General features: G+C 44.2%; 16 protein-coding genes, 3 long non-coding RNA genes and 1 pseudogene across 33 annotated transcripts in view; 10 read left to right on the plus strand and 10 right to left on the minus strand.

The window, feature by feature from the left end:
• The window catches only part of LOC8073641 (putative disease resistance RPP13-like protein 1), a 2249-nt gene extending 1315 nt beyond the window's left edge, over positions 1-934 (plus strand). The window contains exons 1-3 of the mRNA XM_021461352.1: positions 1-297; positions 400-501; positions 593-934. The exon at positions 1-297 is cut by the window's left edge and continues 1315 nt beyond it. The gene's annotated coding sequence lies outside the window, so the exon portion shown is untranslated. The remainder of the gene's footprint in view (positions 298-399; positions 502-592) is intronic.
• Positions 8459-9601, minus strand: LOC110435825. Its single transcript, XR_002453682.1, has 2 exons — positions 8980-9601; positions 8459-8873 (listed from the first exon to the last, which is right to left on the minus strand). It is a non-coding gene; the product is annotated as an uncharacterized LOC110435825 (long non-coding RNA).
• Positions 17801-32178, plus strand: LOC8072738 (putative disease resistance RPP13-like protein 1). Of its 3 annotated transcripts, XM_021460628.1 has the most exons (8): positions 17802-18099; positions 18248-18361; positions 18456-18521; positions 21535-21604; positions 22014-23065; positions 29614-31543; positions 31650-31755; positions 31847-32178. In XM_021460628.1, the coding sequence occupies exons 5-7, from the start codon at positions 22028-22030 to the stop codon at positions 31745-31747; spliced, it is 3066 nt and encodes a 1021-aa protein (XP_021316303.1). In that variant the 5' UTR covers positions 17802-18099; positions 18248-18361; positions 18456-18521; positions 21535-21604; positions 22014-22027; the 3' UTR covers positions 31748-31755; positions 31847-32178. The 3 variants fall into 3 exon arrangements, with proteins under 3 accessions (XP_021316304.1, XP_021316303.1, XP_021316302.1); XM_021460629.1 differs by lacking the exon at positions 21535-21604 and having other exon boundaries at positions 17801-18099; XM_021460627.1 differs by lacking the exons at positions 17802-18099; positions 18248-18361; positions 18456-18521 and having other exon boundaries at positions 19972-21604.
• LOC8072739 (disease resistance protein RGA2) lies at positions 51848-78111 on the plus strand. Of its 4 annotated transcripts, none has more exons than XM_021460987.1 (7): positions 51848-52084; positions 52235-52346; positions 52438-52502; positions 71991-73041; positions 75492-77406; positions 77505-77606; positions 77719-78111. In XM_021460987.1, exons 4-6 carry the CDS (start codon positions 72004-72006, stop codon positions 77600-77602), a joined length of 3051 nt encoding a protein of 1016 aa, XP_021316662.1. In that variant the 5' UTR covers positions 51848-52084; positions 52235-52346; positions 52438-52502; positions 71991-72003; the 3' UTR covers positions 77603-77606; positions 77719-78111. The 4 variants fall into 4 exon arrangements, with proteins under 4 accessions (XP_021316662.1, XP_021316663.1, XP_021316664.1 ...); XM_021460988.1 differs by having other exon boundaries at positions 52318-52346; XM_021460989.1 differs by lacking the exon at positions 52235-52346.
• On the plus strand, positions 82700-84512 carry LOC8072740 (aldehyde oxidase GLOX). Its single transcript, XM_002449036.2, has one exon. The coding sequence runs from the start codon at positions 82700-82702 to the stop codon at positions 84374-84376; it is 1677 nt and encodes a 558-aa protein (XP_002449081.1). The 3' UTR covers positions 84377-84512.
• Positions 87725-92832, plus strand: LOC8072741 (long chain acyl-CoA synthetase 9, chloroplastic). The gene is made up of 12 exons (XM_002449037.2): positions 87725-87912; positions 88582-89095; positions 89485-89565; positions 89786-90058; positions 90257-90388; positions 90474-90647; positions 90740-90969; positions 91158-91275; positions 91544-91675; positions 91755-91889; positions 91965-92171; positions 92435-92832. Exons 2-12 carry the CDS (start codon positions 88649-88651, stop codon positions 92597-92599), a joined length of 2094 nt encoding a protein of 697 aa, XP_002449082.2. The 5' UTR covers positions 87725-87912; positions 88582-88648; the 3' UTR covers positions 92600-92832.
• On the minus strand, positions 93114-95391 carry LOC8072742 (V-type proton ATPase 16 kDa proteolipid subunit). Its single transcript, XM_002450331.2, has 3 exons — positions 95106-95391; positions 94481-94766; positions 93114-93552 (listed from the first exon to the last, which is right to left on the minus strand). Exons 1-3 carry the CDS (start codon positions 95182-95184, stop codon positions 93420-93422), a joined length of 498 nt encoding a protein of 165 aa, XP_002450376.1. The 5' UTR covers positions 95185-95391; the 3' UTR covers positions 93114-93419.
• Positions 98291-100563, plus strand: LOC8072743. 9 transcript variants are annotated; one of them, XR_002453737.1, is made up of 6 exons: positions 98291-98307; positions 98409-99206; positions 99283-99366; positions 99724-99761; positions 99927-100084; positions 100313-100563. It is a non-coding gene; the product is annotated as an uncharacterized LOC8072743 (long non-coding RNA). The 9 variants fall into 9 exon arrangements; XR_002453736.1 differs by lacking the exon at positions 98291-98307 and adding an exon at positions 98315-98348; XR_002453739.1 differs by lacking the exon at positions 98291-98307 and adding an exon at positions 98315-98348 and having other exon boundaries at positions 98432-99206.
• On the plus strand, positions 107726-108985 carry LOC8073643 (tropinone reductase homolog At5g06060). Its single transcript, XM_002449041.2, has 2 exons — positions 107726-107946; positions 108022-108985. Exons 1-2 carry the CDS (start codon positions 107825-107827, stop codon positions 108803-108805), a joined length of 906 nt encoding a protein of 301 aa, XP_002449086.1. The 5' UTR covers positions 107726-107824; the 3' UTR covers positions 108806-108985.
• On the minus strand, positions 108928-116021 carry LOC8072745 (fatty acid amide hydrolase). The gene is made up of 17 exons (XM_021461442.1): positions 115682-116021; positions 115377-115486; positions 115187-115247; positions 114878-115086; positions 113322-113451; positions 111913-111990; positions 111132-111392; positions 110958-111033; positions 110792-110863; positions 110574-110616; positions 110374-110445; positions 110203-110283; positions 109984-110087; positions 109801-109893; positions 109627-109695; positions 109474-109538; positions 108928-109353 (listed from the first exon to the last, which is right to left on the minus strand). The coding sequence occupies exons 1-17, from the start codon at positions 115785-115787 to the stop codon at positions 109130-109132; spliced, it is 1854 nt and encodes a 617-aa protein (XP_021317117.1). The 5' UTR covers positions 115788-116021; the 3' UTR covers positions 108928-109129.
• LOC110435649 (E3 ubiquitin-protein ligase RNF181-like) lies at positions 133474-134147 on the minus strand. Its single transcript, XM_021461441.1, has one exon. It carries the CDS (start codon positions 133969-133971, stop codon positions 133489-133491), a length of 483 nt encoding a protein of 160 aa, XP_021317116.1. The 5' UTR covers positions 133972-134147; the 3' UTR covers positions 133474-133488.
• LOC8073644 (filament-like plant protein 3) lies at positions 134650-141004 on the minus strand. Of its 2 annotated transcripts, none has more exons than XM_002450334.2 (5): positions 140740-141004; positions 139422-139626; positions 137457-137865; positions 135209-137214; positions 134650-135106 (listed from the first exon to the last, which is right to left on the minus strand). In XM_002450334.2, exons 2-5 carry the CDS (start codon positions 139530-139532, stop codon positions 134795-134797), a joined length of 2838 nt encoding a protein of 945 aa, XP_002450379.1. In that variant the 5' UTR covers positions 139533-139626; positions 140740-141004; the 3' UTR covers positions 134650-134794. The 2 variants fall into 2 exon arrangements, with proteins under 2 accessions (XP_002450379.1, XP_021317115.1); XM_021461440.1 differs by lacking the exon at positions 140740-141004 and adding an exon at positions 139776-140635.
• On the plus strand, positions 185859-189789 carry LOC8073645 (annotated as a pseudogene).
• LOC8072747 (CBS domain-containing protein CBSCBSPB3) lies at positions 190197-196049 on the minus strand. The gene is made up of 14 exons (XM_021460707.1): positions 195787-196049; positions 195537-195696; positions 194843-194975; positions 194234-194404; positions 193841-193919; positions 193629-193742; positions 193474-193540; positions 193275-193380; positions 193135-193193; positions 192940-193049; positions 192730-192857; positions 192569-192651; positions 192228-192317; positions 190197-190993 (listed from the first exon to the last, which is right to left on the minus strand). The coding sequence occupies exons 1-14, from the start codon at positions 195954-195956 to the stop codon at positions 190814-190816; spliced, it is 1650 nt and encodes a 549-aa protein (XP_021316382.1). The 5' UTR covers positions 195957-196049; the 3' UTR covers positions 190197-190813.
• On the minus strand, positions 207414-208061 carry LOC110435238. The gene is made up of 2 exons (XR_002452850.1): positions 207941-208061; positions 207414-207785 (listed from the first exon to the last, which is right to left on the minus strand). It is a non-coding gene; the product is annotated as an uncharacterized LOC110435238 (long non-coding RNA).
• Positions 226813-228704, minus strand: LOC8073646 (NAC transcription factor NAM-B1). The gene is made up of 3 exons (XM_002450336.2): positions 228439-228704; positions 227951-228285; positions 226813-227368 (listed from the first exon to the last, which is right to left on the minus strand). Exons 1-3 carry the CDS (start codon positions 228623-228625, stop codon positions 227039-227041), a joined length of 852 nt encoding a protein of 283 aa, XP_002450381.1. The 5' UTR covers positions 228626-228704; the 3' UTR covers positions 226813-227038.
• On the minus strand, positions 237512-240597 carry LOC8073648 (fructose-bisphosphate aldolase, chloroplastic). Its single transcript, XM_002450338.2, has 6 exons — positions 240260-240597; positions 239333-239602; positions 239091-239200; positions 238893-238983; positions 238470-238739; positions 237512-238367 (listed from the first exon to the last, which is right to left on the minus strand). Exons 1-6 carry the CDS (start codon positions 240404-240406, stop codon positions 238089-238091), a joined length of 1167 nt encoding a protein of 388 aa, XP_002450383.1. The 5' UTR covers positions 240407-240597; the 3' UTR covers positions 237512-238088.
• Positions 241564-244122, minus strand: LOC8073649 (integrator complex subunit 3). Its single transcript, XM_002450339.2, has one exon. It carries the CDS (start codon positions 244006-244008, stop codon positions 242533-242535), a length of 1476 nt encoding a protein of 491 aa, XP_002450384.1. The 5' UTR covers positions 244009-244122; the 3' UTR covers positions 241564-242532.
• Positions 248624-250763, plus strand: LOC110435850 (uncharacterized abhydrolase domain-containing protein DDB_G0269086-like). The gene is made up of 6 exons (XM_021461925.1): positions 248624-249632; positions 249732-249878; positions 249957-250022; positions 250096-250169; positions 250247-250611; positions 250700-250763. The coding sequence occupies exons 1-6, from the start codon at positions 248624-248626 to the stop codon at positions 250761-250763; spliced, it is 1725 nt and encodes a 574-aa protein (XP_021317600.1).
• Positions 250751-251361, plus strand: LOC110435375. Its single transcript, XM_021460871.1, has 2 exons — positions 250751-251029; positions 251107-251361. The coding sequence occupies exons 1-2, from the start codon at positions 250778-250780 to the stop codon at positions 251287-251289; spliced, it is 435 nt and encodes a 144-aa protein (XP_021316546.1). The 5' UTR covers positions 250751-250777; the 3' UTR covers positions 251290-251361.

Raw genomic sequence — 258400 nt, forward strand, 5'->3', positions numbered from 1 at the left:
ACTGGCCTCAAGAGGATCAGCAATCTGCCAAATTTGCAGAACCTTATATGCCCAGAGTTGATGGTACTAGAGGGTTTGCCTGCACTTCAGAGACTCGTGCTGGCGGATTTCTCTCGCTGCTCGCTTCCATAGCTAAAGGGAAATCTGGCCCCGAGTGGGACAAGTTCAGCCATATCAAGCATGTGAAGGCATATGCACATGATAACGACAACAACATTAAAAGGAAGTGGTACGTCAAGTACACGAGAGATCATTTCAGCTTTAAGACAAACATCAGCGTCTCTGCTGACGCCTCAGGTAAATTAACACAGCTGCTGCTTTATACGTGCCTACTGAGTATGTACCTTTCTTGCTATTGGAATATCTCGTCACTTGACTGGATGTGCCGTTTAATTTCAGGGGATGAAACGGAGGAAGCGTTGTTGGACGAAGTGGAGGAAACTTCAAGGAATGAAATCGAAGAAGAACTTGTCAATGTGGAACAACTGAGGGAGTAATAGAGTATGCTACTACAACTTGTTATTAGTTGCTTGTTAAGCTGTGCCTAACACTGCCAATTATATAACGCATATGGACGACCTTGCCTGCACAGGTGGAGTGTCCGTCTGTGACCTATATGGACAGAAGGATCCTTGGAGTGGCCATCACCTTGACTGAAGAAGTATCAATGCAGAATTTGTGTTGCGATTTTGTTCACTTCTGTTAGACTACATTTCATTTTGAGGCGGTCAGATATTCGACATTGCAAATAAAAAGAGACTGGAATGTCATGTGAACTTGTTCCTTAATTTTTCTTCAATGATTTGTGTGCACGTTACTGTTCAATTCTGATGCAGTTTACCAGTTGTGAACTGAGAGGCCTATATGTATGTAAGTTGACTAGTAACAGAACAAACTAATGTTGCAGTACAGCTTCATTAAGACGCTTGCTGATTCACAGTGATATATCTATAACTCTTATGAAGCAAAACTTCGCTAGCTATTTCTCATGGCATGTAAGGCGTCCATTTCAGTAGTCCACTATCATTTGTCACTATTTACTTTTGACATTCAAGTTGTCCAACAGTCCATTATCATTTACAATTAAAGTTCACTAGCAAAAGCATTATAATATTCATGTCAGCGAGATACATCATCCACTATGGATACAATCTCCACGTTTATGCTAATAAATCTATATATATTATATCATATTCTTATATTATAAACACCATATATATGATTCCTCCTTACTTATGGCAACGCGTGGAGAATCTTTTTGTAAATGCAAGTTGCCAATAACTAAATGTATATAACATGGTTCACCGAGTTTTTTGATTTTGTCAAGACTCCAAGTGGGTGTTTGAGGCTGTGAACTGCTTCTATATATCAACACGTAACATAACCTAATGCACAACATGTTCACTCCTGAATCAATAATGACTAGCAACTTATTTAATTAGTACAGGCTTGAAATTTCTCTACGCAGTTGCCAATAATATTTATTTCTCAGGGCCGTCTCTATAATTTTGAGGGCTCTTGTGCAAGCAAAAGGGTAAGAGGCCATCAATTTTTTTTGATATGTCAAATATATAAAATATATGGTACAACAAAAAGAATTAATTTGCACAATATGTTTTAGTTTATAAAAGGTAATTATAGTACAACAAATAAATAAATAGAATAGAATTAGAAATTTAGAACCCTATCACGGAATACTAATAACAAAATTGGTGAAGTCTCGATCAGCCATGCCCTTACTCTTCGTGCTCCCGTGTCTAGTAGTGACATCGTGTGCGAACGTGTGGTGTTAGCGTGTCATGGAGCCACATTGTTGCATTGGACGATTGGGCAATAGGACGAGAAGACAATAAAGAGAGGAACATTGATTTGCTCAACTAATCGATCAAGCAAGAATATGAAGCAACACTAGCAATAGGTGGATGTGGATGACGTGCTGATTAATGAATTTCTTTTTAAAATTAATTAACGAATTTCTATAGTGTTTATATAAGCCTCCAAAAAATTAGATAAATCTATATACTAAATATTACATATATATTTATAGGCCCCTTAGCGCCATGGCCCTCCGGCCGTCGCACCGGCTGCCCACCCCCAAGAGACGGCCCTGTTATTTCTCTACGGTCGAATCGTAGCTTGCATAAGAGACCAGCCGGAGAAATACAATTTTTTGACTGTTTTCATCTGATACCTAAATAAAATAGGACGTATAAGAATTTCTGAGAGTGCTACTTTTGCTACTACTCCCTCCGTCCATAAAAAATATAATTCACACAATTCAAGAAGTCAAACAATATTAACTTTGACTGAAATAATATGAAAATATACTAACGCCAATGAGACAAAATAAGTATCATTAGATTAGTTACAGAGTATACTTTTATAATAAATTTATTTCAAGACATAAATGCTAATATTATTTACTATAAACTTGCTCAAAGTTAGACTCGTTTGACTGATATGTTTCTCATAATTGCATTTTTTCTGGACAGAGGTAGTGCATGCTAGCCATCTAGGAGCGCGGGAGAAGCCTCCATAGCGGCGGCCAGCTCGGCTCTCGCTTAGGCGACGAAGGGAGGGGCCCGCGCGCCTAGCTCGGTGGCTAGGTCTGCGCTCGCCCAGGTGGTGACGGGAGCGGGCCCACATGCCCCCGCGGTGGGCGTTCCACTGGCAGGAGCTTACCAGGCAGAGTGGGAGCCGGGGCTGAGGCCGGGCCCGAAGGTGTTCCTCCATTGTGCGATGGTCCACTCGTCGCTGCTTCCTCTGGCCTCAGATTCGATGGAACAGATTTGGGGATCTAGCGACGACCCGGTCAGGCCCCTGCGCACGCACGCCTGCTAGGCCAGGCCAGGGCTGAGTGGTCAGTATGTCGCGCCTAGAAGACAGATCTAGTGGATCCAAGGCAGATACAATGAGGCCCTGTGCACCTATGCATGCACGCCAACTAGACCAGGCGGCAATTGGGTGGTCGTGGCTACAGTCGGAAGGCGATGGGCCACATGACGGACAAGCCTTCCATCTTCTCTGAGGAGCAATTCAGGGCTGGGGCAGCGGCGGCTGACAGCTAGGCGTGCTAGCCTACGGCGGCAGCTGGGTAGACAACTTCTTTGTCGTCCTCGTCGCCATCGTCTCGGTCAACCTCCTCAGTGGTGGTCGGCAATTGTTGTTGTTGTTGTTGTGATGGTGGTGGTGTTTTCTTCTCTTTGTTAAGGTGTGAATCAAAGTGTTCTTGTATCTTTTTGGCTACATATATCCTTCATGGTTATAAAGGCTGGATTATTAATTAAAATTCACTATCTAGAAAAACATGTGAGCCATCCAAGGTTATCAATTATCCATCACGTAGACATGACCTAATCTTGCTTGGGCCGAGCGGAGCATCCGCAAGATCCATCCACCTTGGCGCGACATACTTGCTCAAAGCAAAAAAAGCTAGCCACGACATACTATGCCGAGTCCACTAAAAAAATAAAAAAAAAACTTGTTGATGAGAGAGGCGTGAGATATGTTAAGGTCAATCTTAATGATGGTCTTATGACCTAGTTTTCAACAAACAAGCAAAATGCATGCAGTGGCCACATATTGGTGCGCTGGGTGCTGATGGTGCGGGGGGCGGACGCATTGGAAACCCACCAGTTAGAAAAATGTTTAAAAAGAGTGACCAAGTTCGAGCCTTTACATATGAACAACTCGAGCGCCATGATTGGTTGCAGTTGGATACAAACAGTAAAGCCATCGCGGCAAAGCCATCGATGTATACAGAACGTAGAAGAGATCTGCTTTCACACAACGGTGAATAATATATACAGAAGGTAGCAACATCTATATGGTGTGGCGGTTAAAACTCCTCCATGATATATATATATATATATATATATATATATATATATATATATATATATATAGTATACTCTGTAGCTAGCTACCGAATAAGATATTCTGTTGTAGCCAGGTCATCCCACGCACCCGCTCACCCTTGGCGCGACCAGGCAGCGGACGAGCGCGAGATTCCTGGTCCTCTTGGCTCCTGGCTCCCGGCTCCCAATCGGCACAGCTCGCCTAGTTACGGGAGCCGCGCATCACACTGCCGTTAAATCAGGCTGAGTAATAGATCAGCGACATGCATGCATCCTTGATTAGCGATGGATTTTTTCCCCCTGCTTATCCACAGTTATATATGTCCATCGGGCCGTGCCGGCCCAACATGACACCGGGCCACATCGGGCCACCGTGCCGCACGGGCCGTGCCTGTGGCGTGCCCGTGCCGCGCCTACGGCCCAAGGCACGGTCCGTGGGCCGTTTTGTCGGGCCGTGCCACCCGGTGAGCCCGGCAAATTTCACCGGACCGTGCTGGCCCACAACCCGAAGATCATCTAGTGACTCAGTGAATCAGTCATCAGTGATTAACTAAGACACACAGAAATACAGGATTTACAGATTCACAGATCATGAGATCAAAGAACAAGACAGATTAAAGAGATAATATAATTAACTTTACTGAGCTGTTTTGTGCAATGCTGCCTCATTAAAAACCTTGCTAGGTAAAACTCACCCTTGTGAGAAACTCTAGCAAGGGAAAAAGAGTGCAGCCAGCTCCAAAATGTTAAGTGTTTAGGACTTTAGGCTATCCTATTACAAAATGTCAACTGCCAAGTGCCAAACTGCCAACTCAATGTTTCAAAACTGCATGTCTAATTGTCTATCACTCTATCCTATTAGGCTATTACAAGATCAACTCAATGTGACCAACAATATGACAATATCAGACTTGAAGAGTTGAAGTTGCAGTGCAGACACCAGACAGCCAGACTACAAGAGCAGACCAAAAGCTCCTGCTGTCCTGCACAATGTAAACAGGTTCTTGTCAAATTCTTACTCATTCTAATAATCTAAATAGCTAATTGCATCAATCTAAAGTTCTAAAGTTCTTACTCATATTCATATCAATGTCATCTTCTAAACAAATGTACTCCCGCTGCCGCTGCCATTTCCGCTGCCGCTGCCGCTTCCTTGAGCTTGACCTTGTTCGTCCAGGTAGAGGTTCTTGAATGCATCTACCAGGTCAATGTCTTCAGGTGTGTGCTGCTCCCTTGTTGCTCCTAGCTCCCAGTCCTTGATGCATGTGAGCATCTCCACATGCTCAGGCAACAAGCGACGGCGCCGGTCCTCTAGTATCCTGGAGGTACAACTGAAACACGACTCGGAAGAAACAGTAGACACAGGGACAGACATGATATCTCGAGCCATAATAGATAGGATTCGATAGGTAAGCTTGTGATCACGCCACCAAAGGAGTATGTCAAAGGATTCCTCATAGCATGTGACAGGGTCACTGTCCAGGTAAGCACTGAGCTCACTAACAGCAGATGGAGTAGAAGAGGATGTGGGGGAACAGGCAGGGGAGTCACCAGGACCTCCAAAGATCCTTCCCCATGCCTGTTTTCTCTTACCAGCATGAGCTGAAGGGACTGCAAGCCTCTAAGACCTAGCTGCACCAAATTTATCTTCATACTTGCCAAACATTTTAAACATTTCATCTTTGACTTCACCATAGTATAAACTATAACTACATCCAGTAGCCTTACCAAGCAGATCAAGTACATTATAGAAACCTTTCATCTTAGCTCTAGGATCAAGAATGAATGCATATGAATAAATGAGTGGGATTTTCTCCCAATATTTAAGGAATTTCAGTTTCATAGGAGTAGAAATGTTTCTGAAGCCTGTATCTTTTTCAGCTTCCTGCAAATGCTCAGCAATGGCAAGCAAATGGTGCAACACAAGTAGAGCAGTGGGATAATAAACACCAGACAAAACAACAGTACAATCATAAAATAGTTCCAGGAATGCCATGATTTGTTCAGCATTATGCCAATGTTGTGGAGTCAACAAAGTAGAACCATAATTAGAGTTAATGAACACATTGAATACTTCCTTGTATGGCAGCAAGTGCTTGAGCATCAAGTAAGTAGAATTCCATCTAACATCCATATCTAAGCCAAACTTTCTAGGTCTAAGACCCTGAGCATTGCAGTAATTCTTAAACAGAGCAATTCTTTGATTAGAGGAATTTAAAAAGTTGATTGCAGTTCTGAAATCTTCAAGATAAGTTTTCACTCTCTTGAAGCCAGTTTTGACAATCAAGTTAATGATGTGGCATGCACAGCGTTGATGCACAAGCAAGTATTTCACTTTGTTTGGATTCTCTCTTGTAGGTGCAGGGTAAGAACCCAAATAACCAAAGAAAACAGGTTGCAGAATCTCATGAGCTCTAGTATTAGCAGAAGCATTGTCAAGAGACACAGAAAAAATCTTATCCATCAAACCAAACTCATCAACAACACTAGCAATCCTATCAGCAATATTTTCACCAGAATGTTTAACCTCAATCAACCTTAAACCAACAACTTTCTTTTGTAACTCCCAGTCTTTACTAACATAATGAGCAACAACAGAAATGTAATCCTCCTTGGCATTACCAGACCAAATATCAGATGTCAACGAAACAGAGGATGCAGCAGGCAACACATTTTTCATAAGCAAAGTACGCTCTTCATCAAACAGTTTAGACATATCTCTAGTGGTGGTCTGCCTAGAAATCTTCTCAAATAGAGGATTATGAGCACGTCTTATATAATCCTCCCAAGCCTGTGTCTCACCTATCCCTAAAGGAAGGTCTAACCTAGCAATCAAACGACACAACTCAATGCGAGCAACCATAGGATCATAAACCCAGTTTTTCAAACCATCAGGATTTAGAGCAAGTTTAGACTGGGTCATTTTAGCATGATTCTGTTTTTTCATACAGGATTTCATGTGCCATCTCAAATGACCAGTACCATTACCAGATCTAGCAGTGTACTTCGAACGACAATGCTTACAGATTGCAGCAATTCTAATCTTATTCGTCGCATCTTTAACCTCATGAAAGTACGTCCAAACAACAGAAGTTTTCTTACCAGAGGTACCTCCAGTGTTAGCGGGGCCGGCATCATCGTCGTCCTCGCCGTCGAGGTCGATCGGCTGGTTGCCATTGATGCCATCCAAGCCATCACCGAGGTCGATGCCGAACAACGCAGCTGCGTCCTCACGCAAGTCGTCGTCGTTCTCGTTCTCCATCTCCCGCTCATCGTCCGAGTTTAGTGCTAGGTCCTCGCCGTCGACAAGGGGGCGGCGCTGATCCGCACCGGACCCCTGCGTTGCGAGGCCAGCAATTTCACCGGACGACCGAGACTGAGAATGAGACTGAGACTGAGAGAGCCCTCCAACTCCAGCACCGCCCCTCGACGGGCGCTTCGGTGGCCTGGCCATGTTCGCCTCCACTCCAGAGGAGGAAGAGGCGGCGTCAGGCACCACCAACCTGCCAAGTGCCAAGAAATGGCGAAGAAGAGTCAGAGTCAGAGAACACCGAGAGAAATGAAGTTAGGGTTAGGGTTACCTGTGCGACCGGAGCCCGGTGCCGGAGCCAGAGCCGGAGAAGAAGGATCAGAGAAGTAGAGAACACAACAAACGAGAAACGACGGCACGCGGTGGCGGACGTGGAAGATGCACACAAACTCACATGCTTCACCGGAAAATAGAGAGGAGTGGAGGGGAAAGGAGGGAGGGACCGAGGGAGGAGAGCTGGAGCCGGAGAAGAAGGATCAGAGGAGGGCGGGTGGCGGCGAGCCGACGAGGCGACGCCGCGACGAGGTTGAACCGTGGAGGAGCAGCGGCCGGCGACGGATCGAGGAGACGAGGAGACGAGCGATTGCAGCGCGGGCGCGCGGCGCAGTGGATGTGGAATGAGGGAGTTAGGGTTAGGGTTACGGGGCGTCCGCGCGCGCCCCTTATATAGTGGGCAGTGGCCGGGCCGGCTTGTCGGACCCCTATTTTAGCCGGGCCGTGCCGGCACCGTGCCACGGGCCGGGGTGGCGGCCCAGGCACGACCTGGTGCGTCGGGCCGTGCCGGCCCTGGCCCGTCGGCCACCGGGCCGGGCCGGGCGGGCTGCGGGCCGGGCCACCGGGCTCCGGGCTGCATGGCCACATATATCCACAGTCAACGAAACGACCACGTGCATGCATCATTGGCGTTCACGTGGGCCTATATGCATAGGTGACCACACCTTCTGAAATTACTAAAATATTTTAATGTTTATGAGAATACATACCTATTCATAGAATCTTTAATGAGTTCTCGTATTTGTTTCAAAGATTACGAGAATACAACTTCTGAAATTACGAGAATTTTGTATTGTATCCCAAGCAGCAGTTTATATTACCAGAACAACATAGGCTATTAGGATGTAAAATTACCACAATTTGGCATCTTGATGTTCCAACTCACTTGGTAGTAAAATGACGAGAATAATTTACAATGAAGTAATTACGATAATTTTAGTGCCTAGAGACAGGGAGATACCACAATTAGGTGTCGAAAATTTTCTAAGGATCTAGTTACTATAACGGGGAGGTCAAATTACAATAAACCAGAAATACATTATTTATGATATTTTTGTTGGAGAATTGCCACAACTTCCTATCAAGTCGCTATCAGAAAACACTTACATTTCTTAACAAATGAGAAAGAAACCACTTACAACATTTCAGAATATTGGAAATGATAATTAGGCTGTGGTGTTACATAAAAATTGGCATGAAAGTGATTAAATATTTCTCAAAAAAAAAACTTGTAAAAAATAGAAACAGTACATCGATCTATTTTTCCATCAGAATGATACTAGGTCTCCACTCATTTTGAACGATTCAAGGACGATCAAGATCATGCCATATGAGCCTCGGGTCCAGCTCGAAGCTGCTTAGTCAGTGTTCAGTGGATGCAAAAGCATGTAGAAGTGCAGCTCTAACCCAAACTTGGGCCCCTTCTCGTGCATCTGTGGTGAATGAACATTAGAACGAATAACGCATCAGTGATTTGCATTATAAGTTAACCATCATACATGATAAGTCATTAACAAAAACAAATGAATTTACTGTAACCTTGGCCTAAGTAACCACCGGAATTAATTCCATTAGTTCAGTTCTGGTTTTCTAGATCAAATTGATTTCAATCTGCAATGGTGAAAAGTAGAAAACATCACTGAGAATGGGGGTCTCACTGGCAAAATAAGAAAGCAAGCTTGTTTCAAACTGCAGGAGCAAGAAAAATTGATAGTTGAGCCATGTACATGCAGGATCGTCAATTGGTTGACACAGTTACCATAACACAGAATTGGTTACTAGAAGATTGATATGTTATTTACAATAATTTTGTACCATAACAGTATCTAAGTTACAATATATAAGTAAAAAATATAGTAATGCCACAATGGTTTACAACAAATTTTGAATATGATATGATGCTTGTAACATCAAAATCTATGTTACGATGTAAGTCAAAATTTTGGTCACCAGATATTTAAAATGGACACACAAAACCTGCAAGTGCCTAAAATTGATGGCATGAAACAGAATTACCATAAGACAGTGATGCTTATCGAAAGGATTGGTCTACACGAATACACAGAAAACAAGGAAGACTAGTGTATATGATTTAGGCCTTGTTTAGATACATCCAAAAACCCAAAACTTTACAAGATTCTCCATCACATCGAATCTTGCGACACATGCATGGAACATTAAATGTAGATAAAAAAGATAACTAATTACACAGTTTACTTGTAAATCACGAGACGAATCTTTTAAGCCTAGTTGCTCCATGATTGGATAATATTTGTCAAAATAAAAACGAAAGTGCTACAGTATCAAAATCTAAAAAAATTTTGAATCTAAACAAGGCCTTACACAGGAAACCAGTATCACAAAATCGCTGAAACCATGAACACTGACTGAAGTAACAGCTACCTCAATCCAAATGAGAACCAAAATTATGGAATCTGGTAAGGTTGATTTCAGAAAACATGAGTAGAACATGAACTCTAGCATAAATTGTGGTAATTCACACTCATAATTAACATGTCGAGCTATTCAACATATCGTAACCATTTCTTGCTAATTTAGCATAATATGCAGTAGTTGTTAATTCTTAATTATCACTTCAAGTCACCAGACTTATCGTAACTATTGAATCTTAATTATCATGCTGAACCATCCAACTTATCATAACAAAAGCCATTTTGCAGTAATTGGTTACGATAATACATTTAGGTGATCAAGATATGATAATACATTTACCAGAATAGCATTATCTACTTACTACAAAAAAAAAAACAAATATAGCACAATGGAGTCATCGGGTTACTGATATTGATATGAGGAAGCAAAGAGGGACCAACAAATAAGAAATCATGCTTGTTTGAAAATGCAGCCACATTAAACATTAGGAATAGTTGCTTATTTCTTGGCTAACAGAATGGGGTCGAGATGCATATGGTCTAGCAAGCAGTTGTTGTTCGCGCAAGCAAGGAGCCTCCGTTAGCAAGCAGTTGTTGTTCGCTTGTGTCGGGTCCCCCGTCCACGCGAGGCAAGGGCGCAAGGCACCGCTGCTGGAGGACGCATCGCCGCCGAGGGGCCAGTCCGCTCGGTGCGGGACGCAGCGACGCGGCAATGCCGAGGGGCGGATGGAGGCACCACAGCCATGCCCTGCCGCCTGCGGAGAAGAAGGAGCACCGCCGGCAGCCACCATCTGCCGATCCGCATCAGCTGCGACCGTCTGACACACACCGCATCAGCCGTTGTGGAAGGCCGCCGCCACCACCACCATGGGAGGCCGGATCTGCTAGGGGAAGAGGTGGTTCCGCCGATCTAAATCTCAGAAGAGTTGGGGCAGGTGATGCAGAGGCCATTGCCGCCGGTGTGGTCGGGGTTGTGGAGGGCCCGTCCGAGCCCGGCGTCGCCTTCACGGGGGAGCAGTGCCAGATATCTAGCTTCTACGGTTTTCTCGGAATAGACAAGCGATGGATGGCTCGGGAATGTCCATATGTGAAACCGAGCCGGGAGGGTGTGGCGAGTCTATTTTACGCACATTAATTAATCTTAATAACAGGGCGAGAGCGGAGCTAATGGGTTTAGAACCAAACCCGCACCAGTCATCCCATCCGAATAAAACAACCAATGGGAAAACCCTATTTTCAATGGCCTTTTGTCCCGATCAAACGCCTCTTCGTCGCCGCCGTCCTCGACCTCCACGGACCTCGTGCCTCCTAACTCCTATGGCTCCGAGATTCCGAGATCACCGAAGTGGGAACGTGCGCTACGCACCTGGGAGATGGATTTAGCATTCAGCGTCGACGCTGTGACCGTGACTTACATTTCCGATCGAGGTCCTGCACCTCTGTTGCAACTCCGCCAGGTCCGACACACGCTGGAATCTTCTCGTCGCCGCTCTCCTCCTCATCCAGGTAGCCCCTACATCCGCTTCCCTATCGTGCATGCATGCTGCTTTTGTTGCGCCAGCCCTAACCAGGTCCAGATCGATCCGTGTGTCTACAAGGACTGCTTGCCTGCTTACTTCCCATCAAACACGGCACAAGCCTAGCACATGTGGATTCAAAGATGCTTCTATTTCCTTTTCCTTCGTCTCCCTCCTACCCAAATCTGATACATGCCTTGGTTTCATTTTTACAGATTGAAGTACCACGTACATGATACTCTAATCCTTATTTTTCAGATCTATCGAAGTCGGAGTATTACTTGATACTTGTTCAATATTTAATATTACTTCATGCAGATTTGTTTTTCCTATAGGTTGGAGTACTTGTCACTTATACTGGATTGGCGACTTCTGGAAGCATCCACCTCTACAATCTAGATCTATTAATCACGAGCATATATGTGGAGACGACGTTGCAGGCAGATGGCCAATGTTGCCTGTTCTCTGATGCACCGCCGCTGCCCCCCTATTGTCTAGTTGATGGTTAAGATAGCAGCTGAATGCGTCGTGAACTTGCCAAATAGTATGGCTACATAGAGTATGAAGTACGTATACATACCTACGGTATAAAATACGTGTACATACTTAATTATAAACTATGTGTACGTACTTACAGTATAAAATATGTGTGCTCTGCTTTCTATATATATAGGATGTGTTTTTTCTACGCGCGCGTGTAGTTACTCTTATCTATATATCTCTAGATTTAAGGTGTATATATAGCTGGCTACAAAATAACATATTCTGTAGCCACTTTAAGATACGATAATAACTATGTTAATTTATGAGATTATAGTAACTTCTTACTAAGTGCTTTGCTATAATGTTACGGTAAATATCTCCATGTGTTATAGTAACCCAACTATAGTAAATATGTATACATATTATCGTAAATTAGTATATAAAATCAACGTAAATAGAAGTGGCTACAGAATAACTTATTTTGTAGCTAACTACTGAATATATATACTCTCCATATATATATATATAATAAGTTATTCTGTAGCCACCTCTATTTACGATAATTTTATATATTAATTTACGATAATTAAACATATTAATTCTATGTTGAACCCACGCCTCTCCCCCCGGCCATGTCACCCGGAATTCCTACATTCAGCCACGTCGCCCTTAATTCCCATCCACAAAAGCCTCTATCCCCAATCGTCATTGGAAAAAGAAAATGATCCCTCCGTCCTCGCTCCCGTCGCCTCCCCAACCCCGCACCTTCGCTGCCGCCACTCGCGCCTCTGCCCTGACCCCGCGGCTGCCCGCGCCTCCCTCTTCTTCTCCCTCTCCTCCTGACATGATGGGGCACCAGCTATGCCCAGCGCGGCCACCTCGACGCCCTGCGTGTGGCCGGAGCGGCGGCACCCCTCGGTGTGCAGCGCAGCGGCCCAGACGGCCCGCGACGGTGGCTGCCTCCCGCCATGGCGCAGCAGCAGGGGCGCGGGTGACCCCCTGCCCCCTGGCTCGGCGTGCCCTGCTCGCAGTACATATTTACGATAGTTTGGTTACTATAACACATGGGGATATTTACCGTAATGTTATAGTAAACCACTTAGTAAAGAGTTACTATAATCTTATAAATTAATATAGTAATTATCGTAACTCAAAGTGGCTACAAAATAAGTTATTTTGTAGCCAGCTACAGAGTATTAGTTCTATATATATTACTACACGCATGTGTAGTTACTCTCATCTTCAATAAACCACATTGTGTATGTGTTCATACTTATTTATCGGTTTTAGTATGTATATATACTCATATTAAGATATTCTAGATCTTACCACACGAAAATTTTTCAAAGAAATTCATATTTTTAATATATTACTAAAATACCACTACTATATTATATATAATAAGTATAACCGCTCGCCTCCCAAACCAGATCATGCATGCGACCAGCGGTCCAGCACAACATGGACAAAAAGTAGGACTAGCCAATCAAGCTAGGCACCGTCGTTGTAAAGATGTCATCCACAAACCTATTTAATAAGCGCAGACATGAAAAATACCCTCTAATTAATCACTCTTTGGTAAGCGTAATGATGTCCTAAACGACTTCTATTTTGTATATGGAGGGAGTATATAGGCTTACATCCACCTCGAACAAACATGAAACGTAATTCTGAGAACAGATGTGACGCATCCCAAATTAAATGTAAAAGATCAATGCTTTATTTCTTCCTCCCAGGCAACTGACTTTATTTACCTTCTCTTTGTGACGGCCTTGCGTATTTGCGTTTTTCAGGGCATCTGTTCATTTAGGGAAGTAGTATAAGAAGAGCATGACGAGCTTGTATATCTTCCTTGCTTCTAGCTCCAACATGCTTTGTCGTACGTTTCCAATTCTCAATGGCCAAAAGCAAAAGCCCTCAGATCAGGATGGATCCCTGCAAAGCCCCTAGATCAACATGAAGGTGAATGTAGGTATATTGTACCCAAATTATTCGCAAATGCCCTTAAACAGGGAACACAACATTTTTTATGCATTTATCTTGTGGGGGTGCCCTGTTTCCCATCTCCAAGATTTGTACAACGTGACCATGGTTACCCCATGTAATACCCGATTTTAAGGATAAAACCAGATATGCACCATATGTGAGTCTTAGAAGTCAAATCTCACATATAGCTACAAATAAGGGGTAATATCAAAAGACAATACATAAATATATAACGTATTTAGTATAAAAGAGATAACCTTTGATAACAAACAGCGGATAGACAACTCCAAACTTCGGGTATTAACTCCTCTCCACAGGATCAAACTGATTGGTTGATCACAAGCCTAAAGCAACTCCTGAAGTGTGGGGGAAATTGCAAGAGTGAGCACATATCGTACTCAACAAGTATAACCAGGGGTTCATGAGGCTCAAATAGCTGACACTGGTTTGACTGCATTTAGCTTTTATATGTAGATAGCATATTTATATTTAGATAGCAATTGTCAAGCATAATTAAATCCCATAACCACATGATCAAATGTATACAAGAATTATGAATAACACAAATAAACAACATAATAAACAATCATTTGTCATCATTTATCATTTTTATCAGTGTCCATCTATTCCGTCAGTTTTCCGGGCCGCCCGTATCCGTGGGCACGGCTAGTATACCAGATTTAACACTCTGCAAAGGTTGTCATCTTTACCCATGAGTCATGATTTACCCTTTCGCCCGAGGTAGCTAGTCTCTTAACCCCCTTTCTAGAGAGGCCGGTAGGGATCACTATGAAGTCTTTCAAAGGTTCGTCTAACAAGTTAGGGCCGCTTGGTTTCATTACTCAGTCTATGTGATTCACCCGCAGGAATCCACGGTCTGCTATTCCCCAATTGCGCCACAACGGGTAACCGCTAACGAGCTAGAAAAGTTACTCATACTTGACTAAAGCCAGAGCCATATAGCCCTCATGGTTGTACGAGTTGTCCCAGCTTTTGCCAAGGGATAAGTCCTTATGGAGGGTCAAGATCAATCCAGCAAAAGCCAGAGTTCTTTCGTTCAAATTGCTAGAAAGCTTATTTTATTGTTTATTGTATATCCAAACATTCATGTTACAAGATCATGGATTATATTCAAGCACTAGCAAGAACTACCCAAATGCATATCCAAAATAGGTAACAAGGAATTCAGGATAACAAACATCTATGATTTTGCTACGGTCATCAAGGTGGACACATGCATATGATATATGTATAAAAAGTGTGTAGGTAACAAGGATGATCCCGAGTTATACTTGCCTTGATCAAAGCTCTCCTGAGCCTGCTGCTGGTCGTCAAAAGCTTGATCTTGATCACCAACGTATCGCTCACCGTCTATTCCTAAACATCAATCAACAACAGGCAATCCAATGTAGACAGTCATACACAAAGCAAACAAGCTATAATTAGAACATTACACCAACAGTGAGAAATCAAAGATAAAAGTTTATAAAAAATATTCTACGCAGCGCTACGATCACACAAACATAAAGTTCACGAAAATCGGAATTAAAACATGGAAGATATGAATTTCCTAAGATTTTATATAGAAAAGTAATTAATTAATTAAGGCCACGAAATTAAAAAGTTTACTAACATGTAGAGCTCATTATTACGAATCCAACGCAATTTGAATGGACCAAATCGGATTTAAAATGAGCACTTTATGATCAAAATAATTCTAGTGGCAAAACTGTAATTTCAGAAAATGTATTTTCTTTTAAACCGACGAAAATACGCTTTTAAAATTGAGAAAACGTATTCAGCGAAATATGCGTCGGACTGCGGGTTGTTTCTTAAAAAGGGCAGGGGGTCTTTAGAAAAATTGCCGGCCGAAGGGGTATCGGCCATTCTGGTCCACTAGATCTCGAATGAACGGTCAGGATTAAAACAGGGGGACGAGAAGGGAACTGCCGGCCGGAACAGGGCCAGCGCGGTGGCGCCATGGCCTGAGTTGGGCACACTTCGTCGGAGTTCATGGTTAAAGCGATTCTGAGCATGATTTGGAAAACCGATTGCACGGGAAGCAAGAGGAGGGTACCGAGAACTCACCCAGGGCACAATCGTGAGCGAAGAAGGCTTGAAACGACTCGGTGACGATGGATGGCGGACCGGGTGCTCTGCAGAAAGTTCGGCATGGTTAACACTCGACAAGAAGCCAGAAGAGAGTACGGGGAAAGGCTCGAGAGCTTCGTTACTCGGTCACGGTGCTCGACAAGCGATCAAATTCGGTGGGACGGCAGCGAAACTCGAAACCCACGATGGCGGCTTCGCTCTGCGCCTGCAGAGATCCAAATCGGGGGGGGGGGGGGGGGTTCTAGCGGCTAGGTGGCTCGAGGTGCTGCACGGATGGCAAAGAGGAGTCGCGGAAGAGGGCGCGGAGTTTTATAGCAACTCAGGACATACATTGGCAAGGAATCCCGAGAAGTTCGGGATTTTGGGAAACCTCGGTGCTGTGAGTCCTATTCGGCCACGATGAGGAAGAAAGGGAGGGGAGGAAGAGATCTGATGCGTGGGGTCAACCGGTCAGTGACTGATGGCGTGGGGTCCGCGTGTCAACCAAGGGAAAGAGAGGGGAGGTGGGAGGGGGCGCACCGGGCCGGCTGCTGGCCAGCTTGGGCCGAGGGGGAAGAAGTCAGGCCTTCGGGCCAGAAAACAGATGGAGAACTTTTCCTTTTCCTTTTGTTTTGTTTTCTTTTTATTTCTTTTTATTTCAAAGTCTTTTCAAAGCAGTTTCAAATCATTTTGATAATATTTTGAATTTGCTCAACTCACACAGTACAAAAGTATAAATGCTCCAGCATGTATGCACATCCATGTTGCTAGATTCTATGATAAGTTTTATTTTAATGAAAAATATTATTTCCCTATATTCATGAGCACAAAAAATACAAAATTAAATTAATTTTCATCTATTTAAAAAGGAGCAAAATTTTAGGGTGCTACACCCCACCTAGCTGTGATAGAAAAACCAATTCGACATTGACTCGTTCGTACATTCTATATAGGGAATTAATCTCTTAACAATCACTTTCATCAACCCCAAAAAACCGCTAGCGTAAATTACATTTACAGTATCGGTTTACTTAAGACAACCACCGGTGTAAATAGTGAATTTAAATTGGCGATTTCCATTAAACAACCACCAACGTAAAATACACTATTTACGCTAGCGGTTTTCTTAACAAAACCGTCAGTGTGAACCCATTTGCACTAGCAGTTCTTGATCCAGGCCCACATATTTTACACTAGGGGCGCTTGCTTCTTATGAACCGCCAGCGAAAAAATCGCTGTCATCAAGAAATTTAGATTATGTTCTAGTGCTTACCTCAAACTCGAATGAAAACATGAAAAAAATTAAGAACAAATGGACGAAAAATAAAAAGCTTTACCTTGTCAAACAAAGGAATACGTGCTCCATGCATGTTCGCAACTGACGCATCACGCATCCAAAGATGCACGCCATCGAATTCCTCCCTGCTGGCAACTGGCTTTAATTACCTTCTTTAGTTAATCCGTGCAACGGCTCTGATTAACCTCAGGGCATCTTTAGTTAGATCAAACGTTCATGTAGCAGGGTGTGGCAACATTTTGCTCTGCAATGCACTGGAACAACAAGCATGGGTATGGAAAAACATGACCAGCTCTGCAATCACACATGACCAGCTTGTATATATTCCTTGCTTGTCGCTGCAACATATGCTTTGCCGTTTCAAATTCCAGTGGCCAAAAGCAAAAGCCCTCCAGAAGAGATCAGGATGGATCCCTTCGCAGCCTAAAGCAAGCAACATGATTCCAACGGCTTGGCCTAAAGCAAAAGCAGTGAGGATACATTCCTTCCTGGGCACAGCAAGCACGCCCTGCCCCCTGTGACCTTATTTGGATGCACATATATTCATCTTAATGCATATATATTGCATTGGATCAGATCGGAGTGAAATTAAACTAAGCTCCATTCTAATCCACTCAAACAAATGTAGATTGTAGTGGATACACATGCATCCAAACTAGGCCTGACCCGTCTGAAAATGTATCCCTTGCTTTCCGATAGATACAATACATGCAGCCTCTATGTCTATAAAGCAGGCCTCCTATAGCTGCTTCTTCACGTCTGATACCCCCACCATATCGCTTTCATTCATTCATGTCACACACAACACTGCTGCGCTGATCCATCCATCGATCTGACATCGGAGCCAACTGCCAAGCTTGCAAACTCGTCGATCGTCTCGCTCTGTGTGACTGTAAGCACTCAACATTAGTTCAGCATGTACTTCTCCTCGATCTGTTTCTTCTCCTTTTATTTCAAATAATGAAATAGAATTGCCCTCCATAGAGGTCGCATTGAACCAACCACTGATGAATATTAAGGTATTTTTGTTTTATTTGCAGAGTTGCATTGATTGCTTCCATTCGTTGTGATTCTAACCCAACATCAATTTTCTCATATTTGTTCAACGAACCACAAACATACCAGTCATCGTGGTTTCCAGTAATACAAAAATTGTATGTTGCCCCCTTCCTCTATCGCCGTCTGGTTTGCTTGATTCATCTGCTTCATCTGTTGATCGAACCATCCGCTCTCTTGATCTGTTCTCAGGGCACGTGGGTCCGTTCGGTGCCAGGTGCCAGTGGGTGAACTCCTCGATCGTCTTGTTCTGTAAATGTAAGCACTCCATATTCAGCACTGCTCGATCTGTTATTCATTTCAAATAAATAATACTAGTTATTCGTAATTTCAGAGTTGATTGCAACCATCCGTTGTCATTCAAACTCAATCTTTCCATATTTGTTTGGATAAGACCGATATCTGTCATCTTGGTTTCCAGTTAAACAAAAAATTGTATGTTGTCCCCATGTCTGTTCTGTGCTGGTGTGGCTGATTCATGTGCTTCATTTGTTGATATTATAAAAGATTTTTATCCACAAGACCACAGGACAGTCAGAAAGAGCAGATTTGTGCACCCGTATTGTACTCATTGAAATAGTCACAGACACGTTGTGAAAAAACATTGTTTGCTTGGGTGTGCTGGAGACACAAAATATAGAATCATGGTGTCCAGTGGACAAAATCGATGAATGAAGTGTGCTATGCACAAATCTGCCTTGTGTTGCAGATAAAACTAAAATCCCTATGTACACTAAAAAGATTTACAGTGACCTAGGTGGGCATGAATTTCAACCGCCTCAGTTAATGCCTGGCATTAACCAAGGTGGTCATTTTATTAACCGAGGCAGTTACAAAAATCACCTCGCAAAATTTATTAACCGAGGTAGATATACTAATGTAACCATCTCGATAAATCATTAACCAAGGTGGACATTTTAACTCCAACTGCCTTGGTAAATCAGGACTAGCCCACCAGCCCAAGAGACCCAGTTCTGAAGTCACATAGATATACAAGAGACTAGGGTTTCAGCCTCAGCCGCACTCCTCTCCCCAAGCGGAACTTCTCTCCCTCCCACCTCGCACAGTCGCACTGCTCTATCACCTCACACATACAAAACAACTCCTAAAGCGGCTAGAGATGCTGGTTATTGACATAGTTATGATTAGAAATAAATATATATTGTCATATTAATGTAAATATTAATTTATATTTTGAACTCCATGATCATCATAAAATAAATTAATTTTAAAATTCTATAAAAACAATAAATGAAACTAAACAAAAATATATAATATTATTATCATTGTTTGTTACATGTTAACAGTTTTTTCACCTGTTGTAACACATGGGCATATTTGCTAGTAATAGATAATGAGAACTTTTACTAGCAAATAAACACCAATATTAGTTCATCAAGATTCAAATAAATTCGAGCGAGAATGATAAGATAGAGCATGATTTAGGAAAAAAATAAAGTATTTTCATAATTTTTTGTGCTAAAACAAATTTTCTACGAATTTTATAAGATTTATAATTCCATTTTTGGAAAAGTCACTTTTTATTGTAGGATTTATAAATAATTTCATTTTATAAGTAATTCCATTTTATAAGTAATTCCATTTTATAAGTTTCTTTTTATAAGATTTATAATTTTGTTCCAATATTGTAGGATTTATAGTTCCATTTTTTTCATTCAAAATATCAGGATAAATTTTTGGAAAAGTTACTTTTTATGAATTTTGGTCAATTTTAGAAAATAAATTTTATCCTGATACTTCGATTTTAATGATAAGATATCCTGATTTGTAAATTTTAATTATGAATCATAATTAAAGCTGTCCAGGGTGAGTTCAAATGGTTTTGAAAAGTTGAGCGGCTCTAAGGCTAGTCTCAATGCATGTTTTATGATAGTGTCATGCACAATAAATAGGGTGCCACATAAGCTGTGTCTTGGTTACCTATGAAACTCATATGGCTCGGTTAAATGAAGGAGTTTCATCAGATGAGAGAAGAGTTCCAACCCCATGAAATTCATATGGCTCGGTTACCTAGTTTATAATCTTGGTAAATGTGCCATGAAACTATGCATTGAGACTGGATAAAAAACAAATTTTATGGTTGAGAGGGGACCACAAAAGCCGACCTTTCTCGAACCTCCAAACACAGGACACACACCTACCGATCATGAAATGCATAAAAAAAAGCCTACAGGAAAAAAAACTGCCCTTGGAGCCAGGCCGCATGCAGGTAGACGCAGCTAGTACATTTGGGGTAGTTCAGGGACTTCCTCCATCTCAAATTATAAGTCATTTTTAAAAAATTTGGAGATTTAAATCATCCTAAGTTTAATCAAATTTAGATGATAAAAAATAATATTTATGATACCAACTAAGTATCATTAGGTTTTTCATTAATTATATTTTCATAGTATATCCACTTGATCTCATAAATTTTTATAATTTTTTCTATAATTTTGATGAAACTTGACATGTTTTGACTCTCCAAAGTTCTTGCAATGCCTTATAATTTAGGATGGAGGGAGTAGTTTACAAATAAATAGCTAGATGGAGCTTAGAAATAATAATAATAAATATTATAATAAGAGTTATGTAAGCCATGAGAGAAAGTTATTTTTGGGAGATCGTGGTAGACTAGCTATTTAACTGTCATTAGTTATTTCTTCTGTCTCCTTGATAGGTAATAGAATTCTTCGTGGACTAGTTATGTGACGCCCTTATACTTGAAAACCGTATCCTCATTGCTTCAAAAATAACTTGCAATAGTTGTATTGAAAACCGATATCCATCTAGTTATGTAAGCTATGAGAAAGTTATTTTTGAAGCAACCCATAACCTACGGTTTCTTGCAATAGTTCTATTGTAAAAAAAATATTGAGCGTGATGCGATCTAACTTTATAGTCCACAAATTTTGTATTTGATGAAGCTGTTCAGAGTAAAAGAATTAGTCTGTCTGCCACTAGTCCACTACCAGCTCAGTTAACTAGGCGGCCATGCGCAACAATAAGGTCGCCTTGAGTTTCCCACACACCTCATGTCTCCTAGCTCCCTTCTATGTTTAAGCTGATTCATCAAGCTCATCCGCCCCAATCCATCAAGCAGACAGTAGCCACGCCAAGCTTTCCGACCATCTCAAACCTTACTTCCAGTTCCATCCAGCCATCGCTCAACAGGACCACAAGATACCAATTCGTCCTCGTTGATATGTACTATTATACATATATCAATCGCAAATCTAACAATTCGTCCTCTTGCTTTACTCCCAACAAGACCACAAGAGACCAAGGAACTGAAGGACACAGAGCACTCTGTGTTCCCGCTAAAAATCAAGCTTTATAAGGTGCATACATACTCCTCTTTCTTTCCTTCTTTGTTTCTCTGTATTTTTGTTTCTTCCACGTACGGGCTGAGATTGGTGTAGCTGCTCTCAATTTTTAGGTGCCCCACTATATAATATGTATAGTAACATGCATCGTCCATGTATCAGACTTCATGATAATATGATATTGACGTCTGATACCCATTAATTTGTCAACTCCGTGCTTTTAGCTTCTGTTACTATGTGCCAGATCTGGAATCCAAAAGTGGATAGCCAACCAGATCTGGTGTCAACCAACTGCTGCAGAGCTTCCTTTAATTTGAATAGTGCCAAGATTAATTACAGGGGGGCTCGATTGACGATTTTACCATCAAGACTAATTTTCATTTAAACAAATCACATGACATTTTTATCTATATTGATTTTGTAGATACAGAACCTGCAATGGCTGTGGTATTGGATGCTTTGGCATCCTATCTGCAAGATATGCTGGTGGAGATGGTTGAAGAAGAGGTGCATCTGCTCTTGGGTGTTCCCGATGAGATAGAAAAGATGGGCATCAAGCTCGGGGACCTCAAGAGGTTCCTTGCTGATGCTGACAAGAGGAACATTAGAGACGAGACTGTGCAGTCATGGGTCAGAGAGCTTAGAAATGCCATGTATGATGCCACCAATATCCTTGATTTGTGCCAGATCAATGCCATGGAACGGGGTCCTACCAAGGATAAGGGTTGCTTCAATCCCTTGCTCTTTTGTATAAGGAACCCTCTCCATGCTCATGACATTGGTAATCGCATCAAAAGCCTTAATAAGAGGCTAGATGACATTGAGAAGCGTAGCAAAGCCTTCAACTTCAACCTTGCATCTTATGAGGACAACACGAGAATGGTAGAATCCTCCCTTCGCACTAGGCGGGAGACGACGGGGGAGGATGAGTTTGGTGTGGTTGGTGAGAAGATTGAGGAGGACACTAGAAGTCTTGTGGATTTGCTCATAAAGAAGGAGAAAAATGTACATGAACACAAAAATGTTATGGTTTATGCTATTGTGGGAGTTGGAGGGATTGGCAAAACCACCCTTGCCAAGAAGATCTTTAATCATGACATCATCAAACAAGAGTATGAAAAGAGAATATGGTTGAGTGTCAATAAAGAATTTAATGACATTGATCTATTAGAGAGAGCTATCACTGAAGCACAAGGAGACCTTCAAGCAGCCAGAAACACAAAGGCCGCACTAGAGCGAACCCTTAAGGAAGCCTTGAAGGGGTGCAAGACCTTGTTGGTGATGGATGATGTTTGGGACCCCCATGTATGGGAGAAGGTGCTCGAGCCTCCATTGATAAACTCACTTGCTCGAGGAAGCCGTGTTCTTGTAACAACGAGACATGACATGGTTGCTCGAGGCATGATGGCGGAGGTGCCATACCACCATGTCAAGAAATTAGAGCATGAAGATGCCTGGTCTTTGCTGAAGAAGCAGGTCCGTACAATGTCAATTCATGTGTCTTACGTGTTTTGTTTTGCAAGAATGCATTTTTACTTCTAATATGCATATCCTCCTGTTGCAGTAACTTCTATGTCATTAATAAATTTCTTTGCTAATGTCTTACACCTTATCTCGAAGAAATCTTGGATACTTTTTACATGCACAATGGCTAATAGTAATTTGCTAGAAGATACTTATAGTTTGATGACAAGAGTTAAGTGGGGTGTTTTAGTGTTGGAAACAACTCATGCACACTACTACAAAAAAAAATTGCGAGGTGTTTTGGAATTGGCCTCGGAGGCGAGCAACAATTCAAACCGCCTCGGTTAATGCCTAGGATTAACTGAGGCGTACTTTTTTTATTAACCGAGGCGGGCATATTAAATTAACCGCATCCAAATATCATCTTTTTTCGGAGGCGGTTGGCTAAAGATGTCCGCCTTCAAAAAGGCCAAGGCCCAATAGGCCCAAACGAGTGCAATACACATCTTCTAATACAAATATAAGAGAATTAGGGTTTACTCTTCTATCTCTATCAGACACCGAGCAACACCGTTCCCCTCCCCTGCCCTTCGACACACCGAGCCCCAACGCCGCCCCTCCCTCTCTCTCCCTTCGAGACCTCCCTCTCCTTCTCCTCATGAGCCCAACGCCGCCCCTCCTTTCCTCTCCCTCCGAGACCTCCCTCTCCCTCTCCTCGTGAGGACCAAGCCCAGCTCTGCCCCTCCCTTCCTCTCCTTCCAAGACCTCCCTCTCCCTCTCCTCCCGAGGACACGCGGCGGCGAGCTTCCTCCCACGACATGTCTCCACCACCACCATGGCATGCATGCGGCCAGATCTGATGGCGGCGCGACCGGGCAGGCCAGAGCCGCTGCATACTGCTCTTCTTCTCCACCATGGCGGCCAAAGAGGGTGCATGTGGCGGTGGGTCACTGGATCTAGCAGCAAGCGGTTGGATCGGGCGACTGGCGGCCTGATCTACCGACTGCGCGTGGTCTAGGCTCCTTCCTCTTCCCCAATGGCGCCGGAGAGGCAGCTGGAGCTAGGGCGACGGACCGACAGTGGCAGCACGAGCTCTAGATCCGTGCGGCCCAGATCCGGGCCCGTGTGGGTTTTTTCTTTTTTTTTGTTTATTTTAATCCATTAATGGAGGCGGGCAAACAAACCGCCTCCTTTTATCCTCCATTTACCGCGACCTTCAATTGGAGGCGTTTTGTGTGCCCGCCTTGCAAAATCAATTTTGCCCGCCTCGGTTAAGGATTATTGTAGTAGTGGCAAGGAATCCTTTAGTCAGAGCTTGTTCAAATTCCAACTATTTCTTAGAAGTAGTAAAACCAAAGCAATGGCTCTTCAGTTCAAGTAGCCTAGAAGAAATGCCCCAATGCTAATGATTATTGCATTTCATCTATTTTCACTATTTCTGCACATAATGTGCAAATCTACAATAAGGTGAATGCTCACCCTAGTTGGTATTTTATTTCAACATTGATTTTATGAATCAAGGATCTCCAAAGTACTATTAAAATGTAACTTATGAAAGTGCAGCACGCTTCAATGAAAAAATCTTAAAAAGAACCAGCACTACTAACAAGAATAAACTTGACTACATCAAGGAACGTGTATAATGTTTTTATTTCCTTAAATAATACATTGCAGAAATGAGGTTAGTTAATTATGATTTGGCATAAGTGATAACATACTAAACATTGTTATATTTATACGTATATTAACAGATGCTTCACTAACGATGAATTTGAGCTTTCTAAAGTTTTAGTATATATACCCTCTAAAATATAAGAACTTCCAGCATTTAAATTTTGTCACAAATATAATTACTCTGTCAGTCCATCAGGCTCAACTCCACCCGCTATGCAATTTTCTATTTAAAAAGAAAAAGTCTACTTAACACCCTACTCTTGGAAATTGTCTAATCCAGAGTCTCACCAATAAACCAGTCACTACACTTTAAATTATTATTATTATTATTATTATTATTATTATTATTATTATTATTATTATTATTATTATTATTATTATTATTATTATTATTATATATATAGGGAAATTCGTTCATATCTATATATATATATATATATATATACATATAATAACATGTCTAAATAACCCTCAAAACAGATTTGAATGCAATTTTGCTCACTTGCATATTACATATGTTCTGATATGCGTTGAGTCAAAATAAAAACGGGGAAAAAGTCTATGCAGCCCCCCCCTCCCTAATATATCAACCCTTAATATTTTACGAAGTTTTGCCACCTCAACGTCATCTAGCACCCAAGTAATTTGGCACATTAGTGAAGCAGCCATTAAAGCAACCTTAGGGATTACTTAGATGGTTTTTAATACTGTAAGGGGTAGAATACCTGATATTACATGTGAGAGAGTGAAGTAGACAACTAAAAATAGTTAGGGGGGATTGAATAGACTTTTTCAATACTAAAACCAACCATTTATGTCATGGAAATTTAGCCAACAACTGACAGAATAGTCAATGAAGAGTGGTTTAACAAGAGGCAGCATGGTGGACTTTAGCATTACAGTTCCATTTTTCCTAAATTTTTTTGGGAAGTCCTTATATTTTGGGAGGGGCTTGACTTTTTAATTTTTCCAATTTAGGAACATAAAAATAAAATTATGTAAATTTTATCTTCTCTCTAATAGTACTTTACAATGATTTCCCAATAAATTAAATCCATATCAGCTATAACCATATAAAGAATGTGGAAGAGACAACAAAAAATATAGAAAGTTTAGCTTCTGATCAAGACCAAGTCAGTGCGCTTCAAGATACATGCAGATGGGCCTGCTTGGTTGGGTGGCTAACCACCAATCAAGCTTTAGAAAGCCACCTTTAGGCTGTTTGGTTGCTTGTTTGGAGTCCAAAGCCAGGATCCATTGAGCCACCAACCACCCTCTAGCTAGGCTCCAGAAAAAACACGGGGGGTGGTCTTTTTTGGGAGCCTAGATTGGCTTAGCTTTGGTGGTGGTCTTTTTTGGGAGCCTAGATTGGCTTAGCTTTGGTGGTTGTTCTCCTCAGCTCCCATCTCAGCCATGCTCAACTCTCTGAATTCACCTATGGCAAGCTCTGCATCTTCCCCAACTCCAGCAGCCTACATTTGCTCCTCCTCCAGTGGCCCACATCTCTTCCGGTGCTCCTCCCATATGCAAACTTCGAAGGCAAGCCCCCGCGGCAGAAGCCCCATGCGTTGCCGGGCCAGGTGGCGTGCCCGACAGCAAGAGTGGAGTCCTCCAGGCAGTGTCGCGGACGTACTCACCATGCTCGGTAGTTCCTCCTCTAAGCGGTGAAGAAGTTCCCTCACTAGTGCAGCATCATTTGTGCCAGCTCCATGCCCTCGTCCTCTACAGCTAGGCTCTGCTTCACCACCTCGATGATATGCGTGTCGACGGGGTGGAGGCAGGAGTTGTTTGCCCCTGCCTTGATGTTGATCTTTGGAGCCGCATCACCCTTCTTCTTGCGGGGGAAGTGCTGCATTTGCATGTTCAGGGAGAAGAGCCTCCAGCCAAGGAGACGCACAGTGCGACGGGAGCACGCACGTCCTCCTCTAAGCACAATTGAAATTTGGGCTTGCACGAATGTGGAGGTGATGGTCCAGTTTGAGGAGATGGAGGCACCTCATTGTCAACAAGGCTGCCGACTACAAGCAGAGTGTGCTTGTTGCCATCACTGACAGGCGGTGCACGCACGGTTTCCGTGCCGCGATGGTCTATCCAATTGGCCTGGTGGTCTCAATCACCCTGCTTGTTGAGCAGCCACACAATTGCCTGCATTCCTGCGAAGCTCAAGACCTCGGAGCAGCGAGAGGGGTAGATAGGAGTTGTGCGAGGTTCTCAGGGCCGACCTAGGCAAGGGCGCGACTGAGATCCTCATCAGTGAAGAGCAGAGCAGCTAGCACCACCATGATGGAGCTCACCACCTGTTCAATAGAATGCTTTGAAGGAGGTAACCTTACCGGGCTAAGAATGTGGTGATTCTACACAAGGCAAGGCAAGTAACCAAACAAACTCTTATAGAAACTAGGCCAGGGATAGGTCTAGCCAAACAAACCCATGTGGGCTTGCTAGGGACAGGTCTAGCCTAACCATGCTCCAATCCTAGCCATGCTCCAACTAAGGCGGGAAACCAAATTATATATTGTAGGGCAGGTCTAGCCTAGCCATGCTCCAATCCTAGCTATTAGATTGGAGAGATTATCTATTGTGTTATCTAGCACTCCCTCCATTCCAAACTATAAGTTATTCAAACTTTTTTGAGTTAGAGCATCTCAAATTTCACCAAAACTATTAAAATAATTACAAAATATTTGACATCTAATTGTGCTTATTTTGTATCCTAATAATTATTATTAATATTTTATTATATAAATTTAGTCAAACTTTATATATTTTGACTCATCAAAAAAATTAGAATAATTTATATTTAAGATGAAAGGAGAATACGATATGGATATGGACTGATGCACAGTTCTTGTGGCTATGTTTATCCCTACCCTTTGATATTACAATAGATGGGTCTACAACAGCCCTAATTTCTTACCGAGCCCCGCATGGGGACCGATGAGAATGTATATGTGAGCGAGACAACTCATAGGCCCTGTTTGGTTGAGCTGTGACTTTTAGAAAAGCTGTTGTGAGCTGTGACTTTTAAAAAAGTAGTTGTGAGAAAGAAGCTATGGTAAAAGCAAAAGACCATTTTGTTGCGCAACTGCGACTTTTGGAAAAACTATAGAATGGACCCTACATGTCATCCCCACCTAACTCAATCCCTCTCTGTTGGGAGTTCAACCACGCCTTTGCCCCGAGCTGCATGAGAGAGAGAGGAAGTAATTCAACCGCGATGACCGAACCTTCATACCACCAACCTTCGGACATTGAGGGACGAAGGTTCCGAAAAAACTTAGCACTGATGCAGATCGGTTTAGTGACACATGTGTGTAGGAACCGACTTCGAGCGGAGGATCGCGGCGGGAAGGAGCCCATCCTTTAGTTCTCGCGCGACGAAAGATATGTTGTCCTGAACATGGGCGAGCCAAAGAAGCCTCGCGAGGCGGTCTAAGGTCCCTCGGTGGCTGCACGGCAGAGGATCCAAAGGCCTCGGTGAAGCATGCGCGAAGGTTCGGGCTGCAACAGGAACAGGGCTCCGACGGGCTGGCCTGTAATGAGCCTGCAGTTTGAATTTACCTAAGTAGCCCGATAGGGTGTAGACTACGGTGGTGGAATATGCTAGAATATTCCCCCACCATCATGGGGTACTTTTGTAACGGATTCCGGTCGGGATCCGTGCCTTATAAAAGGGGGTTGTAAATGCTCTTTGAGGAGTTAGTTGAAACCAATTTATTGATACACTGTCTGTTCTAGGGTTTCGAGCTTGACTATTCTCATACTCAAGCCTCTTGCAGCAACGAGCGAGCGGGCTCGACTAACCATCGTGTTCGGAGGTGCACTAGCCACTTCCAACACTCTCTCACTGACGAGTGGCCCCACTCATCAACGTCTTCCTCTTCCTTGTTCCACTTCGTGCACTGGGAGTCTAGAGCCCATTGGCCTAGACCTCGCTTCCCTTGCTCCATCGAGGATGTAGGAAACATGCCGCCATAGGGAGCAGGAAGAGGACATGCATCAGGAGCTCCTATGGCCACCACCACGCGTTAGAGGAAGAGGCTCATGCTGGCCACCAAAGCTCACACGTGCCCAAGCAGAGGCCGGCCTGCGCCCGACACCGCACGTCGGAGGAAGAGGCTGCGCTGGCCGCTGGTGCTCCTGTGCAGTCGAGCTCGACCTAGGGTTGCGGGGCTGCATGGGGGAGTTGGCTGGCCACGAACCTGAGGCGGGGGCTGTGGGCGCCGTCAGAGTGGGGCACCGGCATGGTCTAGGCCATGGAGGTGGCGGCGGAACCGGGCGCTTGCAAGGTATCTGGGTGGCGCGGGTAGGAGTCACAGTGGAGAGATGTCACCGACTAGAAAGAACGAGGAAATATCGAACCGGTATGTTCATAATCAATGGTAAGTGGGTAATTCTTTAAACTAGAAGTAGTTGAGAGTAGGGGGTGAGGCTTTGTTTAGTTGAGGACGTGAAAAGGATTTATATACTGTAGCACTTTCATTTTTATTGGACAACTATTGTTTAATCATGGACTAACTAGGCTTAAAAGATTCATCTCGCAAATTACAGGTAAACTATGGAATTAGTTAATTTTTTATATATATTTAATGTTTCATGCATGTGCCGCAAGATTCGATGTGACGAGAAATCTTAAAAAGTTCATTTCATTTAATTGGCTTTTGGCTTTTGTAAAAACAAAAGTAGCTAATTGCTTTGTAGCGCTGTAAACATGTGGTTTTTTTGCCCCAGCATGCACATGTGCAGGGAAAATACAAATCATACATAGGTCATATGCTCAAAATATTGTATAGGATTTTGCATCCACGCAGAGTATTGTTTATATTACTACCAGTTTTTTTCTTGTCTATAAGTTTGTTTCATTTAATTGGCTTAGCTGCTTGTAGGTGATCGGAAATGGAAATAATGATGAAAAAAATGTTGACAGACTTAAGGAGATTGGAATGGAAATTATAGCAAAATGTGATGGTTTGCCACTTGCTGTTAAAGTAATGGGAGGCCTCCTACGCCAGAAAAATACGAGACAAAGAGACTGGGAAAAAATCCTAAATGATTCTATATGGTCAGTGTCCCAAATGCCTGAAGAGCTAAACTATGCAGTATACATTAGCTACCAAGATTTAAATCCAAATTTGAAGTCTTGCTTTCTGCACTATGCCCTCCTCACCCAGAACACAGTGTTCTATGATGACAACATTGTTGCCATGTGGATTAGTGAAGGATTTGTTCATGGAAACAGCACATGTGATTTAGAAGCACTAGGAAAAGACTACTATGGTGAGTTAATAGCTAGGAACCTTATAGAGCCGGATCAATTGTACTTGGACCAGGCAGTCTGCAATATGCATGATGTTGTTCGCTCATTTGCTCAATATGTATCTAGAGATGAAGCACTGGTAGCTCAGAAAATTGAAGTTGGCCTAACCAATAAACTTAATTCGCAAAATGTTACTCGGTTATCACTGGAATGCAAAGAATCAGAATCAAATGAGCTAGAATGGAGTTCTCTACAAGCAAATAGATCACTGCGAACATTGATTTTAGTTGGGAAGATGAAGATCAACCGAGGTGATTCGTTGTTGTCTTTTCCATGTTTGCGGACCCTACATATAGAAGATGGAAATTTTGATGCTTTGTCTAAATCTTTGGTCCAACTCAAACACTTGAGGTATTTGTCCATAAGAGGCAGTGACACATCTAGGCTGCCAAAAAGAATTGCCATGATGAAATTCCTGCAGTGCATTAATATTTCTTACTGTAAAAGTTTGGTGAAGCTTCCACGTGACATTGGAGAGTTACGGCAGCTCAGGTATTTAAGCCTTGTTGACTCAGGAATAAATAGTATACCGAAGAGTTTCGGTGGTCTAACTAATTTGAGGTTATTGTTTGGGTTTCCTGCCCATGTGGAGGGTGACTGGTGCAGTTTGGAAGAACTAGGACCCCTTAACAAGCTCATGCGTCTTGATATAGATGGTCTGGAGAATGTATCCTCTTCCGCATTTGCTATAAAGGCCAGGCTTCGTGAAAAGGTGCGCCTCAGCTATCTGGTCTTAAAGGGCACCAGTACACGTCGAGGTCCTCACAGGCTGGTAAAAGAGGTAGAGCAGCAACAAATCCAGAAGGTGTTTGATGAGCTCTGCCCTCCACCCTGCTTAGAAACTCTGCTTATTGAAGGGTACTTTAGCCAACAACTTCCAAAGTGGATGATGCCTACAAAAATTTCGTCCCTTGGAAACTTGAGGAATCTTGAGATGGAAGACTTGCCTTATTGCACGGATCTACCTGATGGCTTGTGGCAGCTCCCCAGCTTGGAGTTCCTAAAGATTGAAAGCGCCCCAGGCATCAAGCGTGTTGGGCCAGAGTTCGTACTACCACACCATCATGAGCACCCAAGCCCTATGGAAAACGTTGGTTCTGATTTGGAAATTGAGGTGGATGAATGTTCTGGCCTCGAGAGGATCAGCAATCTGCCAAATTTGCAGAGCCTCGTGATCTTTAGATGCCCAGGGTTGAAGGTACTAGAGGGTTTGCCTGCACTTCAGAGACTCGGGCTGGAGGACTACGACATGAAAACACTCCCAGGATACGTGCGGAACGTAAACCCAAGGGATTTGGATCTATACTGCGACATCTTGCTGCTGGCTTCCATAGCTAAAGGGAAATCTAGCCCCGAGTGGGACAAGTTCAGCCATATCAAGCATGTGAAGGCATATGCACATGATAACGACAACAACATTGGAAGGAAGTGGTACGTCAAGTACACGAGAGATCCTTTCAGCTTTAAGACAAACATCAGCCTCTCTGCTGACGCCTCAGGTAAATTAACACAACTACTGCTGCTTTATACGTTGCCTACTAAGTATGTACCTTTCTTGCTATTGGAATATCTCGTCACTTGACTGGATGTGCCGTTTAATTTCAGGGGATGAAACGGAGGAAGCGTTGTTGGACGAAGTGGAGCAAATTTCAAGGAATGAAATCGAAGAAGAACATGTCAATGTGGAACAACTGAGGGAGTAATCGATCGAGTATGCTACTACAACTTGTTACTAGTTGCTTGTTAAGCTGTGTCTAACACTGTCAATTATATAACGCATATGGACGACCTTGCCTGCACAGGTGGAGTGTCCGTCGGTGACCTATATGGACAGAAGGATCCTTGGAGTGGCCATCACCTTTACTGAAGAAGTATCAATGCAGAATTTGTGTTGCGAATTTGTTTGCTTTTGTTAGACTACATTTCATTTTGAGGCGGTCAGATATTCGACATTGCAAATAAAAAGAGACTAGAATGTCATGTGAACTAGCTTGTTCCTTAATTTTTCTTCAACGATTTGTGTGCATGTTACTGTTCAATTCTGATGCAGTTTACCAGTTGTGAACTGAGAGGCCTGTATGTATGTAAGTTGACTAGTAACAGAACAAACTAATGTTACGGACAGCTTCATTAAGACGCTTGCTGATTCACAGTGATATATCTATAACTCTTATGAAGCAAAACTTCGCTAGCTATTTCTCATGGCATGTAAGGCGACCATTTCAGCAGTCAACTATCATTTGTCACTAATTACTTTTGACATTTAAATTGTCCAACAGTCCATTATCATTTACAATTAATGTTCACTAGCAAAAGAATTATAATATCAATGTCAGCGAGATACATCATCGATAGAATCTCTATGTTTATGCTAATAAATCTATATATATTATATCATATTCTTGTATTATAAACACCATATATATGATTCCTCCGTACTTATGGCAACGCGTGGAGAATCTTTTTGTAAATGTAAGTTGCCAATAACTAAATGTATATAACATGGTTCACCGAGTTTTTTTATTTTGTCAAGACTCCAAGTGGGTGTTTGAGGCTGTGAACTGCTTCTATATATCAACACGTAACATACCATAAATAATCCATTGCACAACATGTTCACTCCTGAATCAATAATGACTAGCAACTTATTTAATTAGTACAGGCTTGAAATTTCTCTATGCAGTTGCCAATAATATTTATTTCTCTACGGTCGAATCGTAGCTTGCATAAGAGACCAGCCGGAGAAATACAATTTTTTGACAGTTTTCATCTGATACCTAAATAAAATAGAACGTATAAGAATTTCTGAGAGTACTACTAGTTTGCTACTACTCCCTCCGTCCATAAAAAAATATAATTCACACAATTCAAGAAGTCAAACAATATTAACTTTGACTGAAATAATATAAAAATATACTAACGCCAATGAGACAAAATAAGTATCATTAGATTAGTTACAGAGTATACTTTTATAATAAATTTATTTCAAGACATAAATGCTAATATTATTTACTATAAACTTGCTCAAAGTTAGACTCATTTGACTGATACGTTTCTCATAATTGCATTTTTTCTGGACAGAGGTAGTGCATGCTAGCCATCTAGGGGCGCGGGAGCAGCCTCCATAGCAGCGGCCAGCTCGGCTCTCGCCTAGGCGACGAAGGGAGGGGCCCGCGCGCCTAGCTTGGTGGCTAGGCCTGCGCTTGCCCAGGTGGTGACGGGAGCGGGCCCACATGCCCCCGCGGTGAGCGTTCCACTGGCAGGAGCGTACCAGGCAGAGTGGGAGCCGGGGCTGAGGCCGGGCCCGAAGGCGTTCCTCCATTGTGCGATGGTCCACTCGTCGCTGCTTCCTCTCGCCTCAGATTCGATGGAACAGATTTGGGGATCTAGCGACGACCCGGTCAGGCACCCGCGCACGAACGCCGGCTAGGCCAAGCCAGGCCAGGGCTGAGTGGTCAGTATGTCGCGCCTAGAAGACAGATCTAGTGGATCCAAGGCAGATACAATGAGGCCCTGTGCACCTATGCATGCACGCCGACTAGGCCAGGCGGCAATTGGGTGGTCGTGGCCACAGTCGGAAGGCGATGGGCCACCTTCATGACGGACAAGCCTTCCATCTTCTCTGACGAGCAATTCAGGGCTGGGGCAGCGGCGGCTGACGTGCTAGCCTACGGCGGCAGCTGGGTAGACAACTTCTTTGTCGTCCTCGTCGCCATCGTCTCGGTCAACCTCCTCAGTGGTGGTCGGCAATTGTTGTTGTTGTTGTTGTTGTTGTGGTGGTGGTGGTGGTGGTGGTGTTGTTTTCTCCTCTTTGTTAAGGTGTGAATCAAAGTGTTCTTGTATCTTTTTGGCTACATATATCCTTCATGGTTATAAAGGCTGGATTATTAATTAAAATTCACTATCTAGAAAAACATGTGAGCCATCCAAGGTTATCAATTATGGGCCATCACGTAGACATGACGTAATCTTGTTTATGCACCGAGAGCGGAGCATCCGCAAGATCCATCCACCTCGGCGCGACATACGTTGCGGAAAACAAAAAAAGCTAGGCACGACATACTATGCCGAGTCCACTAAAAAATAAAAAAAAACCTTGTCGATGAGAGAGGCGTGAGATATGTTAAGGTCAATCTTAATGATGGTTTTATGACCTAGTTTTCAACAAACAAGCAAAATGCATGCAGTGGCCACATATTGGTGCGCTGGGTGCTGATGGTGCGGGGGGCGGACGTGTTGGAAACCCACCGGTTAGAAAAATGTTTAAAAAGAGTGACCAAGTTCGAGCCTTTACATGGGAACAACTCGAGCGCCATGATTGGTTGCAGTTGGATACAAACAGTAAAGCCATCGCGGCAAAGCCATCGATACGTAGAACGTAGAAGAGATCTGCTTTCACACAACGGTGAATAATGTATACAGAAGGTAGCAACATCTATATGGTGTGGCGGTTAAAACTCCTCCATGACACACACACACACACACACACATATATATATATATATATATATATATATATATATATATATATATATATATATATATATATATATATATTTTCCTACTCCGAGTAGGTACTCCCACATGTTGGGAAGAGGCTCTCCGCACTCCCCAGCAGTACGATGAATAGTAAACCTTCTCACTCGGTGCCGTGAGAGGTCTGAGCTCCAACGGACAGCAGGCTCATTAGTAGGTGAAAACAGTGAATGCTCTCCCCTCTTTATTAATGGCGGTATCGCGCCCCTTATATAGGGCCTGGAAACCGATCTAATGACATTTACATAAATGCCCCGTGACGGTGGGGGAATATTCCAGTATATTCTTTCATCGCAGTCTACTGACCCTAATACACCTGCGTAATTTCACATTAAGCCCTTCGTTCATCCTCTGACTGGGCCTCAGCTGACCGGAGGCTTGGATCCTCCGCCCAGTTGCGGATCCTCCGACGCTTTGGTGTCGGAGGTTCCTCGGCCCGGCTGGGCCGGAGGTTGCTCGACCCAGCCACCCCGGGAGCTCCTCCTTAGCCTGGTCCAGTCGGAGGTTCCTCGGCCTGGCTGCGTTCTCGCCATCCTCGGACCCGGGAAGGTCGGAGGTTCCCCCCTTTCCTTGTTTGTGGGCCTCCGCCGGTGTCTCAGTCCCTGCACACACTTAGCACGACCAGACGAGTCGTCAACATTAGTATTTTCCAGTGAAGGATATCCTTCGACGCTTCAGGCGTCGGAGGTTCCCTGGGTGAAGGATAACCTTCGACGCTACCAGGGGGAAGGATGCAGCTGTTCCCCAACAGTTCCCCCCTTTTTGGGCTAATGGCACTCCTGCGGTCCATGTGCTCAAAAACATGCCGCGCTGCGGAGGCTACGAGCACGGTTGCTGCCTTCCCCCCTGGTGCGCAGGATGTGCTTGTTAGCATTGTTGGAAAAATGTTTCTTTTACTTAGTCATAATTTTCTTGGTTTGTTTGTTTTGCAAGGATCCTATGGTCATTACTGTTCTGATACATTGTTATCCTTCGCGATTTATATTTCGGAGGTTATTATAGTCGTTGTAGTTAGCCGTTGGTGATGGAGAATCGCAACGGTCGGGCCGAATCCTCCGCTTTTAGCCGTTGGGCGCGGGGAATCGCAACGGTCACGTGGTCGCAGGCCCCCCCTATAAAAGGGGATGCTGGGTAGCTTTGAGCTCTCACCCCTGCCTCGCTTTGCCTGCACACTTTCCTTCGCCACATATTGCTCTCTGAGCTGCTCGCGCGCCTTTTGGTTGTGTTTAGTTCCCAAGTGTTGTCGGAGGTTTTACGGTGGCTCAACTTCCTCCGCCGCGTCCTTCGAGGTCAGATTTTTCTGGTCCTTTGCGCAATTTCCTTAGTGTGAGGTCTGGAGGTTGGCTGTGGAGGTTTGAGGAGTGGATGCTTGAGGTGGCCGCAGCTCGAGATCTGGAGGAGACGTTATCTGACGTCGAAGCGTCTGTTGGTGACTTGGTCAGTGCGAAATAGTTTGAGGAGATGGCGGCGATTACCTTTGAGTTTGGGCAGTCGACTGTGAGGACGGAGGATATCGCTGACATGGTTGAGGCTAGGTTTTTCAAGGATGGTCGGGCGGAGGCTCCTCCTGCGGGTCAAACGGTGCCTGCGCCTGGGGAAGGTTATGCGGTGGTTTTTAGGGATTTCTTCACCTGCGGGCTTCGGATGCCTCCATATCATTTCCTTCGCGAAGTGATGGAGAGTTTCAACGTGGAGCTACAGCATTTCAGTCCCAATGGGATACTAACACTTAGCAAATTCGCTTGGGCGTGTGAATCCTACGGAGCCATGCCCCACATTGATACTTTCTGCTCGTATTTTGAACTTCAGCGTCAACCTAAGAAGGTGAAGGATGCTGAAGGTGTTGAGTGCATCGCGCAGTTTGGAAGCTGCGCGTTCATGCCGCGCCGCACAATGCCTGGGCCAAGGTGCGAGATCTCCTACTGCCAAAAGGGCAAGTGGGAGAAGGATTGGATGAGAGCCTGGTTCTACGTGAAGACCCCCGCTGTGTCGAAGACTTTAGATGATGGCAGCGTTGATAAAGTTTATCCTTACGCGTCGTTGATGAAGGAGCTGAAGCCTTTCTCGAAGGTTGATCCTTCGCAGGAAATGTCGGAGGAGCGACTGGCCTGTGATAAGGCATTTGCGCTGGCATGCCGACATTCCGGAGGCCGGGATTTGGTTGAGGAGATGGTCGCTGCTGACTACTGGCCCCTTGGCCGCAGGACCGATGAGTTCACCATTGAGATGGTGCAAGTCCCTGTGTTTGGTCCTCCGGAGGGGTTACCGTTTCCCCGGTTTGGCGCGGGTATTCCGGAGGATGAGACCAAGGAGTCCTTCCTTGATCGAGTGGAGGTTTCCACTCGGAGGATCGTCGGGAAGATCTCGGAGAAGGAGTATCTCCAGCGGAGGTCTGCACTGGGCACGATGCCCCGCTTTAACCGAGTGTTTGAGGAATTGGGGATTGAATATGAGGATTATGTTGTTCCTCCGGATGTTTTGCTTGGGTTGGAGAAGAAGAAGGATTTCTCCAAGGCCGTTGCTGCGGCGGAGGCTAGGAAGAGGAAGGGTGGCGGCGCTGTGAAGCAACTTGCTAAGAAGCGCAAGGCGGAGGTTGTGTTGGAGACTCCTGTGGAGTCTTCCTCCGCTCGTTCTTCTGCTGCCGAGTCTAACTCGGTGGCTTCTGTTCCTGCGGAGGCTGCTCCTGCTGGTGGGGTTCCTGAGGTTGAGGCCTCACGCGCGGTCTCTTCTATACGCGCGCCTTTCGCGTCCCTTCTTGGGGAGGAGTCTTCCGACGCTGAGGCTCCTGAGGCGAGTCCTGCGCGGGAGACGAATCCTGCGGTGGCCGAGAGTCCTGCGCGGGAGGCTTTGGCTGGAGGAGGATCTCCGCCGAAGGATGGGCAAGGGGAATCCAGTGATGAGGCAGAGTCAGTCTCTGTTCGGAGGATTAAGAGGGCGGAGGCTCTCCCGCGTCCGGCTGGAGATGGTATAAACTCGTTGTACATGGGTAAATTTTTTGTTGATTCTTGTTTTTCTTTATGTAATTTTTTTATTGACTTGGTCTCATATTGTTTATATTTCTTTCAGAGGATGTTTTTGCTGGGTTGGCTACTGCGGAGGAATTGGCCAAAGGCGCCAGCGTTGCGCAGGAAGGACTTGCTGTTCCTCCGCGGTGTGAGCCTGCGCCTTCTGCGTTGGCAAGTAGGCCTTCGCCTGCTGATGTTCTTGGTCCCGGTGAGTTTCCTCATTTTTTGTTCAACAGATTGGTTTGTTTTTTGGCATTTTATTCTAAGGTTTGTTTTTGTTTTGCGCAGGTGCTTCTGATCCTTCGATCACAGGTTGGACTGATGCCTTGTGCGAGGTTCATTCCTTGGTCGGAGGTTCGTTTTCTGGCCTCCGCCAAAGGTTTTTTGTTTCTTACGATGTTTTTTCTTACTTGTTTTTGCTTTACAGATCGTTTTCGTCAGAAGCTCCGCGGCATGGACTTTGACACGCTCCTTCGCGTGCAATATGAGCACCATAGCCTTGTACGTTTGTGATTTGTTATATCTTCCTTCGCCGTTTTTCACTCGGAGGTTTGTTGTAACTATTTATTTTTGAGCAGGGTCATCACATGGCTGCCGCCTTGGAGGAGCGTTGCTCCCGGGAGGTTATCTGCCGTGATGAGGCGATTGGTGCTCTGAAGAAGGACAACGAGACCTTGGAAGCTGAGAAGGCTCGTCTGTCGGAGGAGGTTAAGGAGTTTTCCTCCGTTAGGAAGGAGATTGATTCCCTGAGAAAGGAGAGGGATGACTATAAGGCTGGATCGGAGGTTCTGAAGAAAGAGAAAGAAGATGCCGAAGCTTCGGCGGCGGTCCTCCGCACAAGTGTCGCTGAGGCGGGGAGAGTTAGGGACTTAGCCCTGCAGCGAGCCGAGAAGGCGGAGGACATTGCTGAACGCCTTCGCAAAGAGCTTGACGCTGAGCGGACGTCTGCGGTTGAGCTGCAGACTCGCATACAGAAGGCGGAAGCGGAGGCTGCAGCTATTGTCGGGCTCTATGCCGACTCGCTTGCGAAGTTTGGGGGAAGCACCTCTGCTCCTCCGCCCGGTGGCGATGTTGGGGCTGCCCTCGCATGGCTGAAGTCTCATATCCGCATGCTCCCCGACTTTGTCGGAGGTGCTGTTGATTTTGGGGCTTTGGCCGCGGTTAGCTCCTTCGCTAGGATTTTACGCCGCGGAGGTTGCTCTCACGCGGAGGGAGTCGCCAAGGAGGAATTTGCTGCGGCGGAGGACGTTGGCGAAGGCACCCCTAGCCTGCGCAAATCTGTCCGGAACTTTATCAGTTCGTTCTGGATTAGGTTTGGGCGGGCTGAGGCGAAGAAGATGGCGGAGGCTCGTCGCGCTGAGGTATTGTTGATTTGTTTTTTTTTTCTTTTTGTATTTTGCTTTGCTGCTTTGCAATGTTACTTAAGATGGGTATTTGTAGGAGATTGCGAAGAAGGAGGCTAAGGTTGACAAGGCCGGTCCTTCGCGTCCACCGAGGGAGGCGCGTCCTCCGACCCAGACTGAAGCGGAGGCTCGTGAGGGATCTGGTGCCAAGGTTTCAGAGCTGCCCGAGACTTCTGCTCCTCCTCCGCCTCAGGTGTGAGGCTTGTTAGTTTTTAGGTTTATCTTAGTCTTTTTTGCGTCCAAGCATGTGACGCTTTTTGTAAATAAGGCCGGAGGTTTTGCTTATTTTGTACAGACTTTTGAGGATGTAATATATTAAGTTGTTTTCAGATAAGCCTTTGTTTTACACTTTGATCCTGCGCAGGTCTCTGGCGGAGGACCTGCGCAGGATCATTTCATTACTCCCCTTTCGATTTTTTACAAAGGGATTTATGTTTCTGGCGAATTGTGGGAGTACTGGCGAGTTGCCTTCCCTAACATGAGATTGGTGGATATGTTCGAGTTTGTTGGATATGATATTGATGGCGAAGGATCTGGATTTATCCAGTCGCTTGCGCGCCGAGGTTCATGGCCTCCGGCTTAGGTGGTGGTTTTTGTTTTGTTTCTACCTTGCCGTAGGCTATTTGTGTTTTTCTTCTCTTTTTTTTTATGACTTGGTTTGATGTGTTTATGTAGCCGCCATATCCCATCCTTCGCATCTTTGGTGAGAAGGATAGGGTACGCTGGGTGTCGGAGGTTTCCGAGGATTTTGCTGAGCCTTTTCTCCATGGATATCCGGAGGTTCGAAAGCTTCGTAATACGTTTTGGTTTTATCCTTCGTAATACGTTTTGGTTTTAAAGTTGTTATTTTGTGCGCAGGTTGTGAGGTCTGCTCCGTTGGAAGATCTTCCTTCGAATTTTGTCGAAGGAAGTTACGTTACCCCGGTGACGTTCAAGCGTGGAGATCTGTATGCGAGGGGTTATCTAGTTGACTGGTGGCGCCATAAGTATCCTACGCGTAGTATTGATGACTTAGTTGATTTCCTTGTTCGTGATTATTGCGACGATCTTAGGCTTTTTCCAGATTCGTATGTTAGAATTGTGCGAGGGTCTTAGAACCTTCGACGTTTTACGGTCGGAGGATGTTTCTCGTTTTTTGTTGTAAGCTTCTGTTATGTACATTGTATATGGTTAATAAAGATCAGACATTTTTACCACATGGTCTCAGCTACCTATAACCTTCGACTTTTTATGGGTCGAAGGATGATTTTATTCTTTCCTTGTAAACGTTGTTTTGTAATGATTTCTTCATCAATAATAAAGTTTTTAAGTTTGCTACAACCTTCGATCTCATTTTTATTACAACCTTCGCGCTACAGCATTTATATATTGCAACGTCACGGTGGTGTTGATCCTAAGGATCTTTGTGTTGCTGTGGCTTGCTTGTTCTTGATGCTTGATGTTGCGAAGGTGTTGTTGATTTTTTCTTGCGCGGAGGGTCGCCGCTTCTTGGCCTTAGAACCTTCGACTTTTTTGGCGTGAAGGATCCTTCGCTGAATTGTGCTATTTTTTCCTTTGCTCGACTCCCGTGGAGTGTTGTCGAGGAGAACCTTCGGCTATCTGAGTCGGAGGTTCTGAAGGGACGTTACGAGACTTCGTGCGATACCCTTCAGAGACCTCTGAGTCTGACTTCCATTGTTTCTGTTGTGGCTGTACACGACTTTGTGGTCGATGTTCATCACAACGCCGGAGTTCTAGTATTACGAAGCTTCGTGCGATACAAACTTTTGTTGGTGTTGTGAGGCTAACTCCTGCTTCCATGGTGGCCTAGGATTTTTGCTTTTTGACTGCTAGGTTTGCACTCGATGCTCGGGTCTTTGTATACTGATCCTGATTGAGGGTGGGGGTAGGGTGAGCCTGGTTTTATAGGCTTTCATGCATTTATTTTATGTACTCTGTTAGGTTAAAATTTATTATCGGGTTATTGATGGTTGTTGTGGTAGTTGGTTTTGCTGTATCTGGCCGAGGGTTATTGTAGTTATGTTTTATTTTCACACTTTGTTTGTTGGGGGTCTGCTTAGAGTAGCAGGATACCTTCAACCTTATTTTGGTGAAGGTTGTGTGAATTTTGTTGACGTCTGTCCTGTGAATGTTAAACCTCTGCTGTCTTTTGGCGAAAATAATATAGTTCCTGATGCCTGATTCTCCTCAGGTCTTTGTCAGGTTTGAAGGTTTTGCTCCTTCTGGCCATGTTGTGATGCCTGAGAAGGACAGGACTTTTTCACTTTATGGCCATGTTATCCTTGCTGCCCGACTCTTGGCTAGGTCTTTTGCTAAGGATTTGGTGTTTTTTCACCTTTGAGGACGTTCCGAGCTTTCTGAGCTTTTGGATGAAAGCTGCGGAGGGTCCTTGTGATCACGTGATGTTTTGTCGAATGCTACAGCCTCGTTGCTGGCTGTTTTTCGACTTTTTGGGCTTTGGTTCTGGGGTGGATTCCTCTTTATATCTCAGAGGTTTTTACATAGGTTCTGCCTCGTTAAAAACCTCACCTCCTGGTAGGAGTACCCCTGTGAGGAAAAGAGTGCAGACCTTGGAATGCGAAAAAGCAGAGAAAAAGAAAACGAGCGTATTTAGGGATGTGGATGCCGCCGCTTATTTTGCGGGGGTCATCCTTACACTCAAATGTAAAATCTACGTAGGTTGTCGATGTTCCACGTGTGGGTGGAGGTTCTTCCTTCGAGGTCTCTTAGGTAGAAGGATCCCGACCTTCCCGCTTGTATTGCTGTATAAGGTCCTTCCCACTTGGGTTGCAATTTACCAACATTTGGGTGATCTCCTTTTTTCCTGAGCACCAGGTCCCCATTTTGTATGTCTTTTCGTACTACCTTGCGGTCTCTCCAATTCTTGGTTTCTTGTTGATACCTGGTGATGTTCTCCACTGCCTCGAGTCTTATTGATTCTAAGGTTTCCTTGCAGTACTCTTCATCTTCAGCCAACTGCTGCTTCATGGAACGCAGGCTTTGGTGTTTGATTTCTTCGGGCAACATTGCCTCTTCCCCATACAAGAGCTTGAATGGGGTGAACCCAGTTGTTCTTGAAACTGTTGTGTTATGTGACCATACAACTCTTGGTAGTTCTTCAACCCATTTCCCCTTGCGTAGGTTGAGTAAGGTCTTGGAGATTGCGGAGAATATTGTTCTGTTTGCTCTCTCTACGGCCCCGTTTGACTCTGGGTGATAAACAGATGCGAAAGCAATTTTGGTTCCTATGTGATGGCAGAATTCCTTGAAACTGTCTGAATCAAACTGCTTCCCGTTGTCAACTGTGAGCAAGCGTGGGACTCCGAATCTGCAGACTATGTTCTGCCAGAAAAATTTCCTGATTGTTTCAGAGGTTATGGTTGCCAGTGGCTTAGCTTCGATCCATCTTGTGAAGTATTCGATGGCCACGACTGCGAATTTGTTTCCCCCCTGGGCAGTTGGCATTGGTCCTACCAGGTCCATTCCCCATCTCTGCAACGGCCATGATGCTAGTATGAGCTGAGTTAGTGCTGAAGGTCCTGACTGAATTGGTGAGAAGGTTTGGCAGGCTTTGCATGTCTTCACTATTTCTTCAGCATCTTTAATGTGAGTTGGCCAGTAGAAGCCTTGTCTTAGTGCTTTGGCAGACAACGCGTGAGGTCCAATGTGAGACCCGCACATCCCTGAGTGTATCTCTTGTAGGAGTTCTCTGCCCTCGCTTTGTGATATGCATCTCAGCAAAGGTTGGACTACGCCTTTCTTGTACAGGATCCCGTCAATGGAGGTGTAATTCCTTGCTCTTGCCTCCATCCTCTTGGCTGTTGCTTCGTCATCTACAGCTGTCTCGCCTTTGAGGCAATCAGCTATTGCCTGCCTCCAATCTTCGCTTTCTGTTAGCAGGACTGAGCGAAAGGCTTTTGGCAACGATTCGGTTGCGGGTGTTGCAACAATCTGGTGGAAGGTTCCTTCTGGCAAGGGGGTGTTGTTGGCTGCTGCTTTCGCTAGCTCGTCTGCCTCGTAGTTTTCGGCTCTTGGAATGTACTGCAGAGTGAATCCCTTGAACCTTCTCTCCAGGCCTCTTACGACGGCCAAATACCTTGCCAGCTCCGGGTTGTGTGCTAGGTATTCCTTCTCCACTTGCCCTGCCACCACCTGGGAGTCTGTTTTGATGAGTAGGGTTTTTGCTCCCGAAGCCTTAGCTTTGTTCAGCCCGAGGATGAGACCTTCATACTCGGCTATGTTGTTTGTTGCTTTGAATTTGAGTCGTATAGCAAACTTTAGTTTGAGTCCAGATGGTGCGATTAGGACGGCTGCAGCTCCTACTCCCGCTTGGCCCCAGGCGCCATCTGTATACAGCGTCCACGGCTGATCGATTACCTTCTCCTCGTTTTTGTTCGAAGGTGTCCAATCTGCCATGAAGTCAGCCAGGGCTTGAGATTTGATGGAGGTTCTGGGGACATAGGTGATATCAAACTGTGATAGTTCGGCCGCCCATTTTCCTATACGTCCGGAAGCCTCTTTGTTCCTAAGGATATCACCCAATGGCTGTGAAGTGGGCACTTTAATCTCATGGCTTTGGAAGTAATGCTTGAGCTTCCTTGATGCACACAAGACCGCGTACGCGATTTTTTCTATCTCCGTGTAGTTCAGCTTTGCTCCTGACAGAGCTTCGGATACGTAGTAAACGGGTCTTTGCACCGTTCCCTTAGTGTCGCTTGTCTCGTGCACTAGAACACCACTGACAGCGTGCTCGGAGGCAGCCACATACAGTAGTAGTGGAGTGTCTTGTTCGGGCACTGTTACCACCAGGTTGGTTGCAATGTAATTCTTGAGCTGCCTGAAGGCCTCTGATTGTTCCGGACCCCATTCTGTTTTACCTTCTCCTCTCAGCACTTTGAAGAATGGGAGGCTCCGTTCTGCCGATCTTGATATGAATCTGTTGAGGGCTGCTATTCGGCCAGTCAGCCTTTGCACTTCTTTCTTGTTTGAAGGTTCTGCCATTGACATGATTGCTTTTGTTTTGTCTGGGTTAGCTCTAATTCCTTCAGAGCTGATGATATATCCCAGCATTTTTCCGTTGCTGACCCCGAACACACACTTCTCCGGGTTAAGTTTCAGCCCGGCAGATCTAAGATTGACGAAGGTTTCCTGCAGGTCCTTGATATGATCTTCCTTGCGCTTGCTCATGACGACGACATCGTCGACGTAGGCTATGATGTTTCTCTGTAGTTGACTTCCTAGAACCTTCCCCATCATTCTGGAGAAGGTTGCTCCAGCGTTTTTGAGACCTTCTGGCATTCTGGTGTAGCAATACGTGCCGAATGGGGTTGTGAAGCTTGCCTTTCCTTCGTCTTCTTTTTTGAGCCAAATTTGGTGGTAACCAGAGAAACAGTCCAGCAGTGAGAATCTCTGACAACCAGCTGCTTTGTCCACAGAGGTATCTATCCTTGGCAAGGGGAAGGAGTCTTTGACACAAGCCTTGTTGAGATCCGTAAAATCTATGCACATTCTCATTTTGCCATTTTTCTTGGGGACCAAGACCACATTTGCCAACCATTCCGGGTATATGACTTCTCTGATGACCTTTGCGTCCAGGAGTCTTTGTACCTCTGCCTTCGCGGCTAAGGTTCTTTCTTCAGACATTTTTCTCTGTCTCTGCTTCTTCGGCCTCATCCTCGGATCAATGTCCAGCGAATGCTCTATTATGTCTCTGCTGACTCCTTGTAGGTCAGCGGCGCTCCAAGCGAAGATATCTTGGTTCTTTTGCAACACGTCTAGCAATTCGATTTCCTCCTCTCTACCAAGGGTGGCGGAGATGGTGACCTTCTTATCTGGAACAGCTTCCTGCAGAGGGACACATTTCGTTTCCTCCTGATCAGCCAGGTCTGTTTTCCCCCTTGGCATGTCTGGTGGCTGGGAAGCTTCATGCTGCGTAGAGTCTACGGAGTTTATGTTCCGGAAGGACTTGTAGATTGCTTTCTCTATGTTCCTTGCCTCCTTTTGACTTCCGTGAACCGTTATCACTCCGTGCAGAGCCGGGATTTTCATGCACAGGTATCCCATATGAGCGGCCGCATTGAACTTGTTCAAGAATCCTCGCCCGAATATGGCATTATATGGGTAGTGCAAGTCTACCACATCGAAGGTGACGTACTCTGTTCTTGCGTTCTCCGTTGTGCCGAAGGATACGGGCAAGGCGACCTTCCCCAGAGCATGTATCTGCTTTCCTCCGAACCCGATCAAAGGTGACTCCGAAGGTTGGAGTTGGCTTCTACTGAGCTTCGTTTGGTCAAAGGTTCCAGCAAATATTATGTCTGCGGAACTCCCTGAATCCACTAAGATCCTGCTTACTCCCCAACCCGCAACATTTGTTGTTATGACCAAGGCGTCTGTGTGAGGGTAGCTTTCCAATCTTAGATCTTCCTCGGTGAAGGTTATTGGGGTTCTGGACCAATCAGTGCATCTCACTGGCCCTTGAACTGCAACGTTGTTGACGAGCCGGAGGTGATCCTTCTTCTGCTTCTTTGTCTGGAACTCCATTGAGGACCCTCCAGCTATTGGTAAGATCATTCCAATCGTGGGCAGGGGTGTATGAGGGCCGATCTGATTATCAGGGTGGGGTTCGGTTTTTGGTGGTGGTGGGGCTTGGAGTAGCTGCAGCTGGTTTGGGGGAGGAGGTAGTGACTGCTGGTGGGGTTGCGGGGTTTCGATGTACGTAATGTGGGGAGGTCGTGGAGGAACATAGTTTGGTGGAAGGTTGTGGTCCGCGGTTTGCTGGGCTGGGCGCCAAGCTGGTAGGAAGCTGGGATAGTAAGCGGAGGCTAGCGCGCTGGGCTGAAGTGGAGCTGGGTGCTGCTGGCTCGAACCTCCGACGTATGAATGGTAGAAGGTTTGAGGGAATGTGTGATTTACTTCCCGAGGTTGAGCAACTGGTATCGGAGGTTGCGGAGCTGACCTGCTCTTGATCCTCTCCTGAGTTTCTTTTGCATCTGGGCAATCTCTGGTGGAGTGACCCTTCTCCTCTCCATGGAAGAAACAATACTGTTTCCGTGGTCGCTGACTTTGATTCTTTCGCCATCCCGCATTTCGACCCCCTCTTCCAGCTTGATTGGGTATGCGTTCCGAGTTTCGCGCTTCCGCTGGTGGATGGTTATTTTCCGGCCTGTCATTTTTCGGTTGCTCGATATTCATCATCTGTCCACCAGCCTCTCGCTGTGGCCGGCGTTCATCCTGGCTGAGGTTCTTCTTCTGTGAGTTTCTATCATTGCTCTGCCTCTTCTGAGAGTTTTGGTCTTCCAACCTTTTGCGGTAGTCGTTGTCTGACCTGCAATACTTCTCAAACTCGTGGTACAGCTCATGCATGGATGCTGGCTTTTCTCTGGCCAAATGAGCCGCGAAGGGCCCTATGCGAAGACCCTTGATGGCCGCCTCAATGGCAACCTCCTCCGGCACGCCGGGTGCTCTCGCCTTAGTCTGCACGAACCTTTGGAAGTACTCCCGCAGTGCCTCTCCCTGATTCTGGCGACACTGGAACAGGTCCGTGGAGGTTAGTGATTCAACCGCGAATCCCTGGAAATTCGCTAAAATCTTGTCTCGAAGGTTCTCCCATGAATAGATCGACCCGGGTCTGAGCATCGAGTACCACGCCAAGGCATCTCCCTCGGCTGCGATCACGAAGGATTTTGCCATCACAGTTTCATTCCCTCCAGCTGAGGCCACGGCTGCCTCGAAACTCATCAGGAATTGGCGCGGGTCTGCCTTTCCGCTGAATTTAGGGAGCGTGATAGGTTTGTAGGTTGTTGGCCAAGGCGAGGTCTGCAATCCTTCGGACAAAGGGGAACGAAGGTCCAACGTGCCCCGCAGCATGCCACCGTAGTTTGTCGGTTGCACATCTAATGTTGGGCCGGCGCTGTTCAGAACAGCGGGCTGAATTGTCGGCTGAGCTGGAGGTTGCATGCTAAGGATTTCTGCCTGCAGGAGCGAAAGCTGCTGCCTGATCTCGGCCGCCTGCGTCGCGGCTACCGCTGCCTCTTGGCCGGCGGCGTAGGCAGCAGCGATCCGGTCTCGCTCTTGCTGAAGGTTCTGCAATTGCGTTTGCAGCTGCTGGAGCTCTTGCGCGGCCGTGGGTTGCGCCGGGTCTGCGGCAGGAGGAGGTTCCCGGCGTGTTTCCGGCTGCTCGTTCTCTGGCTGGTCGCCCTCAGAACCTTCTCCCTCCACGGTCGCGTACGTGCTCCGCACGGCCCTCCTCGGCCTTCCTCTCCTGGAGGGCTCTGCCCGAGGTCTTGTGGTGCTTGTTCTCTTTCCAGCCATCGCAGGTTATACTCCGGCCCCACGGTGGGCGCCAATGTTGGGAAGAGGCTCTCCGCACTCCCCAGCAGTACGATGAATAGTGAACCTTCTCACTCGGTGCCGTGAGAGGTCTGAGCTCCAACGGACAGCAGGCTCATTAGTAGGTGAAAACAGTGAATGCTCTCCCCTCTTTATTAATGGCGGTATCGCGCCCCTTATATAGGGCCTGGAAACCGATCTAATGACATTTACATAAATGCCCCGTGACGGTGGGGGAATATTCCAGTATATTCTTTCATCGCAGTCTACTGACCCTAATACACCTGCGTAATTTCACATTAAGCCCTTCGTTCATCCTCTGACTGGGGCCTCAGCTGACCGGAGGCTTGGATCCTCCGCCCAGTTGCGGATCCTCCGACGCTTTGGTGTCGGAGGTTCCTCGGCCCGGCTGGGCCGGAGGTTGCTCGACCCGGCCACCCCGGGAGCTCCTCCTTAGCCTGGTCCAGTCGGAGGTTCCTCGGCCTGGCTGCGTTCTCGCCATCCTCGGACCCGGGAAGGTCGGAGGTTCCCCCCTTTCCTTGTTTGTGGGCCTCCGCCGGTGTCTCAGTCCCTGCACACACTTAGCACGACCAGACGAGTCGTCAACATTAGTATTTTCCAGTGAAGGATATCCTTCGACGCTTCAGGCGTCGGAGGTTCCCTGGGTGAAGGATAACCTTCGACGCTACCAGGGGGAAGGATGCAGCTGTTCCCCAACACCACAGTCCCACCTCCTACAGTATATTTTACGCACATTAATCTTAACAGGGCGAGAGCGCGGAGCTAATGGGTTTAGAAACTATGTGGCCAAACCCGCACCAGTCATCCCATCCGAATAAAACGTTCAATTGGATGTGTGTTCACCCAAACCCTATTTTCAATGGCCTTTTGTCCCGATCAAACGCCTAGGTTGGAGTACTTGTCACTTAGGGCACTCCTAATGCAAGACTCTATTACAGAGTCCAAGACAATTAATTACATATTATTTATAGTATTTTGCTGATGTGGCACTATATTTATTGAAGAAAGAGGTAGAAAAAATAAGACTCCAGGTCTTATTTAGACTCCAAGTCCACATTGTTCGAGATAATAAATAACTTTAAACTCCATGATAGAGTCTGCATTGTGAGTGCCCTTATACTGGATTGGCGACTTCTGGAAGCATCCACCTCTACAATCTAGATCTATTAATCACGAGCATATATGTGGAGACGACGTTGCAGGCAGATGCCCAATGTTGCCTGTTCTGATGCACCGCCGCTGCCCCCCTGTTGTCTAGTTGATGGTTAAGATAGCAGCTGAATACGTGGTGAACTTGCCAAATAGTATGGCTACATAGAGTATGAAGTATGTATACATACTTACGGTATAAAATACGTGTACATACTTAATATATAAACTATGTGTACGTACTTACAGTATAAAATATGTGTGCTCTGCTTTCTATATATAGGATGTGTTTTTTCTACGCGCGGGTGTAGTTACTCTTATCTATATATCTCTAGATTTAAGGTGTATATATAGCTGGCTATAAAATAACATATTTTGTAGCCACTTTAAGATACGATAATAACTATGTTAATTTATGAGATTATAGTTACTTCTTAGTAAGTGGTTTGCTATAATGTTACGGTAAATATCTCCATGTGTTATATTAACCCAACTATCATAAATATGTATACATATTATCGTAAATTAGTATATAAAATTATCGTAAATAGAAGTGGCTACAGAATAACTTATTTTGTAGCTAGCTACTGAATATACTCTCCCTATATATATATATATATATATATATATATATATATATATATATATATATATATATATATATATATATATATATATATATATATATATATATATATATAAAGTTATTTTGTAGCCACCTCTATTTACAATAATTTTATGTATTAATTTACGATAATTAAACATATTAATTCTATGTTGAACCCACGCCTCTCCCCCGGCCATGTCATCCGGAATTCCTACATTCAGCCACGTCGCCCTTAATTCCCATCCACAAAAGCCTCTATCCCCAATCTTCATTGGAAAAATAAATGATCCCTCCGTCCTCGCTCCCGTCGCCTCCCCGACCCCGCACCTTCGCTGCCGCCACTCGCGCCCCTGCCCCGACCCCGCGGCCGCCCGCGCCTCTCCCTCTTCTTCTCCCTCTCCTCCTGACATGATGGGGCGCCAGCTATGCCCAGCGCGGCCACCTCGACACCCTACGTGTGGCCAGAGCGGCGGCACCCCACGGTGTGCGGCGCAGCGGCCCAGACGGCCCGCGACGGTGGCTGCCTCCCGCTATGGCGCAGCAGCAGGGGCGCGGGTGCCCCCCTGCCCCCTGGCCCGGCGTGCCCTGCTCGCAGTACATATTTACGATAGTTTGGTTACTATAACACATGGGGATATTTATCGTAATGTTATAGTAAACCACTTAGTAAAGAGTTACTATAATCTTATAAATTAATATAGTAATTATCGTAACTCAAAGTGGCTACAAAATAAGTTATTTTGTAGCCAGCTACAGAGTAATAGTTCTATATATATTACTACACGCATGTGTAGTTACTCTCATCTTCAATAAACCACATTGTGTATGTGTTCATACTTATTTATCGGTTTTAGTATGTATATATACTCATATTAAGATATTCTAGATCTTACCACACGAAAATTTTTCAAAAAAAATCATATTTTTAATATATTACTAAAATACCACTACTATATTATATATAATAAGTATAACCGCTCGCCTCCCAAACCAGATCATGCATGCGACCAGCGGTCCAGCACACCATGGACAAAAAGTAGGACTAGCCAATCAAGCTAGGCACCGTCGTTGTAAAGATGTCATCCACAAACCTATTTAATAAGCGCAGACAGAGAATAATATTCTCTAATTAATCACTCCTTGGTAAGCGTAATGATGTCCTAAACGACTTCTATTTTGTATATGGAGGGAGTATATAGGCTTACATCCACCTCGAACAAACATGAAATGTAATTCTGAGAACAGATGTGACGCATCCCAAATTAAATGTAAAAGATCCATGCTTTATTTCTTCCTCCCAGGCAACTGACTTTATTTACCGTCTCCTTGTGACGGCCTTGCCTACTTGCGTTTTTCAGGGCATCTGTTCATTTAGGGAAGTAGTATAAGAAGAGCATGACGAGCTTGTATATCTTCCTTGCTTCTAGCTCCAACATGCTTTGTCGTACGTTTCCAATTCTCAATGGCCAAAAGCAAAAGCCCTCAGATCAGGATGGATCCCTGCAAAGCCCCTAGATCAACATGAAGGTGAATGTAGGTATATTGTACCCAAATTATTCGCAAATGCCCTTAAACAGGGAACACAACATATTTTTATGCATTTATCTTGTGGGGGTGCCCTGTTTCCCATCTCCAAGATTTGTACAACGTGACCATGGTTACCCCACCTAGCGGTGATAGAAAAACCAATTCGATATTGACTCGTTCGTCCATTCTATAATCTATATAGGGAATTAATCTCTTAACAATCACTTTCATCAACCCCGAAAAACCGCTAGCGTAAATTACATGTACACTATCGGTTTACTTAAGACAACCACCGGTGTAAATAATGAATTTAAATTGGCGATTTCCATTAAACAACCATCAACGTAAAATACACTATTTACGCTAGCGGTTTTCTTAACAAAACCGCCGGTGTAAACCCATTTGCACTAGCAGTTCTTGATCCAGGCCCACATATTTTACACTAGTGGCGCTTGCTTCTTATGAACCGCCAGCGAAAAAATCGCAGTCATCAAGAAATTTAGATTATGTTCTAGTGCTTACCTCAAACTCAAATGAAAACATGAAAAAAAAAATTAAGAACAAATGGACGAAAAATAAAAATCTTTACCTTGTCAATCAAAGGAATACGTGCTCCATGCATGTTCGCAAGTGACGCATCACGCATCCAAAAGGTAAAAGATGCACGCCTTCGAATTCCTCCCTGCTGGCAACTGGCTTTAATTACCTTCTTTAATTAATCCGTGCAACGGCTCTAATCAACCTCAGGGCATCTTTAGTTAGATCAAACGTTCAGGTAGCAGGGTGCGGCTGCGCCACAGCATTTTGCTCTGCAATGCACTGGAACAACATGCATGGGTATGGAAAAACACGTGACCAGCTTGTATATATTCCTTGCTTGTCGCTGCAACATATGCTTTGCCGTTTCAAATTCCAGTGGCCAAAAGCAAAGGCCCTCCAGATGAGATCAGGATGGATCACTTAGCAGCCTGAAGCAAGCAACATGCTTCCAACGGCGTGGCCTAAAGCAAAAGCAGTGAGGATACATTCCTTCCTGGGCACAGCAAGCACGCCCTGCCCCCTGTGACCTTATTTGGATGCACATATATTCATCTTAATACATATATATTGAATTGGATCAGATCGGAGTGAAATTAAACTAAGTTCCATTCTAATCCACTCAAACAAATGTAGATTGAAGTGGATACACATGCATCCAAACTAGGCCTGACCCGTCCGAAAATATATCCCTCGCTTCCCGATAGATACAATACATGCGGCCTCTGTGTGTATAAAGCAGGCCTCCTATAGCTGCTTCTTCACGTCTGATACCCCCACCATATCGCTTTCATTCATTCATGTCACACACATCACTGCTGCGCTGATCCATCCATCTGCTCTCTTCTCTGGGTAGACGCATCCGATCTGACATCGGAGCCAACTACCAAGCTTGCGAACTCGTTGATCGTCTCGCTCTGTGTGACTGTAAGCACTCAACATTAGTTCAGCATGTACTTCTTCTCGATCTGTTTCTTTTCCTTTTATTTCAAATAATGAAATAGAAATGCCCTCCATAGAGGTTGCATTGAACCAACCACTGATGAATAATAAGGTACTTTTGTTTTATTTGCACAGTTGCATTGATTGCTGCCATTCGTTGTGATTCTAACCCAACATCAATTTTCTCATATTTGTTCAACGAACCACGAACATACCAGTCATCGTGGTTTCCAGTAATACAAAAATTGTATGTTGCTCCCTTCCTCTATCGCCGTCTGATTTGCTAGCTTGATTCATCTGCTTCATCTGTTGATCGAACCATCCGCTCTGTTCTCAAGGCACGTGGGTCCGATCGGTGCCAGGTGCCAGCGGGTGAACTCCTCGATCATCTTGTTCTATAATTGTAAGTTCTCCATATTCAGCACTGCTCGATCTGTCTTTCGTTTCAAATAAATAATACTAGTTATTCGTAATTCCAGAGTTGATTGCAACCATCCGTTGTCATTCAAACTCAATCTTTCCATATTTGTTTGGATAAGACCATCATCTGCCATCGTGGTTTCCAGTTAAACAAAAAATGGTTTCCAGTTAAACAAAAAATTGTATGTTATCCCCATGTCTGTTCTGTTCTGGTGTGGCTGATTCATGTGCTTCATCTGTTGATATTATAAAAGATTTTTCTCTACAAGACCACAGGACAGTCAGAAAGAGCGGATTTGTGCACCGGTATTGTACTCATTGAAATAGTCACAGACATGTTGTGAAAAAACATTGTCTGCTTGGGTGTGCTGGAGACACAAAACATAGAATCATGGTGTCCAGTGGACAAAATCGATGAATGAAGTGTGCTACGCACAAATCTGCCTTGTGCTGCGGACAAAAGTAAAATCCCTATGTACACTAAAAAGATTTACCGTGACCTAGGCGGGCAGGAATTTCAACCGCCTCGGTTAATGCCTGGCATTAACCAAGGCGGTCATTTTATTAACCGAGGCAGTTACAAAAATCACCTTGCAAAATTTATTAACTGAGTAGATATACTAATGTAACCGTCTCGGTAAATCATTAACCAAGGTGGGCATTTTAATTCCAACCGCCTCGGTAAATCAGGAATAGCCCGCTAGCCCAAGAGGCCCAGTTCTGAGGTCACATATATATACAAGAGACTAGGTTTTTTAGCCTCAGCCGCACTCCTCTCCCCAAGCGGAACATCTCTCCCTCCCAACTTGCACAGCCGCACTGCTCTATCACCTCACGCAGGTAGCAGCGGCCCACCCCTCTCCTGGCGCCATCCCACCTCCCCCTCCTCCACATCTGGCTGCGGCACCCCACCCCTCTCCCGGTGGTGCGCGTGGGGCCATATGGGGCGGTGAAGGGTCGAGATGGCGGACTAGAGGGGGGTGAATAGTCCTTTCTAAAACTTATTACGCCGGCTAACCGAAACAAATGCGGAATTAAAACTATCGGTCTAGCCAAGACTACACCCCTCTATCTAAGTTCTCTAGCACCTTGAAAAGATCCTAAACAAGCAAGCAATGTGCTACCTTAGCAAGAGCTCACCTAACCAATTCTAGGAGCAAGGTCACACAAACCTATGCCACTAGTACTTTGCAAACTGGGGGAGCTCCTACACAAACTAGTGAGGCAAAGCGCACAAAGCCTAAGCTCACTAGCAAGCTCAATAACAAGGCAACTAATGCCAAATTAGAGAGCGCAACTTACTTAGCTACACAAACTAAGCAATGTGACTAACAAGGTTACACAAACCAAATTAGTCACGCAAGGGAACTACTTCTAGCTACACAAGCAAGAAGGTAACTAGCAAGCTACACAAGCTAACTAGTTACAAGAGCAACTACACAAGCACAAATATATGAATGTAAAAACAAGCTTGTGTTAGGGACTTGCAAACCAACGGGAAGAACAAAGTTGACACGATGATTTTCTCCCGAGGTTCACTTGGTTGCCACCAAGCTACGTCCCCGTTGTGTCGACCAACACTTGGTGGTTCGGCGGCTAAGAGGTGTTACACGAACCTCGTCCCCACTAGGACACCGCAAGAACCTATCCACAAGTGAGGTAGCTCAATGACACACACGATCCAATAGAGTTGCTCTTCGCGATCCCCGCGGGGTGAGCACCGTACCCCTCACAATCTCTTCTCTCGAGCACCGCACAATCTCCTTGCGTGCTTCGACGGAGTCACAAGCCACCAAGCCGTCTAGGAGGTGGCAACCTCCAAGAGTAACAAGCACCACCGGCTTGCAACACGAACACCTAGTGCCACTCGATGCAATCTCTCAATGCAACGCACTAGAATCACTCACTCGCTATTGATTCGCACTCTTGCAAGCACAAGTGAGTTAGAGGCTTTCCTAGCACTTCCCAAGCATGGACACTAAGTCCCAAGGGTGCTCAGCACCAGCCAAGGCTGGCCACCACTTCTATTTATAGCCCCAAGGGCTAAACTAGCCGTTGCCCTTTCACTGGGCAAAACACGTGGGCACCGGACGCTCACAGGGAGCCACCGGACGCTCAATCTCCCAGCGTCCGGTGCTCAGGCGTCGGCCACGTGTCACTAGCCGTTTGAAAACGACCATTGCCGCCAACGGCTACTTCGCACGCGCGCCTGCTCAGCACCACCGGACGCTCAACTAGTCCACACCGTACGCGTCCGGTGCACACCGGACTCGTACGCAAAGAGCTCCACAAACTCGCACGGTCACCGGACGCAAGCCACCGGACGCACCCTGAGCGTCCGGTGCTCACCGGACTCATGCGCAGTGAGGGTCGCCAAACCGCCCGCACACCGGACGCTGAGCACCGGACTCTCTCCGGTCCGTCCGGTGCACTCTGCTGCACCCGACAGCACACCGGACGCTAAAGGCCAGCGTCCGGTGCCTCCGCACAGAGCGTCCGGTGAGTGTTTCCTACTGAGAAACACTCCCGCGACTTCTCCAAAATTCCCACCGGCGCAATAGAAAATATGCACTTAATTTTCTCAAAAGCGCCGAATCCCGCCTCGCAAGCTCGGCGGGAGGGAGAGAGAAACCCACACCTCCCTCAACCCTAGGAACACCACCTCCTTTGTAAAGTGTGCCAACACCAACAAGTGTACACCACCATGTGCAAGTGTGTTAGCATTTTCACAAACATTTTCCCAAAGGAGTTAGCCTCTCAACTTGCCACGCCACTCGATCCTAACACGTATGCAAAGTTAGATCGCTCAAGTGGCACTAGATGACCGATATGCAAACAAGTTTGCCTCTCTTGATAGTACGGTCATCTATCCTAAATCCGGTCATAAACTTCTCTCCACACCTATGACCGGTGAAATGGAAATGCCCTAGGTTATACCTTTGCCTTGCGCTTTCCATTCCATCTCCTCCAATGTTGATGCAACACATGCACCAACCAATCACCAAATGATATGATCCATTTCATATCATCACGTGACCGTATTGGTTCATCGATCTTGACCTCACTTGCTCTTCACCGTTGCCTCGGTCCATCGGCGCCAAGTCTTGCTCAAGCTTCACCGTCACACGCGGTCCCTCGCTTCAAAGCCTCCGACTTGCCCTTCACTCTTGCAACCGGTCCATCGAGCCAAGCCTCATCTTGATCTTCTCCACCTTGGTCACATGACTCCATGTCATGTCTCATATGCAATGAGCTCCTTCATCATCACATCATCACCTGTGGACTAATCTCCTGTGTATCTCACATAAACACTATTAGTCCACCTAAGTTGTCACTCAATTACCAAAACCAAACAAGGACCTTTCAGGCGGTACGGTGGCGTGTGATGCCACTGGGCATCGTGGTTAAGCCACCATTAACGGTGACCTTTCAATCATGGCGGTCGCCTATGTCCAACTTGGTTAACCAAAAATGACCGCCCCGGTTAAGATTTCTGTAGCAGTGATATAAACATTCTCCTCTACCTAGCTTGTGGTTGATTTTGTGTTTTTGAAACATCCTTATGTTTCTATTATCATTCACAAAGACAAAAACAATTTTTGAAATGTATGCATCATTAACAGAATACTCTTTTCGTCCAGAAACATAAGGATCTAAGATTGTTCTAATTAGCCAAATATCCTAATTTAACTAAGTTTATAGTGAAGAATATTATTTTCTATGGTACAATATCAAAGACTCTGTGTCATGGTGTTTCACTTGCCATACAAGGCTTGCAACAAACTCTGGTTGCCTTAACGCTGTATACACTATGGAGCTTCTCCAAACTATAAGTGGGGGTCTCCTGGTCCTCTGCGCATCGATACCCCACCACTCCACACCAAGAATGTAGATCCTCGTCTAGTAGGTCTCCAAACTAAAGGGTACTAAAACACGCACAAGCAAGTGAAGACAACCTCATATATACGCCCAGCTGCAATAACATTGGAAAAAGTCTGTCAATTTCCTGTAAACACCGGATGATCTGCTGCCTTCAAAAGATCCATCACAAGATCATATGTTGCTACTAATTGTTTACTTTTTCCAACTACTGAACTAGTTGTTTACTTTTTTGAACTATTGGACAGTACCTTGTTTGTTTTTTTTCTTCAATATCGCCGGATCATCTGGTGCTCGCAAACACCGTAAGTCACTCCACTGGACCACACCGGATGATCTGCCAACTTCAAAGTTCATTTGCCTGGATGGTTCGATGCTCTCTGCCTACTAGGCTATGCAGTTGTCATGTCTCTGGTCATCATCAAATGATCCATACTTCTGCCTTTCAATTAGATCATCCCATAGTCCAGCAAGGATTATTTTTCCTAGGTGCTTCCAACTTCAGTTGTCAGGTGCATATATTTATCCCATCACAGGACTGCCCAATGTGTCCTTCAGCGCACCAAGTACTTTTTGCTCCATTTCACCACTAGTACAGGGAAGGGCTTTAGCCACGGGCCGTAAGGGCCTTTAGTCCCGGCTACGAAACCGGAACTAAGGTTTCGGAACTAAATGTCCCACCTTTAGTCCCGGTTCCGTGGACCGGGACTAAAGGTCCACCTTTAGTCACGGTTGGTAACAGCAACCGGGACTAAAAGGTGCGCCAGGGTGTGCCACCTCACTACCGGATTCCAGTCCTTTGCCGAGAGCTTAGAACGCTCGGCAAATGGGCAAACACACTCGGCAAACCTTTTGCCGAGAGCAGCTCTCGGCAAAGAAACGCCGACAAACAAGCTACCGGCAAAGGATCGTTTGCCGAGAGCCGCTCTCGGGAAAATTGTTCCCGAGCACATGGAGTCCACCTCTCGGCAAACTATAGCTCTCGGTGAACGTTAGCGCTAGTAACGGCGAAAACGACCGTTAACGGTCAGTTCTGACAACTTCTCGAACTTCTTTGCCGAGAGCCCCGCTCGGCAAATAGTTTTTTTTTAAAAAAAAGAAAAATAATGGCAGCCGAACTGGTTTGCAAAATTTATTTTATATTGAGGTTTGCCGAGAGCCCATCTCGGCAAAGACTTTTTAAAAAAATGAAAGAAGGATTCTGCCATTTTTTTACTGGGCTTTGCCGAGAGCCTAGAGCTTGGCTCTCGGCAAAGTGACTCTTTGCCGAGAGCCATGTTCTTGGCAAAGGTCCAGGCTTTGCCGAGCGCCTAGAGCTTGGCTCTCGGCAAACTGACTCTTTGCCGAGAGCCTTGTTCTCGACAAAGGTCCAGGCTTTGCCGAGAGTCGTGCAGTTCCGGCTTTCGGCAAACGTTTAGCTCTCGGCAAAGGCTCCAGAGAGCTTTTTTTAATTCTGTTTTGATTCCAGCTATTATTCATAGATAAAACACATATTAACAATTAACAGATATAACACATCCAACTCAAATTGCAAAACTAACATGTCCATCACATATATTAACAAAGTGTATCACAATATCCACACCATGTCCATCACATTATCTCAAAATATCACAAAGTATCTCAAAGTTTCACAACATCCACAAGTTCACTGCTGCCATGCATCCCAATTTGCCCCTCCTGGAGGCGGCTGCTGCGACGGAGGCGCACGTGGTGGATACCCATACCCCGACCCACTCGACGGTGGCTGAAGCTGTAGAAGTGGTGGATTCGCTAACCCTCCGGACGGAGGCACCTCATTCGAACCCGCCGATTGAACCTGCACAAAGGAGAAGAAAAATTAGTACTTATACTAAGGCATAAAATTGTAATCTAGGCTTAGTAAAGTCAAAAATTTACAGAACTAGTTATAAATTTGTAATCTAAGCCTAGACACATAAAAAATTCGGCAGCACCTCCCCTATACCTGGGGTTCCCAAAACCTGCAAGAAAACTAACGACACGATGGCCGTCCACCACATCTCAACGGCACGATGGCCGAGACACATATATATCAATGGCATGAAGGCATCCCATCACATATGAACAGCACGATGTCCGACATGCACAATAAAGACGTTTTGTTAGAGAAGTTGAACTCACGTAAGGTGGCTGTGGGTAAGGTGGAGGAGCGAACAACTCTGGTGGCGCTGGACGACCCATCGTGAGGCCAAAGCTTGCCACGTACTGAGCCAAGGCGTCGAACCTCTGTGTCTGGAACTCTCGCTCCCTCCGTTGCGCTTCCTCCATCATAGCCTTATGCTCCTCTGGCGCTTGCACCTTGGCCTATACTTTTTCACCGCATTGTTACAAGCAATTTCGAGGAATGTAAAAACCAATGAACGATGAATAAAACAGAAATAACCTATAGTGCAGCAACACGATGCGTCGAAGTGTCCACCCTGGGGCGTATGGGCACGCTATCGCTCCTGCTGCTTGCCCGAACCTGTGAGAGACTGGCCTCCATTTTTAGTCCCGGTTGTTGCTATTGCTACCAACCGGGACTAAAGACTTTTTTCTTTTTTCTTTTTCTTTTCATTTGGTTTTCCATTTAGGGTTTACAATTATGTTATTGTTATTTTCGAATGCGTATTGTTTGCTGGTAGTTTATGGAACACGCACCTATAATTTATATAATTTAAAGCATTACATATAAGTATACTATAAAACACTATATATATAAATAATATGTATCTATAGGTCCATAATATAATATTTACACATATGCTTCACGGACAAAGTATTTACAACACAATTTATCTCCGCCACTCAAGCATCGTACAAATGATCATCGTTATTTGGTTTCATCTGCTCTTGAGGGTTGAAGTAGCACTCGCCGTCGGGATCCAGGACTTGGTCGTTAAGAAATCCTGCGATTGTCTCCTGAATTCCTTTTAGGCGCACCGCATCCAACACCTGCTCCTTCGGCCACATCTCCTTTAATAGACATTAAAGAAAAAAGTTAGAGTCATAGATTACCAATTGATATTGCCAGAGATCAATAACAATTAGTATCCAATGAAAGCTGCATTTGTGTGCATATATAGAAAAAATTAGTATATATCTTCATATTGATCTGGTTAATTAGTTAAATAGAATGTACACACGATAACGACACTTACTTAAAGTTGTAGAGAAAGAGTATATATCTTTTATCTTTTTGGTTGATCAAGAACCTCCATAGATTTCTCTTCGTTTGAGTTCTCCATAAGACATACAGGGTCTTGTGGTCTTTGAATACAACATTTGGATCCACAAATCCAATCTCCTTGTCATTTCTAACTCTGAGGTCCCTCATCATGTTTCTGTATATGTATAGCGGGTTTCTGTAATTAGTTATATATATACATGATAAGTTACAGAGACATTATTGAAAGGAAGAATCACTTACAGACAGAAGCAACTCATTAGAGATTTGTCAAGAGCGTCCATGTGGCATAGTTGGTGTAGCTCATTAAATTGAACATAAATAATATCATCACCACGAAAGTAAAGATAGTTTCTAATTCGGACACAAACATAGTCATCTGCTCTTCTGACACACGCTGCCATGTACCATTTGTTTAGCATGTACATTTGTGTTCCAAGCTTGCTGAGGGCCGCAGGGTTGTATAAACTCTTGCCATATGTATATTCCTTTTGCCAATGATCAATTTGTGGAGCACTTTCAATTGGTGCCCCAGCTATCATTTGGGCTAAGCTAAGACCAGTTTCCGCAAAAAAAATTTCAAGCTCATTAAATTTTAAATCTGTCGGTATCTGCTGGTCTAGCACATCAATGTTTGAACCATATTCATTTCCAATAACTAGCGGGGGCACTGATTGCTTTGATTGTTCCCCGAGTTGTGCTACACCCTTGCGTGCTCTTTTCTCTTTCTTCTTCTCTTCTTCTATGGATTTCCTTAAAGTGCGATCATAGTCCGATAAAGATGATGATTCTTTCTGAGCTTCACGCCTCTTTTTTTGTTCAGCCTCAACCCTTTGTCGTAGATCTTCTGGCCGTAGTAAGAGGTATGGCTTCTTAGGGTTTCGCTTGGCTTCTCTTTCAGTCTTAAGTTTCTTGAAGAAACTATCCATGTCTGATTTTACCGAAGCATTTAGTTCTGCATCAGTCTTCTCATAGGACAGCTTCTTAGGAATGATAGCTTGTTTCTTTTCGGAGGCTTTCTTTTTTGGCGGCGGGGCGGCCGACACATTTGATTGTGTGGCCGGCCTCTTCTTTCGTGCTGGAGCCACGTGTGGAGGCGATGGGGCGGCCGGTGGTGGTGTTGGAGCCCGAGGAGGCGGCGTTGGAGCCCTAGGTGGCTTTGGAGACCTAGGTGGCGATGTTGGAGCCTGAGGTGGTGGTGTTGGAGCCCGAGGTGGCGGTGTTGGAGCCCTAGGTGGTGGCGTTGGAGCCTGAGGTGGTGGTGATGGAGACCGAGGAGATGCAGCCGTGTCTTGCACTCCCTCGTCATCACCCGCAGCACTATAACATGTTGGTGACCACCTGTGAAATCAAAAGGTATATGAGTAAACCGCTAACTAAGAGAATGCAAAATAAAGTTAGTGAACAAATGTATAGTCAATTTTCATCCGCACCTAGGATTAGATTCATGACGAGGAGGTGGTGGTAGACTACTAGGTGATGCCCCAGGAATAATGATGTAGCGCTTGCGCCAACAAATAAAAGTCTTCTCTGCTTCTCCTAGAGTCTTCTATCCATCACCTCCTTCTATCTCAAGCTGCACATTACTGAAGCCTTTGACAACTCTATCCACCGAGATACTAGCATATCTAGGTGAAACTATCGCTCCATGGATTCTTGGTGTCCTCGTAGGGTTGACAGGAGTTACAACAGCGACAGCAACCATGACTGTGGCACTCCCCTGTGGAATGTGCAGCTCACATGTTGTCAGAGGTTCAGTGATGTCATCCACCGGAAAGTGCAGCCCCACGTCGTCTTGAATAGTTGGCATCTCCGTGGAAGCACAACTACTTTTCAACTGACCGGGGGGGCTAATGTTGACTCTAGGCTCTGATGCAGTTTGCCCTTGTATAGAACTTACTACAATCTGCACTTGTCTTTTGATCTCCTCGTTCATTCTCTCTTCAAGCGCTTTCTCTCGCGCTATCGCTTCACGAGCCGCTTCACGTGACTCCATCACCATTGCCTCCAACCTACGCAACCGCTCTGCTTCCTCTTCCTTCTTTTGTTGGCGGCTTCTATAAGTCAGTCTATCTTTAGGGAAGCCATGCTCCCATGATACCTCCCCATAGCCTCTGGTTCACCCACCATGTTCAGCAGTCTCCAGGGCGTATGTCAGCTCATCCTTTTTTCTATTTGGCTGCCAGGTGCCGCTTTCAACTAATCCTCTAGCATAGGCCATTCTCTGTCCTACTCTCTCGAGCTTTTCGCCGTACACTATCTTTCCGGTCTCTAGGTCTATGGTTCCTCCGTGACCAAAGAACCAATACTTGGCGCGCTCGGGCCAGTGCATTGATTCTGGTTCGATCCCTCTCCTAAGAATCTCTTGTTCTAGCTTTTGCCACTTAGGAATAGCAGTCGTGTAGCCACCTGAACCCAAGTGATGGTGGTATTGCTTTTGTTTAGCATTTTCCTGATTCTTGATCATCCGTGCCTGACCCTCTTCTGAGTTCTTAAACTCTACGAACTCATCCCAAAAAGGCCTCAACTTGACGTAGGCCTTGTTGCTGAAATCTAGTGTCCGGCCTTGTGCAACAAAAGTCTTGTATAATGTCTTCTTCCAAGCCTGAAATTGTTTGGCCATCTTCTACATAGCCCAGATTTTAACCTTCTCCTTCAAAGCTTCATCCTGTGTATCGAGCGTGAAATGTTGATGGATATCTAGCCAAATCAATTCCTTGTCACGATCTGAGACAAAACTAATATTAGGGTTATCTTTACGATGCCTCCATTCACGAGCACTGACCGGGAGCCTGTTCCTTACAAGGTAGCCACAGTGCACAACAAATTTTTTAAAATTAGCCCCAAGTACTTATCTTGTACCCTCATCGAATTTCGACCCTCCAACGGCTTCTTCGGGCCGCGCACTTTTCTACTCTTCTCAGAAGTTGTTGCCGATTTAGAGGGCTACACAAACAAGTATAAATATATTAGTATAAATGTCATTTATTTTAATTTTATATATATACATATATACTAGATTGTAGATAGACCTCATCAGGATTATCTCCCACAAGTTCTTCATAATCAGCAAAGTACTCACTCCCATCATCTTCGCCTGGGGGATCTGGACTGGCGCCGCTGTTGATTAGGTCCATCATTGCATCATCCATATTGTCATTCGGATTGGCCATTTCTGCAAATTTAATCAAGTGTTAAAAGTTTTTGACGCGGTCAACAAAAATTATTTGCATAGGCTAAACTTAGACAATATTTGGATACAACTAAAGCTTTTATTCCATAAATTATTCGATACAACAACTAAAGACTTGTTTAGTTTCAAAAATATTCGATACAACAACTAAGGCCTAACATAAACTAATTAAGCTTTTATATACAGGATACATATATAACAATAAACTAATTACAACTAAGGCCTAACATAAACTAATTATATCATATAAATTATATAATACAAAAGATAAATTATAAAATAAAAATTATACATCTCATCTTAATATCTATCCCTACTAACTAATTACAACACAAGATAAATTATATCATATAAATTATATAATACAAAAGATAAATTATAAAATAAAAATTATACATCTCATCTTAATATCTATCCCTACTAACTAATTACAACACAAGATAAATTATATCATATAAATTATATAATACAAAAGATAAATTATAAAATAGAAATTATACATCTCATCTTAATATCTATCCCTACTAACTAATTACAACACAGGATAAATTATATCATATAAATTATATAATACAAAAGATAAATTATAAAATAGAAATTATACATCTCATCTCAATATCTATCCCTACTAACTAATTACAACACAAGATAAATTATATCATATAAATTATATAATACAAAAAATAAATTATAAAATAGAAAGTATACATCTCATCTCAATATCTATCCCTACTAACTAATTACAACACATGATAAATTATATCATATAAATTATATAATACAAAAGATAAATTACAAAATAGAAATTATACATCTCATCTCAATATCTATCCCTACTAACTAATTACAACACAGAGTAAATTATATCATATAAATTATATAATACAAAAGATAAATTATAAAATAGAAATTATACATCTCATCTCAATATCTATCCCTAGTAACTAATTACAACACAAGATAGTTTCTCATAACAATTTCTCATCCAAATCTAAACATATATAGTTTCTCATTACAATTTGCTCAACCTATATAGTTTCTAAAAAAACATCACAATGCAAAAGTGTCGGCCGAGAGATCATCTTCGTGGTGGCGGCCGAGGGAGAAGAAGCTCGCACGCGCGGTGTACGGAGAAGAAACGCGCGCGGCGTACGGTCGCCGGAGAAGAAGCTCTCGGCGGCGTGGCCGGAGAAGAAGCTATTGGCGGTGTACGGAGAAGAAGGCGCTCGGCGCCGGAGAAAGAAGCAGTGGGGGAGCTCCTCGGCTCGGTGGCGGCGGCGGTGGGGGCGATCCTCAGCTGCGGTGGCGGCGGCGGCGCTCCTGGGCTCGGCCGGGGACGAGGGTGAGGCGACGGCGGGGAGGAGCGGCGCGCGGCGGAGGAAGTTAGGGCAACATCGATATGAGGAAGAAGACTGTGCGCTTAAATATACGCGGGGACCTTTAGTCCCGGTTCTAACCTTTAGTCCCGGTTCTAGCCAGAAACCGGGAGTAAATGTATTTTTGCTGTTTTTTATTATTTATGCTTACAATAATTAGATTAATGTTGTCAATTGCATAGTAAATAGAATCATAGGTATTAATTTGTTAAAAAATAATAGTTCCATTTCTTCTTGTCTAATTGCTTAGATAATAAATTTGGAAACATAAAATCTTTTCATCACTTATATTAGCAAACTTAAATATGAAAAATAATTAGTATTTTGTTAATGCAAAAATGAATGATTTAATTTTAATATCTTAAAGTAGATGTTTTTGATAGAAAATTTGTTTGTGCATTATTTAAACGTAAATTTTGTTTATTTATCATCATTTATCTCCAAAATCATGATATACGTGATATTCACCATTATCATTGGATTATTTTTTAAAGATTTTTCTCTATTTCTTATTTATTTATGCTTACAACAATATTCACCATTACATCGGATTATCTCTAACAACTTTGTATTCAATTTTTTTTCATTTCAAGTCATCAAATGGGTCATTTGACCAAGTTTGACCAAAACTCGTCTTGGATTTTGAACAAATGTGCTTAGGATTGGCTCAAATTTATCCAAATGGAAAAATGGACAATATATCAAATGTAGATCTTGATGATCTCTACCAACTTTGTATTCAAATTTTTTTCATTTCAAGTCATCAAATGGGTCATTTGACCAAGTTTGACCAAAGTCAAAGCATTGCTTTTTAGAAACACACACTTTGACCCAACCCTATATGGTCTCAAATGGAAAAGTAATGAATACAAAGTTTGTTGTACTCATCAAGTTCTACATTTTGTCTATTGGTCAACTTTTCTTTTGGAAAAGTTTGAACCACTCAATTTTGAATTTTGAAAGAATTCATAGCCACGCATCGGTTTTCGGAACCCTAGATGGTCTCGAATGGAAAAGTCATGAATACCAATATTGTTCCACTCATCAAAATCTACATTTAATATATAGACCATTTTTACATTTGACAAAGTGTTGGGAAGGTGTAGTTGAAAATCCACAACTGACACGTATAGTTTCATATAGTTTGTGTGAGATTCAAGATTTGGTGGGTATTGTGAACTTAAACTTTCTCAAATGAAAAAATTGTCTATATAAAAAGTTTAGATCTTGATGATATCTAACAACTTGGTATTCAAAATTTTTTCATTTTAAGTAATTTAGTTTGTCATTTGACCAAAACCCGTCTTGGATTTTGAACAAATGTGCTTAGGATTGGCTCAAATTTATCCAAATGGAAAAATGGACAATTTATCAAATGTAGATCTTGATGATCCCTAATAACTTTGTATTCAATTTTTTTCATTTCAAGTCATCAAATGGGTCATTTGACCAAGTTTGACCAAAGTCAAAGCATTGCTTTTTAGAAACACACACTTTGATCGAACCCTATATGGTCTCAAATGGAAAAGTAATTAATACAGAGTTTGTTGCACTCATCAAGTTCTACATTTGGTCTAATGGTCAACTTTTCTTTTGGAAAAGTTTGAACCACTCAATTTTGAATTTTGAAAGAATTCATAGCCACGCATCGGTTTTCGGAACCCTAGATGGTCTCCAATGGAAGAGTCATGAATACCAATATTGTTCCACTCATCAAAATCTACATTTAATATATAGACAATTTTTGCATTTGACAAAGTGTTGGGAAGGTGTAGTTGAAAATCCATAATTGACACATATAGTTTCATATAGTTTGTGTGAGATTCAAGATTTGGTGGGTATTGTGAACTTAAACTTTCTCAAATGGAAAAATTGTCTATATAAAAAGTTTAGATCTTGATGATATCTAACAACTTCGTATTCAAAATTTTTTCATTTTAAGTAATTTAGTTTGTCATTTGACCAAGTTTGACCAAGTTTTACTATTTTTGCATTTGACAAAGTGTTGGGAAGGTGTAGTTAAAAATCCACAATTGACACATCTCTTACAATAGCAAACTTAAATGTCATTTCCCACAAGTCATTTCATTATTTGAAATGATATAAAACAAGAACAACTAATATAAACATCTTAAGTTACAATTGTCACATACACATACTCTAATGCAATCTATTTATTAGGCGGGCACAATAGTGATCTTCTTTTTGACGTATGTTCCTTGGTCATGATCTTGACGTAACCATGGAGTGTCCTCATCATTTATTAGTATGCTCGGATCTTTGGTCACATTGAAAGGCGTGATTCGGTCATCCCTTTCATAATCTTCTGAAATATCTGACTTGTCCTCAATTCCCACAATGTTTCTTTTCCCTAAGAGAACTATATGGCGTTTTGGCTCATTTGTTGATTTGTTGTCATTTTTCCCTCTCTTCTGTTTTGTAGACATGTCTTTCACATAGAACACCTGATTCACATCGGAAGCAAGGACGAATGGTTCATCTTTGTAACCAACATTGTTGAGGTCCAATGTTGTCATTCCATAGTCTTTGTCAACTGTCACCCCGCCTCCGGTAACCTTCACCCATTGGCACCGGAACAAAGGGACTTTAAAATTAGGTGCGTAGTCTAGTTTCCAAATCTCCTCTATACGGCCATAATATGTTTGTCTATTTCCATTCGGGTCTATGGCGTCTACGCGAAGTCTACTATTTTGGTTCGTGCTTCTTTTATCTTGGCCTAGGGTGTAAAATGTATTTCCATTTATCTCGTACCCTTTGTACGTGAGGATGTGCCATGATGGTTGCCTAGCCAACAAATACAGTTGCTCATCAATCTGGTCATTACCCTGACATTCTTTTCGTAACCAATCACTGAAAGTGTCCATGTGCTGACGCATAAACCAAGCTTCATTCTTCTCTAGGAATTGGGATCGTAGGAAGTCCTTGTGTTTCGTGACATACGGCTCCACCACGGAAGAGTTTTGAAGAACTATGTAGTGTGCTTTATTGAAAGAATCGTCCCCCGTATCGATGTATGTTTTCTTTCCTAGTGTTCCCTTTCCACTCAGTCTCCCCTCGTGTCGCGATTCAGGAACACCAATTGGGTGAAGTTCAAGAATGAATTCAACACAGAAGTCAATGACCTCCTCTGTCCCATAGCCCTCTGTGATGCTTCCTTCTGGCCGAGCATGTTGGTGAACATATTTCTTCAGAACTCCCATAAACCTCTCGAAGGGAAACATATTGTGTAGGAACACAGGACTCAGAATATTGATCTCCTTGACCAGATGAACTAGGAGGTGTGTCATGATATCAAAGAAGGATGGAGGGAACACTAACTCAAAGCTGACAAGACATTGAACCACATCATTCTGTAGAGCAGCTAGTTCCACTGGATTGATTGCCTTCTGAGAAATTGCATTGAGGAATGCACATAGCTTTACGGTGGCCAGACGTACATGTGGAGGTAGAATTCCTCTTAATGCAACTGGAAGCAATTGCGTCATAAGCACATGGCAGTCATGCAACTTAGTTCAGAAATTTCTTCTTAGGCACATTAATTATACCTTTTATATTAGAGGAGAATCCAGATGGGACCTTGATGTTGCTTAAGCATTCAAACATGATTTCTTTCTCTTCATTGCTAAGAGTGTAGCTAGCAGGTCTTAAATATTGGCGTCCATCATCTGTCTTCTCTGGATGCAGGTTGTCTCATTCTTCCATGCGTTGCAAGTCTTGTCGTGCTTCAAGTGAATCCTTAGGCTTACCATATACACCCATGAATCCTAGAAGGTTCACACAAAGATTCTTTGTTAGGTGCATGACGTCGATCGCATTTCGGACCTCTAGGACTTGCCAATAGGGTAGCTCCCAAAATATTGACTTCTTCTTCCACATGGGTGCATGACCTGCTGCATCTTTTGGAACTGGTTGGCTGCCTTGTCCCTTACCAAAAACTACTTTCACATCCTTAACCATCTCAAATACATCTTCTCCAGCTCTGTTGCGAGGCTTGCATCGGTGGTCTGCATTACCTTTAAAATGCTTTCCTTTCTTTCTAACTGGGTCATTCATAGAAAGAAATCGACGATACCCAAGGTACACGAACTTTCTGCATTTTTTGAAATATATACTATCAAGGTCATCAAAACAGTGTGTGCATGCATTATATCCATTGTTTGACTGCCCTGAAAGATTACTTAGAGCAGGCCAATCATTGATTGTCACAAACAATAGTGCTGGCAAGTCGAAGTGTTCCTGTTTGTACTCATCCCACACACGAACACCTGTTTCACTCCATAAAAGAAGGAGTTCTTCAATTAATGGCCTTAGATAGACATCAATGTCATTGCCCGGTTGCTTCAGGCCTTGGATGAGCACCGGCATCATAATGAACTTTCGCTTCATGCATAACCATGGAGGAAGGTTGTAGATACATAGTGTAACAGGCCAAGTGCTATGACTACTGCTCTGCTCACCAAAAGGATTCATACAGTCCGTACTTAAAGCGAACCTTAAGTTTCTTGCGTCTTTTGCAAACTCTGGAAATTCCCTGTCTTGCTCTCCACTAGGACCCATCAGCAGGGTATCTCAACATGTTGTCTACTTTACGGTCTTCTTTGTGCCACCGCAACAATTTTGCATGGTCCTTATTTCTAAAAAGACGTTTCAGACGTGGTATTATAGGAGCATACCACATAACCTTTGCAGGGATTTTTTTCTGGGACGTTCTTCCCCCTCAACATCGCCATGGTCATCTCGCCTGATCTTATACCGTGATGCTTTACATATAGGGCATTCATCTAAATTCTCGTAGTCCTTGCCACGGTATAGAATGCAGTCGTTAGAACATGCATGTATCTTCTTGATTTCTAATCCCAAAGGACAGACGATCTGTTTTGCTTCATACGTAGTAATGGGCAGTTCATTAGGCTTCGGCAGCATCTTTTTTTGGATCTTCAGTAATTGCCCAAATGCCTTATCGGATACACCATTCTGTGCCTTCCATTTTAACAACTCCAGTGTTGTACCCAGTTTTTTTTTGCCCATCTTGGGCAGATGGGTATAGTAATTTATTGTGATCTTCTAACATGTGGTCAAACTTTGTCTTCTCTTTTTCACTTTCGCAATCTTTCTGTGCATCACGAATGACATCACAAAGAGCATCATCTTCAACAGGTGCGCCTTCTGTACCTGCCTCAGCTTCAGCTTCTCCCATTGTTGTATCACCGAAGTCACCGTATTGAGCAATAATGTCGCCAGGCTCCAACTGTTCTTCTTCACCTTCTTCCATCATTATCCCGTTTTCTCCATGCTTGGTCCAACAAATATAGTTTGGCATAAAACCCGACTTCAACAAATGTGAGTGAATATTTCTAGAGCTAGAATATTTCTTCAAATTCTGACACAAGGCACATGGGCAACATATGAATCCATCCCGCTTGTTTTCGTCGGCCACTCTTAAGAAATAATGCACACCATCAATGAATTCTTTGGAGCGGCGATCGGCATTGTACATCCAATGACGTGTCATTCTCTGCATTGCAACGTAAAGTATTATAAGTTTCTAATTTTTTATACAGAAATTAAAATAACAAATAACCTAAAATTCTCTATTTCTAGTTTTTCTAAACCAGCAAAATTAAAAAGACATAAAAGTTCTCTATTTTCTAACTAATCATGAAATGCAAGCATACTAGTTATAATTAACTAATTAACCATGTCATAAAGTGCAAATTAAAGAAATATAAGTTTCTAATTTTTAATAGAGAAATTAAAGTAACAAAAAACCTAAAATTCTCTATTTGTAATTTTTCTAAACAAGCAAAATTAAAAAAGCTCAAAAGTTCTCTATGTTTCTAACTAATCATGAAAGCCCGTATGCATACTAGTTATAATTAACTAATTAACCTTGTCATAAATTGCAAATTAAAGTATTATAAGTTTCTAATTTTTAATAGAGAAACAAAAAACCTAATATTCTCTATTTCTAATTTCTCTAAAAAGCAAAATTAAAAAACCACAAAAATTCTCTATTTTCCTAAATAATCATGAAATGTGGTATGCATACTAGTTATAATTAACTAATTAAATTGGTCAAAAATTGCAAATTAAAGTATTATATGTTTTAATTTTTTTTTCTAAACTAATTAAAATAAAAAAACATATTATCACTATTTCTCTAAAAAACGCGTCGTTGTTGAGAAGACGATGAAGCTAATAACCTCTTAAAAAACCATAAAATAAAAAACAACATACATAACACTAGGAAATGACATATGCCGCTGCTAAATGTTGAGAAGATGAAGCTAGTGACCTCTTAACAAGTCGATGACGGTGTAGAAATGATGAAATGAATCAATAGCCGGAGATGAGAGCAATAACAAGCAACTCCAAATGAAGAACACAGCAAAAGAGTGAAGATCGATGGGCTCGGCCAGAGGAAGAAGAGTTCAAATATGGGGAAGGACATTTAGTCCCGAACCTATTTAAAAACCGGGTCTAAATTCCAACACTAGTCCCAGCCGGTGAGACGGACCGGGACAACAGCTTTTAATCCCGGTTGGTGTTACCAACCGGGACTAAAGGCTATGCTTTTGTCCCGGTTCGTGAGACCAACCGGGACTAAAGGTCCCCTCTGCCGATCTCTGACACCATAGCCGTTGGGCAGGGGACTTTTAGTCCCGGTTGGTCTCACCAACCGGAACTAAATATGTTTTCGTCCCGGACGCTGGTTGGGCCGAGATTATTGTTCATTTTGGGCAAGTGACCAAAGGCCTGTTCTGTAGTAGTGCACCGCCAATCTTCATGCCGACTTCTTTTCTTCCATACAGGGACCTATTTTCAGTTGTATCATATCTTTAACAAACACACATAGGCAGTAGTTACTCCCATCTTCAATAAACCACATTACGTATGTGTTCATACTTGTTTAACGATTTGAGTATGTTTATATACTCATATTAAGATATTCTAGATCATAACACACAACAAAATTTCGAAGGAATCCATATTTTTCAATATATTACTAAAATATCACTATTGTAGTATATATAATAATTATAGCCACATACTCCATGTATGCATACATACTTAACATACATATCACCTTAGATGGTCTAGTATGATCATATACTACAACTACATACATTTTATTCGGTCATATACACCCTAAATCTAGAGATATGGACATGGGAGTAACTACTCCTGGGAGTACGAAGTATGTATGTATATATATATATATATATATATATATATATAATAGTGGGCACATTATCCTTACAATGTCCCTATTTTTTGTGATTCATGACAACACCAGCAATCATAAAACTGGATAGAATGTAAACTAATGAAATATATATGCACCATGTTTACCACAACTTCCTGTTCTCTCCCCCTCTCTATATGCCTATCCGTCCAGTTTCTTATTATTGTTAGATATGTTACTTATCTTCCACACACAAACATATACTCACACACAGGTTGAGATTGGTGTGACTGCTTTTGGTTTTTGGTGCCAAGTATATATAGCAACATCATCCATATAGATCAAATGTTCAAATATTCACATCTTCTACTCACTAATTTGCCAACTCTGTTCTTTTTTCTTGTTACTATGTAACAGATCTAGTACCAAAAGTATCCAGCGAGGCCCCTCAATTATAATTTTGTGATTAGTTGCTGCATTCCCTACTATCAATTCCATTCTAGTACTTATCTAGTGCTACAACTTTGCCATTTCACTAGTGCCCATGATACAGGGCCTTAGTGCTTATAGCATCTTTAAACAAACCACATTATCAAAAAATGACATTTTATCTAATATTGATTTTGTAGATACCAAACAACAATGGCGGTGGTATTGGATGCTTTAGCATCGTACCTCCAAGACATGTTGATGGAGATGGCCAAAGAAGAGGTGCATCTGCTGTTGGGTGTCCCTGATGAGATAAAAAAGATGGGCATCAAGCTCGGGGACCTCAAGAGGTTCCTTGCTGATGCTGACAAGAGGAACATCACCGACGAGAGTGTGCAATCATGGGTCAGAGAGCTTAGGAATGCCATGTATGATGCCACCAACATCATTGATTTGTGCCAGCTCAAGGCTACAGAACAGGGTCCAAGCAGGGATATGGGCTGCTTCAATCCATTGCTCTTTTGTATGAGGAACCCTCTCCATGCCCATGACATTGGCAATCGGATCAAAAATCTTAATGAGAGGCTAGATGACATTGAGGAACGTAGCAAAACCTTCAACTTCATCAACCTTGCATCTTATGAGAACAACAGACGAAAGGTACAATCCTCTTGTCGTGCTAGGCGTGAGACGACAGGGGAGGATGAGGTCAGTGTTGTTGGTGAGAAGATTGATGAGGACACAATACATCTTGTGGATTTGCTCACAAAGGAGAAAAATGTACATGAACACAAAAAAGTTATGGTTTATGCTATTGTGGGAGTTGGAGGGATCGGAAAAACCACCCTTGCCAAGAAGATCTTCAACCATGACATCATCAAACTAGAGTTTGAAAAGAGAATGTGGTTGAGTGTTAATCAAGACTTTAGTGACATTGGTCTATTAGAGAGAGCTATCACTGAAGCACAAGGAGACCATCAAGCAGCCAGAAACACAAAGGGTGCACTAGAGCGAATCCTTAAAGAAGCCTTGGAGGGGTGCAAGACCTTATTGGTGATGGATGATGTTTGGGACCACCATGCATGGGAGAAGGTGCTCAAGCCTCCATTGATAAACTCACTTGCTCGAGGAAGCTGTGTTCTCGTAACAACTAGACATGACACGGTCGCTCGAGGCATGATGGCGGAGGTGCCCTACCACCATGTCGACAAACTAGAGCAAGAAGATGCCTGGTGTTTGCTCAAAAACCAGGTTCGTGCACATTTGCCTGACATACTATCTAGATGGTCAGTAGTCTTGTACATTTTCTTATGAAACAGGAGGGGTTGAGACGCCTACTAGAAATTTTATTGAAATAAGAGCAATACATTTGCTTCACAATTTATATTTAGCTAGTCAATCTGTACGTGCCATCCCCCTAAGTTGCATTATCTTCTATTGTCTTAACTTTTAAAATATCTAATTGAGTTAGAAACATTAAAATAACATATGTAAATTTTATCTTTTCTCTTACAGCACCCTCATGATATTATGATTTTACTAGATCCTGTAAACATATTAAAACAAAATTAATGATTTAAAGTTGTGTTTTAAAAATTACATAAAAAGTTAAAGAAAGTACTCACGGAGGCTTTGGTACATATCTGGTTTTACCATGGACATCTCTAGCTAGTCTCATCTCTAGAATCCTTAGAAAGCTAACATTATCCTAGCAAATCCATATATCAGCACAAGGGATATCACATTAGGTTTACCTACCTCCAAGAGAGAATGAATAAGAGAGAAAATAATGTAGCATTGCAGGTCAAGATCGAGCTAGTCTGTACTTAGCTCCTGGTTAAAGAAAATTCCATATTTGACAGCCAAAGATAATATGGTTTTTTATTTGTCCCTGAAAAAGTTCCCTTCCTATATGACACTATTTTTTCTGTGCCAATTTAACACTTTGTAGAGGTAACGTCGCTTATAAACTTGGCCAGAGAGCATTTTGCCCCTAATGTTTATATTTTCTCTCCTTGCTTCTTCCACCTTCAACTAGGCCTGACAGCAAGTCCAATTTCTGATAAATTTGTGGTTGATATAGTTGCAACATCCATGATCCATGATATATGTTTAAGTTATTACAGTAAAGTAGAATCAACATACTTCATCCACACAAAAAAACCCAATTCGATCAAACTAGCTCATGTTTTTCCAAGCTTATAGTAAATAGTATCAAATACTTATATATCCAAATAAATTAATTATGAAAATATTCTAAACTAATCTAATGATACTTATTTAGTGTCATGAATAAGAGCGAGCACTACTTTTCTGCACTGACGTCACCGAGGTGCAATGTGGTGTTAGTAAATATTACATATACAGTGATTTTTTTTATTAGATAGAAGGTTTCTCCCGCTTTATTACGCATAAAACGAAAAATAGCATCCAGGTTCAAAGCGTATGCACGCCCGCCAAAAAACGACCCAAAGGTCTATCCCATTAACAACCTGCACAGGCTCAAAGGCAGACAACTGGACAAAACACTCTCAGAACTTGTTGAATTCGCATCTTTGTAAACCAGCTCTGAAGACTGGGCAGTCAAAACTCCCAAACTTGGTCCTTGCATCCCCTGGTATCCTCCCAGCAGATCATCATAGGTTTCACCGCCTTGGCCTCCATTTGTGTGACAAACTTCTCCACACGTACTCCAACCTCCTGCTTGAACTAGGCACATCCACCTTCGCAGCATTCTTACTGTCAACAGGAAGACCTGCTTCTCGCTGCTCCATCCTATTCCCAGAAAACAGAAATCATTGCGTAATTTCCATAAGCACCAAAGGACTGCACAACACTGAAACAAGAGGTGGTCAACCGACTCTTTTTCAGCACAAAATAAACAAGATGAATCTAACACTTCCCTTGTTTTAGCTAAGTTATCTCTTGTTAGTCTGTTATTGGATAAAAGCCACAAGAAGACCTGTACTCGAGGTGGGATATGTAGTTTCCAAACTGTGTGAACATAAGTAGAGATCACTCGCCTATGATTAACTACTGCATATAATGACTGTACTGAGTATTTACCATCTGAACTGTAACTCCATATAATTTGGTCTTCATCATCCAGAAAGGTTATATGTTCTGCTACTTCTAACAGCTGGTATCGATCTTCTAAAAGTGGGTTTAAGAACTCCCCCATCCCATACCTCTGCTATAGTTTTTTCATGTTGCTCATTAATTATGTAAAGAGGCCAATATTGGATAGCTAAGCTTGAGTTACCAAACCAATTGTCTTCCCAAAAATGAATCTTTTTCCCATACCAATTTTCCACATGATACCCATACTGGATGCTTTAATATAATAGTCCATAAAACTCCCTTCCAAAAAGGGGAGACATTAATGTCAGAACAACACAGTAAGTTTGGTTTCTCAGTTATATACTTATAATCTACAATTTGCCTCCAAATTGAGAGTTCAAATGGTATCTAAAGATCCAAGAACTCAAAAGACACAAATTAAGACATCTCAGTTCTGTAGTTATAATATACAATGATTTTTCCGCGTGTGAATGATACATCGACCATAAATTTAGAACGTCATAAGTGATTTTGCTTCTGCGCACAATATCGTATACTAGCACCTGATTTTGCTTCTGATTAGGACAAAATGTGTATATATGTACATATTCCATTTATTTGACTGGTCTTGCTGCTTGCAGGTGGTCAGAAATGAAAATAATGATGAACTAAAGGTTGATACACTTAAGGACGTTGGAATGTTGATTCTAGAAAAATGTGATGGTTTGCCTCTTGCCGTCAAAGTAATAGGAGGCCTCCTCCGACAGAAAAAGACAAGGCGTAGTGAGTGGACAATGATCCTAAATGATTCTACATGGTCAGTATCTCAAATGCCTGAAGAGCTAAACTATGCAGTATACCTTAGCTATCAAGATTTGCATCCTGAGTTGAAGTCTTGCTTTCTGTACTACGCCCTCCTCCCCAAGAGCATGGTGTTTTGGTATGACCGCATTGTTGCCATGTGGATTAGTGAAGGATTTGTTCATGGAAACTCACATGATTTAGAAGTATTAGGAAGAGAGTACTATGACCAGTTAATAGCTAGGAACCTTTTAGAGCCTGATGAAGGGTACACAGACAATATGGTTTGCAATATGCATGATGTTGTTCGCTCATTCGCTCAGTTCTTGGCTAGAGATGAAGCACTGATAGCTCACAAAAGCGAAGCTGGCCTTACCAATAATATTAACCCACAAAATGTTATTCGGTTATCACTAAAAAGCAATGAGTCTGAGTCAAATGAGCTAGGGTGGAGTTCTTTACAAGGACATATATCACTACGAACACTGATTTTAGTTGGGAAAATAAAGATGAACCCAGGTGATTCACTGTCATGTTTTCCATGTTTACGGGCCCTACATATAGAAGATGGAAATTTTGATGCCTTCTCTAAATCATTGGTCCAACTGAAACACTTGAGGTATTTGTGCCTAGATGGCACTGACACGTCTAAGCTGCCAGAAAAAATAGGCAAGATGAAGTTCTTGCAGTTCATTGACCTTTCCAATTGCAAAAAATTGGTGAAGCTTCCTTGTGGCATTGCAAAGTTACATCAGCTGAGGTACATAAGCCTTCTTTACTCAGGTATAAACAATATACCAAGGGGTTTCTGCAGCCTAACTAATTTGACGACATTGATGGGGTTTCCAGTCCACATAGATGGTGATTGGTGTAGTTTGGAAGAATTAGGATCTCTTAACCAGCTGGCACATCTTGATATACGTGGCCTTGAAAATGTATCTTCTTCCTCATTTGCTATAAAGGCCAGGCTTGCTGAAAAGGTGCGCCTCAGCTATCTGTGGTTACAGTGCAGAGGTGCTCACCGCATGGTAAAACATGAAGAGCAACAACAAATCCAGGAGGTGTTTGATGAGCTCTGTCCACCACCATGCTTGGAAAATCTTACAATCCAAGGGTACTTCAGTAGACAACTTCCAAAGTGGATGACTTCAACAGAAATTTCGTCCCTTGGAAGCTTGAGGATTCTAGTGATAGTAGACTTGCCTTATTGTACGGAACTACCTGATGGCTTGTGCCAGCTCCCCAGCTTGGAGTTGCTACAGATTAAAAGTGCCCCACACATCAAGGGTATTGGGCCAGAGTTCATAATACCACACCATCATGAGCTCCCACGTGCTATGGAAAACATTGGTTCCGGGTTGGAAATGGCGATGGTTAGATGTCCGCACCTCGAGAGGATCAGCAACCTGCCAAAATTGCATAACCTCCGGATCATAAGTTGCCCAGAGTTGAAGGTGCTAGAGGGTTTGCCATCACTTCAAAGACTTGAACTGGTGGACTACGACATGAACACAGTCCCTGCATACTTGCAGGACGTGAACCCAAGGGATTTGCTTCTATACTGTGACGCCTCTCTGCTTGCTTCTATAGCTAAAGGGAAATCTAGCCCTGAGTGGGACAAGTTCAGCCATATCAAGCAGGTTAAGGCATATGCAAATGATTACTACAGCAACATTCGAAGGAAGTGGTATGTGAAGTACACGAGAGATCCTTTTAGCTTTAAGACAAACATCAGGCTCTCTGCTGACGCTTCAGGTAAATTAACACAACTGCTGTTTACATTGCCTACTGAGTACCTTTCCTGCAATCCTGCTCTTTAAACTTCTCTCACTTGACTGCATCTGCCGTTTCAGAGGATGAAATGGAGGAACTTTTATTGGACGAAGTGGAGGAAATTTCAAGGGACGAAATAGAATTAGAATGTGTGGATATAGAACAACAGAGGGAGTAATCAAGTAAGCTGCTACAAGGCTATTATTACTACATACAGTGTTTGTTACTAGTTGTTCGTTAAGGGCGTCTAACACTGCCGAGTATATATAAAATGCTGTTGTACATTGCCTGCAGGTGGAGTGCCCATCTGTGGGGCGCAGTTGTTACTAGAAGCAGCAATGCAGAATATGTGATGTCAGTTTATTCCTTTTTTTTATGTCTGCGGGTTGTTCTGAGGAGGTCAGATATTCGACAGTGCAAATAAAATGAGACTGGATTGTGATGTGAATTCGTTCGTTTTTCTTTACGTTACAGTTGAATTTCGATGGAGTTTGCCTCTGGAGAACTGAGAGGCTTGTGTATGTAAAAGTTGAGTCGTTACTGAACAAATGTTGTGATACAGCTTCTTTCAGCTTGATGGTTTATGTTGTGTCTGGAAAAGGCTGCTTGCGAATGGTGTGAGCTGCTTCTATCCATTTATCAAGGCAAGTCATTGTAAAATGAGACCAGATCCAATCCTTTGCGCAAATTTACTCCTGTTCAGTTGCCAATATTTATTTCTTCAAGAATTGTAGCATGCCGAGTTGACTTCTATGAAATGAATTCTTATAATCTAACGCCTACAGCTGCCATATACTGATATTAGCAACACTGATATAACAAGAAGTAACACTGATATACTGTAAAACTGGAACATCGATCCAGACATACAGAAGAAGATTATGGTGACATCTCATTGTTCGGCAGGGTGGGGGGTTCATTATGATAATATCTGTGCTCCGCGTAAAGCCTTGTTTAGTTCCCTGGATGAAAGATTTTTTGGTACAATAGCACTTTTATTGTCCGGTACTCCTCTTTTTAAATTGCACATATCTCAAAGCAGCACATCTAACTAATTAAACATTTTTTCTTAATTATTTTCCATCTAGGTCGGGCATGGGCCAGCCTGCCCGTCCGAACCCAGCACAAACCTTGGGCCAAACTCATCTCTCCAAGTCCCCATCCCCAGTCCCTTTTGTTCGGTCCTCAATTCTGTTTTCTCGCAGCCGGCGGCAGTGCTCTCTAGTCTCCATAGACATCCTCTTCGCATGGGCATGGGAGGAGCGGCGTTCCAGCCAAAATCCAGTCCAAACTCCACGGACCCTTTGTTTTTTTTTTTTTTTTTGTGACTCACGGGCCCTTTGTTCGTATCTTGCTTTCTTGTATGTCAGAAACCGCAGTGCCTACCACGACCATCGCCACAGTGAAGGTCACCGGGACATATACTCATGGCAGAGATTTAGACGGTTGAAAAATTAAGAAACAGGGCAGAAAAAGAATGCATGCTCCTGGCCGGGAGAGATACACACGGCTAACTGGAGTCCAGTCTCTAACCACTTATTATGATAGACGATGCTCCATGCATATGTCGTAAGATTTTATGTGATAGAAAATCTTGAAAAGTTTTTGACTTTTGGGGTGAACTAAATAAGGCCTCAGGCCTTGTTTCGGGTGTCACTAAACAAGGCCTAAGTAGTAATGTCTGTGAGCACGCCATCTGATCAAGAGCTGCGCCTGCCTACTGTCGACGGCCCAAGCACAGAGGAAGCAGACGTCTCCAATAGCCAGCTCAGGAAGGCCCAACCCGGGTCACACACAATGACCGAAAATATGTAGAGCTTGAATCTCTACAGATAAAGGTCTATTGTCTGATCTTGGTAAGGCCCAACCCGTTTTTGTTGTTGGTCCACAAGTGTCAAAAAAAGTTTGAAAGAGTATTAAGGTCTTGTTTAGTTCACCCCAAAAACCAAAAAGTTTTCAAGATTCCTCGTCACATCGAATCTTGCAGTACATGCATGAAGCACTAAATACAGACGAAAACAAAAACTAATTGAACAGTTTGTCAGTAATTCGCGAGACGAATCTTTTGATCCTAATTAGTCCATAATTAGACAATATTTATCACAAACAAACGAAAGTGCTACAGTGTCAAAATCCAAAAACTTTTCACAAAACAAGGCCTAAGATGTCTACAAAGAAAATGAAGTAAAATGACCTGCTTAGATGATGCTAAACACTGGTAAAGTTTAGCATCTTTTTCTTCTTTTCTTTTGCCAAGAAGAGAGAGCCTTTGTTATTACTCAATACTGGGTATACTACAGTCTTGAGTACTAATATGCTCCAAAATGAATATGAGACGTGGGGCATATGCCTAAGAAAATTTAACATGGTAGTTGTTGCAAGAACCAAACACATACCTAAGAAATTACGAGGCTACTAAGGGGCCTATTTGGCAGGGCTCTGGCTCCTCCAAAAAACAGCTCCAGCTCTAGCTCTAGTTTGTGGTAATTATTGTCCAACTATAGACTAACTAAACTCAAAAGATTCGTCTCATAAATTTCGATCAAACTGTGCAATTAGTCTTTATTTTTGTCTATATTCATGATTCAACGTGACAGGAATCTTGAAAAATTTTAGATTTTTAGGTGGAAGTAAACAAGGCCTAAGTCTAATACAAAATGCTAGTTGAAATATTGCACTATAAACTATAAAGATGTCCTAAACCATTTATATTAGTATAATATATTCTTTCTTACCATCAGTTTCTCAACTATCCAAGTGACCTACCTGTATGCATGTATCTACTCTACTCATGAAACTCCAAATGCTTGTCATCTTAAGGGCGTGACAGCAATGGGCATGCACGGCATGAGCCTGTGCTAACTCCAAACCAATAATAGTTCAAGTTCTTGGTGATCTATATTTCGAAAGATACTATGTACTATAATTTTTTTTCTCAAATTTAGACTAATCTTAAAGTTGTACCGGGGAGCACTAGCAATATGCATTTTGACCACTAGCAATTATCAGTTTAATTTGTACTATCGACAAACAAGCTTGCCAATACACCTAAATTAGCTTCATTTTCTTGCGTCAATATAAGTATGTAATAATACGGAGGCCGAAAATCAACCTAATAAGAAAAATGAAAATTCATACTAATGTGAAATCTGTAACAACAACTAAAGCTCACTCTACCTAACAGTGGCAGAGCTTAAACAACAACCTAAAAGGGGCCACTAATAATAATATATGCATGAACTAAATTAACCATGGATTATTGTGTGTATGTTTATTAATAATTAAGAATTTAGGCGCGGTCATGGCACAAGTTGGTGTTATCTATTCTTTGCTCCTGCTAAGACACGTTATTTTGTGAGAGTAACCATACACTATACAGTCGAGCATTGGCGGACTCAAGGGGGGGTTGGGGTGGCTGCAGCCCCCCTTTTGGGCTCAAAAAAATTTTAACAGATTTTCTTTTTAGCAAAAGACTCTATGTATTTGGTATTTTTCTATGTTTATTCTATGAATCTTTGCTTTTGAACACTTTGAATCAGTATTGAATTATCAATCTTAGCTATATATCTATTAATGTACTGGATTGAGCGAGCAAAAAAAAATTTAGCTATGTTATTTAGCTCCCCGCTTGGTCCATTTCTGGGTCCGCCACTGCAGTCAAGCATCTCCACTAGATTGAGAAAACCAAATTGTAGAAAACAGGAGAAGTGTTGTGCAGCATATTGAGAATTCATGCGCTTTCCATTCGTGTTAGTGACCACATTTATTGTCACTTTCTTCATCTCTACTCTCTTTTGTCATGTCCTTCTCTCCCTTCTCCCTCAAAAGCCATAACCACCTCGTCATACTTTGTCAAGCGAGTAGCCTTGTCCGGGCATAGCCATCACTAGCGATGGCCGAGTGGTGCGGCTCTCCCAAGTGGTCTCACTACATGGCAGTCGATAGTAGCGTAGTGTTGCTCCTGATCTCGCCCACGCATGGCTAGAGGCCACCACGACAAGCCCACATAATGGATAGCCTTGCTCGCCGTTGTGGAGGTTGGCGCTGCTTGCCCGCCAATGGTCTTCACCTAATCACCCTCCATGTGGCTCCTAGGCTTGGTCACCTATATATGTAGTGATTGATGTGGCGGAATGGCCGACCCATGCGCTCATCGCCTAGCTAGCATAGTGAAATCGCTAGCCCACGTGCTACACGAGTCCCCAATGGCGCCCTTTGTCACCACCTCCTTCTTAAGTCGTGGTGTCTCTAGCTGTTGCATTGACGTCGTGAACACCACTTTCGCCATGTCTCTAGCCGATACACACAAGTGCATGGCGGGAGGGTAAGGGAAGAGGGATTGGTTTGATATCCCTTTCTCTGGCGGATTAAGCGGGTGGCTTTCTCAATTAATATAAAATTAGAGTAAAGAGATTAGAAAGGGGTTTGGTGGAGTTTACTCTTCGCCTTCAAACTTTATTATCACTAGCTACAAAAAGGGGATCATTTTATTCTTAATCCGATTAACATGCTCTAACACATCTCTCATTTCTCATGTTGTAACCCTATGTATCACTGTGTTGTACTCAATCCCAGACAGCGATAGATGGTGTCATCCAGGTCCTTCAGAACCGTCAGCAAACTACCGGGTTATAGGGTTCAAGTGCGTAGTTGCTTTTAATCCTCGAGATACCGGCCATCATAATTGAGCTCTTATAAATTGGGTGGTTCTGTCACACGATGTTTCTGGAATTTGGTCCGAAACATCTTCAAAAATCACCTATTTTGGTGAGGGCTAAAACAGCATCGCACTTCGGACAAAATCTGAACTTTTAGCCTAGTCTAAAGTTCGAAGCAAGGATGCATGAAATTAAGCTAATTATTAGCTAAACATTAGTTTCCTGTAAAATTTCAAACTTGTCCTAATCATCAGTTTCCTCTTTATGCCGCCCTCTTGATCAAATTTTGTTTAAAATTCATCTAACTATTAGCTAAACATGAATATTTTCACTGGTCAACAGAATGAATCCAGGTCCAAAAATTGCAAGATTCACCTATATAATTCCGTTGAGTCCAAAAAGATTGTATATCATTTAAATCGCATACCCAGTTCCAAACATGAAATACGTATTCCCCATTTCCCCACTACGTACCTTCCCGGTACCAACCTTCCACCCAACACACACAGCGTCACAACAATCACAATGCGATGCAACACACTCTGCCCGCTTATCACATCGCAAGGATGCATGAAAAGGCTTAAAAGATCGCATGCATACGTGCATGCTCAGCAGCCATGCCCAAGCCAAGATCCTTGCTTCTCCACCTTCTCCTAACCTACACCTGCTGCTTTCCCAACGCCGGCGCCGATGACGATGCCCCGCCGTCGTCGTCGTCGTCGTTCCAGGGAGAATGGCAGCTCCTCCACGCGAGCATCGGCGTGTCGGCGATGCACATGCAGCTGCTCCCGGGTGACTTCGTCCTCATGTTCGACCGCACCGACACGGGTCCTTCCAACATCTCCCTCGCCGCGCAGGCGCCGTGCGCGGCCACCGCCGACGACGGCGGCGCCGCCGACTGCACGGCGCACTCGGTGCTCCTGGACCTCCGCTCCAACGTGCTCCACCCGTACCCGCTCGCCACCAACCCGTGGTGCTCCTCGGGTGCCCTGCTCCCCAACGGCACGCTCCTCCAGACCGGCGGCTTCTCCAGCGGCGACCGCGTCGCGCGGCTCTTCTCCCCGGCCACGGGCTGGGTCGAGCTCCCCTCGTTCCTCGCCGCGCGGCGGTGGTACGCCACCGACATGATCCTCCCCGACGGCCGCGTCCTCATCCTCGGCGGCCGCCGGCAGTTCAACCTCGAGTACTTCCCGCACGACGACGCGCCGCCGCTGACGCTCTTCCCGTTCCTGGACGAGACGACGGAGCCCGACGCCGAGAACAACCTGTACCCGTTCCTCCACCTCCTCCCCGACGGCACCGTCTTCGTCTTCGCCAACGACCGCGCCGTCGTCTTCGACCCCTACAACCGCGCCCCGCTCCGCCGCCTCCCGGCCGTCCCCGGCGGCGTGCCGAGGAACTACCCGTCGTCGGGCTCGTCCGTGCTCCTCCCCCTCCGCCCCGACGCGCCCGCGCACGCCGAGGTGCTGGTCTGCGGCGGCGCGCCGCGGGGCGCGTACCACCTCGCGCTGCGGAACGGCACGTTCGTCGCCGCCGACCGGACCTGCGCCCGCGTCGCGCCCACGGACCCGGACCCCGTCGTGTGGGCGATCGAGGAGATGCCGACGGCGAGGGTGATGGGCGACATGGTGCTGCTGCCCACGGGCGACGTGCTGATCGTGAACGGCGCCGCGGCGGGCACCGCCGGGTGGGAGCTGGGGCGGGAGCCGGTGACGCGTCCCGTGCTGTACAGGCCGGACGCGCCGCTGGGGGAGCGGTTCGACGAGGCGTCGCTGGCGGCGTCGGCGGTGGCGAGGATGTACCACTCGTCGGCGGCGCTGGACACGTACGGCCGCGTGCTGGTGGGCGGAAGCAACCCGCACGTCGGGTACGTGTTCGCCAACGTGACGTACCCGACGGAGCTGAGCCTGGAGGCGTTCCTGCCGCCGTACATGGACCGGCGGCACGACGGGGCGCGGCCGCGGCTGCTGTGGGCGCCGGCCGAGGTCGGGTACGGCGAGGCGACGGCCGTGAAGTTCGTGGTACCGGCGGGCGGGGGGGAGGTGCGGGTGGTGGCGGTGGCTCCGGCGTTCGCGACGCACTCGTTCGGGATGAACCAGCGGGCGGTGGAGCTCGCCGTGGGGAGCGTGGCGCAGCTGGAGGTCGGGGTTTACGAGGCCGTGGTCGCCGCGCCGCCGACGCCCGGGGTGGCGCCGCCCGGGTACTACATGTGGTTCGTGGTGCACGCCGGCGTGCCCAGCAGCAGCGCCGCGTGGGTGCGCATGCGGCCGCTCGGACCTGCACCTGCCCCCTGAAGTCAGTCCAGAGTTGCATTTTGAGTGGGTGTTTTGACTTTTGACTACCTATATACTACTGATAGTAGGATAGATTCAAGTTCAACTATACACATCAAAGTTTGCAATAGAATAAATTTCAATTTTTATACTGTCACAGTGGAGTGGATTCCCTCAAAGAGCAAAAGGTTTTATCTTTTTTTTCTTTATTTATATCATTTTTTGGCATATATTATAAAATATAATATAATATACTTTCTCCGTTCATAAAAGAATATAATTATGTGATTTGTGCCGATGAAACTAATTAAAATTTAACCAAGTTTATTATAAATAGTATTAGCATTTATGTCCCAAGTAAATTTATAGTATAAAAATATATCTATAATTAATCTAATGATACTTATATCTTTTATATAAATGTCATAAATTTTAAATTATTTGACTTCTAAAAAAGAGAATTGTATTTTTTTCTTGAATGAAGTAACTTGGCATAACAATTTGTAACTTTGCTTAACAATATGAGGTTTGCAATGGAGAAAAAAATTCCAAATTCTATATATACGACCAAATGCTTTATCATTTTTTTTTCTTTATCAATTTCTTCTGATCATATATAATTACAATATAACTTTGCTTGACCATTTTTATTTCTCCCACCCCTGCGCTCTACGGTGCTTGTTGAACCGCTCAGTGTCATCCCGTGCGAAAGATGCATGTTTATACTGGTGAACAGTGAGTTTTTATGAAAATCTCCCTGGCTACTTTGTGTGGGGGGTTTTACTATAGCTTTTTGCAGGCTTATGGCATCTTGTACGGAGTACATTACATCGTAAGATGTTTGTAAACTCCAATAAATAGAGCCTTAGCGACAGCAAGCTTGATACAAGAGTTGCGCACGAGATGGAGCATCACCTGTCACGATAGCATTCTAGCATAATGAAATGGACCGGGCGACTGGCGGCAAGATGGACGAGAAGGCCAGCGGTAGGGCGTGCATTGACATCACGAGTGAAATGGTGATTTAAACACCATCTTGCACCTGCTAAATTGTAGCTCTCTCATCCTAATTGGCGGCAAGGACTCAAACTCCTCCAGACTAACAGTTAGCACTAGTTATTAGTTAGGGCTAAAAGTTGATTCAAGTTAGCTGGAATTAGCTAACTACTTGGCTAACACCTAGTTAGAGGTTTAGCTAAAATATTAGCTCATCTTTAACCTCCTGTTTGAATGAGCTAAGATTAATTTCAGCTGATTTTAACTGTCCAACAATTAACACACTTGATACCTGAATAGACCTTAAATTCATGATTCGCCCCTTCTTCAAGAAACTGGCAATATATTTGTTTGGTCTAACTAGTTGTCTTATAAGTCCTACTATAAGGTGGAGCATTTAATTAAAGTGGGTTTGCGAATGGAAATGAGACTGCATAGAAATAGATGGTATGTGATAGGAGAATATAAGCTTTTATTTCTTTTAACATTTCCTTTGTTTAGTATGAGATGAATTTCATTATAATACGGAAATGAATAGCAATTACCAAATAACCACAATAACCTTCTTAAAGGAAGAAGCAACCAATCAAAAGTGGCACACTTCTTACTCATATATAACTCCTATTACTACACTTTGAGCATCTCCAAAGAGTGTCTAAAATTCAAAGCCAAAAGTTGATGTTGGGTGCTTGGAGGAAAACACCCTTCCAATACCCGCCTAAATCGCCACCTATTTATTTAAGGCGGGGGAGGGGGAGTACCTTTCCAATAGTCGCCTAAATAATCATCCTATTTTACCGCCTCTATTTTTGTTTTTTTGCATGTCATCTTAGTCTTGTCCTAATAAGTCAAATATTTGTATCTTTGGCCATCGATTTCAAAACTTTTTTATATAGGTTCATGATATAAGATTTATGTTTTGATATTCTCTATGAGAAATGCTTTCATAGTATACAATTCATACATTATGAAACTATAAGGATTTTTTTTGGAATGGATGGTCAAAGATAGTATTATTTATCTTAGGACAAAACTAATGTGACATGAAAAGAATAGAGAGAGAGTAGTTATTAATTGGAATTGGCTAGAGGTGACCGGTGAGGCCCATACGATGATATAGTAGGCTTTAGGCAAAAATAGGGTGTTCTTAGAGAAACTACTTTTTTCACCCAATATATTTTTGCAAACATAGTTTTTTTACTTTTTTTTTGGCACTCTTGGAATTTTTAGGTTTCAAAATGTGAGGAAAGAAGGCCTTATATGGCGAACCCTGATACCCATATCTGAAACCTCTTGCTTGTTTAGTTCCAAAAATTTTTGGGAGGACAACACTGTAGCGCTTTTGTTTTTATTTGACAAACATTATCCAATTATGGAGTAACTAGGCTTAAAAGATTTGTCTCACGATTTACAGGCAAATTATATAATTAGTTTTTATTTTCATCTATATTTAATGCTCCATGCATGTGCCGCAAGATTCAATGTGACAGGGAATCTTGAAAAGTTTTGATTTTTGGAGTGAACTAAACAAGTCCAATAGCCTAAACGGCTAAATCCAAACAGTGGACATGGTGCAATAAGTTAGGGGTGTTTGGTTGGCGTGTTAAAATTTAGCAGGCACTGTAGTATTTTTGTTTTATTTGATAATTAGTGTCCAATCATTGACTAATTAGGCTCAAAAGATTTGTTTTGCAAATTATTCTCTAGCTATGTTTTTAGTTTTGTAAATATTATATATTTAATACTTCTATTCAAATATTCGATGTGAAGGAAGTTAACAAAATCAGGAGAAATCAAACAGGGCCTTAGCTGAGCATTGCGCCATCGTTGTCAATCACTGGTGCACAACAAAGGTGGGAGCTTGATAGAGCTATGTGGGTGATTCTTATAAAAGTTTAAGGCTCCATTCGGTTACAAGAAAATCACCTAAAGCAATGCATGGTGAAAGACTCCACGGAGATAAAGACAAGTGTAAATATCTGCCCGGTGATTAAGGTGACAACTTTTTTTACTAACAATTCTCAAAAAGAAATACGCTAGTAGTCCAAGTTAGGAGTCTTATTATATATCGTGAAAGTTTTCCCATGGCATAACATATCTATGATTTCTTCCTAAACTACAAGGCATTCTGGCTTTGCGCTGGCCCTCATACATTTTATTATTACCGGATGCAAATAGCAATACATTATTTATTTATTTGACCAAACATTGGGCAAACAAGGCAGAAAAGCCTAGCAAAATTGGCCCAAAAATGGCCAGAGAACCAGATGGCGATGGCGATGGCGATGGCTCGGCAAGGGCCGCCGTGGATCCCAAGAGTGCCCACGCGCAAGGCCCAGCCAAGAACCCCGACGCCAGAAGCGAGACAGGACGAAGACCGTGATGCGAGAGCGACAAGAAACGGCCGGCCCGGCCGACCTCGGCGGCGCCGGCGTCTTGGGATTCTCCGCCCGACCGCGCGCCTTTATTTCCCTTCCCTCTCTCTCTCTCCTTCACTCTCCGCGCCGTCCTCTGGCTCCACTGCCCGCTTGCCGCCACCCTGCATTTCACGCCCGCAGCAGGTACGCGCGCGCTCTGGCTCTGCCTCTGGCTCTGTTCGTTTCCGTTTCGACTGAGCTTGGGATCCATAGCTCGGGTGTTGTCGTCGTACTTGCGCGCTGCGCCGCCGCCGACGTGCGATCTCTCTGCTCTGGTGTGCGAGTGCGAACCGTCTCGCTGCCCAGTTCTCTGCGTCTGCTAAACCTGTGGTTTGCGTTTAGACTATTCATTCAAGGGGCCATGCTAGCTAGGACAGTGTTACTTTCAGTTCACTGGAATTTCAGTCGTAGTTAGTCGCCACACGATTGGTAGGACTGGAGTGATTTCAGTGACTTGGGGGTAAATGGTGATCCAGAAAGTTCTTGCTTTGTTCACTCCGTACCAAAGGAAACATTCTCCTAGCAATCGCTGCTCTGTTACTTATGCTGGAGTTGTGGCCTTTTGAGAACTGAAGTTTCACTGTTTCAGATATCACTCTGAACTTATTACCAAACAATCCTTAGTGGAATTCTGTAACATGTTTTGTACAGGTAGTCACTCAGAATGTGTAGTTCTAGTTGTAATCAGTATAACAATAGAAAATGAACCATATAGCTGACGCTGCTATTTTTTGGCCCTTTTTTTTCCTAACTATTAACATTGGGAGAACTAAATTTTGTGGAAAACTTAACCCAATGAAATTATTTTTGCAGGTTTCTGACTCCAAGACCTCTGCCCAAAAAAGTGTTGCATATTGATACTCGATAAGGCAGAAGCAATATGAATCCCTATTTCTTGGGTTTCATTCTCCCTTTTGTGGCGTCTCTGCTGCTCACCAAGAGGAAGTCTGAGAAGAAGAGGGGTGTGCCAGTCAATGTGGGTGGAGAGCCTGGCTGCGCCATTCGTAACCACAGATTTGAGAGGCCTGTCGAGACGCGCTGGGAGGGGATTTCCACGCTTGCTGAGCTATTTGAGCAGTCATGCAAACAGTTTGCCTGCATGCCCCTGCTTGGTACCAGGAAGCTCATCGCAAGGGAAATGGTGGTGGCCGCCGACGGAAGATCCTTTGAGAAGCTCCATTTGGGAAATTATGAGTGGAAGAGCTATGCTGATGCGTTCAAAACTGTCTGCAACTTCGCTTCTGGTCTTCTGCGGATTGGGCACCTGAAAGATGAGCGTGTTGCTATTTTTGCTGATACACGGGCTGAGTGGCAGATTGCGTTGCAGGTACTTTCTCAACCCATCTGCAGATATTGGCAAATATAGATGCTATCGATATCTGAAGTGTAGTGTAGATAATGCAAATTCGTCCTCAGGTTTCTCCATCATCTCATTCACAATACAATTGATGTTAGCCTTCTTGATGAATGCACAGTGATAGTGATAGGGACATGAAGATTTAACAAGTTATTTGTACTGTTGCATGAAAACTGGTTTATTCTACGACATCGCCACGTAATGTGGAAATATGTTATGCTGTTTTGCGCTTTTGCTTATGTTTTTTTTTTCTGTGTTAAATGAATTTTGCCACCACAATTTACCTATGCTATTGAGTTAACATTTAGCTTGGCAAATCTATTGCTATATCAATGATCTTTTATCCCTCTCTTTGCTAGGCGTGCTTCAGGCAAAACATTGCAGTTGTCACAATCTATGCCTCTTTGGGGGAGGGAGCGCTATGTCACTCACTAAATGAGGTTGGATTACTTCATCCAATGTTGTCTATATATTGAAAATCATTGTTTGTAACCGTCCTCAGGCCCTTACAACTCTTCTTTTTTAGTTAACTGTGGCGTCTCTCTTTTATATGGTCACCATATACTGAAACATTATTCCTTAAGGATTTACAATGCCATACCTATTATATGTGGCACTGTTGTACTTTCATCTGATTTTATTCTTAGTTTTACTATTTAGACTGAGGTAACTACTGTTGTGTGCGGGCGGAAAGAACTTAAAAAGCTGATTGATATAAGTGGGCAACTTGACACTGTGAAACATGTCATCTACATTAATGAGGAAGGTGTCTCGGCTGAAGTATCCTTGGCTCAAAACTGTACTAGCTGGACCGTCATGTCATTTGAGGAGGTAGAGAGCATAGGATTGCAAAGACCTGTCGAAGAAAACTTGCCTCTCGCATCAGATACTGCAGTGATTATGTATACGAGCGGGAGCACAGGAATGCCTAAGGTTTGTTCAAATCCTAGTATTTCAACATTTTCATTTTGGTTTTGCAGCAGATCTGAAATAAACTCTCTTTATTTAGTAGTGTTCATGTTAGATCACCTCAGCATGTGTACACTTATCAATGGTTGTTTTTTCTGAGATAATCTACTCCGCAACTTCTTTCAGTTGAGGCAACATTCTTGTTTGTATAATTTTTCACAGGGAGTCATGATGAGCCACCGAAATGTTTTGGCTGTAGTTTCAGCTGTTATGACCATTGTGCCTGGTCTTGGCAAGAAGGATGTGTACCTGGCATATCTTCCCCTAGCACATATCCTTGAATTGGCAGCTGAGGTAAGCGTTGACATGCTTGTCAGTCACAATTCCATATTGTTGTTCTTTCTTACGCTCACTCACTCTATGTTACTGGAATGTTTAGGCAATCATAACTGGTGTTGGGGCTTCAATTGGATATGGGTCACCTTTGACCCTGACTGATACATCAAATAAAATAAAAAAAGGGACGCAGGGTGATGCTTCTGTACTGAAGCCAACACTAATGACTGCTGTACCTGCTATACTTGATCATGTTCGTGATGGTGTACGAAAAAATGTAATGTTCTTTATAATTAGTTCATGCATTGATTTTTGTGCTCTTTCATGTTCTCTCAACTGTTATATTTTTTCACGCTGAGATAAACTCAGGTAGATGCAAAAGGTGGGTTAGCGAAGAGATTATTTGATATTGCCTACAGCCGCCGTCTAGCTGCTGTTAATGGAAGCTGGTTGGGGGCATGGGGACTAGAGAAGCTCTTGTGGGATATGCTTGTGTTCCAAAAGGTTCGTGCAATCTTAGGAGGACGGATTCGCTTTATTCTTGCAGGTGGAGCACCTCTGTCAGGGGACACTCAGAGATTTATCAATATATGTCTTGGGTGAGATTCAAATCTTCTTTTTTCCAGTGACATTCTCAATTTGTGTTGTGACGCCAATGCCATCTGTTGCCCACTTTGTTTCACAAATTTGGCATCAAACATTCAAGTCAATGGCTTGCACATGAATATATGATTGTTTAATTATATTTAAAGCACAGAAATTGATTTGAAAATTTATGTTATTGCAGGGCTCCAATATCTCAAGGATATGGCCTGACTGAAACTTGTGCCGGTGGGACATTTTCAGAGTACGATGAAACATCTGTTGGCCGTGTTGGTCCCCCTCTGCCTTGTTCATACATTAAGGTATAGAACCAAAGTTGTTTTTTGTCTAGTTATATTTACTTCAGCTGAAATTGGTCTCCCATAGCAGTATAAGCATTTTTTCCATTCATGGTACAGTTGACAACAGGTCTTGTTGATTATCTGGTGAAGTCTTGAAGATTTTCTGTAGTTGCAAACGGTTTATTTTTAGCTATGCCAGTGCCATATTAATGTATTTGAGAAAAAGTGCCCTTGGCTCCAGATTCATTTTTTTTCCTAACTTAATTTTAATTATATTCACACATGATAGTTGGTAGACTGGGCTGAAGGTGGATACTTAACAACTGATTCACCAATGCCTCGTGGTGAAATAGTTATTGGAGGTCCAAGTGTAACTAAAGGCTACTTCAAAAATGAAGCAAAAACAAATGAGGTGTACAAGGTGTGTTTCCAACAATACCCAGTGCCCAGGAAAGTGTTTATTGTGGCAACTTTTCTTGAACACTATGCATCCTTTGAAGGTTGATGAAAGAGGCATGCGGTGGTTCTACTCTGGTGACATTGGGCGCTTGCACCCTGACGGGTGTCTTGAAATTATTGACCGTAAGAAGGACATAGTCAAGCTTCAACATGGTGAATATGTTTCTCTAGGAAAGGTAGGCAGGCTTCTTTGTTCTAACCAAACAAAACAAGTTGTTAATCAATTCTAACTAATAACAATGCAATCACAGGTGGAGGCTGCTTTGAGTGTGTGCTCATACGTTGACCAGATCATGATCCATGCTGACCCCTTCCACAACTACTGTGTCGCGCTTATTGTAGCTGCACAGAGTGAGTTGAAAAACTGGGCCTCAAAACAAGGAATGACATATAGTGATTTCTCAGATTTGTGCCAGAAGCAAGGGACAGTCAAAGAAGTCCTCCAATCTTTGGTGAAGGTTTGTGTTCTGGCTGCATCTCAGTTAATTCATTCCTGATACCTCCTTCAATATAATGCTTCAGTAATTGTTGCATTTGCTAGAAGATAAAACTATACCAATTGCTTTTTTGTTCCAAATTTTCTTTGAGAAATACAAAGGCAATATATATTATACCTCATAGCAGTACAACTTTGTAAATCAAATGTTACGGGCATCATAGGTACCGCATGGTGTGTTGTATGATAATTACCTGATTTTACTGATACGTGCTTGTTCTCCAGGCTGCTAAGCAAGCACGACTGGAGAAATTTGAGATCCCAGCCAAAATTAAGTTGATACCAGAGCCATGGACGCCGGAGTCAGGCCTCGTTACGGCTGCCCTAAAGCTCAAGAGGGAGGTCATCAAGAAGGCATACGAGATAGACCTTGCCCAGTTGTACAGCTAATGACGCTGCCGCTACAAGGTGTTCCTTGGTAGCAACTGGCAGCAACAGAAGTTGTTTTTGTAGTACTTCGTACTAGTATGTTTGAAAGCACCCCTTTTTTCTTTGAAGACAACAGTTGACTGTTAAGATGAGAGAATGGTAAATCAGTTGCCAAATAATGTGTAGAGTTCCCCCACGCGCCAGTGGGGAACTAGTTGTATGTATACCTTAAATGGAATTAAGGATTCCTTCCACTTTGGTTCCCATAACTTCTACGATGTCAAAGAAGTAATAATTTCAACAAATAACCATTGGCAGTTGTGATTAGATCAGCATGTAAATTCATGCAGTAACAGATCTGAGACACTGCTCAACAGAATTGCAAGGGGCAGGAATCTCTAGCAGCTTGATTTCAATATATTCAAGATTCTGTACTTCATACAACCTTTCAACCATTGGCTCAAAAAACATCAAACAAACCATCAGCTATCACGGTGGACATGCTCAAGTATAGATGACAATGAAAATCCAGGGATCCAGTAAAGGGGCAATGAAATATATATATATCACGTTATTATTTGGCTACAATTCCGTGTTCTTTATTCACCAAGGATAAAATTAAATCCACTTAGCCCAGGAGCATCCATCCAACCTTAACCCAAAAAATATAACCTCTGCTTGACACCACCAAAACCAACATGACTGGAAGTGTCACCTTCCTTCAGCTACAGATTGTTTCATTAATACATGGTAACAAAAATAAACTAGACAAGGGCATAGAGTTTCAATTCTCTCTGAATAGCATAATAAACAGTGCGGTAATCGCAGAATGGTAGTGCACTTAATCCGCCCGGGATTGACCAGCACGGGATGAAAGGATAATTCCAACGATGAGACCATAGAGAGCAAGCGCTTCTGCGAAAATGAGGATGAGGATCATGCCCACGAAAAGCTTCGGCTGTTGTGCATTTGCCCTGAAATCAGTGGCCAAGAAAACAAGTCAAATAAAATTCCAATTCCCAAATAAGCATGTACTGCCTCCATAATAAAGAAGAAATGACAGGTGAAAGTTACATAAGCTACTGACTGGAACTTATCAACCAAGTAGTGACAAAAAGAGCTCGTTAAGACATTCTAACATAATTCTAATTCTAACATAATAAAGAACCTAAACACATAATAATTGAATTTTCAAACGTCTCTACAAAATATCCAAAAAGATGTGGGTTATTGATCTCGTCTGGAGCTACAGAAAAAAAAGGAGCTTAGGTTGATCATAACAGCATTTAAGCATACATAAATAGGTATATATCAATTTGGATAGTCATCCAAGAGTATATTCGTGTTCATGGAACAGTAGAATTTAGGAGGGTCATACTTCAGTGAAAATGAAGTGCGATAACAAGACAGTTAACTCTAAAAGAAAAGTAATCTGCAGTGCTATCACCACACAACTATTATTTATAGGGAGCTTAAAGATACAGGGGAAACCACTATTTTCTCAATCGATGGAAAATGTTTCAGAAAGTGCAGAAACAAAACAGGAGTATGACACTCATTAAACTGATAGGAAATAGTTCCAAGTCAGAAAATAGGCATCAATTTTGACATTTCGTTTTTCAAATGTTTGAAGTCCTACGAAGAAGAAAATTATGTGCAGGACCATCTATTAGACTAATAATGAGCAAGGATTTGAATGCTAATAACTACATATACTACATCAATTTAGGTTCTTATGACTTATATACGGTGATAAGAGTAAAACCATGGAGGAATCACATTATTAATGCTTAACCTTGTAGCACTCATTAACACAATATCAACATTCTGGACATGTCATTTAATAGCAACAGGACATAGAGTAAATCTATGATGCCCACTACTACAGAAAGATCTTTTTACCTGACTCCAGCATCACCAACAATGCCGATGGCCATGCCAGCCGCAAGCCCAGCAAGGCCACAAGCAAGCCCGGACGACAGGTGGGCATATCCATCAAAGAGGTAGTATGGCTTGGCCTTGGGGTTGATCCCCGTGCTGATGATGACGGCGATGATGAGCCCGTAGATACCGAGCACACCAGCCATGACGACGGGCACGATGGACTTCATGACGAGCTCCGGCCGCATCACACCCATCGACGCCACGCCCACGCCGCTCTTCGCCGTCCCGTACGCCGCGCCCATGCCTGCGCCCGCCGGATCAATCCAATCAATCAAGCAAGCAAAAAACAACAGCGCCGTCAGCACCTGCCCCACCGAAAAAGCCCGTCGATCGATTTCTGGAATCCCACACCCGATCGAGACCAAATCGGGCAGATCCAGCACCGGGCGCGCCCGGAATCGCGCTGACCGGAGGCCGGAGCTCCGCCAGATCGAGCGGAGCCACGGTGCCCCAGCGATAGATCGGGCAATGGACGGTGCAAAATCCAAACTTTATTCGGGAAAAACTAGAGCTTTAGGTACGGAATCGATTTGGGTGAGCGGGTGGGAGGAGGAGGAGGGTGGGGGAAAGGGGAAGAACGAACATGAGAAGACGAGGGCGGCGGCGGCGCCGAGGAAGCCGAAGAAGGGGGCCGTCTCATCGCCGCTGAACACCGACGACATCTTGTTCGCCTCCGGCTTCCTGCTCCTCCTCCTCTCCTTGCCTCTGTGTGGTGGCTTGCTTTGCTCGGTCTCCGGTGTGCCGCGTCGCTGGGGCGAGGAGGGAGGGACGGAGGGAGGAAAGGGAAGGTGGGTTGGGCAGGCAAGCAGATGCGATCTCTCTCGAGCCGAGTTTGGTTTCTTTTTGTTGCGATGCGACTCCTTCCTCCTCCTCCCCGATCTGATCTGAAAGTCTCCAGACACGAGACCGGGGTAGGGCCCACCGTGGTTTTTTACCGGTTTGCCCCTGGGATCATAGCAGTGGCAGTCCACTCCAGCTACGCCACGATCTGATTTTCTGATCTGTAGACTGTAGTGTCCATCGATTTTCCGCGACGCCTCATGGTTTTTGCAAACGTATAAAAATATCTCACACCATCGCAAACCTCTACCATTTATTTTCAAAGTACTTAACAATTTTGGCTAAGTATGTTAAACAAGGTACGTGCATATATTTCCCTTTATTTTTTTGCACTTGCCCACTGAATTTTTAAGGGCTAAGTCTGATGAATCGTTTTTCTACAAACGATTTTTAGATACTTCAAGTGCTCTTGCTCCGTTGTAAATTATAAGGCACATGATGATGTTTATATATATATATATATATATATATATATATATATATATATATATATATATATATATATATATATATATATATATATATATATATATATATATATTGTTTTAAAGCCTCATAGGTAAGTTTTCAAAAGATAAAAGGCCAAGAAAGAAAACCAGAAATTTTTAGTGGCCAAGCAGGTTCTCAATCAAACACAATTATATCTCATCGATCTATTGCCGAGTCTTATACCCTACAATATTTCCTCCGTCTGAAAATAATAATTGTTATTGAGGTTCAAAATTTGTCTAAAAAATAGCATCCTATAAATATCTGGGACCTTGTCTCGTAACGCAGAACTAATCATGGGTGCATATAAGGAACTCCAGTAACTAGATTATTCTTGTTTTAGAGGCTATTTTAGAATTAGTATAGCAAAAGATAACCTTCAATAAATATGCTATCTAGTTTTATAAAATAAAATGTTGTATATCCCTTGATTTTAGGTAACTATATAAAGCCAATCATATGTACTAGTTATCTGAAGATGAGAAATAGCAAGACTGCTATAGAACTCTTTTTTTTATAATTTTTCTATTTTATAAAATAGCTAAACTATAAAATTTAGCTGCTAATTTTAGTTAAAATGTGAGAGTTCTTTAAAGTGTTATTGGATCGTATATTCAAGACAATTACTTGTAAAGACCAATCATAAGAGCATCTCCACGAGCATCCTAAACTTTTTTGAACCCTTGTGTTTTTAGGAAGATTGGGGAAAAAAACCATAGGCACCGCAGTAGGCTCACGAACAGCACAAATAAGTAGATCTACACAGTGAATATATAATATGGTATGCTTTAATATAAAATTTTTGTTGTAGTTTTAGATCTGTATTTTTCTATAACTAATTAGAATAATTCATAGCTATAGTTTGTATGGTCCAATTATGGTGAATTTTTATGTTGGGCTAATTATTATATGTTTAAATTATGGTAAAAATTTTATACTCATTAGATCATGTATAACTTAGTTATAGATTTATTAAAATTTAACAAGCATAAATCTAAATAAATCAATAACTAATTAATACATAATCCAATGAGTATGAAACTTTTACTACAACTCAAGCATACAATAATTAGCCCACTATATAAAGTTTATCACAATTGGACCATAGAAACTGTTGCTATAATTAGTCTAATTAATTACAGAAAAAGCATAAATCTAAAGCTGCATCAAAAAAATTGTACTAAAAAGCATAAATCTAAAGCTGCATCAAAAAATTTGTACTAAAACATACTATATTATATATTCAATGTGTAGATATACTTATCTAAAGTTCAACAAAATTAAGTTTTGTATCTTATAATTTTTATGTGATTTACTGTGATTTTTTAAAAAAATCAGCCGAAATAAATCTCTACAACTAAAAAGACCCGAAGGTCATCGTCTCCGGCGGTTATCGCCCCCCCCCCCCCTTCTCGTGGTTTCGCCCCCAGATCCAGGCGGTTTCCCCAGCGCTAGATGGATGGCACTGACGGGACTGTCAGGCAGCGGCTCTCCTTTCGGTCCTCCCAGATCCAGGCGGACAGAGTCGGGGAGGCAGCGGAAGCGGGAGCGGAATTGGGCGGTCGGATCCTGAGGGGCAGCAACTGAGTCTCGAGTGGACTGTGCTGGATGGAGAGAATCGTGGTGGGGAGGAGCGGGCGGAGCAAATCGGGGGCGACATCCGAGGAGAGAGCGAAGAGGGGAAGCGGCCTGCTGCCCTCTGCCTTCCTGTCAAGGTTTGGGCGCCCCGCCTCGGCGAGGCCAAGGAGAAGAGAGGGCCGGGGACGGCGGTTTGGCTTGGCGCCGCCGGCGGGGCGGGCGTGTGGGTGGAAGTGAAGCAGAAGCAACGGCGGCCCACAGTGGAGCTCGGGAGGTCAAGACTCGAGAGAGAGCTCGCCTTCGCTTCCCTTCCGTTCCCTAGGCAAGGCAAGGGCGCAGCGCAAGGCAAGGCTGCAAGTTGCGTTTGTTCCGTGATGAGTGAAGCCGATGATGCGATGCGTTGACAGGCAGAGGCAGCGGCAGGACACACATGACATTTTTTTTTAATTCTTTCATCTTGCTCGTTTGAAGCCTCCAAAACCAAACACCCAAATACAACGTTGCCGCTTCCATAGGCCAGAGCAAGACGAGTTTATGCATGCATGCATACTCGATTTGTCCTTTTCTTTTATCATCAATCCAGAAGAATACTATATGGCTTCAATTTTTCTTTTATCTGCTATATATGAGCTTGTTCGCCTGAGTTTATTTATTGAATCTTTTAGTTATTCAATTTTTCTTTTATCTGCTATGAGTTTAGTTATTGAATCTGTTAGACCCGACACTCCTCTGCACTCGATGAAGCACCTCATGTAGGTGGAGCCGACGAAGGAGGCGGCGTGCCGAGCGCCATCGGTGAGGTCGACGTGCGGATGCGCGGTCGGTGGCAACGATACGTCGCCGCCCGTGGTGCCGGAGCTCGATTGCTACAATGCTATGTACACCTGCAACACCTGCGCTACCATCACCAAGCTTGTTGGTGAGACACAGGTTCCTCTCTTTCTAGAGTGACTGAATCGGTGCTCAGAACTGGTTGTAGTGAAGGAGAATTGCAAGCGGCAGGGCCACAGCGAGGTGCTACTAGCCACTACAATGGAACGGTGTCAACAGAGGAAGATCCAGCGGCTCTCCATCCATGTTGACCTGATGAGGACGACCATGGTAGCACTGTATCGGATGGTTGGGTTCCAGATCGACAGTACCATCGAGGGCTACTATGCACCGCACAAGGACGCCTGCCGGATGTACTTTGATCAGTGGAGTACTCCAGGCAATGCTTCTCAAAATTGATAATTTCTCTTGATGCACTCTGCTTTTAATTTGTGAGAGTTTTTGTTGAGGATTCAGGATTGCTAGAATTTTTTCATATGATCAATTTAATTCCTGCTGGATTCTGAAAATAATATGGTCATATTAAATAAGCATATATGGTTTCAGTAATTACAACTATGGATATTGCTCAGGACAATTCAGTTCAAATGCTGCCATATCAGTTTCTCCTCCAAGTTCAGGATAACTCAGCCAAGAGTGTGTTATGGAACTCTTTAAGCATTATTCTCAATGGTATCTCAAGATTTAATTTTCTAATGTTGCTCACTATTTGGCTTGACAGGGCTAAAATATTGAGGATGCGACACAGTTGTCTTTGAAGGGATACATTGATGTTGAGTCGGTTTTGGCTGGTTATTTGCCACTTCACCTCCTACTTTTGCCTCAAAAAGTTATCTTGAAATGTCTAAACAGTGGAGGGCCACCTTTTCTACTTTTTATTGGCATCCAGTCATCTGCTAACCCAGGAGATCATCTAACGTTGTTGCTCGCTTCTCTTGTTGCTTTGGTAGGTTTCTACATCTGAATTATTAGTTCAATAGCAATTTACTGTTCAAAATTCTAATAAACAAAACACTTTACAGAATAGAATAAAGGAGGTCAATGAAGAGCTGAAGGAGGCAGATTTTTTTGGGGACATTGTTATAGTTCTATTCATGGATGTCAAGGTAAGACTTTTTTCTTTACTGTTAAAGGGGTGTCGCATGTACATTATGTTCCTTCTTTAAAAGGCTAAAAGAAAACCTCAGATGACCATCCTTTAATACTATGGAAATTGTATCTTATTTTATTTTTTTATAAATTTTATTTTGTTTTTATTTTTACCATGTTAGCACAGGCTTATTGGCTTAATTGAAGGATTTTTGTAAGTTCTTTTAAGTGTATGTAATATGAGACGATGGATCTTATGAATGTGAGCAATGAAATGTTTTTACTTAATATATGTTAATTGGCATTGGCAAAAAAATTACTATAAGTGCAACAACATATGACATATCATTTAGTTGTTTGATTTGTTTTTCCAGATGCCGTAGCTTTATCTACAGAACAACCGGCTATGAAGGTGATTGGGTGACCTAAACCTGAAATACACACTCTTCACTCTTTCAGTAGAACAAACTGTTTAATCTTGGCATTAATTATGAAGGTTCGTCCATAATTGGACAATATAATGGACTTTTTACTTATCTTCTTCACTTGTTCGTTGCGTGTGCCCCTTCACTGCAAGCTTGCTCTTGGTCCTCGGCTGCTGGTCACCTGGTGTAATCAGCGGAGGGCATGACAGACACATGGCTGCCTCCATCATCCTAAGATTGAGAAACCGGGCATACCATGTCTATTGCAAATTATAGCCTCAAGAAAGCCATGTAGGCCTCACACCTCAAGGTCAATGAACCCCCTACCTTGCCTAGATCAGTACTAACTTTTTTATGAATATATAGGATCCATGATATCACATATAGTTTAGTGCATAAATGTCATTTTATTTTCTTGTTAGCATGGGAGGCCATCGAGATGGTCTTTATGCTTTTTTTTTGCATGCTCATGCCCAAATCATATATTTTTTGCATGTTCATCGAAATTGTTGTTTATATTGTCATCATGTGGTTACAGGCTTCAGCAATATGGGTTGTGGGCACAGATCAGGGAGAGACTTTCTGAAGAAATCAAATTTGTGGACTGCGTGGATACCAAGGTCATAATATTGCAATCAGAGCCTTATCATTTTTTCACCAAAGCATCATCATGTTAGAGAAACACTACAGCCTTTGGCTTTCACTAAACCAATGAATATTTTGAGCTCCTAGGTTGGTTCTTTGATTCACAGTTTTCTAATCAATATTTGTCAGACAATATTTTTATCCTATCGTGCGATTCATGTAATTTTAGTACAAAAGTTTTAGTTATCCCATAGCAACGCACGGGCACGCTACCTAGTAAAAAGAAAAAGACAAAACCACATTCAAAACTAGGCCAGGGATGTAATGTGCACGGTTTTAAAAGTTGAGGGATGTATTTTATCTGGTTTTATAGTTCAGGGATGAAAATCAGACTTTCGTGAAAGTTAAGGGACCTAGAGTGGACTTTTTCCTACATTTTTCTATCTCGCTAATAATAGCATCTTCAACAGTTTGGCAAATAACTTCTCATCCATAATTTTTTAGCAAAAAAAAGAAAAACTTTCTCCGACAATTTGGCATCTCAATTTCTCATCTTTTTCAACTTAGCATATCTCCCTATCTGGCGTACAAATATACGCGCGGACTCCGTGCTTGACATCGGCCTTTCTCCTCATACTTAGCGGGGCTCTTCGTTCGCTTAGCGGGACTCTTCGTTCTTTTAGTGGGGCTCTTCGTTTCGTTAACGGATTTTTGGATTTCTAGAAACGAAATTTACCAAACTATTAGAGATGAAATCTTTTTTCCTTCCTATATTATTTTAAGAGTCGACAAACAACAATATTTGAGAAGTTGTGGCATGTTTGAAATCACTTGAGGCAGCTGATCTTCATGGTAGTTACAAACAGGACCTGATGAAGTATGGAATTACTACAAAATACACACACAAGTCTTGTACATGGTCTCTCCTGCTCATCTTCTCGGTGCGAAAACCATGGAGAATCGATAGAGACCAGAGCAAGAATCTCCAAAGGAGCCGACGAGGTAAGGCCACCACGGGCCAACTCAAATTTTGATGCCACGCTACAGATAGTATCCTGATCCCAAGACACCTGAAGATCACTGAACAAACTGGGCAGAGACCCCATTGGCCTGAGGAAGAGACATCTTATTACACTACGAGGAGAAGCAGAATCAATGGCACCACCGAGACCAGACAACCATTATTAGGCCCTGTTTATTTTTTCATCGATCCCATCGAATCTTTGGACACATACATGGAACATTAAATATACATAAAAAATAAATTAATTACACAGTTTGGTTGAAAATCACGAGGCGAATCTTTTAAGTTACTCCATGATTAGCCTTAAGTGCTACAGTAACCCATATGTGCTAATGATAGATTATCCTTAATAGATTTGTCTTGCAGTTTCGAACGAGCTATGTAATTTGCTTTTTTGTTAGTTTCTAAAACCCTTCCCGACATCCTTCCGACACATCCGATGTGACACAAAAAAAATTTCATCTCCAATCTAAACAGAGCCTTAGAGTACAGACATACCTCAAAAGCACATCACCGGAAGTCATGTGTCAGAGAACACTCAGAGGGACACAAACACCGGTGAAGGCTCACCATCACACCGGATCGGAGCCTTATTTACTTAAACTAACTAAGCTATTTAGGCCTTGTTTAGAAGTGAATTTTTTTTTAAATTTCACTACTGTAGCACTTTCGTTTGTTTGTGACAAAATATTATTTAATTATAGACTAACTAGGATCAAAAGATTTGTCTCGTCATTTACAAGTAAACTGTGTAATTTTAGTTTTTATTTTCGTTTATATTTAATGCTTCATGCATGTGTTACAAAATTTGATGTGACGGAGAATCTTAAAAAATAGTTTTTGGGGTGAACTATACAAGGCCTTAGGCCTTGTTTAGTTCCAGGCGAAATCCAAAAAAATTTCGGCCTTGGGCCACTTTTCCGCTTTTCGCATCTAAACAGGCTTGGGCTGAAATTTCACTTTCTGGGTTGCACTGTGCACCCAAAATTACTGTACGCTGCCAGTATATAATCCGGCCGCCGCTCTCCCTCTCGCGTCCCGGCTCAAACCCTAGCCCTTCTCTCCTCATCTCGCCGCCGCCGCTCTCCCTCTCTTCCCCCGCCGTTTAGCCGCTCCATTAGCGCTTCCTACAGCAGATCCATCGGCGGTAGGTGCAGATCCGACGCGTACGCGTGCAGATCCGGGGCTTCATGGACGGCTTCAACGACGACGGCTACCACGGCGATGCCTACAACGCCGACGACTTCTTCGGCCACGACAACACCTACGCCGCCACCTACGTCGAGGACCGCACCGCCCGCGACTTCCTCTCCGAAGCGCCGTCGTTCTGGGCACCTTCCTCCTCGCGCCAGCGCTCCGCTCCAGCGCCAACCCCGACCCCAAGCCACCTTGGGTTCTCCAACCTCGACCTCAACGCCGGCGAAGGGTGGCCCAGCCTGGACGCATATGGCGACACGTTCAGATCCGGTCCTGAAGAAGGCGGAGCCGACATCACCTCCGCTCCTCCGCCCGTTCGCGTGCCGGCCCCCAACACCGGTGCTCCACCTGTCTTCCGCGCGGGTCGCGGCGGGACAGTGGCAGTTCGAGGACCCGGACGATGTCGTCTCGGGTCCATGGATCCAGAGCGCGCTGTTCCTATGGGTCCTCCAAGCACCCCGCGTGCCCGAGCTGGAAGACAACGTCGCTTCCTGCAGTCGCCGCCGACGGACACGTTGGAGGACAGCGACGACAACCCAAACCCTAGGATCCCGGTAACTGTCCATTTTCCCTTTCTAAGCTTGTTTACATTTCTTTGATGCTGCTCTATTACACACTTTCGCTGCACTTAGCTGTGGTCCACTGTCTTACGTGTACTATGTGTTCTTGCTGTGCGATTGTTCTTTACACATGTCTATTTCAGCACGAAACTAGCAGGGCGAACTGGACTTCTGAAAACACACAGACTTTCTATGATATTTATTGCATGCAATTAGATTTAGGCCAGTGTGTTAGGGGTAGCATGAGCAAATGGGGATGGAAGGATGTTGCTGAAAGGTACTACGCAGCAACGGGATTAGTTCATGACAATGAGCAATTCAGTAGTAGAGTCAGGCAGTTGAGGGCCATGTGGCATTTCATTAACGACCTGCGAACCAAATTCACGGGTCTCGGACGCAGAAACGATGGCTCCATTCTTGCACCAGATTCATGGTGGGAGGACAAGTGTGGGGTAAGCGCCTCTGCTCTTCCATTTACCTACAATCCATGCAGTAACTACAATTGCAACACTTATGCCGATTGGTACAATGCAGAAACATGCAGAGTGGAAGAAGCTCAAGGATGGGTGGCCTACGTACCTCCCACAGCTGGACCGCATGTTCTGTGGCGTAGCAGTCGATGGAACAACATCATACGCTACGGGAAAACATGACCGCACAGAGGTTGTCCTCAGCGACGACGATGACGACGAGGAAGAGGAGCAGTTCACCCCTGTCAGCCTGAGTAGCAAGAGGAGCAACAGCTCACGTAGCACAGCCACTAGCCCCAACAAGAAGTCCAAGAAGCAAAGCGCTGTACGGGCTATGCAGCGAGACATTAGCAAGGTGAGCACTATCATGGAGTCTAAACATGAAACTATGAAGGGCCTGTTGGCTGCCATTGACAAGGATGACCAGCACCAAAAGGACAAGATCAAGCTAGTGCAGCAGCTCGCACGAGAAGCTGGCGCATCGGAGGCCAACCCAAGGCTGTGGCTTGGTGTCATGAGGATCGTCCTAGTGCCGAATCTCATGGAGTTCTTCATCAACTCCACCCCAGAAGGCAGATTGGCCGTCATCGAGCACTATGCCTCGGTCGGCAACTAGTCCTCCTCATGCATGCATATATGTCGTGCAACATTAGAGTAGTCATGTGTTGTGTTTTTATTAATGTCTGTTGTGTAGCACTTGTAGTGAGTCCGAGGGATGCAGTATGGTATTGTATCAGGTTTGTTGAACCTTTATTTCATGAATGATATTTGAATCTTATTTTCACTTGGCCTGCCGATTGGTGATTAACAGTTCGAAAGACTTTTTTGGGGTGCGCTGCATGAAGTCATTTGTATGCCTGAATTTGAACTCATTTGTTTGTTGTTGTTGTTCACATGAACAGACACCGGGAAGACACGTGGATGTCAGAGAGATTGGCAATACCCTTGGTAGTCAGGAGTCTCGACGTGCTAAGTTGTTGAAATTTCTGATGTTAGACGACGATGACGATGAAGTTACTATTCTCATGACCGGTACGTACATGTATGCCACACATTTAGAGAAGTACTGCAATAGGGGTCCTTATAGGGTTCCACCTTTGAGTGGGTTGGAATGGGTACAAAGGAAGCTTGCGAACGCTAATTCTTGCTACAACATGTTTAGGATGACCCCAGATATGTTCTTTAGGCTACATTCCTTACTGACAGATAGATATGGCCTCAAATCAAACCCAAAAACTACCTCTATTGAAGCCCTAGGAATGTTCCTGTGGATGGTAGGTGCACCACAATCTGTTAGGCAAGCTAAGGATAGATTTGAGAGATCACTAGCCACGGTTCACAACCTTTTCCATAGAGTGTTGAAGTGTGTCATTAAGCTTGGTGATGACATCATTGCCCCCCGGGACCCACTATTTAGAACAATGCATGATAGGCTGCAGAACCGTAGGTTTTTTCCATTCTTCAACGTATGTATAGGGGCTATAGATGGCACTCACGTTCCTATGGTTGTGCCATCGGACAAGTTCATTCAGCACCTATGTCGGATGGGCAAAACAACACAGAATGTGCTGGCTGCATGTGAATTTGACATGGTCTTCACATTTGTCCTAGCTGGGTGGCCTGGATCAGTGCATGACATGAGAGTCTTCGATGATGCTTTGACAACATACAAGGATGTGTTTCCTCATCCTCCTACAGGTATACAACTAGTACACAGTTCAATATTTTGTCTAATTGAAACCATTGACGCTTACAGGAACTTGGTGGTGCTCTAGGGAAATACTATCTGGTGGACTCGGGCTATCCAAACCGACTCGGATACCTTGCACCATACAGGGGAAGCAAGTACCATCTGCAAGACTTTCAAAACGGCGCAGAACCTCAAGGTAGAAAAGAGGTATTCAACTATGCCCACTCGTCTCTAAGAAATGTGATTGAAAGGGCCTTTGGCGTAATGAAGATGAAGTGGCGTATGTTGTTGAGTGTCCCTAGCTATCCACCGCAAACCCAAACACACATTATTGTTGCTTGTTGTGCTCTCCATAATTTCATGAGATCGAGTGGTGCATTTGATAGTGACTTCGATCGCCTTGACCGTGATCCAAACTTTGTGCATCCGGAAGCATATATGGATCAGCCGGAGTGTGTCCCTGCGCCCACCTCTGCAGAATGGTTTGTACAATAGGTCTTGATTTGTATGATTTCTATTTCCAAGTGTTGGACATGTAATTTGTTTGTACTGCATGCTGGCATGTATCAGTTTTTGCCGGTTGTATCTTTACATTTGTTATAGACATTTGTACCATGTATTTTTATTGGACATGTAATTTTTACAGTTTTGGACATGTAATTTTTATTGGACATTTGTAAGTTCATAAATTTGTAATAAGATGCTGCATGTTGTGCATTTCCAGATGCACAGCTGTTGGTACTGCATGTCACTGCAACATTAATGCAGTGTACTATTCATTGTCAGGTTTTTGGTTGAACAGTACCAGAAATTTTGGTTGAACAGTACGAAATTTTTTTAGCTGAAATTTTTTTGGAACTAAACAAGGCCTTAGTAGATCTACAAGCCAACCACTGATAGCCAAGCCACCCTCCACTCTGACGCCGATGAGGAACAGCAGAGGAGAGGAGCCGGCCAACTCGACGGTGGGAAAGCTCCTCCACGTAGAGTCGCTGCTCTCTCCTATAGGTAGGGTTAGGAAGGAGTGGTCGGTTCTGGGTTAAGCAAGCTACGATGGTTACCTGCCACTACCGGCCCTTCCAGTAAATTGTGGAAGGGCCGGGCCATGCCGCCTAGTGTGCTTGAGTAACAAGCCAAGCATAACCTATACATCAGGCAGTGATGGCTTAGACCCTTTTACAACACTAGTAGGCTTGTTTGTGCTTGGACCTGGCCGAAAAAACGTGCTGCGGGTTGCATACTCATCTATAAACTAGCAGCGACCCCGCGTGTTGCCGTGGGGATATGTACTGTTGAGTACGTTACTGTTTATGGAACCTGTTACTGTTCAGCCATATCGGGTTTGTACAGTTCATGGGATATATTACTGAATCCGTTACTGTTTAACCATAACGGGTGTATACAGTGTTTTATCAGGCGTATACTGTTTATAGGACTCGTTACTGTTGCCAGAATCTGTGAGAGGAGGCGCGATCTCAAGCTATAGAAGTATATATAGGATAGATGTGAGGTCGGCAACACCTGCTTGCTGGCTGTAGATTTTGCTTTTGCGAATTACGATGTAACTCAAGATGGCAACGGCTACGTATCCGATAAGTAGTGGCCACCCGTAACGCATTTGTGAAGTCTAAAGCCTTGTTCAGTTCGTAAAATTTTTAGTTTTTTGGCTACTGTAGCATTTTCGTTTTTATTTGACAAACATTGTCCAATCATGAAGTAACTAGGCTCAAAAGATTCATCTCACAAATTATAGATAAACTATGCAATTAGTTTTTATTTTCGTCTATATTTAATGCTCCATGCATACAACCAAAAAAATCGATGTGACAGGAAATCTTGAAAATTTTTGCGAACTAAACAAGGTCTAAATTTTAGACGTCGGGTTATCTGTACCCGCACATGGGTAGGAAAATGCCCCCATACCCGCATCCGCGTGGGTAAATTCTACCCGACCGTTAACTTGCACCTGCTAGCATACCTGAGAATTACATATAAATATCAGACATTCACATACAAAAATAAATCATTCTAAGCCTCCAACAAGTTACAAACTAACATTCATATAATAGCATCAAATTCATATATGTAGTAGGAGGGTTTAGTTGGATTTGAACTAAATTCATGGGTTACTAAAATGACAAGGATGGCTAGTTATTTCATATGTAGTAGGAGGGTTTAGTCGGAGGTAATGTAACCCTTCAATTTGTGTCACGTGACGTGAGAGCACTCGTAACACTTGCTTTTGTGCCACGTGACGTGAGAGCATTCGTAACACTTCAACGTGTGTCACTTAGTACCACTAACGTGGCAGATGGAACAGCAGCGGGTGGGGTCCCGAGCTTGACACCGGAGCACGCCGTGCGACGACTGGCCATCTCCATCAGATGAAACCCCCCGCCCCTGCTGGGTGCTATAAATTCTCTTGCACGACGGGCTGAGGAGGATCACCGACGATCACCCAACACCCAGCCGGCGGCAGAGCTAGCTAGAAACCGGCAGCAGCAGGCCAGCTAGCTACAAGATCATGGCGGCGGCGCGCAACGACGACACGGCCACCATCATCAGCTCCGAGCCCGCCGCCGGGAGGAGCAGGTGGTCCCTTCGTGGCATGACGGCCCTCGTCACCGGCGGCACCCGCGGCATCGGGTACTAACTACGCACAATCAACAGGTGGCGCATGCTGGCTTGCTGTGTAACGGTAACTGAACTCCATGTGCTCAGGCGTGCCGTGGTCGAGGAGCTGGCGGCGCTGGGCGCGGCGGTGCACACGTGCTCCCGGAACGAGGCGGAGCTCCGCGACCGCCTGGCCGAGTGGGAGGCCGCCGCCAAGACCAACGGCGGCGGCGGGGTCGTCACGGGCTCCGTCTGCGACGTGTCGGCGCGTGACCAGCGAGAGCGTCTCCTCCGCGACGTGGCCGAGCGCTTCGGCGGCAAGCTCAACATCCTGGTGAACAACGTGGGCACCAACTTCGGCAAGCCGACGGCGGAGTACACCGCCGAGGACTACGCGTTCCTGATGTCCACCAACCTGGAGTCCGCCTACCACCTGTGCCAGCTCGCCTACCCGCTGCTGAAAGCCCCCGCCGCCGCCGCCGGCAACGGTAACGGCGGCAGCGTGGTGCTCGTCTCCTCCGTGTGCGGCGGCGTGGCAGTGTGCACGGGCTCCGTCTACGCCATGGCGAAGGCCGGCATGAACCAGCTGGCGAGGAACCTGGCGTGCGAGTGGGCCGGCGACGGCATCCGGGCCAACTCCGTTGCGCCGTGGTACACCAGGACGCCGCTCGTGGAAGGGGACCTGTCGCGGGGGCAGTACGTGGAGGAGATCCTCCGGCGGACGCCGCAGCGGCGCGTCGGCGAGCCCGAGGAGATCTCGTCGCTGGTGGCCTTCCTCTGCATGCCCTGCGCGTCCTACATCACCGGACAGACCATCGCCGTCGACGGCGGCATGACCGTCAATGGCCTCTACCCCAGCTCATCGCCGTCAGGACTAAGCTACAGTAATTAATGAAGAAATTAACCAGCGACGCGTCAAGGAATAGCTTGATGAATGAAGAATAAAGTACTTAGTTATTAGTACCAATAAGGGGGAATACAGATGTTGGATAAAATTTGGAGAATATGGGCACATTATTGCACATGGATATATAGAATTTCCAACTTAATTCTCGACAACGATGACATTGAACTTCTCTCGGACAAATCCTGATGATCAAGAGCACAATCAATCAATCAATCAATCGCCCTATATATAGCTGTACTTAAATCTCCTCCTGAAACACCACGGCCACCATTTTAATTTGCTCGAGGCCGGACGGACCGCCGGCCGGAGCTACTGTTTCTTGAGGAGGTCGTAGTGCACCTTGGGCTTCTTGCAGTGCTCCTTGCCGCACGACTCCTGCATGGCGTAGGCGAGGTGCAGCAGCGTGGCCTCCGACCACGGGCGGCCGATGAACTGGAGCCCCACGGGGAGCCCTTCCCTGTCGTACCCGACCGGCACGGTGATCGCCGGCAGCCCCAGGAAGTTGCCCGCGATCGAGTACCTCACCAGCGCCGCTGCAAGTTTTCTTTCAGCTGTCAGATTCAGAGATGCATATATACATATATACAGCAAAAACTCCCGGATCATTTTCTCCTTCGCCAAAAATAATAATCATCGTCGCATCAGACACACACCTCCGTTGATGTAGTCCAGCTCGCCGGTGCTCAACGCGTCGTCCTGCAGCGCGTACGCCGTCACCCTACACAGCAAGTGAAGCAGCAGCAGCCATGTCATTGCCAATAATGCCATGGAGCAAGCTACTGGAGTCGCGTGTGCATTAGCATTACCCTGTCATGGGCGTGACGATGGCGTCGGCTGTCTCGAAGATCTTCTCGTGGAAGTACATCTGACGGCATCTACAGGCGATCGATCGTTTTTGCAGCAGCATATCAGGATTCAGATTTTCAGATTAATATATAAATGGCATTGTTCGGTTTGTTTGATGCGTGGCGGCATAATACCGGAGGCGCTGCGAGTTGAGGTAGTCTCTGCTGCTGAAGGATCCGTAGGCGCTGAGCGCGATCCTCACGTCCCACCCGATCTCAGACCTGTCCCTGCAATGACATACAAGCTTCAGTTTCAGACTTTTCAGTTGGGTGGGTTGCTGCATGCATCAGTTGAGTTGCATTGAGCTGCTTGCTTACATGTTGTTGAGATACTTTGCGAGGGAGGCAGTGCACTCTGAGCCCATGGTCACGTAGTGCGCCAGCCGCATCTCTTCGATCTCAGGGACAGTCACCTCCACACTCTTTTATTTGCAGCCATGCCAAAACGGAAAGATTATCTTTTTCAGAATGGAAGAACTACTGCAGCCATGTACTAACTAATGTTCTTCAGATGATGCTAAACTGCACTGAATTTACCTCCCAACCGTAGTGCGTGCGCAGCATCTGCAGAGCCTTCCCACACAGGCTCCTGATGTCCTCTGAACTGTCGTCGAACCACTGTTTTTTTTTCGCAAGTTAATGTCAGCGCGATGTTCAGGCATGAATTTCAGACATTGGTGACCAGAGTTCAGAGACCATCCGACTGACCTTTGCGTATTTGGCGAGCCTGATGTTAGGTATGGACCTCGTGCTTGTCAGCAAAGGGAGGTTCAGTTCAGGCTGCTGCAGAGCAGATCGTCAGCAAGTTGTTCAGTCAATCTTTACTGAACACTGAACTGTAGCTCAAATTTGTGGAAGCAGGAAATGAAACAAAAATAAAATGGGGATCCTGAATTGATTTCTGTCACCTGCAAAGGGCTTGGTTTTGACTGATCAGCAATGGCTGCATAACTGAAAGAAAGCATGGAAACAACACAAAGACATCATTTGTTTTTTGGTGTTTTCATTAGCCCATTGATGCATGAATCATGATTCATGAATGTATACATGTATAAGGAAATAGAAATGGATCAGATTTGGTTTATGGAAGAAATGAGAAGCTGGGCTGGGCGTGGGCGGCACCGACGCGATGAGCGTGTCCTCGACCGTCGCTGCTAGGATCCCCGGCATGCCGACGGTCCAGTTCAGAGGAAGCAACCTGAAACAATATTCCTGTCAGTTAACAGTGTCGATGGCCATTAGCATGGCAAGGATCGGTGTTCTGTGTTCATTTATGTAGGAAGGAGGCGCACCCGGAGTTGGAGAGGCGGCCGGCGGTGGGCTTGAACCCGACGACGCCGCAGAGCGCCGCCGGCATGCGCACGGACCCTGGATGAAACAGCAACCCAAACACCGGCACGACGTCAGCGGCGTCAGTGATGATCCGGCACAACTGAGAAACAAACGCCTGGTAGCTGCTTTTTTACCGCCTCCGTCGGCGCCGAGGGCGACGGGGCAGAGGCCGGCGCAGACGGCGGCGGCGGACCCGCCCGAGGACCCGCCGGAGACCCTGCCGACGTTGTAAGGGTTGCGCGTGGACCCGTGGTGCGGGTTGATGCCGCTGGTGCCCGCGCCGAGCTCGTGCATGTTGGCCTTCCCCGCCATCACGGCGCCGCACGCGCGCAGCTGCGCCACGCACGCCGCGTCCGCCACGCACCGCCGCGCTGACCCCAGCCACCTCGTGCCGCCTGCGTCGTCGTCGACATTGCAGTGCAGTGCATTATTGGCGCGGCGCAGGAGCAGTAAAAGCTTGGTTCTACAGGTTACACGTTACAACGTTGGTGAAATCTACCTACGACAGGCTACAGCTAGCATGTCGATTATTGCAGCTGTGAATCTGTGATTTATTTGCTGCTAGTGCACTGTTGGTAGATTCTGACACGACACAGCGCGTGTCAGTAGGCGATCGAGCCCACAAAATGACAGGATGAACTTTGAACTGTGAATCTCGAGCCAATTTTGTTCTACCAATCTGACTAAATTTTCAAGAAATCACATCGAGAGTAGTCAGCATATTTGTTTGATGATAAGAATGACACTACACCGATCAGGTTAAGTTTGGAGAGGTTTGACATGGCACAAATTAAAGCTAAAACACAGCACCTATATATCCTGATGATCCTGTGACTAATTAAAGTCATATTTATCTTGACAAGTATTATGATCCTGAGCTGACCGTGTGTCTGGTAGATAAGTTTGCTAGCTTACCGGTGGTCGGGTACGGCAGGCAGTCTATCTCGTCCTTGACGGCGACCAGCACTCCGTCCATGGCGGACAGCGGCGCCCCTGCGCGCGGTAGTAACCACAAACCGTTGCATCCAATCATATATCATCATATATACATCATCATGCAAGCAATAAAATCTGCATATTACAAACGATATGATACAGTGACATTGAGCTAATAGCGGGCAGCAAAAAAGGAGGCCATGCGATCTCTCCTGCCCTGTCCCCCCTCTCTCCTCCTTCAATTGCTACAGGTCAGCAGGCATGCAATGCAATGCAATTCCTTGCTACCGGAGGAGTCGTCCTTGGCCGGCATGCATGCATACTACGGCCACATGCTGATGCTGATGCTGATGATGCAGCAATAAATCATGAATGAATGCCGATTCCAGCGATGAGCGATCGACGATCAGGAATGGATCGGCAGACCAGGGACCATATGTACAACGTACTCCACATCAATCATGCACGCATGCAGACATCCACGTACGTTTTAATGCACGATCAAAATCTTGCGCAAGCTACTGTTTTTTTCTTCTTCCCCGGTCGCCCCCTTCTTCATGGACATTCATCAGTGCAGACTCCCCGGAGAGAGACGGTCGATGGATCATATCGATCGATGATGCATGCCGTTCCTCTGAAAGACTGAAACGCTTCGTTCGTCAGACATCAGACATCAGAGTCTCTGCTTGCTACTCCTAACTCCTATATACTGTATGTGGCACTGTTGATGGAGGGAGCTGGTACACCGTACACCACGCTAGTAGCCGCTCGTTCCATATCAGATACCCGGCCGGCAGGAGCATGCCTCATGGAGTCATGCACAGTGGGGATGGCTGGCTGGCTGGCTGGCTGGCTGCTCACTGTTGGCGCATGCATGCTCTCTGGTGCAGTAAAAATGGTGCTTGGTTTTCTACAGTACGTAGTTATGGTGACAGGCTGACAGCTTCTAGAAGCAAAAACCTACTGCTGGGCTGAATGCATGTCAGTGGCGATCACGGCGAGAAATTGAGGCACACACATGAGTACTAGCTACAACCACTGATACATGCATGGCTGCCACTGTCAGTTAAGTTGCTTCTATTCTACGGTGATCCATTGTCTAGCTGTTCACAACAGATTACTGCGCGGAATGCGATGAACGCAGGACGAACGGCGGCAGGGGGGGAGTATAGCTAGCTAGCTAGGGTAGTACACAAGGAGAGTTACAACTGATACATGCATGGCTGCCACTGTCAGTTAAGTTGCTTCTCGCTCTATGGTGATTTCTGTCTAGCTGCTCACAACAGATTACTGCGCGGAATGCGATGAGAGCAGGACGAACGGCGGCAGGCCTTGTTGCTTGGAGGGGGAGTAGCTAGCTAGCTAGCTAGGGTAGTAGTAGTACGCACCTTGTTGGTATCTGCGGGTGGATTCCTGGGCCTGACGCAGCACGTCGCCGGGGTCACAGCTGATGAACAAACCCATGTTCCGATCCGGGCCTGAACATTCCTCCACTGCTGCCAGGAATCTCCGCGCCACCTGCACGCACCACGTATATATATATATATATATGCACCCGGCATAAATTAAACAAACACACGGTTCTGATAAATCACAGTGGCTGAAATCCACCGCTACAAAAAAAAAAAAAAAAGAAAAACATTTGCAGAGATGACGATTCCTCTTTAATAAAGACGGCATGATCTAAAACCGTCTTCAAAAAAAATGATTTCTTTTTCGAAACAAGCCGGGTCTAAAAATGTATTTGTAGCTAGATACGACTAGATTTTTCATCCGTTTCTAAAAATTGATTTTCAGAGATGGCTATATCTAAATCTGCTACTATAGTAAATTCATAACTATGTATCAAGCGAAGACGGACGAAGGCAAACTTTATATCAAATTATAGATCTTCGAGATGGACGAAGACAAACTTTATATCAAATTATAGATCTTCGAGATCTATAACTTTTATGGCCCACAAAATTTGTTTGAAGTTCCTAAAATTCATATTTTTTTCAAATGATCTCGGGTAGGGAAATAACCAATGAAGTCATAAACGCAAAAAAGAAACTTGTAGGATCTAAAACTTTGTAGTTAATTTTTATTTGAAATTATCTATAGTTAATTCTATTTGAATATGATCATTTTGGAATCCATGATTTTTAAATGACATTAGATGGAGATATGGCTAAAACTAAACTAGTAACTCTTGACGAGATCAGCAACTTTGTACTTCAAACTTTTTTTGTTTTAAGTTAATTTAGACTTCCAAAATTTTGTTTGAAGGTCTCGCATTTTAAAATTCGAAATATTTGAATGACCTCAGATGGACAAGATGTCGCCAAAGTAATAACTCTCAACGAGATCAACAACTTTATAGTTGGAAATTTAGATGCTTTTATGGTCTCAAATATTTACTTTAATATAAAAAATAAACATATCTAGCTTTTTCACAATTGACTTAGGGGTCGAATGGCTAGACAGGTTAGCTCGATTTTTGGAATTCTAGAAAATGATTTATTGAGGTGGATTTATTGCTATTTTTTGGCTAGATTTTTTTTAGGAAACAATCTGTACAGGCAGCTCATGTGTTCGGCTATCACTGTAAATGGATTTGTAAAGGTCGTCTAGCCACCTCTGAAAAGACTCTCGTAGGAGTGATCAACGATTCTTTCAGTAATTTTGCACGCACAACTAATGTTTGATTGCAGCGAATGCTGGAGGCCACCTAAATTCGTTCGCTGCATTCACGCTCTGCTTGTCAGGGAGGAAATGGGTTGCCTCCCAATCTTGGTGCAAAATTAATCTGAACAAACGTGACGGCCTGACAGGGATGTACGCAATAAACGTAAAGTTGAGCTGTAACGTTTTATTTTACTTTTATTTATTTACCACCTACTATGCCCGGGCGGGGTCAAAAGCTCAAAAAAAAAAAGAAAGGTTGGTTTGGTTGTTTAATTACCATGACAGGGGTAGTCTGTCCTGAGCTGTAGGCGCTGTGGAAATCCCGCACCGTCCATCGCCTGAACGAGGACGACGGGCCATCAGCGAGCGCCGCCGCCGTCGCCGCCGGCTCCATGTCAGCTGGGATGCCGGCGACAGCCACCTGGACGCGCTCCGCCGGCGACACGCCGGCCTCCGTCACGCTCACGTTCTTCTCGGGCATCGCTGCTGCATCATTCATCAGTCAATCAAGAACGATGGAGTTTTCAGCTTCGAATTTTCCTTTTTCCCTGCTCAATGATGCAGTAAGTAAGTAAGTACTAACAACCTTGCCATGTGTGGGTGGCCGTGAACAGCGGCGGCTCCGGGATCTCGGCGTCGGAGACGAGCTGCGGAGACGACGAGGACGACGATGAGTTGATGACTAGTATAGTTTCAGGCTATAAGCTTAAGCTCCAACTATTCGAATTAAGCAGAGTTAGTACGAGTTTAATTCATTCAGATAGCAAAGCATCCACCTTGTAGACGAGGTTGTCTCTCTTGAGGACGGAGAGGACGATCCAGCCGAGGACGGGAGTCTCCAGCACCCACGCCAGCATCTTCACCAGCAACCCGGCCACGCGAGGAGCTGCAGGAGAAACACGATCGATCGATGATGCATCAGCCGAAGCATGTCACCTCTCCGAGCAAAGCAATGCATCACTGGGTTCTGGATGCACAGACGACTCTCAAGGTCTGAACTGAACTGAACTGAACTGGACTGAATCATGCATGCATGTGCATGTGCATTTGCACGATTGATTGCAAGTCTGCAAGTTCAGACCTTTGACGTTGGGGCTGATGTAGTGCTCGCCGGCGACGCTGTGCGGGCCGAGGTCGACCTCCGCCGCCGGCTTGTACACCTTGGCCGGCGAGCTGAAGAGACCCATGGATGGGTTTGGTTGGATGAGTGTAGTGAAGCAGCAGAGCTGGAAGACGATTGTGTTGCGTGAGAAGCTTCACTCCTCTGACGACTGTTGTGCCTGCCTACGACTACAAGTGCCAAGATTGTGAGCTGCTTATAACCAGGGATGGAGCAGGAATGGTTTCAGCTCAGAAACAGAGAGAGGAGGCCTGCCTGCCTGCAGTTTTGGCGGGGGGTGGGGAGCGGCCTGTAAGGGTAACGGCTGTGCTTCCGATCCGAGCATGGGGTTGGAGAGGAGAACCTTTAGCCACGTGGGCACCAGTATTTTACTTTAATGCTATTTATTCACTACTGGTAAATGGTAATTCTCCCGGACCCTCTCCTTTAGGACGAGTTATTAGTAGTGACCCGCCTAAAGTCTCACCTCATTTTAATTTTTCATCTACCACCCCCCGTAGGCCGTAGCATGGTGTGGTATCTTCCAATTACCCCACGCCTTATTCGTTGTGTCCTTTTTCTGTGATTTTTAATCTTTTATATGTTGTGTCTTCATTTTTTTACATAGGACGACGTAGATACTTACAACCCACACTCACTCACCCTTATGAATATACACACACAAACCTTATTCTACGAATATTTTCAAAGATTAGATCGATAAATCATTGAGATTGAATAAATTACCGTAGACATTTTGCTGTCAATGCGAATGTCGCTTACCATCAAAGCACAACGTCATTAAATCTTAAAAAAATCGTTTAGCATATGTTTGTTTAGGATTAGGACATCCAACTTTTAATGTATTTTTTTAGATCATTCAACTTTTAATAGTTATTTGGTCTCGAGTCTCGACGAATATTTCCTTCGATGTTTGATATGCTCACACAACGAAAACAGATAATAATTCGATGGTGCAAACCAGGGACGAAGCCAGGAAAAAAAATTATGGAGAGCAGAATAAAAGTGCTATATCGACTTTGCGCGCTTAACTAGTCGCAGTAGAAAAAATATAATAGATTAAACTAGTCTTATATTAATAATATTGATCAACGATGAAATTCATAAAATATATCTAAAAAAAATTCTCAGCCCACTCTAACTTATACACCAATGTCTAAAATCAAGATAACACATCCAAAATGTCTCCTCAGCAAGCGACTCCTAAGGTGAACTCCAGTCCAATGTAGATGCTTCTGAACCCGGAACCCCAAACTATCGGGTTACAGTTTAATATGCAAATAGATGATTTTCTTAGTGCAATCTCACTAACTTTACCCCAACCACTCCTTACTTTGGAGACACAACAACCTATACCTAATAATAGTTGCTGGCCTGTGTGCCTTCGGTGGGTTCGCACTTGCGGGCCTGTGTGCCCTCGGTGCAGAATGACTCGCGCCTGCTGGCCATGGAACCTTCGGTGCAGAATTTTGGCCTCGTTTAGTTCACACCGAAATTCAAAAAAATTTCAAGATTTCCTGTCACATCGAATCTGACGGTCCATGCATGAAACATTAAATATAGATGAAAACAAAAACTAATCATACAGTTTGACTGTAAATCACGAGACGAATCTTTTGACTCTAGTTAGTCTATGATTAGATAATATTTACTACAAACAAACGAAAGTGCTACAGTTCCAAAAACTTTTCAGTTTTCGGAACTAAACAAGGCCTTTGTGGACTTCGGTTTCTTGGACACGGTCAAGGACGCCTGGAGCCAACCGGTTAATACACAAGATGCCATATTACGACTCCATGTCAAGTTATTACGCACAGCAAAAGCACCGAGAAACTGGAGAAGGAAATCACTGGGGGGTCGGAAGGTGTGCTGGGCACTACTAAACATTACGTTGGAAAATCTAGAAAAAGCATAGGAAGAAAGAGTTCTCACACATGACGAATTGATTTTCAAAAAAAATATCTCAAGGATAAAGCAATGGGATTAGTAGCGGTACAGAAATCACGAGCGCGCCAGCATGCACGTTTATCCTGGATTTGGAAATAAAGGGGGCCCCAATACATGGTTCTTTCAGTTGCATACTAATATGAGAGATAAGAAATCCTTCATTGCTTCACTGAATGGGCCAACGGGGATGGTTATATCATAGGAACAGAAATCAACGTTGGCATTCAGCCATTTCTCAGACCTGCTTGGCAAACCAAGTGAGCGTACCAAGGCTATTAACTCCCATTTGCAAATTGTGTCGAATCCACACTCTGAAACGCCCACTCATCTGTGTAAAGATTGCTCGTTCACTGACCAGGTTTGGACCACCCTAAAATCCTGGTTCAACTTAAGCTTGGACACAGCTTCTGGAGAAAATGCAGAGCAAAAGTTGATAAAACCCACAAACGAAATTTCAACCGCTTCATAATCTATTTTTTGTGCAATATCTAGAAAGAGAGAAATAGATGAACTTTTCAAAACAAGAATCTACAAGCAAGAGAGGTAGCATTTCTATGCAAAGAAGAGATAGATCAATATCAGAGGGCCACAAGTTTCCCAGTACAGGTCTAAATGTTTTTTTTTTCCTTTTCTTTAGGCCCCTCTGGCCCCTTGGGGGTGGAGCGTCCCTAGTAGAGTAGAGTTTGTTTCCAGCTGTTTCCTTTTATTTTTTGTAACCTTTTTTTCTCTCTTTTTATTCGTCTAATAAAAATCTGGTAAAAACATTTGCCGCTTTTTGAAAAAAAAAGAATGGGGGCACCAGGGGCTTGACTGGCCCAGCAGCAGTTTAGCCCCACTGCTGGCTTCGTCTGGTGCAAACAATATTTTCTTAGATGCTAAACAATCACTAACCTATTGTTTATCCACTGTTCAGGCTAAATGTCCAATTAAAATGAACAAAATAGCTGTTTAAATAGGATACATGGCCACTAAAAGCGTAGAGTTTCATAGCAATTTTTGTATAGTATAGGTAGTGAGGACATCGTCCTATATATAGAAGTAAAAGTTTAGGAATAGCAAAGTAAACCATATAACATATTTGTTGAACTTCAATTTTTTCTTTAAAAACCTAAAAATAGTCTAAATAACAGATATCATATCTGTTGAAGTTGCTAAAGTTGCTAGGTAATATACAATGACGTACCCCGTTATTCTGCTTATCCGTCTAGCGGTTTAGCCCCGATACATTTGGATTCATCGCGAGCCACAAAAAACCACGTGCCTTCTGGGTCGTCCAATCATCCCCAGCGATCCACGGGGTACAGAGGCGAAGCCTAGAGTTTGGTTAGACTAATTATTCTCTCCTTTTGGATTAGACTATTTATTTTAGATATAGTTGGGTTAGACACTTAGGTCTTGTTTAGTTCACTTCAAAAACCAAAAAATTTTCAAAATTTCCCGTCACATCGAATCTTATGGCATATGTATGAAACATTAAATATAGATAAAAAAAAACTAATTGCACAGTTTGCCTGTAAATCACGAGATAAATCTTTTGAGATCTCCAACAGTTTGGCATTTTTTTTGCCATTTGTTGGAGTTTGCCAACTCTGAAAAGCAAATGGGAAGGAGAAAAACAAGGCATCTTGAAGAGTTTTACAAATCTGTTTTGTCATTTTCCAAAATATGGACCTAACTGCCGAAAGTTTTCAGTGCACGCGCGGTCTCGATCTGTTTGCCGGCTTTCTTCGCGTGTTCAGGAAGTCCGCCGCCAGTTGCTTCGCCTCATGGCTCGGTAGCTGCTTCCTGGAGATCGGTAAGTCCACGGTCGGTCGCTGGAAGAAGTGCCTAGAGATCAGCAAACAGTGCAAGTTCTCCTAGAGATCAGTAAGTAGTCCACGATCGCCGCTGGCCGGTGGCCGCTGAGCCATGATCGCTGATCCATCTTGCTGCTGCCTTGCAGGGAAACAAGGTCTTCGAGGTTGCGATCCCCTCCTTGCAGATATGGCGCGAGATGAGGTTTTCGATCGCGCGTGGAAGACGCGGCAGATCGATGTTTGCTAAGTCGCGGATGGACTTGCATAAATGCCAAGCCTTCCCTAGAATTTGCCAAGTTTCTAAAAATGCAAAACCAATATGCAAAACTGTTGGAGAGGTGTTTTTGTGAATTTTGATAAAAATCAAGAATGCAAAAGCAATATGCAAAACTGTTGAAGATGCTCATGATTAGACAATAATTAGAACAACTCCAACAGTTTGCTAAAAGTACTTGGCACCTTAGAATTTTTATCAAAACCACAAAAAGTAGCCTCGAACAAGTTGGTAAAACTACTTGGCAATTTTGTGAGCTTGGCAAAATTCCCCGTCACTTGGCAAATATGCCAAGTCCTCCATCGCTTGGCATCACGTGTGTCCCAATTTGCCAACTAGTTTTGCCAATTTGTTGGAGGCTCAATTTTGTGATTTTGGTAAAAATCCTAGGATACCAAGTTCTTTTGCCAAGCCCAAATAGCAAACTGTTGGAGAAGGCCTCTTTTTCACTTGGCATTTGGTTTTGAGAGTTGACAAAACTATAGATTTACCAAGTGAGTTTTAGCAAACTGTTGGAGTTGCTCATCGAATAAAAATGAAAGTGCTACAATACTCAAAACAAAAAAATTTTGAAACTAAACAAGGCCTTAGACTATTTCTTTTTCTCCACAAGCAATAACACATGACAAATGTCCACTTACGTCAAAGTTTTGGTTTTGAAAATAAATTAAATATAACTATATCTCCATATCTATATGGGTTTGATTAAAAAAATCAGAAAGTCTAATTTTTTTTAGTGAAGACTTCAACACCCAATTTTTCAGCGAAAAGGTAATCAGGCAACACTGAATGTCGATGAGTTCAACTCACTTTTATTTTCTGTTCTTTTATTTTTTTTTCTTTATATAGATATACTAGCAAAAATGCCCGTGCGTTGCAACGGGAGATAAAAAACTATTGAACATTCATAAAACATTATAGGAATGATGCATATTTATTTATATTTTATTAAATATATAATTTATGTTATGATGAGCATGACATCCTTGACCACCATGGCCGGTAGGGGCAAGCATCCGAGCAAGGTGGCATAGACGCACCTACACAAGCGGTTGCCAGTACGGTGTGAACGGCTGCCGAGTAGAGCATTGTGGCTTCTCGGCAGCACAACGTAGCCGCGTGTTGATATTTGGGAACGCAATAAGGAATTGATCCGCAAGCGCACGGATATCGGTGAGCACTTCATCCGGGAAATTATCCAGAGTATCGTATTTATTTTTTACCACTAGGAGAAAGAGTGCATCTGACTAACCGGTCTATTACTACTAACCTTTAGGCACAAAGAATGTCTTTCGATGTGAGTGATAAATAGAGAAGACTGCAACCGTAGTCTCCTTCTAACCTTGGTAAGGATGATCTACTGTTCTAATGGGGAGGCTAACGGAATCTAGACACCACAAAGGATGTTCAACCCGCACCTATAAACCCTATCCTTCCTGCTAACGAGATGTGATCTACAAAGGTAGCTCGGAATTGTCACGTTCCTCACTACTACCACGGTCCAGCTAGTCAGGGAATATCTATGAGTACCCCAGCCTAAACACCACGTTTACGCCAGCAATGATTACTCTAAACTCTACGCGAAGAGATTAAAGTAAACTCATAAACCAGAAGAACAATAAAACAAGAACTTACTAGAATTTAGAAGTCGAAATACTGAAGAATCCTAAGAGCAAGCTTCGGGTTAGGAGAACTTGATCCCGCAGGTACAAGCTTCGAGTAGACACCGACAGGCCGGGCTTCCTCCAATCTACACCTCCACTCTATCTCTCTCAGTCTAGTAGAAACTAGAAGATCTATTTCTACCTTACATTGGTTGCTAAGCCTAAAAAGAAATATTAATTAGAGAAGAGGTTTTCCTTCGAGGGCACCCCTCAGTCTCTATGATAATTTCTTCATGTCTCCTCCAGGGGCCAGGGGGGTCTCCTTATATAGTCCTCCCCTTCTATGCGTTTTTGGGTCGATAGGCGAGGTGGTACTATGTTTCTCTTGATCCAATAGGTCGGTGGAATATCCCGAGTGAAGAGAGTCCTGATCTGGTTCCAACAGGGGGCGGGAGCCCAGGTCACCAGGGCGTGCGCCCTGGGCCTGGCCCCTTTCGGCCTCCGTCTTCTTCCCGTGGCTTCTGGAGTCTTCTAGATGGTCGAAAATCGCGCGGTGCGTTGATATCTCTATGTAATCCCGACATGTGGGCCTTTCTTCCTTATTTCCTGATAACCCCCTGCAGAAACAGATAAACAACAAAACTCGTGGAATTCTGTCAGATCAAACCCTTATTCTAGGTGTTGGTTGCATATTGGTCCTTTCTCATGTTTATTTGATAATTAAAATTGATACTTAAGAACCGTCAACAAATATCCCCATACTTAGGCTTTTACTCGTCCTCGAGAAAAGGATGGTTAAGAAAAATATCTGGGGTAAACATTGTAAAGCATTCTCTATATAATTGCAGGGTGTTAAATATCCACTGTGTACCATAGTCAGGGAAGTTTATGATCAAGAGTAAAGATCCTATCTTCTCAATCCTGTCACTTGGAGTTTTTGTATATTTTTGAAAGAAAGTTAGCATACCTTTTTGATCCTCATAGGTTCTCTCAGATCACTCATTATCTTTTATATATATCTCACTGAGGCTGTTTTATTTTGCAAAAATTCTCAAGCATTTTTACTTTGCATTTATTGCCTGATCAAAACGGGATCCGAGGAGGGGAATGTCATACTCTTAGATCAAAGACTTTGGAAATTAAAATCTTTGTCAACTCTTGCTGGCATATTGCTTATTAGAGGGACCATGGGCTATCATTTTTTTCTCTTTTCTCTCTTTTTTTAAGTGGATACTGAGGTACCCCTAATTCTACTGCCGGACACTTGTCCATTTTTTCTGCGAGGTTATCGAGCACTTGCTCCTTTTTATTTCCTCGAAATATTTCTATTTTTGCATAGCCCATGCCTCTAATGCAATAATACTTCGGAAGAGTGAATCTTACTGAAATAATGTCTTGATCTTGGGAGCATGATAAATCTCTCAACAAGGGTCTAACTCATTTTGAACAAACTCAATACAGAGCAGATAGCTTTTATAATCATAATTAATATTTTCAGTTTTATCAGGCATATAAAACACTGAGGATGGTAGCTAGAAATTTGAATATTTTGAAATAAATTCTCCAAGCAACAATGATATCAAGAATAAGAAACTCATACTCTACCATCACATATTCCATATTGACTTAAGTAACACAGGGTTTTAAAATGATTTTATAATAATTGCAAGTTTTCAGGAAATATCATAGATTGAGATTAATCATGATTAGAAATATTTTAATCTTTTTATTTTATCATGTCGGAAACAGTAATCTGCATAATCCAAAATAAATGTATGTGTAAAGTGTGCAGAGTGTGTACCTGAATCGTGGAGTGGTGTAGTTGGAGTGTGTTTGGCATGTCGAGGTATCTCCCCCATACTTGTTTTCTGCTTTCTTGCACAAAAATAAAGTAGAGACACACAAGACATAATAATAATAATAATAATAATAATAATAATAATAATAATAATAATAATAATAATAATAATAATAATAATAATAATAATAATAATAATAATAATAATAATAATAATAATAATAATAATAATAATAATAATAATAATACTCTTTATTGATCTTGAGGCATTTATTACAAAAGACTGATAGCAAACTGATAGCAAACTGATAATAGCAAACTTAAACCGAATTTTAAAGATAGATGACTAAGATGCATTGCCTCAAGGTCTAATCTACATAACTTAGCGGCGCTCTAATTCCTTGATCTTCTTGTTGGCACTGGCAAGATCCTGCCTAAGGCCTAGTATAATGGTGTTGTGGTTAGAGAGCTGCCTAGTGAGGGAATTAATCGAGGACTGGAGGTCTATGATAACTCTATCTAGCCTGCGAACTTCCTCATCAATATCCATTATAGTCTTGCGACGCTTGGGAGGTGTCTCAAAAGCATTGAGAGAGTGCTTCGGGGCTGCCTTTGGAGGGATGAAACGGACTTTGGCTGCTCTAATCCCTTCAAAGTAAGGCCTTTCCTCCTCTGTAGTGTAGCGAATAATGCTGATCTCGCCGCTCCGGTTGGTCTTGACTCCAACGACCCTCTCATTGGGTCTAGGTGGAAGGATCCTTGTGCCGGTTGGCACCTTGATAGTGGTCTTCGTCTTGGATGATGATCCTTTGAGGAGTAGGGGTTGTGGCGGTGCGGTGAGAACTGGTTGAGCATGGTAAGATTGGGCGGAGCTGCGTTGGCGTAATGGCATGGCTTCTAGCTGACGCTCTGTGTTGGCCGGGACGAGAGCACGGGCATCGGGGTCCTCCACAGGCTCCATGTTGAGGTTGAAGGGGACGACTTCCCAATCATCGTGGTACTTCTCGGCCATTGGAACAGCAAGGAACTAATCAAACTTTAATTGAAGGAGAGCTAATCAAGCTCTAATTGAAGGAGAGAAAGCTTGGTGGCTTGGTGTTTGAAAACTGAGGTCAGGGGTCTGTTTATATAGGGGTCAAAAGGGTGCCTCTATGGGTTGTTCGGGTTGCTCCCGTCGACGTGCGTGCGAAACTTTCCATCCGAGGGATTATTCGGATCACCCTAAGTGCATTTTCCATAACAGAGAAAGTCGGGACCGAGGGGGAACAGGGGCTGGGCGCCCGCCCACTTGATCTGGGCGCCCGCCCTCTCTCTGACCCCTCTGTGGGCCCACTTCTCTGAGCGTGTTTCTAGATGCGGAATTATTTAGAAAAATATATATATGACCCAAAACTATCAGACCAAAAGTGTCGGGCTTTAATTCTCCATGGGAAGGTCAAAATGGACTACGTCTATTTCTTCAAATTCCTCATTGGGCTCTAAAAATAATTTAAGACGTTGACCATTTACCTTGAATAACGTACCTTCGCTATTTTGAAGTGTGATAGCTCCGTGGGATGATGAATTGATTACCTTGAATGGTCCTTCCCATTTGCTCCGGAGTTTTCCATGCCCGAAGAGCTTCACCCTGGAATTAAAAAGTAATACCTTATCTCCGGGTGTGAACTCCTTCTTCTTGATTCTCTTGTCATGCCACCTCTTGACTCTTTCTTTGTAGATCTTTGAATTGTGATATGCCTTCTCTCGCCATTCTTCCAATTCTGATAGTTGCATTCTTCTATAATCTCCAGCAACATCTAGGTCCATATTCCATCTCTTTATGGCCCAGTGTGCTTTGAACTCTAGTTCAACAGGTAGATGGCAAGTCTTCCCGTACACCAATTGGTATGGAGACATTCCAATTGGGGTCTTGTATGCTGTCCGGTATGCCCAGAGTGCATCGGGTAACTTGTCTTTCCACGCCGTTCCCATTTCATTTACTGTCTTCTGAAGAATATTCTTGATTTGTTTGTTGGAAGTCTCTGCTTGGCCACTTGTCTGAGGATGATAGGGGGTAGCAACGTTGTGACGGATTCCATGTCTTGATAGATATTGCTTGAAGCATTTGTCGATGAAGTGTGCTCCTCCATCACTTATCACTACTCTGGGGACTCCAAATCTTGGAAATATAATTTCTTCGAACATCCTCTTTGAACTGACGTTGTCGGCATGCTTGCAAGGTAATGCTTCTACCCACTTGAAGACATAGTCAACTGCCACCAAGATGTACTCGCACTTCTTTGATGGAGGAAATGGACCCATGTAGTCTATTCCCCAGACATCAAAGAGCTCAATCTGAAGGTTGTTGGTGAGTGGCATTGCATCCCTTGTATTTATGTTTCCGTGTCTTTGACATGGCCCACATCTTCTGATATATTGCCTCATGTCTTCATACATTGTAGGCCAATAGAATCCACACTGCCAGATCTTTGAATGTGTACGGAATGCTCCATAGTGACCTCCATATGGTGACGAATGACATCTGTCGATGATCTTCCATCCTTCCTCAGTGGTCACACATCTCCTGAGTAAGCCATCAGAGCATACTCGGAAGAGGTATGGCTCATCCCATATATGTGAACGACTTTCTTGAATAAGCTTCTTCTTGTTTGCTCCTGGTGGTACATACCCTGAAACCATAAAATTAACAATATCTGCATACCAGGGGTCAGACCTGTTAATCCCGTAGAGCATGTCGTCCCGGAGTGAATCATTGATGGGGGTTTCCTGTGGACTCTTAAAATACATTCTAGACAAGTGATCAGCAACAGAATTTTCTACTCCCTTTTTATCTTTTATTTCTAAGTCAAATTCTTGGAGTAATAAAATCCATCTAATCAGGCGAGGTTTAGCATCTTTTTTAGTGAGCAAATATTTTAATGCAGCATGATCAGTGTAAACAATTATTTTAGCTCCAACTAAATAAGATCTAAATTTATCAATGGCAAAGACAACAGCCAGAAGCTCTTTTTTCAGTGGTTGCATAGTTAAGTTGAGCTCCTGTCAAAGTTTTACTGGCATAAGCAATTGCATGATGCTTCTTATCTTTAGTTTGTCCTAATACTGCCCCCACAGCATAATCACTAGCATCACACATAATTTCAAAAGGCAACGACCAATCAGGGGGTTGAATGATTGGTGCAGAGATGAGTGCTTTCTTTAATAAATTGAAAGATGTTATACATGCATCATCAAATTCGAAAGGAGCATCCTTGGCTAGCAAAAGAGTAAGTGGTCTAGCAATAAATGAAAAATATTTTATGAATCTACGATAAAAACCAGCATGGCCAAGAAAGCTTCGAATTCCTTTTATATTCACAGGTGGAGGTAGTTGTTCAATTACTTCAATTTTAGCTTTGTCTACCTCAATCCCTCTTTCAGACACTAAGTGTCCTAGCACTATTCCTTCCCTAACCATAAAATGACATTTTTCCCAATTAAGGATTAAGTGCTTTTCTTCACATCTTTGCAAAACCTTGTCTAAGTTTTCAAGACAACTATCAAAAGTTTTTCCATAAACAGAGAAATCATCCATGAAAACTTCCATAATCTCTTCAATCATATCAGAAAATATAGACATCATGCATCTTTGAAAAGAAGCTGGTGCATTACATAACCCAAAAGACATTCTACGGTAAGCATAAGTTCCATAAGGGCATGTAAAAGTGGTTTTGCTTTGATCATCAGGATGGATCGGGATTTGATGATACCCTGAATATCCATCTAAGAAACAGAAGAACGAATGGTTTGCTAACCGCTCTAGCATCTCATCTATAAAAGGTAAAGGAAAGTGATCCTTTCTCGTGGCTTTGTTTAGTTTTCTATAGTCTATGCACATCCGCCATCCTGTGACGGTGCGTTGCGGAATTAGCTCGTTCTTTTCATTCATAATAACAGTCATGCCTCCCTTTTTGGGCACAACTTGTACTGGGCTCACCCACTCACTGTGCGGCACAGGATATATAATCCCTGCATGCAGCAACTTTATAACTTCCTTTTTAACTACCTCTCTCATAGTGTTGTTAAGTCTACGTTGGGGTTCTCGAGAGGGTGTAACAGAAGGATCTGTTGGAATACGATGGGTACAAATCATAGGACTGATTCCTGTAAGATCTTGAAGTGAGTAGCCGAAAACTGAGTGATGTTTCTCAAGAATGGTCATTAATCGCAGAGTTTGATCCTGAGTGAGTTTATTGCTAATGATCACAGGGAACTCTGGATTATTGTTTAGGAAAGCATAGGTAAGACCGGGTGGTAAAGTTTTAAGCTCTATGGGAGGTCTAGGTGTTTCTGCAAACTCATCTAAGGGTTCAGGCTCAGAAGGTTCGTCTTCTTCTTCTGTGAAGAAAGGAGTTTCGTCTTCTAAGTCTGGTTCATCTAAAAGCTCTAGAGATGCAGCCTTTACTTCCTCCATAGGATCAGGCAAAAGATATGACTCGGCCTTATTATTTAAGGAGTGTGAAATTATTATTGGGAATTTAAAAGTTTTTCCAAAAGAAATGTGTAGCTTTCCAGTATGACCTTCATAAAGGAGTCTTCTAAAAGGTTGTCCTATCAACAGGTCGAAGTCCCATGTATCAAAGATATAGAAGTTCAAATGAACCATGGAGCCTTCTACCGTAAGAGGTAGGACATTAATAATTCCAAGACTGGGGACTAATCGTCCCGAAGATTCCTTTATGACCTTTGTTGTGGGGGTTAAAACAAGATTTTTAAATAGTTTAAGTGCAAAGGATTCAGACATAATGTTGATCCCCACAACAGGATTATAAAGAGCATTAAATCGATCAGAATTATAAGCACAGCGTATAGTTATAGAGGGTGTGTCCAAACGGATCACATCAGAGGAAAGCTCTGATTCCTCCAACCATTCGCTACTCATGACTGAGATAAGCTCTCTCAATTGATATTCACTTGGCAAATAAATGCTAAACGGGCCGTTTTGGGGTTTGTCAATAGAATGGTAGTTTGAAATATTTCCAAAATCGGCAAAAAGATCGGATTCTATATCCAGCATGAAGTCCGGTGGTGGAATTTCTTCCTCTTGTGGCTCAGAACCTGGGATAGCTAAAGTAGATGAAGAATTTGGCAGAGTGTCTACTTCGGCTTCGTAGGTTTCATCATGAAGGGTATTATCCATCTCAGCTTCTAGGATTCTATCTAGGATCACTCTAGCTTCCTCAGCAGGGATGCGAAAGAAAGAACCTCTAGACATTGTGTGTAGCATTTGTTTGTGATTTTTATGAAGACCTCGAAAAAAGTGGAATAAAAGAACAGGGTCTTCAAGATTAAGGTTTGGACCAGATTCTAAAAGATCCGATAAACGTTTCCAGGATTTTCCCAAAGTTTCATTATCTTTTTGTTTAAAAGATAGGACTTCGAGTCTAAGGTCGGCTATACGGTCAAGGGAGTAGAAATCTAGACAAAAGTTGGCTCGTAAAACTCCCCATTCACCTTGTTGTTGACTTACCTTCTGACTGTACCATTTCTAGCTTCTCCTCTTAGAGAAAAAGGAAAAAGCTTCCAACGTAAAGTTTTATCAGAAATGCCTTCAATGCGAAGACAATCACATGTTTGCTCAAAATCTCTAATATGAAGGTAAGGGTTTTCGTCTTCCTTCCCCGAAAAAGATAGGTTTTGAATCATGGCAATCAACCTAGAACTTAACTTATACTGGGATGTTTGGATAGGCTGTGATGATTCCCATGGTAAAAGATCAGTTGCTGAAGGGATTGCAGACTCATGGATCGATTTAGAATTTTGGTTTTCCATAAGGTAAGAGTAAAGAAAATAAATAAAGAATATAAAAGATAAGAAAAGATAAAAGTATAGATACAAGCTAATAGTAAGACTCAGGTTATCTCAGCAACCGTCTTTCTCCCCGGCAACGGCGCCAGAAATGCTTGTTGATATTTGGGAACGCAATAAGGAATTGATCCGCAAGCGCACGGATATCGGTGAGCACTTCACCCGGGAAATTATCCAAAGTATCGTATTTATTTTTTACCACTAGGAGAAAGAGTGCATCTGACTAACCGGTCTATTACTACTAACCTTTAGGCACAAAGAATGTCTTTCGATGTGAGTGATAAATAGAGAAGACTGCAACCGTAGTCTCCTTCTAACCTTGGTAAGGATGATCTACTGTTCTAATGGGGAGGCTAACGGAATCTAGACACCACAAAGGATGTTCAACCCGCACCTATAAACCCTATCCTTCCTGCTAACGAGATGTGATCTACAAAGGTAGCTCGGAATTGTCACGTTCCTCACTACTACCACGGTCCAGCTAGTCAGGGAATATCTATGAGTACCCCAGCCTAAACACCACGTTTACGCCAACAATGATTACTCTAAACTCTACGCGAAGAGATTAAAGTAAACTCATAAACCAGAAGAACAATAAAACAAGAACTTACTAGAATTTAGAAGTCGAAATACTGAAGAATCCTAAGAGCAAGCTTCGGGTTAGGAGAACTTGATCCCGCAGGTACAAGCTTCGAGTAGACACCGACAGGCCGGGCTTCCTCCAATCTACACCTCCACTCTATCTCTCTCAGTCTAGTAGAAACTAGAAGATCTATTTCTACCTTACATTGGTTGCTAAGCCTAAAAAGAAATATTAATTAGAGAAGAGGTTTTCCTTCGACGGCACCCCTCAGTCTCTATGATAACTTCTTCATGTCTCCTCCAGGGGCCAAGGGGGTCTCCTTATATAGTCCTCCCCTTCTATGCGTTTTTGGGTCGATAGGCGAGGTGGTACTATGTTTTTCTTGATCCAATAGGTCGGTGGAATATCCCGAGCGAAGAGAGTCCTGATCTGGTTCCAACAGGGGGCGGGAGCCCAGGTCACCAGGGCGGGCGCCCTGGGCCTGGCCCCTTTCGGCCTCCGTCTTCTTCCCGTGGCTTCTGGAGTCTTCTAGATGGTGGAAAATCGCGCGGTGCGTTGATATCTCTATGTAATCCCGACATGTGGGCCTTTCTTCCTTATTTCCTGATAACCCCCTGCAGAAACAGATAAACAACAAAACTCGTGGAATTCTGTCAGATCAAACCCTTATTCTAGGTGTTGGTTGCATATTGGTCCTTTCTCATGTTTATTTGATAATTAAAATTGATACTTAAGAACCGTCAACACCGCGCAGGCAGGTGGGGAGGTGATATGCACAGCCTCGCCGATGGAGCACAGGAGCGGCCTCGGTGAGCGACGGAGCGTGGGAGTAGCATCCGCAGGTTGGACGTGCCTTCGACGGCTGGTGTGGGCGTTGTCGGACGCTGGAGAGATGCATCGACGGCATGGAGAAATAAGCGAGCTCGCCGACACATCAACGACATGAGGAGACAAGCGAACATGCCGATGCAGCGACGGCGCCGAGAGACGAGCGAGCAATGAAACCATTAGCGGCGCACAGATAGGGGGTTATGGATACAGATTTCTTTTCCCTGGATGCATAGTAGCAACTCAACTTGGGCCTTAGTGAGGGGTCACAGACGAGTGGGTCGACCGTTGAGCTAGACGACAAAAAAGACCAGAAATGTTACCTCTTTATTAATAGGTAGGTATAGGTATCTACTCCTTACCCTTATAATTGTATACCACTGCCTCTCTCACAATTTACTGTACATTAACTATAACGGATCCTATGAACAGAACAGTAACGGATCCTACGAACAGTACACCCGTTAAGTACAAGACTAACGGATTGGATCCAGTGAACAATGTAACCGTTATCCTCCAGTGAACAGTACACCCGTTATGCTAAATAGTAACAGATCCAATTAATAGTGCGTACCCGTTATGTTTAACAGTAATGGATCCAATGAACAGTACACACCCGTTAGTATTTTCTAATGGATCCTAACCCGTGCAACTGCACGGGGATCCCGGCTAGTAGATATATATAGACATATTAAATATATATTCTATGATAAATTTAATAGTACTATTTTGGTACTATAAATTTTAGTTTTTTTTCTAGAAATTTGGTTAAATTTCAAAAAGTTTGGCTTAAGAAAACTCTAAGACTCGAAATTTTTAGAGGCAGAGGAAGTAACAAGCATTTAGAGTGGTAGTAATCACATGATTACCAAACTGTAGCCCCTCCAGCAACATAACCACTTCATGTATTATGGATACAGATTTCTTTTCCCTGGATGCATAGTAGCAACTCAACTTGGGCCTTAGTGAGGGGTCGCGGACGAGTGGGTCGACCGTTGAGCTAGACGACAAAAAAGACTAGAAATGTTACCTCTTTATTAATAGGTAGGTATAAGTATAGATATATATATAGATATATTTAAATATATATTCTATGATAAATTTAATAGTACTATTTTGGTACTATAAATTTTAGTATTTTTTTCTAGAAATTTGGTTAAATTTCAAAAAGTTTGGCTTAAGAAAACTCTAAGACTTGAAGTTTTTAGAGGCAGAGGAAGTAACAAACATTTAGAGTGGTAGTAATCACATGATTACCAAACTGTAGCCCCTCCAGCAACATAACCACTTCATGTATTCATATTAGAAATGGATAGAAGTGGAATATTTATTTTACTGGTGCACTTAGGGTACCAGACAAATAAACTTGGTCTTCTTCTAAATTGACTTTACTATAGGTGGTTTTCAAAATTTTCAAAATAATAATTAAAAAATCTAATTAATATAAACTTCGATTCTAAAAGTTCGTACTAATTGTTCGGATCCATGTAATCGTATGGCAGTAGTTATAGATTAGTGTTTCACTGGTTGTTTGTAATTTGTGTAATAAGATAAAAAAATTGGTTACGTACCTTTCATCAACTGCTTGCCCCTGATGCAAATCTCCCCGGGCTGGTTGCGGGGGAGGGACAGCCCGGTGTCCGGGTCTATGACCTTGAGCTCGGCGTTCCTCACCACCGTGCCGGAGGCACCGGACTTCACCGGCAACGGCTCCTTGGCAAACGCCATGCCATTTGAGAGCACGGGGCCTGCCTCTGTCATACCCTTGTCCGAGCAGACATACAGAGACAGAAACGGGCTGGCAGACATATACGGAGACGGAAACATGGGTGGCGGGCTGGCAGACATAGGCCTTGTTTACTTTCAAATTTTTTTTGCAAAATATGAATAGTGACACGTTCGTTTGTATTTGATAAATATTGTCCAATTATGAACTAACTAGGGTCAAAAGATTTGTCTCGTCAATTTCGACCAAACTGTGCAATTAGTTTTTATTTTCGTCTATATTTAATACTCCATACATGCGTTTAAAGATTCGATGTGACGGAGAATCCGAAAAATTTTGCAAAATTTTTTACGAACTAGGCCTACAGATACAGAAACATGGTGGCGTGGGTGGCGGACATATGGACGGACGTGTGGGCCCATCTGGGTACCGACGGGTGAAAAATTTTAGGCAGACTGAAATTTTCACAATTTAGTAGTAGAGATAGATATACGAATTGGACTTGCTGGCACTAAGCTGTCGACAAAATAATTCAAAGTGGATAAATTATTTCTACATAAAATGAGAAATTGGTTATAATAGGACTCCAAACAAGTGGTTTCTCTATAATAGGATTCTTAACAATGGTTTTTTCAAAATAGGACTCCAAACCTTTGGACTAAGCTATAATGACATTTTGTGTCTTTTTAATCTCTTTTCTTATCTAAATACATGTATTTGTTCTCAAAATAACCTTTTTACCCTTCAAACATTAGATCGAGGTCGACTCTGTTGAGAAAAAGATTCACCATGGCCTGTCGCTGTTCGCTGCCTTGCCGTCTAGCTGGCCGTGCGTGCGGCTGGCTGGCCATGCGTGCTGGCTGGCTGACTGTGCGTGCGGCTGGCTGACCGTGCAGGCTGGCTTGCTGTGCGTGCTGGCCGGCTGGCCGTGCTAGCTGGCCATGGTCATGGTTGGCCTAAGATGACTGGTCGTGACCATGGCTGGTTGGCCGCCATGTGCAGGAAGGAGGAGCGTCACGATGCATCTCGCGACTGCGAGCGTAGATGAAATGACGGAATTGGAGTAGATGAATCAACATATTAACAGAAGGGTAATACGGTCAATAAAAAAATACATATATTTTTAAATAACAAAAGAGATTAAAAAAGAAATATAATGTCATTAGAGCTTAGTGTAAATGTTTGGAGTCCTATTTTGAAGAAACCAACGTTAGAAATCCTATTATAGAGAAACCACTTGTTTGGAGTTCTATAATAGCCAATTTCTCTAAAGTTCAAAATGGTTTTCATACCAACACTTTGCACTGCTGAATTAATTGGTATCAAAAGTACAGTATGATGCAACAACTAGCTACTACTATCCGCCTATAGATCGATCTTCCTCCTCTGCTTGTCCTCCTCCTCCTCCTCGGGCAGCCGGCAGCGACAGAGAGGGCAGACGGCGTTGCGGCGGAGCCACTCCGAGATGCAGTGCTGGTGGAAGGCGTGGGAGCAGGGCATGGCCCTCAGCGTCTCGTCGGCGCGGAAGTCTTGCCGGCAGACGGCGCACTGCTCCTCCCCGGCGGACCCCAAGCGAGAACGACCCGTCACCTCCTGCAGCCTCAGGATGGCCTCCTCGCTAGCGGCAGCGACGTGAGGACGCTTGCTGCTGCTGCTGCTGCCATGAGCGGGGGCTGCCACCAGATAATCATCATCGTCATCGCCGAACACGGCGGCGGCGGCGGCCAGATCATCGTCGGAGAGGGGATCGTAATCAGGATCGTCGAAAAAGGATGGCTGCACCGTCCTGGCCCTCGGCCTAAAAACGAGATCGATGCGTCGATTTTGCCCGCGGGAATTGGAATTCATCCAAGGATTGATTTCACTGAGCACAACGATGAGATCTCTAGACGACGGAACAAATCGACTCGACGACGGATCGACGATACGTATGTATGATGATCAATGGGAAATGAAACCCTAGATACATACCCACCTGTGTATATCCATCCCTTTATATAGGCAGCTGCAGCGGCGGCTGCTGCAACGTGTGCGCCGGCCCAATAAGAATGAGAACCCGGTAAAGTTTATTTTGCACGCATTGGACCATTAGATTTACTCTCACACCGGTTCGCCTTGAGAAGTGTGTAAACACACATCTCAAAACAATTCTGCATTGAGATGTGTGTTTACACACTTCTTAAAGCGAATCCAATAAGTGTGAGAGGGAGGGCATATATTCTTGAGGACAAAAAAAAAACCCTTCATGAGAACTCATAGCATAGGCTAGTGGTGAACGAAATGGCACAGGACTAAAGCGACAAGAAAAAAGCGGGGGCTTAAACCTCAAAACAGACTAAAACCTGTGAGAAGAAAATATAGACATCAGCGTAATGGTACAAAATCTAATAAATTTTGTCGCAAACCCTGCAGTCTCACGAAAGCTAATGAATTTTTGTCACAAACCTTGCAGCACTCGCTCTACCAGGACGATATTAGCAATCACTGAGCATGAAAGCAGCAGGAACACACGAGAACATGGGAGCATAGCAAAGGAGAAAGTAGATGGACACATGTAAGCAACCATCAAGTTCTGTAAATGTACACAGATCTACCACCAGGTAACAAATGACATCATCATCCATAGACTGTCAAATAATTTATGCACAATGGTCTGGTCTCATCAGATTTTTCACCTTTTTGTTTTGCTCAAGTAGCTACTAAGGGACGGCAAACCACCCGACGACTGATTCGACCGAAGGGGCGAGAGGCAGCTACCGTTCCTCTTAGGAAGACCAACTTCATACAGTCCGTCAGCCACGTCTGCAGAGAGCAGGTCGTCGCCGCCATCTCTGAAGTCCAGGTGTGTGTCCCTGGATTCCAGCTTTTCAGGATCAGGTGCCACACCATCAAGGTCTGTTAGAGATTTCAGCTGGCGACCGAGGTTAGCTATGGTCTTCTGGCACTCTGCAAGCTTCCCTGCAGCACTGGTTAGTTCCTTCTCCTGCGATAACGGTAAGAATTGGCGATTAGGAAGTTCTGGCGTGTCATGTTTAATATTGCAATATTACGAGTTCAGATTAGATGCAGACAGGCAGGGCTGTACCTGCTTCACCTTCAGGTCTCCATTTGAGTTCGTGAGGCGCCAAAGCTTCACCTCTCGACTATCCCTCGACACCTGAGCCTCCAGCTTGCGGCATTTTGCTTCGTACTCTTCTGACAGAAGCTTCTCCTGCTCGACCTTCCCTTGGAGCAGACTCACCTTGTTTCTCAGTTTTGTAACTTCCAGATTTGCTGCTTCTAGTTGACCCTCCATTGCCTTTTTCCGGGACACTGCATCCTCTGATTTAGCTGTAAATTCTACAAGCAGCGAGGTCTGGTCCTTGAGCCTTACTTCCAATGACGAAACCTTCTCCTTGAGCTTCATCACCTCCTGGTGTGAAGACTCGAGTTCAGATTCCAACACCTTCCTGATGCCTTCCACTGCCTCAAGTTGCATCTGGATATCTGAAGAATATGCCTTCTCTTTTGCTGCATCGCACTCCAGAGCATTCACCATCTCACGCAACTTTGCAACTTCGGAATTCGCTACCTGGAGCTGGGCCTCTAATGACTCTTTGGTAGACACCACAGATAGTGATCTCTCTGACTCAGTCTTCATAGTCTCTATCTGTTTCAGTAGTTCTTCACAAGAATCCGTCTCTTTCCGCACCTCACTCTCTAAAGTTTGCACAATCCCTTTCAGTTTCCCTATCTCTGTGTTTGCAGACTGCAGCTGTGCCTCTAATGATTCTTTGGACGCCTCTGCCATGTCTGCATTTGCTTTGTGCTGCATAGAGAGAGTTCTCTCTGCATCAATCTTCTGTTCCAGGGAAGCCACTGTCTTGCGCAGATCTGCTGCCTCTGCAGAAATTAACTCTAACTGCAATTCTAACTCCTTCCTGTCTACTCTTTCTTCCAGCGATGCCACCATCAGCTCAAGCTCATTAACTTGAGCAGACTTAGACTCCAGTTGTAATGCCAAATCTTTCCTCTCACCATCCAGTCGCTCGGCTTCTCCGAAAGCAGCATGTTTGGACTCATTTGCCAAGTCCAACTGCATCTGCAAATCAATCAACTTATTGTTGGCAACCATTAGGGTATCACATGATGTGCCAAGCTGATCTCTGGCGTCTGCAAGAGCAATTTCGAGCTCCCTTTTCTCACCTTCAATTTTTTCAACCTGTGCAAGCAAAGCTGTCACCTGACACTGCAATGACTCAGTTTCAGCTTTTGATGATTTATCTCTAGTCACACCCCGGTCAGAATCAGTTTCAGCTCCAAAGCTAGAGCTTACACAGTCTACTTCAGGCAGTGCAGCCAGCTTTTCCATCTCGAGGAAATCATCCATCAGGTCAATTTCAACCGGATCATTCACAAGATTTCTTGTGCCATTGTTGGCATTCTTGAACTGATCAAGTTCAGCTATCAGAGCTGATGCCCACGAATCAGAATTTTTCATTTCATCATCAACTAGCATGCGCTCCCCACTGTCAGACTGACTGTCAGTATGAGATTCCATGCAAGCACTGTTAGCTATCGGTCTAGAATCATTCATCAAGGATGTACGCCGCGTTAGATGACGCAACTTAAGGCATTCTGCCTCAACTCTTGTTATCTTTTTCACACTTTCTAGATGAAGTTTGCTTGCTGTTTCTGCTGCTTGGTTGCTTAGGTCTCGTTCCCGTGCAAGTATCTTCAGGTCCTTGGACAGTGCAAGTAATTCAACCTTGAGGTCTTTGTTTTCTTTCTCCACTATCTGAAGCTTCTCCTGCAGATCGCGCTGGACACGCACAGTAGTAGCTTCTAGTTTTGTGGCTTCCAACTGCTTACTGAGTTCAGCAATGTGGTGCTGGAGCTCAGACTTCTCAGACTCCAATTCTTTAGACTTCTTAGCAACTATGTCACGGATTTTCTTCTCTTGTTCTTCGCGTGCTTGGCGAAGCTGCCTTACACATTCTTTAAGGGCATCATCTAGGTGGCTGACCTGACCCTCCAGAGAGGTATTTTTCTGGGATGCAGTTTCAAGTAGTTGCTTCAGGGAAGCAACTTCAGCTTCAGCTTGTTCCCAACCTACAAATAAAGCAAAATACAATATTCAATTCAGTACATTCTTAGGATAGCATTTTAATCTTCACCTGAAGAAGGTGCATAACAAATTAATCAAATAACTTTCATCATTTTAGCCAAGTTGACTTCATTACATGTAAGCTTTGATTCTATAAAATGGAGAGGGACTACTGAGTAACCCTATACACGGAGTCACTAAAACTGCAAATTTTATTTAAGTTCAACTGGAAAAAAAATATATATACCTGCAACAGCCTCTTCTGCAACTCTAGTGTGCTGCTTTACCAAGTCCTCTTTAGCATTGATAGTCAAAAGGGCAGCAGAAAGTTTCTCATTCAAACTCTTTACAGAATCCTGGACATCATCGTCCTTGACCTTTGGGGACACCTTCTCATTCAAATTCTTTACAGAATCCTGGACATCATCATTCATCATATTTGGGGTTACTTCTGGCAGTGGTGATTGGTATACCTCTGGCTTCATTGATTGATCATGTTGTGGAGAAGAATCATTTGAGCTAGTTGCCAAAACCAGCTTCTCATTCAATGATTCTGCTCTTTCAGCTTCTTGAGTCTCATCATCAATTATTCTAGAAGAAACGTCAGGCGAATGACTATGATTTGGAGAAGAATTACTAGACATAGGTTTACGTTCCTGATTAGGAAAGAAAAAAGGGTAAATAAGAATGTTTATCAGAGCAGCTGTCAAAGAATCTAAAATTAAATAGGTAATAAGAGATACAATGGGAATGTTTATCAGAATGGATGGGTCAGCTAAGTGTGAGTCTATTCTCCTTTTAAAGAAAAAAACCAATATAACTACAGCTGTGCCCTGAAAACCCTAAATCCCAACTACCATACTGGACAATAAAGCTTGAGATCCATCACATAATCACTAACTATTTTAACGACTAAGAACAAAATGACTTTAAATTTTGAAGCAATTTATTGATATTTAGATTTAGATATGTCATCTGGAAAAGTCAAAGCACGCCAAACACCAGAGCAATGTCAAGCCTAACTGTATATGATATGTATATTTTAAAGACAGAAACTAAAATTGACTACCATATTACTATGTGCAACAAGAGTTATGACCTAAATAATCTAGTTGTAAAATCAGATGTATACTAATTATGTATGGATTGTAGACCAAACTTATGAAGCATAAAACTCGAAACAGAAATTCTAGTGGCAAGCGAAATGGCTATATTAATTTCAGAATTAGTTACTCAACAGAAATTCTCTTCAACACATCTCTATCTGGCACAGTAATAAAGACAAAGTTGCACTGACAGATCAACAATTTCAATGCAAGATTCATTCATAGGTTAGAATAATGCACCAATATGACCCTTCACGGCACAAAATTTCTCCCATTTACTGCAGTAAAAAAAAGGGCAACTACTAGTCTCCAAGAAACAAAAATAAAGGAACTTAGTTCCAAGCACCTAAACCAACAACCCAAATTTTCATTGGGAGCTAGAGCTTTGAAGCCAGTTTCTGGTACACAATATGGCAAAAGTAGCACCTAGCTCTTGTAACACCAATCCAATAAGGCATAACAAAAGCGTGAAGAAAGCTAGTGTATCAACTATACCTAACTCTTGCAAAAGCATCTCGATCTTAGGAAAAGACTAAAGTACAACCATTCTGTTGGTTGCAATTGCACAAATATGTTGCTTAAGAACATCAATCTTTGCTCTTCCCACCACCTGTTTTTGTCCTACTAGTGAGGAAAACAGACACCTGATGATTGATGAAGAGGTTAAAAAGGAAAACGTTAACGCTCTAGTTCTATCTATGTTATCACTGCCAGCTGACCAGTTTTTAACAGCACATTCACCAACAAGTTGAATGACATATGAATTAACAGCACATTCACCAACAAGTTCTCAATGACATAGGAACCTATTCTGTGACACCATCAACAGGTCAAACTAAAAGCATGTGTGTTTCATAAATCCATCTAGGGCAGCAAAAAATGACATCTTGCCTAGAGATGCCAAAAGTAAACTGTCCTTTTCATTTTAATTGAGAGGACCTAAATCGATCCCTAAGAAAAGATGCAGTCACAAAACTGAAAAGAACACCTGACCAAACCCAAATTCTGATGTTTAAACTGCAGATAGGTCCCTGCATTATTGGATTCCATAATCTGTAGCATTCAGAGACTAAGAATCAAAAGGAATTTAATGTATGGAGCAGAACCTGATCATCGAAGTAAGGCTCAGAGTGTGATGAAGCCGAGCCAGAGCTATCGCTCTCCCCAGGGCTCTTATCTGACGACTTGCGCTTCCAGAGCCAGCTGCGGCGATCCATCCGACAACCACCAGAACATTCAAAGCAGCAACAGGGAAGGTTGGCTTTGCTTTGCCACCACCAAATGTCGAGAGGCCAGGTTCATATATCAACCCTGAAAGTTGAAAAAGAAGTCAATACAAGCCACATTGCAGAGTGAGTTATTCTACCTTAAGCTGAACATCTGCAGTAAAATAATGCCTGAACAACAAGAAAATTTGAAGATTCAATTACCAAAATTGTTTACAAGGAAACAACTCTCACCGACACAAGATTAGATTTTTCTTTCCTTTTCTGCTGTAATAAAAAATACAGAGATGGGTACAGGATGCAGGCAGGGGTTGAATACAGCTGCAGAGACCGAGAAAACGTACGGCCAAACATTCTTTCTGCTAAGGCTTCGCAATGCGACCTTCTTTGTCTTAAAAAAAATGCCGAAATGATATAAATTTATCAGGCAAGAATTCCACCCTTCCGTCTCCAAACTCTGTGTGTTCAACTAGAAAACAGAGGAGAAAAATCGATGTGTACATAGAAGAAATAAAACCGCGGACAAGATCGAAAATTGGGTGTACCTAAAACCCCTAAAAAGCTGAGATTTATCTCCTTCAAATCCACCGAAGAAATCAGTCAAACCCACACTCCGCGCGTGGAAAGAAAAAAAATCCCGCCGGAAATCCGGCGTGGGGGAGTCAGATTGCGAAACCTCAGCCCTCGCCCACCACCAGAATCTCGGCCAAATCCCACATCGGCGATACAATGCAGACCAAAACCCTAACGAAAATCGCCAAGAGGAAGGAACAGGACAGCATCTCCTCTGTATCCACCCGGTAGTACCCCACCAAAACAAAATCAGAAAAAAAAAACAAAAACAAACAACCAGCCAAGATTCAAGAAACGGGGCCGCCCGCCCGCCGGAAAAGCGAAACGGGGAGCATTAATACCAGTGGGGAGGGGAATGGCAACCGTCACAAGAACCGCGTGGAACGCCAGACAAGAAAACAAAAAAAGCTTCGGTTTTTACTTCCAACGGCGGGTCCGGAAGCGCTACTACTGCTCCTCCTCTCTCCCCCTTTCCCCTGTTGGTGTTGGTGGTGGACAGAAATCGGCGAGAGGGGACGCGAGTACGCGACGACGCAAGAACAGCACCCTCCCGCATTGCCTGCCCCTGACCCACCCCCACGCGGAGAGATGCTGAGAAGCAAGCAAACAGGAAGAACCGCCGTACCAGATTAGCGGCGGCGGCGGCGCCGGGTGGTGGTGGATTGGAACGAACTTGGAAGCGAGGAGAGGAGGCTCGGAGCTCGGAGACGAGAAACCGGTCGCCCCCCACCGCCGCAAGAATCCTTCGGGGAGAGCCGGCACGCGCGTTGCTTTTGCCCCCTTTTTTTTCAGTCTCTGCGGCCTCGCACCTGCAGCTCGCTTTCTCTTTCCCGCCCAGGCAGCTCGAACAAGAAGAACCAGGAAAGGAGGCGGAGGCGGAGGCGGAGGCGTAGCTGCAGTGGCTCGTGGTGCCCTTTGCTTTGGCCACTCGGCCTTGTCTGAAAACCAAAAAATTTTCAAGATTCTTTATCGAATCTTGTGACACATACATAAAACTTAAATATAGATGAAAATAAAAACTAATTACACAGTTTAGCTGTAAATTACTAGACGAATTTTTTATCCTAGTTAGTCCATAATTAGATAATATTTGTCATAAACAAACAAAAATGCCACAGTAGCAAAAACTTTTCACTTTTCGGAACTAAACAAGGCCGAGATGAAAATGTTTTGATGTCACATCGGATATGTCAGAAGGATTTGGGAATGGGTTTTTAGACAATAATAAAAAAATAAATTATATAGCTCGTCAGAAAACTACAAGACAAATCTATTAAGTATAATTAATCTATCATTAACACATGTGGGTTACTGTAGCACTTAAGGCTAATCACAGAGTAACTAGGCTTAAAAGATTCGTCTCGCAATTTTCAAATAAACTGTGTAATTAGTTTATTTTTTTTATTTATGTTCTATGTATGTGTACAAAGATTCGATGCGATGGATGAAAATTTTTAGACGATAAACAGGGCCTTTGCCTCCGTTCTCATTCCCGTCTCGTCTGTCGTCTCACACTCTCACGGTCTCACCCCACTCGGTCCAGACTCCATAGGCCGAGTAGCCTTTTCTCTTTTTTTTTCACAGTCTCGCTTCGGTTAGCCATATCTCTCACAATAAATCAGTTAACAGTAATTTATACCAAAACTTATATTTTAAAATATTAATCTTAAACTAATTAAAAAATAAATTACATAGTTCATCTGTACGATGAATTTATTAAGCTTAATTAATTTATCATTAGCACATATATAGTAATTATGACTAATTATAAATTAATTAGATTTAAAAGATTTATCTCACTATTTATAACTAAATTATATAATTAATGTTTTTTCTATATTTAACGTTCTTTATATGTGTCGAAATCTCTACAACTAAAAAGAGGCAAATGTTATCGTCTCCGCTATCGGCCTGCCTCCGACTCCCGTGGTCCTGCGGTCAAAAACAGTTCCTCCCTCGCCGCTTCCCCTCTCCACAAGGAACCGCAGGCAATCTCCACGACGGCGGTTGTGGTGTGGCATCCCGATGGCGGAGGTAGCGCAACGTCCGGCACCCTGGAGGCAGATGCGGCGCGGCATCCCTGCGGTAGAGTCCAGCAGGAAGGATCTAGACATGCAACACAATCGGGATCTGTTCGTCACCATTGCCAAACCCTTGCCGATGTGAGCACCTCCCTCCCTCTCCTCCACTCCCTGTCCATGTCTCTCTCCCTCACTATTTCTCCTTCTCCCAGATCCATGGTGTCCTCCATGAAGCAGAAAGAGGTGGAGGAGCTGCTCCAGTGGGTGGAGGAGCTGGAGCAGGCTGAGGCATGGCTGCTCGGCAAGAAGAAGGCCGCGGAAAACGTGTCGTCGATGGCTGCGCGAGGAGGAGCATCAGCAGCATCTGTATTTTTTTTCCTACATATTCTAGACTTTGAATTTCATTGGATTACTTAATGCACTTCGATCACCTCATGCTCAGAAGTTGATGTCTGCTGCTTATTTGCTATTTTGGTAAAAAAAAAGGAAGTGCTTGTCAGGAGTATTTTAATCAATTGCTTTCATCAATTCAAATGATAAAAGAGTAGTAGAAAATTGCTTACTAAAAAGTCTGACAGTTATTTTATATACTTACTGAAAACTCACACACATGAATATTGGATTTCCTTTCATTTTGTGGTGATGATGGTGTTTAGTTCTATCACAGACGAAATGTCTTGAAGCAAAGAGATTGAGGTGTATCTCATTTTGTACAAATTTCTGCTTTGAATAAAGACAAAGACATGTATAAAAGTTTGGGTGATAAGTACAGGTGAGCAATTTTTTAGCGCCAATATCACATTCAACCCACATTCTTGTTTGCAAAAAAAGGTTTTAATTTGAGCTTCAGCATGTACTTGATAAAGAGGTCTGGGAACCTGCAAATTATTTTGGGGAGGGCTCCAACAAATTCAGTTTCATATGTTAATTAATTATACTAAGGATTCAGACACACGGATTGCTATTCTGATTGTATTGGTGTTTATCATATCCTACCGCAGAAATAGTTATGCATTTGCTCTTTGCTGTGAAGACATTGCACAGTGACATGCCATTCTCAATCCTGTCATTTTGCCTTCTGAGCATGTGGAGGGGGAGGAGCCTACTACTGCAACGGATGCAGCGACATGAGGTTAGCACTTTCTCTAGGTTGAACTGAGAGTCTATTTTCTATGATTGGAAACCAGAAATGGAACGTACAGTGGAAAACATATTGCCAGCATCAAAAGGGAGATGTGAACTCAGAATCACAGGCTATACCACCAATAGCCCGCGATCAAAAACTTTGGTAATGATGATCAGGTAAGTTTCATAGATAGTTCATGGCTAAAACTTTTTCCGTGTTAACTTAGTGTCTTTTTAATATGTGCAAAAGACTGAACAATTGCAGGCAGGAGAAGCTATTTTAGGTAATGGTTGACTTATTCTTTTGACAAGACTCACCCTTCAGAAATGTACTTCAAGCGATATGTTCTTGTATGCATCAAATTGGAGATGTGAGGATGAGAGAGAGAAAGAGAGAGGAGGGAGGGAGGGAGAGATGTCCATTTTTTTGGTGGAAACAAAAAAGGCAGCTGTTATAATAAAAGGTGGCGAGAGGTCCACATTTCAATGGTTTTTCCTTCACTGTTCCAAGTGTTGATTCATCAAAATATTATATTATTTACACATGCAAAACAATTTAAACTAGTGGATATCATGTTCTGAACTTGCTTGTAATTGAATTTTTGAAGAGTGTTTGTATTTGCTTACACTTTTTGTTTGGACATTGCTATATAAAATTGATGCTTATTTATCTTCATATAGCTCAAACCAGCAATGATGCTAAAATCAGGTAAATCATAGTGTGTCCGATGATTTTAAAATATCATGTTTTTGTCATGCTTCTCTTCTCTTATTGTGTTCAAATCTCGTAGCAACGCATGGGCATAAAACTAGTATTCAATGTAAAAGATGATAATTTTTCGGACAGAGAACTAGACGAGACCGCTCAGTCTCGTCACTCCAGTCAACTGTAGCAGCAGAGTAGTGCGGTGTTGCTTGCAAGTTGCTACTGTTAACTGTGAGTACTACTGCTGGCCTTGTTTAGTTCTAAAAAATTTTAGGAAATCGATATTGTAGTTTTTTCGTTTATATTTGATAAATATTATCCAATCATAGACTAGCTAGTCTCAAAAGATTCGTCTCGTCAATTCCGACCAAACTGAGCAATTAGTTTTTATTTTCGTTTATATTTAATACTTCATGCTTGCGTCTAAAGATTCGATGTGACGCGAAATCTGAAAAATTTTACAAAATTTGTTGGGAACTAAACAGAAAAAATTTGGAATTTCGGTACGGTAGCACTTTCATTTTTATTTGATAAACATCGTTCAATCATGGAGTAACTAGGTTTAAAAGATTCGTCTCGCGATTTACATATAAACTGTGCAATTAGTTTTTTTTCATATATATTTAATGCACCATACATATGCCGCAAGATTCGATGTGATTGGAAATCTTGAAAATTTTCGTGAACTTTCAAGATTCTCCGTCACATCGAATCTTGCGGCAAATGCATGAAGCATTAAATATAGATAAAAACAAAAACTAATTACACAATTTACATGTAAATCATGATATGAATCTTTTGATTCTAGGCCTTGTTTAGTTCACCCCAAAAAGCAAAAAATTTTCAAGATTCCCTGTCACATCGAATCTTGCGGCACATGCATGAAGCATTAAATATAGACGAAAGTAAAAACTAATTACACAGTTTAGCTGTAAATTGCAAGACGAATCTTTTGATCCTAGTTAGTCCATATTTGGATAATATTTGTCACAAACAAACGAAAGTGTTACAGTAACGAAATCCGAAATCTTTTCGGAACTAAACAAGGCCCTAATTAGTCTATGATTGGATGATATTTGCCACAAACAGACGAAAATGCTACAATAATAAAATTCAAAAAAAATCGCATCTAAACAAGGCCTAAACTGCCAGGTTTGAGGGCTTGTTTAGATGTAAAAAGTTTTTGGATTTGGACACTGTGGCATTTTCGTTTTTATTTGATAAACATTATCTAATTATGGAGTAACTAGGCTTAAAAGATTCGTCTCGTGATTTACAGGTAAACTGTGCAATTAGTTATTCTTTTTATCTATATTTACTACTTCATGCATGTGCCGCAAGATTCGATGTGACAGGGAATCTTGTAAAGTTTTGAGTTTTTGGTGTATCCAAATAGGGCCTGACTAGATTGAGCACGAGTACTACTAAAATACTGTTGCTACAATACCAGGCGCGGGATGTGTTTGATTGATTTAATATCACAAGATTTAATGTGATAGAAATTTAAAAATTGTAAAACTTTTTAAACTGAACAAGCCGTTTGTTGGCCTCGGTGCGGGTACCGTGCTCCATTATTTGTTTTTTCTTTCTTTTTTTTCTTCCGATAAGACGTGGGGCCCGCCCATCCCAGCGCTTTGGGACCTGCGAGTAACGCCGTGCAGGTTTTCCCTTTCCTGTTCATTCGTATGCCGTACCAAGAACTTGTACACACACGTTTACACGGACTTCAGTGAAATCCGAAGTACGTACAACATCCCTCCGCCCAAAGATAATACGTACTACACATTTTGATTTTCGAGGATTCCGATATTTTCAACTGTAAATCTGTAAAAAATATAGTATTGCATTCATTTTAGATGGATAGAGTATTATTTGGTATTTCTGTAAATTTAATTGGACTTCTCGGAAAACGAGATGTACATTGAGTACTCTCCTTTTTGTCTACTTTTGTATTAAAAAAAATGTTGCGCTAGATCAATGTATTTCTACAATAAATGTACTAGGTAAATTGAAATATTTCTACAATAAATGTACTTCTCAATAAATGGTTTGTACTAGATATAATTTGGCTAATGTGAGATAAAAAAAAGAAACTACAATATTTGGCTATTCTAGACTATAATTCGTTTCCAAAGGTAGAGTGATGGGGCATACAACATCATTGGTAAGAATAAGGGAAACTACCTATATTTACATGGAATGGATCAGATTAACCAGGTGCAATCTAGTCGATCTGTTCGTTTGTCTTATAAAAGTTATACTTTTTCTGCCAGCTAGCAGTGTTTTTCTCTTACAATAAATCAACGAACAGTATTTTCAGTCATGGTTTTTCAGACCAACAAACATGATCTTCTTTATAAAAGCAAAAGAGATTTATTATGCTATTGAAACTTGATACTATGAGAGCTCATGTCTTTGGCGTGGAACCAATGATTTGCAATATCAAGTCCTTCAAGTCACAACTAGTTGTCATTTTAGAATGGCCAACCTATTTAAACGAACTTTGCCAAATATACAGTTATAAACTTTCAACATTGTTATTTATCTAAATATTTGAAAAAAATCATAATAAAGATTGATATCACAAGATTTTTGCAGTGACCAAACTGGTTTCTTGAATCATATAGGTATTGTACCTACTAGTAGAATACTACTTAAAAGCATTTTATTTGTACCTTTTTTGTCGCTCTTTAAAAAAACTACTCTCTCCAATAAAAAAACTACACGGTACAATTTTTTGTATACACAGATACCAAATTATGCCAGAAAAAAGTTATTTATGTCTTCTTATTGAACAATACCAAAGGGGAGCAAAAAGATCATAGAGACGAGCTGGCTAGTACAACTGCACGAACACACTGATCAAATCGTCACCCTTTTTTCCGGCAGTGACACAACAGAGGGTACAACACACATACATATAAACCTTGTTTAGTTCTCGAAAATTGTTGAGTTTGACTACTGTAACACTTTCGGCTTTATTTGATAATTATTATTTAATTATAGACTAACTAGGTTCAAAAGATTCGTCTCTCAAATTACAGATAAACTATACAATTAGCTATCTTTTTTGTTTATATTTAATATTTTATACATGTACCGTAAAAAAATTTTGAGAACTAAACAACGCCTCTTGGGCACTAGCAAAAATGCTGACGCTGCCACATTATTCTTATACGGCCAAACAGGTATCCGTACTGTGTGTACGCCTCACGTTTGGCACGTTGGCACTGCATGCAAGCCCCGGGTGGTCTGTATGTTGATGCCGGAGCTGAGGCATCTCAACAATCATCATATATATAGCTGCTCGATCGTGTGGTGGGGCTGCTTAGCTTTTGTCACTTGAAGGTCACTCGTTCGCTCGGCTGCCATCCCAAATAGCTACTAGCTAGGAACAGTATCCATCAAGCATCAAACAACCCCTTGAATTTTTTGGCACCACAGGTTAGTCATTACAAAAAAGCGACTCACCTAAAAAAGTTGGGTTTGCAGGACACATGGTAAAGTACCTATGAATTTGTTGTCCTGCATTTGTATGTAGGGCCCAGTACAAACACAAGTGCTAACTGTTAGCTAGTTCAAAATTAGCTTTATTTTATCCAAATAGGAGGTTAATATAGGTGAGGTGATTATTACTCCATGTACATGTACCAAGTGTGGTTGTTCGCTTGGCAAGTCATGGCTGAAAGTACTGTTCGCCGTTAGTCCAAACATGCTCATTGTATAACCCCACATATATATAGTTTCATATATTAGGCCTTGTTTAGTTCGCCCCGAAATCCAAAAAGTTTTCAAGATTCCCTATCACATCGAATCTTGCGGCACATGCATGAAGCATTAAATATAGACGAAAACACAAACTAATCACACAGTTTGACTGTAAATCACGAGATGAATCTTTTGAGCCTAGTTAGTCCATGATTGGATAATATTTGTCAAATAAAAACGAAAATGCTACAGTACCGAAATCCGAAATCATTTCGGAATGAGTTTGATATCACATTAAAAACTAGTAATTTATAGAGCGTTTGGTAGGTAGAATCAATCCATTATAGTTGAGATGATGCATATAGCAAGTTTAGTAAACATGACTTTATTTCTCGTTAATACTTATTAGCTTATGATGATACATCAACTCATTCTATTCTCTAAATAAAAAAATAGAAATAAGATGAAGATGAACTACCTCATTGCAGAGACCAAACATCGCAACTAGTTTATATATTCCGCGAGTCGTGCAAAACGAATGACAAGTCTCCACGTTTCAAACCAACATATGTATGTCTCTTTACGCAACTTGTTTAAGAAGACATCATGGACCAAAAAGATATCAACTCCCATTTCGGGCACCACCATTCAATATGTGAGGCATCATTTGAGCACACTTCGTGGCATCATCATTGCAACAATGAAGAAGCTCCAAAGTTCCTCCGATCGATCACAAGCGAATCAGGTGAAATTCTGACCAAAAAACCAAGTTTAGATTGAGTGTATCAAGAAACGCATCATCCCAGCAATCTGAGTACTGCCTTTAAAGCTACGCACACAACCGCCGCAGTTGCACGAGATAAAAACAAAAGAACACTCATCATGAGATTCCACACTGTCACTGTGTATCTAGCTGGGCCATTACATCTATGTCACTATGTGCATGTATATAATACAATAATTAACATATATAAAGGTTACACAAAAGCTTCACTTGCATTACATGCAACCCATGAGAGGAAGACACGCCTCACCTCTTTTTATTAGGTTTTCAGAATGCACCCATCAACTTCTTAATTCAATGTGTGTGCATGGTGATGCATGCCTTGCTGGTGTCATTATCGATGGATAAACCAGCAGTCACACCAGATAGGGTTGCAAGTCCTTGTAATTACAATGGGGACACAATAAAACCTTTGAAGAAACTGAGGAACAAAAGAGAACGGATAAAGGAGACAGCCATGCAACATGGGAAGGTAAGCACCTAAAAATTGACAGCTTACCGGTTTACGCACTGCATTGCCATGGTGTCTTTCATCAAAGACAAAAGGTGGTAGCAGATATATAGCTTGGCTTACTCACAAGTTGTCGGCAGATCTGAATTTATTTAATTTGTCCCCTTGCAGTTTCGATCTCTGTCTCGTCCCTGAAGCAGCAACGAATGCAGTAATGCAAGATCTTGTGCCCACACACTCCAAATCGAAATGAATACTGTGAGGTTTACTATGCATGCATGTGTTTAGTTTGAGGGCATAGCGGGATGGGATGGCCTCGTTCCATTTTTTAAGGATGAGTCTCATGTTTGTTTGTGTGGGACAGAACCGTCAGTACTGTTTTGCGTTTGGTTTGGGGACTCCAAAAGGTGGGATAACACATCTAACTTTTTTTTATGGAACAGGAGGGGTTTAACCCCCTACTGGAATTTTATTAAAAATCAAAGTCTACAGTTACAGTTTACAATGACTTAGAGTCACGAAACAAAAAAGGTAACGAAGAAAATTAAAAGAATTATACTACATAATTTTGTAGCCATAAATCAATCTCTGGGTGAAATTTTGATTTGGCTCATAGAATAACTAGAGCAAATTTGTTCTTCTGATCTGCACCTTTGCATTGTATGTGCAATGTTGTTGGGCCCACATGTCAACCTTTCTTTTTTTTCTTTCCTCATCGTCTCTTTTCTCTCGAGCACTCTTGTTCTTCCTCTCAATGGTTCCCCCTCTTCACCCGACGTCCAGTTCTCCACCCTTCCGCACCCAACACCCGTCTCTCCATGTGGGCCCTTCACCCCTCCATGTCGGCCATTTGACATAAGCCCTTTGAAATCCATTATACTCATGGTACCACTATTAAATTATTTTAGGTTTGATGGATACCATGCATGGTGGCCACTTGAGCAAAATTCAACTACAGTAACTGTGGTAGCATATCAAGTGGACATGATGAGCGCCCCTACTCTGCTTCATTTAATGAGCTAGGAGCGCGACTGAGTGAACAACTTAGAGAAATAGAGGGAGATGACTTAACTAAATGGGAGTGAGGAGATAATACCTACTTGAAACATTAGTTGGATAAATTATTCATTCATTTATTCTTCCTCATTGCTTTTGTGCAATCTCGTGTTAAGACCAAACCTTGAATTCTAGAGGTCATATGCGTATTTTAAACAACCCGATCCTATGGACACACCAGTGGAGTGTGTGAAGCGCATCTCTAAGGATTACCAGGGTTGGTTTACTTAAGCTAAGTGGGTCAAGAGGATGATACTTGGTTTAGGTGGATTCACCTAGGCGTGTCCTTGCAGACCCATGGGTATGGACGATTTTTCTTTTGCTTTCACTGACATCTTGAGCGAAACTCTATGGATAATCTTGTACTAGTAACCTTTTGTTGATGAAGGAGAGAGTTCTTAGGGCATGTTTTGATTAGTAACTAACCTTTCCACACCTAATCTTAGACAAACAACTATGGCTGTACTTAGGGCAAAGGAAGTTTGATAGAAATAAATAATTGTAATATGTGGGACAGGATGCTAAGAATCAAAAGTGTGAGGTGTCATAGTTATTATAGTAGTGAACTAAACATGACATTCTAACGTGGCAATTTTAGACATGAACTAAACATGCCATAGTTTGCACTTTTTTATAAAAACCATTATTTATTGAATAATCAATATAAAGACATTTAGGGTTCCTTTGGAAGCAAAAGGGAGCAAAACCTTGGGTCCCCACTAAGAACTAGAATGATAATTAAAATGATATCTCCATGGATTATCCACCTATAGGGAAAAGTCCGGGATCCCGGAGGAATTGGAGTTGCCAAATTAGGCCTTAAAGGGACATAAGCAGGGTGGATGGTGGAGAAATTTACTATTTTTTAAAATGATGTCATCTTTTTTTTTGAAGGAATAGAGGGGACAAGTCCCTGTATAGTTTGATATATTTGGCACTAATTTAGGCCTTGTTTACTTCCCTAAAAAATTTGCAAAATTTTTCACATTCTCCGTCACATCGAATCTTTAGACACATGCATGGAATATTAAATATAAACAAAAATAAAAACTAATTGCACAGTTTGGTCGAAATTGACGAGACGAATCTTTTAAGCCTAGTTAGCCCATGATTAGATAATATTTGTCAAATACAAACGAAAGTGCTACAGTGTCGATTTCCCAAAATTTTTCGGAACTAAACAAGGCCTTAGATAGATTTTGTTCTCTTGGATACTTATTTGATTTTTTTATTTTGCAACTCCCAACGTTTTTTTAGCTGCGGTGGCTGCATCACGTACGCATTCCGTTTTGTTTCTTTATTCGATGTTCCTTGTTCCTTACTACAGGTATCTGCGCCGTTTTGTTTCATGCATGTGGAAGCTAGAGTAGATAGTAGCTTGTATCACACTCTAGCAAGCAACGAAAAATTCTCCTGTTTTCTTCTCTCGAGCAAAGAGAGTACCCTAATTTCGATGTAGTGAGTCCATTATATATTAGTACCATTAATCCATAAAAGAAGCCAGTGTTATAGTGCGCTTAAACTTTTTTTTCCTGAAAACAATTAAAATACTTCAGCATTGGATACTGCTAGGACTAGCTACAAACCTAGGAGTAATAGTATTTTGGATAGATCAAGTTGGGGAACATGTACCGTCTTCGAGTTTTTCATGGGTTAGAGATCTGTGTAGATGAATTAAAATATATCTGTGCGCTAGCTTTAGAGCATCAAATTAGAGCAAGGTTAATAATATAGCCGGATTAGAGAAAGGTTAACAATATAGCCGACTGCTAATTGTAAGGTTTCTTTGCACCATTCTTGCAACCTATACTCATATATAGTGGTTAGCTCATCACTATTAATACATAACATACTTGTCTCTCTCATAATTTTTTTTGGTTCTTGTGCCTGAGCCATCCGTAACCTTACAGCTCGCTTCTACTCTCTCTCCTCTTTTCTCTCCTTCACTTCAGTATTTAATCGGCTTTACAGCCTGCTCTTATACTTGCTCTTAAGGGTAAAGTATATTTCTCTCTGTAAAACTTAACCTTAACCTAGGAAAGCAGGTAACAAACGCCCTCGAATTGTCAAAACCCGACAAGTTTGCTCCTTATGTTGCTTCCAATGGCAGTTTTCTATTCTGTAAAAAAACTTGTTTTACTATCTAAAACTTCTAAACAATTTATTTTCAATGAGGAAAATATGAAACAAGTACCAATTAATTTTTTTTTAAAAAATTTTCTCTACTTGTTTATGATGTGGGTGTGTGTGTGTGTGTGTGTGTGTGTTTTGGATTTAGTTTATTTCTATTCATATTGCTTTATTGTTCATATAGTTGCGCTTGTTATTTATTTGAAACAAGTAATATCTAAATAACTCTAAATACAACATTAAGAGGCAGATGTCATTTTTGAAGAAAGCTGGAACTAGTTTCATATTTTAATGACTATTAAGATAAATTAATTATAAATTTTTAGAGATCAAACCAAATTATATTATTTTTAAAAAATAAAAAACTACTTTGAAGGCAGACAAAGAACCAAATTTATCCCGGTCTCAACAGCAAGAAGGTGCTTGTTATTACTTGGTTTCATAGTTTAACAAGGTTGAAAGCTAAGATCAAACTACGTTGTGAGTTTTAGGTTGAAAAAATATACTTTACTCTCTAACTAATCACCCATCCGTTTTATAATCCTTCTCAATTTTTTGATTGATTTTCGCTGTTGTCCTATTATTACATTTATTTGCATCTAAACTATTATCCACAAAATGTATCCAACACCTGGTGGCACGCGTCAACCTTATTGGAGCTGTACGCATGCCTAGTAGGAGGATAATGTGAATCGATGGCATGACAAAAGCACACGTACACCGTCTCTTTTTTACATGTATTTCCAAAAAAAAATCGTCTTATCACATCAAATATCTAGACACATGTATTAAATTAATATAGATTAAAAAAACTAATTGCATGATTTACATATATTTTGTGAGATAAATCTTTGAAGTCTAATTGGACACTAATTACTATAATTATAAATATGTTACATTGCTCATAAACTTTTATTTTACTGAACTAAATAAGGCCCTAGTATGGCCTAATTTTTGTACGAACACAGTAAAAGGCGTACCCGAACGTATCATATCGTCGCCTCGTCGGTACGTGCATACGGCTCTTGGTACTACACTTTTACGTACTCATCATCATCATCATCATCATCATGTCATGTATTCATAATTCATGTGACTGGCCGTTGTTGAGCGAACAGGTGAAAAAAAGCAGCTGATGATTTTTACGCCGCCCGTGAACCGTAGTACAGTACAAAATGCATGCATGCGTTGGCAATGTGCGGTTTCCAATCTTGTCCGCCACCAGTCGCCATGTCCCATGTGTGCCCGTCATGCACTGCACGAGTCCGGCAAAATGATCATCATGGCGACGGTGAAAAAAAGCATCATCTACAGCAGGTCACGGTGAATAGGATCCATGGAGGTACTAGCACTAGTGTGTGCTTGCACATGCATCAGCAGCCGGTAATGTTAGCCAGTCAAAACAAACAGTGCATGTGACGGTAAGTTGAGTTATCATTTTTGTGTATTTTTTTTTTCTCGAACCATTCACAGCCGTGTTTCGTCAAGAGGAATAAAGGTCAACAAAGTACAAAGTTCGGGGAATGGCGGCAAGAGGCCAACAAATAGCCAAACAGGACATAGCTACCAGATAATTTGAGTATGTTTCATGAAATCTTATAACGTATTTATATATCTAATACTAAGGAGATAAAATTTCTGCCAACAATAATTTTTCGTCCACCTTAACCTAAAGCGGCTTGGTTTTGGTTTCAGCTAAAAAAAATAATCTTGCATCCGTTTTTCTCCATGACAGGAAGGCGCAGCAGTGCAGCGCCTGGCCATGGCTTGGAGGTGGGGCTGACGACGCGGCGATGGGTGGAGCGCATGAGGTTGGGAGGATCCGTGTGCGGCGACGGCGGTGAGCGACTTGGTCACCGATTGTGGGGATATAAACCCCTATACCCTTACGGCTAGACTTGGGCCAGGAGGCTTGGTCCATCATGAAGACGGTCCAAGGCTTGATCCAACTCTGCTTAGAGTTTCGTGTAAGGAAACAAGACGTGGAGATCAAGTCGGATCCTGGTCGGTTAGAATAGGAATTGATATCGAACTATCTATGGCAATTGTAACCGACTAGGATTAGTTTCCAGATCTGTAACCTTGCCCTCCGGACTATATAAGGAGGGGCAAGGGACCCCCCTAGACATATTATTCTCTCAATCCAATACAATCAGACGCAGGACGTAGGTATTACGCCCACACGGCTGCCGAACCTGGATAAAAACCTTGTCTGTGTCTTGCGTCACCATCGAGTTCGTAGCTTGCGCACCGTCTGCCGATAAACTACTACCGTGGGTATACCCCAAGGTAGACTGCCGACTAGCTTTCGTCGACAGTGGCGCGCCAGGTAGGGGGTGTGCGTACAGCTCTCTCGACGAACAAGATGGTCATCGTTCCAGCTTTCGCGGCCGTACCTGAAGGTCTCACGTTCACTGTCGGCCAGATCACGTGGACGACTCAGGGCGGCGGCCTCACGACCACGACTTCGGAAGAAACCCAGATTCGATCTGGGACGACGGCGACGTCGACTCCGATCACGCCGACGCCGAGCACTCGACCTCCACTCCCACGTTACAAGGGAAAAAAGGTCGACAACTCGGATCTTTTCCGAGCCCTTGATCGCGCCGATCTCAGGCTCCTCGAAGCTTCCCGACTGGTAGATGGATCTCGCGCTAATCTGATTGAGCCGCGCTGACGGATTTTTTCGACTCCTGCCGGCCAACTCGTGTCGTCACACACGAACGGCTGAGGACGTCTCTAACAATAACTTCCACCCCCACAGGGCAGTCCGTCGAACTCAAGGCAGACCCAGACCAGAGTCCTCCTTACGGGCTAAACAACTCAGTCGTTTACTACTCACGGCACATCCAATCCCTTTTCAACAGGGCGGGTTGGTTGCCAAAACGGAGCAGTCGACCAGCTCGTCACTACGTCAACATGGTGACGATCTGAGAACTACCAAACGACCAGGCTTCCAGCACAAACTCCAGCACTGGATCCGTCCCCACTAAAGTTATAAACTCTGAGGACGAAGATTACGACCTGGATTTACCACCGTACCCTCCGGGTTTCTCTCGCTTCCCGGTCTTTCCCCCCCGGCGGGGAGATCTCGTTTTCAATGTCAGCAACGACGAACCAGTTGTCGATGGAGAGTCAGACGAGCAGAAGCAGCTCCGCGAACAGCGCAATGCCGACCGTGCTCGGCGACGCGCGGACGAGGAACGGCAACTCCCGCCGCATAACCTCAGTGACGCTTTCAACATGGTCGGAGATCAGCAAGTCTACAAAACGCCAAGTGCTAACGTGGCTGTTGCTATGGCAAACCTAGACCGACTCCCTGATACTCCCGAGTGCCAGGGTGTCCGATCCAGCGTACGCGCACATCTGATCGCCGCGATGGGGCAGACAGCCACCTTACTCAAAAGGGTCCAAGCTATCTCCTACACAGAGGTCTCCTCCGACCAGACTCATCGCAGCCGAACCTCACCACAACCCAGCAAGCACCATCGTAGCCGCTCCCCCAATAATCGTTGGAAGGATTCACGGCGTGGCAATGGTGGTCGGGATGCTGGCGGCCACCGCGAGCAGAATCGTGTGCGTGGTCAGGAAGTAAACCAGGACAGGGATCTACGATACAACATCCCTCCCATGGACGCCCGGGACCGCATCAACAGACGCGCCATGGAAAGAGCGGTGCACGAGAACCTGCGGCGCATTGAGTACGATGCCGTGCACGGTCCTCCCGGCCTGAGACAGTTTTCCTCACACCTTCGCCAAGTCGTATGGCCCCGTAATTTCAAACTCGAGAAACTCAAAAAATACGACAGCAAGGAAAACCCAGAGAACTGGATCACTCTCTATGAGATTGCAGTCCGTTCAGCAGCAGGAGATGAGCACGTCGTGGCCAACTACTTCCCAGTCGTCCTCGACCAGGCTGGTCATCAGTGGCTCCTAGGCCTGCCCGAGGACTCTTTCGATTCCTGGGAAGAACTGCGCCAAGCATTTATCGACAATTTCATCGCTACCTGCGAGCAGCCCGGGAACAAATACGACCTCGAGAGAATAAGGGACAGGAAAAACGAGCCTTTGCGCGATTACATCTGACGATTCTCGGATATGCACCTCAAAATCCCAAAAATCTCTCACGACGAGGCCATATCCGCCTTCATCAAAGGGCTACGCTTCCATGAGGCACTAAGGAACAAGCTACTGCGCAAAAGGCCGACCACGATGGCTGAGCTCCTTGCCACGGCAAAAAACTACGCCAACGCCGATGACGCAGAAAAGCTCATCCGAGAGGATGCGAGAGGTCCCGACCAGCCTCCTCGACGGGACGACAGTCGTGGTCGTTTTGATAACAGGAACCACCGTCGCCCCGACAACCGCGACCATAGAGAAGGTTGGGATAGGCGGCGTGACAATCGTGATGACTTCAGGAGCAAGCGCCCTCGCGACCACGACCACGAGGTGAATACAGTCAAGCGTCCCAACGGACGGCGGGACTACCAGGAAGATTACAACAAGACGTTGAAGGGACCGTGCCAACTCCACCCCAAGTATAATCACACGATGGAAGAATGTCGTGTCCTCAAAAGCATATACAGACGGCGGGCTGCTCAAGATGATTTCGCCAAGAAAAACGGGAAGCAGCACGGGCGCGATCACGAAGACGAAGACGAGGACCAGGATAGGGACCCACGACACCAGTACGTCAATCCCACCAACGTGGTCCACTCTATCTTCAGAGGCAATGTCTCCATCGAGTCCAAGCGAGAAAGAAAGCTCCTAAAGAGAGCCTGCCTCAACGTGGATAGCACAGACGGTTTGATCGCCGATCCAAAATTTCCTCTCTGGTCGCATAGGGAGATCTCCTTCAGCAGGAAGGATCAGTGGGCCGCCATCCCAGAGCCAGGACGTTTCTCTCTAATCCTGGATCCTTGCATCAACAGCATCATATTCGAGCGCGTGCTCGTCAACGGGGGAAGCTCCATTGACATCCTCTTTCGCAACAGCTTGCCTGCTCTCAAGATAACCCCGGCACAACTAAAGCCATATGACGCACAATTCTGGGGAGTCCTGCCAGGTCAAAGTTCAGTACCCCTCGGACAGATAACGTTGCTTGTCCAGTTCGGAACGCCCGACCACTTTCGAACAGAGTTCGTCAACTTCGTGGTCGCCGACTTTGACGGAACTTACCATGCAATCTTGGGCCGACCATCGCTGACCAAGTTCATGGCCGTTCCGCACTACTCATACCTGGTCCTTAAAATGCCAACAGAGAAAGGCGTCCTAACTGTTAGAGGCAACGTTTATACCGCATACACTTACGAGGAGGAAAGTTTCAAGATCACCGAGGCAATTGACCTCTCAATCTGCATGGCAGAAACCGTGGCCCAAGCCACGCAGCTTCCACCCGGCCAGCTTCGACTACCCGAGCAGGAGACTCCAAGGAAAAATTCAAAATCTAAAGAGCACAAGGAAGTACAGCTGGTCGACGGCAGCCCCGAGAAGACGGCCCTTATCGGGGCCAATCTGGATCCCAAATAGGAAGACGCGCTCGTCAGGTTTCTCAGGGACAACATAAGTGTTTTCGCGTGGAAACCCGCGGACATGCCCGGCGTCCCACGAAACCTGATCGAGCACTCCTTAAACGTCTCGAAGACCGCAAGACCTATCAAGCAGAAACTACGACGGTTCGCTCGTGACAAAAAGGAGGCTATTAGGACAGAAATAACACGGCTTCTAGCAGCTGGATTCATTAAAGAAGTGTATCATCTCGATTGGCTTGCCAATCCGGTTCTTGTACGAAAAAAGAATAATGAATGGAGAATGTGCGTTGATTACACTGATCTCAATAAGCACTGTCCTAAAGATCCTTTTGGTCTCGCTCGCATCGACGAGGTGGTCGACTCAACGGCCGGATGCGAACTCCTCTCCTTTCTAGACTGCTACTATGGTTATCACCAGATCTCGCTAAAGGAAGTGTTGACACCGTTTTTGGGCACGTGTCCATGTTTGGTAGAGTGCAGGCCGGCAGGATAGGACGATGGTGTTTTGTCTACAGGATGAATTGCCGATGAGGGTGGTTGCCGATGAAGGAGAGATTGAACGTGACTAAGTCTGTAGATGGTTATGTGTCTGTGCCGATGGCTACGACAAGGAAGTCTGCCGATGATTATGACAAGGGAGTATGTTGATGATACGGAGAGAGAGTCCGGGAGTTGCCGATCGGTTTGTGGAGATGTTCCAGTTTGTCACGAGGGGATAGCTTTGTATTTTCCTTAGTTATTTAAATCGTTTTGTATACGGATTCTATGTAATTTGGAATTCGAATTCTAGTCGTGTCTGGTTGTAGCTCTTTGAACAGGGTATAAATATAGACCCTAGGGCCTTGTAATGAAGAATCGATCAATCAATCAAACACAAGTTTTTACTCATATTCCAGTATCTACTATTTCGACGACTTCATCATACTTTTTCCTTTTTACTACGAGTTCTTAGGAATTCGTCGACTTAAGCGCGGGCGTGTTCTCAAGTTCCGCGTGAATACCTCTTGGCCGTGGCATCCGGGCGCATCGCTGTTGTCGGGACCAAAGTATTCGAGTTACTTCCCTTGCCGATAGTGAGGTCAAATCGGCTAGCACGCCTAAACGTTTGAACTGGGTATTAGCCCTTTGTGTTTGCAGATCAGCTTTTGCACCAACACATCTTTTGGCACGCCTGGTGGGACCGATTCAAAATCAAGATCAACATGTCGACTTCTGAGTTTGATCAAGAGAACATCATCCCCGTGACGGAAGCCAATCTCAAGGATGAGCAGATGCAAGCTATTGCTAAAGCCATGGAGGATTACAAGCAGCAATGCCTGAGGTCCTTCAGCATGAACAGGAGCGGTGAGGTGATTCAGAAGGATGCACTGCCGGCTCCTCGGCAGGTTACTTTTGAGTCCAATCCTGGCAAGCTTCAAGAGATGGTTGACAGCGCGATCAACCGCACTTTGATCAATCAAGCTGGTATACTGTCTAATACGGTTTTCAATGCCGTGGTGAGAACTTTCAAGGAGGGACAACTGCCACCAGATTATGTGGGCCCCACTTATCACCAGCCACAGTCACCAGTGGTCACCGCTCCATCGGCTGCTACGGCCGCTGCGGGTATGGAAATTCCTGTTCCACCAAGCACGTTTGGAGTCACCAATGGACAGTCTATGCCGATGACAACTAATCCACAGACTTCGGATGGGCAGATTAAACTTGCCACAGATCTGTTAGCATCGGCAATGACAGGGTTAACCCCTCCTCCCAACTGGTGAGGTTATGGCATGCCTCCAGAATTAACGCCGGGTACATCGCAGACGACTGATATGAGAGGCAAGACTCCTATGGCATTGGCACCTCCCAATATGCCGATGAACCAGAGTCCCCAGTATACTACAACTACTACTGCAAGACCTCACACTGGGAATTCTCAAGCTCCAATGTTCCAGATGCCTAACGCATCGGCAGACTCGATGCTGATGCAACAGAGGTCTATGGCTCAATCAGGGTATGTCAATTCAATGATGATGCCCAATTACCAGTCATCGGCAGGGCCTATGCCAATGAACGCTAATAATGGATGGCTTGGGCAGCAAGTCTTTCTACAAACACCCCAACAGAGTCACCAGGCTACAGGGTTCCAGCAAGGACAGATCTATCCTGGGTTCCAGAATCAGGGGATCCCTAACCAGCTAATGAATCTCGGGCAGCAGCTCGTCGGACAGCAGATTGGCGGGCAACAGCTTGGTGGTCCACAGGTTGGAGGCCAGATGATCAACCCAATATTCCGTGTAGATCGCGCACCGAACAGACACGTGGAGGCCTACCAGCAGGCACCTGATCCGCAACCGCCCCATCGACAAGATGCCGATGCATACTGGGCCGATAAGATTACTGAAGTAATGAGAGACCAATTCGGGATAAAACCCAAAGTCAATACTTACTCTTATCGGACACCGTATCCTCCTGCATACGACTTGATCCCGCTTCCACATCGGTACAAGGTACCGGATTTCACTAAGTTTTCTGGGCAGGATGATACGTCAACCATGGAGCACGTCAACAGATTCATTATTCAGTGCGGTGAAGCTGGTAACAGGGACGAATTGAGGGTCCGTTTATTTTCGTCATCATTGTCTGGGTCGGCTTTTACCTGGTTTATATCACTACCTCCCAACTCAGTGATTACTTGGGCCGATCTGGAAAAACAATTCCACAAATACTTCTTTTCTGGGGTCCATGAGAAGAAGATCACCGATTTGGTCAAATTAAGGCAGTGTAATGATGAATCGGTTGAGGGTTTTGTACAGAGGATACGGGAAGTCAAGAACAAGTGCTATAGTCTGGTTCTGGACGATCGGCAGCTAGCCGATTTGGCTTTCCAGGGTTTGTTGCCACACATCAGAGACAAATATGCATCTCAGGAGTTTGAAAGCTTAAGTCATCTGGTGCAAAGGATCTCTGATCAAGACATCAAGCCGTTTGAACCCAAGAGAGCATTGAACAAAAAGGTGTCGTTCGTTGATGAAGCAACAAGCTCGGATTCTGATGAGGAACCAGTCATCGGCTTGGCAGAGTGGGTGAAAAACAAAAAGCCGATGTCTTGTCCTTTTGGACATAAAGAACCAGAGAAATTTGTGTTTGACACCGCTAAAGTCGATAGGATATTCGACTTTCTGCTCCAGGAAGGTTAGATCAAACTTTCACCTAATCACGTGATCCCATCGGCTGAAGAATTGAAAAGGATGAAATATTGCAAATGGCACAATGCAACTTCTCATGACACTAACGAGTGCAAGGTGTTCAGACAACAACTGCAATCGGCTATAGAATCTGGGAGAATCAAATTTGATAACTCCAAGACCCAGAAGCCGATGAAGATTGACCAACATCCTTTCCCAACGAACATGTTGGATGCTAAGGGAAAAGCCAAGGTCTTAACCTCAGAAGCAGCTGAAAGAAGTGCATCGGTGGATCCTCAGCATCAAGTCACTACTGCCGATGCGAAGGGAAGGGGCTTGGTCCAGGAAGGAACCAGCTCAGGAAGGCCTCCCCGATCTGGAATTGTAATAACTCACAGAAGACCTCGGGAAACTTGGCAGCAACGAGAAGATCGGTACCGGCGCCAGCAAGAAGATTATCATTGGGAAGAGGAAAGACGCCGACATGAGTGGAATCGGCATAGGGATCACTGGAATTGCCCGTTCTTCATCCATTGCTGGGAAGAGAATATCAAACTTCCTACTGTCAGAGACTGCCCTGAATGCAACGGTTACGATCGGTACGACAGGTCCGATCGGAACTATCGTGATAATGATCGGCGCTTCAATGGGCCGATTAGAGGGAGAGCATCTGTCCATGATCGGCTGGGGGGCAGACTCAGTGTACACGACAGGCTTGGTGATCGTGTCCAGTATTTTCCCAGGAACCAGGGAGAACTTGAGGAGATGGCTAATGCACGAGTTTCCGATGAATTCATATTTTGCAGGGATGCCAATACGCATCGGATGGAGTCAAGGGAAAATCATCGCCCAGCAGCAAGGCAAAGACCGCTTCCTCCATGGTGTCCAGAGGGGTTGATTAAGACATAGAAAAGGAGGTTGCATCGCGAAAGGCGAGAAGGGCTAAGCAAGGGTGAGAACTCTGGTCAGTTTGAAGATCAGCAGCAATCAGATCGCGAGGGGGAAGGTCCATCGGCAGATGTCAACATGGTCTTTATGTTGCCGATGGAGTTTCTTGCCCCATCTAGCGATGATGAGTTGGAATTTTCCGACCAAATAGCTCAATTGGCTCTGGATCCGATGACGGCTATTTTCGAGCAACATCTCAAGGCTTTGTTCGTCAAAGGGAGGGTTGATGGGCAGCCGATGACCAAGATTCTAGTTGATGGTGGGGCTGCTATTAACATCATGCCGTATGTAGTATATCGGAAGCTTGGGAGAGGGGATCAGGATTTGACCAAGACCGATATGATGCTTAAAGACTTTGAGGGGAATGTGTCTCCAGTCAAGGGGGCAATATGTGTAGAGTTGACCATCGGCAGCAAAACCTTGCCGACAACCTTCTTTGTGATCAGTGGAAAGGGTGCTTACAACTTGCTATTGGGAAGAGATTGGATTCACGCTAATTGTTGCATCCCGTCTACAGTGCACCAATGCTTGGTTCAGTGGGTAGGAGACAAAATTGAGATTGTCCCGAGAGATTCTTCTTATGTCATTGCATCAGCAGAGGCGGACACTTATGAAAGGACTAGGTGTATTTCAGGAGAAGTTTGGGAGAAGGATTTTCTCAAGGTTGCCGATTACGAGATTCCACCGATCCAAGCAGTCGGTTCTGACGAAGGTTTTTAATGGATAGGTTCACCGATGATGGAAAGTTAGGCCAGGGATTCACATCGGCCGATGATTTAGTAGAAGTAGATATAAGTAGTGGTGATAAACCTAGACCCACTTTTATTAGTGCTAAGTTAGATTCTGAGTGTAAGCAACAGTTAACCGATTTGTTAAAGGAATATAAAGATTGCTTTGCTTGGGATTATATTGAAATGCCCGGTTTGGACCGATCAATTGATGAACATCGGTTGCCTATCAAGTCTGGATTTCGGCCACATCAACAGCCAGCTCGACGATGTAATCCTAACATTCTCTCTGATATTAAGGCCGAAATCACCAAACTTATTGAAGCTAAGTTTATTCGGCAGTGTCGGTATGCCGAGTGGATTTCCAACGTTGTTCCGGTCTACAAGAAGAACGGGAAGCTTCGGGTCTGCATTGATTTCAGGAATCTCAATAAAGCTACGCCAATGGATGGATACCCAATGCCAGTTGCCGATCTGTTGGTTGACGCCGCGGATGGGCATCGGATCATTAGCTTTATGGATGGCAATGCAGGGTACAATCAAATATTCATGGCTGAAGAAGATATCCCGAAGACTGCGTTCAGGTGCCCCGGTCATGTTGGATTGTTTGAATGGATAGTCATGACCTTTGGCCTAAAGAATGCTGGTGCTACATATCAAAGGGCCATGAATTTTATTTTCCATGAGTTCATCAGTAAGCTGGTGGAGATTTATATTGATGATGTGGTGGTTAAGTCTGGAGATTTCGCAAAACATCTTGCTGATTTGCGAAAGGTGTTGGAGTGCACAAGGAAGCATGGTTTGAAAATGAATCCCAATAAGTGTGCATTCGGTGTATCGGCGGGACAATTTCTTGGTTTCATGATGCATCAAAGGGGGATTGAGATAAGTCGAAGATCTATTGATGCCATCGATAAGATAGTGGCCCCTACCAACAAGACCGAGCTCCAATCCTTGATCGGCAAGGTAAATTTTATCAGAAGATTTATATCTAATTTATCTGGTAAAATTCGTGCTTTCAGTCCTCTTCTTAAGTTAAAAGCCGATCAAGAGTTTGTTTGGGGAAAAGAACAGTAGTTGGCTCTGGATGAAATCAAGAATTATTTAGTAAATCCTCCAGTTCTAATTCCACCTCAGCAAGGAAAGCCCTTCAGATTGTATTTGTCTACCGATGGGATGGTCATCGGTTCGGCTTTGATTTAGGAGTTTGAAGGGAAAGAGCGTGTAATTTATTATTTAAGCAGGAGGTTGATTGATGCTGAGACCAGGTATTCGGCTATTGAGAAATTGTGTTTGTGCTTATATTTCTCTTGCATCAAGTTGAGGCATTACTTGCTATCGGCCGAATGCACTGTTATTTGCAAAGATGATGTGGTTCGGTACATGCTGTCCATGCCGATTATGAGTGGTAGGATCGGTAAGTGGATTTTAGCGCTGTCGGAGTTCGATCTGCATTATGAATCGGCTAAGGCAGTTAAGGGACAGATTATAGCCGATTTTGTAATCCAGCATTGCGGCACAGTGGAGGCTTTAAAAATTGTGCCTTGGACGCTTTTCTTTGACGGATCTACATGTGACCGGGGGGCGGGAATCGGCATAATACTAGTTTCCCCTCGGGGAAGGAAATATCAGTTTTCCTTGCCGATTGTTGCTACATCAACAAATAATCAGGCTGAGTATCAAGCTTTAATAAAGGGATTAGAGTTGTTGAGAGAGGTTCATGCTGATGCTGTTGAGGTCTTCGGGGATTCTATGCTAGTTATAAATCAATTGGCTGGGAGCTACGAATGCCGAAGTGAGGTTCTCATAACTTATTACGAGAGGAGTATGCAACTGTTAAAGGAATTCAATGATTTTCGATTAGAATATGTTCCTCGATTGCATAATGAAGAGGCGAATCGGTTGGCTCAGCATGCTTCGGGATATCAGCCTATAATTAATGCAATATCGGCAATTGGTGCCGATGATTGGAGAAAAGAAATCGTTGATTACTTGAAAGATCCGTCCAAGAAAGTTGAGAGACGGGTTCGGTTTCAAGCCACCAAGTATGTGCTCCTCGAAGATGAATTGTACTACCGAACTATTGATGGAATTCTTCTTCGGTGCTTGAGTGATGATGAAGCTAGAAGTTTGATGGGAGAAATCCATGAAGGGGTATGTGGAGCACACCAGTCGGCTTTCAAGATGAAGTGGATGATTAGGAGGAATGGATATTACTGGCCAACCATACTTGAAGATTGCTTTAAATATTTCAAAGGGTGTCAAGGATGTCAAAAGTTTGGCAATATTCAAAGAGAACCCGCGTCGGCCATGAATCCTATTATCAAACCTTGGCCGTTCCGGGGATGGGCTATTGATCTGATCGGCCAAGTTTATCTACCGTCTAGCAAGGGGCATAAGTTTATTTTGGTTGCCACTGATTATTTCACCAAATGGGTTGAAGCCATTCCTTTAAAGAAGGTCACGTCGGCCAATATGATTGATTTCGTGAAGGAGCATATCATTTACCGATTTATAATCCCTCAAACAATTACTACCGATCAGGGTACTATGTTTACATCAGGGGAGTTTGATGAATTCGCAATCGGTATGGGGATTAAGGTATTGAATTCTTCTCCTTACTATGCTCAAGCCAATGGGCAGGCCGAGGCGTCCAACAAAGGAATTATTAAGCTTATTAAACGGAAGATTGAAGAGAATCCTAGAAGGTGGCACGCATTGTTAAACGAAGCCTTATGGTCTTATCGGATGGCTTGTCATGGATCAACTAAGGTTGCACCTTATCAATTGGTGTATGGACATGATGCGGTATTGCCTTGGGAAATTAAGGCTGGGTCTAGGCGGCTATCTTTTCAGGATCAGTTAGCTACCGATGATTATGCTACTTTGATGATAGACGAGTTGGATGATCTAGCAGGGTATCGGCTAAAAGCTTTGATGAACATAGAAGAAAATAAGAAAAGGGTTGCTAGATGGTACGATAAGAAAGTAAAGGCTAAGGAATTTGCCGATGGAGACTTAGTGTGGAAATTAATCTTACCGATCGGGACTAAAAGTTCAAAATTTGGAAAATGGTCTCCTAATTGGGAAGGTCCCTATCGGATAAGTCGATCGGCTCCTGGTAACGCCTACATTCTAGAAACTCTCGAAGGAGTTGAGTTTCCCAGAGCGTTAAATGGCAAATATTTAAAGAAATACTACCCCAGTATATGGGTCGATGCATGAAGATTTACGTGCCGATAACACTCCTATCGACTAGATTAAAATGTATCTGAGGCTGAACTTAGTGTTTCAAAAGTTGCCGATAACAATCCTATCGGCTGGATTAAAACAGCAAAGAAACTGGAGGTGCAGAGGAATAAAGATGTGTCGCTAATGGGAGCTTCATGCGTTCAGCAGCGCCTGGATTGCCGATATGGCGCGCAGCCGGATTTGGTTGGCTGCCTCTATCTCCCTGATATCGTCATCGGCGGAGCCTTCTATCGGTTTCAGCTTTTTCTTCAACTGCAGTGCCTTGCGCCCGTGGATGTTTCGTTCTTGCTCAAGGAGCTTGATGGTCTCTGGCAGTTGGCTCTCTTCCTGTTGAGCTTGGGATAAGGCGTCTTCCACTCGCTTGAGTTCCGCCAGCAGGGCTTCTCTTTTTGCCGATAGGTCAGAAATCTTCTGCTTCAGCGCGTCTCCTGAAGATCTCAAGGTGCCGGTGTTCTTGTGCTTCTCATCGGTCAAGAGCTTCTCTTTCATTATTTCTTCAGAAAGCTGGGTCTGAGCAGCTCTGTCGGCAAGGCGCCGAGAAGCCCTCTGGTACTGCAGCTGACGACTCTCCAGATGTGCAGCTTGGAAGAGGATTTCTTCGACATCGGCTGGAATCTGGCCTCTGAGAGTCCTGAACAGAACCTTGGCTGGGTCAGAGTCATCGACCAGTTGTGCCGTATCCTGATGAAGGAGAGCCGATAGTTCTTCCAGCTTGGCTCTGATCTCTGTCGATGCGATCCCAACTGCCCGGGAAGAGCTCGCTTCCTCGCCTTCATCATCGGAGATGTCAATAGCAAAAGAGAATAGGCTGTCAGGAGAGTCCTGCTCCTGAAAAGGAAAATAAAGTGAGTCAGTCCATGATCAAAATGCCGGTAAAAATATTGATGGGAGCTGGATAACTTACTTGCTTCAAGGCAATCTCTTGCTTTTGACTGGAAGATGCCGATGGAGCCGCGGGCTGATCGGTCAGAGATGCCGATGGAGCTACAGATTGATCGGCCACAGTTGCCGATGGAACGACATCAGCTGGAAATTAAAAGTCATTATGAGATGAAAAGATGGGTTTATCGGTATTAACTTTGTAAATATGTTACATTGGGGAAGGACGGTACTCGTATGAATGGAGGAAACCACCGATGTTATAATGAAACCTGCTGGATTGGTGGTTGGTTCATGAACGTTAGCCGATGTGTCTTCTGGCTGAGGTACTTCTTGTTGGGGTTCTTCTAGTTGAGTTTCTTCTACCTGTGGTGCTTCTTGCGTTGGAGGGGGAGATGGTGCTTGCTGAATCTCTACGTCTGGAGAAGGGGAAGATTCCACCGGAATGGGAGATACCGGAGGAGGAGGAGGAGGATGAGTTGCCACTTTCTGGCGCTTTGTTTCTGCCCTGGTACTCTTGGCACCTTTTCTCTTCTGCTGGCTGGACTGGGGGGCATCCGCACCTTGGCTCTTGGTTTTTGCCGATGCACTGGTTTGCTGTAACAACAAAGAGGGATTTGTGAATACAAGTGTAGCCGATGTAAAGGTAAAGATCGGTATAAATGAAGAGGGTTAGCAGTTACCTTAAAAGCTTGTGCTAGGGCGGAAGCAGCTACCGATGGAGAAGTCTGGGTCTTCCTGGTGGTGACCTTCCTCAGGCGTATACCTCGATGCACGATGGAAGCCAAGGTAGGGGCGTTGTGGCCGATTGAAGAGATTGGGCCTGATGCAAATAGATCAATCGGCTTGCCACTTTTGCTGACCGATGGAGGGGTATCATCAACCTGCAGAAAAGTTCAAAAGTAAATTGCCAATAGAAACAGGATTGAAAGAATTGAAACATTGGTTCGAAAACACTTACAGTGTCGTTGGGAACTTCATACTCGGGGTCAATCATGCCGCGGTACGTGAGGGCCGATTTACAGAACAGATGCTCCTTCCATTCTGCCCACCACTGTTTGTATGCCTGAGTGATGAAATCGGCTAGAACCCACTCTGATAAATCCACGTCTGTATCGGCACTCGATGGCAGTTGGGCTACTCGAATCCATTCAAGGAGACTGTTGATGGTTTCCCTAGGCTTTATCACATCGGCGTAGCAGAGCGCGATCGGCAGCTCGCCGAAAGCTAACTGACGGGCTAGTGCCGATGGGTTGTAAAACTCATAAGTCTGAGGGGAGGTTTTCCCACTACCAAAGAAATTCACTGGTATGGCTCTGGGAGTCACTATTGCCATCATCACTTCATTATCCCGGTCAAGAGCTTCATCAAATGGGTTGAAAACCAGGGGAAGCATACTGTCTGGGTCATCATAGGCTAACCATGCTCGCTCATCTCTGGCCAAACCCTCATACAGAGTTTGGAAGAATCGGCTGACCTGATCTGGGTTACCCCCTGAACCAGGCAAAACTATGACAGCCTCGCTGAAGTTTAAGGGAGCACGTGTTGCCGATTCCTCCTCACCCAACACATGATTTTCGGTTATGTCCCTTGGGAAATGCTGTGTGAACAGGTTAAATTCAAGGCGCTTGTGCAGATGCAGATTGAGCCACATATTGATAAACCACCAGGGGCCTCCCAAGTTGCCGATAGACTGGCCAAGCAAGAGCTTCTTAGTTACTTGATGGAGGAGGTGATAGGCCGCTCCAAGCAGGTATCGGCCAAGGGGAAATCGGCCACCATTGGCCAGATTTTCCGCTGCTGCTAGATGAACAGAAGTTGGTCCTGCCGATCGGCCACAAAACATGAATTTGTCTAGCCACATGTTCAAGAAGCAGGTCTGCTCTTTTGCGTCAACAGGGCCTGTTTTGCGGTATTTCTGGATATACCCTGACCAGCCGCCGATGGCGCGGGTTTCTACCTTAGCACTGGGTTTAGTATCGAAGAAGTGGGTGCTATCGGCAGAAGAAATATCTAACCCGGTGAGCATAGCCACATCGGCAAGAGTGGGGGAAACAGGGCCATGGCCAAAGACAAAGGCATTGAGCGTGTCTGACCAGAAGTTGATGCAGCTATCAGCAGTGACTCGTTCCTATGCATATCGGCAATAGACAACCTAATGCATTGGGCTAGATTTCTTTCACCCCATTGGACTTCATTTGAGTTGCTGACTCTCACAAACCAATCTGTCCACCCCACGGTAGGGCTGGGCCAGGAACGAAAAGTGTCCTTCCACAGATCCAAGGAAAAGTTCTCTGCCCTGAAAGGGATCCTGTTGGTTTCTGTGTTTACGAGATCGGTTGGATCTGGATCCCCTAACGGGCCAAGGCATTGGAGATGTGGTCGATCAGTGGGGATGACAATTTTGTTAGCCGATTCCTAATGGTTTTGGTGGCATAAAAAAAGAAAGAGAAGGGAAAAAATATTCAGTACGGCGGATTGCAGATGAACGAGGGTGCGAGAAAAGTACAAGAGGTAGTGCGAAGAACTGACCTCGGGGATGATGAAGTTGATGGCCATTTTGCCACAGAGGAGAAGATTGAGAGTTTTGGGGTTGGTGAGGAAGGAGCCCCGTCGGAGATCTTGAAGCTTTTTGGAACAGCGCCGCCGCCGGAAAGGTGAGGTTGGAGTTGTAGAATGATGTGATGGAGAAGGAGTACCCGAGAAGGAAGTACTTATAAGACAAAACGGGCAGGGGTAAATCTGACTTATCTCTTTGCCGCATCCGAGAAATCCGAGGGTGCTCAGGTAGATATGGTAACTGTTTGCACGGTAATCAAGGGATTGTGTAGGTGATTTGACAGGAAGCGGTCATTATTCAGAGATATTTCACTGTGCGAGATCTCTTGGTCGGTCCATCGGCGGTGCCTCGTAACGGTCATATTGCCGATGGGCAAATAAAGTGGAGATAGTCGTTTGGGGAGATAAGGTACGAGTATCCCTGTCAGTCTATCGGCAAATCTTTGCAACGGTAATATTGCCGATGTGCGACCGAAAAGGAAATGTCCGTTTGGGAAGTTGAGGATTTTAAGGGATTTACAAGAGAACAGGGTCAGAGTTGTTCAGATTGAGGTTGACGGTTACCAGGATAGAAGCATTAATTGCGGGAAAAGGCATCATTACTGCAGAGAATTTCGGAGCATTAACGATTTCATACTCCAAAATTGGGGGGCATGTGTTGACACCGTTTTTGGGCACGTGTCCATGTTTGGTAGAGTGCGGGCCGGCAGGATAGGACGACGGTGTTTTGTCTACAGGATGAATTGCCGATGAGGGTGGTTGCCGATGAAGGAGAGATTGAACGTGACTAAGTCTGTAGATGGTGATGTGTCTGTGCCGATGGCTACGACAAGGAAGTCTGCCGATGATTATGACAAGGGAGTCTGTTGATGATACGAAGGGGAGTCCAGGAGTTGCCGATCGGTTTGTGGAGATGTTCCAGTTTGTCACGAGGGGATAGCTTTGTATTTTCCTTAGTTATTTAAATCGTTTTGTATATGGATTCTATGTAATTTGGAATTTGAATTCTAGTCGTGTCTGGTTGTAGCTCTTTGAACAGGGTATAAATATAGACCCTAGGGCCTTGTAATGAAGAATCGATCAATCAATCAAACACAAGTTTTTACTCATATTCCAGTATCTACTATTTCGACGACTTCGTCATACTTTTTCCTTTTTACTATGAGTTCTTAGGAATTCGTCGACTTAAGCTCGGCGTGTTCTAAAGTTCCGCGTGAATACCTCTTGGCTGTGGCATCCGGGCGCATCGCTGTTGTCGGGACCAAAGTATTCGAGTTACTTCCCTTGCCGATAGTGAGGTCAAATCGGCTGGCACGCCTTAACATTTGAACTGGGTATTAGCCCTTTGTGTTTGCAGATCAGCTTTTGCACCAACAGGAAGATGACCAGATCAAAACATCTTTTATCACTCCTTTCGGCGCGTATTGCTACACGACCATGTCCTTCAGACTCAAAAACGCTGGAGCCACTTATCAACGGGCTATTCAGCAATGCCTCCACGACGAGATTCGTGATGACCTTGTCGAGGCTTATGTAGATGACGTCGTCGTCAAAACAAAGGACGCGAGCACTCTAATCGACAACTTAGACCGAACTTTCAAGGCACTAAATAAATACAAGTGGAAGCTTAACCCCAAAAAATGTATCTTTGGGGTCCCCTCTGGTCTACTGCTCGGCAACGTCGTCAGCCGTGACGACATACTGCCGAATCCCTCAAAAGTAAAAGCAGTGCTCGATATGCGACCACTCAAGAACGTCAAGGACATTCAAAAACTCACCGGATGTATGGCTGCTCTCAGCCGTTTTATCTCTAGACTAGGAGAAAAAGGCCTCCCCTTCTTCAAGCTCTTAAAGACGTCAGAAAAATTCTCCTGGACAGATGAAGCCGACGCTGCGTTCACCCAGCTCAAAACCTTTCTCACTTCGTCACCCATTCTCACAGCGCCTCAACCCAACGTGGACCTGCTCCTTTACATAGCAGCAACCGACAGGGTTGTCTCCACGGCAATGGTGGTCGAGCGGGTTGAGCCAGGCCATGTATACAAAGTTCAGAGACCAGTTTACTTCATAAGTGAAGTCTTAAACGAGTCCAAGACCAGGTAACCTCAGATACAAAAGCTCATCTACGCCATCTTAATAACTTTAAGGAAGCTGAAGCATTACTTCGATGGTCATCGGGTCCTGGTAACCACTAGTTTCCCCCTAGGGGACATTCTGCGCAACAAGGACGCCATTGGTAGAATTGTAAAATGGGCAATGGAACTATGCCCATTCTCCTTGGATTTCCAGAGCCGTGCTACCGTCAAGTCCCAAGCCTTGGTCGATTTCATCGCAGAATGGACGGACCTCAACGAGCCTCCCCTCTCCGATACTTCCGACCACTGGTCAATGTTCTTCGACGGGTCCTTAAACATCAATGGTGCTGGCGCTGGAATACTCTTCGTGACGCCCAATAAGGACAAACTACGCTACATCCTTAGGATTCTCTTTCTGGCATCGAACAACGTCGCCGAATACGAAGCATGCCTTCACGGCATTCGACTGGCTGTCGAACTGGGAGTCAAACGCCTCTACGTTCACGGCGACTCTGCCCTGGTCATCAACCAGGTAAACAAAGAATGGGACACAACCCACGAAAAGATGGACCTCTACTGCAAAGAAATTTGCAAATGGGAATCCAATTTCTACGACATAGAATACATCCACGTGGTCTGGGATAAGAACCAGGCAGCGGATGCGCTGTCAAAGATAGGATCATCTCGGACCAAGATCCCGCAAGGCGTTTTCATTCAGGACATCCATGCGCCAAGTGTGGGCACAGACCTGGTCGAAAAGCAACCCAATGAGGCAATGCTCATAGACGACTCCGCTCCGGCAATCAGCAGCCATGATTGGCGCGCCCCTTTCATCAGGTACATATCAGACGGATCGGGTCTTCAAGATAAAACAGAGAACGAGCGTCTCATCCGGCGATCCAAGAACTACATACTGGTGGATGGAAAGCTTATGTGAAAAAATGCAAGTTCTGAAGTACTGCTCAAATGCATATCCCAAGATGACGGCATCAAGCTTTTAGATGACATACATGCTGGATCCTGTGGCAACCACGCCGCCTCCATAACACTGGTCGGGAAGGCCTTCCGAGCAGGCTTTTACTGGCCAACTGCGGTCACCGACGCTGAGAAACTGGTTCGACATTGTGAAGGGTGCCAGTTCTTTGCCAAGCGGACCCACGTACCTGCTCACGAAATTCAAACTATTCTGTCGTCTTGGCCTTTCGCTTGCTGGGGTCTCGACATAATCGGGACATTTAAGCCAGCCCCTGGCAACTTCAAGTTTGTCTTTGTACTAATCGACAAATTCTCGAAGTGGATCGAGTACATGCCACTGGTCAAAGCAACCTCCGAGAAGGCTGTGGAGTTCCTCAATCAAATCATACACAGATTCGGGATCCCCAACAGTATAATCACCGACCTGGGCACTCAGTTCACTGGCACTACATTCTGGGACTTCTGCGATGACAGGGGCATAGTCATAAAGTACGTGTCAGTAGCTCACCCACGGGCCAACGGTCAAGTAGAACGCGCGAACAGAATGATCATTGATGCTCTAAAGAAAAGGCTGTACACCGAGAACGACAGAGCACCTGGACGATGGATGAAAGAGTTGCCGGCCGTAGTCTGGGGCCTCCGAACACAAGCTAGTCGCAACACGGGTGTGTCACCCTACTTCATGGTTTATGGCACTGAGGCAGTGCTTCCGTCCGACATAACCTTTGTGTCTCCAAGAATCGAAAACTTCGACCAGCCTTCTACCGAGATCGCCAGGGAGCTTGAAATCAACTGCATGGAAGAAAAGCGCCTGGTCTCGTGCCTTCGAACAACAAAGTATCTTGAGGCCATCAGGCGGTATCACAACAGGAACGTCAAAGACCGTTCCTTCATGGTCGGTGATCTGGTGCTCAAGAGGAAAACAGGCCAAGAAGGAATGCACAAGTTATCCATGCCTTGGGAAGGACCCCTTTGTGGTCGCCGAAGTCATGCGCCCTACATCTTACAGACTGGCGTACCCAGACGGAACACGCTTGCCCAATTCTTGGCACATAGACAAACTGCGTCGTTTTTATCCATAAGTTCCAGTACTTTTCGTTTGTAAATCTCTTATGCTTGGCAGTAATAAAATTTTTTCTTTCTTGCTATGTACTCCTTTCAGGACCAAGATCCTTAAAAGATTATTAACTCAATTCAGTGATACATCACTCGGACAAGTGCTGCAATCTTCTTTCAGGACCAAGATCCTTAAAAGATTATTAACTCAATTCAGTGATACATCACTCGGACAACATTGCAGCGCTCAGAACCATGGTCATTACAAATCAATCTTTATTACAAACTTTACATACAAAGTTTACAATAAACACCCCTCTGGGCGGTTCCTAGTCTATTCCTACAGACTACTCTAGAGGCCTACTGCTCGGGCTGATCACCCGCTCGGCCTTGCTGCCCAGTCGAAGGGGTCGGGGCCACCGGCGCCTGGCTGCTCGAGACCGCAGGCGTCGACCGCCCATCTCCGGTAATAGACGCTCCCGACAATTCCCTGGCTGACCTATCTGACCCGGGCTGGTCGGGGGGAGTTGCCGTCCCGCAGAGGTTGATGTCGCTGATCACTGTCGACTACAGATCAAGCAAACCAACATGAAGGTTGTCTGCCTCCTGCGGACCAATCTCCTTGGGGTACCCCCTCTCCAGCCGAGACAGGTCGACCAGAGGATAGTGGGCGCGCACCATGCTGAGGACGTGCGCACCGGCGAATTCCCCAGCGTCCTTGACAAACTGCTGAAGCCAGTCCCACGCCCGTTGAGCCTTCTCGATCGGAGTCAGCTTCGGTGAGCGGGGTTGGTCTTCAGGGAGCTCGGGGCTGATCAAATCAAGGACCGGGGCCACTCCTTTCCAAAGCTTGATGCAGTTGGCCTTCCAGGAGTCCCGATCCTTGATCAGCTCGTTGAAGTGTTTCTTGGTATTTACTTTGAGCACTATAAACCAAGCAGGAGTGAAAGGTCCTTGTTTGGTTTTGGTAATTGAGTGACAACTTAGTTGGACTAATAGTGTTTATGTGAGATGCACAGGAGATTAGTCCACAGGTGATTATGTGGTGATGGAGGAGCTCATTGCATATGAGACATGACATGGAGTCATGTGACCAAGGTGGAGAAGATCAAGATGAGGCTTGGCTTGATGGACCGGTTGCAAGAGTGAAGGGCAAGTCGGAGGCTTTGAAGCGAGGGACCGCGTGTGACGGTGAAGCTTGAGCAAGACTTGGCGCCGATGGACTGAGGCAACGGTGAAGAGCAAGTGAGGTCAAGATCGATGAACCAATACGGTCACGTGATGATATGAAGTGGATCATATCATTTGGTGATTGGTTGGTGCATGTGTTGCATCAACATTGGAGGAGATGGAATGGAATGCGCAAGGCAAAGGTATAACCTAGGGCATTTCCATTTTACCGGTCATAGGTGGGTAGAGAAGTTTATGACCGGATTTAGGATAGATGGTCGTACTATCAAGAGGGGCAAACTTGTTTGCATATCGGTCATCTAGTGCCACTTGAGCGATCTAACTTTGCATACGTGTTAGGATCGAGTGGCGTGGCAAGTTGAGAGGCTAACTCCTTTGGGAAATTGTTTGTGAAAAGCTAACACACTTGCACATGGTGGTGTACACTTGGTGGTGTTGGCACATTTACAAAGGAGGTGGAGTTCCTAGGGTTGAGAGGCGCTTTTGAGAAAAATAAGTGTATATTTTCTATTGCGCCGGTGGAAAATTTGAAGAAGTCGCGGGAGTGTTTCTCAGTAGGAAACACTCATCGGACGCTCTACGTGGAGGCACCGGACGCTGGCCTTTAGCGTCCGGTGTGCTGTCGGGTGCAGCAGAGTGCACCGGATGCACCGGAGAGAGTCCGGTGCTCAGCGTCCGGTGTGCGGGCGGTTTGGCGACCCTCTCTGCGCACGAGTCCGGTGAGCACCGGACGCTCAGGGTGCGTCCGGTGGCTTGCGTCCGGTGACCGTGCGAGTTTGCGGAGCTCTCTGCGCACGAGTCCGGTGTGCACCGGACGCGTCCGGTGTGGACTTGTTGAGCGTCCGGTGGTGCTGTGTCAGGCGCGAGCGTGCGGTAGCCGTTGGCGGCAACGGTCGAGTTCAAACGGCTAGTGACACGTGGCTGACGCCTGAGCACCGAACGCTGGGAGTTGCGCGTCCGGTGGCTCCCTGTGAGCGTCCGGTGCCCACGTGTTTTGCCCAGTGAAGGGGCAACGGCTAGTTTAGCCCTTGGGGCTATAAATAGAAGTGGTGGCCGGCCTTGGCTGGTGCTGAGCACTCTTGGGACTTAGTGTCCATGCTTGGGGAGTGCTAGTAAAGCCTCTAACTCACATATGCTTGATAGTGTTCATCCGATTGTGTGTGTGAGCGATTCTAGTGCGTTGCATTGAGAGATTGCATCGAGTGGCACTAGGTGTTCGTGTTGCAAGCCGGTGGTGCTTGTTACTCTTGGAGGTTGCCACCTCCTAGACGGCTTGGTGGCTTGTGACTCCGTCGAAGCACGCAAGGAGATTGTGCGGTGCTCCGGAGAAGAGATTGTGAGGGGTACGGTGCTCACCCCGCGGGGATCGCGAAGAGCAACTCTAGTTGAGCGAGACGTGAAGAGCGACAAGTGGTCCGGCCGGGTCAAGTGCTAGAGCTTGTGGTAAGCACTCCACGTGGGAGAGTGTGACTTGCGGGTCACCACTAGCAAGAGGACCGGCGGCAACCTTGGAGCTTGTCTCAACGGGGACGTAGCTTGGTTGCAACCAAGTGAACCTCGGGAGAAAATCATCGTGTCAACATTGTTCTTCCTGTTGGTTTGCAAAGTCCCTAACACAAGCTTGTTCTTACTTTCATATACTTGTGCTTGTGTAGTTGCTCTTGTAATTAGTTAGCTTGTGTAGCTTGCTAGTTACCTTCTTGCTTGTGTAGCTAGAAGTAGTTCCCTTGCGTGACTAATTTGGTTTGTGTAACCTTGTTAGTCACATTGCTTAGTTTGTGTAGCTAAGTAAGTTGCGCTCTCTAATTTGGCATTAGCTGCCTTGTTATTGAGCTTGCTAGTGAGCTTAGGCTTTGTGCGCTTTGCCTCACTAGTTTGTGTAGGAGCTCCCCCGGTTTGCAAAGTACTAGTTGCATAGGTTTGTGTGACCTTGCTCCTAGAATTGGTTAGGTGAGCTCTTGCTAAGGTAGCACCTTGCTTGTTTGTTTAGGATCTTTTCAAGGTGCTAGAGAACTTAGATAGAGAGGTGTAGTCTTGGCTAGACTGATAGTTTTAATTCCACATTTGTTTCGGTTAGCCGGCGTAATAACTTTTAGAAAGGACTATTCACCCCCCCCTCTAGTCCGCCATCTCAACCCTTCAAGGAGGTCAGTATATAAACAAAAAATGGAACGTTGAGTAATCAAAGAAAAAAGGGATAGCACGAATCTCACCGGACAACTCCCAACTCTTGTTGCTTAGCTCCTCGCCACCTCTGCGCGCGGTCTCCAGCGCCCCGGCAAGCTCCTGGTCGAGCTTCTCTTTCTCTCGTCGGAGGCGCGCAACCTCCTCCTCCAAGTCTGCAAGAGCAATTCCTAGTCAACAAAAACGACTATGTGGTTATATACAACTGCTCGGAATATATGACTAACCCTTCCTTTCTCGATCCTTGTCGGCTAATCGCCGATTGAGATCGAGCAGGCGCTCTTCCTGAGCACCCATCTCAGCCGTCTTCTCCTCGGTCTCTGACCGAAGGCGGTCTACCTCTACGGACAGGGCCTTGTTCTCGGCCACGATTCCCTCAATCTGGTCGAAGCACCTTTTTCGGTACTTCGCCATTTTCATTGCGCCCTACAAGAAGAATACATATTGAATCCAGAGACAATGCATATAAACTTTGAGCAGTGCAAAAGACCACTTACCTTAACCTCGTCCACAAGCCGCTTTGCTGCGCGCTCCACCCTCGCGGCCTCCTCCGTCTCCGCGAGTTCTTCGTGACCAATGAAGTGGTCCCCGCGTTGGCGCCATACGTAAACTTGCTGGCGACCGTCTTGGGGACGACCTTGGATCTCCTCCACTTCGTCGTCGGAGGCCGTCCGGGTCTTGCCCTCCGCACTACCCCCAGCCGTGGCCGCGGGCATCACTGGACCCTGATCCAGGCCAGGGGAGTCCCCTGGTGAAGAGGCCTCTACTCGGGGCGGGGTTGGGATTCTCCCTTCTTCAGTAGGTGGGGGAGTCGGAGCTCTGTCCTCTTCCTCCACAACGTTGCTCGGGGGAGGTGCCCTCGCAGCCTCTCCATCCCTCGTAGGGGTGCCCGCTCTGGCCCCAGCCGGGGCTGGGTGCTCTTCGGCAGTCTCAGCCGCGATCACCACCGTGGGCTGCTCCTCGGCATGCTCCTAGGTGGTCTGCGGCGCGGCAACTTCAACGACAACCGCGGGCTCGGCCGTCCCCCAGCCAGCAACGTTGTCAGGGTCAACGTCCGACGCCGTGCTAACAAAAATGCGACATTTAATCAATGTCAGAAGTAGCAGCAACAAAACGCAAAATATATCGAAGTACGAGAGTAAGATTGAACAACTTACAGATCGGAGCACCTGTGCGTCGCTGTGAAGAACCTCCTCCTGGTCCTACCGGTCGGTGCCGCCGCCCTCGTCTCTACGACACGCGTCGGCTCGACGTGTGGGGCAGGAGGGTCGCTGGTCATCTGACCAGTGGTGACCGGCGCAACGTCTGGACGACAGCACAGCCTCCGGACCAAAGAAGGCGTGTCCTCCTCCTCGTCATCGTCATCGGTGATCTTGACAAGCCGACGACGCTTCGGCGCTTGGCTGCTCTCCGCCAGCAGCGCCTCCGCAAGGGACGGATCCGTCACCAGTGGCCTTTTCCCCGCCACTCTGTCCTCGGTGGTCGGGGCGAGACGGTTCTGCTCTTCCTCGCTGCTGGTGTATTGAGGACACCGAGCAGCATCGTCCTCTGGTGGGTCCATCCCCGCGGGATTTTCTATACCAGGTGCCAGAGACTCATACACTGCGCACCGGTCAATGTCTCCAATCTGCAGAAGAACGAACGACAAGTCATCAACTATGAGGACAAGTACTCAACAGGCAATATTAGACAATAACACTATTTATTTACCTTAGGAGCTGGTCGCCCCAGCTTGAAGGCATGCATACGATTACTGCTTCGAACGAAGTTGTCGTCTGTAAAGTTGAACAACTCGTTCATCAGCTGCTGCACCTCCGCCTTCTCCAGACCATCAGGGCTCATCCTGGTCGGGTCCTGGCTCCCCGCGTACTCATACGCCGAGTGTACCCTCCTCTGGCAGGGCATCACCCGATGTACAATAAAGTTCCCGACCACTCCTGGCCCGTTTAAGCGGGACCAGTCGATCAGCTTCATCAGGTCTGCCACTTGACCAGAGAAGTCCGGGCGGTCTGTCCAGCTGACCCTCTTCTCGGGGATGTAGCCCACGTCGCAGAACGTGGAGCTGCCCGGCTCTTCCCTGATATAGAACCACTTCTTGTATCATTCGGTGAGAGAAGTGTTCCACGGGCAGTTGAGGTACCGGTTCTTCATTCCATCACGCAGATTGAGGTATACTCCACCTGCAATCTTGGAGCCTCCAACTGCTCCTTTCTTCCTCAGACAAAAAAGGTAACGAAAAAGGTCGAAGTGCGGCTCTATTCCAACATAGGCCTCGCACAGATGAATAAAGGTGGAGATAAGAAGAATCGAGTTCGGGTGCAGATTGCAGATCCTGATCTCATAGTAAAGAAGAAGACCCTGGAGGAAAGGGTGGACAGGAATCCCAAATCCCCTTTTGAAAAAATCTTCAAAAACCACGATCTCACCGGCACGGGGGTCAGGGTAGCTTTCCCCTTCCGGCGCCCTCCAGCCGCCGAGCTCTTGGTTGTGCAGCAGCCCCATCCCGACGAGGTCGTTGAGGGACCTCGTGTTGCTTCGGGACTTTTTCCACTCCTTCGCCATCAGCTCAGCTCTTTTCTTCGAGTCGCTCTTCGCCATTGATGCTACGAAGGCGACCGCGAGCTGGACGATTCAAGATGCAGGTTGCAGAAGGCAGGAATGGTGAGAATAGAAAGTTTGAAGGCAAAGACAGAGTAAAGATTACGGGCGTGGTGTCGAGTCTTTATAGGCAACGGCTCCACCTCTTCTACTTCCTGCATTCTTGGGAAGTGGGCGGGCCCTGCGGCGGATGTGGCGTTTCGGTTTTCAATAATTACCGGTAGTAAATACGGTGGTTTTTTCTGCATAATTGGTCGTTTCCTTCTCTTGAACCACGTAAAGAGCGGCGGCACAGTTATCCGGCGCAACTTTTTATGCAACCGTCTGACAATACGCCAGGATGCCTCGTCACATCACACATTAATGTGGCAAGATGCTTTTTCCAAAATAACAAGCAGAATTGGTGGAGGATTGTGACTTTCCTGGGGACTGTACCGTCCACCGAGCACTATAGGCCCAGGGACTGGTCGACCAGTCTGCCAGTTTGGCGACCTGGGGACTGCACCGACCACCGAGCACTATATGCTCGGGGACTGGTTGACCAGTCTGCCAGTTTGGTGACCTGGGGACTGCACCGACCACCGAGCACTATATGCCCGGGGACTAGTCGACCAGTCTGCCAGTTTGAAGACTTAGAGACTGCACCGACCAATCTGAGCACTATACGCTCGGGGACTAGTCGACCAGCCCACAATTTGAAAATTCGAGGACTGTACCGATCACCGAGCGTTATATGCTCGGGGACTGGTCGATTAGTCTGTTCAATTGCAAACAAGCATGATATGCTCGGGGACTGGTCGATTAGTCTGTTCAATTGCAAACGAGCATGATATGCTCGAGGACTGGTAAATTCAATTTTTTAGACCTTGCTACAAGGTTCATACTTTGCCTTCCAGCAAGCTCGAGGACTACATCGGTACGATGCATCTGGCGATGCATCTCAGTTTTAGAATTACTATGAAGACTTTTTTGACCCTGGCACCACGTGCCTACGTCACCTACTACCAGGCTCGGGGACTAAGTGGGCACACTTCACCTTGCGGTGAACGTGTTTGCTTTTTGAAAGATTGTACTTTTCATAAAAGTACAGTGGGCACACTTCATCGAGAAAAGAAATATTTTTTCGAAAGAGCACCATGCATTCTTCAAACAACCTGCTTCTTCGATGTCAGTGTTGATCAACTGTCTTTTGAGTTGGCCAAAACACCGTTGCAACTGTTTGGGCGACTTTCATGATAATCGAAGATGTTAAGCCTTGCTGATCGAAGAAGTTCAAGACGGCGTGTTACATCACAATACACGGTGCTCGGGGACTAGCTGTGGGGGTATAAACCCCTATACCCTTACGGCTAGACTTGGGCCAGAAGGCTTGGTCCATCACGAAGACGGTCCGAGGCTTGATCCAACTCTGCTTAGAGTTTCGTGCAAGGAAACAAGACGTGGAGATCAAGTCGGATCCTGGTCGGTTAGAATAGGAATTGATATCGAACTATCTATGGCAATTGTAACCGACTAGGATTAGTTTCCAGATCTGTAACCCTGCCCTCCGGACTATATAAGGAGGGGCAAGGGACCCCCCCTAGACATATTATTCTCTCAATCCAATACCATCAGACGCAGGACGTAGGTATTACGCCCACACGGCGGCCGAACCTGGATAAAAACCTTGTTTGTGTCTTGCGTCACCATCGAGTTCGTAGCTTGCGCACCGTCTACCGATAAACTACTACCGTGGGTATACCCCAAGGTAGACTGCCGACTAGCTTTCGTCGACACCGATCCACCATCGTCGTGGACGGATGTTGGTGCGGCCGCGGTGATAGGCAGATCTGGATGCGGCGGCGGCGGTGAGCGACTTGTCGTCGATCCACCGTCGTTGTGGACGGATGTGGGTGCAGCGGCGGCGATGGGCGGATCTGGGTGCAGCGGCGGCGGTGAGTGACGTGGTCGCTGATCCACCGTCATCGTGCCTAGGCTGTCGGGGTTGGTGACAGCCAATGCCAGTAGCTGCTGACGGCGGTTGCAACAATGGCGGTGGTGGTTCATGCAGGCGAGAGGGGGGTGTTACCTGCCCCTCCCACACGACTTTACCGTCGCTTCGGCGGCAAGCGGCCTAGGCGGCTACGACGACGGTCAAGGGCAGGAGAAGGCGTCCACATTGGAGATGGCTTCGTCGTCCGCAATGGGCATCTAGTTGGTGGAACTCGGCTCTCCGGATTTGATGGATTGATCTAGTGATGCTTATGTCGCTGGTGTTTGGCGTAACAGAATGGCTCGTGGAGGCAGTGGCAGTGCTACCATGTTTAGACGACGGTGACGCCCGTGGGCGCCACTTTCCTCGCTGGAGGCGTCGTCAGATCTTACATGAGGATCTCCCGGGTGAAAACCCAACACCGGTGTTTCTGGTGGGTGATGATGGTGTCTTTGGATGTCATATGCTCGTTGGAGACGTCGCTTTTGGATGATCCCATGGAGTGTCAGCTTTGGTGCCGAATTGGTATTGGTATGTTCCTTGCAGGTGCACCAGGAGCTTTGTTCTGTTGCCAGGTTACAGTATCCGGAATCTCCAATGGCGGTCGGCGTCCTACGTTCTTTCAATATTCTCTAGGTCTGCTAACGTGTCTTGATGTCGATTAGTGACTTGGTGGTCTTACCAGTGCAAGTCATAGTTCCTTATTGGAGATATAATTTTTTTTTGTTTCCGTTGATCTAGTATTCCAGTGTACTCAGGTGACGTAGATCTTACCTGTTTCAAGGGACGTCCGATGTAATAATTTGGCCTCATGTAATCCTCGTGAGAGGATGACTGAAGCCAGAAATATCAATTTCCTTTATCTAAAAAAATATTTTTAGGAAAAAAATCCCATTCGCTGCATGGAAACCTTCTCCCGTGAAAGACGTTCCCGTGGAAAAATTAGGCCTTGTTTAGATGCACCAAAAACTCAAAATTTTATAAGATTCTCCATCACATCGAATCTTGCAGCACATGCATGGAGTATTAAATATAGATAAAAATAAAAACTAATTACACAGTTTGTCTGACGAGTCTTTTAAGCCTAGTTACTTTATAATTAGACAATGTTTGTCAAATAAAAACGAAAGTGCTACAGTGTCAAAATCCAAAAAGTTTTTGCATCTGAACAAGCCCTTAGCCTCACCTAGGCCTTGTTTAGTTCACCCCAAAAATAAAAAACTTTTCAAGATTTTCCGTCACGGCACATGCATGAAGTATTAAATATAAACGAAAACAAAAACTAATTGTGCAGTTTAACTGTAAATCGTGAGATGAATCTTTTGAGCCTAGTTAGTCTATGATTGGACAATAATTATCAAATAAAAATAAAAGTGCTACAGTATCCAAAATCCAAAAATTTTTGAAACAAGGCACTATCTTGATGGGATAATGACTAATTTAATAAGCAGAAAAAAAAACGAGAAAACCGAATTGTCACGGGCCACGGCCCCGAGCCGAAAAAGCACCGAGTCAAGAGCAGGGCAGGCCTCGGTCAGGCAAAGCCCAAATGCCGACTACGGAGAAGGACGGACACCACCTTCAAACCCCTCTGCTAAAAAAAAGACCACCTTCACCCCAATATATTTTTTTCAATATGACCTTCCTCAACTATTATGTGATTTCGATTTGCTCCAGTCAATTCAGTTAGAAAATTAGATTTTTAGACTTCTTCTTTTAAAACCGTCTAGTTTACTTCTCCGAGTGGGTTTGGCTAACGTGGCGCCATGCCAACAGTAGTCTACATGACACTATGTTTGCGAAGCCAGAAGATTTGAGGAGCCCGGGCAATTTTCATTAAGCAAAAATATTTAATTATAAAATCACAGAATTTTATATACATATAAAGAAGATTTCTTTTGCATTTTGGCGAGGAGCCCGGCCGGCCGCCCGGGGTGGCCGGGCGGTGGCTCCGCCAGTGCTATGTTAACTTTTGGAAAAATTTATCCAAATACTTTTCTAGATCAAATATGCAATTAAAATTACTAAAATCTAATTTAATATTAGGAAATGCATAGAAAAAGTGTTTTAACTCAGAAAATATCTTAAAATTATGCTATACCTTTTTGTTCCTTGCTTATAATTATTTGAAAATTATATGGTCTCTTTAAGTTTAGAACGAGGCCAAATATGAAACAAAGGACGTAGACCAAGACAAATCCTTACTGACCACAGTATGAACTACCGTGCAAATCGCCATGGAAAATGTAAAAAAGATGCTTTCTTGGCATAAATAAAAATATAATTCAAACTTTGTTTGAGAACAATAATAACATTTGTATCATGTGGTTTAACTTTTTAGCACCACTATCTTCTTCACAAAACATCACGCCGATGACATATACAAACTCATTGGACAATTGGCAACAGTCGGCGTGCAACTTCTCCGGCTCCAGAACACCTGTCAACAATATATATTAGGATCGATGAACGTGATTGCTTCCTCATTTGTTGTCACTATCATAGGTCTACATGTGCATCAGAAGTGTATGATCGAGCACGAAGACAATTTGGACAGACCCGAGATACCAAACTTCATGCATTTCCAAAAGTCATGCTCTATATTATGGTTCCTAGCTCAGAAAAACAAAAGAGCATGATTTTAGAAAAAAAATGAAACCGGTTTCAGATTTTCCTGAGTTAAAACAAGTTTTCTTTGGAATATTGTAATATTAGAATCAGATTTTAGTGTTTTTAGTACACGTTTACTCCGTGAAAAATATTTGGATATATTTTTAAAAATATTTCCATGATTTTTTATAAAAATCAATTGATCTCGCTAGGTTATCGTAAAAATCTGATTTACCTCCCCCGTGGCTAACATAGGACGACTGATGTGGTGCCACATCAGCTAAAACTGCTAAATAACTGATTTTCTAATTGAGGCAGACAAATAGAAATTACCTAATAGTTGAGGGATCGAGTGGACTTTTTCCAAGGCCAAAGGTGTCACTATCAGGCTCGATAATAGTGCAACCATACAAGTGCAACGGTGTAAGTGCATATGTTCGTCGATGAAAGAATACAATCATAAGATTTGTGCAAGCCAAAATTAGATTAAACTTTAATCAAAGTTTATAATAACAAAAGTGAAAACATTATTAAATGTCAGTATTTATAGATATAATTTTGATTGAATATTAAATCATTTGACTTCTTCAAAAGTGAAAACATTATTTTTAATGAAGGGAGTACGAAATAGAAAAAAGCAACTCGATGGTAGCTAGTTTTGGCCTTTTGGGAATCAGGCCTTGTTTAGTTCACAACATTTTTAGGATTCTTGTTGCATTGAATCTTTAGACGCATGTGTAAAAATATTAAATATAGATAAAAAATAACTAATTGTACAATTTGTCCATAATTTATGAGATAAATTTATTAAGCCTAATTAGTCCATAGTCAGGAGCAGATCCAGACCCTGGCTACGGGGTTGTAGCCCGAGGCGTAGCCTAAATTTACTATAAGCAGGTCTTTCGAAGCCCATAGAAATTCCTAATGTTCAGCCTAAGCCTACAACCAGCCTAAACAGCTTTTTGAGTAAAGTCCATCACCGGTCTCTAAACTTGTTCGGGTGTGTCATCTCGGTCTGTAAACTTGCAAAACGACCGTTAGATACTTAAACTTATTCGGTTCTGTCATCCTAGTTACTAAACTTGGAAACCTCCCATATAGGTCCTCAAACTTGTTAAGTTGTGTCATCCCAGTCCCTAAACTTGTTTTTAAGTATCATCTAGATCAAAACAGGACGAATCTAAAAACTCTATATCGAAAAATAACTCATAACTTTTTCATATGAACTTAAATGAAAATAAACTTTATATAAAAATTGTAGCCAGCAACGCAATATACAAGTTTGTAGTTGAAAAGTTTTTAAATTAAAATCATTTAGGATCCCAAAATATTTTTTTTATATGTTTATAGATTTTGAAATTTAAAATTTAAAATTAAATTTTGTGACACTAAACGACTTCAAATAAAAAACTTTTCAAGTATAAAGTTGTAGATCATGTTGAGGGCTACAACTTTGATATAAAGATTGTCTTCATTCAAGTTCATATAAAAAAGTTACGAATTATTTTTTGATATAGAGTTTTTAGATCGCTTTGTTTTGACCTAGATTAGACTTAAAACTAAGTTTAGGGATCGGGATGACACAATTAAATAAATTTGAGGACCTAAATGGGTGACTATAAGTTTAGGGACCGAGATAACACAACTGAGTTTAAACACCAAGATAACATAGACGAATAAGTTTGATGATCTAAATGGTAGATTTGCGAGTTTAAGAACCAGAATGACATGGTAGTACAAGTTTAGGGACCGATAATAAACTTTACTCACAGCTCTTTACTAATTAACCCCTCTAGATAGTGATTGTAGAACCGTTCCTGTCATAGTTAGACAATAATTATGAAATACAAACGAAAATACTACAGCCCACAAATTTTCACGAACTAAAAAGGTCAGCCGGATCGGAAGCCGCAAGTCGCTTTCATCGACGACTTGACCCGGAAAGGAAAGCCTCCATCTATTATTGTCCTATCCTATCTATGCAGATAAGAATGCAAACGTGGTAGAGAAAGCAAAAGGCATCGAGAAGGTTTGGCCCATCGATTCTTTTCTCGCCCTATAACCATCATCGGGTATGCAGGTCAGTAGCCTCAGCCAGCTCAATAGCCTTCATCCGCGCCGGCCATCTCTCGGCCGCCGACGATGAAGCACGCAGCTCGATTTCTGTAACCAGATCCCCTTTCGCTGTATTCTCTCTCTTTTCCTTTTTACCATATCGTTTCCTGAAATATTTCTTTTTACAATATGGTCAGCTCGATCGTCATCCAGAAGAACCGCGCGCAAGGTTTTTGAAGCACAAGTTCTTATGTGCCAATGTCAGTACATACTTGATCGTTATCCTGCAGTAGGGATTTTCACTTAGCAGTTCAGGTACTCCACATACTTGACATAAAACATTGCTTTCACAAACTTTACCTCTAGTAATAAGTTAGCATTTAAATTTAAATACTTGCGCTTACTAGTTTGATATGAATACTTCTCTTGGTGCCCATGCCTCTGCATTTCCTTACACTGAAAATTCAATGAAACAGAACAGAAAGCTGAAGTCGCCGGAATTCCTCACTTGTTCTGAATCTCTCAATCAATCCCATGCTTATCACCATGAAGGCTGCTGCAACTGGACAGCTTCTGCTGATGCTCATGGTTTGCAGTCTGCATGCTGTCACCTGCACCACCACTGGGGACCTAGCAGATCGACTGTCGCTGCTTGAATTCAAGAAGGCGATCAGTTTGGATCCACAACAAGCATTGGCCTCTTGGAATGACAGCACCCACTTCTGCAGTTGGGAAGGTGTCAGATGCAGGACGAGGAGCAATCGTGTCACTAATCTTGACCTTGGAAACAAAGGTTTAGTCGGCCAAATATCTCCTTCCCTCGGGAACCTGACATTCCTGAAACACCTGTCCCTAGCAACAATCAGATTCAGTGGACAAATCCCTGCATCCCTTGGTCAGTTGCGTCGCCTCCAAACCCTATACCTGAGTAACAACACGTTACAAGGAGTTATACCAACTTTTGGAAACTGCTCCAACCTGGAGAAATTATGGCTCAATGGGAACAATCTCCTTGGAGGATTTCCCGATTTGCCTCTTGGACTTAAACAGCTGGAGCTTCTCTACAACAATCTTTCTGGAACCATCCCTCCTTCTCTGGCCAATATCACAACACTAGAAATGCTTCAATTAAGTTTCAATAATATTGAGGGAAATATCCCAGATGAGTTTGCTAAGTTTCCGGAGCTACAGGCTCTGGGCGCTAGTATCAACCATTTGGCAGGTAGTTTTCCACAAGCCATCCTGAACCTTTCGACACTCGTTTCCTTTAGGATTGCAGGGAATCATTTAAGCGGCGAGCTGCCACCTGGTCTCGGTACCTCTCTTCCCAACCTCCAATACCTTGCAATGGACACCAACTTTTTTCATGGACACATCCCTTCCTCATTGGCCAATGCATCGGGTCTGGCGAACATTGATATGTCAAGTAATAATTTCACTGGGGCGGTGCCTAGTTCCATTGGCAAACTTCGCAATCTCTACTGGCTGAATCTTGAGTTAAATAAACTTAAAGCGCGTAACAGTCAAGACTGGGAGTTTCTTTACAGCTTAGGCAACTGTACTAAGCTGCAAAGGCTGTCGTTAAGTTACAATCAGCTAGAAGGCCACGTGCCAACTTCATTAGGTAACCTTTCTAGTGAACTGCATACATTATTACTGGGGTACAATCAATTATCAGGTGGCTTTCCTTCTGGCGTTGCGAACCTTCGCAACCTGATACAGTTTGGACTACCTGGGAATCAATTTACAGGCAAGGTTCCAGAATGGCTTGAAACCATAAAGAGTTTACAATTGCTTGATTTAGCTAATAACAATTTCACAGGGTTTATTCCTTCATCCCTTTCGAACTTGTCTCAGTTATCATATCTCCAACTTAAATACAACAAATTCGAAGGGCGTCTACCTGCAAGCATAGGAAATCTTCAAAATCTTCGAGTGTGCACCTTTTCAAATAATTTTCTTCATGGTGGGGTTCCCAAAGAGATGTTTGGAATTCCGTCGATCCTCTATATTGATTTATCTGCAAACCACCTTCACGGGCAACTTCCTTATGAAGTAGGCAATGCCAAGGCACTCGTACATCTGAATCTTTCGTCAAATATGTTGTTCGGAGACATTCCAACAACTATAGCTAATTGTGAAAACTTGGAATACATTGGGCTGCAACATAATAGTTTCGGAGGAAGCATCCCCATTACACTAGACAACATAAGTGGTCTACAAACTCTGAACTTGTCTCACAATAATTTGATCGGGTCAATACCTATGAGCCTCAGCAACCTCCGATACCTTGAGCAACTAGATCTGTCATTCAACAACATCAGTGGTGAGGTCCCAATGAAAGGGATATTCAGTAACAAAACTGCTGTGCATATTGATGGAAACCCAGGGCTTTGTGGTGGACCATTGGAGTTACACCTAGTTGCATGCCATGTCATGCCAGTTAATTCAAGTAAGCAGAGGCGACATTCCATTATACAAAAAGTGGTGATCCCTTTATCGAGCATTTTGTTAGTTGCTATAGTCATAACTGTAATGCTTGTCTGGAGAGGAAAACAAAAGAGAAACCTGTTATCTTTGCCCTCATTCAGTAGAAAATTTCCCAAAGTTTCTTACAACGATCTCGCCCGAGCAACATGTGGGTTCTCAGCATCCAATTTGATTGGCAAAGGAACATATTCTTCCGTGTATAAAGGAGAACTCTTCCAAGGTAGAACCTTGGTTGCTATCAAAGTTTTCCGTCTAGAGACAAGGGGAGCACAAAAGAGCTTCATTGCAGAATGTAACGCTCTACAAAAGGTGCGGCACAGAAATCTAGTTCCTATAGTCACTGCATGCTCCAGTATTGATTCCAGTGGAAATGATTTCAAAGCCTTAGTCTATGAGTTCATGGCACAAGGTGACTTGCATGAGCTACTGTACTCAACTCGATATGATGGCAACACCTCAACTCGAATCCACATCACAATGGCTCATGGTTAAGTATTGCAGTGGATACTGCAGATGCATTGGAGTACCTCCACCATGGCAACCAAGGAACCATTGTCCATTGTGATCTGAAGCCTAGCAACATTCTTTTGGATGACAATATGACAGCACATGTTGGAGACTTTGGTCTTGCAAGGTTCAGATTGGACTCAGCAGCAGCATCGTCCACTCACTCGATCTTGACTTCAGCCGCTACTATGGGAACAATAGGGTATATTGCTCCAGGTAATACGAAGTTTCATACTGCATAACTGTTTCATGTATGTTAATCTTTGGAGTAAGCAATTCTTTTGTGCAATCTGCAGAGTGTGCTACAGGTGGATCTGTGTCAAGTGCTGTGGATGTTTACAGCTTTGGAATTGTTCTATTCGAAATATTTTTGCGGAGGAGGCCAACTGACGATATGTTCAATGGCGGGATGAACATTACAAAATTTGTTGAGATGAACTTTCCTCACATGATACCACAGATTATAGATTCTGAACTACTAGAAGAGCAACAAGATTTATCTCAAGAAACTGCATTGGCCATGAAGGAGAAAAGCTTAGAGTGTTTGCTTTCAGTTCTAAACATTGGGCTTCTCTGCACTAAGACGTCCCCGAATGAGCGCATCAGCATGCATGAAGTGGCTGCAAGGTTGCACGAAATCAAGAAGGCATATGCAAGAGAAAACTAAGGTAATAAAAGCAAGGTCCTCTATACGGTATAGTTTAAAAATTGATTCCTTAGCACTTGCAGTCTTCACTGCACGGCAGACTAGCATGCAAGTTCTTGAATTTTCTCATGTTTGTTTCAGAAAAAGAAGGGATTTGTTGTACTGTTTCCAGTTATGATTCTGACATTTGGTGAATTTTTCTCATGTTTGCTTTCTGAAAAGAAGGGATTTGTTGCCGTAGCAATACCAGTTGTGTTCTGACATTGAATCCGTTGTGTGATAAAGTTTATGTTCTGGCAATAAGCTATACCAGTTGTGTTCTGACATTGAGGCCTTGTTTAGTTTCACCCAAAAACCTAAAACTTTTTCAAGATTTCCTATCACATCGAATATTTGGACGTATACATGAAACATTAAATATAAACAAAAACAAAAACTAATTACATAGTTTGCCTGTAATTTGCAAGATAAATTTTTTAAGCCTAGTTAGTCTATATTTGGACAATGTTTGTCAAATACAAACGAAAATGCTACAGTAGCGAAAATCAAAATTTTTCTAGAACTAAACAAGGCCTGAATCCGTTGTGTGATAAAGTTTCTGTTCTGGAAATAAGCTGACACGGAATAAACAGCAGGGCATATTAAGATCGAATTTGGCTGACGAGACGCACCGAATAAAACAGCAGGGCAACATAGGGGAGTTTCACTCTAGGTTTCATAGTCACAGATGCACACATGGTAATACAGCATTCCAGATGATATTTTACTTGCTGCACGGCCGCTGAATATGTGATTATCTATAAATAGTAGGAACAACCTCATGTTTCACCAAAATAGTGAAAAAACTGCGTATTCTTGTGAAAAGTTGAAGACCAAAGAATCTCAATTTGGGATCTGATCACCACATAGGCGAGATTCATTCTTGGTTTTCTTGCTCAGAGACGCATATACATGGTTACAGGATTACTTGAGACATCACTGAATTCATGGTTACCAACCATAAGGGTTACATATTTCACCGCATCATGAAACTGTGGGTACTTGTAAAAAATGAACGGGAAATACCATATGATAGGCTTCCCTCCCACCATAAGAACTGACTTCAGTTAACTGGAGAACATGACAGTCATAGTCAGCATATTTCTCTTGGACCAACAATGTAATCGAGTGTATATCGTTATCAGCCCATGATTACTTCACTATTACCCTTCTCATGAGCCAAAATGTGTGATCCTTCTATGCGTATTAGTGGTATATATATAGCTTTGCAAAAGTCTTTGTTCTCCAGAAGTTCAAGCTTTTGAGTGTCTCAAGTAAACTATCACAGCTACCCCTGTCAGAGCAATCGCACAAGCCATCAATCCATAATGAACATGCATCGACTGACTTCCATGGGATGGTGATGCCAGCTCTGGCAATGGCTGTGTTACTTCATTGCTGGAATCTGAGTCGTCCATATGCAACCTCAAGGCCTGAAATTGCAAATTTAATTACAGCAGTTAGGAAATGGAGGTAAACAATGCCAACTAGATTGTTACTGAGCAACCTGGACTGGGACTTTCCAGACTGACTGGTACAACCTGATAGGTCTGTTACATGGGTCCATTAGCCTAGGCCAGTTTAGCCCAAAGTATTGGTGTAAATAATATTTAATGTCTACACATACAGGCAATGATAGCCAGAAAAAATAATAGCTGGGGCGAGTTTTTACTTAAAAATGGAGCAAAACACTTATGACCCAAATCACATTGTATTCGTATAGTGTGATCACACAAATTATGGCAACAAACAATGCAAATCACACAAATTATGGTGACCCGAGTTCAGGACCTCACACTACTCATCAATCCTCATCTCCTCCTCACTCCATCGCAACTCGCCAGTAGGCTGCAGGTCGCTCGTGCACGCAACTCCGCTTCGGGCGGCCGGCCCTATGCTCAGATGGGGAATCAGGTTCTGGAGCTCACCGATTGGTTGGGGATGGGTCGATGGGATGGGACTGCACTGTCCACTGGGGCATTGTTGGGCCTTCACTAACCTGCTGCTGGGCTGAACACAGAGAGAAAAATTGGCCCAGTTGCCCAAACCATCGGTCATCTTGCTTCTCCTGCCTCCTATCGCTGCTCGCTGACTCACTCGTGAGCTCGTCCATGTCGCAGCGACAGAAGCGAAGCTCTCGGAGACTCTCAGAGGTCGGAGCTAAGGAAGAAGAGGGGGTCTTGGGGTCCATGGCGAGCACACCGGTAGCTGGGGCGGCCACCCCACTACGCCCCTAGGGTGGCTCCGCCACTGCATACAGGGCATCAGCATTATACTATATAGAAAATGGATACAACTGAATTGTCTTTTCAGGGAAACCAATGAAGTTAGTATTTCTATGCTCCAGCTTTGCATTTCATCATGTGTATATGAATATGTGATCATGTGTCATGGCTGTCATCCCCTATTTAGCAAAAGCATGAAAACAAATCTAAGTGCAACTGTGTTGGCAACTAACACTTAGGCAAGATTCCTTGGGCTCCACATGTCATCTAGAGTAAAAAGTGTGGCAGATTCCCTTAGTCATGGCAAAGTGTTGCTCCAAATTTCTTAGCCACACTTGCCCAAGGTTAGTTGTGGCAAACTATGGTTACGAACTAAACAGCCCCACAGTATAGTAGTTTTTTAAGAGAACAAAAGGGGGTCCACATCAGAGAAGTGAAAGACCTTCAATCCAGATGATTTCGCATACAACACAGCACCAGTAAGATCAGAATTGGTTGTCAACAGCACCTTGTCGCCTTCATCATCTTCATACTGCATAGAGCAACACATGGATTAGCTGGTGCAATTGTTCAGTATGCATGGTGTTCTAAATAAGCTAAGCTCACAGATAAATTCAATAGTGCTTGACAACAACAGGATACCGAATGAGATACATGATTGTTCCATGAACAATAAAACAGTATCTTCTATTTGAAGGCCATACACAGAACATCCAATTCTTTGCCCTACAATATAACTTCTAAAAGTTGGAAACAATGAGATGTCAAATTATTCAAGCTTACCAACAGTTGAATCACACTCTTCTCATCACCCATGCCTAACCTTTGGATTACAGAAGACATCAGCTCATCTAAACTCTCAGAGCCTGAATCGAACAAATAAGCTGTTAGCTGAAGCATTCAGCATAGTCAACTCTCTGACTAACATCATATTCAGTACCTACCACAAGTAAATCTATGCATACGTCCCTTCTTGTCCTGAAGCTTAAAGACAAATGAATTATCAACAGCAGGAGGATAAATACTACTCCTGCCATCCCTGGCATCTGATGGCATCACTAAAGATAATTCGCTGTACAATGCAATAATTCAGGCAAGATTGCATTTGAGAGGGAAGACAAATAAAAAGAACACAAAAGAAACACTAACTAAACCTGTGACTATCAAAATCCTCATCTGGAGGTTCTAGAGCAAGTGCAGAGTCCCAGAATTTCTGCATTATCGTGTTTGCCACATCATTTGCAGCACCAGGACCTCCTTCAACCTTCAGGGAGAAAAAACATTTCAGATGGACTAAGATTACTAGGATGGATTAAGAGATAGAGGGAATGGGGCATGGAGAGGCAGACCATTGAAATGGCAGCATGGGTAATTTGCAGAACGTCCAAACAAGCAGCAACCTGCCCATCTGTTCATAGAAAAGGAAAATCAGATACACAATAGAAGTATCAAAGGAGGCAAACCTTAGGCTGGAAGAATCAAAGTTTACCTCCATCAAGAACAGGAATATGCAAGAATTTGCCATCATGCATGATATGTAGTGCATCAAGGATTGTTGTGTCCAATGTAGCACAGTCGGGGTGTGCAGTCATTACCTGGATCAAAATAGTAGCAGACACTGTGTGTCTAGGATGAATACAAAATTCAACAACTTCTGGAACAGAGAATTATAAATCTCAAGAAGAAACCTTTTCTACTAGAGTTAACTGAGGAGAAAGATTTTGGGCCACAACACGCATCAGCACATCCTTTGAGCTGAAATTCACAACCATATATTCATTATTAACTTCAAAAATATCTAAAAAATGGGAAAAATTAAAGGGTACAAGGTTGGAATGTTTACGTAAAGATCCCATGAAGCGCATTTCCAGCAGTAACAATGACTGAATTAACTCGTAACTCACGCATTTTCCGTGTTGCTACGCAAACAGGATCCGAAAGGGAAACAGTTGCTACTCTGCAAGTAAATACAGACATAAGCATTCTTATCTAGATCAACTTTTACTAAAAATTTACAGAAGAATAGCAAGGAATAAAAGAAAAGGGACAACATACTTTGTGTTCTCTGTGATAATGGTCGACAAAGAAGGTTTAAACATCCGTTCTCTCAGAGTCTCTATGACATTTTGTGGACCTGCATCCAAAAACAGTTAATTAATTATCTAGGCAAGTGCATAAAGCAATAACTAGTTTAGTACATGTACATCCAACTGGAAAGACACATATACATTACAACATTCAAGTTCACAACAAAAGACTTGGCTTCAAGTGGTTGCAAAGTTAAAACCATTTTTTTTCTTCAGAATAACTAGATAAAATAACTTACTGATGAAAATTGGTGTATATGACAAAAATATGTTCAGTGAATTCTTGTGCATTGGTGAACATTTGGTGATAAAAAAGAAAAAAACAGGGATGAAGCAAGAGCTGACACAACAATACGGATACCTGAGACGTTGCCACCTAACTGGCGCTCAACCCCTTCTACAGCAGCTGCTAGTGCACTTCCTTGCTCTGCTGCCTTTTCTAATCTTGATATTGCATCGTAGAGGCATTTTGCAATGTCCAGCATCGCAATAACCTCACCATTTTCCACAACTGGAAGGTGTCTAAATTTTCCTACAAATAAGAAAAGTGCCATATTAACTTCAGAGAGAGGAATATCGCATCTCCAAGTAAATTTATTCAAGGAACATGGAAATAATCAGGGTTAGCCTATGCAGCACTAAATGTTATGATGTCATTAGGATGTTAAAGAAATTTGGATACTGGACTACATTGAAATTGCTGGTCCTCCTTTTCCTTATAAAACACCAGAGCAACGGAAGTTGTCATTACTCCGCCCCTCTAGACTAATAGAGTTGCTAAGATATAGCATGATCTGTTAAAGTAAGTCCCAAGTCTTGCAGTAAGCATGAACCAAATAATAACTTTATACTATTAACAAAATAATGTTTCTTTACTGTCCTGTAAAAACAAAAATTAAATAAGGCATCTATATTTTCCATTATTTCTTTTCTTGAATGTGAAGTTGTATTAACAGTAGTCCACATATACCTTGGACCATTTTCTGCAGTGCCTCAATAGCAGGTGTGTCCCCCGTGACATATAAAGGGTTCCTTGTCATAATCTTGGAGATTATTGTTTGCTCAACCCGCAGCCCCTCGGCAATGACCCTTGTAGCTATGTCCTATATCCCAGTTCAAAGGAAAAGAATGAATCATGAGGCTGAGGGTATACTTTGACTAACAGATAGATACTGCTGAGTCAGTGTCAGATTTGTTCAAACCAAATACAGATGAACACATAAATAGCCAACTGCAGATTTGCTCAAACCAAATACAGATGAACACATAAATAGCCAACTGCATTACATTCAATGATTCAAGCATTGATATCCATGTATACACAGTCTCAGCTCCAGAACAAATAAGGACATGCATAGTGGCATCAGCTGCAAATTTCAAGCATATAGCAATTTAAACAAAGAATATAGCATTAGCTAAAGTTGCAATGGTGCAAAGCGTCCAACACTAAAGAAATGCATTCTGTTCAGTCACTTGATTGAGACACAAGCAAGCTTTATGGGAGCGAGTGGAGTACAATCGAAAGCAGCCACTACCACATTTACAACATTTTTACATATAAAGACCATACCTTTTAAGCTCCAAACAACTTATCAGCCAATCATAACCAGTTTGGTACGGAGTACAATAGATTCGAAACTGATGTAACTGAAGGAACACAACACCTTGTCGGTGACGATGCCGGAGAGCAGGCCACCGGCGTCGGTGAGCAGCACGGCGTCGACCCGCCTCGCCGCCATCCTTCGGCACGCCTCGGAGACCGTGGTCCCCTCCGGGATCGTCAGCGCCTTGGACAGCCGCAGCTTCTTGACCGTCCTCTCCCCTCTGACGAAACCAACCAACCCAGCACCTTTAGTGACAGCTGAGGCGGAGGGAGGAGAATCCAAGAGAGGAGATATCTTATGGCGGCCTTACGGGGCGTGGTCGGGGGTGGGTGGCCTGGTGGAGACTTTGCCGTTGCCGTTGGCGGTGGCGGTGGTGGCGGCGGCGCCGGCCGTGGGATCATCGGACCTGCGAGAGGACCCGACCGACGGCGGCCGGCTGCGAATGCGGCGATTAAGGGGCACGGCGGCGGTGGAGCTCATGGCCGCGGCCGCGTAGGTGGCGGCGGATTCTCGACGGGGTATGGAAGCGACAAGCGACGGCGGCGGCCGGGAATGTTGGAGGAGAACGATCGCTCGCTGGCTCTTTTGGGCTTCGTTGCCTGTGGGCCCCTCCTCTATTACGCTTAGGTCCCTGGTATACAGCAAAAGTGCAAATTCTAGGTTTTTGAACATAATAGGGGGTCTGTTGAAAATTCTGGAATTTGAGAATGAATTCAAAACTTCATTTGTTTGTTTCAGATTATTGGACTTTTTAGTTTTGCCCTATAGTGAAATTCTTGATTTTGACTAACTTTCAAGAAAAACATAATAGCATCTACATAGAGAATTTCGTGAAACTAATTTCTACTTAAAGATATTTTTGTCCTTTCTATAATAATAATAAATATTGGTCGGTCCAACTAAAGCGGCCTATAATTCAGAACAAAAGAGTGGGAGAGTTATCCTTTTTTATCAAAGAAAATGCTTAAAATCTACATTAATTTTTTCTAATGTTCAAATTGTAGTCAACGATATATATATATTTTTTATCACGTGTTTATTATGGAAGTAAGAAATAGTTCCCTCTATACTGAGCATCCAAATCCAAAATCATGCAAGGCCTAAACATGCGTAAAGCACTATGAATCGACTAAGTGAGGAAGCTATGCTATGTGAGAGCTATGGGGAGCTATAGGGTCCAAACCGATTACTTAAAAAAATGTTGGGAAACAACCAATGCTTACTTTGCTGTCTTAGCTTTGTTACTCTTGATGCAGACAATTATGAGAAGACAAGGTCTAGTTACCCTCACCCACTACCAAAAGTCTAGAACTGACTCAATTCAACCATATTTACACGTGCACCCATAACGTAGGGTGCAAGTTTAAAAAAAAAAATCAAAAAGCCGAAATCTTTGTTATGGAACTTGTCCTCAAAACCCCTCACAAAAAAAAATGGTACGTAGCGGTGACCACAATTCACAAAAGGACTTCTTCCTAAAATTTTTTTAGATTGGGGTAAAACATTGTCTAATAATCATGTAGTAACTAGACTAAAAAATTCATCTCGTGATTTACAGACAAACTGTGCAATTAGTTTTTTGTTTTTATCTATATTTAATGCTCCATGCATATGCCACAAGATTCGATGTGACGGGGAATCTTGAAAAGTTTTTATTTTTCGGGGTGAACTAAACAAGGACTTGTTTGCAATAACGTCATAACATGTGGGGTTTGGCGAGATGTGCTACAGTGCGTTTGTGCGTTCTCGTCGTTCATTCAACGCTGACTACGACTCTGCGCCCCGCACCGTCCGTTGAGCGGCCCGGGCCCGCGGCCGTGTCGATTGGGGAAGTCACCTCGCTGGCAGGTGGGCCAGGGTCTCCGTCCGTGTGGGACCTCCTCGGGTCGGGGCTGGCTGCAGGTGCCTGGTCGCTCGTGCGCTGGCCGTCCCGGAATCTGAGGCCACGGTCGAAACCGCGACCAAAACCTCGACATTCACGTGCGCGTGCCGTCGGCCCGTCGTGTCGTTGGCTCGTCGCTCGTCGCCACGCTCAGCAACTGAACAGCAACTCCCGCCCAAATGCCTAAGGCTTTACTTGCCAGAAAATTTTGCAAAATCTTTAAACGCATGCATGAAGTATTAAATATAGACGAAAATAAAAACTAATTGCACAGTTTGGTCGAAATTGACGAGACGAATCTTCTGAGTCTAGTTAATCTATGATTGGACAATATTTGTCAAATACAAACGAAAGTGCTACCAGTGTCCATTTCTCAAAAATTTTCGGAACTTTTAGATGCACCCAAAAATCCAAAACTTTACAAGATTCTCCATCACATCGAATCTTACGGCATATGCATAAAACATTAAATATAGATTAAAAAAATAATTAACTACACAGTTTACCTGTAAATCACGAGACGAATCTTTTAAGACTAGTTACTTTATGAATGGACAATATTTGTCAAATAAAACAAAAGTACTACAGTGTCAAAATCCAAAAAAATTTTGGATCTAAACAAGGCCTAAATTAAACCCTTAAATTTTTATTTACATGCTATAAATAATAAAAAAGTAGAAGCTCAAATTAAGACCCAACTCCAACCCACCTCCTAAACAAGTAGAATATGGTGTTCTAGATGTGAGGAGCTAAAACTATAATTTAGGAGGGCATGTAAAATAGAAGCCCAACTAGGAGGTGGGTTGGAGTTGATTTTTTTAGATCAAGTCCCTAGATTTAGAATAGGGACTTGTTTAGGAGGTGAGTTGGAGTTGCTCTGAGGCCTTGTGTTCACCTAAAAACCAAAATTTTTTCAAAATTTCTTGTCATATCGAACCTTGCGGCATATGCATGAAGTATTAAATATAAACAAAAATAAAAACTAATTTCACAGTTTGACTGTAAATCACGAAATGAATCTTTTAAGCTTAGTTAGTCTATAATTGAACAATGTTTGTCAAATAAAAACGAAAATACTACGGTACCAAAATTTTAAAAAAATTCGAAACTAAACAAGGCCTGATACTTTTTTTTTGAGAGCTCAGCGACTGATACTGACGGGCTGAAAAAGGCCGCGGCCCGCCTATAGCATCGACCGTGGATACTCCCACATTGGGCCTCCTCGCTTTGGACCCAACAGGAGAGACATCTATTTTCCTAAAAAAAAAAGGAGAGACATCTCATCATCGACTTTCCACAGCATCCAAATGACCAAATCACAGTACCCAGTACCCAGTGTCCATAACAGATTGGCAAGGACCGTTCCAAACTGGCAAACGATGATGTTGTGAATTTCTCCGGTGAGGTTTCTTAACTTGGCAATGTTTGGCGGGACTTCTTTAGGCTGCGAAGGACCGTGGCTTCTCCCGACTCTTAGTTCATTTCGATTGTAGAGAAAAAAAAACGGCTCCTATAAACATTGCTGCTACAATATAAAATGCAAGAGGAGCTAGATCCACTTGAAGTCCTACCAAACACGCCCACAACGCTGAGAATTACACGTACAATGTCATTGATGACCATAACACGCATGCACGCTCGTGTCTATGAATACACGTATGCAAAAACTATTCTATGAGCACATTCGAAGGATTGAGCCCACATATTTGGTTGGTGTCAATGGATATGTCGCCTAACAGTAAAAGTATAATGCCGATTTCAGCACAAGGAACTCAATCAACTGATCTATGACCAGGTAGCTTCCAAGGATGCTTTCTTATGGGCAGTCGTTCCAAAAAACACACTCTGTTAGGAATCGATTTTGACTCTGTCTGAAAACCAATGTTATGTAGAAGTGTAGTCGTCCAAAGAAATTAAAGAAGAAGCGGATTGAGCGGTTAGGTTCCTTGCGGGAGTTCGCTTGACATTGAAGCAAACAGCCCCCTGATGCTTGAGACGACCAGAAAAAAAAGAAACAAAAACTGATGTTAGAAATCGAATAACTGGATTGCTCACAATCACACTCAGGAACACAGAAATTTGAGACACTGGAAATGGGAGGAAGAAGGAGTTTGCTTCTCTTTATTCACCTTCGTGGTTTGTTCTCCATAAAAGCATGAAAGTGATCCTCCTATTTATAAAGATGCAAAGAGAATGGATACAAAACATCTATAGTGTTTGAACACTAAGACTTTCCTCCTCCTTTCATTTAATTGGCCACCATTCAAAGTCATTTGTTCACATTGTTTTTGACTTTGATTCACAACACTCCCCCTTGGCCAATTATATGTCATGTGTATGCCTCGTTAAAAACTCTCCCCAAAAACCCAGTGGGAAAAAAAGGTAGGAGAAAAGAGTACATCACACGCATCGCTTATGTTGCACCTGTTGCCTCGTTAAAAACCTTGCATGAGAAAACCCAGTGGGAAAAACTCATCAAGGGAAAAAGACTACAACAGTTGATGTTCAGGTCGGTCTTCAGGATCGACTCGTGATCTTCAGGACCATGGTCATAGATTATGTCTTTGGGGCTGGTCTCCCCCTAAACCCTGCAACTCTCTAAGCCGCCTCATACCAATTCCATGGATGCACTTATAGAAGCTAGAGGCGGATAGAGATTTCATGAAAAGATCTTTGCTTGCAGGATATTTATCTTCCCGCTCTTCTGGAGCTTATGGGGATAAAAGAGTTTTGGAGCAATATGCTTCGTGATATTGCTCTTGACATAACCTAGGCACATTTGTGCAACACAAGCCACATTATCTTCATAGATAATGGTGGGGGTGTCAGCGACGTTCAAACCACATGACTTCTGGATGTGATTGATCATTCGTCGCAATCAAACACATTCTCATGCAGCCTCATATAGAGCAATTCTCTCTGAGTGGTTGGTCGATGTGGCAACCAGGATATGTTTCGCAGACCGCTAGGAAATGGCTACTCCACCACAGAGAAAGACAAAAACCAGTCTATGATCTGGCATTATGCGGGTCAGACATATAGCCAGCATCCACATATCCCACCATGGTTGGAGCTTGGTTCTTCAAGAACCATAGACCAAGGTCTTGTGTACCTTGTAGGTACCTCAAGATAGTTTTGACGCCAACCCAATGCCTCCTGGTTGGGGCAGCACTATACCTTGTCAACAAATTCACTGCAAATGCAATGTCAAGTCTAGTGCAGTTTGCAAGGTACATCAGTGCTCCAATGTCGCTCAAGTATGGAACTTCGGGTCCCAATACTTCCTCATCATCGCCCTTGGTTCTGAATGGGTCCTTATCCACTTCTGGGGATTGGACTACCATGGGGGTCTTAAGAGGGTGGCACTTGCTCATATTAAACTTTTCAAGTACCCTCTTAGTATAAGTGGACTGGTGTACAAACACTCCTTCAGGGAGGTGTTCGAGCTGCGGGCTCAAACAAAACTTGGTCTCACCCAAGTCTTCCGCCTTGAGGTAAGCCATTGCTTCCTCAATGTCCCTTGTAGTTTCGATGATATTCAAATCATCGGTATATGGATTTCTTCATAAAACATAGGGACAATCATCTTTACTAATGTAACCTCTCTGCAGGAGAAAGTTACTCGACGGTTGAACCACACCCTTCCGGATTGTCTCAACCCATACAACGACCGCTACAGGCGGACGCTAAACATGTTGCGATTTTGATTCGGTCCAGGGATCTTGAGTCCTTCAGGGATTCTTATGTGGATTCCCGAATCAAGTGACCCATACCAGTATGCGGTCACAATATCCATCAACTGCATTTTTAAGTTCAAGTTAGCTGCCATAGGTATCATATATCAGAACGTTATGCCACCATGGGAGAGTAAGTTTCATCATAATCGATGTCGGGTCTCTGCGTGAACCCTCGTGCCACCGGCCTCGCTTTGTGCCATGTTTATTCCTCTTCAGGAGGAAGACCCATTTACATCCTTCAGGGATGACCTTGGAGGTGTTGGGACTGCAGACCCAAGAAGCCTCTCTTTCATAAAGCGAGCGCAACTCTGCCTCAATTGCGGCTTTCCATTTGTCCCAATCTGAGTGCTTCCGGCACTCTACCATGGACTTTGGTTTGGATCCGGATCCATTGAGCCAGCAATTTTTGAGGCAAAATATATGTCGACAATAGTGGTCTTTCTATAATATGACTCTCCTGATTCCACATAATCAATGGTGATCTCTTCATGATCGTCCTCCCACTCATCGTGATTTCCCATAACGATTGAGTTGGGGCGTTCCGATCTTCCAATGCGTTGGTGCGCGCTTGACGCATTGGGATTTCCATCTTCAGGATGGTGTCCTTCAGGGACCTCCTCAACTTCAGGTTGAGTTGCCACTTCAGGGGCATTCTCGACTTCGGGTCGAGCTTCTTCAAACTGATTCTTTAAATGATACCAAGTGGTTCAAGACCTTGTCTACATGGACGTCTCCATGGAACCTTGTCTGAGCACCCAGAGGTCTCCCCCTCAACCTAGGATCAGGATGGAGACAATAGAGTTGGTAACCTTCAGGGATAACCCAACTCTCTCTGGCACATTTACTACAGGTAAATGTGGCCTTGTCATTTTTCTAATCAGTGAATGCATTTGGCAGCTCATTTGCAGTAATTTGCAAATGCATACTTTTCTGAACTTCTGGTCCAGATTTACTAGTGTGTGTGTAGAAGGAATGCCTTTATTCCTTTTCATGCAATTTCCCGGCATTCTTCTGGATGCCTATCTCCCCCTAATGCTGGGAAATGCAATCAGCGTACCGAGCCTCATGAAGATCCCCAGTCATAGGCTCATACATACCAACTTCTGGTAAGGTTTCTTTGGTGTACGCTGATATGGCGATACTGGCACATATATCGCATAACTTATACGCAGATGGGAAATACTTTCTTTCTCACACACTAGCCATATGGGGGATGTGCGGTTGACCTGAGTTGGATAAATCTTGCAGTATGCAATGCTGCATGGCCCCAACTGCTGGTTGGCAGCCTTTGATTTAACGGCCATGCAATTCACATAATCCACTTGATCCTTTTGATCAAGGACTCAACTAGGCCATTTTGTGACTCATCCCTAATCTTCAGGAGGGATGGCCTAGTGATTAACCTTCCCTTTGCACGTGCGGTGCAAATAAAATCTTCAGGATTAGGGAAGTTTTTATGGCCAATAGAATTATTGATGATTTTCTCATCATATCCAACTCAGGATGACCCAATTGGTCATGCCACATTCGCAACATATTTCTTAGTGGGATTGTGTATATGTAGTACAAGCCCAATGAAGGAAATACATCCACCACATACTTTAAATGCTTATGGGAGAACTAGTGCGGCACTTCTGGTGCCCTTGATATGAACATTGCTTCTGGCAATGGTCATAATACTTCCATTTCCTAGTCAATGTTTGGAAATATCTAGTTTCCCTTAACATTATATTGGTGGTGTCACTGTCTGCAGGACAGGTTTCCGCTTCAATCATATGGGCTCCCACCAGGTATGAGAATTTGGAGATTTGGCATATATTCAAAAGCCAAAAACCAACATTCATAACTTATTAAAAATGCTCTGCAGGAGCATGCATGGCCATCACCCAACATGCTATAAATGCTCTTCAGAAGCATGAATGGCCAAACTCAATTGGTGTACTTGGACATTGCATTGTGACTAACATGATATCTCAGGGATTAGCACGTCCCTAGATATATCAAAGAACTCAGGAGAAGGTTATCCCCACTCACATCCACTTGGATGTCCACCATTTCTCTTTGCGGTGACAAAATGTGTCTTCCGCATTTTTGAGCTTCATGCTCAGAGGTAGGATTTATGTTGACTCTCCTTGTTCTTGCTTCTGGAAGAACTTTGGTAGAGATCAACTAGGTGTTTCGGGGGCACGACAATTGTGGAACCCATGTTCCATGCCTCCACATCTAGGACAGTGCTTCTGCTGTCTAGATGTTTCACCTGCGACCTTCTCGAATCCGCTTTTACCCCCTAGGATGACACCTCTTTTCCCTTCCATTTTTCACGGCCCTCTTTGTGGTTGCTAGAATTCCCAGCAACGCTAACATGTGCTTCGGGCACAGTTGCCGCGCAGAATGATTATTCTTGAAAACCTCATTCTATTGCTTTTGCAATCAATAGTACCATTATCAGCCTATAGTACTTCAGGTACTTATATATATTGTTGATATAGTACTATGTTGTCGAGATGGAAGGTATAAAAGAGTTTCTCTGATCATATCTGGGCCACATAGACGCGGTCTAGACACAATCTTGTATAAAGCAGCGTCGTACGCTGTTACAGGCGTACAATGTCTAAAATGTAAGACGATTCAATCATATTGAGTTTTGTTGGTTTAAAGCGGTCCTTCAGGGACTGCTATAAAACCATTAGATCGTCTTCATTTATATATATTCAGACTTTAGGTCTGAGTATAAATGGTATTGCAAAGAGTGCAATGCCTCTGCTTTATCAAGTATTGTGCGCTTCATCATTGCCAGCTTTGCTGAACAATAGTGTAATCGAGGCGCCAGCCGTCGAGTCTTTATCTCAACGTCAATCCCCAAGTGAGGTAGCTGCTGTCATTCACAGCTAGCTTAGAGAATTCTATTTTCGCAATGTCCGACCAATGACTAGTGAATGTCGATTACGTGTAATCTTCAGGATTACGACCATGTGTAATCTTCAGGATCACACATTCTTGTATAGTCTTCAGGACTATATTTCTCCAAATATCTCATGCATATAATCTTCAGGATCATATGCGGTTCTCATAAATACAAGCTTGCATAAATATGCAGAGATAAATAATTGTAAGAAAGTAAATTGCAGTAAATAAATATAACTTGCAGTAATGTAAAAGTTATAATAAAAATAAACAGTCATGCCATGTAAGGACTTCAGGCCTTAACAATTTTACGGGCTTCTGGCCACGTAGTGGTATGACATGGTGAACTGCAGGTTCACTACTTATTGTTTGCGGACTTCGGATCATATGTGTGTGGCTTTTTAGCCTCTATATATGGACCAAAAGTTCGTGGACACAAGGCTTCAGGCCTTTGTCTAGCGGCTTCAGACCATCTAGATAAGTGGTCCAGTGCACATAGATTAAAATAAAAATGCCTTTGATTGTAATCTTCAGGATTATAATTAGGTGTAATCTTCGGGACTACACTTTTTATTTCCCGCATGTAATCTTCTGGATTACTTTCCAACTAGGATTGCAATAAAGTAAATATACGGAATTAAATGCAATAAAATAATTGCAAAAAATAAATAGTGGCAATAATAATAATAATAATAATAATAATAATAATAATAATAAATAAATATGGCGAACTTCGTACCGCACATAATTCACGGACTTCGGGCCGTGTATTTTATATTATAGTGGGCTTCGGGCCACTACTTTGCGCAAATAATAATAATCTGCGCTGTCCATCTTAAATGGGCTGCTGGGCCAAATTCATTCTTCATGGGCTAAACAGATCGATTCGCCCAAAGAACATATAAATGGGAAGGGAAGGGTAAACCTAACCCCATCCATTTCCTTTCCCTCTCTTCTCTCTCATCCTTATCCTTTTCTTCTTCAGGAAGACAGGAAGGGGAGGAGATGGCCATGGGGGCCATGGCAGTCGGCCAGCGGCCTGGCCTGGCGCGCGGCGGCACTTGTGGCCCGCCCGCGGCTGGCCTAGGTGCGCTGCGGCGCCTGCGGGAGGCGGCGCGGCCAGGGCCCGGCGCGGCCTGGCCTGCCCGCGGTCTGGCGGCCGGTGCCGGTCCGGCGGCGAGGCCGGCCAGGGTGCGGCCCGCTGCCTCCCTCTGCGTGGGTCGCGGCCGTGGCCAGGTGCGTGGCCTACCCGCGGCCGGCCTGCCTTGCGGCGGCGCCCCCGCCCGCCGGCGGCTTGCACGGCTCGCGGCCTGGCCCAGCAGGCGCTGGCCTCGTGGCGCGCGCGGCTCGGCGCCCCCGCCCAGCAGGCGTCCTGGCGGCCGGCGCAGGCGGCCCGGCCAGGACGGCACGCGACCCCGACGGCGCAGCGTCCGCGGCGGCCTGCGCAGTTACGGGGCGCGCGGCTTCCCCACTCGGCTCCTCCAGGTGCGTGGTCTTTGGCCATGGCACGCGACCGCGCACGCGTCCTGTCGTTCGGCCGCGTTTACGGCATTTATGCCCCTACAATTTGCTGGGTTCACACGCACGTCTTCGGGACGGCGGTAGTTCGGCCTGCTCATCTTCAGGATGGCGGCGAATCGATCTTTGTGCTCATGTATGTGTTTGTCCATGAACAAGAGTGAGCACCAGAGAAAACGATTTCCTACCTTCTTACCATTAGCTCGGTAGAACTCGTGCTGATAACGTGTTAGAAATCGAATAACTGGATTGCTCACAATCACACTCAGGAACACAGAAATTTGAGACACTGGAAATGGGAGGAAGAAGGAGTTTGCTTCTCTTTATTCACCTTCCTGGTTTGTTCTCCATACAAGCATGAAAGTGATCCTCCTATTTATAAAGATGCAAAGAGAATGGATACAAAACATCTATAGTGTTTGAACACTAAGACTTTCCTCCTCCTTTCATTTAATTGGCCACCATTCAAAGTCATTTGTTCACATTGTTTTTGACTTTGATTCACAACAACTGATAATCTTGTTGGCGGAGCAGATGCCTGGGACCAGAATAACAAAAGGGGGAAACCGGGAAGTTCATTGCCACACGGTCATCTCCCATTCTTATATATACAGTACAAATTTATTAGCTCTGAAACACAACTGAAACACCGTACAGTATATATAAGAATCCGTACCATGTTTCAATTATTGGTAGGGATGGTACGGATATTTTCCGACCGTATTCGAGACCGAATTCGTTTAAAGAGGTTCTGATCTGTCCGTATTCGAGTCCGAATATTTAACATCTGATACCGTATTCGTATCCGAATACTTAAATCGTATATTTATGATGTCGACATCTAATCGTATCTTATTCGACGTGGTTAATATTATCCATATTTGACTACGAATCCGACCAGAAATATGAAAACAAATATGATATCGGTGATATCCGTCCATATCCAATCCGTTTTCATGTCTAATTATTGGTAAGAGACCAATGGACGTACAATATATATTATTGTAACTATACGCAAACATCCAAATAAAACACATGCAACATATGTGTCCAACATATACAACATCTAAATAAACACAACTGAAAGATGTGTTTGAAAAACATAGACGAAACACACCGCTAAAACATCTAAAACACTTGAAAAACGTACTATTGCGACATGCCTTTAAAACAATTGAAACATAGACAACATGTACAAACATCCTCCGATCTACTTTTGCAACATCCATATGATTCAATTACAACATACCTCTGAATCTTCTAAAACAATCGAAACATACAATTGCAACATAGGATGGGGGGAGGAGAGAGATCCTAGCACAGAGAGTGCCATGGCCGTTAGATCTGTGGATATCGAGGGCTCCCCGTGAGGAGAGGGATGCCGATGTGGAGGGAGGGGCGCCGCTGCGGTGGGGGAGGAAGGACGTCGGGGTGGGGGAAGGAGCAGGACGTCGAGGAACATAAGGGAGGACAAGGTTGTGCTGGTCGCCCGTGCTAGAGCTGTGCGTCCTGTGCTAGAGCAGGGTTGCGCGCCCACGCAGGATTTGCGCTTGCGCCGGAGTCGCCCCCGTCCCCACACCAGAGTTGAGGCTAGGGGTGGCCGGCCAGAGAAGAGGAAGGGTCGCCGGAGGTGGCCGCAAGAAAGGAGGTCTCTAGAGACTCGCGCTAGGGACGCCGCTGCGCCTGAGCAGGAGGAGGAAGAGGGAAGCAATAGGATGCAAGTGCTCATGCGACGTGCATGGGGGTGAGGGTGGGGCGTGGGGGCACAGCTCGGTAGAGGAGTGTCGCAGCGTGGTGCGGAGATGCCGTGGTGGGGGAAGAGGGCGAGAAATAAGTGGATATGAGAAATGAGTGAAGAATGACGTGCATCTGTCCAGACGTTCGATATATATCATAGAAGCAAAAAACTGAAAATCTTGTTGCGGGAGCAGATGCCTGGGACCAGAATAACAAAGGGGGAAAAACCAGGAAGTTCATTGCCAGACGGTCATCCCCCATTCTTATATATACAGTACAAATTTATTAGCTCGGTTTCAGCGTTGCTATTGTTTTAGCATCATCACTTGCAGTTGGGTATGTGACATAGACAGACAAGCTTGACTTTACCGGGTGTGACATAGCACATCCCATCGTCGTAGCTCTTCTGCTTGCACTCATTCTTGCAATGTGCTATGTCCTGCTTGGACCAGACAGAGCAAGATATCATCTTACCTAACAGGGTCCAGCAAAGCAGACTGGAAGGATTAGCCTCGCAATCTTGGACGAAATCTTCTCCCGGCGAGATTGGGGGGGGGGGGGGGGGCATGGCAGGGACAAGATCACATAATTAATCAATATTTAGTAACACATAAAAACGATGCAAAAAAAAGATAGATAAACAACAAGATGTGGTGGTGTGTGTGCTAGAGAGAGAGAGAGAGTACTTGATGCAAGCACCAGTGTAAGAAGCATGCAGCAGATCGTCTGCTTTGTGGCTGCCATCTCTAGATCAGCTTATGAAAGTTGTGTTGGATCACTAGTACTGTGTTATCGGTCTAGGCCAAGAGGTCCCCAATTTATAACGGGGGACAAGCAATATATATATACTCATTTCTTTAATTATAAGAAAATAAACTCATTTTTATTTAAATTTTTTTAGAATGAGAATTGGTCTCTAGCTTATTAGAGATATAGATGCAATTATAGCTTCTTCCATCTCTATATCTATATCTATATCTATATCTATATCTATATCTATATCTATATCTATATCTATATCTATATCTATATCTATATCTATATCTATATCTATATCTATCTAAGGTCTAGTATATATCTAGCATAGAAACGTGTCCGCTTTTAGAGATAGAATGAGACTTCGTCAGCAGGAACTAGTGTGATATTTGGCAGGACACTGTAAACACAAACGCAAAGGAAATGAAAAACTTTGCTAATGGTAACTGATGGATTAAATCTCTACTTTTGTTTGGTGCAACACTGTATAACACAAATAAATGTACAGCTGCCGATGGCCATGGCCCATGGTACAACCACAAATAAGAGCTCGATAGACACCCGGGCGGCGACCACCGCCGGGCATCAGGGGACCTGCTAGGTGACATGCAGCATTCTGTGGCTACCTTATGCACCGAGCTGAACCAAACAAATCTAAGCAATCGCTTCCCCTATGTAATCCAACAGCCTTTACAAAACCACGAACCAAACGTGCATAGGCAAATCTTTCGTCGGCAAAACGGTGTTTGCCGAGTGCTACACCATATTGTCACTTGTGTCTATACTATATTTTGGTTCCTCATATATTATACTAAACCACATGTAAATTGAGTGTTGGAAACCCTTAAAGATTTTAAATAAAAAAGTTGTCAACTACAAAGTTTTATAATTTTTCGAGATTTATAATTTTCGAGAACTACAAAGGTCTTTGCCTAATATAAAAAACACTCGGCAAAGGACCTTCTTTACCAGTGTTTTTCTTGACATTCGGCAAAAAACCCTCTTTGTCGAGTGTTTTTTTTACCGAGTGCAAAAAAAACACCCGGCAAATAATTTGACACTCAGCAAAGAGCTGGATTCCTGTAGTAATAAGGATCACAGAGAGCAATATATTTGGATTATTAGGATTCCTAACTATCCAAACATGATAAAGCTGATAATGGTTTGGATTAGAACCGGATTATGTAATTACGTGGGTTTCGATTGGATCGGGGAAAGCAGTTTGAGGCCACCAATGGTTTGAGTTTGGTTTCATTAATTCCAGGGTACAAGCGGTTTGGTTCAGATTGGTTTGGCTTCCAACAGATTAGGGGGACGCCCTAAGGCAATGGCAAAAGGCTGGTCACTCTCGGGCCACACGCCCACCCCATTTGCGTCATCTCTATGCCGCAAATGTACAGTATGAGAAAATTGTCAAGTGTATTTGTAGCTAATATGTCTTTGGTAAGTACACTATGTATTTGTAGCTAATATGCCTTTGGGCCCGTCACCATCGAATTCGCCCTCCTGCGCCTCTTGGGCCACCTGCCTACTGTAGCTGGTCCATTGTCGACCTGTTGCTAGTCACTCCTAGAAGCTGAGGCCGCTCCGTTGCCGCCCTGTAGCCCGCCATTAATGGAAACCCTAGCAGAGGATTTACTGACACCCAGGCTGTCGTCTGAAGAACCAGCGTCGCCAACGCCGTTCATGCTCGCGACAACAATGCCAGCACCGTCCATGGTCGCAACAGGGTGAACCAGGTGGACGCGCGCATACCCCGGTGCGTTTGGGAGCTTCCAGAGCTCGGTGGAGTCGACCATGTCTGTCTCGGTTTCCAAAACCCAAGCCATGGCATCCGTGTTCAGGGTCCAGATGTCGATGTCGATCGGTGTCATGCTTAGAGCAGCCGCAGTGGGTGCAGCGGCGGGGTGCGATCGATGCCGACCAACTTCACCGCTCCGCGAACGTCGATCGGTGTAGGTGTATACGGACCGTGACTCATCCTCCGTAGGGTACGACACGTATCGCAGCTTCTTGGGACCCTCGTCGAGCACGTCGCAAAAGATGACGCCGCTGTACCAGTCCACCCAGCACAGCTAGCATCCCGTTGCCGAGGGGCACGACGGCTATGGTCTCCCACTTTATTGCCCGGAGCTGCTGGTTCCCGGCGTCGTCTATACCGCCGTGGCCCTGCTGGATGATACACGGCCGCTCGACGGCTCGACACACCACTTGCCGTGACGGAACAGGCGGAGCTCAAAACCGATGGGTGTTGCCGCCGCCGCCGTCCTTGGACCGCACAGTCCTAAGCTCCGCCAGACCGCCACCACGAACTTGGCCTCACCGCCGCGGCACAGGAGGCCAGTGGCACTTAGCTCCAGCGCCGGCACCGGCGCTGGGAGCAGATACAAGGACGGCGGCCGTGCGGCGGGGTCAGCGGTAGCGTCGTCGCCGGCGCCGGCGTTGCTGTAAACAAAGTAATCGAACGCACGTGGGGTTTCAAGTAGCTTTCTGTCGAAGTGATCCGCACGAGAAGAGAGCCGCCGTGCGCCGGCGATGACGGTGGAAGAGGCAGAGGCTCTGTCGGCTGTGCCGGGCAGAAAGCGGAGGCAGATGCGAGACATCACCGAGAACGGCTCACGACGGAGGGAGACGCTGATGCGGTGGCCGTTGGAGGTGGCGGCGGCCGCGATCGTCTTCGAGTCGCCGGTGATGTTGCAGGCCTTGCCAGAACCTCCGCCATAGGGTGCGAGGGGCGTCCACTGAGGAGACGCGGTGCCGGTGGTGGCGGCGGGAGCGACAGGTGATGAACTCGCCGGAGGTAGTTGCGATTGCGACGACAGGAAGGAACCCATTGCATGGGATGGGGGCAGGGGGCGGCGCCGACGTCGTCGTTGCAGGTTCGTCGTCTTTGCCACGAGCAGATTGCTAACCTATTTTTGCATTATTGGCCGCTGCCTGATTGACAATAAAATCGATCCCAGATCCCAAACCCTCGTGTGTTTTTCTATTTGTTTCCAAAATTGATGGGTTGGCAGGCTGCTTTCTTTTTCGGATTTATTTTAGGAATAATATAGATGGAAAAGCCTCCTGCTTCTACTGAATTATTAAGCACTATGGTCCATGGACCATGGACCATCACGCCAAATCCTGACCGTGACATTAAGCCAAAATCAGCCACGTATTATATGACAGAAATTTTACGGTGCATGATAAAAATGGTTGCTAATCATTCGGTAAGATCTAGTATTGGTTAAAATTTGGGGAAGATACTGGGCTAAGGGGAACTTAAAGTTTTGGATTAGTGGACCAGAAACTAGTTATAATTTTTTTTCAAAGGTTATAATTGTTCTTTTGTAATGGATGAATTTGTTAGAGCAATTCCAAGAGCCTGGCTAAAATTAGTAGTCAAAGTTTGTTGTTTAGCTATTTTATAAAATAGATAATTTCTTTAAAATAGATAATTCCAAGAGCAATTCTACAATAGTTTTGCTACCTTACAAAATCAGATAGCTAGTGCTAGGCTATATATGGCCACCAAAAATCAAAAGATGAGGGTATGGTAGTTTCACTTTCTCCATGGCGGCTATGTTGAAGATGAGGGCGACAACTACAACAATAGCAACTTCTGCGTCACGGCGACTTTGAGACTCTCCTGACCATTCTTCTTCTTCTGTCGTTCAGCTCTAATTCCCCTTGTGCCTTTAATTTTGCCCGTTCCTGCCATGTGGTCAACCTCTTCTTCAGTTGGTGCAGAGCTGTCGTCTGGAACAACATGATGGCCACCGCCATTCATACTCGCAACAGGGGTAAACCCGGTGGACGCGTGCGTGAACCCGCTGCCACCATGGCTTCTAGGGCCCAGAGCTCGTCGTTGGAGTCGGCCATGGTTTCCGTTTCCAAAACCCAAGCCATGTCATCTGTCTTTAGGGTCCAGATGTCGACGGAGGTAGCATGCTGAGAGCAGCCGCAGTGGGAGCAGCGGCGGGGCGAGAGCGAGAGGCTGATCAACTTCAGCACACCGCGAGTGTTGGTGCGGCATAGGAAGGATCTGTAGTTCACCGCCTCTGCAGTGTACGACAGCTCGGGACTCTCGTCGCGCACGTCGGAGAAGATGACGCCGCCGTGGATCGGAGGTGGTCGACTGTCGACCCAGCATAGCAGCCCGTTGCCTAGGGGCACGACGACAGCTTGTGGCTCCCAAGGGCCCTGAAGCAGGTCCCCGCTGTCTCTACTGTGGTCGTCACCGATGATCTGCGGCCGTGTTTGACTGACACGCCACTCGCCGTGACGGTACAGGTGTAGTGGAGCTCGAAAGCTGTGGGGCTTGCCGCCGCCGCCGCGTCGTCATCCTTGGACCTCACGATCTTAAGCTCCGCCACCACGAACTCGGCGGCGCCATGGCACACCATGTTGGAACCGAGCTCGCGGATTGAGTCCAGCGACGTCGCGGCGCCGGCTGGTGGTGACCGCGGCGAGTTAAATCCTAACAGACTATGGAAACAGAAAACGCGAGAGAGACGGGATTTGTTTCAACTACAATGCGCAGCCTTGAACCATGCAATCTTTGTTCCTTATATAGGCCTCTTCCCCGTCACAAATAGCGGCTGCACGGTGTGCCTCATTTGGGTCACCCGCGCAACATGCACGGCCCACCAGCTATGACGGGGAGGGTTACAATCTGCGGTTCCAGCGTGCTCACGTGTGCAATCACCATGACACCCAGAATTCTATGCATATTAAACATGCTGACAAACTAAGCTAATGCAGCTAAGATGCAGATACAAGTATGACACGATTACAGGATGCAAACCAACAAATCACCTCCCTAATCATGACACACTCTGACCATACCCAGCTTCTGACGCATCTCCACAAACTTGACTCTTCCAAGAGGCTTCGTCAGAATATCAGCAAGCTGGTTGTCAGTCCCGATGTGATCCACTTCAGCAATACCATCTTCAACACACCCTCTGATGCAATGATATCGAGTGTCAATGTGCTTGCTCCATTCATGATACACCGGGTTCTTGCTTAGTTCAATTGCTGATCTACTATCCATCATGAGCTTGAACTTCCTCACAGCTTCTCCTGTCAGATCTGATATAAGTCTGCTCAACCAAACCCCTTGACATGCTGCTGAGGCTGCTGCAATATACTCAGCCTCACAGCTGGACAGAGAGACCACTCTCTGCTTCTGAGAAGTCCAGGAGATCACATTCTCATTCAAGAAAAATAAGACTCCTGAGGTGCTTTTCCTCTTCTCTAGGTCACCGGCATGATCATTGTCTGAAAACCCTTTCAGACACAGATCCGAAGTAGGCTTCTTCACATATTCACAACCAAAGTCAGCAGTGCCGGCAATATATCTGATAATCCTCTTAACAGCAGCCCAATGTTCTGAAGTTGGAGATTCCATGAACCTGCTCACCATCCCAACAGCAAAAGCTAGGTCTGGCCTAGTGTTCACCAAGTATCTCAAACTCCCAACAACACTCCTAAACTTGGTTACATCTCTTGCAAGATCAGGCTTCCCAGGGAGTAACTTACAGTTTTGTTCCATAGGTGTATCAACTGCATTACACCCTGTCATGCCACATTGCTCAACTATCTTCTTGGCATATGCTCTTTGACAAATAGTTATCTGACCCGGACACTGTCTAACTTCCATTCCCAAATAGTAACTCAACAAGCCTAGATCACCCATGCTAAAAGTGTTGCTCATCCTCCTTTTGAATTCAGCAATTTTAGTTTTGTCAGGGCCACAGATGACTAAATCATCTACATAGACTCCAATTAGCAACAGTGTGTCACCATTACCCATCTTGTACATAGCATGTTCCTCTTTACTTCTGACAAAACCCAACTTCTGCAATTCTTGATCTAGTTTTGCATTCCAGGCCCTAGGTGCCTGTTTCAAGCCATAGAGAGCCTTATTCAGTTTCAGTACCTTCCTTGGATACTTGGGATTCAAAAAGCCTGGAGGTTGATGGACATATACTTCTTCCTATAAGTCTCCATTCAAGAATGCAGACTTCACATCCATGTGGTGTACCTCCCATCCTCCTTGAGCAGCCATGGCTAGAATCAGCCTCACAGTTTCTAGTCTGGTTACTGGAGCGAAAACCTCCCCATAGTCAATACCTTGTCTCTGAGCATAACCTTTTGCCACTAGTCTAGCTTTGTGCTTGACAACATTCCCCTTTGGATCCCTCTTGACCTTATAAACCCACTTCAAACCAATTGCCCTATGTCCTTTTGGAAGACTGGAATAACACCAAGTACCATTTTCCTGTATGGACAGCAGCTCACTCTTCATTGCATCTATCCAGCACTGTTCCTCCAGTGCTTGTTGCACTCCAGATGGCTCATCAGCAGCTAACATGCACACACCACTATATTCATAGTCATGGACCTCTTCAGTGGAGTCATATAAATCATCCAACCTTCTGAATCTCAATGGACCCCCGAATGTCTCTTCAGAATGATTACTTGGTGGTGTTGCCCAGATGTTTTCTGCTGGTTGATTCACCTCTGGACTGTTCTGAGGAGTGGGTGTTGCTTCATTTGGATCCACAACATTACCCTGATCAATGAAAATTTTCTCCTCATTGCCTGCAGTTTGAAAACCTGCATTTTCATCTGTTGTCGGTTCTGCTACAGTGTTCTGATAGTGCACTGTAAATGTTTCAGTCTCTATACCAGTACTGATAGATGTGTTACTGCTCACACCTTCCCACTTCCAGGCTAAATGTTCTTCAAAGACTACATCCCTACTCATCACTAGACGACCAATTGATGGGTCATAGAGTCTATACCCTTTGGTGCCTGAGTCATAGCCGATGAACACCATCTTTGAAGATCTGTCTGTTAGTTTGCTTACACCTGGACCAGTTTGCTTGACATGAGCCACACATCCAAAAGTCCTCAGATGACTGACTGTTGGTTTTCTCCTGTGCCACGCCTCAAAAGGTGTCAGATCATTCAGTGGCTTTGTAGGACACCTGTTTAACACATACACAGCTGTTATCACTGCTTCTCCCCAAAATTTTGCAGGAACATTCATTGCTTTAAGCATGCACCTTGCCATCTCTACCACTGTTTGATTTCGACGCTCCACCACACCATTTTGCTGAGGTGTATATGGTGTAGTGGTATAGTGCTTGATTCCCTGCTCATTACAGAAGACAGTAAACAGGTTAGAGGTGAATTCACCTCCCCTATCTGTTCTTAGTGCTTTGAGTTTCAGTTCAGACTCAACTTCAGCTCTCCTGATCACCTTCTTGAAGTGATCTAGTGCCTGATCTTTGGTCTTCAATAATTCCACCCACATATACCTGCTATAATCATCAACAACTAGCAGGAAATATGAGCACCCTCCCGGGGTCTTTGGAGTAATGTGACCACATAGATCTGTATGAACCAACTCTAAGCCTTTTCCTGCTCTGAATTTTGAAGCTTGTGGAAATGGTTTCCTGTGTTGTTTGCCAAGAAGACATCCATCACATACTTGCTCTACTTGTTTTACTATTGGCATGCCCTCCACCATCCCCTTACTGCTAAGATTTCTCAAAGCTCTAAAATTTAGATGGCCAAACCTTGCATGCCAACGCCAAGCTGCATCCTCTGATTTTGCTAACAGACATATGGGTGTTGACAAGTTGAACTTGACAGTGTACAATCTATTAGTAGTTCTAGGTGCAGACATTAACAGAGTACCTTCCTGATCATAAACACACAGCTTTCCACTTCCCAGGGCATCTCTAAAACCTTTCTCTTCTAATTGTCCCAAACTGACTATATTACTTCTCAACTTAGGAATGTAATAAACATCAGTTAATACCTTGTGTTCCTGATGACGACCTTGCACCACGACAGAGCCGATGCCTTCAATCTCCACCCGAGATCCATCACCAAAACGCACTGTGCCGCGAACTGATCGATCTAGCTGTGACAGCACTGATCTAGTTCCGGTCATATGGTTGCTTGCGCCGGTATCTAGCACCCAGACTCCCTCTGGAACATCGATAGGGACTACCTTCTCCGTGAGATGTACGACCTCTGTAGACCCGTGCACAACCTCGCACGTGGCCAATAACAGCGCACCGCCATCTTGATTGACCGCAGCCATATTCACCTTTGGCTGGGCTGCTTCCTTCTTCTCTTTCTTTGGGCGTTAGCAATCCTCCGCCCAGTGACCGTATATACCATAGTTTCTGCATCGACCCTTCCTTCTCGGTGTTCCCATCGAAGTCAGCTTGACCTGCTCCTGGGAATCTCCGCCGTCAGAGCGCATCGGGGCCTTGTTCTTCGAGAAACCAGGGCCACCCTTGCCTCCACCTTTCTTCGGCCCGAGATGAAAACGGTGCTTGTTCTTCTCAAGCCACTCATCTTCGGCAAGAAGAAGATGGCCTGCCTTGTCGATGATCTGTTCGACCTTATCGTTGAGACGTTCCTCCGCCGCTCACAATCTGTCGACCAACTCCTCCACTGTCAAAGTCTTGAGATCACAGAACATCTCAATCGAGACGACTATCTGTGTGAATCGAGGTGGCACTACGTGCAGAAACTTCTTCACCACACGCACATCGGCGATCGTTTCTCCTAGAGTTTTGAGATTTCCGACGAGATTGGTTATTCTCATCCCAAAATCATCGACGGATTCCCCCTCCTTGAACTGAATGTTCTCAAACTCCTTCAAGAGCCTCTGGGCATTCACCTCTTTAACACGATCTGCTCCGACACGCATGGTTTTCACCGCCTCCCACGCCTCCTTCACCGTGGACTTCCTTCCCAACGTTTGCCACATCTCTTTTGGGACCGAGCGTAGTAACACGCTCATTGCTTGACGATCATGCGCCCTCTTGGGATCGGTACCTGGGTCGATCACCTCCCAGATCTCCATCGCCTCGAAGTTGCATTGCATCAACATCACCCATTCTGTGTAGTTATCGCTGGTCAGCATCGGCCACATGAGAGAATTTTCCTTGACCCAGCGCTGGAAGCTGAGGTCTCTCCATTACCACCTGCCATGGTGACTGACGGTGAACGACGGCGCGGCACGCGATCTCCCTCTCCTTCTACTCGTCCTGTGGACCTCTGGATCCACTCCTTGCTCTGATACCATGCAGAATGTTGGAACCGAGCTCGCGGATTGAGCCCAGCGACGTCCCGACGCCGGCTGGTGGTGACCGCGGCGAGTTAAACCCTAACAGACTATGGAAACAGAAAATGCGAGAGAGACGGGATTTATTTCAACTACAATGCGCAGCCCTGAACGATGCAATCTTTGTTCCTTATATAGGCCTCTTCCCCGTCACAATCAGCGGTTGCACGGTGTGCCTCATTTGGGTCACCCGCGCGACATGCACGGCGCACCAGCTATGACGGGGAGGGTTACAATCTGCGGTTCCGGCGTGCTCACGTGTGCATTCACCATGACACCCAAAATTCTATGCATATTAAACATGCTGACAAACTAAGCTAGTGCAGCTAAGATGCAGATACAAGTATGACACGATTACAGGATGCAAACCAACACACCATGCCAGTGGCGCTTATATATATTTCCCCCTTTGGTCGCAACTTCCTACCATCCGCGCCATCCAGCGACCTCGCCGGTGCGTCGCTGCTCCCTCCGTGTCCTCCCCTGCTGGCCACGGGCCCCTCTGCCCTGGGCCATCCCCGGTGGCGGCGTGGTCCCATCCCATCTCGACGGCAGCACACGTAACCTGCTCCGGTTGTGTGGACGCGGCCTCAATGGTGGGGGCGGGGCGAGCAACATTCCCTCCCTGTTCTGGTGTTCCCTCCCTCCTTCTGGCGTCCCCTACTCAGGCCTCCCCCATGCACCCCGCGGCCCTCTTCTCCCTTGTCCACATGAGAGCACTGACAAGCATCTCCGCCCCTGCCCACACAAGGAACATATTTGTTAGGAAGAACCTAAAAGTTGTGGATCAAAATATAAGGTTAATGGACTAGGAACTAGCTATAGATTGATTTCAATGGCTATAATTGTTTTTTATCAGAGGAGTTATTTGATTCAGCTTAACCCAAACTCATATCCATGACCCATACTGCAAATGCAGAGCTCAACTCACTGTCTTCTCGGCGGCGATGGTTGTCCATTCCCACTGGATGACACTCCCCTCACCTCTTTTTTTTTGTATTCACACCGACCCCAAGCAGTACATTGGTGTCATGCGGTCACCTCTCATCCCGGCCAAGGCTCCCTATGCATCTGACATCAGGCAGCACGTCGAGCTCGAGGGGTAGACGAAACAAGCCAGTAAAGAGGCAATGGAGCCGAGAATAGAACACATTCATGCTATCGACAAATACGCACTATACCACAACACCAAGATTGACGATGGACGATCTGACACTAATAGCAAATATAGGAACAAACGATCTGACACTAATAGCGAATATAGGAACAAACGATCTGCCGCTAAAACGTTATAGCGATAGACAGTGGCGGATCCAGAAACATCTCAAAGGGGGGCTGAAAATAGTGTAAGGGTATTTTGGGCTGCATCGGATACGGCTAAACGTATATTTTCATGGGCTAATTTAGCCTGGACAAAGGAGGTATTAAAGGGATTTTTGGGTCGTGCCCCGGGATATAGCTCGGGCAGCCTGGGGCTTAGATCCTCACTTGGCAATAGACTTATGTCGTCGAAGAATAAGAGTTAATCCACCTGTAGTGATGATGAGGCATAGGCTATGGACTATGGTGAATAAGAATTGTTGTGTTAAATTAATGGAAGTTCTCGAAGCCAGCGGCAGCAAGGCCTCTCTAGTCCTCTTCCATATTTCTTTCCCTAGGCGTGCCTCGCCATGCCTACGCTGCCAATTCCTTGTCGAAGAAGTCTTCCTCGTTGTCCATGTCATCGGCTGGGAGGATATCTAGTCGAGCGGCGATTCCAGAACAGCACCAGCCTCGATCCAGTGAGCCCTAACCCAGATTTGGCCCCATGCCCCCGCGCATGCACATCAGCTAGGCCAGAGCAGTGTGGCTGGGGTCCTGTCCATAGGCCCACACATGCTTGTGCCCTCACATGCGCTCACTCTCTAGACCAGGCGGTGGTCTGGTGGCTAGGGTTGTGCAAACCGTATGGATACATGCGGACTAAGCCAGGATGCGAGTGGATGTTCCCGTGTCCCTGTGCGTGCTCGCTGGCTTGGCCAAGTGACAGCTAGGTGGCTAGGGTTGCAGCGGTGTGGCAGAAGCCGCACGCGCTAGCTAGTGCGTGCCTAGATTTGCACCCGTACGAGCTAATCACCGAACGAACTCCTCGGTGCTGCTTGGATTTGTGCCGTGGGGCGGCGGTAGCTAGTAGGCACAAAACCTTGTAGGTAGTAGCAGCCTGAGTGCCAGTGTTGTCGTCAACAAGAAGAGCTATGTGGACCTTGTCAGCAGTGATGGCCTTAGGGCCGCAGCAGGGGCGAAGTCGGTGATAAAATAACCCTGGTGCACAACTCAAATGACATATATATATAACTCTCTTAAAATATATGGTAAATTTGAAGCTATTTAGTGGTAAAACATTTTTTACCCTGGTGCCTTGCACTTGGCAAGCTGAACCTAGCGCCGCCCCTGGCCAGCAGAGGCCTTGGAGTCTGGGCGGAAGATGATATCCTCGGCTAGCGACAAAGGATTCTCGTAGAGGTGATGGACATGATACAATAACGACGCCTGGCCTATGGACGGTGGAGGCCTTGGAATCTAGTGAAGCGGATGTGAATCCACTATAACAAAAAAATTTCATGCAACATTTGGCTTTGGCTCTATGAGGCATGTGGGCATTGCCCGCCTCCATTATTCATTGACAGAGTAGCCGGCCCAACACTCGCCTCGTTTAATCATGAATGGAGGTGGAAATCATAAGGCACCAACCTTGATTAGTATCAATTAACTGAGGCGATTTTCCTAACGCAACCGCCTCGATTAATCGATATTAAACAAGGCCGGAGCTTTATGTTGCCCACCTCCGTTAATCTATGTTTGGAGGCGATAACACTACAAGGCTTGCCTCTAAAATGAAAGCCCCGACAGAGAGCCCATATCCAATGCTCCTATATCGGGCTTATATATATGCAGGGGTTAGGGTTTCATCTCTCCAATCCTCTTTCTCATTTCTCCCTCCCGCAGCCGCAAAGGCCCCTCCATCAGGCACTAGCGCGCGGTGCTCACAGCATGGCCCCCTCCCTCACCCCTCACGGCACGACGCCACCTCCTCTGGTCCCTCTCTCTCTCTCTAGGCGGGAGTGGTGCTCGGTGTGAGATTTGGCGGCGGCGGGAAGGAGTATATTTGCAGGGACAGACTCAAGAAGTTGAAATTTTCAGGGATAGAGAGAGTATATTTGCAGGACGGTTCATTAGGTATAGTACCCCAATCTTAGTTAGAGGTAGTTCCCTAAGTGCACGGTCTCTCAAAAAAATCGGAGACAACAATAAAAAACGCATTTGTGTAGTACTGATTTTATTCATTCTTGCCTTTGAATATAACCGTTTATATTCAAAGGTCAAAGGTGGCATACAATTGTTCAATTGGTTAAAATTGTATATATGGGTGCTGGACACGCAAGTACACGCGCGCGCATACACGATAACAACGTATACAGCACATTTATGTAGCATGCATAAGTCACACGTCTCAAAAGTCGATGAGAGGCATTGTCGAATAAAAAAGAGTCGATGAGAGCACGCACGCACGGCCGATTGGAAGCAGCAGTAATTGAAGGCGACGCACAAGTACACAACACCTTGTTCAGTTACGTATCGAAGTGATGGAATCAAACGACCTCACTTTCTCATGTCGCGCCGGTAGAGGAGCCCTCGCCGGAACCAGCGGCGGCGGCAAACGTCGCCGACGACGAGAAGACGCCCTGGACGACGTCGTAGGTGGCGCCGCAGCGGCGGGTGGGCGGCGTGGGCATGCACTCCCGCAGGCAGCTGTAGGGGTTGTCGGAGCAGTAGCAGCTCTTGGCGCACTCGCCGAAGCACTCCCGCCGGTACGCCGCGGCGCGGTCCAGCACCCGGAGGAAGTCGTGCACCTTGTCGTCCTCGTAGCTGCCCGACAGCGGCGGCGGCGGCTCTGCGCCGGAGGACGGCGGTGCCAGCAGCAGCGCACACACCACGGCGGCGAGGACGACCAGCTCGAGGGTGGTGGCGGAGGAACCGTGCGACGAAGCCATGCCGGTCGACGGTCGTCCAACCTAGCTGCTATAGCTTAGTATTATTATCTTGACAGTTAATTAGGAAGTACTTGACAGTTGAGAGATGGACTGATGATGGGCTAGGTCATATTTATAGAGGACGATAGAGGCATGCATGAACATCGATCAGAACATGATGATGATCACTGCGCTGTGCATGCAACAGCTCCATTAATTTTTTTAATGAAAATGACAGGTTAATAAAGTTGCATGATGCTTTGTGTCTGCCATGATCCACATTCCAGGCTTTGTCCTCCGTGATTTTCTGCTGGGAAGTCCAGCACTTGTTTAAGCTTGCGAATGAAGCGCCCTCTAGGCTCTGGTTAATTAGCTACTTCAGAGCATCTCAAAGAGATTAGTCAAATCATTTTCTAAAGGTAAATTTAGATATTGTTGAAGGAAAAATGTTTCCAACTGACTCTGTAAACGACTCTTCAAATTTCGTAGCTCTCAATCCCACTTTATTCCCTCTCTACTTTTGGATAGCCTATCTCACTAGCCATCCATTACAGAGTCTGTTGGAGTACTCTAATATTTTTTGTCAAATCTATTTTAGAGAGTAGCTAAATCAGTAACTTTGTCTATTGTTTTTGGCTAATCTCTTGGAGATGCTCTCAGTATCATTCACTTTTTCATTTTTCATTAATAATGCCAATAAGACAGTAGCCACACACTATAATTGATGCATATATGTCGTGTGCTTAAGAATGGGATTTTCTCCAACGCTGTTCTTGATTCAGATATTTGTTCCAGGGCGTAACATTGGTATTAAAGTAAATGATCAGGTTGGTCAATTTTAATATAAAGAAAACACGATCAGGATGAAGTGTGTTAGACCATACTTTTAAAAAAAGATCTACGGTAAGTTGATTCCCTGTCTCTGATACTGTTTTGTATACGGGCATGTTAGCTACCATAGTTGCTAGAGACGTCTACCAATGCATACGGAAAACTCAATAGCAAAGACTGGAAACTTACTGGGGAAATGATAGAATAAAGGTTGGAAAGTTGGAAAGTTGCTAAGGAATATTGCTCTCTTTATGTGGTCGTTTGGGGCTGTGTTATCAAGTTTACTTATTTTTATGTTCTCTTTTCTCGAAGTCCCTAGAGGGGTACTTAAGAAAACTGAGTACTATATACAGATCACGATTTTTTCTAGCAATGTGACCAAAACAAGAAGAATTGTATAGTCTATACTCTTTCCATCCTAATTTATAAGTCATTCTAACTTTTTTGAAGAGTCAAAACATTTCAAGTTTGACCAAATTAAATTTATACAATAAAATAATTAATAACATTTATGATACCAAATAAGTATCATTAGATTCTTTATTAATTATATTTTCATAGCATATAATAAATCTTCTTTTAAAAAAGAGCAAAACTCTACTTTGTAGAAAGCAAGGTAGCTACAAGAGTATGGCCAGGGTGACCGGCTTACAAGACAGAAACAAGTTCAGGTTAAACAGCAAGAGCTACAATTATATTTTCATAGTATATCATAAATCTTAATATTTTTAAAATAAATTTTGGTAAAATTTGAGAAACTTTAACTCTCAAAAAAGTTGAAATGATTTATAATTTGGAACGGAGGGAATACTAGTGACATGGTCTATTAATTACCAACCGAGAGAGCAGAAGGTGGTATTCAAAACCTTGTTATTTAAAACAAATAGTAGGAGTTGGAATAGGAGTAAATTGTTTGCTTTCTGTAGTAGGAGTGAAACAATTTAACATCTCTTCTTGGATTGCATATCATGAACTTATCTGGAGAGCAGCTTATTATATACTAAGCATGAAACCTCAAATTAGTCTTTGTTGTCGATAAACACGATAGGTGCAGCTATGAGCAATAGGCTTGCAAAAAAAAAATGAAATCATATTTGACAAGTGTCAATCCAAAATACTTTTGCAGGTTTTATTCGGAGTGATGCATTGCATTGGCGACAACACCAGTAGACACAGTTACAACGAGGTGAAATAGACAATAAACGCATTCTCCATGTCTATCAAGCGCAAGAAGCCGCATGCATTTTTTTTTCGTCCTTTCATCCTTTGGATGGCTTTATATAACATTAGATTTGAGAATATTTGGGTAGAACTTGTTTATTATTTCACAAGTTCGAAAATAATTTATCTGATTATTTTGATCACGTGATGAACAACCCGGATTAATTAGTTTCCATTATTAGAAAAAGTGTATGTGTGCTTGGATTGTTGGTTAACAAAGTGCAACTGTGCAGCACGTTTGTTCCAGCACTCGATGGGGACCTCCCTAGCTGCCTCCTGATCGAATCGAGCCACAGAAAAGCAAACGTCCCAAAAAAAGTAAGTAGATGCTGATAAAAGAAGGAGCTGTAAAGGAGGAGATGCGCATGCTTGACATGCTAGCTTGTTGATTCGGTTAATTCAAACCGTACTATTATTAATATCACGATTTTAAAATCTAGCATTACTATTCACATATTTGTGACCATACCATTATAATTCACCATACACTTGAAACTTGCCATTTTGTAGTCCGACTTCCTCTTGGGCCCATCTGCAGGTATATGTATGTGAGCGAACTTTTTGTATTGACAGTATATTACCCCTCATCTTCTTTATCTTTTTATTTCTGCCTCTTTCATACCCTCAATATGGATGCATGAGAGCCTGTTGCAACAATGGGTGTGGCGAGAGGGCCAGGGCTACCTATTGCGGTGGCGAAACGGCCAGACCCGCGAGCACCATAGGAGTCGGTGTCAGGTCCACAAGCAGTGAGTCCCACGGCATGGTAGCTATGCCCAAGCTTCTCGACACTGGCGTTAGGACATCTCACTCATCCCAGGCCACCGACCGTGTGGCCACTCACCCACTCTACCTCTGTCGCCCATGCCTCCGACCGCACAGGCCACTCAGGCGCCGCCACCCATGCCTCTTCGACCGTCGTCGTCCCTGATGTACGCTTGTAGGAGCACCTTCACCTCATAGTATGACGCGCTGATGCCACTAGCGCAGGAATTGCATCTCCAGCACGGTGGACCTTATCTCCTCCTCAACCTTCTCCCCTACACCCCACCCATGATGGCAGCTCTGAAACCTCTTCCCCTTACCCTATTCCTGGTGGCCTGGTCTCCCTGCGTCCATAGTCGTCACCTACTGGCCTTGCACCCTCGCCTAGCGCCTCCTTTTGGATGTTGTGTACCGCTTAAAAGGGACTTCGCTGGTCGGCCATGGCCAATACCCCCACAGGTCCAGGCCACAGCCGCAGTGACACCTCCTATCGCACTAGCACCACGAGGGCAAGCAGATTGTGGATGGCACAGCCACGACCATTCTTGGCCTTGTTGACCGACAGCACTGAGCGCTATAGTCCACCTTTGTATGTCACGCCTGCCTCCGTAGGTCTGCAATAACGCAAACCTTTCGACAGAGGCCTTGTTTAGTTCACCTTGAAAACCAAAAAGTTTTCAAGATTCCCCATCACATCGAATCTTGTGGCACATGCATGAAACATTAAATATAGACAAAAACAAAAACTAATTACATAGTTTAGCTGGAAATCACGAGACGAATCTTTTGATCCAAATTAGTCCATAATTGAATAATATTTGTCACAAACAAACGAAAGTGCTACAGTACCGAAAACTTTTCACTTTTCGGAACTAAACAAGACCAGAGGTGAATGTTTTGCCCGCCTCTGTTGACCATTTTTAACTGCCTCGGATAAGATTTATGTAGTAGTGACTAATCTCCTTTAAGTTATTGTAGTGAGTAGCCTATGATGTATCTATGTCTTTCTAGGACAATGACAAGTTCATGTGTTTCTTCTTTCGAAAGCTTGTCACTAATGATGACTAGTTTCTCAACTGTTTTTGAGAAAGACATATTTCAATCTGGAACGAAAGGGTTTAAGCTCAATCGGGAGAGGTGTAGCTTGGTTTTATTTGGCTCAACAGGCTCTCCTAACTCATCCTCTTCTTGAACGAAGTGTTCATCGCCAACAAAGTGGGGGACCTTATGGGGGGGGTTTAAGCCCCCAACGAAACATATTACGGGCTTAGTATGAATTCTTCTTTTGTTCCATGAACATGGTTAAAGCATGGTAGTTGTCTAGCTTTGTTTTTCTCTCCATACTGTGCTTCCCTGCATTGATGTGTATTTTTGGTTCAATCATGTAGGAAAAAGCAACACCACTTCAGTGATTGTTTATTTCTTAGAGTTTGAAGCTTTCAAAAGATTGGCTTCCTGTTTTTTAATTAGTGTTCGCTCATTCCTTCAATTTCTTATTATAGAATATTTCCTCCCCTCCCCATTTCAGAATAGAAGAAAACTGTGTAAAGCGATGAAGCAATGTCTTCAGTGGTTGATGAGTGCAAAAGTATGGAATGCCTATATCTATTGATCAATCAAATTATGGAGAAATCTTATTCACCTTTTGCTTCCCTACATGAAAATAGGATCAGATAATATTGGCATATCATTAGGCAGTAGCAATACTAGCATTGACATGCATTAGATAATACATTGTACTTACTAAGCAAAAGATAAAATGGTTATTAACTGGACAGTAATATGGACAAAAAATAGGCAATAATAATGGGTGTGCTAAATGCAAAACAATACATAAGGTTCTACATTATGCAATTATATGATTTTAAAATAGTAACAAATATATTTCATAATTTGGCAATTTCAACCAAATAATTTCCTTTTATTATCAATTTCCTTGGGTAGTATGTCACATACATTAGCAGTGGTGGTAGAATACAGAAGCTAGTTCTTCATCCTGCTATACATGCTTTCTGATTTCTGTGCATGTTTCGTCATTATATTTGCAAGTGACCAAAGCATCCAACATCAAACAAAAGAGGGGAAGGTAGTATGTTCAATGAAGCAAATATGACGTGCAATATGTTCAGTGAAGCAAATGTTATCTCCAGCCAGGCTGTGTGTGGATGGCTCATATAGTACGATGGCCGTGCACTATCCCATTCCCTATATTTAAGGCTATTCACATTTTTTTGTCAAATCATGATTAGATAGCCCCTATCTCGTCCTTCTTTTCTTGTGCATAGTGCACGACATAGTGTAATGACTCATCACTCTTGTCCCATGCATGTTTTTCTTTATCTACGCACTCTTACACATCACACATAAAGATATCTTATAATAAAGTATTGATAGATAGGAACAAAAAATTACTAAGATGGGTGTTGTACTGTTTTTTATCTTTATTTTGTCCTTTTGCCCTTTTTATCACAAATTTCAATTTCCTCCCTCTTCTCTATGGCACTCTTTTTGTGCTTGTTTCTGTTTCCTTGAGTAAAGTAGGCATCCTGTGGGTGATGAGGCCAAGAGCATGAAAACATGTAGCTTGGTAAGACATGATTAATTAGTGTTATTTTTGTTGGTGTAATTAATGTCCTAAAATGAAAAATAGAACACTTGGCATGAGGTGAGTTTACACGCATTTGCACTAGGTCCTTTTATCATGTCTAATCTTGTCAAACCTTTAGGATAATCAAGTATTCTTGGTATACTTTTATGATCCTATAAACAAAAGAAAATTTCTATAGTTAACAAACATAATACAAAAAGGCAATGTGAACTTCATATAGGATACTAAACAAAGTATTTCCAATAACAAAAACCACAGCCTCATAATATGTTGTAATATCTTAGTGGCATACAACATTTGAGACTGTATAGACCAAAGTCTACATATTATTACTTGAAATAAACATAACTGAACGAAACTCTACTGGTGGTAATCTCTTAAAGTTTAACTCCAGCACCTTATTCATAATGCCATTGCCCACTCTACAGCACTATTTCTGCCACATAAATTACTTCCCTGCCTCATTCGTATCAGCTTTGTCGTTGGTTCCGCTCGTACCCTCATTATTATCCTTTGCCTTCTCTATTGGTAGGTCGGTGAGGCTACCTGAGCTAGAATTTCCCTCTGAATTACCCTGCCCAAGGAAGTTGAAGAAGTGGACTTGCCCTCCATCTGCAATGTTGTAACGCTGGGCAATGGCACGTGGTGCGCGCTTCTTCTTCTTCTTGTAGATGCAACAGACAACCCAGGAGTCATCTGGACTAATCATGACAGGAACAACCTTGGGCACACTTGCTGTAGTAGTATTGGAGAGAGCTTCAGAGAGATTAACCTTTTCCTACAGAGAGTTCACAAAACTATTTGTTATGCAGTGCCGTTTTGGGTGAAAATGGGTAAAACATGGTGAATACTAATGCTGTTTTACATATAACAGCAGCTAGGCTTGGCAGCAAAAGCTAAGTTTGAGGTTACTAATTTTAAAACTGACCAAATTGGACAGCATGAATGATTTTTTTATTATGTCTTTCTCACTACTCAAAATGATGAAGGTTATTGAATCAGATATTAGATGTTCTCTATAAACTCTATGTTAGAATATAGGACCAATGCTTGAGATGTTACATCAACAATTCCACGAGAAACAAGTTACCGACACGTGTTGTTGCCGAACTAGTCAACCACTTTCGAGCAATCCGACAACGAACCCCTTTTTACATAAATATTTTGAATCTTCGAAGAATCCCGCCCAAGGACAACTAACTATAACTATTTCCCCACACAAAAAAATTTGCTGGACCAAGTAGTAAGATTCACTCTTAAACCATGCAGCTTATCATGTATACCCCCTCCCCCCCCCCCTAATTGACATGTAAACAATAGTATTCAAGAACAAAATTATTTGGATTTTGAGTCAATATACCTTTGTGATTGCCACTAAATCACGGCTTTGTTCTCCTAGGTTGTTGGTTCCATTAGGACTAATCACTGGATAGGGTGTGAGGCCAGCTTGAACAAGGCTATATTCTTGCATGACCCATTCAGTGTTCTCACCAACTGCTGCCTTGCCAAGGTAGAACACCAGTGTTTTCTTTAGCCCAACCATCAAAGGCATTCCACCATTGATGATATTGCTAAAGATGGGCATGTCCTTACCCGATGCCCTCCAGTGTCCATCACCTGCTGCACGATTGTACCGTTTTCCATGTGGCCATCTTTTTACTCTTTGACAAAAGAAGTATTTCTCCACAGATCCCTCTGTGTACATACAGCAATAAAACAAGAAAAAACCAAGCAGGGGATTTTTAGTCATACATAGATCAGATCAGATTGTAGCAGGAGCAATCAAATGAAATTAAAAGGAACTTATATATGTATTTGTTGGGAAAGGTTGGTGTATGTGCACATGACCTGGTACTAGGTCCCAAGGGTTGCAGCTTCGGATATCCACATCAACAATGAACGTTGAGGGGAGTGGTTCATTCACAGCACGAGGACGAAGGTAGCGCATCACGATCTCCTCTTCAGTAGGTTTAAACTTGTACCCTGGCGCAAGTTCCATATAGGCTTCACATGCTGTGGGCTTAGAGAAATTCATGGATGTGCACACTTGGGTGAATGGGGGGCTCTACTCTAGATATGGTGAGCTTTATTTGAGATTATTTGGTGATGGAATAGAAGTGTAGGAAAGGGACATTTATAGGTGGAAGGGGGCTGTTACATTGCGTGAGGGTAACTCATCTCTATCTCCTCTCCTATGTCACTATCCCTCTACACAATTTTCGTCCTTCCCCTTTTTTGGTCCCCACCATCCAGTGTGTGCCTTAAAAGATATGATTAAAAAGGCCGCAGATAAGGGTTTATCTCCACATTCTCTCCCTTAAAATCCATGAAGTTTATAACTTAACACCACCACCATCAACACCCCCCCCCCCCCCCCCCCCCGCGTGTGCACTCAACCTCTTGATATTTTGTATGATCGTTCCTCTTTGGTGACCTTCAAATGCTTTTTTTGCAGCCCCTTAGGTGTTTTGTTGTATGGGTTCCTAGTGGTTCAAATGGAGTCGCACTAGCTAGTTATGTTTCCTGCATCACTAACTTGGTAGTAATCTGCTAGAGCCATGGAGACGATGTCCATTGTTTATTCAGAGGTTCCTTCATAATTAACTGCAGTGTAGCTTTGTTTGACATCCTTTTGATTCTGCACCGATAATTGTATGTATCCGTTCCATTCACCAATTTTTTCTCTCATGCTAAAAATAATTTCTGCATATAGTCCAAACGCGAAGAAGGGGTAAAGTGAGGAGGACTCAAGCTCATTTTCCCCACTATCCCACCAACAGAATTTGTTCTCTTTGGATCTAGACAAAGTAATACTAGGTGTCAGTGACTAGACCTTGTTTCTTGTTTCTTTGCATGATAACAGTTCGTCTCATCTAGTTACTTTAATCCACCTTTTTAATTTTGAGTCTCTTGTGGGGGAGGTGATGCATGGAGTTAAGATGCAGACATATGAGACTGAAACTATGTGCGCTAAAGGGTTTCTAGTTGACCTTGCTTCCAAGTTTGGTCCAGCCTTCAATTACATGGTTATGTTTCTTGTATGCTTTTTTTGTTTTAGCTAAGTGAGTACAAGCTAATAATGTTACTATGTTATGTTATTATTAATTAAGTAAATCTTGAATCAGTTGCCAACAAAACTATAGTCGTACACACCACGAAAGCATCACATATCTGTTAGTTTTATATTGCTTCCATGGGCATAGTACCATCTGTTGCAAAACGGTTTAGAGATTTAGATATAGGTCCATCTGATTATTTATTCTGCTATGTTTGCATCATCTGCATGTGGAGAAGTGATAGAGTGAGGGACAAGCTGACTTTTCCACTCTATCTTTGCTTTGCCACCAGTATACTCAAGCTAGTTTTTCCTCTCTGTTTATCTATAACAAATAAATGGTATTCTATGCACAATTTTCACAGTCTTTAATCAACAGAATTCGTGTTCCAACTCAAACAAATAGATGCTTTGAGTAAATGAGTAATACTTTTTATTTTATACTATCAGTTTCTGCTTTCATAGTAGTTTGTTAGTTGAGCCTACCTTTTTGTTTCATGTGTCTTGTGGGATGACATGATGCATACAGACATACCAGAGCAAAACTATGGGTCATTGACAATATATCTTGGATACTACTTTTAAGTTTGCTTATGTCTTCCTTTTAGAAATAGGAGTGTGTATATAGATCTGATATCTACCAGCTGCCCTACATCAATCGAACACACTGCAACGCCCCCCTAGATCATCAACCCCACCTGTTCCAGATCCAGGGTTTGCAGTGTCCCCTTCCCTCCACTAGTGACAGCCACCTAAATCACCATTCTCTAGGTGAGGGCAGCCGGGCAGCGACCTGATTTTCATCCATGGAAGTAGTGTTAACCCTAGTGGCGGCAATGACATGCGACCAAGCGTAGACATTGGCACCAACTTTGTGGTCGCCTTCAAGAGCAGTGGCATCCATGGCGGTGTTACCACTAGTGGCTTCGACAAGCTCCTCCACTAGTACAGAAAAACCTTTTAGAGGCAGTTAAAATCGGTTTTTAGGTGCGGTTTGATAAACTACTATAATACCATCGAATGATTTCTAGGGGTGGTTCCATTAGAATATCTGCCCCCTCAAAATGGTATTTTCAGGAGCGGTTGCAGTAGAAGACTACTAGGGATGTGCTCATCAATGACGCTACCATTTCGTCATTGAAGACACCCAAATCGTCATTGAGTTTCTTTTGTGATGAATTAGTGACGAAACGATCTTCGTCATGGAATGAGCGTCATAGATTTCCAACAGTGACGAAAAGACAATTTGCGTCATAGATTGGCATTCATTCTATGACGAAAAAGCCATCGTCACAAAAAGAAATCATTCTATGACGAAACGTATTCGTCATTGCTGTTCCCATATTTTCGTCATAGTCTAGCAGCCCATCAGGCTGCCAAACGGCGTTTGCCACGCTGGCAGCTAACGTGGCGAGTTGACGAGGCGGCCACGTGGCGAGCTGACGAGGGGGCCACGTGACGAGGTGACGTGGCTGCTACATGGCGAGGTGACGTGGTCTGCAACGTGTATGCAGACACGGCTTGCCATGTGGCCATGACGTGGTTGCCACGCGTCTGGTGACTATTGTACGCGTGGCGTTCCTCTGGTTGGTCCACGTGTCCTGCTCTGGTTGATTCTCATTTTCGTCGCAGATCAAATTTTAAGTTCATGACAGAATGAATTATAACATCGTCACTGAATGAATTATTTCATCACTAGTGTAGTGGTCATGCTGGATTTTTTTCAAAATTCAAATAATATTTGAATTCACCAAAAGCTTGCATAAAATTAAAGATGCAGTACTCATAGCTTAATCATCACTATTAGACTCGGTTCACATAACTCAATTTACATCAATAGCAACATAACTCAGTTCACCATAAACTTGTTTCAAATTGTAAACAGATGGAAACTACCATCCGTGCTCATGTCGAAGAAGCATTGTTGATGGACAAGATACGCTTGAGCAACGCATTGTTCTCCTCCATTGCCTTGTTATTTTTCTTTGTCAGCTTCTTCATCTCCTCCATCTCCTTCTGTGCCCTTGCCAGTCTTTCCTCAGCTTCTTCACTTCTCTTCTTGTGATCGTCGAGCTCACCTTGTACTGTAGCCTTAGCTTCAACTGCTAGTTGTTCCCGAAGCTCACTTTCATTTGATATAGATGATGTGGAGGATGGCACTAGTTTGATGCCAACACTCTTCAGGAAAACATTGGAGCTGTTCTTAGACAGAACCTGGGACACAACCTGCACACTAGATACTTCTGTCTCACCTTCACCAACAGGTTCTGCCCTTAAAGCTTCCATATTGACCTGAAACACCAATCACCCATCATTAGTTGTTAATTAGTGCTTAAATCTAAGAAAATATCACACAAGATTTACTTTTAAGAATATAGTCAGCAAGATTTGTGGTAGAGAGAGGTATAAGTAAAATGATCAGGCTGTAGCAAATTACAACAGACAAAATATATTGAACCTGTCACTATATTGTGTAATTAGGCATCTTTCAAGGAAAAAAATAAAACCAGAAAGAAATAGTAAATAACTTCTACTTGAGTTTTAATAAGACCTCTCAAATCTATCTATATGCATAGATCAATTTTCTTGGTTGATAACATAGCCCACAAAAAGGGGAAATATGATGATTGTATTAATTGCAGCTAACAGTTCCTATTTTCATCCCTAAATCTTAAACTTCACTGTCAATTGTGATTGGAAGGTAAAGCTGTAAACTGCACCTTTTCATTTGTCAAATCCAGTAACACCTACAACTTGATCCTACACAGAGCCACTAATTATGTGTAGACTAGCATATCACAAAGGCACTAACAGCTACAACTTGGTCCTACATAGGCTAGCCAAATGCACACATAGGTCGCTGTTGCATGCTACATGACTTTTCTGTATAAACCTATCTCTCTTGTCATGATGACAGGTAGGACTCAGGTTAATAAGTCTAGTGAAATCTGTTATTCATGTCAAGCTAATAAGTCCAGTGACATCAAGTTTCCTATCTCTCCTCTCAAGATGATAGGTAGGACTCAGGTCTGGATATGTTGTATAATACCAAGACTAAGAAAGACAGGCAAATGAAGACCAAGTCATAAAGAAGCACAACTGCACAAGTTATTCAACTTTTGGACAAAATGGCACACTGAAACTCATGCAGGTGACCATGCTTGGAGCTGGTATGGCAGCTCTAGCTTGAAGGCCTCCACCACATCAAGTTCTTCATTTTGTTGTGTGTTGGGTTCTGCTTCTGTTTCATAGAGATTCCATTACAGCAAAGTTTTGTGAGTCTTATGGTACAAAAGTCAATTTTATGTACAGAATGAGTTACTTACATATGCATGTAAGTGTGCCACATAGCTACAAGAACCGATAGTCTGATGATACTTCAGTCTACTGCGATTAATCTTGTTCTTTTCACTTGTTTCCTAAATGAGAATGAACATGTGAGATAATTTCATAGGTTTAAAATGAGAAGATCTATTGGAAACTTAATGAGATAGAATATATGACAAGATACCCATACCATGTTTTTTTTGGATTAGTCCACTTTGCAACCAGGGCCTGCTACTCTTGATTAGACATGCATGGAACTGGAGAAGTAGTGGGAATCTCATTTGCAGGTACACCATTGAAGTATTTCTTCTTCAGTCGATACCGCATTTGTCGGACCCTAGACCGCAGCACATCGGTGCAAGCTTCCTCAGTTGGCTTGTCCTCCTTGTTAATGGCCAAGCACCCCTAGACATATGACAACTCGATATTTAGTTAGTCAATTCAAGTTCAGAAGATATTCAAGTCAAACATAGGAACAGTAAGGCACTTACAAAATCATTGTAATATTTGTCGTCTTTCTTGTACAACCTTCCAGTGAGGTAGGATAAGAACTTTATCTCAAATGATGACACCGGACTCAGATACAAACTTGGCTGCTTGAACAGGTTCATGAGGCCTTCTTTTGCCTTGAGCAACAGCTATGGGCAGTCTCCTCCCATAGCTTTTGTCATCCTGTCCAGCTATGATCCCTTTATGGGTGGCCTAGGTTCCCTTGGGGCTCACTGAGCAGGAGCTACAAAATAGAAATTGAATTTAAATGCTTTGGTTTCATGCAATTCAGCCAAAAGATGACAAATTTTGATGAGAAGCAAAGTTTTACTTGCCTTCGGTGTCTCCTCTACATTGACTTCATCATGACATGTACTACCTTGAGTAGCACCTCCACTTTCTTCCTCTGCAGGTGTAATGTCCTGAACACCAGCTGTATTGCCTTCTTCTGCAGCTGTAGAAGATCTTTGTGTTATTTCTTCTTCATTCTGCCCTTGTGTTGCTAAGAAATAAAGCCTTTTTATGTTCTTGTTTGTGATTGAGGAGGTTGCACCTCTGATCCTTCAGATGCCCTGACTCTCTTGATAGCCCTTCCTCCTGGAGCCATGTTGTCACCTGTCTTCTTCCTCTTTGAAGCTTTGCCTCTAGGACTAGGAGTAAACCCTAGAGGATACTGTAGAAAAAACAAGTGTCATCATGGGTTGTGGCTGGTCATCAGATTCAGTACTTAAGTATGATCATCAGATTCAGCAAATCAGTAGATTCAGTACTTAATTTTAGGGAATACTAACTTAAGTATTTACCTTTGTTGCTAGGGGTTGTGGCTGGTCATCAGATTCAGTGTCATCATCATCACTACCTCCTTAATTTTAGGTGGAAGTGTGAGTATGTGTGTTCGTGAGGGCCCAGAGCTCAGTGGAGTCGACCATGGTGGTGTCCATCTCAAAAACCCAAGCCATGTCATCCGTCTTCAATGGATGAGAGTGAGACAGTAACCAACTTCACCACACCGCGACCGGTTGGTGCACACGACACTACTAGAGATTGGGTCTTTGTCTAGTGCGCCAGACACTCGGCAAAGGTCTAATTGCACTAGGCAGAGGTTTTGCTGAGTGCTACACTCGGCAAAAACCACTCGGTAACCAATTTATCGACAAAGGCCTCACTCGGCAAAGGAAAGACACTGTCACGGTAGTTCCGCCGTTAACAGTTGCTTTGTCGAGTGCCTTCCAGCAGGGCACTCGGCAAAGAAAATATTTTCTTTTTAAAAATTCTTTGTGGAGTGCCTTCCTGCAGGACACTCAGCAAAGAAAAAATAAAAATTCTTTGCCCAGTGCCTTTCCGTAGGGCACTCAGCAAAGAAAAAAATCTTTATTGAAAATTCTTTGCCGAGTGCCTTCCCGAAGAGCACTCGGTAAAGAAATAAACTTTTTTTTGAAAATTCTTTGTCGAGTGCCTTCTCGCAGAGCACTTGGCAAAGAAACAATTTTTCGAAAAATTATTTTCCAAGTGCCTTTCCAAAGGGCACTCAGCAAAGAAATAATTGATTTTTTAAAAAATTCTTTCATGAGTGTCAAAGCCCATGCACTCGGCAAATAAACCATATGCTGATTTTTTTCCCAGCTTTGCCAAGTGCCAAGGCGGGGGCACTCGGCAAAGGTCTCTTTGCCGAGTTTGGAAATCGACCTAAAAATGTGTTTTTTTTTGTTTTTTACATTCCATTGCTATAAACATGAGATGTCACATATATATCACATCCATCTAAACAGGTATTACATATTTGTCACATATATCACATTCATCACCATATATATCACATCCATCACCGTATATATCACATCCATCATCATATATATCACATATATCACATCCATCACCATATATATCACAATAATTCCATCCATTACTTGGAGTCCATCACAGTTGTAGTGTATTTTTTTCACCTCAACCATGGTAATAATATGACAATGTACTATTAAGTCTATATCAAATTAAATACAACCTTGATATTTTTTCTCCCATCTCAAAGCACAAAAATATTACTTGTAAATATATCACAATTTTAATTTTCATATTGTTCGTTGATGATTATCATGAAGACCTCTTTGAATTTTTCACATAACATCCCTCCTCAAGGATTGCACTAATATATGTGAACAACTTGGAGGTATATTTATTTATATTGGATTGTACAACAAATTACTTAAGATAATTTTGGTTCATGGTTTGATTATAGTTGGATCATCAGCCGATCCAGCTTCTAACAAAAATAAGTTGTATATATTCCCAAGCAAAACTACATTAATAGTTTAGTAATGTGAATATTTATTTATGATAGAAAAGTCAAGGATTCAAGTACCTGTGATATTACATTTATTATTTGTTTTTTATATCTATATAAGGAAAATTAAGAATAAGAATACTAAAAAAATACAGGAAAAAGTAGGGTGGAACGGTGTCCGTGAAAAATGGATGCAAGGAGAAAAACGGACGGATGGAACAGAAGAAACAAAAGTGAACTCAACATGCAAACAAAAAACAGAACCAACAGAAACAAAAAAAAAAGCCCCGCATGCGGAAGGCAACCACTGAAAAGGACTCAAAAAGCGAGAAGACATGAAGATGGAATAAATGGACGGACGCAGAACCAGATTGCGACGTCAGATATTAATTGGGCTCGGCCCAATATGCTTTAATTCAACATTTCAAGCCTTATATTAAATATATTAGGTGTAATGATGCCAAGTAGTTAGGGAGAAGCTTACGGAAGAAATTTTTATTCTTTTAGAGATATAAATGCAAACACTTCTAAGTTAGAGCATGTTTGGATGAGCTTTAGATTTTTAAAAACCAGCTTGTCTCTAATTTCTAAAATCTGGCTTCTGAGAAAAAAAAACTAGTGGAGGTTTTTGGATCCTTCCGTTTTTAAAAATCTGGCTTAAGCTAGGTATCAACATCTTCTTAGTTTTTAAGAATTTGATAAAAGTTGATCCCACCCAGCTTTCAAAAACCAGATTCTTAAAAACTGGTGAGGTCCAAACAGGGCCTAATAAAGCATACACAATAATCTGCATGGTAATATAAGCGCATAATTTTACTGCTGGTGTAGAGAAACAATACCGCGGTTTGGTCAAGGGATATGAGTTGTGAGGTGGAGACTGGCCTTCTGGAAATGAACGGCTGTGCTTTTGGTAGCTGCAATCAGCCAATCCTCTTGTCACCCTCTCTTTTGTTCTGTCCCTGGCAGATATTTCCTTTCTCTTCTTCTGTGTACAGTGTACCGTGTAAAACTTGCAAAACAAACAGTTTCCTCTTTGCGCGACAACGACGTGAACCGTAGATATTGGATGTGCATTCTTGACCTCAAGATGGATCCTGCCTGATGAGCAATTCTGCGTTTCTGTGGCCGGATTTCACCACCAACAGTTGCCCATTCGTGTCTGTGTCCTGATAGACTGCATCCAGTGAAATTGCGCAGTTGTCTGTTATTCCATGAAATACAGTACATTATATTTCTTTTCCAGTCAGTATTTTGGTGGTAACAAACTCCAGCTCTTAGTTGTTTGCTGGATGCTGCAGGGTTCCTTCTGTGAGACTGTGACACACTTCTGGTCCTAGCATCCAAAGGCAGAATTAACGGTGCTGCTTCATGGGCCTAGCTGCACAATGGGACAATCACCACCACTCATTTTGAAACCTCCCAACCAAGATGCCAACATAAGGATTCAGTATAGCATTCTGGAAGATCAATTTTGATTACAATATGTACGTGATGATTTCCAAGGAATTTTTTTTTTCTCATGGCCTTGCAAAAGAGAACTGACATTGTCTAATGCCATACCATAAAAATTAATAAATGAACCAGCTAGAAGATAATAGAGAAAGAAAATGCAAATATCATATTTTGAATAATAAAAGTTGTTTGCGTTCAGTAAATGGGAGAAAAGAAATTATAACAATTGCAACAACAAAAAAACGAGCTATCTGACACCAGCGAGCAATTTGGCCAAATGGCACCTACTGATCTCCATGACAACGAAAGAAACAAAGTGCTATGAAACTCATTTCACTATTGACTAACAAGAGCTGAACAGTGACAAAATGTTTACAAGAGCAAATTGGCCACACATGGCACCAATTGATCTCCATGACAGCGAAAGAAACAAAGTGCCATGAAAGTGATTTCACTACTCAATAACGAAAACTGAATAGTGACAAAATGTTTACAAGACACAGCGAAAGAAACAAAGTGCCACGAAAGTGATTTCCCTATTGTATACGACCGTTGGCCATAGGGGGGAGATACAGATACCTATGTGCTGCATTCTATAGTAGGGGAGCGAGCCGAAGAGCATGCTACAAGTTTCTGTGATCTATATAGAATCAATTTATATCTTCGACCCTATGAATTTGAGATAGGCTTATATGTCAACTTTGAAAGTTGTGGAATGTCAAATTCCAAGCCAAATAGCCTAGTCCACTAAGTAGATTCCAATTCCTCCAAATGAAATGTAATCAGGCCTCAAGGTAGTAGTGAAATTGCAGTGTACTTTTCCAGCTGAACCTGTAATGGCAGACTGCCTACAGTGCCCCCGAGGAACGTACTAGCAGCAGTGGTATCATCGTCTTAGTAGCTGTAGTTCTTGACGAACATGCCCTCCTTGGCGGCAGCGGCCTCACCATCGCCGGTGTACTTGCCGAGCTGTGCCAGGGAATTGGCCTTGGCGCGCAGCAGCAGCGCGTCCTGTGCTGCCTTCACGTTCTCAGGCCTGCCTCCCCATGTCTTGAGGCAGGTGTTCTGCAGCGCCCTAGCGTAGGAGAATGACACATGCCACGGGTTGGGGCTCTGGTTCATGGCGTTCAGGTTCTGGGTCGCCTCAACCTCAGACTGCCCACCAGACAGGAACTGCATGCATTGCACAAGCACAAATAATTACAGTTCAGAACATCAAAAGACCATGTGATGCATCCGGGGAGAGAAACTTGTTAGCAAGAAGAGAGAGCTGACCATGATGCCGGGAACGGCAGGAGGGATCCTTCTGTGGAGGAGCTTGAGGGTGTACTCGGCTACTTGCTCAGGAGTGGCCTTCTCCTCGCACTCAGCACCAGGGGTAACCATGCTGGGCTTGAGCAAGATGCCCTCAAACATCACATTGTTCTCAGCCATGTAGTAGAAGGTCTCTGCCCACACCTTCTGTGCGACCTCGAAGGTCCTCTCGATGCCATGCTCACCATCAAGAAGGATTTCGGGCTCCACAATTGGCACCAGACCATTTTCCTAGCATTTCATTTCAACCGATATATAAGGTGTTTTTAACTTTTTATATAGGAGTGTACATGCATGTTAAAAATAAAACCAATATGATGGTCCTTTAATTTTTCTACTGCTGAGAGCTCCGGACTGTTGAAAATGGTAGGATATATATAATACCTGTGAAATGGCGGCATAGCGGGCAAGGCCCCAGGCAGCTTCCTTCACGGCAAGTTCAGATGGACCGTTGGGGATGCTGACAACAGTGCGCCTGTCACAGAACTTCACGTCACACTCACACATGGGATCTATATATATGTCACCATGTACATAACTACAGAAAGTAGCTGCCAATGCAGCAGGGGGCACGTTTCTCACCACTTGGCGAAGCGGGCACCAGCCTGGTAGTAGGCTGCTTCACGTGAAGCAAGGCCATCAAGACCTTGGCACCACGACTCGTTGTTGGAGCCAGCAAGTGGCACAAGACCCTGAGATTTGAGCATAACTTCAGAGGTTTGCTGTTGCTTTCGATCTTGAAAGAGACCGTCACAACTCTAACAAATCTAGTTTCTAAGAACCTACAACGCATATCACGTGTCGGTTTGGAGTGTACAGCATACCTTGTCGACCTTGATACCAGGCACGATTCCCTGCTCATTAAGGACGTCAACAATCTTCTTTCCATCAACAGTTGACTGGTAGAGGGTCTCCTCGAAGAGGATAGCACCAGAGATGTACTGTCCTAGGCCTGGGGCACTGACAAGGAGGGTCCTGTAAGCCTGGCGGTTGGCCTCAGTGTTCTCAAGGCCAATGGAGTCAAGCCTCTTGCCGCAGGTAGCGTTCGACTCATCCATGGCAAGGATACCCCTTCCTGGTGACGCGATGGTTTTCTGCAGCAAGAAGTATTAACTTATGATATTCTGAACAATAACTGAAATGATCATAATACCTTCCTTTTTCTCAGTAGAAAAGAACAGTTACTTTTTTTCCAAGTTGATGAAATGTGCTTTCAGAAGTTTGAGACCATAGCATGTCATACATATTATGGACCGTTCAGATGGATCACAGAACTTAAGCAGGACCTTCCAAAGTAATCTAAAATGTAATTGAACTAGCTAGTGTGTAGTCATCAAAATTATGTGTGGCTATATTGCTTCCTGGCCTATACTGGTGTTGACATCTGCCAGTCCAATATACATACTCCTACATGTCTAGTTCACATATTCATCTTCTGCTGAACATTGCAAGTTCCTAAACCAATACAAGGAGAGAATGCTGATTTAGACTAGCGTGTCTGCATAAATGAGTAAGAAATTTTGGATCAAAACTGTCAAATGGGTTACCTTTCCTAATGAACCCTCAAACTTGCATAAGTTAAATCATGATAAACAAAACTAAAGTTTTCATGGTTGAAATAAGTTGTTTCAAACAGGGCTATGTCATTTTTCTATTGATAATAACAAGCTATGCAAGTTAATAACATAAAACTAGCAATGGTAATAAGGCAATAAGCACATAATTTTACTGCTGGTGTTTAGAAACAATACCGCGGTTTGGACAAGCTCATCAGCATAGGCGCTAGCACGGACAACCATGGAGACAGTCACCGGCTTGGGAGTGGCAGCCTGGCGCATGGCACCCCATTCAGCCTTCTTGGGAAGGAAAGATGACTTGAGGAGAGTAGCAGATGCCATTGCTCTGGTTCTGAAGGTGAAAGATGAGATCAGGTGCTACCCTCTCTTTGATGACACAGTCGTTGAGACTTGAGAAGTGGTGCAGCAGCTGGCATATAATAAGGTGGTGCACCTGAGGGCACACAAGGACAAGGGATATGAGCTGTGTGGTGGAGACTGGCCTTCTGGAAATGAATGGCTATGCTTTGGTTGCTGCAATCAGCCAATCCTCTTGCCACCCTCTCTTTTGTCCTGTCTCTGGCACATATATATTTTTCCCTTCTCTTTTCTTTTTTGTGTATATACCATGTCAAACTTGCAAAAGAAACATTTTCCTCTTTGCGCGATAACGTCGTGGTCAAAAAATATCGGATGTGAAAAATATGGGATGTGCATTCTTGACCTTAACATGGATCCTGCCTGATGAGGAAATCTGGGTTTCTGTGGGTGGATTTCACCACCAACTGTTGCCCATTCGTGTCTACCAACGGCAGAAATGTCCTGAGAGATTGCATCCGTCAAAATTGCCCAGTTTTCATTTATTCCATAAAATACATTATATTTTTCCAGTCAGTATTTTGGTGGTAACAAACTCCAGCTCTGAGTTGTTTGCTGGATGCTGCAGGGTTCCTTCTGTGACACTTCTAGTCCTAGCTCCCAAAGGCAGAATTAATGGTGCTGCTTCTTGGGCCTAGCTGCACAAGGGACAACCACCACTAATTTTGAAACCTCCCAACCTAGATGCCAGCATGAGTATATTCCACGTACAGCAGTGTATAGCATTCTGGAAGATCATTTGTGATGATTTTCCAGGGAATTTTCTTTTCTCATGGCCTTACAAAAGAGAACTGACATTGTCTATCTCCATACCATAAAAATTTAAACCAGCTATCATACTTTGCATAGTAAAAGTAGTTGCGCTCAGTAAATGGGAGAGAGAGAAATTATAACACTTGCAAAAAAAAAGTTTATTTGATACCACCAGCAAGCAAATTGGCCACATATGGCACCTATTATTGATCTCCATGACGACGAAAGAAACATAGTGCCATGAAAGTGATTTCACTATTGAATAACAATGATCTCCATGACAATGAAAGAAACAAAGGGCCAAAGTGCCATGAAAGTGATTTCGCTATTGAATAACAATGGCCTCCATGACAACGTAAGAAACAAAGTGACATGGAAGTGATTTCACTATTGAATAACAAAACACTGAATAGCTACAAAATGTTTACAAGCACATAATTTTGGTCTGACAGACACTTCAGAATTACATAAAAAATTGGATGGACTGCTACAACTCCAGACTTTGGAGAAATATCACTTTCAGGGCTGATGTGTATAGAACTTTTCAATATATAAAGAAATAATAGTATAATACAAAAAAAAAATCAGTTTCACCAAGATGCTATGCATACCATTTTTTAACACAGCCAAACATTGGATCTGAACGCCTCGCTGACAGAATCTTATTATGTTGTGTAACTTCAACTTGAAGCATCGAAAAGCTTATCAGTCATCACAGTTTTCAATTATGGATGGTGAAAAATTTGCACAAAGACCTATTTTTCTGCTGTATTCCAATTATCAATATTTTGAACTGATGGGAAATCGAGTCATGAGAAGCACAAATTTCATCCTTGAGATAAATGTAACCATCCCTTTAGATGAACATACCACCAGTGAAATAATCCCTTCACACACAAATTCAACTGCTTCATAGGTTAACCAGGCAGTAAATCCATGCCAGGTACTATAGACCAAAGAGGTTGGTATCTGAACGAGTAGTGCAATCTTTGTTGGATGTGCCTCTGTAAATATCAATTAGAAACTGGCATGCAGGTAACAGGGCAAGTCAAAGATTAACCCATATTTCACATTCCTTATGCGCCTGTAAATGTCAATCAAGAAACTGGCTCGCAGGTAACAGGGCAAGCCAAAGATTAACCCATATTTCACATTCCTTATGCCTGCTTCCAAAATTTTCTTCACCTCTCTCTTGTCCTTATACAAAACCTAAAGCACCTTCTATTTCCCCCTTTACAGGTTTATGAAAGTTTCCAAAACAAGGAAATCCTGATGAATAGGTGCTGAATTCATTCCTCCAAGAGATGGTTATGACAACCATAAATTACCTGCATGCTTCAGCAAATTCTCTTGTTCAATTCTGTTCCTTTAGAAACCTCATTGATTGGCTTCCCGCAAGCTTCTTCAGCCACCTCACAAGTATCAGATAAAAAAGCCAGAAGCTTTTGCCTGAGCAACAGCGATAACTTGTCACAACCTGTCAATGGCACCAATGACGGAACCACTCCTTTCTTCACCAGCACCCCAAACGCACTCCTCACACAGCGTGCAATCACCTCTTTCCGCTGCACATCATAGTTGTCAATCAGAAGAAACAAGAACTCAAGCAGCATGTTCGTGATATCAGTGTACTGAGACACTGAGTTCACCATCAGGAGCATAGCAGGTTCAATATTCATGACACTACCCCTCCCCTTCTCGAAGAACAACCAGTCATAGAACAGCGCCAGCTTTGCATTGGCCACAACATAACCCTTGCTGCAACTCGTAAGCAACCAACCTACGACCGCCCAGCGAGCAATGACACCAGATTGCATGACCTCATTGGTCGGGTGGTACCCGCAGCATATGAACCGCACAATGTCAGGGATCCTCTCCTCCCCTCCAGGCACCATCAGGTGCTTCCTTGCGAACCACAGCTGGTACCTCTTCTGATCGCCCCACTTCACATTGTTCATCATGAACAAGAGCTGTGTCTCCATCTCCGACGTGATGGCCACCGCCGTGCACCACCGGGGTGTGCCAATCCGACAGACGTCGGCAGCACGGTCAAGAATCAAGTCTCTCCACAGCAGCTGGAACTCGGGCACGAGCGCCAGCTCGTGGAGCGACCTCACAAGGTCCCTTCCGAGCAGTGCGCACACTTGGAAGTGATCCCGCAGCACGGAGACGCAGAAAGACACAAGCCTTCCCCTGCATTCTTGCAGATTCTTGGCACCATTGCACTCCTCGCAGTCCTTGCACTCGACGCTGCCTGCGGCCGGAGCGAGGCGGTTCCTGGAGAGGAGTCGTAGGAAGGCGAACACGGCGGTGGCGAGGACCTGGGGCTCCTCGTCGGCGAGAAACGAGGCGTGCTCGTGCAAGACCTCGAGCAGGCGGGCGTCCCCGGGGAACGGCACGCGGCGGAGGAGGGAGACGAGGAGGGGCGCGAACCCCGGCGCCGCCGCGCGGGCGAGCTCCGAGGCGGCGAGGAGGAGGCGGGTGCGTGGGTGGGGGAGGAGGAGGGGGAAGGGGAGGGAGAGGAGAGCGGACGCGAAGGCGTGGTAGAAGGCGGGGAAGCGGGCGCCGGCTGCGTGGAGGACGACAAGGAGACGCCGCGGGAGCGGGGAAGGCTGGGTGATGAAGGCGAAGGCGAGGGCGAAGGGTAGGTGCGGCGAGGAGAGGTCGGCGGTGGACGGAGACGGGGAGGGGAGGACGAGATGCGCGGAGTGGAAGGGGTGTTCCGGGGAGGAGGCGGAGGTCGGGGGCGGGTGGTGGTCGCCGCCGGCGAGGAGACGCGGGGGAGGGGGAGACGGCGGTAACGGCGGCGGCATTGGGGAGGAAGAAGATTGCTCGGCAGGAGGATCAGGTAGGCCTCGTCATATCCATGGACCGAATTTCTTCGTGGGCCGGCCCATAACGGCACGACAAAACAGCTGGGTGTTAATTCCTGAAAGGGCTTTTATGAATGGAATGTAAGTTTTCTAGATGAGGATGACATTGATCCAAGAAAAAAAAAAGATGAAGATGACAAGTGAGTTATCAAACATTCAAGCTGCATGTCCAACTCATCAAATTAGGCCTTGTTTAGTTCAACCCAAAAAGCAAAAAGTTTTTAAGATTCCCCGTCACATCGAATTTTGCGGCACATGCATGAAACATTAAATATAGACGAAAGCAAAAACTAATTACACAGTTTAGCTGGAAATCACGAGACGAATATTTTGATCCTAGTTAGTCCATAATTGAATAATATTTATCATAAACAAACGAAAGTGCTACAGTACCAAAATCCGAAATCTTTTCGGAACTAAACAAGGCCTTATACGAAAGAGTAAAATTCACTAGTAGTCCTAAAAATCTCGTACATTTTCATTTGAAATCTCTTACACACGCTAGCAAATATGTCGTTGCGTTACAATGGGAGAAAAATAAACTATCAAATATATTCATGGGAAACAAGTATGGAAAAATTCATATGACTATTTATATAGTTTTATTCTTTTCTATGAAATTTAAGACCTCTGATTTATTTTATTAAGATACGACATCCATAGCTTTAGTTAATCATGGCAATAAATATGATAATGTACTATTAAGTCTATAGCAAATTAAATACAGCCTTGATAATTTTTTCTCCCATCTCAAAGCACAGAAATATTACTCATAGATATATCGTAATTTTAATTTTCATACTATTGATAATAGTTAAATATTAAGAATCGTTACTTCCCTTGAAAACCCATGAAAATCTATAATTCTAATATCTTTTCAGGCGGTAAGGAGTTAACTGCTGACATGTTAGGGACTGGTCTGTTCGTTGTTGATTATGATAAAGACATGTTTCGATTTTCCAATGGCATCCCTCGTCGAGGATTGCACTAATATACATGAACAGCTTAGAGTATATTTATTTATATTATACATTGCATAATAAAGTACACAATATTTCAGTTCACGATCCGATTAGTTAGATCATCGGCTAATCAAGTTTCTAACAAAAACAAGTTATATTCCTAATCAAAACTACATCAATAATTTAGTGGTATGAGTATTTATTTATTACGATAAAAAAAAGTCAAGGGTTCAAATACCTATGATATTACATTTATTATTGGTTTTTATGTCTATATATATAAGAAACAAAAGAGAAATACTAAAAAAAAATACTTAAAAAGGTAGGTGGAACGGCGCCCGTGAAAAACGCACCCAAGAAAAAACAAAAAAGAGAAGAAAAAACAAATCAGAGCAAAAACACACAAAAAAAAAGACTCAAGAAAGACGAAAAATCCCACGTGCAGAACACGACCACAGAAAAGGACTCTAACGGAGGAGACATGAAGACGGAATGCAGAACGCAACAGAGACCCTGCCGCCGCGCCGGGGGGTCGTCGGAGTGGACAAATCAGCGGCGCCTGCTGCTGGACCAGGACGCCGTCGCGATCGACCACACGCTAGAGGCCGGCCATGCATGGCTGGGAACAAGCCGGTGGACGGTGGAGCAAGCCACAGGCCACCACCAGCGGCGGCCGTTCTCTCCAAAAATCGCCGAGACAGGGGGGGCAGCTACCGGCTGATGAGCACGACAAGGTCAAACTCTGAAACGACCTCTCGATCACTGCACACACACACTCTCTCTCTCTCTGGACTAGTTTAGATGCGAAAAGATTTTAGATTTCGCTACTGTAGCACTTTCGTTTGTTTATGGCAAATATTGTCCAATCATAAACTAACTAGGATCAAAAGATTCGTCTCGTGATTTACAGTTAAACTGTGCAATTAGTTTTTATTTTCGTTTATATTTAATGCTTCATGCATGTGTCGAAAGATTCGATGTGACAGAGAATCTTGAAAACTTTTTTTTATTTTTGGAGGTGAACTAAACAAGGCCTCTGCTCTGCTTTCGCGATCAAAGCCGCTGTTCTGGGTAGGGCTTTTGGTCTAAAAATAAAGTTATTTTTTCTTTTTTTTAACAGTTGGTTCGATGTCATGATTGAAATTAATGTTTGCTGATTTATTGTTATAGAATGGTTGTCGATAAACTCAAGCGCTAGTCGTTCGATTTTTATGTCAGTTTTTATTTAGGATGTATTTAGCATAGCTCCTCACAATGGTTCCTCTAGAGAAGCCAGAGCCGTTTTAAAAAAGTCATAATGTGTGGCTTCACCAAAAATATTCTAACTCCTCTGTTTTTTACTTAAAAACTACTTATCTAGAAAAACGTTTGACATAGCTCCTCTACAGGAGCAAGAGAAAAACCCTACCAAACATGCCCTTATATATAATACATTTTTAGCTTCTCATCAGCATGATGCTCAAAATACTCAACATTGGCCGTAAGCACCGTTTCAGTACAAGAAAAAAAATCTGGAGTTTAGATGGATTTGATGATGGACCAAATGTCTTAGCAGGCCTCGGTGGAGGCCCATAACAGCACGCCTACTGTATTTTATTACAGCCAACACACATATCAGTTGCATTTTTTACCCAATCTACAAAAAAGTTGCACTCCTATCTTTAAGAACAGGCAGATTACTGTTGGGAAGATGCTCTCCGCACTCCTCAGCAGTACGGTGAATAGTGAACCTTCTCACTCGGTGCCGTGAGAGGTCTGAGCCCCAACGGGCAGTGGGCTCAACGGTAGGTGAATACAGTGAATGCTCTCTGCTATTAACGGTGGTATCACGCCCCTTATATAGGGCCCGGAAACCAACCCAATGACATTTACATAAATGCCCCGTGACGGTGGGGGAATATTCCGGTATATCCTTTCATCGCAGTCTACTGACCCTAATACACTTGCGTAATTTCACATTGCAAACCCTTCGTTCATCCTCTGACTGGGGCCTCAGCAGGTCGGAGGCTTGGATCCTCCGCCCAGTTGCGGATCCTCCGACGCTTTGGTGTCGGAGGTTCCGCAGTCCGGCTGGTCGGAGGTTGCTCGACCCGGCCACCCTGGGAGTTCCTCCTTAGCCTGGTCCAGTCGGAGGTTCCTTGGCCTGGCTGCGTTCTCCCGCCATCCTCGGACCCGGGAGGGTCGGAGGTTCCAATCTTTCCTCGCTCGTGGACCCCCGCCGATGTCTCAGTCCCTGCACACACACTGCACGACCAGACGAGTTGTCAACATTAGCATTTCCCGTCGAAGGATATCCTCCGACGTTTCAGGTGTCGGAGGTTCCTCAGGTGAAGGACAACCTCCGGCGCTACCAGGGGGAAGGATGCAGCTTTTCCCCAACAGTTCCCCCCTTTTTGGGCTAATGGCACTCCTGCGGTCCATGTGCTCAAAAACATGCTACGCTGCGGAGACTATGAGCATGGTTGCTGCCTTCCCCCCTGGTGCGCAGGATGTGTTTGTTAGCAGATGTTGGATAACTGTTTCTTTTACTTAGTCATAAATTTTCTTGGTTTATTTATTTTGCCGGGATCCTCCGATCATTGTTGCTATGTTGGTCTGATATCCTACGCGCGTTAGATTGCGGAGGATTGCGGAGGATATTATTGCTGTTGGAGTTAGCCGTTGGCATTGACGAAGCGCAACGGTCTGGCCGATTCCTCCGCTTATAGCCGTTGGGCGCGGGGAATCGCAACGGCCGCACGGTCGCAGGCCCCCCCCCTATAAAAGGGGATGCTGGGGAGCTTTGAGCTCTCACCCCTGCTGCTCATTGCCTTCACACCTTCCTTCGCTACATCTTTCGCTCTGAGCTGCTCGCGTGCATTTTTGTTTAGTTCTAAAGTATTGTCGGAGGTTTTACGGTGGCTCAGCTTCCTTCACCGCGTCCTTCGAGGTCAGATTTTTCTGGTCCTTTGCGCAATTTCCTTAGTGTGAGGTCTGGAGGTTGGCTGCGGAGGTTTGAGGAGTGGATGCTTGAGGTGGCTGCAGCTCGAGATCTGGAGGAGACGTTGTCTGACGTCGAAGCTTCCGTCGGTGACTTGATCAGTGCGAAGGAGTTTGAGGAGATGGCGGCGATTACTTTTGAGTTCGGGCAGTCGACTGTGAGGACGGAGGATATCGCTGACATGGTTGAGGCTAGGTTTTTCAAGGAAGGTCGGGCGGAGGCTCCTCCTGCGGGTCAAACGGTGCCTGCGCCTGGTGAAGGTTATGCTGTTGTTTTTAGGGATTTCTTCACCTGCGGGCTTCGGATGCCTCCATATCATTTCCTTCGCGAAGTGATGGAGAGCTTCAACGTGGAGCTACAGCATTTCAGTCCCAATGGGATACTGACACTTAGCAAATTCGCTTGGGCGTGTGAATCCTACGGAGCAATGCCCCACATTGATACTTTCTGCTCGTATTTTGAACTTCAGCGGCAACCTAAGAAGGTGAAGGATGCCGAAGGTGTTGAGTGCATTGCGCAGTTTGGAAGCTGCGCGTTCATGCCGCGCCGCACAATGCCTGGGCCAAGGTGCGAGATCTCCTACTGCCAAAAGGGTAAGTGGGAGAAGGATTGGATGAGAGCCTGGTTCTACGTGAGGACCCCCGCTGCGTCGAAGACTTTAGATGACGGCAGCGTTGATAAAGTTTATCCTTATGCGTCGCTGATGAAGGAGCTGAAGCCTTTCTCGAAGGTTGATCCTTCGCAGGAGATGTCGGAGGAGCGACTGGCTTGTGATAAGGCATTTGCGCTGGCGTGCCGATATTCCGGAGGCCGGGATTTGGTTGAGGAGATGGTCGCTGCTGACTACTGGCCCCTTGGCCGCAGGACCGACGAGTTCACCATTGAGATGGTGCAAGTTCCTGTGTTTGGTCCTCCGGAGGGGTTGCCGTTTCCCCGGTTCGGCGCGGGTATTCCGGAGGATGAGACCAAGGAGTCCTTCCTTGATCGTGTGGAGGTTTCTGCCCGGAGGATCGTCGGGAAGATCTCGGAGAAGGAATATCTCCAGCGTAGGTCTGCGCTTGGGACGATGCCCCGGTTCAACCGCATTTTTGAGGAATTGGGGATCGAGTATGAGGATTATGTTATTCCTCCGGATGTGTTGCTTGGGTTGGAGAAGAAGAAGGACTCCTCGAAGGCTGTTGCTTTGGCGGAGTCGAAGAAGAGGAAAGGGGGTGGCGCAGTCAAGCAACTTGCGAAGAAGCGGAGGGCGGAGGTTGTGGTAGAGACTCCTGTGGAGTCTTCCTCCGCCCGCTCATCTGGTGCCGAGTCAAACTCGGTAGCTTCTGCACCTGCGGGGGCCGCTGCTGCTGGTGGAGCTCCTGAAGTTGAAGCTTCGCGTGCGGTCTCCTCTGTGCGCGCGCCTTTCGCGTCTCTTCTTGGGGAGGAGTCTTCCGACGCGGAGGCCCCTGAGCCGAGCCCTGCGCGGGAGGCAAATCCTGCAGCGTCTGAGGGTCCGCGCGTGGCTTCAGTTGGCGGAGGGTCTCCGCCTAAGGAGGTTCAGGTGGAGTCCAGCGACGAAGCTGAGTCCGCCTCTGTTCGGAGGATCAGGAGGGCGGAGGCTCCCCTTCGTCCGGCTGGTGACGGTATTGATTCGTTGTACATGGGTAATGATTTTTTGTTGATTATTTGTTTTTCTGCAAGTTTTGATTGACTTGGTCTCATGTTTTTGGTTTATCTTTCAGCGGATGTTTTTGCTGGGCTGGCTACCGCGGAGGAGATGGCTAAAGGCGCCAGCGTTGCGCAGGAAGGGCTTGCCGTTCCTCCGCCGCGTGAGCCTGCGCCTTCTGCGTTGGCCAACAGGCCTTCGCCTGCTGATGTTCTTGGTCCTGGTGAGTTTCTTCTTTTTGGTTCAACAGTTTGGTTTGTTTTTGGCTTTTTATTCTAAGGTTTGTTTTTGTTATGCGCAGGTGCTTCTGAACCTTCGATCACAGGTTGGACTGATGCCTTGCGCGAGGTTCATTCCTTGGTCGGAGGTTAGTGTTCTGGCCTCCGCCAAAGGTTTTTTGTTTCTTACGATGTTTTTTCTTAATTGTTTTTGCTTTACAGATCGTTTTCGTCAGAAGCTTCGCGGCATGGACTTTGACACGCTCCTTCGCGTGCAGTATGAGCATCATAGCCTTGTATGTTTGTGCTTTGTTATATCTTCCTTCGCGGTTTTTCACTCGGAGGTTTGTTGTAACTATTTATTTTTGAGCAGGGTCATCACATGGCTGCCGCCTTGGAGGAGCGTTGCTCCCGGGAGGTTATTTGCCGTGATGAGGCGATTGGTGCTCTGAAGAAGGAGAACGAGACCTTGGAAGCTGAGAAGGCTCGTCTGTCGGAGGAGGTTAAGGAGTTTTCCTCCGTCAGGAGGGAGGTTGATTCCCTGAGAAAGGAGAGGGATGACTATAAGGCTGGGTCGGCGGTTCTGAAGAAAGAGAAAGAAGATGCCGAAGCTTCGGCGGCGGTCCTCCGCACAAGTATCGCTGAGGCGGGGAGAGTTAGGGACTTAGCCCTGCAGCGAGCTGAGAAGGCGGAGGACATTGCTGAACGCCTTCGCAGAGAGCTTGACGCTGAGCGGACGTCTGCGGCTGAGCTGCAGACTCGCATACAGAAGGCGGAAGCGGAGGCTGCAGCTATTGTCGGGCTCTATGCCGACTCGCTTGCGAAGTTTGGGGGAAGCACCTCTGCTCCTCCGCCCGGCGGCGATGTTGGGGCTGCCCTCGCATGGCTGAAGTCTCACATCCGCATGCTCCCCGACTTTGTCGGGGGTGCTGTTGATTTTGGGGCTTTGGCCGCGGTTAGCTCCTTCGCTAGGCTTTTACGCCGCGGAGGTTGCTCTCACGCGGAGGGAGTCGCCAAGGAGGAATTTGCTGCGGCGGAGGACGTTGGCGAAGGCACCCCTTCCCTGCGCAAATCTGTCCGGAACTTTATCAGTTCGTTCTGGATTAGGTTTGGGCGGGATGAGGCGAAGAAAATGGCGGAGGATCGTCGAGCTGAGGTTTGTATTATTTGGTTATTTCTTTTTGTATTTTGCTTTGCTGCTTTGCAATGTTACTTAAGATGAGTATTTTGTAGGAGATTGCGAAGAAGAAGGCTAAGGTTGACAAGGCCGGTCCTTCGCGTCCACCGAGGGAGACGCGTCCTCCGACCCAGGCTGAAGCGGAGGCTCGTGATGCTGGTGCCAAAGCTCCGGAGGGATCTGGTGCCAAGGTTTCAGAGACGGCCGAGGCTTCTGCTCCTCCTCCGCCTCAGGTGTGAGGCTTTTTAGTTTTTTAGGTTTTTCTTAGTCTTTTTTGCGTCCAAGCATGTGACGCTTTTTTGTAAGTAAGGCCGGAGGTTGTGCTTTAATTTGTAAAGACTGTTGAAAATATAATATATTGAGTTGTTTTCAGATAAGCCTTTGTTTTACACTTTGATCCTACGCAGGTCTCTGGCGGAGGACCTGCGCAGGATAATTACATTACTCCCCTTTCAATTTTTTACAAAGGGATTTATGTCTCTGGCGAATTGTGGGAGTATTGGCGAATTGCCTTCCCTAACATGAGATTGGTGGATATGTTTGAGTTTGTTGGATATGATATTGATGGCGAAGGATCTGAATTTATTCGGTCGCTTGCGCGCCGAGGTTCATGGCCTCCGGCTTAGGTGGAGGTTTTTGTTTTTCTTTTCGTTTATCGTAGGTTTTACTTGTATTTTTTGACATGATTTGATGTGTTTATGTAGTTGCCATATCCCATCCTTCGCATCTTTGGTGAGAGGGATAGGGTACGCTGGGTGGCGGAGGCTTCTGAGGATGTTGCTGAGCCTTTTCTTCAAGGTTTTCCGGAGGTTCGAAAGCTTCGTTTGGCTTTTTGGTTTTATCCTTCGTTTGTGTTGTCTTTGAAGTTGTTATTTTCTGCGTAGGTTGTGAGTTCTGCTCCGTTGGAAGATCTTCCTTCGAACTTTGTCGAAGGAAGTTACGTTACCCCGGTGACGTTCAAGCGTGGAGATTTGTACGCGAGGGGTTATCTAATTGACTGGTGGCGCCATAAATATCCTACGCGTAGTATAGATGACTTAGTTGATTTCCTTGTTCGAGATTACTGTGATGATCTTAGGTTTTTTCCAGATTCATATGTTAGAATTGTGCGAGGGTCTTAGAACCTTCGACGTTTTAAGGTCGGAGGATGTTTCTCGTTTTTTGTTGTAAGTTTCTGTTATGTACATTGTATATGGTTAATAAAGATCGGACATTTTTACCACATGGTCTCCGCACCTTTTAACTTTGACAACCTTCGCGCTATAATTTTTACGTGTCTTATAGATCCTTCGGTTGTTTAGTCGAAGGAGGATATGTGAGTTGAACTTGTACAGGCTACCTATAACCTTCGACTTTTTATGTGTCGAATTGTGATTTTATTATTTTCTTGTAAAAGAACTTTTGTAATGATTTCTTCATTGATAATAAAGTTTTTAAGTTTGCTGCAACCTTCGATCTCATTTTTATTACAACCTTCGCGCTACAGCATTTATATATTGCAACGTCACGGTGGTGTTGATCCTAAGGATCTTTGTGTTGCTGTGGCTTGCTTGTTCTTGATGCTTGATGTTGCGAAGGAGTTGTTGATTTTTTCTTGCACGGAGGATCGCCGCTTCTTGGCATTAGAACCTTCGACTTTTTTGGTGCGAAGGATCCTTCGCTGAATTGTGCTATTTTTTTCCTTTGCTCGACTCCCGTGGAGTGTTGTCGAGGAGAACCTTCGGCTGTCTAAGTCGGAGGTTCTGAAGGGATGTTACGAGACTTCGTGCGATACCCTTCAGAGACCTCTGAGTCTGACTTCCATTGTTTCTGTTGTGGCTGTACACGACTTTGTGGTCGATGTTCATCACAACGCCGTAGTTCTAGTATTACGAAGCTTCGTGCGATACAAACTTTTGTTGGTGTTGTGAGGCTAACTCCTGCTTCCATGGTGGCCTAGGATTTTTGCTTTTTGACTGCTAGGTTTGCACTCGATGCTCGGGTCTTTGTATGCTGATCCTGATTGAGGGTGGGGGTAGGGTGAGCCTGGTTTTATAGGCTTTCATGCATTTATTTTATGTACTCCGTTAGGTCAAAATTTATTATCGGGTTATTGATGGTTGTTATGGTAGTTGGTTTTGCTGTATCTGACCGAGGGTTATTGTGGTTTTGTTTTTATTTCACACTTTGTTTGTTGGGGGTCTGCTTAGAGTAGCAGGATACCTTCGACCTTGTTTTGGTGAAGGTTATGTGAATTTCGTTGGGGTCTGTCCTTTGAATGTTAAACCTCCGCTTCCTTTTGGCGAAAATAATATGGTTCCTGATGCCTGATTCTCCTCAGGTCTTTGTCAGGTTTGAAGGTTTTGCTCCTTCTGGCCATGTTGTGATGCCTGAGGAGGACAGGACTTTTTCACTTTTTGGCCGTGTTATCCTTGCTGCCCGGCTCTTGGCTAGGTCTTTTGCTAAGGATTTGGTGTTTTTTCACCTATGAGGACGTTCCGAGTTTTCTGAGCTATTGGATGAAAGCTGCGGAGGGTCCTTGTGATCACGTGATGTTTTGTCGAATGCTACAGCCTCGTTGCTGGCTGTTTTTCGACTTTTTGGGCTTTGGTTCTGGGGTGGATTCCTCTTTATATTTCAGAGGTTTTTACATAGGTTCTGCCTCGTTAAAAACCTCACCTCCTGGTAGGAGTACCCCTGTGAGGAAAAGAGTGCAGACCTTGGAATGCGAAAAAGTAGAGAAAAAGAAAACAAGCGTATTTAGGGATGTGGATGCCGCCGCTTATTTTGCAGGGGTCATCCTTACACTCAAATGTAAAATCTACGTAGATTGTCGACGTTTCACGTGTGGGTGGAGGTTCTTCCTTCGAGGTCTTTCAGGTAGAAGGATCCCGACCTTCCCGCTTGTATTGCTGTGTAAGGTCCTTCCCACTTGGGTTGCAATTTACCAGCGTTTGGGTGATCTCCTTTTTTCCTGAGCACCAGGTCCCCATTTTGTATGTCTTTTCGTACTACCTTGCGGTCTCTCCAGTTCTTGGTTTCTCGTTGGTACCTTGTAATGTTCTCCACTGCCTCAAGTCTTATTGATTCTAAGGTTTCCTTGCAGTACTCTTCATCTTCAGCCAACTGCTGCTTCATGGAACGCAGGCTTTGGTGTTTGATTTCTTCGGGCAACATTGCCTCTTCCCCATACAAGAGCTTGAATGGAGTGAACCCAGTTGTTCTTGAAACTGTTGTGTTATGCGACCATACAACTCTTGGTAGTTCTTCAACCCATTTCCCCTTGCGTAGGTTGAGTAAGGTCTTGGAGATTGCAGAGAATATTGTTCTGTTTGCTCTCTCTACGGCCCCGTTTGACTCTGGGTGATAAACAGACGCGAAAGCAATTTTGGTTCCTATGTGATGGCAGAATTCCTTGAAACTGTCTGAATCAAACTGCTTCCCGTTGTCAACTGTGAGCAAGCGTGGGACTCCGAATCTGCAGACTATGTTCTGCCAGAAAAATTTCCTGATTGTTTCAGAGGTTATGGTTGCCAGTGGCTTAGCTTCGATCCATCTTGTGAAGTATTCGATGGCCACGACTGCGAATTTGTTTCCCCCCTGGGCAGTTGGCATTGGTCCTACCAGGTCCATTCCCCATCTCTGCAACGGCCATGATGCTGGTATGAGCTGAGTTAGTGCTGAAGGTCCTGACTGAATTGGTGAGAAGGTTTGGCAGGCTTTGCATGTTTTCACTATCTCTTCAGCGTCTTTAATGTGAGTTGGCCAGTAGAAACCTTGTCTTAGTGCTTTAGCAGACAGCGCGCGGGGTCCAATGTGAGACCCGCACATCCCTGAGTGTATCTCTTGTAGGAGTTCTCTGCCCTCGCTTTGTGATATGCATCTCAGCAAAGGTTGGACTACGCCTTTCTTGTATAGGATTCCGTCAATGGAGGTGTAATTCCTTGCTCTTGCCTCCATCCTCTTGGATGTTGCTTCGTCATCTGCAGCTGTCTCGCCTTTGAGGCAATCAGCTATTGCCTGCCTCCAATCTTCGCTTTCTGTCAGCAGGACTGAGCGAAAGGCTTTTGGCAACGATTCGGTTGCGGGTGTTGTAACAATCTGGTGGAAGGTTCCTTCTGGCAAGGGGGTGTTGTTGGCTGCTGCCTTCGCTAGCTCGTCTGCTTCGTAGTTTTCGGCTCTTGGAATGTACTGCAGAGTGAATCCCTTGAACCTTCTCTCCAGGCCTCTTACGACGGCCAGATACCTTGCTAGCTCCGGGTTGTGTGCTAGGTATTCCTTCTCCACTTGCCCTGCCACCACCTGGGAGTCTGTTTTGATGAGTAGGGTTTTTGCTCCCGAAGCCTTAGCTTTGTTCAGCCCGAGGATGAGACCTTCATACTCAGCTATGTTGTTTGTTGCTTTGAATTCGAGCCGTATAGCAAACTTTAGTTTGAGTCCAGATGGCGCGATTAGAACGGCCGCTGCTCCTGCTCCCGCTTGACCCCAGGCGCCATCTGTATACAGCGTCCACGGCTGATCAATTACCTTCTCCTTGTTTTTGTTCGAAGGTGTCCAATCTGCCATGAAGTCAGCCAGGGCTTGAGATTTGATGGAGGTTCTGGGGACATAGGTGATATCAAACTGTGATAGTTCGGCCGCCCATTTTCCTATACGTCCGGAAGCCTCTTTGTTCCTAAGGATATCACCCAATGGCTGTGATGTGGGCACTTTAATTTCATGGCTTTGGAAGTAATGCTTGAGCTTCCTCGATGCACACAGGACCGCGTACGCGATTTTTTCTATCTCCGTGTAGTTCAGCTTTGCTCCTGACAGAGCTTCGGATACGTAGTAAACGGGTCTTTGCACCGTTCCCTTAGTGTCGATTGTCTCGTGCACTAGAACACCGCTGACAGCGTGCTCGGAGGCAGCCACATACAGTAGTAGTGGAGTGTCTGGCTCGGGCACTGTTACCACCAGGTTGGTTGCAATGTAATTCTTGAGCTGCCTGAAGGCTTCTGATTGTTCCGGACCCCATTCTGTTTTACCTTCTCCTCTCAGCACTTTGAAGAATGGGAGGCTCCGTTCTGCCGATCTTGATATGAATCTGTTGAGGGCTGCTATTCGGCCGGTCAGTCTTTGCACTTCTTTCTTGTTTGAAGGTTCTGCCATTGACATGATTGCTTTTGTCTTGTCTGGGTTAGCTCTAATTCCTTCGGAGCTGATGATATACCCCAGCATTTTTCCCTTGCTGACCCCAAATACACACTTCTCCGGGTTGAGTTTCAGCCCGGCAGATCTAAGGTTGACGAAGGTTTCCTGCAGGTCCTTGATATGATCTTCCTTGCGCTTGCTCATGACGACAACATCGTCGACGTAGGCTATGATGTTCCTCTGTAGCTGACTTCCTAGAACCTTCCCCATCATTCTGGAGAAGGTTGCTCCAGCGTTTTTGAGACCTTCTGGCATTCTGGTGTAGCAATACGTGCCGAATGGGGTCGTGAAGCTTGCCTTTCCTTCGTCTTCTTTTTTGAGCCAAATTTGGTGGTAACCAGAGAAACAGTCCAGCAGTGAGAATCTCTGACAACCAGCTGCTTTGTCCACAGAGGTATCTATCCTTGGCAAGGGGAAGGAGTCTTTGACACAAGCCTTGTTGAGATCTGTAAAATCTATGCACATTCTCATTTTGCCATTTTTCTTGGGGACCAAGACCACATTTGCCAACCATTCCGGGTATATGACTTCTCTGATGACCTTTGCGTCCAGGAGTCTTTGTACCTCTGCCTTCGCGGCTAAGGTTCTTTCTTCAGACATTTTCCTCTGTCTCTGCTTCTTCGGCCTCATTCTCGGATCGATGTCCAGCGAGTGCTCTATTATGTCTCTGCTGACTCCTTGTAGGTCAGCGACACTCCAAGCGAAGATATCTTGGTTCTTTTGCAACACGTCTAGCAGTTCGAGTTCCTCCTCTCTACCAAGGGTGGCGGAGATGGTGACCTTCTTATCTGGAACAGCTTCCTGCAGAGGGACACATTTTGTTTCCTCCTGATCAGCTAGGTCTGTTTTCCCCCTTGGCATGTCTGGTGGCTGAGAAGCTTCATGCTGCGTAGAGTCTACGGAGTTTATGTTCCGGAAGGACTTGTAGATTGCCTTCTCTATGTTCCTTGCCTCTTTTTGACTTCCGTGAACCGTTATTACTCCGTGGAAAGCCGGGATTTTCATGCACAGGTATCCCATATGGGCGGCCGCATTGAACTTGTTCAAGAATCCTCGCCCGAATATGGCATTATATGGGTAGTGCAGGTCTACCACATCGAAGGTGACATACTCTGTTCTTGCGTTCTCCGTTGTGCCGAAGGATACGGGCAAGGCGACCTTCCCCAGAGCATGTATCTGTTTTCCTCCGAACCCGATCAAAGGTGACTCCGAAGGTTGGAGTTGGCTTCTACTGAGCTTCATTTGGTCAAAGGTTCCAGCAAATATTATGTCTGCGGAACTCCCTGAATCCACTAAGATCCTGCTTACTCCCCAACCCGCGACATTTGTTGTTATGACCAAGGCGTCTGTGTGAGGGTAGCTTTCCAATCTTAGATCTTCCTCGGTGAAGGTTATTGGGGTTCTGGACCAATCAGTGCATCTCACTGGCCCTTGAACTGCAACGTTGTTGACAAGCCGGAGGTGATCCTTCTTCTGCTTCTTTGTCTGGAACTCCATTGAGGACCCCCCAGCTATTGGCAAGATCATTCCAATCGTGGGCAGGGGTGTATGAGGGCCGATCTGATTATCAGGGTGGGGTTCGGTTTTTGGTTGTGGTGGGGCTTGGAGTAGCTGTAGCTGGTTTGGGGGGGGAGGTAGTGACTGTTGGTGGGGTTGCGGGGTTTCGATGTACGTAATGTGTGGAGGTCGTGGAGGAACATAGTTTGGTGGAAGGTTGTGGTCCGCGGTTTGCTGAGCTGGGCGCCAAGCTGGTAGGAAGGTGGGATAGTAAGCGGAGGCTAGCGCGCTGGGCTGAAGTAGAGCTGGGTGCTGCTGGCTTGAACCTCCGACATATGAATGGTAGAAGGTTTGAGGGAATGTGTGATTTACTTCCCGAGGTTGAGCAGCTGGTATCGGAGGTTGCGGAGCTGACCTGCTCTTGATCCTTTCCTGAGTTTCTTTTGCATCTGGGCAATCTCTGGTGGAGTGACCCTTCTCCTCTCCATGGAAGAAGCAATACTGTTTCCGTGGTCGCTGACCTTGATTTTTTCGCCATCCCGCATTTCGACCCCCTCTTCCGGCTTGATTGGGTGTGCGTTCCGAGCTCCGCGCTTCCACTGGCGGACGGTTATTTTCCGGCCTGTCATTTTTTGGTTGCTCGATGTTCATCATCTGTCCACCAGCCTCTCGTTGTGGCCG

This window comes from Sorghum bicolor, chromosome 5 (genome assembly GCF_000003195.3).
Source record: "Sorghum bicolor cultivar BTx623 chromosome 5, Sorghum_bicolor_NCBIv3, whole genome shotgun sequence".
NCBI lineage: Eukaryota > Viridiplantae > Streptophyta > Magnoliopsida > Poales > Poaceae > Sorghum > Sorghum bicolor.

Excerpts from the sequence above, each read along its gene's own strand:
- LOC8072738 (XM_021460629.1), top strand. The coding sequence starts at position 22,028 with ATGGCTGTGGTATTGGATGCTTTGGCATCCTATCTGCAAGATATGCTG. Across the intron at positions 23,066-29,613 it reads GGTCTTTGCTGAAGAAGCAG|GTGATCGGAAATGGAAATAA; the intron begins GTCCGTACAATG and ends AGCTGCTTGTAG. Across the intron at positions 31,544-31,649 it reads CCTCTCTGCTGACGCCTCAG|GGGATGAAACGGAGGAAGCG; the intron begins GTAAATTAACAC and ends GTTTAATTTCAG.
- LOC8072739 (XM_021460987.1), top strand. The coding sequence starts at position 72,004 with ATGGCGGTGGTATTGGATGCTTTAGCATCGTACCTCCAAGACATGTTG. Across the intron at positions 73,042-75,491 it reads GGTGTTTGCTCAAAAACCAG|GTGGTCAGAAATGAAAATAA; the intron begins GTTCGTGCACAT and ends TGCTGCTTGCAG. Across the intron at positions 77,407-77,504 it reads GCTCTCTGCTGACGCTTCAG|AGGATGAAATGGAGGAACTT; the intron begins GTAAATTAACAC and ends CTGCCGTTTCAG.
- LOC8072740 (XM_002449036.2), top strand. The coding sequence starts at position 82,700 with ATGCCCAAGCCAAGATCCTTGCTTCTCCACCTTCTCCTAACCTACACC.
- LOC8072741 (XM_002449037.2), top strand. The coding sequence starts at position 88,649 with ATGAATCCCTATTTCTTGGGTTTCATTCTCCCTTTTGTGGCGTCTCTG. Across the intron at positions 90,648-90,739 it reads GTGATGGTGTACGAAAAAAT|GTAGATGCAAAAGGTGGGTT; the intron begins GTAATGTTCTTT and ends AGATAAACTCAG. Across the intron at positions 90,970-91,157 it reads TTTATCAATATATGTCTTGG|GGCTCCAATATCTCAAGGAT; the intron begins GTGAGATTCAAA and ends ATGTTATTGCAG.
- LOC8072742 (XM_002450331.2), bottom strand. The coding sequence starts at position 95,184 with ATGTCGTCGGTGTTCAGCGGCGATGAGACGGCCCCCTTCTTCGGCTTC. Across the intron at positions 94,767-95,105 it reads CGCCGCCCTCGTCTTCTCAT|GCATGGGCGCGGCGTACGGG; the intron begins GTTCGTTCTTCC and ends CGGCGGGCGCAG. Across the intron at positions 93,553-94,480 it reads GTTGGTGATGCTGGAGTCAG|GGCAAATGCACAACAGCCGA; the intron begins GTAAAAAGATCT and ends CACTGATTTCAG.
- LOC8073643 (XM_002449041.2), top strand. The coding sequence starts at position 107,825 with ATGGCGGCGGCGCGCAACGACGACACGGCCACCATCATCAGCTCCGAG. Across the intron at positions 107,947-108,021 it reads GGCGGCACCCGCGGCATCGG|GCGTGCCGTGGTCGAGGAGC; the intron begins GTACTAACTACG and ends CCATGTGCTCAG.
- LOC8072745 (XM_021461442.1), bottom strand. The coding sequence starts at position 115,787 with ATGGGTCTCTTCAGCTCGCCGGCCAAGGTGTACAAGCCGGCGGCGGAG. Across the intron at positions 115,087-115,186 it reads GGCCACCCACACATGGCAAG|CAGCGATGCCCGAGAAGAAC; the intron begins GTTGTTAGTACT and ends TGAATGATGCAG. Across the intron at positions 111,034-111,131 it reads CCTCGGCGCCGACGGAGGCG|GGTCCGTGCGCATGCCGGCG; the intron begins GTAAAAAAGCAG and ends TGTTTCATCCAG.
- LOC110435649 (XM_021461441.1), bottom strand. The coding sequence starts at position 133,971 with ATGAATTCCAATTCCCGCGGGCAAAATCGACGCATCGATCTCGTTTTT.
- LOC8073644 (XM_002450334.2), bottom strand. The coding sequence starts at position 139,532 with ATGGATCGCCGCAGCTGGCTCTGGAAGCGCAAGTCGTCAGATAAGAGC. Across the intron at positions 137,215-137,456 it reads TGCAGAAGAGGCTGTTGCAG|GTTGGGAACAAGCTGAAGCT; the intron begins GTATATATATTT and ends CTTTATTTGTAG. Across the intron at positions 135,107-135,208 it reads GAGACCTGAAGGTGAAGCAG|GAGAAGGAACTAACCAGTGC; the intron begins GTACAGCCCTGC and ends CCGTTATCGCAG.
- LOC8072747 (XM_021460707.1), bottom strand. The coding sequence starts at position 195,956 with ATGAGCTCCACCGCCGCCGTGCCCCTTAATCGCCGCATTCGCAGCCGG. Across the intron at positions 195,697-195,786 it reads CCCACCCCCGACCACGCCCC|AGGGGAGAGGACGGTCAAGA; the intron begins GTAAGGCCGCCA and ends TGGTTTCGTCAG. Across the intron at positions 192,318-192,568 it reads AGAGTGTGATTCAACTGTTG|TATGAAGATGATGAAGGCGA; the intron begins GTAAGCTTGAAT and ends TGCTCTATGCAG.
- LOC8073646 (XM_002450336.2), bottom strand. The coding sequence starts at position 228,625 with ATGAATTTCTCTAAGCCCACAGCATGTGAAGCCTATATGGAACTTGCG. Across the intron at positions 228,286-228,438 it reads CCCTTGGGACCTAGTACCAG|AGGGATCTGTGGAGAAATAC; the intron begins GTCATGTGCACA and ends GTATGTACACAG. Across the intron at positions 227,369-227,950 it reads ATTTAGTGGCAATCACAAAG|GAAAAGGTTAATCTCTCTGA; the intron begins GTATATTGACTC and ends AACTCTCTGTAG.
- LOC8073648 (XM_002450338.2), bottom strand. The coding sequence starts at position 240,406 with ATGGCATCTGCTACTCTCCTCAAGTCATCTTTCCTTCCCAAGAAGGCT. Across the intron at positions 239,201-239,332 it reads CTGGTATCAAGGTCGACAAG|GGTCTTGTGCCACTTGCTGG; the intron begins GTATGCTGTACA and ends CTCAAATCTCAG. Across the intron at positions 238,368-238,469 it reads CTGCCGTTCCCGGCATCATG|TTCCTGTCTGGTGGGCAGTC; the intron begins GTCAGCTCTCTC and ends CAATGCATGCAG.
- LOC8073649 (XM_002450339.2), bottom strand. The coding sequence starts at position 244,008 with ATGCCGCCGCCGTTACCGCCGTCTCCCCCTCCCCCGCGTCTCCTCGCC.
- LOC110435850 (XM_021461925.1), top strand. The coding sequence starts at position 248,624 with ATGAGAGCCTGGTTCTACGTGAGGACCCCCGCTGCGTCGAAGACTTTA. Across the intron at positions 250,023-250,095 it reads GGTTCATTCCTTGGTCGGAG|ATCGTTTTCGTCAGAAGCTT; the intron begins GTTAGTGTTCTG and ends TTTGCTTTACAG. Across the intron at positions 250,612-250,699 it reads GAGCTTGACGCTGAGCGGAC|TTTGGGGGAAGCACCTCTGC; the intron begins GTCTGCGGCTGA and ends TCGCTTGCGAAG.
- LOC110435375 (XM_021460871.1), top strand. The coding sequence starts at position 250,778 with ATGCTCCCCGACTTTGTCGGGGGTGCTGTTGATTTTGGGGCTTTGGCC. Across the intron at positions 251,030-251,106 it reads CGGAGGATCGTCGAGCTGAG|GAGATTGCGAAGAAGAAGGC; the intron begins GTTTGTATTATT and ends AGTATTTTGTAG.